Source organism: Coturnix japonica, chromosome 3, assembly GCF_054131305.1.
Source record: "Coturnix japonica strain WE chromosome 3, WE-NBRP24, whole genome shotgun sequence".
In the NCBI taxonomy this organism is placed as follows: domain Eukaryota; kingdom Metazoa; phylum Chordata; class Aves; order Galliformes; family Phasianidae; genus Coturnix; species Coturnix japonica.
The window spans coordinates 16,682,906-16,945,741 of NC_140665.1; the positions used below are offsets into that span (position 1 = coordinate 16,682,906).

The 262,836-nt window shown below is 46.1% G+C and overlaps 14 protein-coding genes and 2 long non-coding RNA genes across 51 annotated transcripts; 10 read left to right on the forward strand and 6 right to left on the reverse strand.

Moving 5' to 3' along the window:
* The first annotated feature begins 20,300 nt into the window (after positions 1-20,300).
* CST7 (cystatin F) lies at positions 20,301-24,842 on the forward strand. Its single transcript, XM_015857097.3, has 4 exons — positions 20,301-20,499; positions 23,576-23,748; positions 24,048-24,164; positions 24,502-24,842. The coding sequence occupies exons 1-4, from the start codon at positions 20,424-20,426 to the stop codon at positions 24,577-24,579; spliced, it is 444 nt and encodes a 147-aa protein (XP_015712583.1). The 5' UTR covers positions 20,301-20,423; the 3' UTR covers positions 24,580-24,842.
* A 4,878-nt stretch (positions 24,843-29,720) lies between these two features.
* Positions 29,721-40,122, reverse strand: APMAP (adipocyte plasma membrane associated protein). Of its 3 annotated transcripts, XM_085541120.1 has the most exons (10): positions 38,441-40,122; positions 38,284-38,373; positions 38,091-38,207; positions 35,827-35,942; positions 35,284-35,376; positions 34,032-34,148; positions 32,627-32,801; positions 32,040-32,174; positions 31,517-31,709; positions 29,721-30,555 (listed from the first exon to the last, which is right to left on the reverse strand). In XM_085541120.1, exons 7-10 carry the CDS (start codon positions 32,788-32,790, stop codon positions 30,346-30,348), a joined length of 702 nt encoding a protein of 233 aa, XP_085397246.1. In that variant the 5' UTR covers positions 32,791-32,801; positions 34,032-34,148; positions 35,284-35,376; positions 35,827-35,942; positions 38,091-38,207; positions 38,284-38,373; positions 38,441-40,122; the 3' UTR covers positions 29,721-30,345. The 3 variants fall into 3 exon arrangements, with proteins under 3 accessions (XP_085397246.1, XP_015712582.2, XP_085397245.1); XM_015857096.3 differs by lacking the exon at positions 38,284-38,373 and having other exon boundaries at positions 40,001-40,122; XM_085541119.1 differs by having other exon boundaries at positions 38,306-38,495.
* A 378-nt stretch (positions 40,123-40,500) lies between these two features.
* Positions 40,501-69,801, reverse strand: ACSS1 (acyl-CoA synthetase short chain family member 1). Of its 2 annotated transcripts, XM_015857095.2 has the most exons (14): positions 69,475-69,801; positions 66,042-66,138; positions 57,161-57,360; positions 55,503-55,678; positions 52,741-52,893; positions 51,280-51,427; positions 50,860-50,997; positions 50,420-50,512; positions 46,582-46,694; positions 45,586-45,712; positions 44,202-44,329; positions 43,106-43,169; positions 42,431-42,549; positions 40,501-41,819 (listed from the first exon to the last, which is right to left on the reverse strand). In XM_015857095.2, exons 1-14 carry the CDS (start codon positions 69,737-69,739, stop codon positions 41,643-41,645), a joined length of 1,998 nt encoding a protein of 665 aa, XP_015712581.1. In that variant the 5' UTR covers positions 69,740-69,801; the 3' UTR covers positions 40,501-41,642. The 2 variants fall into 2 exon arrangements, with proteins under 2 accessions (XP_015712581.1, XP_085397244.1); XM_085541118.1 differs by lacking the exons at positions 40,501-41,819; positions 42,431-42,549; positions 43,106-43,169; positions 44,202-44,329; positions 45,586-45,712 and adding an exon at positions 45,766-45,908.
* An 805-nt stretch (positions 69,802-70,606) lies between these two features.
* On the reverse strand, positions 70,607-72,233 carry LOC146761298 (uncharacterized). The gene is made up of 2 exons (XR_014943820.1): positions 71,939-72,233; positions 70,607-70,911 (listed from the first exon to the last, which is right to left on the reverse strand). It is a non-coding gene; the product is annotated as an uncharacterized LOC146761298 (long non-coding RNA).
* A 94-nt stretch (positions 72,234-72,327) lies between these two features.
* Positions 72,328-161,233, forward strand: TTBK1 (tau tubulin kinase 1). 10 transcript variants are annotated; one of them, XM_085541109.1, is made up of 16 exons: positions 72,370-72,467; positions 83,808-83,910; positions 88,108-88,266; positions 96,450-96,597; positions 104,591-104,664; positions 107,015-107,155; positions 108,364-108,468; positions 118,148-118,213; positions 120,557-120,649; positions 121,368-121,493; positions 127,533-127,687; positions 128,214-128,433; positions 131,086-131,261; positions 133,755-134,313; positions 153,210-154,798; positions 155,733-161,233. In XM_085541109.1, exons 2-16 carry the CDS (start codon positions 83,908-83,910, stop codon positions 156,157-156,159), a joined length of 4,041 nt encoding a protein of 1,346 aa, XP_085397235.1. In that variant the 5' UTR covers positions 72,370-72,467; positions 83,808-83,907; the 3' UTR covers positions 156,160-161,233. The 10 variants fall into 10 exon arrangements, with proteins under 10 accessions (XP_085397236.1, XP_085397240.1, XP_085397235.1 ...); XM_085541115.1 differs by lacking the exons at positions 72,370-72,467; positions 83,808-83,910 and adding exons at positions 72,775-72,879; positions 140,950-141,204 and having other exon boundaries at positions 155,733-159,634; XM_085541108.1 differs by lacking the exon at positions 72,370-72,467 and adding an exon at positions 82,797-83,059.
* Positions 161,234-163,936: 2,703 nt separating this feature from the next.
* SLC22A7 (solute carrier family 22 member 7) lies at positions 163,937-176,314 on the forward strand. The gene is made up of 10 exons (XM_015856999.2): positions 163,937-164,409; positions 166,236-166,339; positions 169,734-169,888; positions 170,670-170,838; positions 172,857-172,974; positions 173,608-173,717; positions 173,804-174,018; positions 174,488-174,596; positions 175,233-175,439; positions 175,839-176,314. Exons 1-10 carry the CDS (start codon positions 164,032-164,034, stop codon positions 175,900-175,902), a joined length of 1,629 nt encoding a protein of 542 aa, XP_015712485.2. The 5' UTR covers positions 163,937-164,031; the 3' UTR covers positions 175,903-176,314.
* A 632-nt stretch (positions 176,315-176,946) lies between these two features.
* Positions 176,947-191,689, forward strand: TTL (tubulin tyrosine ligase). Of its 3 annotated transcripts, XM_085541121.1 has the most exons (8): positions 177,268-177,413; positions 180,005-180,083; positions 182,138-182,370; positions 183,064-183,203; positions 185,016-185,151; positions 185,244-185,513; positions 186,321-186,464; positions 187,563-191,689. In XM_085541121.1, the coding sequence occupies exons 3-8, from the start codon at positions 182,339-182,341 to the stop codon at positions 187,678-187,680; spliced, it is 840 nt and encodes a 279-aa protein (XP_085397247.1). In that variant the 5' UTR covers positions 177,268-177,413; positions 180,005-180,083; positions 182,138-182,338; the 3' UTR covers positions 187,681-191,689. The 3 variants fall into 3 exon arrangements, with proteins under 3 accessions (XP_015712486.1, XP_085397248.1, XP_085397247.1); XM_015857000.3 differs by lacking the exon at positions 183,064-183,203 and having other exon boundaries at positions 176,947-177,413; XM_085541122.1 differs by lacking the exon at positions 183,064-183,203 and having other exon boundaries at positions 177,019-177,413; positions 182,084-182,370.
* A 463-nt stretch (positions 191,690-192,152) lies between these two features.
* POLR1B (RNA polymerase I subunit B) lies at positions 192,153-204,980 on the forward strand. Of its 2 annotated transcripts, none has more exons than XM_085541116.1 (15): positions 192,153-192,446; positions 192,530-192,697; positions 192,825-192,971; positions 193,117-193,249; positions 193,564-193,700; positions 195,171-195,394; positions 196,777-196,948; positions 197,934-198,105; positions 198,209-198,490; positions 198,857-198,990; positions 199,431-199,601; positions 200,190-200,346; positions 201,114-201,310; positions 201,710-201,963; positions 203,478-204,980. In XM_085541116.1, exons 1-15 carry the CDS (start codon positions 192,168-192,170, stop codon positions 204,358-204,360), a joined length of 3,510 nt encoding a protein of 1,169 aa, XP_085397242.1. In that variant the 5' UTR covers positions 192,153-192,167; the 3' UTR covers positions 204,361-204,980. The 2 variants fall into 2 exon arrangements, with proteins under 2 accessions (XP_085397242.1, XP_015712484.2); XM_015856998.2 differs by having other exon boundaries at positions 192,279-192,450.
* On the reverse strand, positions 202,423-205,296 carry LOC146761299 (uncharacterized). Its single transcript, XR_014943819.1, has 2 exons — positions 204,778-205,296; positions 202,423-204,636 (listed from the first exon to the last, which is right to left on the reverse strand). It is a non-coding gene; the product is annotated as an uncharacterized LOC146761299 (long non-coding RNA).
* Positions 205,297-205,397: 101 nt separating this feature from the next.
* Positions 205,398-206,643, forward strand: PTCRA (pre T cell antigen receptor alpha). Of its 3 annotated transcripts, none has more exons than XM_015857003.3 (4): positions 205,398-205,582; positions 205,694-206,005; positions 206,100-206,141; positions 206,240-206,643. In XM_015857003.3, the coding sequence occupies exons 1-4, from the start codon at positions 205,537-205,539 to the stop codon at positions 206,359-206,361; spliced, it is 522 nt and encodes a 173-aa protein (XP_015712489.2). In that variant the 5' UTR covers positions 205,398-205,536; the 3' UTR covers positions 206,362-206,643. The 3 variants fall into 3 exon arrangements, with proteins under 3 accessions (XP_015712489.2, XP_085397254.1, XP_085397253.1); XM_085541127.1 differs by having other exon boundaries at positions 205,403-205,582; positions 206,219-206,502; XM_085541128.1 differs by having other exon boundaries at positions 205,399-205,582; positions 206,100-206,438.
* A 141-nt stretch (positions 206,644-206,784) lies between these two features.
* On the forward strand, positions 206,785-209,052 carry CNPY3 (canopy FGF signaling regulator 3). 2 transcript variants are annotated; one of them, XM_015857002.3, is made up of 6 exons: positions 206,785-206,898; positions 207,523-207,646; positions 207,776-207,872; positions 208,119-208,241; positions 208,420-208,537; positions 208,648-209,052. In XM_015857002.3, the coding sequence occupies exons 1-6, from the start codon at positions 206,802-206,804 to the stop codon at positions 208,839-208,841; spliced, it is 753 nt and encodes a 250-aa protein (XP_015712488.2). In that variant the 5' UTR covers positions 206,785-206,801; the 3' UTR covers positions 208,842-209,052. The 2 variants fall into 2 exon arrangements, with proteins under 2 accessions (XP_015712488.2, XP_085397252.1); XM_085541126.1 differs by lacking the exon at positions 206,785-206,898 and adding an exon at positions 206,920-207,077.
* Positions 209,053-209,168: 116 nt separating this feature from the next.
* Positions 209,169-211,016, forward strand: GNMT (glycine N-methyltransferase). The gene is made up of 6 exons (XM_015857001.3): positions 209,169-209,443; positions 209,514-209,641; positions 209,761-209,874; positions 210,260-210,402; positions 210,508-210,629; positions 210,711-211,016. The coding sequence occupies exons 1-6, from the start codon at positions 209,238-209,240 to the stop codon at positions 210,880-210,882; spliced, it is 885 nt and encodes a 294-aa protein (XP_015712487.1). The 5' UTR covers positions 209,169-209,237; the 3' UTR covers positions 210,883-211,016.
* A 956-nt stretch (positions 211,017-211,972) lies between these two features.
* On the reverse strand, positions 211,973-224,071 carry PEX6 (peroxisomal biogenesis factor 6). Of its 15 annotated transcripts, none has more exons than XR_014943808.1 (17): positions 222,614-224,071; positions 222,377-222,540; positions 221,912-221,995; positions 221,227-221,329; positions 220,896-221,032; positions 220,666-220,777; positions 219,641-219,849; positions 219,094-219,286; positions 218,632-218,708; positions 218,388-218,520; positions 215,991-216,196; positions 215,843-215,904; positions 215,356-215,464; positions 214,330-214,442; positions 213,864-213,941; positions 212,852-212,991; positions 211,973-212,538 (listed from the first exon to the last, which is right to left on the reverse strand). XR_014943808.1 is itself a non-coding variant. In XM_032443591.2 (17 exons), the coding sequence occupies exons 1-17, from the start codon at positions 223,523-223,525 to the stop codon at positions 212,405-212,407; spliced, it is 2,970 nt and encodes a 989-aa protein (XP_032299482.2). In that variant the 5' UTR covers positions 223,526-224,071; the 3' UTR covers positions 211,973-212,404. The 15 variants fall into 15 exon arrangements, 3 of the variants coding, with proteins under 3 accessions (XP_032299482.2, XP_032299480.2, XP_085397243.1); XR_014943807.1 differs by having other exon boundaries at positions 219,094-219,289; XM_032443591.2 differs by having other exon boundaries at positions 214,326-214,442.
* A 1,502-nt stretch (positions 224,072-225,573) lies between these two features.
* VSX1 (visual system homeobox 1) lies at positions 225,574-229,225 on the reverse strand. 4 transcript variants are annotated; one of them, XM_085541124.1, is made up of 5 exons: positions 228,778-229,225; positions 228,570-228,648; positions 228,307-228,451; positions 227,299-227,467; positions 225,574-226,814 (listed from the first exon to the last, which is right to left on the reverse strand). In XM_085541124.1, exons 1-5 carry the CDS (start codon positions 229,178-229,180, stop codon positions 226,549-226,551), a joined length of 1,062 nt encoding a protein of 353 aa, XP_085397250.1. In that variant the 5' UTR covers positions 229,181-229,225; the 3' UTR covers positions 225,574-226,548. The 4 variants fall into 4 exon arrangements, with proteins under 4 accessions (XP_085397250.1, XP_085397251.1, XP_085397249.1 ...); XM_085541125.1 differs by having other exon boundaries at positions 228,307-228,430; positions 228,778-229,223; XM_085541123.1 differs by having other exon boundaries at positions 227,299-227,479; positions 228,778-229,223.
* Positions 229,226-243,185: 13,960 nt separating this feature from the next.
* Positions 243,186-253,735, forward strand: ENTPD6 (ectonucleoside triphosphate diphosphohydrolase 6). Its single transcript, XM_015857109.3, has 14 exons — positions 243,186-243,226; positions 244,016-244,362; positions 245,134-245,210; positions 245,936-246,079; positions 246,805-246,880; positions 247,811-247,846; positions 248,675-248,763; positions 249,149-249,228; positions 249,863-249,927; positions 250,279-250,380; positions 250,847-250,987; positions 251,542-251,598; positions 252,645-252,757; positions 252,993-253,735. Exons 2-14 carry the CDS (start codon positions 244,104-244,106, stop codon positions 253,080-253,082), a joined length of 1,329 nt encoding a protein of 442 aa, XP_015712595.2. The 5' UTR covers positions 243,186-243,226; positions 244,016-244,103; the 3' UTR covers positions 253,083-253,735.
* A 2,875-nt stretch (positions 253,736-256,610) lies between these two features.
* MAL (mal, T cell differentiation protein (MAL blood group)) lies at positions 256,611-260,532 on the forward strand. Its single transcript, XM_015857113.3, has 4 exons — positions 256,611-256,907; positions 258,963-259,130; positions 259,316-259,435; positions 259,647-260,532. Exons 1-4 carry the CDS (start codon positions 256,803-256,805, stop codon positions 259,719-259,721), a joined length of 468 nt encoding a protein of 155 aa, XP_015712599.2. The 5' UTR covers positions 256,611-256,802; the 3' UTR covers positions 259,722-260,532.
* The last annotated feature ends 2,304 nt before the right edge of the window (positions 260,533-262,836 follow it).

The following is a 262,836-nucleotide window of genomic DNA, read 5'->3' on the forward strand; positions in this document are numbered from 1 at the left end:
ACGTAACTCAGCCTATGTACCAGAAGCAAACCAGCTCCTGTGAGCCATCCTCTCTGCAGTTCAGCAGCCCCAGCCACCTCTCCAGAACTGCAGTCCTCTACCATTCTGGTCTCTAGACTGCCTGAAATACCACTTTCCTCAGGCTTCTTAGGTTACTTGCTTTAAAATTAATCTGACAAGCACTACAGTGAATTACTCCTTGAAGTGAGCTTTTTTTGGAAAGTTAAATGCCAGCTTTTCCCAGTGCCCACTTCAGCACTGGCTTCAGAAGAGTTATGTCATTCCCCCACATCAAGGTAAAAAGCTAATAATCCTTGTTAAGTGAACCGCTGTCATAGAGCCCATCTGAGGGATTGCCCCAATAAAGAAATGATGGCGCGCTGCCCAGGCACTGTGAAGGTCTATGTCCTTTTTGGACCTTTCTGTGGGACACAGGGTCCCAGCACAAGGGATAAGCCCAGCGTGCACCCCAAGCAGAACCTTCAGAACACTGCCACATCCCCTTGTTTGGCTGCTCAAGGCTCAGAGCAGCCAAAGGCCCAAACCTACACAATGCTGGGTTTACCAAAGTGTCCATTGACCTGGTTCTTTATTTTGCAGCCTGCTTGAAGAACTGTATACTCCATGCAAAGTGGCTCAGAGGAGGTCTTTGAGTCTTTCCATTCCCAAAGGGCCCAGTCTGCAATCCAGCCCAGGACATGACAGTTCTAGCAATGTCTCCTCACCTCACTTCATGAAAGCAAAGGCTGTCCCAGATGCAACCTGGGAAGGTGACTCTTCTTGGCTTGCCCCAAAGCATGTTGCTTCACTCGCTCACTAGGAAGAGTGCCTTAATGGGATTATGTGGAAAGGATGACACATAGCAGGAGAAAGGCTTTCAGCACGTGCTCAGAGATGCAATTTGTCTTGTCAGAAACAGAATCTGCACTACCATATCTCTGAGCTCCACAGCTGAAATGCTATTGTACAATGTGCAAAATCCAATTAGCTATGGCGGAAAGTTAACTGCAACAGGCTCTGAACTGGCCTTCTCCTTCAAAAGGAGGTGGGTGAAGAAGACCTCAGAACAAAGCATTTGCCAGCAGAAAGGTGATGGTTAATATACAGTACCAATGCAGGAAGGAAAGGTTGGACTGCCTTTTGTTAACCACGTTAAAGAATTGCCTTCAAAATCCAGGAGTAATAAATCAATAAATGAACAAGTCACTAATTTTTTCCTTACTCCACACCCCATGACGCATTGCAGGTACTTTCCACTTTTGCATTGTGGTCTTCTTAGCAAATTCATGGTAAGTGGAAGAGAGCAGTGTAAGGGGATTTCTGAGTAATTACAGCGTTGATAATATAACATGTGACCAAATAGTGAGCTGCAGAAGAGAATAATAGAGTAACAATTAACACATTCACAAGTGTTCTCTCTCACACCATCCCAAGGACAATAGGGTTAGGATTCGGTGATGAGCCTCGGGTAAAACTCAGTGGTGCTTGCACATAACAAGAGTACTTCATCAAAATAAATCAAGTCCTTGCAGACACCCAAGGTCAGGATGGACAGGGATCTGAGCTCCTGATAGAGCAGCAGGCATCCCTGTTCACTGCAGGGGAGTTAGACTAGGTGATCTTTAAGGGTCCCTTCCAACTCAAATGATTCTGTGATTCTAAGAGTCAGTGGAGAATACAGTACATTTGTTCCTCTCGCAAAAATATGTATCTTGGATTCCCAAAGAAAAGTTCTTTTCACAGTTCAGAAATAACCAAGCTGCTCTCAGGCACTGAGAGCATAAATCAAGTTTTCTCCACTTCCAGGGCCTATACTCTGAAACAGTTGGATCTGATAGCTAATCCTTAAAGTAACCTTATGAATTTTTCTTAGGGCACATCATTATGAGTACTGGAAGATAAATAAATAAATAAATAAATAAATAAATAAATAAATAAATAAATAAATAAAGAGAAAGGACTTTGGAGTGAAACAGAGGGCAACTACAACAAGCAAGACCCGCCTTTGGTAAACTGCCAAGTGATATTACCATTACAGTGATCTGGAGCCCATTAGTAGCAAGCAAATCCCCCACTATAGCCTCAGCGTCATCTGCTTTTGTTCCACCTGTTGGCTTCCAAGGACAGCCACACATCAGAGCAACTTGCAAAAATTATGATGGAGGGAGGCATAATGAGCTATAAGGAGACGATAGACAGGCATGTTTTTCTGCAATGCTTTCCTGGGAGATAAAACAGTAGAATTCAGTGGGACTTACCTTGAGACTCACGTAAAACTCTTCTGTCTTTGACTTCTAGAGAACATTCTCCCTATAGGACTCACCAAAGAGTGGATGAAGAAAGGTGAGTATTAGGCTTTGGTATGTATTTGCATCACTGCAAATAACACTCTCCAGTGTCCTAAGGTAGAGATAAGGCATCTGAAGAATTAAAGAGATAGAGAACCATACACATGCCCCATTGACCTGCTGTAGGGCAGCACTTCTCTCCCAGGAAAGGCATCAGCTCTAGATCTCCCACGTCTCAGTCTGCAGCCACTATTTTTTGCACATTACACATTTTTGTTTTGTTTGGCATTGACTGAACAACTTTTCTCCATCATCCATGGAATTATCCTTCAGGTAGTTGGAAGGGGCAATAACCTGGCACCCAGAAGCTGATGAATGTTAACAACCCCTACTGTCATGAATACTCCACTATTCGCTTGTCACAAGAAGAAGTAGGACAGAAGCTTATGGAAAAATGGTCTTTAAAGTGCAACAATTTCAGGCATCTAAACACCTGTGAATACACGTATTAAGCATTTTATAAGTATTTATGCATCAGTTATTGCAAAACAGCAAAGTTTTATTTCCTATACAAAGGGAAGAAAAGAAATCTGTTCAGCCTATGATAAGCACCTCCTTTATCACATGAAAACAGAGCCATAGGAAAGATTGTAAATTTCAAACATCTTAACCGTAACATAACACTCGAATCTCTTTAGTTGATAACAGAAATGGTTTTTGGCATGAATATCTATTTTAAATCTGTTTATGTCACGCTTCATGGGAAGGTCAGAATTACTGTTAAGCTCAAAACATTTTTCAAAGTACAATTATCTTGACTCTCAGATCAAGGAAGGATCAAGTTCCTATTCTAGGTTCCATCCAGGGTTCAAATTTATTTTGTTTTGTTTTTAAGAGAAAAAACCTTGGTACCTCATAAATTATATGGGAAGCTACATTGAAGAGACCTCCTCACTAACACTAATTCTCTGAGGCTTCCCAAGAGAGGTCTCCAAATACCACGTGAAACATTTGTTGATTTTTGTGGGTTTTTTTTCCCCCCTTTCTTCTGATTCATCTGCTATTCTTATTGCCATGTTCTCTCAGTTTAGCTCAGAGACTCACGTCTCTCCTTTAGCAGGCGCTTCCCTGGAGGCAGTGGGAAGCAGATTAAAAAACAGACTAACCAATCTCACAAATGCAACAGTCACACAAAAATCATCGTTTTCCTACACCTTGGAGCTTGCCGTTTCCCCCCTCATTTGCACTAGCTTCTCAAGCCTGTTTGTCGACATCTTTCCAGCGATCCGATGCTCTCTGTGAGCAGATGGCATCAAGCTCTGAAATCTTACACATGCCACGTTACATTAAGCCCTGGCTGACTGGAAGCTATTCCCAGCATGATATTATTGACTTTCTTAGCAGAGAGAGATCTTTGGACTCTTTCAGGCTGTTGTGTTAGCAGAAACGAGCAAACTCATAAGCCAGATTTCCTTGGATGTTAATCTATTTATACAGTGTGTATCTCAACATCTTATTTCTTAGAAGCACAGTTCAGAGGAAAACAAAACCTGTTTGTTTGTTAATTCTAAGCCTGTTCTTCCATCCATTCAGAGCGCTGTTGGCTTTCTCCTCTCATTACTTTCAGAAAGATTCTTCCTACCCCACTTTCTATCTCCCCTCCCAGCCAAGTCCTTTCCCTGGCAGCCCTCTGCCTCTCTCCCCCTTAACCCCAGCAGACAACACAACTTGGTGTGATTTTCAGAGCCCTCAGCTCCCTTACCTCCATCCAACCCAGCCTTTGTATAGGAGCTTCCACTTATTCTACCAGCACTGTACAGTTAAGTACCTCACAGAAGTTGGAAGGGATATCTGGAGATCATCTAGTTCATCCCTGAGTTCCTCATCTCCATGAGTTCCTCACTCTTGCATTTGGGAATAAGAAAGGTTTTTCACTTCCATCGAGTGGAGTTTGCACATAGCACACTAAAAATTGCTCTGTGCTGCTGCAACAGAAGCTGCAAACAGATGCACCAGCTTGCACAGAAGAGTACACAGAAAGGAGCTGGGAAATGTGTACTTGGCCATGGGGGTGATGTATAGCACAGTCCAACACCAACCACTGCAAGTGCTCCCAAGGAAGGATTCAGAGCTACGGACCTGGGTCTCTCATGGAGGCTGGAATAAGAGAGATGATCCTCTTGCTTCCAGGAGGCGTATGCTTGTAGCTCCTGCACTGGAGAGCTGCAGTGGATGGCTGTGATGGCAAAGGTGAGGAGTTACCTTTTATATGAGAAAGAAGCATTAATATGCAAAGCTCTGTTTGCTCTACCTGACCCTGTTTTGGGAATTGGCCTAGATGGTCTTCAGAGGCACGGTCTGTGATTCTGTGAGCCATCAGCACTAATTTCTCGCTATTTGCCTAACAGAAAGGCTGTACGCAGAAACCATTCTTAGCTTCTCCCCAGACGCAGCATGTAGAAATGTAAATATTTTCTCCCATTATTCATAGGCTTTTCCTTCTCTTCATCTCTCTGCTCAGAAAGGGAGAAAAATTAAAGAACAAACTGTACCTGCTGAAAAAGAGGACTCTGGGGGACACATTAACTAACCAAACCTGAGCATATCACATGGCGTTCTGCAAATGATGTACATGTTCAGTTAATTTGATCAACCTAAAAACGCTGTTACACAATACAAAGGTGAGGCCTGAATACCTCGTTTTTAATAACCATGCCATGTGGAAACAATTCTGTCTATTAGCTACACAAATTAAACACCTATAGTTCTACATAAGAGTGTTTGGAAGTCACTTTTGGTGGTGTTTCCTGCGGTATTTCTGATACTGTATTCCTTGCCTAGCAGATGTTAATATGGGTCTAGAGGGCCACAGGTGTTATTTAAAGGTTGTTCTTTGTTGTTTTGTCCATTGGCCTTGCATATGTCTCCCCATTGTGCATGAAGCATGTTACAGCAATTCTAACTTTACAGAGTCAAATAAAAACAAAAATATATTCAAGTAAATTCCTGATTACTCCTGATCAACTTTATGTCCTCCACATGTCTGGAAATGGTTTCCAGGATTAATTGCTCCACTACCTTTCCAGGCATCAAGATGAGGCTGATGAGCCTGTAGTTCCTCTGATCTTTCTTTGTGCTCTTCTTGAAAACAACAGTGATTTTTGCTTTCTTCCAGTCCTCAGTTGCACCATATTGGAGCTGACCTTAAGAACAGGTGACCAAACTGCCAGGAGGGAGTGAAGAGTTTGCAGGGCCTGTTTGTGTGCTCAGGACCTGACTAGGAACAAGAGAAAGAAACCATGTGAACTACGTGCACTCAACCAAGTAGGAGTTGCTCTACAGAGATGAAAGTGAACCCAAATCTCTTGAATCCTAATCTCTGTGCCTTGCCTAGAATCACAAAACCGTTAAGGTAGGAAGAGACCACTAAGATCATCACGTCTGACCACCAACACATCCCCACCTCGCCTACTGACCACGTCCCTCAGTGCCACATCTCCACATTTCTTGAACACCTCAAGGGATGGTGCCTCCATCACCTCCCTGAGCAGCAGTGCCTCACCACTCTTGCTAAGAAGAAATATTTCCTCATATCCAACCTGAACTTCCCCTGGCACAACTTGGGGCCATTCCTTCTCATTCCATCCCTGCTGCCACAGTCAAGTTGTACAGGTTAGAGAGAATAAAAATAATGGTTCTTAAATGAAAGAAGCCCCAGGAAAATTTTACCTCACTTGTCTTGCCCCATCTCTTCCCAGAGGGGTGAAATTATAATGCTTCTAATAGACAAAATCAAACTTTGATAGTACTTTGAAGTTTCTTTACTATTACTGTACCAAAAAGAAAAGTGTGTGAACTTCAAAAAGAGAAGACTGCAGGGCTGGGGGACCTAATTGGAGACAGATGGTCAGATGTGGCTCTTGAAAGATTGAAGATCAGTTAAAAACATCATTCATGTATCTCAAAATTGCCTGAAATGCTGAAAAAGAAAAACCATGTCTTCCATTGTCCGTTCTTTCAATCCACCCGCAGTCTCCAGCAGTGAAGCACAACACAGCCCAGCAAATATGACTGTTATCATTACTAGCAGATTTTCTTCTGACCTGAAAAACCCAGATGCCTCTCTCAGTGCATGGCATCAAGGCTGCCTCCATCATGCCTCACAGTAGCCTTTGCACTGAATTTGAGTCTTCTCCAGCTTGAAGTTAACATAAGGCCACTGCTTCAGGCCTCCCATTTTTCATTTGCTGTCACATGAGCTCTCTCTCTCCCAGGGATTTCGAAAACTTTCCCACTTAAATAAAAGCAAGCACAGCCTAAGGACATTGTGTGGCTTTCTGGGTCTCGGAAACCAATTAGGCACAAGTCTGAACACTGGCTTTTCATTTAGTAATAAATTCTCCCTGCACTTCTGCACATTGGTTCTCCTGAACGTAACCTTTACTAACTTGGTCCTGGAATAGGAAAAACACTTCAAGAGCATTTGGCACGAGCCCAGAAGCCTCCTGTGAGATGTATTCAGCCTCTGGGACTGTTCTGCTAGGCCTGTCAACCTCTAGTGCTCTGTGCAAAGAGCTCTTCCCAGAGAGCACAACCCCAAAGCAGGGCATGGGTTTTGGCTCACTGCCTGGACCTCCTCCTCAGCAAAGTTGGACCTTTGTCAGCTTGAGCCTCACCACCACCACAGCCTGAAGGGTCTGCCTGATATTTGCACATCATGAAAGAGGTGACACCAGGCCACCGTTGTCTCACTATCCACCAGCCAAGAGAAGGCACTTCCCAAGGGTTTTAAGCCCCAGCCCTGTGGGCAATGCAACCTACAGGGAAGCTGTGATTGCCCCTATCACTGATCACCCCCATAACCTCCATGTCCTGGTTACCCTTTGGGATCTAACACTGATCACAGTGCCAGCACTGCATTGAGGCAACCATGATGGAGACTTACTGCTCCCAAGGAAGTTTGGGGCAGTTCTCTGCTCCCAGCTCACTGCTGCAGATAAATCCCATCCTGGACCAGGAATGCACTGCTGCCAACAAGTGATTCCAAAATGAACAGTCCTTATTACACCCAGCCACAGAGCCAATGAGAGAGAATGCTATGACAAAGTTTAGACTGATCAGGAGACAGCATGGTGTCCAGCTGCTGGAGAGCAGGCTCCCCACCAGCACAACCATGCAGGCAGCTGCCTGACACCCCCACTCCTGCAGCAACCCCTGGGAGCACAGACCTTCACTGCTGCTAACAGTACTGATCTTTCATGCTGTGAATGGGCCAGTCAATCTTGAGCTAATGTGGCTTGTTCAACCAGCAGCTGTCACTCTGATGAAGCAGCTCAGCTGGCATCCTGAAAGATTCACAGCCAGCATCTCATTATTTACCTGCCCCATTTCAGGGAGCTAGCCCAAAGGTCCCAGGTAATAAGTCTGCATTACAAATCTCATAACACAACAGACAAGCCTTACCTCAGAATCCCTGCCCATTTCAAAGACCTTTTTCCTACACCTGATATTTTCTGTGCACGTTCTGTACTCACTTCTTCCTTCTCCTGGATTTAACAGAAGGCAATTGTGCTCCAACCCAGAAATTCAGAAGCAGCAGCTTCTGATGGAGCTGTAGGCATCCCTGTTCATTTCAGGGGAGTTGGACTAGATGACCTTTAAGAGTCCCTTCCAACTCCAACAATTCTATGAGCAAAACGTATTTGGATGCGTAGAGTTTGTATGACTTTTCCTGACAGGGATACTGTACCAACCTGTGTGATGGTAATGCTTCTGCTATCCAAGATTTCTGTCTCTCTCATCCTTCAGTGTCTTCCTTTTGTTTTGAGACTCCCTGCCATCAGACTTCCAACAGTGTGAATTTCTTCCCAAACACAGCTGTCATGCTCCTTTTTGAAGCTCCTGTTAAGATGTAACATGGCTCTGAATTTTTCTTTTGGGGGTGGGGGTTAATCATCAGATTTCAGATCTTTGCTATTAAAATCCAGCAGATAACAAATGAATCAAGATAATGAGACAAGACTGTCACTTTGTAGGGAATCAGTGTCATGGTGTTTTAGAAGCAAAATCCATTTACAACTACATTACAAGAAAGAACATATCTAGGCCACTTCTAGGCTGTCATATAATCATAGAGTCATTAAGGTTGGAAAAGACCACTAAGATCATCATGCCCAATTGCTGACCCATCACCACCATGCCCACTACACTATATCCCTAAAAGCTGAGGTAGCTTTCTATGTGGTCTTTGTGCCTATAGCAGCCTGGGATGTCACCTCTGAGCCAACTGGGATGCACACGGCATGGAACTCTACCAGCTCATCCCTGCAGAAAGCCAAAATATGTTTTGGTTTCATCAGCCACCAGAAACAGAGTTCACAATCCCACAGTCAATGAGACAATACATTCTCAGGATGCTCCACTTTTTCCCTGTAGCACAATATATGTGTCTCATAGCATGATTTTGGCTGGAGTTCCCTTTCCTGGGGGCTGGTGCAAGATGCTGTACAATCTGTGATCCAAGAGGCCGAGTGAAGGCAGAAGTGGTGGCTCTCAACCTGCTGGGCACCGGCTGCCTCTGTTACACAGACACAAGGTGACAAGCAGAGAAAAGTCTTTTTTTCCTTCTTTTCCTCATTCCCAAGGGTAACAACCATTTCAAGGCATCTAAAAGCAAGCCAGCCTCACAACCCCTGGCTGGCTGTGGGTCAGCAAGCATGTCCCTCTAGCAAACCTGCCTTAATCCCAGCACAGACCATAGAAAGCAAGAACCCTAGAGAGATGTTTGGGTCAGCTGTCAGCACCAGTAGGGTTCAAACACCTCTCCCTTCCCTGTGCTTTGCTCTAATAACTCTACAAAAGCAGCACAGTGGAAGCCTTACTGCAGGATCATGGGGTGCAAGGTTTGTCAGGAGGGACCATGTCACAGTTGCTCACCAACATTCATGTCAAATTCAGGACAGAGCTCCTGTCCTATAGGTCGGCTCACATATACAGTCTGTTGACCCGGATCAGAGCCTACAGAAGGACCCAGACTTCACACAGATGAACCAATTTAAGGAGGAAAGCCCAGATTGGTTGTCACCACTTGTGTCACTGTTTGAGGACCAGGGTGCCAAATTTTCTCCCTGTTCTGGCAAAGCTGTCACAGCACCAACAGCCCACTTACGTCCTGTGCACTTTCTCACTGCTAACTGAATGGTGAATGATGCTGCTTGCTTTTCTAGAAAACATTCATGGCCCTCACACTTCCTTCTCCCAGGGCTTTGCACTGCAGCTGAATTTAGATCAGCTGCCTGCCACGATCGATGAGTCAAACTAACCACTGCTATCCCCCTGGGCTTCCCTGCTGTCAGCCCGCTGGCTGCAAGGGAGTCTCCTTAGGCCAGATGCTGATGTTTTTATTCATGGCCATTTCCTCTCCCTGCAGTCAGCCGTGAGCATGGAATAATACCCACTTCTGCATCTGCACCTCCAGCAGCACCCGACTTGCCAACAGTCTGTAGGCAACCTTGCAGTCCCACAGAAAGCTCAGTCCAGCTTTTCACTTCCCTATTTCCCACATTCTCCTATACTTGATGGCTTGCTGGACACAGCCAGAGGCAGCAATAAAAGCAGGGACCCTACAGGAAGCCCTCCTGCCAGCAGAAAAGACCATACCTACAATATCATCCATGCACAGACACAAAAGGTTGGAATGCTAGTGCTGTCCCTCTGCTTTGGCATGGAAAAAGTGACAGTCCCAGCAAACCCTGGGCAATGGGGATGACGTTGGCAAATGAACACCTCTTTGACTTTTGGTGACCCCAGTCAATACCCAACACCTAGAATTTTAAGAGCCACTATATAACCAGCGAGTAAAAATAACTCCTTTAAGGTCTATTACCATGAAAAACGTGAAGGTGGTTTATTGACTGGTAATTAAAATCATAGCCCTTTTGGTAGCATATGGCAACTAAGGAACAGCACTTTGCTAAGGGTACAGAGGTCAAACTGCACTGGTAATAGCTGAATTTTACCTCCTTGGGAACGCACAATAAAAGATTCAGATCTTATAGCCGATCTTTGTAAAAGATGTTGGTAATCAAAAGTCAGCATGGAATTGTATCAAACGTTAATTTTAAAGCTGCTAATATTTAAAAGCCTTCTTTCACGCCTGTCAGTTTTATTCTGTTATGTTTTACTTGTCTCATTTTAATGATCTGATGAGGAAATGGAGATGGAAATTACCCAGAGCCTCTCTTGAAGTTCGCTCAATGTGACTATCAAAAAGCTGCTCTGTGCTGTGTACATACATGTCAGAGGGATTTGGGGGGTGTTATTGTTCTCAGTGTGGAGAGATGAAAAGATGAAAAAGCGAACTGCCAGAGGAAAGAAAGATGACATTAATAACTGCTGTTTGCAGTGCCATGGCCAGTGTGAACCAGGAGTGTGTAAATCAGTACCAGCCCACACCAAAGGCCATTGGCAGCTCTGCAGAGATCCCCCAGCTGTAGAATGGAAGGGGAAGGTCATAGGTTCAAACAGAGCCACTGCTTCTTGACAAAGCTGTAATAGCCACCAGGCTCGGCTCTTTGGGTCCTGAGCCTCATTCCAGCTGTGCTTTTCAAGGAGTCCACCCCCCAGACCTCCACAGGGAGAAGAGATTCCTCTGCCCTACAGCCCCCCTGCCATCCCTGTGAGGATCCTCCTGGTTTTGTGAGGGAATGGATTCTGCCACAATCTGTGAAAGAGAATTCTCTGCAGTCATCTCATTTAAGCCTTCCCAAATGAATTTTTACTTTTACTAGGTAAAGCTTCCTCAGGACGCTGACAGAAAACTCCAGCTCCTGCATTTGCAAAGCTAAGGCATTGCTACCCATAAAAAAAGTAGATGGCAATTACTAAGGAATTACATTTAGACCAAAAATGACTGAATTTTTTACCCTTCGTATGTGCACAGCATAAAATGCAGTACTACAGAAGTTTAAGAAGAAGGAAAAGAAACTTCTCTTTCTTTTTGAAGATGGAGTCAGGAACAAGCCAAGCTCAAATAACAACAGAAATGTGAAGCTATAAGTGATGGGAACAGAGCTCAGGCAAAGTAACAGAGCAGCTCAGCAATGCAAATAGATCAGAAATGACCAGACACTAAACGAGGACACCAGGCTGGGGAAGATCTTGTTGGAGAACTGCCTGCCATTAAGTTCTACGCCATCAGGCTTCATCCCAAATTCACCAATGTTCTTCCCTCTGATGTGCCCAGACTTTGGCTGGAAGCCTTGCTGCAGTTCTGAGCTCCCTGCTTTGCCCATGGAGTGTAATTCATGTGAAACAGTCCATGAAGAGCAGACGAGGTTACCAAGCCTAAAAGTACACCCAGGTGCATATGGGCCACTCAACCAAAATCAGTTGTCCTGGTGTAAAAGTACTCTCAAGCCTTATAGCCGCATTTCTACCTGTGGGCACTGCACTGTAACCAATATAGCGAATCAAGCAGTGGTATGCGCCCACACAGCACAGCTTAGGCTGTCCTGGACTATTTCCAGACTGATAACTCCAGCTTTATACTCTGCGTGGATTCTTTTCATGCAGCAATGCTAAAATACAGCATAAGTATAAATATATATATGTATATATACTTAAGTATCTAAAAAGCTGGGACATTTTTAATTACGCTTCCCACAAGCTACCTTTGAATTTGTACTCTCAGAAAACCTCATGCAAATACTGGAGAAATAAGAATATTGGTTTAAAATGAGAATGGTTTCCTGGTTAGCAGTAGCAGTGCAACAACTTGCTCCCAATATGCACATGTGTTTGGAAAATCAAGCACTATCCATAACCAAAGAAAGACTGCACAAATGGCCTTAAATCTTCCTCCTTGACTAACTCGGGACATTGAGTGACCTTGTATCCACTCACCCTGTTCAATGCCCACACGAAGCCATTCACTTAATGATAACTTCCAACGCATCTGGCAACCTCTGGCTCAGGCTCCCAGCTGGGAGAGCTGAGTGGGAGTCAGCTTTATCCTCGCTGCTCAATGGGTTCAAGAGAACTCTTCATTTTGCCCAGAACAAAATGCTCTAGCTCAGAGAAATGACGTAGCACCCATTTGATAAGGAGTAGGGCACAAAAGGCCACATGAACTACAAATGAGCCACAAAAATATGCTTTGCTATCAGCCCATTACTTCCCTTAAAAACACCCATTCTTACACCGTTATTGTGAGATTCATGGAAATCATCCATAAGGGAACAACACCCACTGCTGCAGTGGAAAAACAGCAAGAGGGCATGAAGGTCCCCCGGTTACCCTTCTCAGGAAGGTCCTGGATTTGTTTGCGTTTTGTTTTGCAGGAGGAAGAGATGCTTACATGTCACGTGTACATGGGTCTGTTTAGCCAATAGAGAAGGGATATGGGACCACAGTTTCCAAGAAGGCAGCTGTATTGCCACGTGGATACATCCGACAGTGACGCAGTGGTGCCTGCATCCACTACTTTCCCTCCAGTGAGAGTGAGTTGCTCCTTGAGATCCAGGACCCTGGCATGACAGCAAGACAAAGCAGTGTCCTCACCACCCAGAGTGCTGCCCCACTGTGCCTGAGCATGGAACGTGCCCAACTACACTGAACGTGCCCAAAATACACACTGAACACACACAGCATCTCTGCAACCTTTCCCTCACTGCTCCCCAGCTACCCAAGGTGAACCAACCCAGGTCCATCTCCCAGGACCTCCCCTCTGCTCTCTGCACCAGACCTCTGATTTCTTCCCTAAATCAGCACTCAAGAGTTCTCCTCCATTCCTATTCACAGCCTCATGCAGATTCTTTCAAACCCCTGTTCCTCAGCTCCCCTGCAGTGGAACAGCTCTTCTGCTTGTCCCGGGGCCAGGCTGGCCCCCCTTGCCTCTGGGCATTTCTATATTGACTGTATATTGCTTGGGAGAAGGTTTTCAAGCCTAATCCAGTGTCACTGCAATCAGCAGGAGTTGTCAACGTGTCCACACACTCTGCAACTGCTAATAGCAGTGCTCAGCTCATTGTACAGGGTTTTTGTGTGACAGGACTGACATGTAAGACATCCCAGCAGCTTGACAGCTGGCTGTTCAGTTCCCAAAAGCCCCTCATTAACAGGTGCATTTTCTGAAGAAGAAAATGAAATATATCCAACATAAAGCAAAAAGCTTTCCTATTCTCACACATACACAAGAGCCCATCATGAATTGGCTGTCAGTACTCAGCTGCTTCTCTTGTTTAAACAGAGCAACAGAAGACATAATAAAATAAAATTAAATAGGTGTTGAGTTACAGGTCACAGGCTGTTAATCAAGAGAAAGCCCTCTTAGTTACTGACTCCAGCTTTCTTGCAGGTCTGCGGAATTTAGCAGCACGGTCCCAGTGCTGAGGTCAGGCAACCACTCCAAGCTATTGGAGATGATTTACCATTTGATGCTAATTGGATCTCAAGGAAGCTCTAAGATGGAAAACACATTTGTGCCACGAGGAGAGGAGGCTGACATTCAGCTGTGCATTAAGCTCTTTCATGAATGATGCTGCTCCCTTAACATACGTGGGAAGCAAGAGGGAAAGAAACAAACTCCTTTGCTTCTGGTTGAATCACAACCAACAGCTCAGCATGCTCCAGGATCAACATGTGTCGTCATTTATCAACCCCAAGAGGGAATCCATAGTGCCACCCAGGGCATATGGGTTCCTGGACCCCTAGCCCCAACTGGTGCAAGGATCTGCTTCATAGTTGCATGAGCTTAGCTCTACTGTACCTTTTCCTTCTTACCCTGATATATTGCCAAGAAAAATCATATTCACTCACGGGAAAAGAAGATAAATGCCTCCAGCCCTTCCGTGACACAACTGCTTTGCTGAGTTTTCATGAAAATGACACAGTTCCTTGGTTTTCTGAATAATGTCTTCCTACAAGCAAGTGACCCTTGAGAACAGAGTGTGTGTTCAGGTTAATTGGCAAGGCCTCTCATTACAGGAAGACATACACATCCTGCAGGATGAGGGTACATATGCAGAAGACATTTATATTTCCACATGCCAAAGTTACTCGTTTAAGCCTCCTTAAAGTTTGCAATCCTATCCTGCCAATCTTCTCCAAGTTCCACGACTTCTTAACCCCCACAAATGTTACTGGATAAATTATCATAGAATCACAGAATTGTTTGACTTGGAAGGTTGGGAGAGGACCCTTAAAGGCCATTTATCCCAACCCTTTTACAAAGAACAGGGATGTCTACAGGTAGATCAGGTAGCTCAGAGCCCTGTCCATCCTGACCTTGAATGTCTCCAGTGATGGGCCATCCACCACCTCTCTGGGCAACCTGTGCCAGCGCTTCACCACTGTTATTGTAAAACACTTATTCATATATTCCATCTAAATCTTCCCCCCTTTAGTTTGAAACCAGCTTCCCTTGTCCTATGGCAAGTGCCCCTCGCTGCCCTGCTAGTAGCAGGTCCCATATCATCTCTGTTGTCTCTCACTTTCAAAGTCTGAGAATGATGAAGTCCTCTCCTCTCTCTAGACATTCAGCTCAGAGGTCTTTCTCCTAAGCATGAGCTGTGTACTTGGAGCTGGAGAAGGTGAGCTTCCTGGTCTGCTCCTGCAGCTTTGCTCCCACTGCCACAGCTGGATCCTCACTTAGCATCTGTCATCTTCAGACACAGCCCAGTTTGGAGGAGCAGAGAACAACATTCCTACTACCGACACGTTCACACCATGTTGGTCTTTCCTTAAGGGAAAGTCCTGTTTAATGAACTTAATCTCCTTTTATGATGAGATTACTCACCTGGCTGACCAAGGGAAGCCAGTCAATGTAATCCTTCTGGATTTCAGCAAAGCTTTCAATAGTGTTTCTTACAGTAATCTGGACAAAATGTACAGCATACAGGTAGACAGGAACATAACGGATAGATGAGCAATTGGCTGACAGGTCGGGCCCAAAGGGTTACATGAGGATAATAAGTGGTCACTGATGAGGTTCTGTGGGGCTCCATTTTAGGGTCAGTTCACTTCAATGTTTTCATCAATGACTTGGATGTAGGACTGGAAGTCCCGCAAACCAAGCAAGTTAGCGGATGACACTAAACTGGGAGGAGCTGTTGAATTCCTCAAGGATGGAGAGGCCTCACAGAGAGATCTTGACAAATCAGAGAGCTGGGTAATCACCAGCTGCATGGAGCTTAACAGGAGCGGTGTTGGATTCTGCACCTGAAGAGGGGCTTCAGCCCAGACCACAGGAAAGGGAGGGGGCTTCATTTATTACCCAGGATCTGGACTTCCCAGAGTAGCAAGAGCAAGTCTCTGCTGTTATCGCTCTGCCTGCATTATCAAGGTAACAGACATTTCTCTGCTTCCTTTATATTATATTCAGAACTCAGTCCTCCCACCTCGCTGAGAGAACATCTCTGATCCTCACCCCCTGAGCACTGGGAGCATTCTGCACGTGTGGTGCTGCCAGCTGCATACAAAATCACAGCCCAGCTCCCCTCGGGTCAGCTTGTTGTTGCTACTCACAGATCTGAAGCAAGGGGTAAGAGCTGGTAGCAGCAGTAAAAGGGAACACAGCATGGCCGTGGCAAACTGGGGCTGTCAGATCCAGGTATTCAGCTGAGTACCTGGGTGCCTGCTAGACAGAGAAGCACCATGGAGTTATGGCTGGTGTTTTTAAATGCTACTAGAGAGCACAGGTTTGCTTTCCTTCACATAGGGAGACCTGCAGCGTGTGCTGCATTGCAGACACAGGCTTGCATTGCAGCACCAATACGCCTTGCTCTGTCAAGCGCTTCCTTTTCATCGCTTATGCCAAGTCAGATCCTAAACAGATAAAACACAGTGTTGCTCTGAAAAACAACTCAGGGCTATCAGACTGAGACTGCCCCTCACCATGACCCCTGCTTTGGCCACCTGAATGGCTTTTTAGCAGCTCTGTCCCTCTGCTGCTTCTCTATATCCTTTCCTAAGGGATGCTGTGACAAATACTTTCAACGCATCTGGGAGCCAAAAGGTCAATCAATTTTCCCCATGGAATAGAAGCAATCATCCTCTGCTGATGGTGCAGAGTGAGCACTTGGGTGATCCCCTCTGCACTCACTGCCTAAGAGCGGTTCTTTCTACCAAACAAGTTTTTAAACCAGGCATATGCAGAGCACAGGGACTCTGCATGTCCACATCACTTCCCAACATCCTGTTCTTCAGCCTGAAAACATCTGTTGTTCTCTCACCAACAGCATCTGCCCCGTCAAAGGACAGTTCTTCAATACAACAAGCAAGCAGTAAGGATGCCAGCAATGCAATGCAAAGTGACTGTGCCTCCTGCACAGCACAGAACTGCTTCCCAATGGCCAGGGTGAGCCTTCTGTGCTCCAGTTTCTGCCCTTCACCTCTTGCCCTGGCACTAGCACCTGGCATCAGTCACAACATACTTCTGAGCTCTTTCAAACTGGACAACAAAAAGATCTAGTTGTCTAAGTGTGCACTCCTCCAAACAGGCCCCCAGCTGGCTGCTTGTCCCAGTACCTCTCAGCCTGAATTCATTTGCTCAGAGTCTTGCAAGGTCTTGCTCTCAACTACATTCAGCACCATGCTGGAGAGAGACAGGGTAGATGGAGAAGCCACCGTGGACCATCATCTGTGAAAACAAAGTGCCAGAGGGGCAAGAGTTGAACCGGTAGCACTTTCCTCACTGTAGGTTATTTTCTTGTCAAAGGCCCTGGCACAAAGTTGGATCTGCCCAGTGCTAAGTGCAGTGAGCAGCCCTGACAAGATACAGTCATTAGCAAAACAAGCCAAATATAGAAAGGTTAAGTGAACACCACAGAGTCACCATCACCTCCTGATCAGCATCCTCCAACAGAACTGTGAATGTGGTGCTTAGCTGCATTTAAAATACTTCCAGGGTGGCTTAAGTGAATGGCTCCCCTTCGAGCCATTCTCTGTGAGAAAGTTCAGGGCTAAAGGGACCTTTGGTGTGGGCATCTGGATATCAAGTTCCTGTTAGAGGATTTACTCCTACTAAGGACATCAGAATCTAGCAACCCTTGGGTGCCACAATAAGAACAGCACCAGGACCTCAGTGAAATGCACATCTTTCTCATCACAGTGGTTACAGAAAGGGGGCAGGCTTGTCCTCAGATACATTACTTTGAAGTCTTCATTGGGAGAAAGAGGGGATGGGAGGTTTGTTCATCTCAAGATTAATACAAGCATGGCTTCAACGTAAAACACAGATAGGTCTTTACATCCACCCATCCCTTATAAACATCCCATGGTGCACTCGATAAGCAATCTCTGTAAATCAGCTGACAGAGCTGTTGACAGACTGGATGACAGCAAAGTTGTGCTCAATCCTCTCATTCCAACCATTCATTTGGGCTTTTCTTCTCTAGAAACATATGGTAACCAAATTATCCTCAAGTATTCCAGCATGCTTTCATATTTAATTGAAATTCATCTGTTCAAAAGTTATTGCTGGGAGAAACACAAATGAAATGACATGAGCCTCAATCCCTTTGAAAAATCACAGCTGCCTCTGCAGCAGAGTCTCAGATGGGTGTTGATAAGCTGAGGAGCAGCTCCCAGAAAGGTGCATAGGGAGGCAAATGTCCCAGATGAAACCAACCCCACCATTGTCACTTCCCTGTTTTTCCTCTGTGTCCTACTGATACCAAGCACGCAGATTCATAGTCCCAACCTGAGCTACGTGGATTCCATTCCTGACTTAAGCCTGAAAGATGGGCTGGTGAGGTTCATTATCCTGTGCTCCTTCCTCCTAGGACTGCCAGGTGTAAGACTAGATCCTTTCTCTACCTCAACCTATTTCAACACCTGCAAAGTACAGGTCACCAATGTGAAAGATAAGGTCACGTCCATCTTTCTCCTTTATGGTTTTAAGTCTGTTATGATCACTCTGTCAAAGTGTCAGGCATTCTTCCCTATGTACTACCCTCCAAAAAGCTGAAATGTGGTGATTTCTCTATTCCAGCTGGGAGCCAAAAAAGCATCCTCTTGTTCAGATCCTTCATTAAAGCAAACCCAGCTAAATTAGCTGCCCTGGGGACCAGATGAAGGCCTGGAAGATGTAATAAAGATTAAAAGAAAGAAAAAAAGAAAAAGGACTATTGACATTGGTAAATGTGTCTTAATTAAAAGTTTTGAGAGCACAACTCAAACACACTCCAGTCATCCTCCAAACCCCTGCCTAAGTTAATGAGACAAGTTTTTGTCACAGTCCCCCACTGAACTGCGAAGTGCAAAGAGGGAATCAGGACTGCAGAGGAGAATTGCAGGTTGCAGGGCTAAGTGCTGACTGCATTCATAGGAGCCTGATTCCAGCATGACCCTCACGCAGTATCATTCCAGAGAACCACAGCTGCCCGGGGTCTGCCTTGAATGAGTGAAGCAAGAAGCAGCACTGAGAAAGTCCAAATCATGCACCAAGGGTCATGAAAATTAAACTTCAGATACAGCGCTTTTGCTTCTTTAACAGGAACGGGGGAGGCAACTGCGTCTCTGCTTATGAATAATAAAATTAGTGGGCTTTTATTTATCAAAAAAGTCCCTGCAGTTGCACACCATTTCTAACAACCAAGCTCAGCGGCAAGAATGAATACACTGCAAAATCCCTTGCAGAGAAGAGAGCTCTTCAGCCATGCAAGTCTTTTAGATCCATTTAACCCAGCTTAAAGCAGAAAAACCACATGCTCTATCTGGCCTGGGTCAGGGCTAGCTATTTGCTTAAGGCATAGGCTGTGTTTACTGTGGAATAGCTCTGCTGGCACGGTGGCTTACCTTCTGGTGCCCTCTAGTGCCAACAGCTGAGCTGGCCTGACAGCTATAGCCCCCACCGCCATCCCACCGGGCTACAAGCTTCTTGTCACACTTTTTGCTTTTGTTAGGCATCATCATCTCTGCTCTCACCAAACCTGCTCTGCTAGCGCTTTAAGTAAAGAACAATCTGTACTTTAAAAGAAACCCCCCAAATCCCTGAGCAGACCCATTCCTGCTCCCTGCAAATTAGAAGGCTGTGAGCTCACCAGAAGGCAAAAAAGAGAAGGAAAGGGACAAAAGTCACAGGGGAATCTCAAACTCCTTCCTGGTGCATCATGCAGAAGGGTGGCAAATGGGTCATAGCTACACCCCAGAGATGTGTTGACATCCTGCATCCAAGATCAGGCTACCATGTGAGGTCAGAACGAAAAGAAACAACAAAAACCACAAGCAGTATAATACCTTTCATGCTCTCAACATTTCCCGTGGGCTTTGGGATCTGATTCAGAAGCTCTGTGCAAGAAGGACTGATGGTAAGTGTGACTCACTACATTTGTCCCAGTCCCTTTCAGTGGCACTTTTCAGCCTGGACTTCAGCTAATCTCTTCCTACTGAGCAATACTAAAATGAGTCTCCTTCGTCTTCTTACATGCTGCCCACACTGGCCTGCTTTAGGAATTTCCTCCAGGCAGTAAGGTGGCTTTGCTTAAAGAAGCACAGTCCATTGCTGGGGCAAGTAAAAGGCAACAAGCATCTTCCAGCTCACCTGAAACAAGCACACACACATGCAGACTGAGGTCCACCATGCCCTGCCCTTTGTGGTGATAGATCATTTTCTGCTCTCCTGAATCTGGCAGCTGGTGATTTTTGCTGTATCCACATCACAGAAAGCAAAACCCATCTTCTGCCATTCTTCCCCGCACACAACCACCCATGTACAAGTCAAGAACCTCATCCCAAGGGCTCACTGCCCATTTCATAGGGGTTACATTTCCCCATGAAACTTAAAACATATGACCGTTACTCTTATTACCCCACAATACATCCCAGAGCACAGAACGGTGTTACATCACATCTGCCCACATTTCTGCACAGCCCGTTGAGGATCACAAAGCAAAAGTCCCCATCTGAGGTGGGACTTACAGTCACCAAGGCAGAGATGTGCAGTCATCAGCAGCAGACAAAGGCAGCCTCAGAGCTGTGATCATTCAGGGTGATTTTTTTTTAGAGTTTAGGATGATTTTTTTTTTCTTCTTCCCTCCCAGCCAATAAAAAGCTGTCACAGAGACACATCTTCCCCTGCAGGAAGCAGGGCGGTCACTGCTCACGTTGGCAGGCTCCTCTTCTGAAGCAGTGGAGATGGCAGCAGACTTCACCCGCAGCTTCGCCACGCTTTGCTGTTTAGTGCTCTGGGGCTTCACCTGCACTTGTGATGGTAAGAGTAGGAAATCATTTGTTTTCCTTGTGCTTCAGGTCCTGTGAGCTTGGCTTTTTCTCTAACTGCTGCCCTCTGACTGCAGCTGAAACTCTACCTGCTTAGAAGACCTTCTCTCCCTGTAGCAAGCCACATTATCCACGAACATCGTCTAACAATTTCAAAGTCAGCTTATGGTTTTAACTTATTTGTCACTGTTTAAACTCTGTATGACCTTAATTACTAAATCTAAAGACTGTGGGAAACAATTTGTCTGATAAGTACAGATGGGCACTTGAGGCGGTACCGATTAGATGACTTTAGTGTCGCATTATTCCCTATCACTTCTTTCTTTGTTGAGCAAGGAAACACTCTTGATAGCAGCTAGCCTTAAATCTTTGGAATCGAAGCAGCAGAAGTAATGTTTTCTCTCTGAAGGTTTTAGCTCTACTACAGCGTTACTTTGACTCCTACATGCAGAAAGTATGAATGCACTCAGGCCTACAGTTAGCCAGCAGCTTTTTGTTTCAGCTGTGGTTTCCTTTGGGGGTTGCAAAGGCATGCAGGAACTCTGCTGCGTCTTACATGTAAAGATAAAACCCGGCCTTGCTCCCAGTAATGGGGGAAGAGGCTCTGAAAGTACCGCATGGAGTGGAAAGAAAAGAACATCTGTTGCAAGACTGTCCCCATTTGCTACCCTGCAGACTGGGAGGGAACATCCACAGGATTGTTCTCATACTGCATGAACAGGACCTCCAAGTTATTTCTCAATGAGGAAAGCACAGGAGAGATCCTTTGATAAAACACTTGGCTCACTTCTGCAAGAACAGCCCTCTCTTGTTTAATAACAGGCAGCTGCCTGCTAACTCAGGGCAAGAAAAGTCTACCCTACTACTCTCCTATAGAAGTAGGAGGAGGGAAGCTAGATTTTCCCACATCCAAACACAGAAGTACAATGAGGTCTGTAAAACAAGTGCTCTGACCCCAAGCTTCTCCCCACAGGGCAGCAGTAGTTGTTTCCCACCTTGTGAGACCACATCCTCACAGAGCTGTAAGCACCCAGCCAAGTCACACAGTGCTTCTCCTCCCACTCAGGCTGGGACTCCTGTCAGGAAGGTTTGTAGTAAGGAGAACTACAGGTGTCTCATACCAAAGAGCTTCAGGATTTAGTAAAACAAACAAACAAACCAACAAAAACTAGTGATGAAAATTATTCCAAACAGCACAAGTTATTTCAGACCACTGTCTGCACAGTTTTATACTCACTTTACTGCAGTGGGAATCATACTCAATAGAAAATTGGAGGAAGAAGGTGAGATGCCCAGTACCCCTTAGTAAAAGCTGGAGCAAAAATACAGCAGCCTATCATCTGCCTGTGACACATGGTGCAAGTCCTACCAGCCTGCTACATACACAGACCATACCAGGTCCAGTTTGACAGACTAAACTCACCTCTCCAGATGTTGCATTTCAGAGTACTTGCCACTATTGAGACTATTCATCTATGGGACACTGCAGTCATAGGAACAAGGGCACTGTGGACACCAGTTTGATTAATGCGTTTCATTGTTTTCCTACTATACATGCAGTGTGACTTCAGCCGTCCCCACCCTGCCATCCCACACCTAACAGGGACGTTACCATGACTCAAGAGGTACTGAGAGCTATTAAGCCACAGAGACCTTGTGCTAAGACTGAAAGAAACATTATCTCCTCCATCTACAAGGGACAGCATGTGCTGTCAACAGCCCCACCACTGCCACATCTGCCTTTCCAACAGACATAAGGGCATAAATTCAAACAGGGTCCTGGAGAGTAGCCAAGAGCCCAAGTTAGAGACCTGCTCTCAAATGGACAGCTTGTCTCAGTTACTAGCTCAGAAGGCTCAAAAACAGCAGGATCCCATAAGCTATTTAATAGGTATTGCTGGTGCAAGAAAGAGAACTGCGTCTCTGAGGAAGAGGACAAAGCCCAGATCAAGGTCCTGCTCTGCTTTAAGCCTCTTTTTGGTTGGTTCCACCATCTTAGCCCTACAGCAAACTCTGTTTGGGACAAGACAGAGGATAAGATGCCCTGCCTGAGAGCTACCTCCAGAACTAGGCTGCAAGGTCATGAGTCTCTATGACCCCAGTACTGGTGGTGGCATGTAACGCTCTATTTTGTTAGTGGCGGGGTTTTTTGTTTTGTTTGTTTTCAAGGAGACTGGCTCACTGGATTGGCTCTGTTCTACTGTGGAGAAAGATAAATTATGTTTCTCAGTAGAAACTGGCTTACATGCACAAGTTATGCTCTGTGGCTCAGCTGTTATTGACATCTAGCCGTGAAAAAAAAGCTGGAGGTGCCAAAAAGCTTGAGCTTTGCAGAAAATTAGCACAAGCTTTGAGTGCAGGTTTGTGTGCACATGCTTGCTGCCTACACACACAGGCAACTCTAAGGGCCACCTCCTGGAGCGGCAGGTCTTTCCATTGGCAGCAGCACAACAACTTGTACATATTCAATATCTCTTCCTCTTGTATTTCAGGAACTGAAAGATATCATCATCTGTATTTCCCTAAAACAAAAACCAGAACATCAAAACTACTGGGAAGTGGAGGGGAAGTATGCTTATGTCTTGGCATGCCAACAAAGAGCAATAGGATTCTGTCAGTCAGCGTTCGATATTTCATCCAAATTACACTATACTCTGAGCAACATGCTCTAGATTTATAGCTAGATTCAAAGGCAGCCTTGCTTTGAGATAGGTGTTCTGCCAGAAACTTCTTAAGTACTTACAGTGTCCAGGCTTCCCTCAGGCAGTCTGAGCTCTGCAACCATTTCATGGGTTGCTTCGCTATTTCGAACGTCTAAAGGAAAATTGCTTTTTAATGGAGATGAGCAGCCTTCCTAAAGCACATCTAGTGGTTGGCAGCCTTGCCTGCAGCACGGAGGTTGGAACTAGATGATCTTTGAGGTCCTTTCTGACCCAAGCCACCCTGTGATGAATCTCTAAAGTGCATGGGACAAGTAAGAAGGCTTAGGATTGGTTCAGAGGCCTGAATAGCCACCTGCTATTTCAGCCACTGCATGTGTTCTATGATGGCACTTTGTGTTTTTCCAGCTACATATGTACCACCACCTCATTCAACTGTGAATCCTGGCTTCCCGGTCCCAATGAATACCAACAATCCTGGCGTTCGCAAGGCAGCTCGCTTTGGGGTTTACCAATACAACAACAGTTCCAACGACTTATTTCTGTTTAAAGAATGGCAAATAAACAAAGCTATGGTGCAGGTAAGAAGAGAACACGTTCCTGGTGGTCCTCCAACCATTCATCTATTGACCCTTTGCTACAGAGCACCTGAGACACAGGAGCCTTGATCAGGACTGCTCTACAATACCCTAACAAAAGCAGCACACATCCCACTATCCCCCTTAACCTCTCCACATGAGGCACTCCCACCTATCCCCCATAAAACATATCTGCAGCACCACACACAACTGACAGACGTAGCACTTGATCCCTAGCCTAAATTTCATTTCAGCATCCCTTTCCCTGACCCCACTTTAAAGGAGGAACCCACTTTCTCTAGATCATCAGAGGTCTGAAATACATGCTCCACGTGGAAATCGGCCGCACAGTGTGTGAGAAGAGGGGACACTCCAACCTGGACAACTGTCACTTCCAGAGGAAGAAAAATCTGCAGCAGGTATGTACTGCATCCTCTGGGGGATACCCAGGAATCACAGGTGATCTTTGGCTGTCTCTAGCTGTGCTGTCACCTTCAAACCAGCTCTGTTATGTTCTAACAGGCATACAAGCCTCCTCTGTGCAGACCCAAATGCTACATCTAGGGATTTCCTGGGAGGAGAAAATCCTTACAGGGTCTTTCTCACTAATACATGGGTACTTGACAAACAGTGTTTTCCCTAGGCTGGGGCAGAGCACAGAAGGATGCTATTCTCTCCTCCCACACCACAGCCCACAATGCTGGGAACACCAGGCAAGCAGCTGAACTTTATCATCCATTCTCTTTCTATCTGCAGGTGCTGAAATGCTATTTTGAGGTCTGGATGACACCTTGGTTGCATAAAGCTGATGTCCCTGTTGCTCTCTGTCACTGACCCAACTTCTGTCATGATCGCGTTGCGATTTTCAGAGGATCTACCACCCATGAGTTTTTCCTTGTCTGCACTTTGAAGCCAAAACTGAGGTGGGGAACAGCTACATAGAGTCACCACAAAACCTCTGTCTCAAAGGTTGTTGGTTTCCCTTCCACCTCTAAGAAAGATGCTCAAGATCTGAGTGACAAAGACTTGCCTTTGACTTGAATGTGTTGCTATCCAGCTGTGTATCTCTTTTTCTAAAACTAAACAGCAGATGAGAACATGTTGTCATTTGTTCACCAGAGAGCAATTCACTCTTTATGGCTGAGATTACCAAGCAGTGCAAACAGGCCCAGGAAGGTCTGCTGGACTGCTTTGGTCTATGATGAATCTTTGTACAGCTACAATATAAGAAGCCTAAACCACAGCACACACAACTTCAACACTGTGCAAGGCTTTATAGTGAGACAGTACGTATGGGGATACACATACACACACACACAGTCTTAAGGGTCTTCTGTATTGGATAAAAGCTTAGATACTTTTGCTAGGCATGCATAAGGTAGAATTTTTCTTGCCTCAAGACACAAGTACGTATAGGCCTGTCTTAAGACACAATGACAACTCAGAAATGGCACAGTCTAAATAGAGCTTCTATTTTAATCAAAAGCTCTACTCCGAGAGGGCATCATTGCAAATGCTGAGAAAAATAAACACAGTCACTTCCCAAGCATATTTTTGCTGAGGTTAAACAATGCAGTTTCATTCGGGTTAATATTCAATATTCAGTTTTTGATTGACTTATATTCAAGTTTAGCAGAATGATGGTCCTACCTACATGTGTGCCTATCTCTCTTCATGCAGATTACCACTTATACTGTACTAAGGCTCTCATTTGGAAAGATTTGGGTAAACGTAACTTAAGATGATAATAAAGCTTGAGCCCACATTCATTCATACTCCTACAAACGGTGAGGGCCCTGACCTAAGCTATAAGGAACACTTTCTTCTGAGAACTGTTGCTTCTCTACTGCTCTGTTGGACCTCCTATTAGCAGTAACACGTCACTTTCAGCCTTTATAATGACCATTTTGTCAAGAACAGCCAGTGACAGGCCCTAGGCCAAGGTACAAGAACCCCTACACCTGATGGATCTGTTACCAGCATAGCTGAGGTCTCTGCTTGCTTCCACAGCAATCTTTTGCAGGCAGACCGAGTCTCAAGCTCTGCTTCAGAAACATGAGACAAGCAGAATATAGAATCACAGAGTGCCAGGGGTTGGAAGGAACCTCAAAGTCCACCCAGTTCCAGCCCTGACTTCTCTGACTTGTGGGCATAGCTGCCCCCCACCAGCTCAGGCTGCCCAGGGCCCCATTCAACCTGGCCTGGAGCACCTCCAGGGATGGGGCACTCACAGATGACCCAGCAGCAGCAGCAGCTCAAATCCAACATCCAGCACTGGATATTGGCTTTTTTTTTTTTTTTTTTTCCACCTTTGGGAGGGGAAGCCTCTTAACTAGGGGAAAAAAAAATAAGTGCTCAGAAGAAACCTCTGGAAGTTCCATTGTTGGATGTGGTGCTACATTAATCCACCACACAAGCCTCCATTGACAGCCTGATACCAAAGACAATGAAGAGACCTAACCACAGATGTCCTAGCAGTCCACGAAGCAGGAAAAAAACAAGCTACAGCAAAGTTTTTAGAGGAAAGAGGAGCCAAAAGAAGTTGCTGTCTGAAACCCAAAGGGATCACAATGGTTTCACTTCTTCCATTTCAGCAGATAACAGTTACCATGAGCACCAATGAAAGGAGCAGAGCAGAAGTCAGATGAGCTCTTAGTACACTCTTGAGCACTTTGCTAGAGGAAGATTTCAGCAACTAAGCAGCCCTCTGTCAAGAGGACACTACTATTACTGACCTAAAGAACTGCAGCAAAGTACCACTGAATCACAATAACACACACAGCAGTCAAGCTGATGCCTCTGCCCAACACACATCATTGCTAGAATTCACACCAAGGTTAACTTGTTCAGCAGTTCGCTCCAAGGAGTTCACACCTTTGCAGAACTTGCTGAGACTCTGACATATTCCAGGCCACAAAAGGCAGTTTAAAAAGAAATATATCCAGTAAAACTTAGACCCTAAGGAGAGAAGGGAAGGTTGTTCCTATCAATCCACCCCCTGGAGAAAAAAAGAACAATCCCAGCAGAGGCATTACTAGCTCCAAGGACAGCCAAAGCCAGTGCTTCAGAGGGGTCTGTTCCTGCCTGTTGGTGGCTGGGGTGTCATGCACACAGTTGCACAGAACAAAGATGAGGTTCAGCTGGCAGCAGCTCAATAAGCAGAGATGGCTTTCTGCGGGCTGGGAGGGAGCTGCTTGCATTTATGTCACTTGATCACTTACTGCTAAATTTTTCAGTCCCTACCTCAAACAAAGCAGCAAAATGAGCTACAGTCCCACATGGCTATTCTCTTATTGCACTAGCTTTTCTAAGCAAACTAGATGAGAAAGTCCACACATCAGCATCACAAGACATTCTTGCCCTGCAGAAACACCTGTTCCATCAGCAATGCAAGACAAAGCAATACAAAACATACCTTTAAAATGCACAACTGTGGCGTACTCCAGCTTAGCTCCTTTTCCTTAGGCAGTTCTACTGCAGGGCTTCATACTAAAGCCCTTCAGAAGACTGGGCACCATTTTCCCATTCAATCCCATCAATTTGGAGTGAGATGCAGGAAGCAACCTCAGTATCCTCTCGGAATTATGTAGATAGAATCATAGAATGGCCCAGGTTGTCTTGTTTCAATCCCCTTGCCATGGGCATAGACACCAATGACTAGACAAGGCTGCCCAGAGCCACATCCAGCCTGGGTTAGATAGAATCTGTCCTAACAGTGCTTGGACACTGCTTTAAAGTGTTCTTGCTTCTAGAGAAGTGCAAGCCTCAGCGTTGCAAAGGTGTCATGTTCCTGCACTGATATCATCAAGCACACCATCAGCTCACACTTATGTGAAAGCAAAATGAGCTTGTAAAAGCAGTCTTCTTACTAACACCAAAGGGAGTTCATGCCTGTTGTTACACACGCATTTTACTGCTACTGTATCACGCTGAGAAGGTTGCATTTGAGGAACTACCAGCAATTAAAAGTACCTGAGTTCCCACAAAAATGCTGTTTTTAAGCACTGCTCATGCTGAAGTGAAGACAAAGCTGTGTGTCAGTCTGTTTCACCTAAGCTCTGCAGCTGCATATCACCCTGCTCCTGCTTATCAAGGATGGACTACCAAGATACTGCACTACACCAGGAACGTGACCCAGTACTACTGGTGCTCAGGAAAGGCATTCCTTTGAGTCTCTGAAGACTTTGGGTTTCTTTGGAGGACTGGAGCTATGCAAATCCTGTGTTTAGGGTGTTCAAGAAATACATACTGTTCATGAGAGTCTGCTGGACTTGCAGAGTTCAGAGAGAACTTAAAAGATTGAAGAACGTTCTAGTGAGATTACAGTACTAGGGCTCTAACAGTGGATGTGAAAGAAGAGAAAGGAGAAATGTGAGTGTCTTGAGAGGCTTTCTGTGTCTTAATCCTCTTGAGAATCAGCAGCACATTCTGTTTTCTTTCCCACTTAACAGCTTCAGGAACACAGTCTTAGGAGAGAACAAATCACACCGAAGCTATTACATTTGGCATGCCTAAACATCTGAGGTCTACTCTCCTATGAAAGACAACATTAAATTATTCAGTAAGATACTTTTGGAAATGAAACACTAGAGGTAGCTACGCAACTACAGGCCAAGCTGTGCTTGCTTCAAGGCTATTAAAGCACTAATGAAGCAAGACCCACACAGAATTTGCTTTTGCATCCCTGTTTTAAGATCACATTAAGTTCCAGCTTCAAATCTTATGAAAAATAGCTACAAGGGCTGGCAGAACAATGCTAGCCAGATGTGGCTTGCTCAGCCAGCCCTTTTGCCAGGAAAACATGTTGCAAGAGTGTCCCATTCTCAACCTTTCTCCCGAGTTCCTGTAGTGCAAGTCTGGCAGGCAGGTCAAGCTTCTCAGCCTTTGAAACGTATTCACAGAATCACTCAGTCTCTGCCTACAAATAACTAAGATAGGGCTCAGCTGGACCAAAGGTCAGAACCTGCAGCAAGTTATCTACCAGGCTTCTTTCTTCTCTCACTAAGCTTCCTCCCAAATCCAGTAGAAATCCACTAAAACAAACAAAAAGGCTTGTGAGCACAGGCACAGCAGATGTAAGTCAGCCTGATCCAGCAAGCATCAGCTACTTCCACAGGGCTGCTGCAGTCTGGTAGCAGTGCAGCATACAGCAATAGAGCACTGACAGTAAAGAACCACTTTCTGTGCTTGTCTTTATTACTGGAGGGAAATGCAAATAATAGTGAAAGCAGATGGCATTTTCAATATCATGTTCCCCTTCTCCAGTGTTTTTCATTATATAATCGAGCAAATCATGGTTATTTCCTTTTCAAAGGTGAGAAAATTGAGCAACAGAGTTAAGTCAATGTTAGACTATCACCCAGTGGTAAAAAGAAGCAGTAGAGAGCAAGCAGCAATCTTCATTCCCAGAGCAGGAATCCCTACTAAATCTCACTAAATCACACAGCTGCTGAAATAACTTCCCTAAGCTCCTATCCAGGGTAGAAAAAATTCTTATTGAAAATGTAAACAGAACAACCTTTCCTTTGCAGTAGTTTACAGAAAAGCATTTTGTGCATTCACCAGAGTATCTGCCAATGCAGGAAGAACACCATGTCCTCTAGAAATATCAGGAAGCATCACTGAGCAACAACCACACTCCAATATCTTCCACCAAAGCCTTCCACATCCACTATTACTAGGTTCTGTAGGGGCTCTTTCAGTCCACATCCACCTCAGACAGACCCCTCCCAAAACCATCACTTGTTCTCCATAATACACAGGCTGAACGGGATTCCTACAGCTGGCTTTCTTCCCTCCCATGCCCAGTGAACAGGAAACTTACAGGACCTGATAAACATGGAGGTAACATTCCGAGTGATCCATCTTAAACCCCCTGGAACCAGCCTTTGGTAACACAGTAAAAGGATCTTTCGTCCAACTACAATGTTATTAAAAACAAATAAAACAAAATAAAACACACAAGAATCCATAGATAATGATCAAATCAGATTCTGCATGTTGATTAGCTGTTAACCACAGTTTCCAATGTTGATTACATAAGCTGGAACTGAAAAAAACCAAGTGGAACCATTAGATTTCTAGGCATGTTCCAGATGTTGCTGCCTCTACCACAGCACCATGGTATGCAATGAGAACATGCACTGTAATCGCTCCTAAACAGTTGGCTTTGAAGTATAAACACATGCAAGATATCCTCTTCAGTCGAAATCATACATGTTTAAATTCCATACATTGTAAACCCTCTGATGGTAAGACATACAGTTGCATTACAGGTGACAGATGTTGCCTGTTTAAGTAAATTCCAGTGCTGTGTTTGGAAACGCAGTGGATTTTGTTTGAGCAAAGAATCATACAAAGATGCCCCACCATATTCCTCAGGCATTAATATTATGCATACCAACTCCAAAGCAAGAACAGTCAAACCAAGGACAGATACAGCAAGCTGTACATTTTCCTGTGGCAACAGAACAGTGCTAAGTGCACATGTTAACAGGATGTCTTCACTTTTCCTCCTCAGTCTCACACTGCTTCAATCACATGCTTCTTTCATACCTCTAGAGTATTTCAGGACTGCGACATTTTATCACAGATGGATGGTTAAACATGCTGAAGATTAAGTCTGCAAATAAACGGAGACCGGAAGGAGCCCAAGTAAAGATATCCATTGTGCTCATGTGCCTCGCTAACATAAGGTACTGTCATTCCAGTGGGATCATGAAAGCTTCTTCTGTAGGATCCTGTCTCACTAAGTTCAACAACAAGGCTACGTTTGGGCAAAAGCTTTGTCACAGTTTCTTGGCTCAGTATCTAGAATATAAAGAAAAATAAAACAGAAAATTAACAAAAGAATCTGTTGTACACAACTGGATGTCAGATATGCAGCCAAAAACCATCCCACACCCCTCCACTGAAGCAGCTTAGAACAAAAGCACACATTTTGAGCAAACATTATTACACAGGCTTACAATGTGACAGCTCAAAAATTTTGTTTTAAAGATCAACCATCAGAAATGTACTCTGACATTGGGCTGAACAAATGTCCTAGCAGGAAGCAGCAGCTTCTTTTGGGACAGCTGATGCTAAGCTGCAGACATGCTCTGCTACCCATAGCGCTGCTCTGTTAAGGCGCCTGCACTGCACCAGCAAAGACAGCACAACACAGAGGAGAGTTCATTTAGCTCAACTGCCACTTCTATGCCAAACGTTGACAGATGATTTTAATTAGCTTTTTTAAGGAAAGCATTTTCAAGTCTTCATATTGTGTAAAGACAACTATTGCGTCTGTTCAGTAACAGATGTCCTTCACAAAATACATTATTGTTGCTATCCCTTATATCAAAAGGGAGTGCGTATTGAGTTGAACAAAGTGCCTTTTGTAATGTAGCAGTATACGCAGCATACACATTGTCTCCTAGGATGCCTAGGGAAGGTGCTAGAATAGAGGAAGTTTGCTAAAACCTCTCTGAACACTTGGCAGTAAGTACTTCAAGCACCTCAGGTATAGAGGTAGAGTCTTCCTTCATGTATCCAAATACAGATTCTGTATGGCTGCATGACTAAGGCAGAGATAACTCCACTTCTTTCTTCTGAGATCAACATAGATGACAATTTAAAGACATGTTTGTCTGCACCACATGGATACAACCACAACAGTTTCAAACACAGCACTATTTTTATTTTAGTCTTCCTGTGAATAGGAAGAAACAGAACAAGCCTACTTTTTTAGTCACTTCCATTCCTATACTAAAGGTCAGTCTTTTTGTCTTACCTTAAATATCATCCTTTTAATCCATGGTTTTTCAGACAAAAAGTCTAACATAGAAAATCCAGGATTGGGACGGACAACTGGCATAGCTACCCAATATCCACCAGAGCTGCTTAATCTGATATTATCTGGAAGACCAGGCATATTCTCAACAAACATATCTGCTCCACCTTTCATCAGCCCAGACACATAATACCTGAAAGTTATAAATAACAGGATTATAGTATCTTAAATCAAGCAGTCTAATTAATAAAGTATAAACAGGAATTCACTTCAAAACAATGTTAATGTTTCCTTAGCTTGGCATAGGGAAATAAAGCACAGACATTCTTTTCTGTCAGAAAAAGTCAGCTTTGTCTACTGTGCTGGAGGAGCCCATGATGGAAAGATTATGCAGTACAGATGCCTCCAGTGGAAAGTCCTCTTCGATGCTAAACTACAGAGTTAAGGATTTCTTTTGCCATTCAGCTCAGTCAGTTAATTTTTAAGCAGACAGAATCAATAGTTTCAGTGAAGTCACACTCACCTCCTGATTCTAGACATGGTTGTTTCCAGTACCAGGACAAAGTCTTCTGCAGGAGAAAGCTGGACACCATTGGGAAACCTCAGTCCAACCATTAAGACTTTCACTTCTTTTGTTACTGTGTCATATTCAAGGAGACTAAAAAGAAAGTATTATACATGTTTGTAAAGACAAATATTTACCCACTGTGGTTTCATTTTTCATGTTTCACCTCCCTGCACATGCACTTCACTTAAGTTAAAGAGGATGAATAGCAAGGAAGCACTTGCTTATGAAGACAGGAGAAATACTACTGTCAATCTCAAGAGGTCTATCCATTAAAGATCTAGTTAGGACATAATAATGCTAACACCCTCCCTTTTCAAAAGCACATCCCATTTGAGATGAGAAAAAAAAAAAAAAAAAGCAATCTCATTTACTTTGCTGCAGGTCTCATTAGCATCATCCATATCTTCTCCCACCCCTCCTGGTCAGTGCAGTGCTTGCACAGGTGGCTTATACCAAGAATAACTTTCTTGGTGAAAGCATCCAAGTTTATTCCTACTGGTGAGCTTAAAGTAAGCTGAATGCCTTGGGGAAGGGATACTTGCCGCCCATCATCTGTGCCTTCCATAACCAGGAATAAGAAGTCTCGTCTTTGCCATTTGCTACTGGAGTCTGTGAAATAGATTTTCCTGCCATCCCGGGTCACTGTAAGGTCATTCAGAAATGACAACTTCTGACCTTCAATCAGTGTTTTGGTTGACACAAGCATTTTTGTTTCACCTGGTTAGAGAAAAGACAGACATATAAGACCAGTTTTTATATGTCCTGCCTGGGCAGCAAGTTAAATACTAACAGATTATTAGCAAGCACTTCACATTTTTTTCCATTCTTGCTTCTGTTAAGTAAGAAGGTTTTGGATTGCAATGGAATAACTCAACAAAATGTAAATGAGAAAGAGAAAACACTCTTCAGAAAAGCTGAAACAGTAGATGTTTCCTTCTGATAGGGAGCAGACTTACCGCATTTCTGAAGCTCATATAAAACTAATCATGAATGCAGGTCCCAGCATTGTAGAATTCAAGCAAACCAATTACCACTCTCTCTTTCCCCATCAATCTGTAGCACTGAAGACTGCTTTTTAAACATTAAAACACTGGCAGGTTCACTGACCTGCTCTGGCACAGTTGGCACATCACCCGGTAAATTATTATGGCCAAGCCTCTAACACAACTGATGAAAATCTGCTGTAGTCATATTTGGGCAGGGGGTTTGTTTGTCTTCTTTGTCTTTTTGACATAACTGAACTAATACGGCAGCTGCCTACCATCAGTAAGGGAGCCTTGATTACACTCTCCCAAAGCCACACAGTCTAAAAACCCCTCCAATTGATCCGATATGGTATTTGGCCAAGTCTCCTTTCCCCCCCCATGCAGAGCCAATGTGGAAATGTAAACTGTAAGAAAGTGAACCCTTCAAGAAAGCAAATTGTGCATTTCTGATGACACAGCTCCTGAAACTCAGATCTGGCTCAGGAACATACAGTGAAGGACACAAAGCAGCAGTGGCTTTCTCAGCAGGAACAAGCCATTTGATCTTCAGCTAGACCAAGCTACGCCTTTCTTTGCCTTCTATAGATTGGTGTTACAGAGAAGAGGTCTTCACTATCACATTGCAAGATTAAGGCAGAAACAAAGGGATAACAAACACAGCAAAAAGCCTACATAACTGCAAGGTATTTTTCTACCTTTATGAAAACTAACAGCTGCATAGAGCTCATGAGTCCCAAGGCATCTAGTTTGACAGTCAAAAACACAGTTTACCAGAAGATAACTGATCTAGACAGACACAGAAAGCAAGTGAGGTTAAGCAAGATCTTAAATGGCATGTTTCATCCAGACAGCTCCAAACTGCTTTAAAGAAAAGACAGGCATTGCCTGCAGTGTCTGGCAAAACTCCAAATGAAGAGCAGATTTGTCAGTGGAAGAGAACTGCTGAGTAAAGAAGTCATACCTGTGCCTGGATTAACTTCATAGAGTCCATGATAAGCATCTGCCACAAAAAGGGTGTTATTTGGTCCCACTCTGATACCAAGTGGTCGTCCACAAGTTGGCTCATCTTCAGGAGTTCCTTAGGAAAAATGTTTTAAAAGGTTTTACAAATACAGATAATCATTCATGGGGCATTCATGCTAGCTGCATTAAATTGAACTACAGCTTAAAAAGACATTAGTGCCAGTAACATACACACATTCACTAAAGAAACAGTTCTTAAGTGCCTGGGTGGGAGTGATAGAGATAGCTCCATGTTTTGATCAGTCTAGAGATAAATCTAACTAGTTAATAGCCTGACAAGTGATAACAGCTTCCCCAACTAGGGCTGAACGTCAGAAAACTGGATAAAAGGACAGCATAATTTCACCACCTTTCCCAAGAACACACTGCATGCTGTGCAAGTCCAACAGAAAAGGTGATTTGCTGTATTCATCCTCCCCCACATTCATGCCTGAACAGAAGCTGAAAGTCCAGCTTTGTACCAGCTGGCAGCAGACTGTTTGCTGTCAGTGCCAAGGCTTCCCTACTTGTTAGGCAGCCAAAACAGATCAGAGCCTGGTCTTATGAACAGCCATTTAAAATACCTAAAATGCTGAGCATGTTAGTGAGAGCTACATAACGCCAGCCTACAACCTCTGCTTAACCAGTGATAGAAATAGGGCTGCAGACACTCAGTAATTGATAAATACTAGTAAACAATCCACCACCAGTTGTTCTTACTCACTTCCAGAAAACTCATTAAGAAAAGTAAATGAGCAGTTGGAAAAGATGTGTGGAATTCAACAAGAAATAACTGCTACCGCAATCCTCCACTGCACTTACTGAGGAAGGGAAATTGGTACAACAAAACACAAGTTAAATTCTATAGAGCAGACATATTTATTTACAAAATCTCCAAACAAGTCGATTTTACCTATTCACACATTATCTCAGAGTTCATTCACTCACACTTGCTTAGAGGTCTTCAGTTTTTACAGGGTGGCCCTTCACCTCTCAATGCTGACTTCACCTTCCATAAATATCAGGCCAGTTCCTCCCAGTGCTTATAAAATTATTTCCACTCATATTTCATTCATAGATGTGCTAATATTTCTGTTACAGATGTCTACAAGGCAAGATACGCACTTGCATGGGAAATCCAGACAGAACAACAAGTTCATCAACACAAGTACCTGTTTTTGGGTACGCTATGCTCAGAAGTTGTCACTTACCACAAGGACCATGGCCAATTCTGGCTACTGTCTGTATTTCCCCATCTTCAATTTTGAGAATCTTCCCATCAGCTGTCCCAGTAAATAGCACATCTGCAGAAATAACTGATGTGATTAACTTGACCACAAAACTGAATATAAACAACACAGAAACTTTGCCATGATTGGACTAGTAGAGCCCACTGGTAGGATTCTTCTATCTTCAAATTATCTGAAGTCTTAAGTTTGCTAGTTATACTTCTCAAAGGGAATAACACTTTCCTCCTAGTCACATCATTCATTTCACCCATGGCTCGGTTGTCACAAACAGGAAGGTTTCCTAAAGAAATTCTGTTGACAAAACTAGGTAACAGAAAAGCACCAAGAAATCATTTCACACAACATTAACAGACACAGGCAACAAATCCATAATCTGAAGGAATTTAGACTGCTTTGCTGCTATGGATTTACATACATACTTTTAATACTCTGATAATTTACGAGATGATTTACCAAGAGGAAAATAAAGGATACAACTGCTAAGCACCTTTCATCAGTGCTTACCGCCAATATTGACGATGGATTCTGGACCAACCAGTTGATTCTCCCATAGTCGCTCAGCTTTCTGTAACTTGTTATTGGGCTCTAGCACACCCGTCAGGAGGGGCGGTTCCTTCAGACTGCAAAAACAGAACACAGAACTCATGACCCTTTGCACAAATGTGCAAACACCCTTGAGCAACAAGTTGGATCCATTTCTTCCTAGTTTGCCAACTCCTGAAAACTGACATACGCTTCATATATAATGTATTTCTAAAGAGAAAACTCAGCTGGCAAGCTGAAAAAGTGACTCTTGTTCATCAAAGATCAAAATATCCTTGTTTTGTTGACGTGAAAAGGGACTAATTGTGTATTCTTAAATTGTATACATAATTCAGCTTTAAGCCCAGCAATACATTTCAAGTCCATATTCCTTACAGAAAGGCAAAGGATTCAGCACCACAACACAACAGAATCATAGAATGGCCTGGGTTGAAAAGGACCTCAAAGCTTATCTAGTTTCAACCCCCCTGCTATGTGTAGGGTTGCCAGCCACCAGATCAGGCTGCCCTGAGCCACATTCAGCCTGGCCTTGAATGCCTCCAGGGATGGGGCTTCCACAACCTTCTTGGGCAACCTATTGCAGGGAGTAATAGATGCATACATTCATACCATACTGAAAGAAATATTCTTGTTCATAACTCGAACGCATTCCTATAGAGAAAGACCAATTCAAAGGACTAAGTTGTACATAAAGGAAATTGCACTCAAATCTAAAAATTAGAGTCCAATCTTGTGAGCCCTTATTCACATAAATTGCCTTATTCGAGTCAACTGGAGCTCTAGTGAAGTACAGAAATATGGAGAAAGGTAAGACATCTACACAGCTTCAAGTCACATACCACACTTCAGAGCACCGTGCTCCAAATTCAGCTGTGTCAATAAACACAGATATGTTCCAGCCACACTCTTAGGTTCTTAAAAGCGCACACATAAACCACTCTAGTTTCCACGAGTTAAGGATTTCAAATGAAGCTGCATTCTTGCTCAAGGTGGTAAGCTCATTAGTTGCTCAGTCACAGGAACATGCTAAAGCTCCCAGGGCAAAGCACTGGAAGAATTTTTGGACTGAAATTATTTTTGATATGACCACAAGCAAATGCCTTCCACCTGCAGAACGTCTAAAGACATGGTTTGACTCCAAAACTCGCCCAGCTTCACAAGATCCAGGACCTCTCCAGAACCAGCTACACTGCAACCACACTGTTCATAAGAAAAGAAAGAACTTGGAATAAATCAGTTGCAGATGTTTCATGTGGAATTTCAGATGTCACCTGCCTTCCCCCTCCCCTCTTAACCTTCCTTATTTCCAGTGGCTTACCAGAGTAATATTGCCATCAGTGAAAGCAAATTCTACACATTCATCTCCACTGGAGTCATTGTTTCAAACAGCATCCATCTACTCCATCTGTTTCAGAACACTTCAGAAACACTGCACAGAAGTATCCTATGTATTATACAGACCTAAACCACTCCTTAATTATTTTTTTTAGCTCCGCTTCAAGAACATGAAGCAATACAAGTCAGTGATTTGGGCAAGAATGGTTGTCCTGGCCTCACAAAAGGGACTTAAAGTAAGAGATGTAAGTATGCAGAACCCCGTTACGCTCTGGATGAGAAATAGACCAGAACAATATAATAGGAAAAGCTCTGTAGACAAATCCTACTGGGTTCCAGAATTAAGTTGCAATGTATTTCAGGTAATACTTTGTTAAACTCAACACAGCAGAAAGCATTTTATTAAGATTTGCAAGCAAGCGGCTTAGGTCTAATAGCTTTTTGGCAAGGCTTGTAAGTACTTCCCTATCACATTAACAGTTTCTTTAAACCCTAGAGATGTTCACAATGTTGTTCTTCCTTTTCATTACAGAATTACCACGTTGATCCTAAATCTTCAGCAAAGTTAGAGCATTTTCACTCACTTCAAAATGCCAGAAGCACCAACTCACCTGACTACACTAGCAGACTGTTTGACACACAGTGCAGGTCATATCCTCTTGTGTAGCTGGCTCACTGTTACATCCCATATTTGATATTAATTCAGACAGTTCAGGACACAAATCACCTAAATGTGTTTGCTTTACAAGATGTACATTCAAATGTAACATCGCCATACGGTTCAGCTGGTACCAAGCACTGAATCAATCCAGGCAGGTTATCCATTCAGTTTATACCTTCATATGAATAGTGTCTCTTGTCAGAAACTTCAAAACAAAGCAACAACATACCTTATAGGCTGGGGGTCTATAGGACAATCCAGTAGAACGGTTGCTCCGAGTAGAGGCACGGCCAGAGACGCAGCCAAAGTCAAGAAGGTAACACGGAACACCTTGCTGCTGTAAGCACTGTCAGAAACACACAAGAAATAGGATTAGCACGTGATACTGGTTTAGGATGTAATAATTAAAGAAATCCACAAACTTTAACAGCCAGTTTCCTATACCAAAGGAGGCAGAAACACTTTTACTTCATCAACTTCTCAATCCCAGACCTGAACTAGAAAACCCAAACCTATGGACAGGGGGTTGGACTCGATGATCTCTAGAGGTCCCTTCCAACCCCTACAATTCTGTGAAACCTTAACTATTCCCAAATGCTGACTGACACAGCCGGCTGAGACTCCACTCAGTATCAGTCACACAGAGGCAAACAGCACCTGATTGCCCTGCATCAATCCTGAACCATTTCCAATGTGCCGTCCTTCACCAGCCTGTTATCCAAACAATAGGACAGAGATCCACTGCCCAGAGCACAAACAGCACAACTGGGCAGCTAACAGCATGTACACACAGTGCTGGTATCGGCCTCCAGGTAACCTTTGGGATTATCTGCTGGGAAAGGAAGGGCACAGCCAGGCCTAGATCTGCTCATTGCCTGCCACGACAACAAACTGATGCTGCCATACTCATTGCCCATCACAGCTCCTTCCAGACAGCGGTCCCCTTTGGGCACATCAGCAATGTCACAGCAATAAGCCTATCTCTAAGATGATGTAATCAGATCCCGAAGCTGCTTCAAATAAGCTTTCTCATCTGCACTGATTGACCTCTTTGCAATTCCCAGGGGCCAAATTGCCCTTGTGATGAACCACCAGATCTCAGTCTTGAGAAAGCAACATCCCAGTCTTTTTCCCTTTGCCCTTGGAATGGAGAGACTGACAGATATACAAGGTGGTCCTTAAGTCTACACAAAGACTTCAGCTACGAGCCTCACCCTTCCACAGCCATTCAGAAGATGATGGCTCAATACTTTAGAATTGAACGTGCTGTCAGCAGTCATGGAAGCACCTTTGTGACAGCTGAGAACAGCTCACACAAAAGGAAATTAATAAAGATGAATAAGAACTCATCTGCCAAGCCAACTTAATTAAAGCTCCTGAAAGCGTGACGTAGGTAAAGGTCATACTTCTGGGCCTCAATCAAACTTGTAATATATTGATAATAAAGGAAACAGGCAGGAAGAATGAGGCAACATGCAGACCCCCACTCCAAGCCTGCAAACTGCAAGACCTACTTTAGATACTGCTGAAATGCTAGAATATAAAAGCAAGCAGACATAAAATCAACCAGTTCCCAGCCCTCTAGCTATAACAGCACTAACTTAGTTGTCACTGAGGACCAAAACGAGGTGCTGTCATACAGGCTGGCAAAAAGACACTAGGGGTCAGCACAGCCAGCAGTGTGGGCTGCCAGCCTAAGAACGGCTGAGGTTAGAAGAGACCCTGAAGATCGTGATTTGGTGGAAAGCAAACACTGCTTTCTTATCGCCACCACCGCCTGCAGCTACAGAGGAGCCAGTTGTGAATGGAATTGGTAACACACAGAGCTGTAAATGGGATCCTCCTTAACCGAGCCGCAAACCAATGGGGTGTGCGGTCACCTCTCTGAAGTAGTGCCAGCTCCAAACAAACTAACAGCATTACACAACAGTCACACCCACAGCAGACCCGTGCAAGGCACAAGGGGATAAGCGGCACTGCTCCACGAGCTGTGTGCGAACACAGCCCCACTACATCAACAGACGGACGAACGAGCACCGCCACCGGGCACACACGAGACACCCCAGGCGGACAGCGGGGCCGGGCCGCACGTCCGGGCCTCCCTCAACCGCCAACCCCCGCAGCCGTCGTGTCTCCCACCTGCCCTCCTTGGCCTCCTGTGCCGGGCTGTCCTCGGTGATGACCTGCGGGCGGAGCGGCCGGCGCTGCCGCAGCCCCTCGGCCTCATTCATCCTCCGCAGCTCCGTCCCCCGGTCCCGGCCTCTGCCCGCCCCCTGCCCCGCCCCGCCCTCAGCTACGCCTGCGCGCTGCGTCGCGCTCCGTCGGCGGGTCTCCTTGCCCTGAAGGCTGCGGGACGGGGTTCGGTTCGGTTTGGTTCGGTTCGGTTCGGTTCGGCCCCGCCGTGTCCGGTGCCGCCTCCATCGAGCCGCTCAAACATCGCGGTCCGGTCCCCAGGAGCCGAGCTCGGCTCGTCCCCGCTGCTGCCCCGGGGAGGAGCGGGTCCATCCAGCAGGTGGCAGCAGGGGGCTGCGCTGGGGCCGGGGGAGAGATTTGTGTGGGTGCCGAGTTGGTGTTGTGGCTTCTAGGAATCCACACATGTGGAGAGTCAGACGCCTAGGACTCAAAGCCAACACATCATGTAGGAGCGGGTGCTTCTTTTAATGATAAATCTGAATACAGAGATCACTGATGTTGGTCAATGACAATAAACGTAAGGCACGATAATTAACAACGATGACAAAGCAAAAGGCTTAGCGTTAATCTGTACAACACACATCGCCAATAGGAGATGCCTTTTTCTTTCCTAAAATGAAGCAAATCGTGGTCTGGTCTCTGGGGTGGTTTTAAGGCACCAAGATCAGGTTTTGTGGGTATATCTGAGTGGGAAAATGAGATACGGGCATGATGGACAGGCACAGCAAGGTTATATTACAGCTAGATGCTCCCACAGCAGACTTAGAGAAATTATCACCAGTGGGGAAGAGGAAAATTGCTTTAAAATCCCAGCTGGTGATCTCAGTCTCTCAAGGCAGAATGAAAACACTTGGGACCAGATCCCTCGTACACAGCTGGCAATGTACTGGGGATGTGCAGAGTTCAGAGACAGGCTTTGTGGCTCAGTTTTGTAGCTGGAAGTGCTAATACTGGGTTGCATAGGTGTGGCATGATGAAACACAGGCTCATGATCTCAGGTGAGTTCTGGAAATATAGTGGAAGGCACAAGTCATGGTGAGGAAAGCCACAGGAAATATCAGAACATAAGATAAATATCTGGTTAGCCACGTACTTCTCATTTCCCTAATAATGTGAAATATCTATTAAAATACCCAGCACTGCTGAAAAGGCACCACAGTTGCAGTTAAAAACAACTACTTGAACTTGGATATCCAAGCCGAAGGAAAAATAGCAGGACTGTATTCCAGGGCTGCTCTTAAAAAAGCAAAAGTATAGTATAAAAACATTTCCTTGTATAATAACATTGAAATGAGAAATATTAACATCTTCATCTTGCTTAAGCTCGTATTATTTTCACCACAGCTAATGGAAACTGCCCATGGCTGTTCTACAACAGCCCTAGAAGCAGTGAAAGGAGCTCCCTGACTGTGCAAGGCAGCAAATGGCTCCTAGCTCTGGATAACTCAAAACACTTTGTGGAGAACAAATCCTATTTCTCTAGAAGGGAACAGAGTTTTGCAGAATACACCAAGAGAGAACCATGTTGTTTGCCCAGTCATTCAAGACCCTCCACATTTCCAGAGCAGAGATATTCCAAAGGCATCTGCTATGAGGAACTCTTCTCCTTTTTGTACTTCTGATAAGCATCCAGTATCTCTGTGACGACACTTGGATCGTCAAGTGTGGTGACATCTCCCATGTTACTGGATTGCTCGGTGACTACTTTCCTCAGCAGCCTCCTCATGATCTTCCCTGATCGGGTTTTAGGAAGGCGTTTCACCACCTGCAGAAAAGAGAAAGACACGCCTGTATCAGAACTTGGATCCTGATGGAAAGCATGTGGAAATCTGGCTGAACTATGCTAAGCCTGGCACTATCTCATGGCTACAGCTCCTCTGAGACTCCTCTGAACAGTAGTTAAGGGCTGCCCCCACAAACTCAGCTACCCAGGGCTCCATCCAACCTGGCCTGGAGTACTCCATGGATAGGGCACCACATCTTCTCTGGGCAGCTGTGCCAGGGCCTCATTGCCCTCCAAGTAAAAAAAATTCCTCTTAATACATAATCTAAGTTTCTCCTCTTTTAGTTTAAAATAATAACACTGCTGCATGTCAAAGAAGGGATGACAAATGCCACTTAAGGCACAGGGTATGCCTAAAATTCCCCTTCACCAGAGCTCTTGCAGGAAAGGTACTCTCAGTACCCTCTGTACATGGATGCGTACATTCAGACCAATGCACCTGCCTCCTCCACCCACAGATCCCTCCAGTAAGTTCTCTTTTCCTGCTCCTTTGTCCTGCTAGAGAGAGACAACTGCAACACAGCAGATAGGAAAGGCAAGGCTTATTAAATGTGGCTGCTCCTGCTCCCAGTCCCACTTAGTCTCCCACTTACCAGAATGTGGTCAGGCACAGCATACTTTGCTATTTTGGTAGCCACTATAGTTCTGAGCTCTTCTTTGACGTGGTCTATATGAGCTGTCTGCTTTTTCAGCACTATGAAAGCAAAGGCACCTAGAAGAAAAATGAGAAAAATGAAATATGAGTACCTTGTATTAGGTCCTGGCTGGCAGAACTACTCATCTGAATGCCAAGGCAGGCTTCAAATCATTCCTATACACAGTCTAGGGGCCAACAAGAAAACCATTAGTCATGTTTACAAAAGCAGTCAGATTCAAGCCCATAGAATGAAGGTCCAGTCTTGTCTTAGCATCCATCGACCAGATTGGTCTCAGTGACAACGATAGCACAACAATGACTAGCAGAGTCATTGGGATCAAAACCAACACAAACCAACTGCTCCATTCTGCTCAAAGGGTTTCTCTGAGCACAATCCTGTTTATGAAAGCTCTATCACATATATAAACACTATGTATGAAAACAGTCAAGGGAGCAATACCTGCATTTAGCTTAGGAAGTTATTTTCATGGCTGCCTTTGCCTCTTTGTACTGCATTGCCAGTCAAACAACAGTAACCAGCCTTCTATTCCCTAGACACCGCTTAGCACAGAGTCCAGATTGGAAACTAAATGTATTTATGTGTCAAGTCAGGATGCTGCTTTTCACATACCTTCTCCTTTGATTTCATGGGGATACCCGATCACAGCTGTCTCAGGGACATCGGGGTGATCAGCCTTTACAAAAAGTAAAACAAAAGATAATCAGAGCATCAAGCCCTTCAGCATCTGTGCCTGCTACTTTTGCATTGCTCTGTGCCTCAGAGATCTTCCTCCAGCAGAGTGAAGCTGCTAATATCACAGTCAACACTTGATCAGTGTTTTTCAGCATCCAAAGCACACCAGAAAGAAAGAATTTGGCCTTCACTTCTTCACAGAAGCATGGAATGTTGTTCTGCTGAATGCACATTTTTATGATGCTCCAGAACAGTGAATTATTCTGCCACAGTTCTTGGGTGAAATTGGTACATATTTGCAGTAAGGAGATGGTTTGGGTGTACAGGCTGGGAGAACTCACATACCCAAATCTTACACAAAAGAGTGGATTATGTATAAATTAGATTAAAAATATCACAGAGCAATATAACATACAAATATATTTGCATATTCACACATACATATATAAAAAGTGGGGGAGGAACCAGGGTCCTATATCCACGATCAGAAATTCACCCAGACAAAACAATTTACTCACAGAGAAGACAACAGAATTTTGTGTGCCATATAAACTCTGGTTTCTCAGATGTTACATTTAAGTGCTGTTTGCAGGCAAGGCACATAATACAGAAATAAATATCCAGGTCAGGCTTTGAAGGTAAGTGCTTTGAGGACTTTTTGTTTTCAGTCCTCTGAGCTAATACTATTTTCTCTCAGAATGACAGGCTATCTATCTACCTTTGCAGCTAATGTGAATCAAGGTTGCTTCAATGCTACTGAATTCTGAGCCATATTCAGCTAGTTCAGATGAGTATGAACCGCTGATTTGGGAAGTAAAGGCTGAGTGTAGCAGAGGGGAAGGAAGGAATGGGAGAGCCAATCCCTTATGAAGACTCTACCAGCATCCTAAATTACAGCTGTGTGTAAGTAGGGGCAGAGGTTCAAAGGCAACACTGCTACTACAAACAAATCAGATTTTGTACTTGTTAAAATTCATACAGCTTCTTTCAAGGGCTACCCTGCCCCACAGATGTGTGCCTGCTCGCAGCTTACCATTGCATCTTCTATCTCTGCTGTCCCAAGCCTGTGTCCGCTGATGTTAATGACATCATCCATGCGCCCTGTTATCTGGTAATAGCCTTCTTTGGTCCTGTAAGCACCATCCCCTGTGAAATAGTAACCTAATGGAAAGAGATGTGGGTGGTTATCAGCAGAAAGCATGCCAGCCTATTGCCTGGGGCTCTGATTCAGGACAGATGGGTTGACAAGTAAGGCAGACCAGATCAGACAGTTTCTGGACTAAGCTTACAGATGCATGATTGGCCACACATCATTTTCTACTTCCCTCTGCTATCCTCAGCCTTTGGCTGCTAGATCATCTGGGCAGCAGCAAGGCAATGGTAGGCATCATTGCTTACAATCATTGTAGGCAACCAGCAGCAACCAGTGGCTGACGTCCCTGCAATGAAACCAAGCCCACCAACACAGTGTAGTGATGCTCTGTTGGACTTACAAAACCGAAAAGGGTTCTCAGATCTCCCTGTGCTTTACACTCCTACAGATGCACAGCAACTCCTCACCCAGGCTAATGCATACAGCCCCCAAATACTTCAGATACCATCTGCCATCACGCCATAGACTGCTGATCAATCTCAGCTCTGCTGAGAGCTTCACCTCACTGCTCAAGGAAAATTGAAAATGCTCAGCTGAAAGTGAACAGCTCTATTACATTCTGTATATGGGAATACTGCCAAATTTTGTAATCACTTCTGTTGGGTCTGATAAAAAGCCACTTCTTTTGCTGGCTAACAAAGACGATCCCTTTCCAGCATATGACCATGGTAGAAACTCTGCTACCAGGTTAGTTGAAAAGCAAACAAACAAAGCCATGTCCATGAGAGACTTGTTCCTGTCGCACTTTGGTGCAGCTGGCAGCTAATGTTGCAAGCTCTGAAGGCAGCTTTTGCCAAGATCCATTACTGTCCAGTTCATGGATTTTCAGTCATACTTCATGCCCTTCAATCAATTATCTATTGATAGGAGCTATCAACCTATGTTAAATACCACTGTGATTTCAGATGCAGGTATGAAATGAATAACAAGGGAATAGAGGCTCATTCAACTTCATTGATTTCCCATTCTTATTTTCCACACAATTTTACACAACTTGCCAGACCGTCTTTCCAATTCTGTTCTACCCTGTGGCTTCCCAAGCCCTTTACCTTGAGTGAAGACAGTGGTGTTGTCCAGTTTCCTATAAAACGTTCTCCCTGCCACTAGCAATTACTTGCCAGATCCAACATGACCATGCTTAAAAAGGGGCAGGTGTAACACAGCATGTGGCAGCCCAGGCAAGATTCAGTGATGCAGGAGTGTTGAAAATATTCAGTGTGCTTATAACGCAGTGCAAACCACACTCCTTTGACACTCCCCTTACCTGGATAGGCTTTGAAATATGTATCAACAAATCGCTGGTGATCTCTGTAGATTGTTCTTGCCAAGCCAGGCCATGGCTCTGTGATGCAAAGTGCACCAGACACATCGTTGCCCTCTAGAACCTTTCCCTGCAGGTTCAAAAACAAAAGGGATGATCAGAAGAGCAGAAAAGGAATAGCAAGTGCCTCTGGCTCATTGATACAGTAAGAATCACCCTGTTGCTCAGTGCAGGCTGCCAATGGTTGGCCACATGGGGAGAAGATGAATCTTCTAGTGAACACACCATCTGTGCTGGGCCTTCCTTATTCCTCAAGGCCTGCAGTACTGAAGATAAGACAATTTTAAGTCTCAAAGAACAGTGAATCCTGTGATTCTACAGAGGGCAAGGCTGGAAAAGATGACAACAAAGGCATGCTAAGCAGCCAGAGGATGCCTGGGGTGAGGCTAGGAGGGAAGTGCCTGGGCTGACATCTTTCCTTTTCACTTATACTAACCGCCACATTCCCTTATTAAACTGTATATGAGGAGATGACACGCTTTACTGGGCACTGGAGTACTGATGGGGATTGCTCAGCAGAGCTTCAGTGATCAGCATCAGTTCTCTCACAGACACATACTGCTGCAGGGCCTCATGCCTTGCATTTCCCTTGGAAGACTTCATCACTGTCTTTGCCAGTCTTGCTAAGTCACTGGATGTTGTATGCACTGTTCCAGCTGTTCATCTCCCTGGTTTCCAAGACATGCATGACTTCTGACTGCTCTCAGAAATGGAAGCAGCAGCTTTTAATCTCTCTAGAGATTTGCAGATAGCTTGCAATGCTCGGCTGGAAATCTGTATGGATATTTGACATATGCTCAGATATATAAATTGCTCTTTTGTTCTTCTGTTTTTAACGGAGGAACGCACATCCTCCTGGATCCCGTTCCTCTCCCATTGGAAAGGTGGTTAAGGCAGAAACACAGTAGCATCTCGACACCCATCACAGCCTCAACTCACATTTTCATCCATGAGAACAGGGAAAATCCCAAAGAAGGGTCTCATAGCCATAGCTGGAATGATATCAGCTTTCTCTTCTGAAGGCCGTGGGGCAATGCAGATGCCACCGGTTTCTGGAAGAATAATGAAAAATATTTGGAATTCGTCCAATGCTGGATGAAAGCAAATGCTAGCTCTTCTTTGTTAAAGAGAATACAGAAGTTGCCTTCAAGTAAAACCAACTGGGAACATCAAGTAACAGGGTACAGAGTGGGACCATGCAGCCTGCTCAGGGAAAAGCAGCTCTCCATGGCACTGAGCATCAGTACTGCTAACATCCCACTTAGCTCTTCTCAGGGAGTACTGCATGGGCTGCAGCACTGGCTTTGCACCAAAAGCCTGCGGACCCTGCAGTCTCAACACATGACGCAAGCATTCAGCGCCCTTCCATGGTCTCATCCACAGCAAACCAGGCACAAGGAGGTGCCTTTTGATTCAGTTCATGTGCTCTCTGCCCAAAAACCTGGCACTAAGTCAGCTCACGGATAAACCAATTCCTCTAGCTACCAGCTAGCAATGAATACAAGAAGCTCTAATGCATACATACACCCTTCCAAGATTTTTTTTCACATGAACGGGGCTGCTTGGCAGCAGGGACAATACTCATCAGCCCCATTTCCTACCCTAGGAGTGATTTTACAGAGAAAGGGGATTTATCTCCCTATGCTGTTTTTACAGCTGTCTAAGGTTAGTAGGAAAAGCACTTCAGGAGCCTGAATTACTGCTATTACAGAGAATGGGAATAACCCACCCCTTACAAGCAATTTGAGATCATCTTCTATTCAAAACTGAACCTTTTAATCATTCTTTTTTTCATGCCTGCTGGGATGAACATTAAATCAGATTCCAACCTTAATAAGATCTGAAAGTAATTCAAAAAATAAAACAAATGAGAGATTAAAAAAAAACACATAGGAACATTAAGCTCTAATAAATATAGCTGTAGAAACAAAGCTATGTTCTGCCACTTGGAGAGTGCTGAGCTCCACCAGGTTGTGGAAACTGGGCTGGGAAAGGCTGAATGTGACCCTGAATTTGCATCCATCAGTTACCCTGATGTGGCTACAAGGAAGGGTCTCTGAGGTGAGAAATGAATGGTGACAGGGATGCTTCAAAATGTATTTGTATGGGAAAGACCTGTCTTAAACTGGTAATGTAAGAAACCAACAACAAAAGCTTCCAGAACCTACTTAAAGATGTCTCTCAAAAACAGTTTTTGTTCACAGCTGCACACAACAGCTGTATTTTGTGGGTATTTTTTTAACTAAGAAAAACCAAAAATGGAACTACCGAGTGTTTCCTCCACACTGTGAACAACTATGCCTGGTACTGAAACACAGACTTGATTCTATTACTGTCAATCACAGCCCAGCAATTCCTAATATTTTAATGCTAAAAGCCACAGAAATGTTCCGTCTCTCTCATCTGCACATAACGCTACTAAAATTGCTTCTTGTAATTGCTGGCTCACCCATTTGCTCATCCAAAGACTTTCAAGTGAGTTCTTAAATCATCATTTGCTGATCTGTACGCCCACCAGGCTTTACTAGCTGGCAACATGTTGCTGCTTCGGAGAGCAATGTACCACAGAGGACACTGCACAGAGCAGTGCAATTACTGAGCTATAATGAAATCGTTTGTGAGAGGTGACACTGCAGGATCACAACGAGCATCCATCAAACTGTTTCTGTGATCTCTTTCCATATTCCCTTTGCATTTATAATTGTGTGCATGGTGCTTCCATGATTAATTTGTCTTCCTCTTTATTGGAAGCATCAGCTGTGGAGAAAGATTGATTCTACTTTCTAGCAAAATCAATGTAATGAATATTTATCATTGTATTATGCTTCCAGGAGCTGGTAACTGCATGCAAAACTGCACTTGGTTCAAGTTCACAAGCAAGGACTTTGCACTTTGAGATTGTCCAGCAGATGTTCTTTGACCTCTCCCCTGGGAGTTCTTGCTCCAAAATCCCACAAATAATTTGTCTTCTTACAAGATCTAACCCTGTAGAAGGGAAAACAGATCTACCATACTGCATGCATCAGTAACTGAAGACAAGCTATAACCAAAAATACTGGGTCAAATAAAGACTTTTCTTATCTCCATCACTGTACAGCCATCAACTGCTTTTCACCACAGTTCTATCTCAGAGCAGGGAGGAAGAAAGAGTGTAGCACCTAATCCATCAGACTTTCTCCTGTGGTGAGAACCCAAATGATTTAAGGTATTAGGAAAGTACAGAGTAGATAATATTGCCGCTGTTCTATTTCAAATCAGAAAATAAAAAGAGTCTGATCCAGATTAAATAGAACTTGGTTGTGTTCCAGAAACTAACTCACCACATTGAGATGGGTGATAGTTATCCTGAATACAGAGGTTGGAAGCAGGAATAAGAGTGAAATCATGAGCAGTTTGCTTAGAAAGGGAACGGATATTCTGCTCAACAGCAGCTAGAAATTTAAGAGTAGAGAAGGCTTTTTTCTAGCAGAGGCAGGAAGCCCACAGCTGTGCTGTGTCCTTTAAGTGCACGGCTCCTCAGCAAGATGTGCTGCTTGCAACTTGAGGACATATTTTTGTCAGTGTATGGGAAAAGAGCATTCAAAATGCACTTAGCAGCTGCTGGATGTTAGTGACCAGAACAGAGGACTGGCTGACACCAAACTGAGCAGAGAGCCGGGGGCTGTGCTGTGCTGTCCTACACACTGCTCACCACGAAAAGAAGGGAGCAGGAAGCAGCTGGGCAGTTGGGACCAGTTTTCCTGCTCCAAAGTGACAGCCCCTCTGTCACACAACTAGGCCAAGCACGTTGCCAAAACTGTAGTACACTCATTTTTTGAAGTATCTGAAGGCCAAAGGACTACAGCACGTTACTTCCCTCCTGGGAGGGACTGATCCAAGTCAGGCAGTATTTGCTGTCCCCATGCCACTCACAGCCAGAAAGCCTCCCTCCCCTGATCCCTTTCCAATCAGCTAAAGCAATATATACCTCTGACTACTCAGCTTAGTTTTCCATCTTCCTCCGTCCTTCTTGAGGCAAGGATATAAAACACACCTGAGTACAGTTTATGGCTACATGCTGCTATAAACGTCCTTTCATGAAACCCTTTCACAATAAGACCATATCAAGGTTAGTACGGTTTGATAAATAACTGGAAATCAGGTTTGAAATTCAAGCTGCCTACTCCAAGCACTGCACTAAAATTCAAATTTTGCTTTCTGTTTCTAGAACCAATTGAGATTTTTCAGCTTTCAAAATATCAAAGAACATTTAGAGAGGCAAAAAGTGCAGCATGTCGCTATTGCTGTTTCCCTGTTATTTTGTGCTGGAACTGTCCAGTGACTTTCCAAATCTGATCAAAACATCAGGATGTTGTTTTTCTTATATAAGGCTCCTTGGGTTGAACAGAAATGTACAAATTCTCCTCTACAGATATCAAATCACAGAATCATAGAATGTCTTAGATTGGGATGGACTTAAAGTCCACCTAATTCCAACCCCCTGCTGTGGGCTAGTTGCCACCCCCACCCACCAGCTCAGGCTGCCCAGGGCCCATCCAACCTGGCCTTGAACACTTCCAGGGATGGGGCACCACAGCTTCTCTGGAGAGCAGTGCCAGTGCCTCACCACTTCCAAAGGAAAGAATTTCTTCTTAACACCTCACCTAAATTTCCCCTCTTTTTGGTTTAAAGCCATTTTCACTTGTTTATCACTGCTGGACACTAGCAATGAGACCTCGTGTTGTTGACCTCAAATCATCCATGACAGCCTTGCACACCCCCTGAGGATGCCTTTTACCTGTTTGCCACCAAGTGTCCACGAGGGTACAGCGCCCTTCTCCCACCACATGGTAGAACCACTGCCAAGCCTCGTTGTTAATGGGCTCTCCCACTAGATCAAGAATAAGAAAAGAAGTAGTCTTAAGACTCGAAGAGTTGCCGACAGTTCATTCTGCTGTTCTGTTGCTTGGGTTACCTAAGCCAGTGAAGTTAATTTACCACTGGATAAACCTTTTCTGCACAGAATACAATCCTGTGATATAAGCTAGGAAATGGACAATCACATGTAGGCTCAGTGTCTCCAACTTCAGTTTGTTCCCCCTTCTGCTAAGAAAATAACTGAAAATCCAGATGGGGAGTTCACTTTATCAGCTGTTTATAACCACATTCTTCTGGTAGCTTTACTCTCACCAGCTAGATGCCTGTATCTTTATCACAGGAAAGTTTTATGCTCCCTACCTGATCCCAGAGTCTTCAGGGATGATCTGTCGTATTTCTTCACCCACTTGTCTCCATAATTCAACAGCAAGCGTATAGCTGTAGGTGCTCCATAAAACTGATTTATTTTCAGCCTTTGTACCATTTCCCAGTAACGGCCTGCAAGATCACAAGCATATCAACACCGACATTCCACCACGAAAGCTCAACATTAAGCTTAGCAGTCAAAGCTGAGGTTACCATGAGGACAGAACAAAAACGATGGCAAGATTTCATATATTTTTTTAACGTTGTATGTACAGATGTTCCTGAACTTTATACACGTGTGTTTCAAGGAAACTGAGCTTTTACCTCCACATATTATACCTGACAAGTTTTCAACCTCCTTTGGTCTTGTCACACTGCCACATCTAGCCAACTCTTTGCCCATCACTTCCTTACCTGGGTCGGGGTATACTGGAGTGCTTTCAAACAGCACAGTGGTGCCTCCATTGCAAAGTGGTCCGTACACAACATAGCTGTGTCCTGTGATCCAGCCAATGTCAGCCACGCAACCGAAGACATCACCTTGCTGGTAGTCAAACACATACTGCAAAGATAAATGTAAGGCCAGCTGATTTCCTGTTGGCAGGTGCATAGAACTGAAGAGTAAAGTGCTGGATGGGAGACACCCAAGTGGAAGCAAGAGAGCTTGCAGGGTGAGTGGTGCCACTCACACAGTGCACAGCAGCACAAGGCCAGCCCTATGTGAGGAAACAAGCCAGAGGGACAGGGGCTTCAGTCTCCTGATTGTATCTTCCAGCATACAGGGAGCAAGGAACATGACTGCTTCCAGACTGAAACCTACAACCAAAGCCCAGAGCTCTGGATACCTGCAGTTGCTCACCCCAGACAGCTCACATGAGAGAGCTGATCCTAAACAGCAGGGAGATTGCAGATCTCAGAAGTTTAAACTCCTCTACCACATGGTGAGGAGGTCCTGGACTCGTAAAGCAGAATCAGCTTTACAATTTAAATCAAAGGAAGAGGATCAGAACTCAAAAAATAAACCACACAGCAACAAAAATCAAGGACTTGCAATTTGAATGTCACTGTGTTTTTTGCACACAAGTGTTGCACAGATTATCTGATCTCTCTACCTAGGAGAGCTAATTCTCACCTTAACATTGCAAGTGCTTTTCCCCATTAGGGAAAAAAAGATCAGGGATAAAAGTAAGAAAAACTTTGACAGAACTGTATGTGATTACAAACAGGGTGATTTCAGTAAAGTAAGATGGAAAACTTTCAGGCAAGGCCCATCTCCATTTCACTGTTAACTTTCCATATGCAGAGCTCAGATCACACGTTAAGCAGTTCCTTTTTGGTTGCTGTTGGGTTTTTTAGTGCGTTTTTTTTCATGAGAAAGATATTTTTTCTCATTTTGCTTTCAAGAGTTAAAGTATTCAGCCTAGATTACGACAACAATCAGTGCAAAGGTTTAACCATACAACATTAATGCAATTTTTGATCTTCAAACTACACATTCTATGCAAGAAGTCTTTAAGAATCCAGATCCTCTCTGCTGGAAAAGGCCAGTACTCCACTACAAAATGTTACAGCAGTAGTCACATTACCAATGCCAATGAAGTACCTACTTGAATCTCCTCAGCTGCATCACTTCAATGTCTCTAAATATGGGCCCAAGACACGAATACAGTACAGGCTCTAACTCTCACAGTATCATATTCCCCAGCAACAAACCCTAAATGTTACTTAGACATTCTCAGATTTTTTCAGTTTGGTTACACTCAAGAAGCCAATTAGGCAGCACACACAGAATGGTGACCCCCACCTGTCAAAGTCCCTATCGTTAATATCGTCAGGGGATAAGTGAACCTCCTCTAGAGGATTCCTGTGACTTACCTTATGTGTGAGAGCAGCATACAGCAGATATCCAGCCTGGGTGTGAACGATTCCTTTGGGTTTCCCCGTGCTGCCTGAGGTATACAGCATGAAAAGCATGTCTTCACTGTCCATGCTCTCTGGAGTACAAACAGAAGCTGCCTTGGCCATCTCCTAAGAAAAGGTGGTGATGACAGAAAAACTTTGGTTATCTGAAGCCAGTTCGTACTCCACCTGTCAGCATGGGGTATCCTATTAATTTGATCCTGAAATCCAAATTGCTGCTACTCATGAGAAGGACAGTGCTTTACCCTCCTGCCTCTGTTGTTTTCTTTATAGACCACTGTTGGGTCAGGTGGCTAAGAACCTAACTCCTCTCTTCACCCCTAGTATCAGAACCACTAGAGGAAAGGATGCAATGTCCAACAGCTCACTGCAGATTTTTGGATGAGCTGGTGTGCTCAGTCCGTCAGAAGAAGGGGAAGGAGAAATACTGTGCTTTGAAAGAGAGGCTTGTGGTAAATGCAGCTTGTGGATGGCCAACGTCCAAAATACAGCTCAACAGTAAGCAGCCAGAATGCTCAAGCCCCATACAAAGAACTTACAAAGGATGTTGATGCTTCTCATCAGCATTTAGACACTGTATGAAAGCGTATCAGGACCGAAACACAAGTTGCTAAAGTCTGGCACAGAACTGTACTGTGAAAAAAACAAGCAGAACTCTGGGAAATATCTTCAGACCAAAACAGACAGGGAAATCTTTAGACAGGATATCTGAATGCTTTCTGGGTGTCTGCTCAGTGTTGCTTCTGAGCTTTGTATTCACTCTCTCCATCTGAAGAGACAAGGAGTCCTTAACTGATAATAGCACTGCATTTCATCAATGATGCTAGAATTAAGACAAGCTGTGAACTGAAAGTATAATCCCATCACAAGAAAGCTTTCATGTATTAAATACACCAGGAGAAAGCTTTTCTTTCAGAGCAGAGTGAACCACACCAACGTACTCTGAAAGAGCATCATTTGTCTACAGCATTTTGCCCAAACTGTAAATTTTTCATGAAGAGTTTGACCATTTTTCTTGCTGTGCACAAACTTGTGGTAATGACTGTGCATTGCACATGCTCAACAAGTAGCTATAAAAAGGCAAAGCTGGCTTTCTTCTCTCAAGCCCTATGCTGTCTTAGCTGAATGATGATCCCTGTAAGGGTTATTATGTTGCTCTTCGAAGGCCTTTCTAGGCACTGCCTTTTTATAAGTATATACTGCAAATAAACTCTACTTACAGGTGAACACTAACAATCCGGGTCCAAATGTTTACAAGTGTCTGACAAGTAGAGCTTAATAAAATAAGAGCTGATAAGGTCAGACACAATTCTTATCTGCTGACTGTCAGTACTTCCCAGGTATTTACGGTGACCTGTCAGCACTAAACTTAGGCTGACTTGCCAGTTTTTGAAATTATGGTGGTGTTTGCATAAGCTCCATTAAAACATGAACTTAAATTGTGCAGTAAGCTATTGCACAGTAACTGTAGTTCACTTAAGACTGGATAACATGAATCGATTAAATTAGAGTCTGTTAGTCAGCATGGCATCACTGTTTTCTCTCATCTTACAGTCCTCTCCCTCCCTGTCACTCAAGTCTCGCTGTTTCTCAGAGGCTGGAAGGAAGGACATGAAACTGCAATACAGCGTGACAACTGGGATTCCACTGGTGAGCAAGGAAGTGAGATAGGATTGAATTGAAGGTATCTATGAAATGGGAAGATAAGCATAATGGCTGGTAAGAACAACTGCTATAAGGATCAGTGATAATAGTTAGCAGCATTAATGGTTGAATTCTTGTTGTGTTTCAGAGTTAATCCTACAACTGACAATGAGCCGAGGTCAGTTCTTGAATCACAAAGATTTAAGGTTGTTTGCAGACTAAGAATAAAACATTCAAATATGTTTTGTTGAATAAAGAGCAAGACAACTTCTGAATAAAACCTGCCCTGCTTAACTTACCCTAATATTTGCTCCTATCTCCTGTGACCAGCACAGCAACTTCTGAGTAACTATCTTGGCTGCAGGAGGGTGGTTTCCAGATATTACTGATGAGCACTTTCTGCTTACAGCTGCTGGCAAATTGATAAAACTATGTCTGCATTTGTTTGTACAATCTCATGTGTAACAGCTGAACACATTAAAATGACCACTGTTTTCTTCTTTCTTTCTTCTACAGCACAACCCATAATATACACAAGCCATCACTGCCTTCCCCTCATGGGGTAACTGTGACACTGTCCACTGGCTGTATTAAGTGCTTCCAGGAACTTGATTATTTCTGCACTGCCTTTCAAAAGTGTACGGCCTGAGAGCACATAGGAGAGCTCACAGAAGTACAACATAATAATAACAGCAGTGGTATGAAATGGTGCTGCTTCAACTCACAGCCCCTGCAGACCGTAATTTTAGGATGAATTATCTTCATCCTATCCAAGGGTGAGAATCTAGATGCCATAAGGGGCATCTCCTTTATGTCTGCACAGCTCGGGTCCAAAAGGCACAAATGGAGAAAAAAAGGAGTTAATCAAAGTGCCAGTGGGCAACCATACAGGTGGGTACTAGGATATAGAAATGCTGCCACTGTAACACAGCTGTATCCATTAGGCCAATGAGGTGCACAGGAAGAGCAGCACAAACTCAAAACCTGCTTCAGAGGCAGCATAAAGGCAGGAGAATAAACTTCACATGGAAAAACAGCAGGGAAATGGGTAAGGTTTACCAGCATCCACATACTTCTTCAAGAGGAACGTCAAGGTCACCCATCTGGGTTTTGTTATCTGTCCTCTGTGCCACAAAGACATGTTTGACACTTGGACAGTTCTTTACAGCTTCATCCACCGTCGTCTTCAGCTCTATGATTCTGCCTCCCCTGACTCCCTGGTTGTAGGTGATAACTGCTTTGCATTCGGCTAAAAAGAGAGAAAAACAGCATACAAGTCAGCCTGTTTTCCAATCTGTACATGGTGAGCAGATTAATTGTCATTAATTAGATGTCATTAGTTTGGGGGATGATGTATAGTGCAACATGTATTCGGAATTTAAGTGAATCAAAAACAGTGACTGATAAAAGCAATTAAAACCTGACACACACAGAGTAGGTGTTGCAGGAATCTCCAGAGCTTATCTAGACCATCCTGTCCCCCCCAGAGCAAGGCTGGTTAGTGTTAAAACACTGCTGACAGTCTAATCTGCCTAAAACACTTCAGTGTGGGGTATTCTACTCCTTCGTCAACAGTTTACTCCAGTGTCTGCTATGAATATGACAAAGTCCTTCCCAACACTTGGCTAAGTATCATTCACTCCAGTTTAAATGCATCAATTTCTACTTGTCAGGCAACTTGCAGAACATCCTTCCCAGTCATATATGTTATACATGCTCACAGCTTCTCTAGGCTGAAACCAGTGTAAAAGCTTCCAACAACTCCAATAGGCCTTAGTGAGCAACCTTTCCCTTACCCTTTTGTCATCCTCTCTTTGGGACTGCATATAACTGTCCATTCCAAATCAAACAGCACTATACTCAGCACCCTCTCGGAGGCATTATCCTGCCCTGAGATACTTGCAGCCTTCTGAAACTCACCTATACCTTGGTGGGAAACCTCTTGGATGCCACAGCACAGAGCAGCACCCTGACGGACTGCTTCAAACTCGATCACACTACATTAATTACAGAGCTCCATAGAAAGATGCAGAAAAGTGATTCTTTAGTCTACTGTCTCCATATAAGTGGCCAGAAGTGAGGGATAACCAGAACATGTGATTATTCTGAATAGATTTGATATAAATTAAACAACAACAACAAAAATAAAAACCACGTGAAGATGGTGGTTTAGTCATAAATAAGCTGATGTAACAGCTAGAACATGAGCCACTTGCCATTTTGTTCTTCTGCTGTATTGTCAGCATTCCCTGTAATCACACTACAACTGCTTTGGGTTAAGAACAGCTCTCTGTATCAGTACCATGTCTAATGGCCTGGGAGCAGACTGCCAACCCTTCACTGCTGTACGTAAATCACAGCATCACAATCTAGACTGCAGAACCAGCACTCCACACAGGGATCAGAGAAGCACTTCAACTATGCTTCAAAGGAACAAATCAGGCCACATTCCTAAGCTCTGGTTTTCCCCCCAGGTTCTCTGTTGTCTGGAAGTAACCCAGAACAGAGTGAATGTTAAGTAATTTATAAAGTATTATATTAAAAGTAAGGCCAAAAGATATTGCCACTAAGGAAAAGGCTCTTCATAATACTTTGCAAAGGAAAGTGAACTATCCAGACAGCTGAGAAGGAACCTATTCTTCTGTCAAGAAAACACAGAATTTGGACAAAGGTATGTTATGGAGTGTGTCTAGCACCAAAGGGGTTTGTTCCCCAGTCTGTAGCTACTTACAGTCCATGATCCTTCCAGCTAAGGACTCTGCGCTGAATCCCGCAAAGACCACGGTGTGAACAGCACCAATCCTGGCACAAGCCAGCATGGCTGCCACAGACAGGGGAGACACGGACATATAGATGGCAACCTTGTCCCCTTTCTGTATCCCGTATTTCTTCAGGGTGTTGGCAAGACGGCACGTCAGATCCAGAAGTTCCCTGTAGCACAGAAGCAATGTTGTCACATGAGTGCACAACCTGTTTTATACAGGCAGACAAAAAAAAAAAAGGATAAATTTGAGCTAAAGGGGGTGTTGTGTCTCTGGATATTGTCACCTTTGAGGTACCAGGCATGCCAATCTCTGCACCTTGAAATGGCCTGGGATCTGGTTGCAGTCAGACTGCTCCTGCCCTTGCGGAAAGAAGTTGGAAGGGACCCTCAAGGATCACAGAGTCCTACCTGTGGCTCCACACAGCACCATCCAAACCCAAACCTGATGTCCAAGAGTGATGTCCCAGTATTCTTTGAACTCCAGCACCAGGGCCCACCACCCTCTGGGGCAGAACCTTTGCTGCAGCTGCCATGAGGCCTCCCTCAGCTCCTCTGCTCTGAGCTGAGCAACCCCAGCAGCCTCCGTGCTCCTCAAACACTTTGTCCTACAGACCTTTCTCCATCCTTGCAGCCTTCCTTAGGATGCTCCCTAACAGCCATTTTTGTGCCGTACTGCTGACATAAATGCAAGACAAAATGGAAACTGCCATCAAAAGATTCCCAGCTCTGTTTACTTTATGTGAAGGAACTGCTAGAAATTGCTTCATAGCACACAGATTTTAAACTACAAGGGTAAACAAGACTTCTACATGCCTAAAGAAGGAAAAGAGAAGTGAAATTAAGTCCTGAGATAGGCCTTAATGTGGTAGGCTTCACAAGACTCATCAGAGCAGGATTGACAGTGATGTGAATTCTTCAGTTGGTTGTCTCACCCTGTCATACCACTAAGCAGAACTGCCTAACAGAGATCAGATATTGCCCTCTCAAGAGTAAAACCACGGCGGCTTCTCACAGAAAGAAACTCAGAACACTGAGAACAGGAACAAAGGCTCAGTTCACAGTGTTTGCCACTGCAGCCCACTAACTTAACAGCAGAAGCATTCCTCTGTGCAACAAAATGCAGTTTGTGGAAAGAAATTGCTTGTGTGTTTCACGCGATGGAGAATAACATGGAGAATAACACAATTGCAGGCTTACCTGCAGTCACTGTCATGAACTGAACAGCTCTGTGTGTTTGCAGCAGTACCCTCAGAAGCCAGTGCTCAGTGCAGTGAGGAACACTGACTGGTGCCAGCTACCAGCTCCAAGAAGAATCCCAGAGTAGGCCAGGAAACGCTGTCCCCTGGGTCTAGGACCTCACTGAACACTGAGGCTCAGAAGAGAGAAAGAGCTTCTATTCCTGAGCACAATCATCTACAACCTGTCACCTGCTGATGGCTGGGGGTCTGCAAGCTATTCCACCAAGGACTGTACAAACCGTGGTGAGTAAATACCCTTGGGGGTCCCCGTGCCCAAGTAAACAGCAAAGCATAAGCCTCCCAATGTATCCTTATCTTCCAGGACTGGTCATAGCTGTGAAAAACAAGCAAGCAAACAAACAAACAGTTTTCAGCTGTTGGCTAAGCTGGAAATAAAGAAATGTTGTTCTGGTCAGTCAAAAATCATTTCCTTTTTAAAATCAATGCATGTAGGAAATGGGCACAATCCAAGAGATCTACTTTGGAAATGTCATTAACAAAAACAAAGGCTGAGACTAACTTAAGGATAAAACTCCATTTGCGTTGAAGGAGCAGTGAAGCAGCACAGCGGTAAACACAGTACAAAGACAGATACAGTGATAGCTGAAGAGATACCACCCACAATTGTCCTTTAGAGGATGAGGAAAATGAGCCTTGAATCGCAGCCATGGCACTTTGTGTTATTTATTCTAAGACTATTCTTGCAGCATTCCATAAATAGATCCCTCCTGAAGCACAGTAACTCATTGAGATGGCAGACACGTTCAGTGCTAGGGTTCATACCATGCAATACCTGATCTCTGGCAGCAGCTAGCAACAGCTGCCACAACAGAGAGACTGCAACCCTATAGAATGATGATATGGAGTGGCTTTGCCCTGAGTTTCATCCTCATCTTTCACAACTAGAGATTAACATAACTCTGAAGTACCACATTCAGTACCTCTTTCCAAGTGCTTCATGAGCTTGCACAGCCCTTCCAACTACCCTAGGACACAGCCTGCTAAGCTGCATTTACTTTACTTGCTTTTCCTAAGTTCATGAACTGATCTACTTCTGCTACAGGAAGCAGGAAATGCAATGAGCTCCAGACAAGAAATTGTGAAAAGCAAAACAAAAAACACTTATCTGTAACAGAACATGGGGAAGTGCTTTAAGAGCTGCATCCTCTTTCTCATGGACAGAAACATCAAAGAGCTCTGGGTAGGATGTCCTTTCTGAGCAACTCAGAGGCTCACTTGTTTCTTCAGGGCTTGGTGATCATGACAGCAGAAACTCTTTATTTTTTATTTTTCCAAGGGCAGGCAATTACTAAGTGTGAGTAGGTTACACTTTCCCAGTACTGTTCCTACACACATTTCAAGATGGAATAAGCACCCTGCATGGACAGTGCACTGCAGAATGGAATGGAAGAGACCCATCTTGTTCCAGAGAACTGAAATGAGCAGGAAGAAACCTTGCCTTTATCCTCCTCACATGGTGCTGCTACCCAACGTGACACTGAAATTACTCCATCACACAAAAGGCCAAGAGCAAGTCTGACATCCAGCACTGCCCCACCTTTGGCAGAAAAGCAGTGGCAGTGCCATCCAGAATGGCCAGCCTGCATTCAAGAAAGGAGTGACCTTCCACTCAAACCCTATCGGTGTGTTAGAAGCACAGGACACCTACCCAAAACACACACCAGCTGCTGAACAGAGCTAAACACTGTCACCTTGGATTCTATGGCATAGTGCAAAGTGAGGCATCCTTGCTTAGCTTCTGCTACATGCCCCTGTTCATTGCAGAGGAGTTGGACTAGATGACGAAAGATGAAGATCCCTTCCAACTCAAACGATTCTATGATTTTATGGCTTTGATAGAGGTAGTCAAAGAGCTTGGAGCAGATGTGTGCTACTTCTTCAAAGCATGAGGTAAGCAAGTGTGGCAACATCCCAAGCAATGCTCTCAAAAGGATTTCAGTTCTGTGCACAGAGCAGACAGGAGAGATGCAGGTAAGTGACCAAGAAGCTGGGCAAACAGAGGGCCCCATGGAGGGCCAGCTGCCTGAATGCAGGCCTACATGAAATTGGGAGGGGCTCAGAAGAGCAAACAGCTGGAAGAAGGAAATGTTCTACGATAGAAGGAAGTACTCAGCTTCTATGAGCAGAGAAAGCTGAGAAACTGTGAAGTCAGTTAATGCACAACACTGACTGCTCCTCCGCATGAGCTGATCTTAAAGAGCAAGGGCAGCAGGTCTCCATATACAGGGCTTTCCATATACAGGCACTCTGGTTGATAAAGCATCAGGGTGGAGCTGAGACAGGGGAATCAGCAACCAGTTAAAGCCAGGAGCTGAGGCAGCTGCTTGCACAGGAGAACATGTAACAAGAGAGGGAGTTTTTAAGACAAAGCATAGACAGCAGGTCAGGAGATGGAAGATACATTCATGAACATAAGTACGGAAGGAGAAAACTATGAAAAATAGAAGGGCATTCTGGACTTGCTTTCAGAAAATGTATTTTTCACCTAAAAATGTGGACAAATTCAACCTATCCATTGTACTGCAGGTGTAAAGGCAAACAGCTGCTGAATATGAATGTCACATAAATACAGCCAGACAAAACAAACTGGGAAGCAACAGTATATCAATCAGATCTGTATTGACTCTGGTCTTACTTTGCCTCTACAGAGATGGGTCAAAATCAGAGGGAAATTCTATCTTAACTCAGTGACACACATGCTCAAGGTGCAGAAGATACAATAAGCACCACATACAAGAGTTTTACAGAGCATGTGCCAGCAGAACACGTGAGCAGGAAGAGGCTGGACTGCATAGAACTCCCTCAGCAATGATCACGCTGCTGCAGAGCTGCTCTCCTCCTGAGCCATGGTTTGCAAGACCTCAGGAATTAAGCTTGCCAGGTTTGCTCTGGCAGCCTTGCTTCATGTGAATGAGCTGAACAGCAGCTCTTCTAGTTTACCAAGAAACTATGACTTATTAATGTTTCTTTATCTTTTTATGGTTTTATGACGCTAACTCAGAGAAATAGAGGGCTGGTATGGTAACAGAGGCCTTGAGAATTGGGCACATGGGATGTGATAAGCATGGGGTAGCAAGAGCCAGAGCACAGGCTGGCAGTGCTGGGAACAAGCTCAATGGTCAGCAGCAGAAACACAGACCTGGAGCTGGGCAAAGTGGTGTCAGGGAAACACACAGCAACTCTGTTGTAAGGATTATTTCTGTCCATAGACAAGATTTTGAGTGTTAACACTGTTCTCTTCCAGAGATTCATCACATTTTGCTCCTCAGCTGTCACATCATCGTTTCTCAGCACAGTGACTACAAGACTGGCCCTCCAGCAGCCTCCAGCAGCTCTGCTTCACCTAACAGATGCAACATTCCTCTCCAGTCTTCATGATATCTCTGTTTGGAGAATACCAGACTTCATTTCTCTCACATCCCTCCCCAGATACAGTGGCGCCTGTATTTCCAAAGCCCATTGCTCAATGTCTGGAACAAAGACTCCAGTAAAAACCCTTCAGTGACAGACACATGGCAGTCCTCTTCCACATTGTAGAGATGCCTGCCTGGCAGAAACATTTTTCTGAGAAACCTGATAGCATCTTTCAGTACAGCAAAACAGCCTGAGGCTTTCTAAACAAAGGAAGGTAGTTCTTTTTATGTCCAAAATATTGCATCAAGACCTTCTTTGGGAAGCAGCCTTCCTGCTTGTTTACCCTGGAGAAGAGAAGGCTCTGAGGAGTCCTCATTGTGGCATTCCAGTACTTACAGGGAGCTTACAAACAGAAGGGAGACTGACTTCTTACGTGGTCTGATAGCAATAGAACAAGGGGCTTTAAACTAAAAGTGGGAAGATTTAGGTTAGATGTTAGGACATTTATGTTAGATTAGGTTAGATAGTCTAGGATATTAGATGCTTATTCAGAGGGCAGTAAGTCACTGGAACAGGTTGTCCAGAGAAGCTGTGGTGCCCCATCCCGGGAGACATTCAAGGCCAGCTTGGATGGGGCCCTGGGCATCCTGAGCTGGTGTGGGGCAGTCCTGCCCATGGCTGGGTACTGGGGCTGGGTGGGCTTTAAGGTCTGTTCCAACCCAAACCACTCAGTGATTCTATAATTCGAGTCATCTTCCTAGTATAGCCAATGCTATACACAGGCTTTGACAATGCCTGTTTAAGTTAATAGATCTAGTACTGGCCACATTCTCAGGCTTCTCAGTCCCAAGGCTGGTTTGAGTACTTCTTGAATCACCAGTTTATTACATGGAACTATAGTTTGAATCAGATGGAAACTATGTGAAAACTCAAGTCAAATGCACCGAATAGATTTATCTTTTAGTTTTAAAAGAAAATCCAGACATCTCTTATCCCAACAACCTCATCTGGCCTCCTTTTTATTACTCTGTATGACTTACTGTGGGGCAGCTGAGTTCAAAGCTGCCTCTATACCTCATGATGACAGTGCCGTTTGAGATGTAGGTTCAGTTCCCCTGCAAGCAAACCCTGTCTCTTCCTCCTGGGTCAGTGCTCTAACCAAAAGGATAATAATACACAAACCTACTCACTGCTCACTCAATTACTGTGAGCAGCACCTCAGTTTAACTCTCCATACTCCTCACTTTTGTTTTTTCACTAAAAGATTCACCTAAAAGCTCAACTTGGAAAGCCGAAGCAATACTGGGAAGAAAGGAAACTGTTTGCTGCCAATGAGAAACCCCTCTCACACTACATTGCCACATACTTTCCAACCACCATCCCCATTGTAATCGCCAATACAGTTTCAACCACTTCATCTCTGGTTTGGTAACCCCCATATTGGTGTCTATTAGAGGCATAGCTTGAATGTAGCTGATGAAGACATTCAATCATTCCTCCTCAGCACATTCTTGCATGCTGAAAAGCTACCCAAGAACCTCATTTCTCACACCTCAGCTTTGGATTTCTACTCCCTACTTCACATTCTGTGTTTGAACATGAGTCAGCAATGTGCACTCGCAGCTCACAGATCCAACCATATCCTGGGATGTATCAAAGGAAGTGTGACCAGTAGGTCAAGGGAGGTGATTCTGCACTCTGCTCTGATCTTGTGAGACACCACAAGAAGTACTGCATCCAGTTTTGGGGAACTCAACACAAGAAGGACACTTGCTCACAGATGGCTACATTGTGTATACTGTGGCAAATAAGAAAGCTAGAAGAGAAAAAATGTATCAGAGAGGGTGAGGCCTGGCATAGCTTCAGCTACTGTCATTTAACATTGCCTTCTGTTCAGCTTACATGGGCTATGGCCTAGCGGCTCCAGCAGTGAACTCTGCCTGCTTATATGACTCACTTGATAATATAGTGCACTTTAAAACCCAGGCTCAGCAGTGCCTTTGGGAACTCCTCTGCAAGGTTTCAAAGCTCCTGGGTGCCGACAACATGCCCAGAGCAGAACACTCCCAGCTGGGTTGGACCCTTCACTAATCAGTTCAGCTCTCTGCTCACAGCAGCACATTGCTGCAGGTTAAGTTCTACTTTGCCAGTGTCCTACCAATACATTTATGGTTGGTTAGCCAGACCACTTGATAAGAAAGTGCATGATTTGTCTCCAGTTTGCTGACTGCAGTCACCCACTCTCAGGAAAGACATATACCCTGTTGGCACAAAGCTGTAAAAAACACCTCCCACCCTCCCATTCAGAAACTGAAATATATATGGATTCCAACTGGGTGGAAAAAGAAATCCAGAGAGGAGAAAAGAGATGAGTTGCAACAGCCAGAGTGACAGGGCAAAGCTCACCATTGGAAAAAGATGATTTACAATAATGGTGTGAGCCAGTGACCTAAGCAGCTTGCTGCTCTCATGCCATTTAATCACGTCTCCAGCATCTGGGATGCATCAAGCACTGGTGGTGGTTGGTGAAATCTGTTAGCTGAGCCTCCTTGCTGCAGGAGAGAGGTGCTGAGGCTGCTCTGGGAGCCAGGAGCCCTCCAGCAGGTCAGCCGTGCCCTCTGGGGCCACTCTGGTATATGTCTGGCAAACGACAAGGAGTCAGGAGGGCTCTCCAAAGGAGTAATTCAGTTTTATAGCAGAGGCTTTAAACAAAAGATATGGATTCATCACAACCAAGCTTGTAAGAATAGCTATCACTATTTCAATAAAACTACAGTGTTTTACCCAAGGCTTTGTGTATCTTTGCCAATAAGGATATGTTTGAATTCCAATTGTAACAAAGAGCCCTTAAACTCAGTTGCATAAACACAACCCACTTTGCCAACAACCATGCATAAAGATGTACTCTGACTCACAGCACAGCCCCAGATCTTTGAGCTCTTTGCTCACTGCGTGTAAAGCAGTTAGTGGGGATGTACAGGCAAATGGAGGCCTTTATCCCTTCTACTGAAAGCGAGATGTTACTTGTCTTCAAGCCACTGCATCACAAATCCACAGGCTGAAAATATGCTTTTCTTCAAGTTCATTTTTTGAATGCCATGGGCCAAGAGAAAAATGGTTCTGTTGCTGTTCAGAAAAAGTTTCTCGTTCTTCTGGTGATCCTGAGAAGTCCATTTGAGGATCTAGAGCAGCTCAACACATTTCAAGCAGCACAGCCTAAGGGGAACACTGGAGTTGCCTTGAATGAGGCTCTACTATCTGATGGGCCACTCTTCTAGGTTAATCACTACACAACACACCCAATTCCCACCCAGTATACTCCCATTTGCACACATGAGACATGAAGACAGCTGTAGAAGTATGTACACCACCCCACACTTCAGGAGAAACCCCAGATTCCATCTCAGTTCATACAACATACACGCCAAAAACAAAACTCAAAGGTTTAGGAAAGCTACCCAGTTGGTTACAACAAATTGTATGGTACTCTAACCTCTCAAAGTTATTTGCACTCCTGCTTCTTCCTGCTGACCAACTTCACTCTAACGCATTATGTTTTCAGGTGCTTTGATAAATGAAGGGAAAACAGGCACCTGGAGCTATTTATAGTTGAAAAGTTCCACAGATCCCAACTATCAACATGCTGCAGAGTATCTTGTAGAGAAATCAGATGCTGGGACTTTGTATGTTGCTTCTGCTTTCTGATTCTGATCAAGCATCTAACTGCCTGAAATAGGCATTGAGCAACATAGAAGTCTGGGAAACATCTGACTGCAGAGACAGATGATGTAAAAGGCATTTTTACAGGCAGGTATTTCTCCTAATTAAGGTCACATAGGAGGGAGAAGAGAAATATGCTTTCTCTTCCGACATTTTCCAGCAAACATTACAAACTATAGAAGCACTTCCAGTAACTGTCACTAATGTGTATCTGCTGTACCTCTCAGCCTCCCAGAAGTTCATTCACTACATAGGACTCTAAGAACAGGGAGCCTTCCCCATAAAGAAACCAAAGAAGAGTATCATTTCCAACTGGGAATGTGCCTTATCTTTTTCATATGCTATCCCATCATGATACTCCAAGATGGCAGCAATGCCCCAACTGCATGTTTCACATGCTGGACTATGGTGGAAGAATGCAGAGTTTCACAGAGGTCCAGTTACGGAGTATCAACCCTTCTCCCAATCCCACCACACTGCCAGGCACTGTAAAGCATTGTGAGAAGGTGCCATACCTGTATGTGACATGCACTGCAGTTCCAGGCTCATCTCTCTCCCATATCAAAGCCACTCTGTCTGGGGACTTTTCAACATGTTGGTCCAAGCAATTTACTGTAAGAAAACAGAGGTTTAAACAAAGCACAAAGACAAGAAACTCTTCTGATGGTTTTCCTCTTCAGAGCAGCAATTCACTACATCAGTCTCACAGCCTTGTCTTCCCCAGCTTCCATTTGTGGCACTGCATCATTTGAATTATCTATTAACCACTCAGGCAAAACATTTATAATTGAAAGAGCTGATTTTCCATTAACTGAAAGTATCTAAAACTTTAGGAACCGGTGTAAACTCATGGAGTATAGACATCTACACATCTAAGAATCATAGAATCTTAGAATACTTAGAGTTGGAAGGGACCTTTAAAGGTCACCTAGTCCAGCTCCCCTGCAATGAACAGGGACATGAACAGCTAGATCAGGTTGCCCAGGGCCTGATCCAGCCTCAGATTGAAAGTCTACAGGGATGGAGCAACCACCACCCCTCTGGGAAACCTCCAGCTGTGTGTTACACCACCTACCATATGAAGTGGCTTCTGAACCACGTGTGAGATGTTTGGGTGAGCTGACAGACGGCACCCACCGTAAGGAAACTTCTACAGAACCCACTCAGGAAACTCTCCTTTGTGTTCAGCAGCAACATGCCCACTGTTTACAGATTAGACTTGTAAAGTACTAATTCCAAGCTTAAGTGACGATTATGTACTTCATTATATTCTCATGAAGGCAGTAAGGATATTTCAAGAGACAATTATTAAAAACCACTCAGGCGAACTGCTGTGCAAATCAGAGAAAGCCCTATTGAAAGTGCTGAGTTTCAGAGCGTATTTCCTGGAGATATTAATACCGGGGGGAAAGGATTTTATTTTTCCAGATGAACTAAGTGCAATGAAAGCTGCCTATTGTTCTGTCAACATTTGTAAAGCATAAGCAAACTGCAGCCTGGGAGTCTGTTTCTGCTGTTCTGAGATCACAGCTGATCTACAGCCCTGCGAAAATGAGCCCCCGAAGGTGAACAGAAGATACACTGCTGCCAGAATTCAGCACATCTCACTAGAAGAATAACAGCTAATCTCAAAAATACAGGGAAAATAAAAGCCTGTCAGTTGTTGAAAGTCTTTTACTTTTTAATATAAATTCCTGCAGCAATACCAAAGAAGCAAAGGAGATAAAATCATTCCTTATGTCATCTAACAACAAGGGAGGACAAAAGCTCTCGTCAGGAATGCCTTCAGCAATTACACACTGCTTTCCTCTGTCATGCATTGATAGGAAGTCAGCTCTGCTGCGGGTTGTTCTGAGCCCTTTAGCAATTCCCACCTCCATTCCCATGGCAGCAATACCCATAGCTACTGCAACACGTTACTTTCAATTGCATTCACAGGGATTTGTTTTCCACGCAGCATTTCCTAGCTGTGAGCAGCACTCTGAGCTTTCAGCGAGTGTTTGTGTTACAGCAAGACCCAGCTGAGCCCAGTGAGTATTGTAACGCTTTGCTCAGGGAGAGCTGGCAGGTGAAACAAGGCCAAATGCTATTATTTCCTTCCTGACCATACAAGTGCTTTCACTTCTTTTGCAAAATAGAACTGTGTGACCCGCCTCCTGCTGCTTCCTTCTAATGGTTTCTCCAGACGTTTCCTCACCCCCTTGACAATGCATGGAAAAGTACATAGAAACATCTCATTTTGATGAGATGTCCTCCTGAGAACACCATGGTTTTGGACTGCAAAAGCTTGTTGGGGTCTTTCCCTGGCCAGGAGTTACAATGTAATAAGCCCAAAAGGGCTGAATCTCACATTGCTCCAGTTCTCACTGCAAGGTACCCCAAGTAGAAAGCAGTAGAACAGGTATCCAACTGCAGTCTGGCTATGCCTGGAGACAGGAGTGCAGGATGCTCTGAATCAGGGATCTGAAGTGCTGCCACATTTTCTCAACTCAACGAGATCATAAGGCCCCCAGGTGGAGTCCTGCATCCAGATCTGGGGCCCCCAGCACAAGAAAGATGTGAAGCTTCTGGAATGGGTCCAAAGAAGTAACACGAAGATGCTCAGAGGGATGGAACACCTCTCCTGTAAAGGCAGGATGAGGGAGCTGGGCTTGGTCAGTCTGGAGAAGGATCTGGGGAGACCACATTGAGGCATTCCAGTACTTGAGGGGAACTTATAAGCAGGGGGGGACAGAGTTTTTTACACGGGTGGTGATAGAGCAAGGGGGGGGTGGCTTTAAACTAAAAGAGGAGAGATTTAAATAGAGGGAAATTAGAGGGTGGTGAGGCCCTGGCACAGCTGCCCAGAGAAGCTGTGGTGCCCCATCCCTGGAGGTGCTCCAGGCCAGGCTGGATGTGGCCCTGGGCATCCTGAGCTGGGAGGCAGCCCTGCTCATAGCAGGGGCTGGGGCTGATTGGGTTTTAAGGTCCTTTCCAGCCCAACTGGTTCTATGTCTCTATGATCACCAGATACATGACTCACATAGGATCCAGAAGGTGCAGATCCCATCCTATTGAGGAAACAGCGAATCCCAAAAAGTCTCAGTGCTCAGCCAGGACCTTTGCAACAGGAACCACTGAAAAGATGTCTGGCTAAAAACTCACTTCCCTTCCACCGCTGGGTGCTGGGATCAGGGCTTTGCCAACCCCTCCACTCCTTTGGGATCCACTGCCAGGAACCCTCACTGTGGGACTCCTCCTACCCAGTGTTTGCTCTTTTGTTCTAAAGCAAGGTGGCTGGCTGGCTATGTTACATTTTCTGCACCACTGAACTACAATCTACTCATTCAAGTGCTCTCCAAGGGAACAAAGTTAAAAAACATATACAAATGCACATCCCTATGGAAAGACCCCACCATCAAGCGAGGTGCGAGGAAAAAAGAGAGTCCAGCCTCCAGCTCCCTTCACATTCAGCCTTCCATTGAAACTGTTGACAAGAAGCAGGTCTTGAAGAAATTTGTTTCTAGGTGCTGGCTTTGGCTCCTTGTATTTCAGGAGCGTTCTTTGAGCGTGACAGCAGCATGACCCACACTGTCCCTTTCTATTCTCTCCGCACCAGTGCATAAGCTGCAGTGGGGTCTTTCAGGAGGGGTTCCTGATGAAAGGTGTCTCTGGTCGAGCAAGTGGAGCACTGCAGCCCCTGAGCCCAGCGCTGGGCTACTCCATCCGACTGGGAACGCAACTTTCTCATTTCTGATTGTTTCACAACGCCGCCAAGATTTACTCCACGCAGCACTTCACACCACCCTCCATCAGCTCTGCCGCTGACACAGACGTCCCATTTTCTCTCCCAGCTCGAGAGCCCGACGTCACGGGGAGCACTTGGATATATCGGACGGAGAACGGCAGCCGCCGCCAGGGCGGCCCCAGCGGCGCAGGGGTAGGGATGCGCGGCCGCGGGATCCTTACCCGACACGTTGAGGCGGCCACCCAGGAACCAGCGAGCTCCGGCTCCGGCCGGGGCGGCCTCGCGAGCCGTGTGGAAGGGGCTGTCCCAGCGCAGAGCCCCCCGAGCCGCATCCGCCCAAAAAGCGGCGGGGTCGCGAGCCGCCCGCTCCTGCCAAGCGCCGTATCCGCCGGGTGGGAGATGAGCGGGGCCGCCGTAGCGCCGGGCGGCGGGAGGGGGGCGGCTCAAGGAGCGCAGAACCCGCGAGCGGACCGCAGCCAGCGCCATGGGGCACGGCCCTGATCCGCCGTCGGGGCCCCGCCGCTCTCCGCCCCGCTGCTCTCGGCCCCGCCGGGCGCGGCGCCGCCCCGGCCCCGGAACACCCCCGGAACACCCCCGCCTCCGGGAGGGGACGGGCCGGGAGAACCGCTCGGGAGCGGGCGGCCGTGCGGGCATACCACGGGGCGGAGGAGTGGGACGGCACCTCGGGGTTCGCTGCGGCGGACCCTACGAACAGAGCTGGGCTCACAGACCCACGGCCAGGCGGCTGTGAGGGTCCTCCAAGAGGAGACTCCACGGCTCCTCCATCACCTTGGTGGACTCTGAGCTGGGCTCTGCTGTGTCTGTGTACTGGGGGCCCAGAGCTGGACCTGATGCTCCAGGTGCGGGCTGCCAACGCTGAGCAGAGGGGAGGATCAGCTCCCTCCACCTCCCATCTCCTCCGCACTGTGCAGCTCCCAGCTTTGGCATCAAAGCGCTTGTTCACTCTATTTAGTCCCAGCTCCAGGTTGGCTGGGGAACCGCATTAAATCCCGACCCTCACCAGTGAGATCCTATAGCAGGTAACACAGACCTACTCCGTGTATGGCATGAACTTCTTTGCAGGTTATTAATTCCGTTATCTAGTCTGGTCCTCCCAGCACAACACTGCAAAGCTCGTATTAATATGTGTCTTATTCCTTAAGACAATTCAAATTACTGAGCTTTTCCTAAATGGCAGCTCAACTAATTTCCAGGTTTTGGGTGGACAAAGCACACTGCATGCTCAGGAGCAGCAACTTCAACCTATTCTTCATGCTAAGCTTGAGATTGTTCTGTCAGTACACGGACAGTGTTGTCCCAATACTTTTCCTACCCAAAGAATATAATCAGATGTTATCTAGGTAAACAATATCAATTTTATTAGCATTTGGATCCCTGTCAATTCTGACATTTCCAGCTGCGTTTTGTAAGTAATACGCAAGAATTAATACGCTCTTAACTTCCTTGTAAAGTCAGCATGACACACTGTTTCAACAGTTCTGTATTACTTCCTCGTCTTTTGTACGCCACTGTTTCTTTATGGGTAACAAAGTTAGAATCATAGCACGTGTGCCACCTTGTGCCGGATAGCAGGACGGGCAGCCGCTCCTCCAGTTGACTTCAGGGTTGCTCCGAAGTTTTCCATCACAACTACTTATCTGCAAAAATAAGTAAAGAAATAGATGAATAAATCAGGTTTTCAGACGGATGCCTTCTACAAAACAAGGAGGGGAGTGTTTTCTAAAAGAAAGAGTGTGGAATTAAATTCTTTGGTCTGAAAACCTAGTTGTTTTATTTATGGACCTTGAAATCTCCTGGGGATGCTGCCATTCTCTGCTTATCTTCCATATAAGACTGTCTTTTCTTCTTCCAACACAAGGTTTTATGTTCCTAGTGCTTTAGTAGACCACCCTCCACCCACAAATTCAGACTCTTTTTCCTCCAAGAAAGTTGTGGTTGCCATCAATGCAACCCAGACATAATCCAGCCAGGAGAGCATCTAATCTCCCAGCCCAGCTGGGCTGCTTGGGGGTACAAGAACGGTCCCGATCTCCTTTCTTCCCTCCAAGTGAGTCACGTAGGAGGGAAATGAGTCTCTGAGATGTGCTTCATCCATAGAATCAGAACATTATCTAGACTGGAAAAGACCTTCAGGATGATGAAGTCCAACCATCATTAACCTACTGAGCACCAAACAATGCTTTGAAGTGCCATATTCCCCAGTCTCTCAAACACCTCCATGGATGGGCACTGCACCACCGCCCTGTGCAGCCCAGCCCAACGCCTGACCACCTTCTCTATGGAGCAATTACAGAATCACAGAATGACACGGGTTGGAAGGGACCTCAAGGATCATGTAGTTCCAACCCCCCTGCCTGGCAGGGCCACCAAACATACACCTTTACTAGATCAGGTTGCCCAGGGCCCCGTCCAACCTGGTCTTGAACACCTCCAAGGACGGGGCATCCGCAACCTCCCTGGGTAGCCTGTTCCAGGGCCTAACCACTCTCCTAGTGAAGAACTTCCCCCTGACATCCAACCTAAATCTTCCCTCTTTCAACTTAAAACCATTTCCCCGTGTCCTGCTATTAATTCTTCATGTCTAATCAATCTCCCACACCCCACAAAGTGTGAGACCATTTTCTCGCATCCCATCACTCGTTACTCAAGAGAAGACGCCAGCACCTCCCGCTGCACTCTCCTCAAGCACTGATGCAGGTGCTACGAGCTCAGGGGAGTTCCACAAGCACTGATGCAGGGTGAACTGATGGGGAGTTCCATATACCGTGAGCTGCAAATACCACTTCTCAATGGCAGCTCCCAGAGCTTCATAGTACCACTGTATAGGAACATGTTCTCTGGAGGTGCCCTGGGATGACCTCCAGCCCCAGCCGTGAGGTTTTAGCAGCCCTTTATGTGCGGGGCGGTCTATATGGGGCGGTCTATACGGGGCGGTCCATATGGGGCGGTCCATGCGGGGCGGGGGCGGCCTCGTGTGATGTCAGGGCTGATGCTGGCGGTGCGGCTCGCGGTGCATTGTGGGCGAATCCCGCCGCCCGCCGCGGCTCCGATGTGGAGGATGCTCCCGGGCCCGTCCCGCCTCCTCCCCGCAGCCGCAGCTCCCGGTGCCGGCGGCCCCGAGCCCGGCGAGCCGCACTGAGGACGCGAGGCATGAGCTGCCCCCACAGGCCGCAGCGAGAAGCGGCGGGGCCAGGTGAGCGGGGCACGGCAGCTCCGGGATGGGGCTCGGCGGCCTAAGCGGCCGTTGTGCGGGGAGCGGGCGCCGCTCCGGCCGTGAGGGAGACTCGGGGTCCGGGGCGCACCGGGCCGGGCCGCTCCGGGGCTGCGCGCGGGGTATTGTGGGAACTGTAGTTCGCCCCTCCGCCCGGTGCCGCCTGCTGAACGGGAGTGGGCCGGACACGAGAACTCGGCTTCCCGGCGTGCCCCGGGGCGGTGGGCGGGCTGAACGAGAAATGACGGCGGAGCGCAGCCAATGGGAAGGCGGGATAGGGTGGGGCGAACCATCTGCCGAGAGGGGCGGGGGAGTGGGGGGAGCAGCGTGCCGACAGCTGCAGTGCAGAGGCGGACGCGGCCATCTCTCGGCGGGGGAGGCGGGGCGGGCCCAGGTGAGGGGCCGGGCCGGGCCGGGGGCGCGGGGCGGCGGAGGATGAGGCTCCGCAGGTCGGAGCGCGGCGGATGAGCCCGGGTAGGGCCAGCAGGTGCCTGCGATCAGGGCGAGGCGCGGGAGGGGCCGCTGGGAAGGGGCAGGGCGGGAGGGAGGGGGATGCGGCGCCCGGCGGGGCCACGGGCGTCGTGCGGGGCCGGGTGGGGGGCGGAGGGGGCCGGGCATTGTGTTATGTGGGGAGAACTCTTTGGTGCTCGGGTGGCCGCACAGCCGTTCTCTTCTCTGAGAGGTTTCAATGCTCGGCTCTGCTGCAGCCCTTCAGCACGGAGACTCCGTGCCCTCGTTGCCTGCGGTTCCCAAGTTGGTGCCGGTGCTGCCTGCGGCCCTTCCACATCCCCTGCACGCCGAGAGCCGCCCGGCTCTGACCCGCTGGCTGCTGCGTGGCAGCACCGTGACCTTGAAGCTGTGTGAGCCGTAGCCCCCGGTGGGGCTGCTGCTGCTCTTGGGGTGTCGGTGGGGGCAGCTGAGTGCTGCTGGCAGCCCCAACCTACCGTGCGCCACTATTGCTTCTGCATACCTGAATTTCCCTTGGCTCGCAAGGAGGAGGTCATTCGACTGGTGGAAGGAAGGGTTTCCTAGTTTTATTGCAGCATATTGCACAGGCTGCCCAGGGAGGTTGTGGATGCCCCGTCCTTGGAGGTGTTCAAGACCAGGTTGGACGGGGCCCTGGGCAACCTGATCTAGTAAAGGTGTATGTTTGGTGGCCCTGCCAGGCAGGGGGGTTGGAACTACATGATCCTTGAGGTCCCTTCCAACCCGGGTCATTCTGTGTGTGATTCATATCAATTCCTTTACCGTCAGTGGAAGCGCTACCTTTAGCCTCAGCACTAAAGCTGCTGGGTGCCGTGCCCTTACAGGTGCCGTGACTAAAGAGCAGTGTGCATCAGTACAGGTTCAGTACCATGACCACATATCACTCCTCTACCTTCTCTTGAGACTACTTCTCAGTACACTAAGTGCAGATTAGGATTGTAAAATGAGTTAGGCTGGAAGGGACATTAAAGATTGAGTTCCAACCCCTGTTATGTGTGAATTTTTTCCTTTGTGTGCATCCATCATCCAATTCATAACACACATTTTCATGCTGTTGCACTTGAGATCAGAAACTTTGGAGGTGTGATGTTCTTTGGGTATGTGATGTCTGCTCCTGTAGCTTCTACGTTCTTTGTGCTTTTTGCTTGCTTTATGGTAATATTTCTTCAAAAGAGGCTTTTATCTCTGCTGAAGGCAAACACTGGAGTTACCATTTCCTTATAGATCAGTCTTTGTAAGAATTGATCTCAAGGATGCTTTTCTTTTTTTTTTTTCTTGGGATAGTTAGCAAGAGTCAAGTCAGATCCCTGTCAGTGACTTGGCCTTGCAGAAAGGAGGAAGAAAATATATAGAAGGGCAACAAAGCTGATGAGGGGTCTGGAGCACAAGTCTTATGAAGAGCATCTGAGGGGAACTGGGATTGTCCAGTCTGGAGAAGAGGAGGCTCAGGGGAGACCTTATTGCTCTCTACAACTGCTTGAGAGGAGGTTGCGGTGAGATGGGGGTCAACCTCTTCTCTCACGTAACTGGTGATAGGTGTTCAGATTGGATATTAAGGAAAAAGAATAATTCTCAGCAAGAGTGGTGAGTTATTGGAACAGGCTGCCTAGGAACGTGGTAGAGTCACCAACCATGGGAGGTGTTCAAGAACCGTGGAGCTTTGGGATGTGTTTATTAGGCACGGGGTGGGATGGGTAGACTGTTGGACTGGATGATCTTAGAGATCTTTTCCAGCCTTAATGATTCTGTGCTTCTATTTTGACACCTCCTAAGGTTCTTGCTAATAAAGTGGTACCCACCCTTGCCCACTTATTGATTTCCTTCCCCCTTCCTCTTCATCCCAACCCAAATCTTAGGTTCTGAAGTGATGAAGCCAAGAGTAGCTCTACACTGTAACAGGCAAAATGAAGCTCTCCTCTGATAGAAGCTGTTCGTACTTGATGCTTTCCAGAGCAAGAGCGATAAGACAGATCTTGAGCGAGCTGATTCCCTCTTTCCTCTCTAAGTGCTGTGATACCTTTTTGCTGTTCCTTGCCTTCTGTTACAGAACGATTGCTATATCGCTTTATAGCCTGTTAGCCCAGTGCTCTCTGGTGAATCTTGCTGAGTTCACTTCTTCAGTCGTGACCTGTCAGTTTTCTGTGTTGATCTTGTTTAGTGTACAGGTTCCAGATAAACTCTACAGGAATTTCTCCCATTCCTGGGAAAGCCCTGGATTAAATTCACTTGCCAGAGCTCCCTGATGACCTTCCAATATCATTGGCTCACTTTGAAAACAATGAACAGAGCAGAAGACAAAAAATAGGATCTTGTAGAGCAGAATGTCTCTATGGAGTCCCTAAGGGCTTTGTAAACTGTTCCTTCGTTTTCAGCTGCTTGTTGGCTTCGTTGAGATCTCCTTTGGACATCGAAAGGCATTACCTGAGATTTGCTGGTGTGATTGTGGAAGCTCACGTCAATGTTTAAGTTCTGCTTTTTTGCTGAAGAGGACGAAGAATGGGTACAAGTGGTGCTTCCCTCCCCTCCTTCCTCACCAAAAAATAAAACAAACACAACAAAAAAACAAGGAAGTTTGTATTTCCCTCAGACATGCAGAAATCGCCTGAAATATCATTTTGAGACACTGTTCAATTGGAATAAATATTAAGATTTTTGTCTCCCAAAGCAATTAGAAAGGCCAGCTATGAGGCCTCCCTCCCTAAGGCAGAAGAACTGGGGGATCTGTTGGGCATCCATTGAGGCATTAGGAAGGAGAGGCGAGAAAGATGAAGATAGTGTGGTTTATACACTTGTGTGTCTGAATTCTAGTTGAGGCTACCTCAGCTGTATGAACATCACTAGATACAAACTGAGGGTTGGCAATTCTCCTCCATGTTCTGCAGGACCAGCTCTGGGCCTTTTCCATAATGGTGGCCACAAACAGCATATGATACCCTTGAGCTTTTTCATCAGACTCACAATTCCTTTTGTTTTTTTCTTGGTTCCACACTGTTTTCCATGAAGTCTTCATTACTCAGGAACTGTTTACGTGGGAAAGGGTCCTTTTTGTAGTTTTGAGTAGGAAGATGTTGACAGTGTGATGGACTGAAGATGTAATCTGACGAGATGTGCTTGGAAAGCCTTTCCTTTTGGTGTCAAGACATGTCATCTTTAATTTGGTGAACGATATGAAAGGAGCAGACTGCAGGATCACGGGCTGACTCCAGCCATATAGGCACAGCAGAAAGCAGAATTAGTGTTTGTGGGCACAAGTCTCCTTTTCTCTGGAGAAATGGGACAGCTTAGCCTTCAGGAAGAACTTTAGTGTCAGCCACGACAGATGGAAGTGAATTCTTTGCTGTTCATGTGGTAGGATATGCTACGAGGCTCACCATCAGCCCAGAGGCTGTGCGCAGAAAGCTTTGATTTCATACCAGTCATATAAAGAGGTTGCAAACCAGATAAGGGGAAGCTGATCTCTAGTGAAAAGATTTTGATTGTAGGATTATAAACCTGACTGGTCAGGCCAATATCCTGTATTGCTCCAATCCTTTTTCTAACAGCGATCAAGAGATTATGCTTAAGGAAAGGCCAAGAGGACACATGATCCAGCCTTCTTTCTTTGCTCCTAGTGTGCTGGGGTGCTGGAGAATGCCATCCTTTTAGCAACTTCCTAGAAGTTCTTCCTTGAATCCATACATTCTAGTTCTCCTGTTTATTTCTGAGACCTATTTAATCTGTTTCACCCCAAGAGATCCCACTTAAATATCACATACCACTGAAAGTGCTCTGATTTATTATTTTCCTTTACTCTTTTACACCATGCTTGCCAACTTCTTACTGGCACGATGCAGGATGGCTGCAGTGGATTAGAGCACTCAGTGTCACCCTGTGATTGTGCTCATGGCTGAACACCCAGGGAGGAGCTCTACACTGCAGCCAGTGGGCAGTGCCATTTTCCTTGAGGGGCTCCCTCAGCCCTCAGTCACTTGCAGTCCATTGACTTTCTGATCAGAGATTTTTTTGCCTTTTTATCCAGTCATCCTCACCAGAGTGTTTTCTGCTTTTCTTAGTTGTTGTAGTTTAAGTTTTCTATGAGTTGCCTGCTACTTAGTGCGTTGGAAACAGCAATGAGCAATCAGTTCTCTTTTTACTTTCCCCGTACTGAATTCGAGGTCTACAGATCTTAGTCTCACTGTACCTCAACTTCCTATTCTTCACATGAATCTGTCTTCCAGTGCTTGTGCTGCTCTTGCACTTGGTGACTGGCAGGTTACCATGCTGTCTTTTCACCTCACTAACTCAACTATGTGCACAGGGCTGTCTGCAGCCTTTCTTTTCCTCTCTTGTGAATAGATATTTCTGATGGCATACTATCAGTGAGCAAGTTTCACCAGTAATATCATTGCTAGTCAGCATAAAGGCTTATTGCCACACGGTGATTTTCTCTCTATGTCACCACTGATAGTTGGAATGCAGTCTGAAAGTAGGAATGTATCTGAAATTCCTTCTTCGCTCACCACAAACCTGAACTTAATACATTCTTCTTATGTATTCTTCTCACTCAAACATATGGACTGTATCGCTCTCCCTTCATATAGGCATTAGCCCAGTGCTCCTTTTGATTGGATGCTCCATTAAATTGTGTGCTTTTCTTTAATTTCATGCAGAAGAGAAAGTTTCTCATCATGACGTACCTCAGTCAGAGAACAGAGTTGCCTTTGTGGTGGTGTTACGTTATGAGGTTCGGAGCTTTGTGTTTTAATTACATCTCAAATTATTTTAACAGATGGTTTGGACTTTAAAATGCGTAAGCATAGGGATGATGCAAGAAAGTTATTAAAACTAAGTGGTTTCTTTAAATCGTGCTTTTCTTGGAAAAAAAAGTTGGCTTCAGGTGGATTTGCTTGGCTACTTCTAAGCGAAGGTGGCTGAACCCCGTGCTTTCACAGAAGGCTGAAGACTTTTGCTTTCAAGGCAATCAAAGAGAGCAGCTTGGCTGAAGCTGAAATGGATCTGAGATACCTTCCCTTCATTGTGCTGGGGTTTGCATTTGGCTAAGCCTACAGTGAGCCACTTCAAGTAGCTCTAAGCTACTTACCTTCATTATTAGGGTGAGTAATAGGTTTTTCTTCTGCTGATACGAGTCATTGAACTGGCCCGTGGTGGGCCGAAGTTCAAAGCTGGTAGGGATGAAGGTACTGCTTCTCTTCATGGAAGGTAGTTTTTTAGACTGGCAAAGCAGGAACCTGAAGTTGTGGATCCAGGATCAGCGTGTTTGTAAATTATGGAGGAGGGTGCTTTCCTTAAGAAAAAAAAAAAAAAAGCTTCCATGAACAAAAATAATAATTTTCATTCATAAAACCTCACCTTCTAGCAGACGATGAGCCAGGAAGAGGAAGCCCTTCAGTTTTGTAAATTTGCTTTGTAGGAACATGCTTCTGTGCCAAATTAATTTCCCGTTCAGTTGCCTTTTAGATAAGATGCACGTATTTTAAGTTCAGATTTCGAGTGACCAGGATGGCATCCTACAGCCTTACTTCAGCTCCAGGTGACCAGGATGGCATCCTACAGCCTTACTTCAGCTCCAGTGACCATTATGTGTGGGTACTGACCTACTGGTGACTCTCATGTCTCTCTCCCCAGTTGTAGGCAAAGCCAGAACTGCCTTTTATTTTCTGTTGTGCTCTGCAGGTATAGGAATATGCATTATTCCTGAATGTCTGAACCTGAGCTTGGTTATGCTTAGAAGTATTTTATGTGAGATTCACTTTCTTTCTGCTTTTCTTGACACTTTCACTTCTGTGTCTAGAAAAAAGCAGTTACTAGTCAAGCAAAAAGTGAGGCTGATGAGGCTTTGCACATTAAGCAGGAAGAAAAGCAAAAAGGAAGAGATGAGGAAAAACAGGAGGAGAAGGCAAGAGGCTAAAACATTCAGAAGGAAGGTAGTCAAATGTTTTCTCCCTCTTACTATGACAGTATGAGGGAAATGGCAGGAGGCGTTTGCGTTCTAGGCCTTGGGACTAGTGGGTTACTTAGGTCTCTGCAACCTATTCTTTGGAACTTTAATTATTTTTACATTAAAATAAGACTTACAACCCTGTGTTTTTTAATAAGAAATTCTCAGGATCTTGTTAGCTGGCAAAACATTGGCAAATTGAAGATCAGAGTGTAAGTATGGATTATTGCAACAAATCTGCCCTGAGGAACAGATTTTGAAGTGTTGTTTTTCTTCTTTTTTTTTGTGAATGACATTCAAGAAATTCTTCTGTCAAGCACGGTGATGTGGTGTAATGTTGAGAGGGATCTGCAGCAGAATGAGAAGACACATGCCCTAGTCATAGAGTTGTTAAACTTGACAGATAAGGAAACTTATTCTCATGGTTTATGGATGAGAAATGATAATTTGCATGGGCTGGGAGAATGGAAGAGCATGGTGACAGCTGTGGACTAGATGGCATTGTTGGCACACGTGGAAGTGTCTTAACTAGGGGCAACCAGGACAAACTTGCAATAAAGAACTCTTCCATGAACTTGGTAAAACAATTTCTCCTTGGAAACTGGATCTTGCAGCAATGCAGGTGTTAATGTTATGGTTATGCAGACCATACTTGCATCTACAAGAATTTTAATAAACCTTTCTAGGATGTTCAGGCACAGAGGGAAACCAGCATGGGCCACAGCTGCTACCGGCATTGATGGTATTGTTTCCTTCATTAATATTGTCTTTAGATCAGCTACACGGGAAACAGATTCCTCTGGAATTGTAGATTGTTCAGATAACAATGAAATTTGAGCTTCCAATGTAAAAATGAGTTTTACACCCCTGGGCGCTTTCGTCTTTGAAGGGGGAAAAAAAAAGCTGCTTAGAGAACTGCTGAATGTGGTTGAGAATGTACTGGGATTTCCCAAGGGTAGGAGAAAAAGTGGGTCAGCCATGAGGACATCACCTTTGGGCAATTCACCAGCTGTCTGCAGACTAGAAAAACTGTAAGGCTGCACTTCAGAGAACGTTACTGTAGATTTGCTTAACTCAGGAGGTAGAGGAAGGTTAAACATGCTCTACTGAGTGTGCTCCATCTAAGGGAGAGATTTTTTTGTTGTCTGAAGCACAGTAGAAATAGTAGCAGGAGGGCTGCAGAGAGTTGGTTTGAGTGACTAACAGCTGGCATGATAAAATGTTTCCATCAGTCTCAGGAAATCTCTTCTGTATAATTACAAACAATCTCTGCTGTGATCAGCAGCGAGCTTGAAAAACAGGAAAAAATGTCCCACTTAGGCTCATTTAGTCTGATATGATGTAACAGTGCAGCAAGTGGCGCTTGCCTCACTTACTCTAATTTTTGTAAGATTTCAGAAGGCAACGCAAAGTCTTAGTGTTGCATCTGTAAATACATGGGGTTGGTTTGGTGTTTTTTTTTTTTTCATAGGAAGGTAGAAGCATTTGGGTTAGACATCTGTATGATCATCTAGTCCAACCACCATTATCACCATGCTCACTAAGCCACGTTCTTAAGTGCCACATCTACACATTTCTTGTAGGATTACAAACACAAGGTGCAGAGCTAAAACAGGGCACCCAAGGAGAGATTCCTGACGTGTACAGTGCCATGAGTGGAGATCCTTGGGCTGGTGGCTTGTTTTCAGACACATCAGAATCCAGATATTATAGGCGGACACTCTCACAATCTGCAGCTCAAAATCGACCCTAAGCTTCACTATTTTTAGTTTATTTAGTGTCAGCAGTTCTTGTAAAGTTAGTGTTTCATCCAAAGGTTACATGCAACTTCAGTGGTATCCATCAGTCTGACTTCTTCAATAGTAAAGATTTCTTTTTGCACAAATTGGGGTGGTCCCAGCTAGGAAGATGCTGGATGCAGACCCTTCTTCATCCTCCATCTTCCAGATGTTGAGTCCATGTGGCAAGTATAGTGTTCTGTGCTCAGGCACTTATTGTTATGCTCTTATCATCTGAATCCTCATGCCCCATCCCTGAAGGCATTCAAGGCCAGGCTGGATGTGACTCTGGGCAGCCTGGTCTAGTGGCTGGCAGTCCTGCACAGAGCAGGGGAGCTGAAACTAGATAAGCTTTGTGGGAGGATAAGCTCCCTCCTCTGCAGGGAGGAAGCAGAGGAATTGCCTTAGAGAGATGCTTTAGGGTACAAAACAGTCAATTAAACAGGCTGATCCAGGAGCAGCAGCTGAGAACATACACAGTTGTGAAGAAAAGACCTACAAGATCATCATGTCCAACCACTGATCCACCCTCACCATGCCCACTAACCATGTCCCTTGGTGCCACATCTCCACTGTTCCTGAATGCTTCCAGGGACAGGGACCGACAGCCTCCACAGCCTGTTCCAGTCTCTGTGTGATGTCTCTGCATGTTGGGTGCAGGCTGAGGTTGACCCCAGAGCCATAGAATCATAGAATGGCACTGATTGGAAGGGACATTAAAGACCATCTGGTTCCAGCCTCCAAGAAGTGTGACCTCTGGTAGCTCTTGCTTTTGTTCACATATATTTGTTCTGGCTACCTGTTTAGCATACTACTCAAGCTTTGCAAATAGCAATCAATACTGGCTCTGCAGGTAGTAGATAAGCTTAAACTCCAGTTAGTGCTCAATTTAAGCAGACTGTGATATTTGTTATGTTAGAACAGGTTAAGTTGGTTATGATGCAGGAGGGGTTTCTTGGTTTCCATTTATTTAGTTTTCTGCTTTGTTCAAAAATTGGAGCAATTTGGTTCATGGAGTTTAGAAGAAAGTAGCAAACTAATTCTCCTTTAGATAGCTGGTTTTGGCACAGAAATAACTGCTGTATCTGAGTGCTTTGTAATGTATGCTAATTCAGTCTCTGAAGGAATGTATCAGTGCATTAATGTCCAACCTTTTAGCTTGCCTGGGACACACTGAGTGAATAGGAATTGTCTTGGGCCACATCTATGAAGACTGCTCTGAAAGTAGTGCCTCCTAATTATCTCCATGAAAAACACAACCAATACAATAAGATTGTTTAGTGGAACGAATTCTCAGCTATGAAACACTATTTCTTCTTCACAGCCACCACCATTAGTTATGCATTTGGATCAGCAGTGAACAAGAGCTTGTGTGCCATACTTACAACAGTCTGCACCAGTAGAGGTGACCCACTGCTTCTGTTGCAACTGTTGATATTGGTGGGAAGGTTCAACCTCTACGGCCACCTCATCAACATCTGCCTTTATGTCAACTGGAAATGGAGTTGCAGATCAAATGAAATGGATAATTTTTACGGCACTCTCAAAACCTATTCCCAAATCCCTTTATCAAAAAGCAAAGCACGGCTGTGTATTTTTTGCTGTTCATAGGGCTGTGTTCAGCCAGTGTATCACAGTGCGCAAAACCATTTGCTATGATCAACTCACACCGCTGTGTGGTTGTTGGGAGTGATGGGTGCACACTCAGGGCCAGGCCGTTTGGTGGGGCAGGGCTGCTATGATGGCGGTGTGCAGCCATGACTTGGATGTGCCTGATCTTGTGTGTCTGGGGGCTTTGCTTTGCTTAAGGCATATGCTAATAGTTGTAAGTCACTGTGCAGACCACAGTATCTTCTCTTGGCTGTGTGAACAGGTAGCAGTAAGAGTGCTGTTAGGGGGCATCTGCTGTCACGTTACACTCTATTTAGTGCAGCCTGGGGTTAGCAGTGAGTCTAGAGCTGCCTGTCTTGATTGCAGCATTTCAGATTGTTTTTCAGTCATATTTACATCACTCCTTTGTGGTCATAAAACAGAAGCTTTTCAAAGGTGAAAAATACTCCCAGCATCTTGCAACCTTTCTTTTATATCTTTATGTATTTATTTTTACAGAACTGAAATGCTGTGAATAGCGAATCCAGAATTTCTAAGGCTGATATCCTTGCATGCCTATGAGAGGAGCGTGTCACAGAGCAGACAATAAGCCACAACTGCTGGGAGCTGAGCCTGCTGTCTGTGCAGGATTCAGTACAGCAGAGGCAGGCAATGAAGGAAGATGTGTTTGCAAGGAACAATTCAGAACTTTCGAGCTCCTGCTGTCAGACTTACCCTAACATATGACTTGTTTCAAATTGCTGTTTCAAATTCAGCAGGAGGTATGATGCATTCCAGGGCTGAAGAGCTGTTAGTTCACTGCAATGTATTTTCTTGTAATCAATTCTCTTATGTTATCGTATACCTTTCTATCCTAATAATAGAATGCTGGTGCATAGTGCAGCTTTGTTACACAGAGATTTAAAGATACATATCTTTGTTGTGTTAACACAAGGTGTTTCATTTTTATGATTAGTATTGCATGATGGAAACATAAAGTTTGTAGAACAGTGAGAGGGGATGAGTGCCTACTGTTAATCCCGCTGTTGACTGAGCCCAATTTCTGCTGCTCAGTTGCACTTGGAAGCTTTGCTGCTGTTCTTTCTTACTTCTAAGCACTCCTAATCCTTTTGTATTCTCATTCTCTGCTGCATCGGTTTCATTTTGGCCTAGTGCTTGTAAACCTTTGTCTTTGTGGGATCTTTTAAAACAATATTCATGGTGGGAACACTGAAGTTATGCTTAAATTTTCTATTTAAATATTCTATTTAAAATATTATTTTTTTTCTTCCTTTCATTCACATATTGGAAAGAAAGACTGAACTGACTTCTAGACTGCACTTTACTGGGGTTGCTGCTTTTGTTTTTCAGACTTCTGGCGTTATCTTGCATAAAAAGCCTTAGTTCATATCAACTTCATAAGATACCATTGGGATCTGCAGTTCAGGATGGGTGGCAACGCTTTGATGAGGGTTCTGGGCTACAGCAGTCTAAATAATCTTCACTTGTTCTAATTGTTTTAATTTGTAGACTTCCAATGGTGAGGATGTATCCTGAAATAGAGTGGCATGTTGTGATTCCTCAGCAGTGAGATAAAGACACTTAAGACTGTCCCAGGACCTTTAGTAAGATGGTGAGAGACAGACCTCCAGAGCTTTGTTCTGCTGTTTAATAACCACTTCGAGTCTGATGACTTTTCAACTTGGCTGTATTTTGAACGCTACTAACAAAGCATACCAAGACTGAAATGAACTAATATAGGAAAGCTGTCATATAATTAGTAGAGCTTTCTTCATGGAAGATAGCCAAGAAGATATCTGGGGTAGAGAATGAGAGCAGGTAAAGCATATAAAATATCTTACCAGAATGCTTACACCGCCTTCAGCAAACTGAACTGACGGCTTCTTAAACTAAAGGTGAAATGTTTCTATGCAGCTCTTCAGTGGATTTTTAACTGTTATTGATTTTAATGAATTTGTCAAGTCAGTTTGCAAATCTCTGCAAGCATCTGCAGTGAAGAGTTCTTCAGCCAGCAGCTTCCGTGAAGTTCCTTTTGCTTACTGTGAGCTGATCTCCCAATGAACACAGATGTGAACCAGGCAGATGTGTTTGACGTAAGGCTCTGCCTGACTGATAGGTTACAACATCAGTCATTGCACTGAAATAATTCTCATGCAGACTTTCCTTCTAATTTTACTACTGTTGCCTGTCATAGTCATGCTTTTTCTGTTGGTCTGGGTGTTCATGTCAGTTCAGTAATTGCTGCTATATTACATCAGTTTTCTTGCAAGATGCCTTAAAATTAAAGAGACTGGTTAACCACGTGTGCTGTTCACTGGAGCTGTGTAGATACAAAACAGAAGGAAAATACAGCAGAGCGGTGTGTCAGAATACTTAGTGAGGCCTGTTAAGCATGGATTTTATATATATATGTACATATATACATTTTTTAAAGACCAAGACTAAATTTATATTACACTACAGATTCTCCAGTATGGGCTGGAAGAGACAGCAGTATGCAAGAGCTGATTTCACACTTTTGGATGCTGAGGTTGGCCAAGAGACAGGATTTAGTTCTGTTATTGTCACTGTTTCTTTCTCACACCTGCTTTCATTCTGTTTCATACACTATTTCTAGGAAGCCAGTTTCACAGTGTCTTAGGCTTCCTCAGTGCTCTTCCTTCTCCTCTTGGGATATGGATACAACTGTTTCCTGGAAAATAGTACATTACCTATGGGAAGAAGACAATCTGAAAGTTTTTGTCTTCCCATCTTCCAAGTTATGTGCCTTTGCATTCTGCAGTCTCTACATCTTAAATCTGAAAGTGACAAAGATGTTTCAGAGTTCACATACTTACCACTGGAATCAGAAACATCCTTACTGGAGCTTAAGAGATCTATAATCGTTCCACCTCTGCTCCAGGTCCCCTTGACACTGCTTATCATTTAACATATGGAGGTGGTGCTCTGTGCTGTGTATTGGGTAGCGCCCCTTGACCGTCTTTCACCACCTTATTTCTGTGGCTACACCAGCAAATTCAGACCTAGCAGGGACTCAGGGCTGGCAATGGACTTGTGCTGGTCAAACAATATTTGCACTGTATTTGTTTTTTAGGTGGAATTAAAGTACTGCATAACATACATGCTCTTACCTTTGCATAGAAAGCATCAATTCTGCCCCTTTTTTGGCCCTTCCTCTGTGGTGCTTCTGGGGATCTTGATTAATGTGTGTTATATTTTTGTCATGGCTGTAGGCAGTGCTTCAACGTTACTCTGATAAACCCTCAGTCAATAAGCCTAAGCTTATTTCTGCAGTGTTAATACTGCCTCAGGATCAGATTTTTGTTATCGCCACTTTGTGCTGCTTCTGCCATCTAAAACAGTTTGAAATTTGTCTCAGGTTATAATTAAATTGTTGGTTTGTTTTTTTTGTTTGGCTGCATCACTGTGGCTGTACCGGAGCATATCAATAAACTTTGTTATGTAATTCTTTATCACCAAATGGCTGCTATTCATGGTAGTGCCCCAGGAGGATTTTATTCTGTTTCAAAGCCACTAAAGCTTTCTGGGTCTCCTTAAATGACAAACATACTGGGATTTTTTTGTGCACTTGTAACATTGATCAAGAAAAACAGAATATTCAGTACTACAGCAAGCAGTTCTGTCTTCCTAGCTATGGATACTGTCTCTCTTCTAAATGATTCTTTCACATTACTTTCCACCACTGCTTACTAGACACGCACATGTGGCATTGGTGCTTACATCATGCCCTATGCTTTTTAGGTATATTGCTTTTAACAAATGAAAGATAATGCATAACTCTGTAAAACTCCCAAACTCCTTTCTGTCTGTCTTCATTGCTACTACCAGCCCTGTGTTGTGGTGCTCCAGCTGACTCTGTACTGCCTACATGCCAGAGCTGCACTGTGCTGTGCTTGCCCTCATTAATTGATGCTGAGAGACTTTCATGTACCTGCATCTCTGTACACCTACATTAATGCACTTTTGTATTCTTGTAACGTTAAGGGTTTAGGACAGTCTATAATTAAATGTCTTTTATTTAAGTAATAACAAACAGCCAGCCCCAGGAGGGATTTTGGAGAGATTCTCTGTCTTGTACAGCCTGCAATGAGGTGTTGTGCTCTCACCTCTCAGCACGTGCTAAGCTCATAGGGATCATGGGGTGGGTCAGTTCAGCTGTTCTGGCTAGCATGGAGGAGCTTGGGAATGGCATTAGAATTACTTATTAGGAGTAAGAAAAAAATACTCTACTGCCAAACACAGTGTGTATTTTTCTTTCACTGGAGAGTTTTCCAGTTTCTTACTGCCCTCAGTAGCTGGAGGCCAAAAAAGCTGCTGCCTCATACAGTTACAGGACTCTATGGGAATTCAAAGCATTTCACAGCATCTTTTCTTCTGAAATTTGTTTACAATTCAGTTTCCTTCCTATTTCTCTTTTATCATGTTGATTATACTCTCATCATGTGTTGGATTGTGTGAACACTTCACAAAAGCCCTCTTACTGCATTACATTCTGCTGCTTGGTTCTTCCACAGTTATATTCTATTTCTAGAGCAGCGTCTTCTTGTGAGGTGCTGCATATCCTTCCATGTTTGATAAACCTCTGTGTCTTGAACTTTGTGACATATTTCTATCTGCCTCTTCCTTGTGCACATTGTGTGCTGGTCACTACCTGTCCTTCCTTCTTGGTCCTTTTATTGCTGGGGAATCTTCTCTTCTTGAGCCCATAATTTACTGGGGACTTCCTTCATTATTTTTTGTGCCTGAAGAGGTGTGGTGGTCTTTTATTCTCATTTGGTATTTATGATGTTGAACTCATTTAACTCTGCAGTCAGAGTGCTGCAGTAGCACTCATTTTTAGGAAGGGAAATGTGGAATATCTTTAGGGAAGGAAGACAGAATAGCAAAAAAAGCTTAAAGGACCATGTAGTCTGGCCTACTTCTAAAGCAAGCAAAGAATCTTAGGGAAAAAGGCAAAATGCATTAGGAAAATCTTCTATTTGTCCTGTTTCAAATTAATTTTCTTCTAGGGCAGTGGAGTTAATGTGTATCTGGAAGTCAATTTTATAGAACAATTGTAATTTAAAAAAAAAAAAAAAAGGAAACAGCTGATTTAGGTGTAGGCTACCTGGAGATCCCTATAAAAGCACGGAAAGGAGGCATGAGGTAGAATGCAAACACTATGGCAGTAAGAGATTTTTCTGTATCTCTATTTGATAATTTTTAGCAGTGCATATGCTGTGAGGAGGACTAATATATAGATGGCTGAAGCCCCTTCTAACCATCCCCATCTTCTTTGCTTGGCTGTTCATCACAGTGTCTGTAATCCTGGCTCTCTAAAAGCCCTTCTACCCTATTCAGATGCTTTTAGGCTTATTGGATGCAATTCCTGGCAAACCCTTCTGATCTGTGTTGGATGTCATCCAATGAAAACCATAAAAACTGCCCATGTTGCAGCCGCTCTCTTAAAACAAGATTTTTTTGCTGGGTAACTGTAACAGCTCTTACAGCATTTGGCATTAGGTTCTCCTTGACTTTTTGGCTGTTGTGCACAAGAGCACTGGACTCCTGCATGGTATAGCTGGTAATTGTCACCTTTTTAGTTTGTGCTGCTGACCTGAAGCATGATTGTGCCTGCCGAGTGTATGCATGGATTGAGCTCAGGTATCTGTGAGGTGAGTTAGCCTTCTTTCCTAAGAGTCTGGTTCTGATTTAGTTCTAAGCGAAAGCTGTGAGAATGTAGCATGTACTTCTGCCATAATTTGTACTAATTCTGCCATTCCTTACCCCCACCTCTTTTTTTCCTCAGATAAATGGCTCATTTAAATTGGGAGCTACTAAAATACTCTCTGGCTGGCAAATGCAGTGCCTAGCAGCAGTCATCAAGGACGAACCAAACATGAGTGGAGGAGGGGAGCAGGTCGACATCCTTCCGGCCAATTATGTGGTCAAAGATCGCTGGAAAGTGGTGAGTAGCTCTGCCTTTATGCTTCCTTTGGTGGGTCCAGAAGACCACCTCCTGCTATAGTGGTATAGAAACTTTCTTGTTCGTCCCGGGCTCCAGCGAGCAAACATGGAATGGTATAGTTTTAATGTGTTAGTAAGATACTGAAAGAAGATAGTCAGTATTGCTCTGGTGTTTATAATGTCTGGTATTTTTAGAAGACTAAAGCTGCCAGGGGTTTTTAGTTAGGATTGAACTGTTGCAGCTGTCTGAGTCATATTTTAATAAGAAATTTGGATTTCGAGTTATTCTGGCAAAGAATACTAGAAATGCGCCTATAAATAAATTGCATTACAAAAAGATAATTCAGAAGCAAATGCTTGAGGTTATAATGTAATCTACTTCAAAAGTCAGAAGTTCCATAATTAGCTTGTTGGTAAACTTTGATGTTAATTTATTCTAGCACTTTTTAAATTACATCCTCACATATTAAGAGTTCTAGGTCTTTGTAACTGTCTTCTGTAGCGTGCAAGCTGAACCGGGTACATTGAATCAGTAGCCATTTCATCTAGTGTGTGTGTTTATGGCTGCAGATCTTAATATCTGTGGCATGACTTTGCCATTTAAACTCACCTTTTTGTGTTCCTTACTGCTGTCGTATCTGTGTCAGGAATGTTCTACTGGGTGATGTAGGAGGATGTACTTCCTCTTACATGCAAGGCTTTCTCTCTAATGCTAGAGTGAGGTCCCTGGGAGTGAATGGGGGGAAGTAGCATTATATTATCACCTCAGACAAAGAAAGGAGAATATAACGTTATACTAAATGTTAATTCAAATCACATCTGTGCCATTGTGTCCATTTCTGACTTGAATTACTGGCAGTGTTTGAACCATTACACTTACAGCACAAAACTCCCTAGTTTGAACTGCAGGTGGTTTGTAGTAGTAGCACTAAGGAGTTTCTCTGTGCTGTCCAGATGTGGCACAGCTGCCTCCTGGGTTTTGCAATGAGTTGTGAATAGCAGAGGACTAAAGAAACTCTGAACTGGGCTTCAGTTGAGGATAGGTTATTTTCAACAGCGCACTGCAGATAAGGTATCATCCTTTTGTTAGTGTTACCTCTTGCCTGTATCTCTTTGTTGCTCTTTAGGAGTTACACTTTGTGTTGTTCCTGTTACTCCTCCATTGCCTACCTCTCTTCATCATGGTGTTTTGCTACTGGTTTCTCCACAGCATTCACATTCCTGTCTGGCTTATCCCCTAACAACCTATTTATTTTTAAGCAACTCAAACTGCTCCTCAATCTCTGTGCTTCCTGAGAGCAGATGGAGGATCTCTATTTTCTCTGCAATTAGATATCAAAACAGAGACACCCCCCACCCTTCCCCAAAGCTTTCCGGTTCAAATGCAGGGAAGCCTTGCTGTGCTCTTGCAGCTTTTGGCTGGAGCATGTACATTTGTTTTGGAATGCTGATGTATGTACAGGCCAACTGACGTATAGGATTTGAAACTTGTTCCATGCTTGTTGACTTCTCAGGAAATGCTGTTCGCAGCCTTTAGCCAACCATCCCTGCACAAACTGAGATGTCTCAGACCTTACAACTTGATCACATTGGTGCATGTTCTTTGCAAAGCTGCCGTTAGATACAGTTCTGATGCCAGCTGTTGCTTTGAGTATATTGATGCAGATACTCTTGCCCTTTCCTCTGGACACAAGCTTGTTTGGGCTTGTGCTGTCCCTACAGTTCATCAAACCTCAAGGTTCTATTTCATGGCTGGAAGGGCCAAAAGTTCTCCTGCAAATCATTATATTGTGTGTGTGTGTATGTGTGTATGCGTGTGTCTGTTTTGTTTGTTTTTCTTTCACAATCCAGACTGAGTAACTTTGTTCATGGATGCTGCAGGACTCTTTAGAAGCCCCAGATATGTCCAGTTATGCTCATAGTGAAACATTTCAAACTGATTTTGAATTTGTGTAGTCTCTAAGCGTGGGATTCAGTGGCTTCATTATTGCATGATTGTGTGAGCCTGGGGACAGATAGAAACTCTACCAACTACTCTATCTCAGAAAATAGGAAACATGCAGGTATACCGCCAGCTAACTAACAACTAACTCCAAGTGGAGTAACTGCCCTTTGTATTTTGTGGTGTTAGCTCATAGTGTTCTTAAATACTGCAGTGAGATCATTACTCTGCTTGAAGTCTCTGAGAGATTGCGTTATTTGCTTAAGGGCAAAAATAGCACTGAGAAATGCCAGGTTCTGATGCCTGGTTCCATCCATGGTATTTTGCTTTGTGTTAACTCAGTTGTGTTGTGATCCCTCACTGCATGGTCATTGCTGGTCCCCTCAAGAGTATATGCCCCTTAGATAGGTCTTGTGTGCCATCCCCTTGTGTGCCAGCTGTTGGCATGTGACCAGTCACAACCAGGAGCTGTATGGGACTCAGAGTAGTCTGACAGAAATATAATTATACCGCTGTTGGCCCAAGGGATTGGGCACAATAGGAGCAAGTTACAGATAAAAAGGGGGGGTGCTTCTTAAGCAGGTGCATTTTAATGGTAGCTTTTTTTTGCTTTTTTTCTCATGGGTGTTTCTGAATTTAATACGTAGCATGCAACCTGGACAGGAGAGCTTTGCTGTGAAGTAGTGGATCCTACTCAAGCAGGTGTGTGGGATATTTATGTGGCACTGGGGCTGAAATGCCAGAAGGCTTTTTGTGTAATTTGTTCTCCCATTGTGACTATCTCTGGCTGGGCACCTGCTTGAACCTTGTACTTCTTAACACTGGCATACTTCCAATATTGAGCCAAATTCTTATTTTAGACTGGTTTAATGTATTCCTTGAATTCCTTTCCTCCTCTCTTCCTATATGCTTGGTGACAAATTTTGACAAATGAAGATGTTAGTTCTCTGCAGTTAGCTTGGCTAACTGTAAGTAAAAGTAAGTAAAACTTGGCTTTCTGACAATGATTTGTTGTTATTTTTGGAGAAAGGAATGGACAGGGAGTACTTGTGCCTTTCATCAAAACTTTTGGACTTGAACAAGCAGTCTTTTGAGTCATCCTTCTTTACCTGCAGATCTTTTAACTAGGTGAAATTTGAATGGTACTAGAACCATGCAACTCTTCCATGGAACTCATGCACCACAGGATGACTTGATCCACATGTGCTCTTTCTGATATGTAGTGCTGCACTCAAGGATGGGAACTAAAACATGGCTTGTATGTGCTTCAGACTAGGTCTAGGTGTTAAGTCTGAATGGATGCATCTCTTCATCAGAATTTGACTAGTTGAATTCTTGAATGGCTTCTCAGTTTGGGCATGTTTTATCTGTGTTAGTTATCCTTTGAGATCAGTGCAACTCCAAGGTGAGTAGACTCTGAGAGTTTAGTGAATGTCAGTCTATTATTTCTCACTTCTCATTAAATCAGATGAAGCCTGCTTGACATTTCTAGACGAGTTGGCCTGTTGAGGTGGGCTATAATTGTTGCAGACCTGACCACAGAAGTGTTCCTAGGAGGTAGTTGCAGTAGTTACTGTTTGCCCTTGGCAGCATTTGAAGCCTGTGGGTGACTGCCTTGTCCCTGGCTGAGTTCACTGGCCTTAAGTTTGGTCCTCCTCTCTGTCTTAAGAGCTCGTGTTCTGCTTCCTGACCTTGCCACTGACTGAATATCTCCTTTCCTGGGAAGATCTTATCCGTATATAATATCCTTGGAAGGCAGACTTTGATTAGAGCAGTGATGTTTTATTTGCTTGCTAGATAAAAGATGAAATTAGTAATTAAAGGCTATTTTTGGTTGCTGGGAGGCAGGGGGAGGGGGCGGGGGTTGGAGGGTTGCCTTGTTTTTCTGACCTGTCTCTGTGAAACAGTGCAGTTTTCCGTTTTCCCAGTGGACCTGTGCTTTTTTCCTGCCAGAGTACTGTTTTCTGCTTAGTGGGAGGGTTTTCTTTTCTTTTTTTCCTCCCCCAGGTTCTGAAGGATTCTGTTGCAAAAGTCTGTTCTGGATAAATCCAAAATGTTAAGGATATTTAAAGGAGACTTCAAAGGGAATAGTCTATGTTTTGTATAACTGCTGATATGTCCAGAGGGGCTTTAGATATTGGTGTGCTGCACTGGGGCATAGCAGTTTTGTATTGGTAGTCCTGAGATAAAGCCCAGTCTAGGGGATTCCTGGAACCCTCACATCAGAGCTCGCTACACCAAGCAGTCCTCAGAATCACAAAGAATCACAGAATGGCCCGGGTTGGAAGGGACCTCAAGGATCATAAATTTCTAACCCCCCTGCCAGGCAGGGCCACCAACCTCCCCATTTACTAGACCATACTGCCCAGGTCCCCATCCAACCTGGCCTTGAATACCTCCAGAGATGGGGCATCCACAGCCTCTCTTGGCAGCCTGTTCCAACACCTCACCACTCTCATAGTAAAGAACTTCTACCTGACATCCAACCTAAATCTTCCCTCCTTCAACTTAAAATCATTTCCCCTTGTCCTGCTGTTATCCACCCTTTCAAACAGTTTACTCCTCTCCTGGATATAGGTTTCCTTCAGGTACTGAAAGGCTGCAATGAGGTCACTCTGCAGCCTTCTTTTCTCCAGGCTGAACAAGCCAGGCTCCCTCAGTCTGTCTTTGCAGGGGAGGTGCTCCAGCCCCCTAATCATCTTCATGGCCCTCCTCTGGACCCTCTCCAACAGCTCTCTGTCTTTCTTGTACTGAGGGCTCCACACCTGGACACAGTACTCCAGATGGGGCCTCACAAGAGCAGAGTAGAGAGGGACAATCACCTCCCTGTCTCTGCTGGCCACCCCTCTCCTGATGGAGCCCAGGATACCAGTTGCTTTCCGAGCTGCAAGAGCACACCGCAGGCTCATGTTAAGTTTCTCATCGATCAGGACCCCCAGGTCCTTCTCTGCAGGGCTGAGTCCAGTAAAATGCAGTCCGGTAGAATGGCTTTTTGGTAACAACTTACTCCAAGGGCTTGGTGTGTCATGAAGACTAGAAAATGGAAGAAGTGCTGCAATGAACTATATGGTGATGTGGCCACTGGTGGCATACTGAAAGGACCATAAGCATGTCTGAAATGCAACTGATTTAGCTGTCTATGTGAGAGTCAAAATAGATACCTGTATTTGATCAGATGAGTTGTTCACTCAGCTCCTCAGATGTGGACACCTGGCTTCCATATGGGCTCTTGCATTTAGGTAGAAAGAATCTTGATACTGACCTCAGCCTAAAGAGTAGATGGTCTGATGGAAGGTAGGAAAAGATGAGATGAGACTATTCCCTGGGAAGTAAGGAATGGGCTGGGTGATTCATGGTAAACTGTTATGTCATTTTCATTAGGTGATCCCTTCTCTTTCTAGAGTTTGCACCTAACAGTTTCCCTATTTGTTTTCTTGAATGGTATAAGCCCATCTCTCATTTGTGTCCAGCAGAAAGCTGTGTAGAATTTACCTTAAGACAGTGAATTCCCACAGAGTATCCAAGCAACAAGGAGATAATGGTGTGGGAGCTCCTGACCTCAGCTAATGTCTTCAGCTGCAATATAACAACTTGCTCACTAACAGATAGAAGGAAATGGCTTCTGATTGCCTGTGGATGTTACTGAAAGACCAAGGAGGTTGGCAGTACTGGAAATGATGAACAGGACCATCTGGTGTGCTGGGAAAAGTATGCTAGAGAATAATTTCCATAAAAGAGTGACTAGAATGTGTGTTTAAAATCAATTTTCTGATTCAGAAGAAACTGTCTTGATCTCATGCCATTTTACATTTGTTGCTCTATAGGCTTACATGCATCCTTTAATTCAGTTGTTTTCCCAGGTGAGCAATCTTAATACCTGAACCTTTCTTGCTCAGCCTGCTTTTCTGATACACACTTTCTTTTGTTTCTTCTGAGGTAGCAGTCCTAGGCTTTCTAGTCTGTCCGTCCTTCGTTTTCCAGGCTCACACTTATTCTCTTAATCTTTAAGTGAACCACTTCTACCTCTTTGAGAGCCTCTAACAGCAAAGTGCTCAGTACTGTGCATTGTACACAAGACCTTCCTATAGATCCTTACAGTGTTGCTATCCTAATTGTATTACTGTGCAGTTCCATTCACATTGTAGTAGCTTTGCATTTTGACAACTCTGTTGGACATGAGAACTGTCCATGTTGAGGCCAGCGAATGGAAAATGATCTTTGTGTATTGGCTCAGGGATATTTCTTCTAAAATCAATTGATTGAATTTCCAACTTGGTAAGACTTTTGGGTAGCCTATGTTTCCTCTTCAATCCTACTGTGTTGTATTTATTGCTGATGACTCTTGTTTACAATGGCGTGTATTTTCTCACTGAGACTTCTTCCATCTTCCTTCAATGTCCTCAAGTTCCAAGTAAACTTTTTGCCATCTTCAGCTTTTGCTATCCCTTTCCTCAACTTCTTTGTCATTAATATGCCAGGGAATGGAAGATCCCCTGTACTGAACATTGAGATAGTAGCTGACATGCTACAGTGCTGAATGTAGCATTGTTTTGATTGAAAGATTTTTAATAGCCAGCTCACTTAGCATGAATTTCTAAGAAGAAGTAGAGCTGCACTATAATAATTTATGAATATGTTCTGACCTATTTATTGGGATGTTTACTGTTTGAATATGCCAGTGTAGCTCAGTATGATGTTGTGACGAAAAATAACAAGGGAAAAGAGAAGAAGAATGGCTCTGGATAGCAACTCTCAAAAGGTTATCCAGAAATAACTTCAGAGATGGTACTCAGGGTGTTAATCCTGAAAGCATTACGATCTCTTGTTCCAGCTACCGTGCAGAAGTGTTTCTCTTCACCTGGGGGCCAGGAAAGCAAGTGGTTTTAGTCATCTTAAGAAGAAAAAACCTGCCCTTGAAAGGCTGGAACTTTTGTTTATCAAACTAAACAGATGCACAGGACAGGCCCTATGGTGCAGAAAACATCCAAACATAATTTAAACTTCAGCAAACACTGTGTGAGATACATGTTTGAGTGTCTGGCTGATTTAAGCTGCTTTTTCTCTTCAAATGTTACTGCTGCCTTTGGAAATGAGCAGTCCTCGGGGCTTCCAGAGCAGCTGCGAACAGAGGACATGCAGAATGCTGAAGGGCTGCAATGAATAAGTGCTAAGCAGATCAAATGAGCTCTGGTCTAGCTCTGCTGTAAACTTGAACTTGGTCTTGTGCAACATAGTGTGCTTTTAACACTTAAGATAAACAGAAATTAAAAAAATAATAATAAAGAAGTAAAGAAATTGTTCTGGCAAAGACATTGACATTTGCAACACTTCAGGAGTCTGCCTTGCATACATATGTATATCTATATGTACATATGCTTTCAAGTCTCAGCAGAGGGAAAATCAAGGAATCACTTTCCAAGAAAGGCTCAGCTTGTGCTCTGAGTGGATGAGTCCTCTAGAACAAGCAAATATCCAACATACTGTAGATGCGTATCAGATATGCTGAAGCCTGGGCATCTTTAGCTTTCAGTTTCTTTAGCTTCCAGGTAGGGAGACAGTAGTATTGTGATGCAGTGTTTAATTTTGCTTAGAGATACAAAAAGCTTCATTTGACGTAGTTTAAAAAATAATAACAAATACAGATTGAGAATCAGAATGGAGCAGTACCTGTGGCTTATGCAGAACTGCTTTGAGTTAGTGCAGTTGTCAGTTCTCAGAATATGGCACTGAAATAGCCTCACTAACAGAGCAGGTCAGACATCTGAATACTTGCAGTGGTATTTAAAATCTTGTGAATGAGGTTCAAACTTTATTTTATTTATTACTTGCAAGCCACTGTGGTTGTGTTTTACTGCAGATCTATGTGCAGAGGATGAATGACAGTTTTTATCTGTCACATTCTGCACAGTCATTCTGCTATCACCTTAAAGGCTCTTTCCTTTGATTTGTTGGCTAGAACATTATTGGCGTAATAGGCGTTATCATTTTCTTTTGAATGTATCACGTGTCATCACTTGCAGAGCTTGTTTTTTGTTGTGCAGCAAAGAATTTATACATAGCACAGTCAAGTGGGCAGCTGGACTTCTGCCTAACTGTGCACTGAAGTGATTCAAGCACAGCACAGACTGGGAGCTGAATTTGTTCCTGCCTGTGCACTAAAGGAGCTAGTGCCTGGCTCTGTGAGAGACAATTTGTTGCCATCTCTCTTGTGCATTGTACCAAATCTCCTTGTACTTTTCTAGTTGAAGAAAATCGGTGGTGGAGGCTTTGGGGAGATTTATGAGGCAATGGATCTGCTTACCCGGGAGAATGTGGCCTTGAAGGTGGAATCAGCTCAGCAACCCAAGCAAGTTCTCAAGATGGAAGTGGCTGTGCTGAAGAAGCTGCAAGGTAAGACAAGAAAGCTCTTTGAACTCAAAGGTAAAGGTCACTGTGCATGTTAACTAATATATTCCAGAACTGCAAACGTTTTTCATAAATTTCTCTTCATCTCTTGTATGGGAACCATGAGGTTGTGGTCTGAACCGATGACTGAGTACGTGGTGAGAGGGTTTGGCCAGCCCTGGGTGCACAGCAATGAGCAATTCACCTGTGTGACTGGAAGGAGTGAACCCTGGGTTCACCCCACCCTAACCTCATTTAAGGGCTGGCGGCCAAGAAGGAAGCATCTCTACTTGGAGATGGCCTCCTTTGGGAGTTTTCTAGTGAGCACTTATTCTCCAAAAGAGGTAAGCTATTCCTCCTTCACTACCAGACTGTGACCAATGCCTTTCTTGGGTAATCTGAAAGTTAGACAGTGGTGGCTATATACTCTGCCCTATACCATACAAATCTGCAATGTTATGTTAGATGATTCAGCTCAGAAAATCACTACTTTTTGCAGAACATCCAATTCAAATGGGTTCCAACTATAGGGGCTGGTTTTGTTTGCTAAGTTAAAATAACAGTGGGGAGACTAAAATTCAGTTATTGATACACTAGTCTGTTTAGATGATCTGTTTAGTGATACTGTTTGATAATACTGATTAAAGCAAGTGGTGTCCAAGAAATAAGGTTAGATGTTTGCTCTCAAAGAATGGAACAGCAGTTGTGTATAAAACACTGTGTGCGTGAAGGAATCTCCATGTAAAGTGGCTGAATAGTAGATAAGTGCAAAAAGTGCAGCAGTTGCTCTTGGTTGAGGATGTAGTGAGACATCTACTAGAAACTGACAGCTGGAGGAGGATGGAAACAATTTCCAGATCTGCCCTTGAGGAGCTGAGAACTGCTGTTTGCAAAAGTGCAGTTGTACTGATTTCTTGGTGAAGGCAAAGAGATACTGGCAGATACAGTTTTAATGAAAGGATGTTTTCTTTGGCAGGACTCACACTTGAGCTGGAGAATTGTCTTCTCATGAGACTGTGAGCTGTATACTTGTCACTAAGTCTCATGCTGCGGAGGTATTGTGACCCTATGTCAGTGTCTGTACATGTGCCCCTGTACAAAATCACCAGGGCTGACTGGAGTAGAGGGTGAGACTTTTACAGGTCTTATCAAATATGGGTTGATGTCTGTGTCACATTGACTCCATAGTAACTCGCATTAGTTTTGCATAGTTGAGCTTTTATAGGATGAGGATTGATTAAAGCCTTTTTGGAATGCACTGTGTTATAGCAGATATGTAGATAGATAATAGATCTGTGCTTGGTTAAGGGAATGAAAACAAAGAAGAAATCAACCCAGATCATTAAGAGATTATTGCTGTTGATATCTGAAAGGTCTGGATATGCAGAGGCTCCTGGGGAGCAGCAGAGTAGGTGGCTGAGTTCTGAAAGCAGCATAATGAGGATGTGCAAAGCAGAGATTTAGATTTTTGCATTTGGTTGTATGCTTGGAAGTGCTCTGAAGTGAGTGAGGGGTGTGACCATGTAGAACAGCTTGTTATTGGAATAATGAGAGAGGATGCTATTATGCTGGCTAATGTCAATGCATACTATATCCAGAGCAGAGAATGCTTGAAAAGCATGGCCTGAAAATACTAAATCGGAGCTAGCGTCATAAAATGTTCAGGGAATTGACTAACACATTTACTTTTCCATCAGCATTTGTTGTTGAAAATAGCAAGTGCTTGAAAAGCAGCCAGAGTCGTACGCAGTATGATCTTGGTAATTTAAGGGTGGGAACAGGAAACTGGGAAAGTTCACTGGCAAAGCAATTAGCAAATATTAAGGAACAAAAAACCCCAGAAGCAGTTCATCTGACTGTGCATCAGCCATCCAGCATTTAAGAATGACAAATTACTTCATCCGTATTTGTACAAATCAAGCCGCTCTGTGAAAAATATAACTTTTTTTGGTTCAAGGCTAATCCCTAAATGCTTTACTGAAATACATTATAAAGTTACAATAGGAAATAAGGTGAAGAGATTTGGGTATCACATATTGTGTATGTTTTCACAGTGAGCTGTTGAGGAGAAGTGTGAAATCTTTCAGAAAAGGAGGCACTGACTTTAGGCAAACAATTGGTGGAAGGGAGTGAGATCATGATGGTGATGTTACCATAGATGAAAAGCAAGGGGAAAGCCCTGTAGAGTCATTCTGTTCTGATCTGAATTGATTCAATTTTTCTAGCTGTACAAGACCTTTTCTTCATTTTTTTTTAGGTGCATCGTCTTTGCCAAAGATAAAATCCTTTTTGGTTTTTGTTGCTACTTGCAGGGATCATGGATCACCCTTACTTTCCAAGCCCTCATACTGTCTGTGAGGTACCAGCAATAGTACCCTTTTAGGCTCTGGATGAAACGTGATTAAAAAACTATCTGGATCCTCACCACAGGGTGGTATTCCAGCAGTCATAGCTGATTGCAGAATCAACTGCCACAAAACTAAAACATCTGACTTATCTTGTTACTCAGTCTGGCTGTGTGTTTGCACATTGTCTGCTGTAGGTGAAGTTCTTTGCTGTTAATCTGTGCCAGGAGTCACTTGACATTTCTGTTGGGCTTCATTATCACTGGCTGATCTGTCCCTTGATGGTTAAAGGAAAAAGCAGGACTAAGTTTATTCAGAGGATCAGAAAGCTTCTCTTGAGGAAGGCTGCCATGCAGTTCTGAGCTAGTGAGTGTTATGGAGAGCTAGGAGCCACATCAGCAATGGTAGATTTTTACAGTAATAGACTTCTGTAAGTGGTGTAAAGCAATAAGAAATAAGAATGTAATTTATAAGCATAGAGATAATAAAGTAATAGTTTAAAAAATAAATAAATACAAAAAGATCCTATTTTTCTTAAGGCCGTTAATTGGGAATTACCCTGTAAGTTATGAAAATCTTGCCTGTAATAAATTCAGGAGCTGTTTCAGGAACTGTTTGCACAGTTCCTGAAACTGAAAGTTCATCTGCACAGGGAATTTCTGCACAAATGCAGCTTCTCTATTAGAAGAGTACTATTTCAGTGCCAAGCCCTTCTTTTATTACTTTAATCACTACGGTTACATTATTTTCATGTGAGATAATTATATACAATTGTGCCACTTGCAAATGGCTTTAACCTCAGGTTTTGTCTACTTTGCAATCAAGTATTTTGAAACCAAGTCTAAACTGTATTGTCAAAGTACTTCTTGCAGATGGAGCTTGCCTCCAGTATAGAAGGTTCTTGATCTACCTTTGTTTGGCTGTGTAGGTAAGGCTTTAGATCATATACATTAAAAAGGAATAGAAATAAGATCTTTATGGCTAAGTGAACTCAAACTTACTTGTCCAGAGAACAAGGGCTTTGTCAGGATTATCTGTGTCTACATTAGTGGGAAGTATAATATGAGCAGATCAGTAAATGATAGCAGTTTCTGAGAGCCTATGCATCTTCATTGTATATGACCTGAGGACTTTTACACATAAACAGTGTGTGGTTTGGGAACTTTGCTTTGGGCTAACTTTAACCAGTCTCTTGGTCTGAAAAGCCCTTTTCATCACCGTCCCCCATAGAGAGGTAATTTGATGCTGTCAGGGGGACCAGTTGTTGATGCGCACTCTGTTTCCTTTACAATTTGGGAACTACTTGGTATGCATCTATAATGGACCTTCTGGATATTTTTCTTCAAAAATAAGTTTACATGACCCACACCCGCTCTGTGAATTGATGCATGGCATCATTTGAGGCCTTAGGGGAGTTTGCTTTAAAAGAACAGGATTCTGAGATTCCTGTTCTTTGGAATCGTGAAGGAGGTAAAAATGGGATTGCTTTGTTACTTAGCACTTAGAAGTGATAGAACTCCTTCTGGAAGAGAAGTTTTTCCATATGTTCCATACTTTTTAACCCTTCGGGATGTAGGCAAAGTGTCATGAAAGTGATCAGAGGGCTGGAGCACCTCTGCTATGAAGAAAGGCTGAGAGAACTGGGTTTGTTCAGCCTGGAAAAGAGAAAGCTTTGGGAAGACGTCATTGCAGCATTCCAGTATTTTAAAGGAGCTTATAAGCAGGAGGGAGTTTTGTTTGTTTTGTTTTGGTTTTTTTGCAAGGTCTTATAGTGATAGGACAAGACTGAATGGTTTTAAAGTAGAAGTGGGAGATGTTAGGAAAGAATTACTTACTCAGAGAATGGCGAGACCCTGGCACTGCTCTCCATAGAGGCTGTGAGTGCCCCATCCCTGGAGGCGCTCCAGGCCAGGTTGGATGAGGCCCTGGGCAGCCTGAATGGGTGGTGGGCAGCCCTGCCCATGGCTGGGGGCTGGGGCTGGGAGGGCTTTAAGGTCCCTTCTAACTCAAACCATTATTTGATAGACAGAAAACGGTCTGCTCTCTCTATGATGATTTTTCCCACATTGGAGCTTTGTTGTGGTGCAGAATTAAACTAGTAAAGGGGCATCTTTGAAATACTGTCCTGACTCTTTGGAGTTAATCGGAACGTAATGGCTGTGTTAAAAGAGCTGTAGCAAAGCTTTTGAACTGCTGGGCCCAGGCTATCTCACTGTCAGTCTGGCTTTCATGGGCACTGTTCCTGTTCACCCACCACAGGATTTGATTTTTTTTCCTAGTGTGAGGGCTCTGCATGCTTGTCTTTGACCTCACTTGTCAGCCAGATATTTCTAAGCTCGGCTCAGTGTGACATGTTCTTTGTAAAGCCCTTCTTCTCAGTGTAACCAATCTCATTGCGTAGAACTCTGATTAATTTTATTCTGCAGTGCAGAGATCTTCTGCATATTGAATAGCTGTGCAAGATGCAGCCTGGTCACAGGCATTGTAGTTTTTGACTGCTTGATTTTATTACAGAAGACAATGAAGCAATTCTGTGTTGCTTGTTCCCCATTTACTGCCAGGAATCGGACAGGTAAGAATTCAGTATTAAGAAAAGGGAACAAAAGGGATCTAATTTTTTTCTTTTCTTGTTTGCCAGTCCCAATCCCTTCCTTGTCCATGTGTGACTTGCTCTTGTAAAATGGTGTCTTTACTTCTTGCAACTCAGTTTTTTACTTTCATAGGCACTTTTCATGTTTCTACAGCATCTTGCTAGGCAGGTATAAGCATGCTATCTGTCAAGGCAGGAAAGCAAGGTAAAGAACCCTTGGAAGGTGTTAAGCTACCACAGGGAGGCAGATTCATATACCTGAAGTAGCTTTAGCCTTTCTGCCAAGCACATTTTGCCATATGAGGAAGCCCTATGGGTGTTTGAATGAACTGGCATTTGTGTCTCGTGATTCTCTTGGTATCACAGGAGTGGGGGCAGCCATGAGATGGAGAAATGAGAAGCTAACATACACTTTTTTTGAGGTTCTGTTGAGTTCTTGTGCCTTCACTTTTCTGCCTTGCCTTGTTTCTGCTTTTGGAGTAGGAGGTGATGACCATCCTTCTTTAAATATGTCCATTAGTTCATTCATCTATTATGGAGGCAATAGTAAGGCTAAGCCCACTGATGAAATTCTAGTTGATTACTGTTGAAAAACACAATTACATAGACCTGACTTTCAGTACTGGGTTTGTTTTCTTTTATGTTCAAAACTTCCTGTCTCTGAGCTGACAGAGAATATAATGTAATGAATGTTTACCATGATATTGGTAAGTTTAAATATTAACTTTTTTTCTTGTTTTAATTGTGTATCTATGCTGTGAGATATATATATACACAATAATATATACACAATATATATACACAATATATATACACAAATAAATATATATATCCTATGGTGGAAGGGCTTTCCTCTTGTCATTATTTCATACATTACGACATGGTTATTGAGTATGATTTTTGAGTTCCTTTGGAACAGGGATGGTGATGGTGAAGGCCATTTCATTGCCTGGAATATTTATATTTCTTACCCCATAGTGTATAAGAGAATGTGTATGCTGACTTTAATTTATAAGCAACAGCAGAAAAAAAGCACATTTCTTTATGGGTGAACGTTAAAGCACTTTGTTAATTTAATTCTTAGTGGAAATGAATGCATGGTTCTGTCTGGCAATTAGTGCAGTAAAATGAGTGCAAGGATACTTGTACTAAATGTGGCTTATACTTTTTTTTTCTTCTCTGAATTAAAGTATGCTTTGCTGTTCTCTGTGCTATGATCTTCATGCTTGTGGAGGGCACGTGTGAGGGAAGAAGGCTATTTCCTTTTGCCTTAAAGGAAAACATAACAGCTCCATCATCTTGATTGCTCAGTAGGGTTTTAACATGATTGGTTTTGTGTGCTGCATAATTTTCATCAGCTGTAGGACTGATCTGCAGGAATCCCAAAGTCATAACTGACTCTCATCCTCCATCTGCTACTTCAGCATGGCATGGACTCCTCTGAGAGAGCAAACAGTTACATCCTAGTGTCTTCTCCAGCTGGAAAATGAGTAAAGGCATCCGAAACCCAAAGGGCTTTATGCTGTAAGCACTTATCCTATCTATGTGACCAGCTGGCTGTATATATGCTGCCTCTAAATGTGGCCTGCTTTCTCTACACTCTTATGTTCCTTTTGTTTCATGCAGGAATTGGCACAGAAATATGTTATCAGCATAGATATGCACATAGTTCTCAACGATAAACAATTACAAATGCAAGTATTTATTCTTTAGAATGTTGTGATCCAGAAAATAATGGTATTATGAAGCAAACTGGTTTATAAGAAAGAGAGATGCTCAGGGATACAGCTGAAATCTGAAGCAGCCATACAGCGTTAGTAGAGATGTATCTTAAGTTACAGTCAAGTGTATCAAACAGTAGCATTCTGTTCCTCTGAAATGACTGGTTCGAGTGGCTAAGTTCTCACTGTTAGAGGATTATTTTTTCACGTCCTGGTCTGTAGTTCTAGAGCGATAAAAAGTACGTAGTGCACTTGCTGGGAGTGCTACACAATCATTTAAAACAATAAAAGCAAGTAAAAATTGTAATAATTTACCCTTTCTACCACACAGTAGCTTCCACTGCCATCAAAACAATCACTGTTTTGATTCTTGCCTCAGTAGCCATCTCCTTGTGCTCTGAAAGGCAAACCAAAGCAAAGTGTAACTTGCAGCGTGTAAATGTATGAGGTGCTCTAGGCCAGGTTGGGTGGGACCCTGGGCAGCCTGAGCTGGTGGGAGACAGCCCAGTTCATGGCATAGGGCTGGAACTAGATCACCTTTATATCTCTTCAAATCCATTATGGGACGTGATCTGAAACCACAACTTCCGCTCTGTCAGGAACACACAGTGTTGTATTTTGAATATGGGTCCTTTCTGGTGTCACTTGATAAAATGTAAATGCTGCAGCAGCACTTCGGTGCTATAGGAAATGTGTGGTGGCTGGTTTGTTTTGATTTTGCCAGAGAGAATTGTATTTTAACTATATACCAGAACATGACATGTATTTCTTCTTTTATTATAAAATTGCCTTTAACAACTTTTATGTTCTAATAGTTTTTCACATGCATTTTTCTTTTTCCAGTGTTGCTAACAACTAAAATTAGGGTTTGCTTATGCACCGAAGTAGCGTTAGTTTAGCTGTTTCATGGGAAGTAATCTAATAGGGCAAGTGTAGTAGTAGGTGTGTGTATATCAATATTAACTGGGTGAAGTTGATGTAACAAGCTTAAGCACTGCCGGTGAACCTGTGGAACCACAGCTGCATGTGCTACTTATGTTTTAGTTCAGAGGCTGTGGTGTTACATGGGTATGGTGTTGGTATCAACTGCAGTTAGGCACGTTCCTAGTTGTGCCCTGCAGCATCAGTTTGAGGATTCATGGTGCTGATTTCCACTTGTAGTTTACTTGTGCAGTGTCAGTGCTTTCTTGAGATATGGGACTGGGAAGTAGAAATATAATCTGTTCTGCAGAGCTCTCTGCCTGATGCTGCTTCAGGTTACCAGACTTATTAGAAACCATTTACCTAAAATTGTTCATATGGTTGTAGTCTCATATTCTCTGTATGTTTCTGTTTCTTTGCAGGGAAGGATCATGTTTGCAGATTTATTGGCTGTGGAAGAAATGAAAAATTTAATTATGTGGTCATGCAACTTCAGGTGAGTTCTGTGCTTCTCTTTTTATTCTGTCCCACAGTGGTGGCATCACAAGGAAGGATTTACAGTGAGAGGATAAAGTCAAGCACTGGTAGAAAGCACGTGGACCAGGAGACACTGTGAAGGGGCTGCTGTGATATCCCTTGAGAGATCTCCAGTTGTCAAGATGTGCTAAGATATTTCATAGGTCCACTTCTCTGTCTAATGTGGCTTCATGACAATTTTCTGAGGAAAGCTCCCAATTCAGAATGTTTGCTGGAGCTGCCTACAGAGCATTACAACAGTGGCAACTGTTTGAAATATCTCCTGCTGGGCTGTGATAGAAAATTCAGAATATGTTTTGTACTGAAGCTCAAGTGTGGTAAGAGCCATTGGTTTCATACCAGTTGCTCAATCTTCTCATAGAAAGAATGTTCTCTCTTTTGTTTCTACCAACCTCAGCAGTAGCTTGGCTTCTGCTGTGGAAGTATTTTCTCCTGTTGGAGCAACATTCATACTGAGTCAACCTGTGTGGTAAATATTTGGGTAGTTAGCATGTGCTCACCATGCTGCTAGACAGCCACTTACTTCTGGTTCAAAGGGAATGCTTTTGAACTAAAGCTGCTTTTTATTTATTTATTCATTCATTTTGACACAGTTGCCTTGCAAGCTATCCCATTTCAGCACCAGTCATAAGTTTTGGCAGGGAACTTGTCCTAACTCTTTTGTAGTTTGTATGTTCAGGGTTTTGCTATACAAAGCACTGTGTGATTATACCATATAGCCCACCTGTCCCCTGAGGAACTTACAGCTCCTGTTGTGTTTCTTTATGTATTAGCTGGGTGATGGTGCATGCTGAAATGAAAAAGGTGAATTAGTAACACAAAGTAAGCTGCTGCATAACCTGGAAGGTTATTTTTAGTTAGTGTCTAAGAAACCTGACAGGGAAAAGAAAGACCTAATGTCAGTTCAGAAACTCAGACACTTTAGGATAATGATGACAAATCTGTGCTGCCTCTAATGAACGACCACAGAAATTATGAGACAGGAAAGAAGGGGGAAAAAAAAAAAGGCTAGGCTACTACTCTAGTGATTTTGTCATTCACATTAAGGAACAAACCTGGACCAGTTGCTTGGCTGTCTATATATATTAGCTGGTCTGTGTCAAGAGTGACTGGTTGTGGGACCAGACTCTTGGAAGCAAGATGGATTAAACCAATTTGAAGGACTAATCTTAAAATGAAGAGCCAGTTGCAGTTGACTCCTTCATGTCTCTTGAGCTTATTTACTTGGGAACTGAAAATGGGTGGATGAATATGTCATGGGTGGATGTCATTTCGCTGGTTTGGAGAGCAATCTGTGCTTTCTTATCAAACGTTTGTTGTCTGTTACTTATGTTCTGTTGTGGATTTTGTTAGAATACATCTGGACTCACAGTGTAAGCATTTATGTCTTTGTAGAAATGGAATCAACTGGCTCTATAGTAAAGTGATATTGACTGTGTCCATATAACTTATTCTTGATATATGCTTTCTGAAATAGCAGACTTTCATTTCCAGTGGCTTTGAGCTGTTGGTATCTGCATTAGCTCTGTGGATTACAGGGGTACTCTGCCATAGAAGAGACTCATTTTAAAACCTTCTTTCTCTTTGTAAATCAGAAGTATATGCAAAACTGATGTGACAGGGATCAAAGTACACATTATTCTGGCATTTAGATTGCCCTATTTTATTTTATTTTTTTCTAATTGTCTTTATTTTCATGCTGTGCTGGTAGATTTTTTTTATTTTTTTTAAATTGTATAATTTACAAGTATCTTTTTAGTCAGTGGATCCCTTCCTAGTTTGAAGCACAATTATTTTGATAGACAGCCCTTCCCATTGCGGCATTGCCACAACAATGCTGACTTGAACTTGAGCCAGCCAGTTAGTGCTGGGGAATTTGTGATGAAACCACTTGTCCAAGTCGTTACAGATAGCTTCATGACCTGTTTACCATACTTGTGCTGCTTTCATCTTTATCTGACTCAGAAAAAAAGCCCAAGATTGTTCTCAATTCAGCTTCTATGTAGCTCTCTCTTAACAGTACGGAGATGCTGGGCTTATGCAGTCAGAGACAGTGCTGTCCCTGCCCTGTATTTCTGAAATAACAGATCAGCTGACTTCCCAGATACCGACTTTTTGTCAGCTAATACATCACATAAGTTAAAATGAAGTATTTGAAGACCACATTGAAAAAATAAAGGAAGCATGAGGTGAGCATTTGTCTGGTTAGCATTTCTGCTTTTTGGGGATGCATAGTAGACCTTGCAGCTGTGCAATGCTATGTTTTATTTTGATAGTTTAAACATTAAATGTTGCATTGATTGTTTCAGGGCCGAAATCTTGCAGATCTCAGAAGAAGTCAGCCTCGAGGGACCTTTACACTGAGCACAACGCTACGATTAGGCAAACAGATTCTGGAGTCAATAGAAGCCATTCACTCTGTGGGATTCCTGCATCGTGACATCAAACCTGTACGTTATGTTGAAAATTTGCCTTTTGCTGATATGTCTATCTGTTATGCTTGAGTCGATAAAGGTAGCTTAATGGACTGAACATGGACGTATTTTAGTGGACGCATTTAGATCCCCTTGCACACTACAACTGTTTAACATGAAGGCTATTTCCCTTAAGTACAAAATGAGAATTATATTATTCTTTTAAGTGCATAGCAAACTAATTTTTATTGACAGAGGCCAATTCATGGTGGATTAGTAGCTGTCTGTCATACTTTTTCCAGTCAAAATCATCCAAGGAAGCAATCTAATGTTGAATAATCATCTTGGAGCCCAACCAATTACTACTATAAAAGAAATTCAGAAAGGATATCTTGTACTACAACCCATTACTCAAATAAATGCTATTTCACTAACTAAATAATCCTTGTCATCTTTGGAAATGCAGCTGTAGTGTTGGTCCTCCATGTGCCTTGGTGAGGCACAATAATTCCAAGCCAGTCTTCTTTGATCTCACAAACTCTTGACCAGAACAGTTTTTGGTATATCATCTGTATGATGATCTTTCTTGTTCAGTTTTCTGCTTTGAAAATCAACTGGTTTTGGATGATCTGATTCATCTGAAAAGTTAACTGACTAGTTGCTAGTGACTGGCCAGCTTTAGCAGCTTTCATCTGTGGTTAAGGATATAACTTTATGATGAGAGTAACTGCTCAACTTCCCTGCTGTTAATTTGTTTACTAAGAACCAAATCTAGTGTTTCTCAGATGTCTGAATTCAGATAAATTTAAATATGTGATAAGGTGTGTAGGGAGTTTTGTAGTTGGAGCTGGAGAATGCATACCAGCAGCTGAGCTATGAAGACAAGTTAAGCATTTGTCTATGGTAGTTCTAGCCTGTTATGCAAGTTATGGAGCTCTCACTGCAGAGCTATAGGTGCTAAATGTAGCTCTTTTTCACAGCAGCTGTAATTTGGCTAAGCTAATGGGATTTTTAGTTATTTTGAGATTCCATAGTCACTCAGCTGCAAAATGAACTTATTAAATGGCAGTGGTTCTCCAGTCATATTTAAGATGTATCATGAGATGTATGTTATAATTCCTCCCTTACGGTTTCATTTAAAGTGTTTGGGGGGAAAAGATAAAGGTTTTGTCAATAAATGGCTACTCTTAGGTAAGTTGCTGTTGCCAAAGTGATTTTGTTCTTTAAACTTTCTTCTTGTCTAGTCCAATTTTGCCATGGGCCGGTTACCTTCAACATACAGGAAATGCTACATGTTAGACTTCGGCCTGGCCCGTCAGTATACCAACACCACTGGTGAAGTCAGGCCAGTAAGTACATTTCAAGCAATTTTTTTCCAGTTCTGCTGTTGTTTAGGCAAAGAAAAACTTTTGCTAGTCTGTTGGTTTTGTTGTTAGTATACTCGAATGTTACACTGAACATACTGGATTTCATTTCCTACAAGGTGAGAAGCAGCATGCAAATTTGAATGAGTTAGCAGTTGAAGAAAAGGGTGTTTGCTATTGTTTCATGAGATGCATGGCTTTTATTTTTTTTTTTTTTTTTTCCTTCAGGATAAATGTGTATTCCACAGGCTAAGAATACTTACTGAGCAAGCAAAGAGGGTGAGCTCAATGTTGGCCATGTAACTTCTGTAGCATCAGAGGTCTGGCCTGCTTTAGGTCTCTAGGTATGTGATGTGGGGAACCATGTTGATGGATTCGTAAAGTCTTTCATGGAGAAAAAAGAAAAGGCAATTTATAGACTGTTGTAATCTCTGAGGCTGTTTCCTATAGACCATAATGGTGATGACGTACTTGTCTGGCTCTGGTTTTGAGTCTATTACCCCTTGTTCAGATTTCTAAGCAGCAATATTTCAGCATGCCTGACCGAAGAGGAGGTAACAGCAGAGAATATAAGTTGCACTGCCTAGTGTGTGTGCTACCTTTGATCTTTTTAAAAGCACCATAATATCTGGGTTCAATCACAAGAGTGCAGTAAGCTTCAGATGCTCTAGTTACCCCAGCAAGCAGCAATCAGAACATTCCTAGATTCATTTTGGAACACAGTGCAGGCTTGGAGAGTTCAGACAATCTCCCTGTTTATCATCATAGGCTGATACCCTTCTGGTCTCCTTATCTTTTCCATGTGCAAGATATTAGTTGTTCTGGAAACTGTTAGCAGCGTGAGAGGTAAATTCAGAGACTCTGTAATGCAGGATATGGCTGGGGAGTACAAAGAAAGGAAAGACAGAGATTGTACCCAGAGAGTGGTGGTCAGTGGCTCAGTGTCTGGATGGAGATCATTAACTAGGGGCATCCATCGGGGTCAGTACTTGGACTGATGCTCTTTAACGTCTCTATCAATGATATTGACAGTGGGACTGAGTGCGCACTAAGCAAGTTTTCAGATGATAGCATGCTGTATGGTGTTGTTGATGGGACCAAGGGATGGGATGCCATTCAGAGAGCTTGTCAGCCACTCAGAAAGCCAGCAATTCCAAGGAGCAAAATCCCCTGCAAAGTTGTACTGATGTTTCTTTTAATTTTGTATGTGCATTTCACTGCTTGCCAAACACTGGCTTTTTTTTTTTAATATCAAAAGACAAGGAACCCCATGGTAGGCAGATAAGATAGGCTGTTAATGAAAACGTCTGGGCTTGATTTTGGAGAGATTAGTTGAAACTCTGAGGTAGAATCATTTGTGCTCTCCATAATCTTCAATGATTTCCTCCATCTTCTAGCTTTCTAGACCCTCTAAATACCTTATGTAGAATACTAATTTCAGCACAGTCTCTACTCATTGCACAGATTTGCTTTCATGGGAATGGTCTCATACCTCTATCAGTTGTCTATTGCCAGATCTTGCAAAATCTACAGTACAGAGTCTGTAGGAACTTGCATTATATTATAGACAACAAAAGATTGGAGCCAGGAGGTGTGTAAGGAAGCATCAGCAACATTTTATCTTCCCTGTTAGCAATTAGAGGATTTCAGTTGTTCTCAGCAGCTGCATTGCTTAATATTTCTCTAAGGGTTGTAGAAGTCATTGTTTGATGGTTACTGCTTTGGACAGGTAGAGCAGATGTGCATCAGCCATTTGTTATCCACTGTGTGCTGAGAACTTTTTAGGGCCTTTCTGGAGGCTGTTACTTTGGCTGCCATCAGCATTTCTGGCATCTGTATCACATTCATCAGCCTGGTTAGCAGGAGGGACTCCGGCTATTATGATAAGCAGGACAGACTACCAGTGCAAAAAACATAACATGTTCTGGAGGGTTTTGTTTTCAAACGACTGTGAGGATGGACGAATGAAGGGAAACAGGGACAGCTGACAAGTCTGCTCAAGACCATGGTGACTTCCTTATTGTTCCAGCCCCTAACAGCCATTCTCTCCTGTATGAAAGGTGGCGAATACTGATTAAAATCTAAATATTTTAAAAACATTTAAATGTTCGAAAAATTGAGATAATTAAAAAACAAAAAAAAAAACAATGGAGGTATTCCATTTTTTTTGCACTCTCCCATGAAAATGTGTATTTTGGGATGAATCCCAAGAGAATCCATAACAAATTTGACATTAGAGGATACTAAGACCTTTTGTATGAATCTAACTATTGTTTCCTGTATATCCGGCCTTCTGCTGTGGTTGAGACAGACACAAGAGCAGTCTTATTTATTGCAGTGTCCCATTTGTACAAGTAACCTTTGCCATGCAGCAGTGAACTGTAAGCACTTACTGCTGATGTGTAGCTTAGGACAACCAAGCTAAGCAGCTAGAGAATGGATTGAAAGGTTGCTTTTCCTTGCACTTCTGCCAAAGGTGTGCAAGGGAAAAAAAAACAACAGAATCTTGCTTTCATTTTTATAGCAGAATATATTTAATCTGGAGAAGTGGGGCTGAGTATTAGCCTGGAGGGTTATAAACATGAATGCTGTTATGCAGATGATGTGATGAACAGCATATGCTTGTATAGCAGAGGTGTGCAGAGTCGTGAAGGACTTTTGTGCTAATGTAGGTTGGTTTATGGACAATAACCTCTTGATCATTACTGGTCTTTGTTCAGGTCTGTTTGGTTCACCACTAAGTGCTATACGGACAGTATTATACATTTCCTCTATGTGTGATGCCCCGCTTTCAGAAACATAACCTGTGGTGCCACAGGCATAAATTGAAAGCGATGGGAGATTTTAGCAACTTGATCTTCATTATTACACTGAAAATACAGGAGAGGAGATGCTGCTCTGTTTTTCTCTAGGAGCCTCTCCCCTGTTTGCAGGATCTGACACTGGGTTGTTATGCTCGGCAAGCAGATTTTTTTAGCTTAGTCAGCTGCAGCCCATTGATTAGATCTCTTTCTCCTCATGGCTCAGACTGCACTGCAGCAGTTTGCAGTGCCTTGCTGAAAATACCGTGTGTGTGAGGGTGGTTCTGTGATTCAGTGGGCAGAGAGAAGAGATGGTAGGCAGGACAATGCAGAGCCTGTTTATATGAGCATGATGAAGGCTGCAGAAATGCATCCACTAATTAAGAGTATGTCCAAATATCTGTGCGGTATTAAAAATAAACTTCACTGCAGTGAACAAGGTTTTAGAAGTATGGTACTTTTTTCTAATGAGTGGTTTTCCTTCCTTCTAGAAAATGAGTTATTTCATAATACAAAAGAGATTAATTCCTACATCCTAAGGCCCCAAATATTCAAGCATAAAAGCCCAGTAGATTTCATACTTAATTTTTCTTGAAGCATGTAAGATGTAATGTTACTGTTACTGGTAAGATTAGCATTTTTGCAGTAGAATAAAACAGATTTCTGGAGCTGTAGTACTCAGCACTGCATTAGCCCAGGAAGAGAGAAAATTTGTCTTCAACTTTGTATTGTATAAAGGATAATTGCAGAAAACGCTGGCAGCCCAGCGCTGTCACGTTAATTCATAAAGAGATGGGAGGAAGGAGAAAAGTGGACCTATGTCTAAAAATATTGCACATTTAATGTATTATAAAAGTGCAGTTTCTGTGGGAATGGGTTAGTTATAGAGCATTACTGAACATTAGAACTAAAGAACGTTTCAGGTAATTATGTAAAGGTTCTTGTTACTCTTGTTGTTGGAGTACCAAACTTGGAGTTCAGAAGGGAGATTGTGTTGTTTTAAATCATTACAACTACAGAAAATCAGTGCGGTTTAAGTGTATCAGAAGCAGACTAGCTGATAGATTTCCAAGTGGATTGACATGCTGATAATCTTGTACTTTGTCCATTACAAATGGCTGTTTCTTTGCTTTCTTCACTTGGAAGCCCTGGTGCAGGAAGCATGACCTCAGATCACCTATATCAGGTTGCTGATGATTTTTTTCCCCCATGTAGCAGGTCTCTAGTTAGAGCTCTTATGTTAAAGGGCTGGGCGGAAGGAAGCACAACTCAGGCTCAAATGCCATATATGCCTGAAGGGAGCTGTGATCCCATTTTCCATTTCCGAGTGCCTGTACTGCCAAGCTGCAGGGGAGTTGTGGTACCTCTAAATGTGTCATTCCTTCTGATTGGTGCTGCCCCACCTGAAGTTCTGAACGTTCTTCTTACTGGTCTACAGAAAGAGGAAAGGAAAGCTATTACTGTGTTCAGTGGTCAGGGAACAGGGGCAAGTGAATTTGAGTTTGATTTTCAGGTCAAGTCTTCTGTACATCAGGTAAGTGCATTTGCTGCCAGGTAAAAGAGCATCTGTCACACACTTACTCTCTCTGTGGTAAAATATTAAATTATTCCATGCAAAATGGATCCATTTCAACATAAATATTGTTAGTTTTGCATCTTAAGCACCTTGGAGTTTAGGGGTACAAGTGCACTCTGGAAGGAGGGAAGTACCCTTTCGATGGGTTGTTTTCTGTTGGAATATGCAACTCTCAGTCATGGTTTTTCTTCACTTTACTGAGTTGTGTTTTAAGGTACTATAAGCTCTTGCCTCTGATCAAAGTGGTCCTAGCATTTTCATACTATGCAAATCAGACCTTAAAATAAAGTGTCTCCACACAAGGCCTAAAAGCAACACCAACATTCATTCTGTCCTCTTACAAACCACTGTTCTGCTTCTCACTACATCCAGCAGAGATCTAGCATTCTAGATGGAGTGCTGCTGCAAGCCTGGGGAAGGGGAAGTTGCCTCAAGTTGACAGCTTTAAAACCTGTGACACTAGCAAACCAGTGATAGTAAGAACACTGGTGAGGGGAGGAAAAAATGGTGGTGGCTGCAGAAATAACTGGGAAGTTTGGGTGGAAATTCATACATAATCAGGCAAGGGGATTTTTCTTCAATTATAGAAAATTAGGAACTAATATTGGAGCTTGCACTGGATGAGAAGGGTATGAGACATGTTAAGGGCAAACCTCCATGCTGGTTACTGTGTCTGTTTGTGGGAAGAGTGGAGGTTTAGGTTATCAGATAATTTTAGGAAGGAAAATCACAGTAGGACTGTATGACTGGCCTGTGGTTAGGCTTTATGCATCTCTGCTCTTTAATTTGTATTTTATACTTATGATTGGGAATAATCAGGGAGAAGTTACTCTCTAGAGGGACCCCTCTCACCACTTAAAGAGCTCTCATAAACCACACCCAAAGTTCTGTGTCTAACTGGAACCACACACACCATGGGGGCAGCAGCCATGGGAGGATGCTGGGGAATGACAACAGCTAAACAGGACGCCCAGGTTTCTGAATGGATGCAATATTAAATTGTTTTTTTAATTTGCTTTTTCCTCATTTTGTTGGTTTTTTTTATCATGTTTTTCTTTGGGTTTCTCTCTGTTTTACAGTTCTTTTGAGCTCTTCTTTTGAGGCTGTGTTTGATGCGTTGGCTTCCCATCCGCTGCTCGTAACCATCTCTGCTATGAGTTGTGAGTGAGCCATCATCATGCTTCTGGGTTTTCATTTTGTTTTGCTCTTTTGTTGTATATGGAAGTCTGAATTACACCTGGTTTTATTTTTTTTCCCTCATGATATGTTTGCTTTTCAGCAGGATCATGACAGCTATCTACACGTGCTGCAGAGACCTAGAGAGCGCTTGAGGTTTTGCTTAAGGGGTCGGCAGATGGGTGGTGCCAGAGACTGTGGTTTTGTCACTCTTGTGGTTTCAGAGGCAAGGGGAGGGGAGTTCTCTCATCTGACACTTTTGACTCCAGATTTCCCTGTTTATTCATTTCTAAGTCTCTGGGGTCAAACTATGCTGCTGTCATTAATGATTCTGCAGTGTACTACTGTTTAAATTAACAACTCAAAATGTATGCAAAAGATGCGGAATTTGACTCCACAGTAGATTTGGAGATACAAATCCCTTGTCTCCTTTTAGACCTAGCTGATGGAAGCAGAGAACCCCTTGTACTCACTAGGATGTTTTGTTTATTGAAAGTTTCCTCTTACTTTTTCTTCTCGCTCCAGCTTTTTCAGTGAGTTATTTTAGTCCAAGATACATCTCCAAGTGCTTCCTGTGATCTGTGACGCTTCCTCTCTTCAATTAGCCCCTTCACTTTGGTCTGCACTAACTTTCCTTTGTTTTCTTACTGCTGGAAATCCCTTTCTTATATCTGTGACTGATTAACTGATCCTAGATGACAGCAGTCCTGCCAGAGGCAAAGGTGGTGGGTCTGGGGAGGAACCAGTAGTCATGTTCTGTTAGAGTACCACAGGAGTAATAAACAGCAGGAGGAAAGTATTGGCATCCAAATTTAAGTTATTAGGAATGGAGATGGAGACTAGGGCCTTCAAAGTTAGCAAAATAGAGAACAATGAGACAAGAGAAAGTTTTAATGCCTAGGAAGAAAGGTAGTGTAAGGAGCAAATGTTCAAGTTCATGATGAAATAGGAACATTCCTGAATTAAAGGGAGCATATACAAGAAAGGTAGATTTCATTTGAAAAAGAAGGGAAACAGTGTTGGCCCTTGTAATACAACTGGTCAGAAGAGTTTGAAATGCAGAATGAGGAAATGCTCATGGGTGCAAAACAGGACACAATTTGGGAAAATGTACCTGCTTTATACACGGGTCACTCTGAAGTAATGTCTCCTATTTATTTGCATCATGCAGACTTATATGTCAGACACAGTGTGTCTTATGGCAACAAAATGTAGTGAGATATTGGTGGGAATATTCAGCTTGTACCGCCATACCAGCAATATCTGCCTCTGGTGTTGTGGGACAAAGTAATAAAATAGGAGACATTACTTTTAGAGCAGCCCTCATACGTGATTCTGTCAATTGTTTGTGTTGTAGTACATTGCCAATATATTGAAAGGAACAGAGTATAATTTTTTTCTCTGTGCTACCAGACTAATATATTCTCCCAAGCTAAAACTCATTTTAAACCTAACTTCTGAGACAATGCAATATACTTCATATCTCTGTCATCTCCCTGACGGCTCTGTGTAATAAATTACTCTTGTGCACAATCTGAATTCAGGAGACATACTTTATCATGAATAATGTTTTTCATAGTAATACTGATGTGGAAAAAAATAAAAAAAGAAATATTCAGCTTGTTAGCTTTTTATTTTCTTATTATTTGGGGGATTTTTAGCAGTTATGCTATACATGATTCCATAGTCTGTTAGAACTTGTAGGATTTCAGTTATGTGTCTGATGTGGACAGCTCTGGACAGCTGGGATTCTTTATCCAGGCTGTTCTTCACTGCTGGGCAATGTAGTGGTGAGATGTATTATTTTTATTTAAACAGGAAGAGGTGAGCTACAGAAAGAAATCAGAAGAGTTAATGTTGATGAAGTCAGAAGAGAAGTCAGCAGTTGGGTATGCAGCATGAGCTACAGTGAGCTCTGGCAGGAGCACTTACCATCTGGATGGAATATAAGTTATCTCCTATTTCCATAGTCATGGAAAGGTTTAATTGCAGTCAAAAGACAAAACTAATTGTCTCGTGACTGGCAGGGTTAAGTACGGAGGGAAAGCCTTTTGGAGGAAAAAGCTGTTAACGTACATAACGTTTATCTATTTTGTTCAAAGTTCTAAATGTCCTGTCAAAACAATTGCAAAGTCTTGCAGTGATCTCCTGCAGGCAGCAAATCAGAGAGGACTGGGGAGAGAGCTTATTGGATTCAGCTGCAGGTCTGGCTTGTGGACTATTTCATAGTGGTTGTTGAGCAGAAGCTTGGTTAAATGATGGGTGAGCGTTTGTTTCCATTCTGAAAGCAAACAAACCTGCAGACTGCCTAGGAGCTGGTTTTGGAATAGATCTAATTAAAGAGAGTACTCTGTCACAAACAGTAAGTATTGATCTAAGAAATATTTTTAGAGATATTGCCAGCCATACTGAAATCAGGATGTGATACTTGGCTCCATGAATATGGATCTACATTTGATATCTGAGGATATCTAAATAGGGATAGAACATAAAAGACAGTCTCTCCTGTGCTGCAGAGATTGAACAATGTTTGTTCTGAAAGTATCACAGATTACACACAGGAATTGATCATAACTTACTGTTATTTTATGGCTCATGAAAAGTTTCCATTCGCAATGGCAAGGAGGAATGAATATCCTCTTGAGGACAACTGTCCTGTAGAGGTCCACTATGGTAATGAGTGATTCCAACATACTGTTCCAGTGGCAAGCATTCTGCTTTTCAGAAGCTTGTATTGGTGATTCGGTGAACACTGAAAGGTATTTTGCAGTAATTTGTCAGTAGGCATCCAAAATGTGTGCTCTGGGAGGAAAGAGATATATGGTCCTGAAAATAATATCTTGAACATTACCAATGCTAAATAAGTAGTTTATAGCTCAAGCTGTTGTGCTGCAGGATTATATGCTGTGTTAAGCGTGTGGCACAAGCATATGGCTTCTCCTTGTGAAATATGACTTTTTGTTTGGAGTTGCTGTAACTGCAGAGCTGCATTATGCATGCTATTCAGGTGCATGTCAGCAGCATGGTGTTGGTGAACTTGTTTAAACCATGCTCCAATTTTTACTCTTTGTGAGAGTATGGAAATGTAGAGCTTCCCTATAACCAGAAGGAAGTAATTGAATTGTAATCAAACTGGCATAATCATCCTAAATTAAAGTACGGTTTTAGGCTTCACTCTGAAAGCATAGGCACAGGTGAAAAACAAAGAGAAATCAACTGACCTAAGTGGGACAGCTCGTCCTAACAGAGTGGTTATTAGCATGCTCAGATTTCAGCAGGAAGAGCATCACAATTTTCAGTGCTTAGTGTATTGCTGAAGCTTAGCCTTAGGGTGCCTGGGCCTGGTTTTGCCACATGAATTTTGGAAGCTCTGCTGCAAACTCTGGTCCTTCTAGCTAAGCTGAAAGGATTTGCTGGATTTCATTATTTAAATGCAGTTTTTTTCCAGAATAAAGGAAGTCAGGCTGTGTAAGGTAGTGTCCTTGTAGAGGCAACATTGGAAAGAGTTGGGGGTGTTGCTCAGCCCCTCCAGCTCCGAATGAAAGTCAGAGGAGGACTGCCTTCTTCCCATGGTACCATTATCAAGCCTTCACCTCACAGAGGACATGAAAATCAAGAGAATCAGAGCAAGAAAAACTAAATGTAGTGGGGAGAAACTGGTGAGGAGTGTAAAAAGAAAAAAATCATGTTGGCAGACACTGTCAGCAACGTTCTACATATGTCAGGGGATTCCTGTTCTTGTCCTGAGCAAGGCTGCCCTCAAACTTTGCTTTGCTGTTGTTATTCTGACTCAGTTTTGCACTTGCATTTCTTTACTAGCTTTTTTCCTTGACCTGGGGTTTAAAAGGGAAGTTGTGCTCCTGGAAAATATTCTTATCTCTTTCTAGGCTACTGCTGTTCTAAACTATCCCTGTTATGACTTTTCCTTCTGCATAAAATAAGCTTTGATGGAAATGCAGAATTTGAGAGTGCTTCATAGGTAGCTGCTAGGGCAGATGAGAGCTTTGTATCCCTTGGGTCCATAAGATCAATATCTAAGTTCTCAGCAGTTAGCTGTGTGTAGGATTTAGTAATCTGCTCTCTCTGAGATGTTTCTGTTGTTTCCCTTCAGCCTCGCAACGTTGCTGGTTTTCGAGGAACGGTCCGTTATGCTTCAGTGAATGCACATAAAAACCGAGTGAGTATTTCTGGGTTATAAAGGGTTAAGCACAGGTTTGTTTCTCCTCAGGAACATTGTCCTCAGGAACAGAGGTTTAAAAGCTGTGACTTCTGCTTCGTAGCCTGCATAAGTAAATCATCTGAATTCCATTAGGTTGTCAAGGCTGTTTTCTGTAAAATCAAAATTACAATTCAGTTATTGAATCCTCTCAAGTTGGTAAACTTCATAATTTTCATTATTGCATTGGACGCTGATTAATAGGAAAAAACTCCCACTGTTGCAGTTATCAGTGTTACCTTACAGCCTGCTCACTAATTTCCAGCACAATTCGACTGTGAGACGAGTGCCAAGTCCTCGCATCCATTTTTCCCCTGGAATTTGGGATCTTAGCAGCATGCCCTCAGGTGGAAAGCTACTTAGTGGAACTCCAATTTACCATTTTTTTTCCCCCCTGAAGATAGCCATTATTTCCAGAGTATCTGGCATGTTTCATTCTGAACGCTTCCAGAAGTCTCATCCACCATTCTTCTCAAAACACTCTTATCCTATGTCAGTAATGCTTCCTGTGTAGACAGCGAACTGTAAGTCCTCTGGTACTGCTGCAAAGTGCTTGCCAGATGAGAATTATCTGCCCTCCTGTCTAATATCCAGGTTGCTTGGAGTCTTGTTATAACAGATTGAGTCAATGGCTCAGCCATTTGTAAGCCTATAATAAATATATCTAGCAGGATGCTGTTACCTAAAGAATGTTTTTTTCACCTCATCCTCTGCCCTTGTCATAAGCACCATATTCCCATCCTTTTTCCCATACTGATTCTTGCGCTTGTTGGACCCATCTGTAAGCCTATTAAACTTTCATATGGAGGAGTACTTCCTATACCTTCCTATACATACGTATACATGTACAAGCACACATGTGTATATAAAAACATGGGGGAATAAAATCCAGCACAACCCTACCGCTTTAGTTTTCTGCTTGCAAAGGGGTTCTACAAGTGCCTGAGCTGGTGCAATCTAAAGTATGTCATCTCTGTGGTATGTAATCTTTCCTGATTCTCGCTTTTCTAGTATGTGATGGAAAGTATTTGTGATAGAGGGCCATACTGAAAACAAAGCTTCCCATAATTAGAAAATAAATAAAGATAAAGCCAAATAATTTACTCCAGGCTCCTGGGGAATGTGATTCTTCAGATTCCTTTCATATGCTAGGGAATTCTATTCCTACTTGCAAAGTACTTCTGTAATTAGCATGGCCCGGTGATCACTATTCTTACAGTCTCTTTGTAGCTACCTGTAAATTCCTTAAGTTTGAAAATGAGGGAAGGAATCTGCTTGCAGCTGAACTTTCAGAAAAGCTTTAGCAAAAACAGTTGTTTTTTTTTTTCTGAGAACAGGACTTAAAAATCCAAATTACATTACTTCTGAAACACCGTCCTTCTGGTAAGGAACAAAGGTCTGAGTTGTGGTAAACTTCAGACTCGTGTTAATTATGCTTTCTTCTGTCCCTTGGCAGTTGTCTGAACGTGGCTTTATTAAAAACGAGTCTGTAGGGTGAGCTGTGACATATGAGGAAGATTCAGGTTCTTTTATGAAAAGAAGTTACTGGCTATAAGCTGTCATTCATTACCAAAGGTAGAGAGTGTGATATAGGGTGGGCAGTTGAATGCCTTAATGAAGTCCTTCTGTTTTCTAGTGGATACCGATAAAACCAAAGTGTAATTTTTGTATAAGCTGGATAGTGCCAGCTGTAGCCTGCATCAGCTGAAGTTATATTTAGATGCAAAAATTGCTGCTTAATGCTTGCTATTCTGAGAAATCATATTCTGGATATTGTATGTTGAGTGCCAAAAACAAATTCATGTGCTTTGTGTTTCGATTTCCCATTTGCTAGGCCAGGATGAGGATGATATGGGGAGAATCTTTGAATTATTGTGATGATTATGAGAGCTTTTAAAAAGCCCTTGAGTAAATGCTGTCTTGTGAAGAGTTTGGATGGTACTTTACTTAAGAACAGTGATCAAGAAGACTTTCTCTGCACTGTTTTCTTTATGTAGGTTGTTCTATATCCTGTTAATAGATACCCCCTATGCTAAGTGAAGGAGAGTCCTTTGGAAAACTGTTCCCAGATGTATTCAAAAGTAAAACAAATGAGGTTATTCAGGTGACCGTGTTGATACTGCCCAGTTTAGTAAATGCTTGATTTTGCATCATAAATCTTTAATTTGGCTTCTTTTATCATGTAATGGGAAGTATGACTTCTCTCCCTGCTTTTTAAAATGAGGTAGTTCATCTGGAGAGCACATCTGGACCACTGAGCAGCATGGAACTTTGCTCCTCAGTCTTCGTCTCTCTTTTCTCCAGGAGATGGGTAGACATGATGATCTGTGGTCCCTCTTCTACATGTTGGTGGAGTTTGCAGTTGGTCAGCTTCCATGGAGAAAGATCAAAGATAAGGTAAGAAACTTAGCACCTGTGCTCAAGACGGGGTGCTACCTTTTTGTTAATATTACTCTTGTTATTCCTATTTTTCAGCTTAGTGATGCTTTTTGCTGAAGTAAAGCCAGAGCCTGATTTTCATCAGGTCTTGCTGCAGGATGCTAACCTGCTTTTGTGTTCTGTCACACTCCACAGAGTGGAGTTTGCCTTATTTGGGATGGACGTTGTTAATCATATTGGATCAAGCAATCCTGAGTTTGTTCTTGCAAAGCAAATAACAAAAGTGACAAGGCTGAATATGAGCTGTCTTTTTTACAAAAAATAAAAATAAAAATCAGAGCCTCTAGAAAGGAGGAAGGATAACTCTGGCATGGAATGCAAGCCAAGGGGAAATTGCAACTGGGAAATTGAGTAACTGTTCATGTTACAACGAAAATAACTCATGCTTGAGAACCAAGTCCCTGGAAAGAAATATGTTACTTGTGCAGAAGGTTCTGCTAAGGGACAACTTCTGAAGGGTATTTCTGGCTTAGGATCCTCCTTTGGCCCTTTCCTGCAGTGATCTACCTCCCTGTGCCAGGGGCATCAAATCAGAAGTGTCTGGACAAAATGCTGTTTCTACGAATCAGCTGTTCCAGGAATCACAAGACTGGATAGTGTTTCAGGAATTTTAAGTCAGAGGAAGTATGAATATGACGCAATGATTCTTGGCTCTGAGATATTTTATGTTTTCCAGGAGCAAGTTGGCATGATAAAAGAAAAGTATGAACATCGAATGCTGTTAAAACACATGCCTTCAGAGTTCCACCTTTTTCTGGATCATATTGCAAGCCTAGACTACTTCACCAAGCCAGACTATCAGGTAGGAGCCTGTCTTTGTTACCATGCTAATGCATGGCACACTGCATTGGAATTTGCTTTTTCTATTTTTTTCTACACATATGCTTATATCTGACTGATGAACACCTTTCCTAGAACCAGGAGGAAAGGATTCTTCAGTTCTGTGCCATTCTTCAGTGTCTTAAAAGTTTCTTCTCCTTCTTGCCCACCCAGCCCAAAATAATCCCTTAACTCCAAAACAGAAAGCTCTTCCCAAAGCAGCAGTTCTCATTAAAACACAAAGGTTGGGTTGTGAGATACTCCAAGCATGGCAAAATTTTAGTGCAGCTTGGCAAAGTTTGCAAAGAGCCTGTGCCAACAGCTGAATGGTGCATACCAACTTGTTCAGCATAGCAACCACAACTCTTTTCTTTTTTTGAGGTTTATTTGGGAATTAAAAACAGATACCTTGTGGATGGTACAGTGGAAGTGTAACATCCTCAGCTGAGGTGTGGAGCTGGAGAGGGGTGATGGTGGACTGTGAGCAGAAGCTGAGGAAGATCAGAGAAGGAATCTTTAGATCAGAGAAGGAAGGGCAAGAGGAGATCTAATTGCTAATTTCTGCTATTGTAGAAGGCTGTAGGGAGAAGAGAGGAAGAGAGGCAGACTTTTCTTAGAGGCATACAGCAAGAGGCAGCAAGCACAAGTTACATCTAGGGATACTGGGGTTAGTTCTGAGGGAGAGATCAGAATGAGGGTTGTTATATATGGATCAGATACCTAGAGAATCTTCATCCTTAGAGATTTCCAAAAGTCAACTGAACCAAGACCCCGAGGCACCAGATCTGACTTTGTAATTAGCTCTGGTTTGAGCAGGTGGCTGGCTTAGTGATCTTCAAAGCTCCTTTTGAACCTATGTCTTCCTATCATTCTGTTCCAGCGTAAAATAATTATACTGTATTGAAAAGCCATCCTTGAAAGAGAAATGAAAGGGGATTTTTCCAGACAATTTTAGTGCACTACAAATCACGAACAGCTTTTTCTCAGTTGGGGATTTGTCTTGGAGCTGTGAATTGCCTCTTTGCCCTCAGCTTCTTGCAGGTGCAGTTCTGGGAGGAAGCCTACAAAAAGAACTCTCCACAAAAATCTGGCACCTGCAGCTCATCACTAAACAGTGATTCTTCTATCCGGACTGGAGGTGTAATCCAGCCAGCAATTTCTCCAGACATTTCAGCTTCAGAAATGTCCTTTACTTTCTTTTATCTGGTTTTATTACTGAGAAAAATTTAGAAGTGTTTCAGATGGCATCTGAATTTGATGCCAGTAGCAGGCTCTCAAAGAAGTTAAGGAAATGAGGGAAAGATGTCTATTCAGATAGGGAGTCATGGTTTATTTAAAATATGGAATGATCATAAATAAGGAAACAGAATAAAATCTGTGTGAATATAAGTTAAAGTTACAGTTTCTCTCCTTAGCTTTTGAATATATTTCAATGTAAGGTGTACATACTAATCACCAGGTGAGGATCAGGATTCCAAAGGCTGTCCAATAGCTGAACAGGTTTGATGTTGTAGCTCTTCAGTTCTGGTCGGTCTCCAAGTTAGTCTCTGAGAGGAAGTTCTGTGAAAGTCCAGCTGCTTTGATTGGAGATGATGTTTTTCTGGCTTTGTAGCATGTCTCCAGCAGTCCTGGATGTTGGAAGATAATAAAAGAAAGAACATTCAGTGATGTTTTTTTCCAGAAAACTCTCCAAGCTTGAGGATAAGGAACTTTTGAGGCTTAAGAGTCAACCCATCCAAATATGTCTGTTTCTTGTAGTCCTCAATGAATCTGTGTTCCATCAACTTGTCCTGTCTCATCCCAAACTTATGTAAACCTTTAGCATCCACCATGTTGTGTGACAGAAAGGATCCACGGTTTAAGTGCTTTCAGAATGAAGGGTTACTTCCCTCTGCTTGTTCTAAACTTGCCACCTGCTAGTTGCAAGTGCCTTTTTAAAGACACTTTACATTGTGGACATAACTGTGAGCACTGGATCCCTTCCTCCTCTCCCAGGTCTTAAAGACCTCCATGTCGTAGCTCTGCGATTACTCTTGTGCCCACTCTGAAGGATTCAAAACTGTTCAGTTGCACAGAAGAAAACCTTTCCACACCTTTGATCCTTCTCCAAATCTTTTCTAATTGTACATATTTGAGGTGGGAAATTGCCAGCATTGCATGTTGAAGATGTACATAGCCCACGCAGTGATAAACTCAGTTATGATGTTCTATTCCATTCCTAAGCCTTTCTTACATTCTGTCTGTTTGATCCAGTGTCAGTGCGGTTTTGATGCCTCCCATCTCCTGTACCAAGTAAAGCTTTTGCAGTAGCATGCAGAATCCTGGTAGAATCCTTTCTCTCATCTCCATCATTTTGTAGTGGGGAATGATGCATAAACTCTGCGTGTGAGCTTCGAATTACCAGATCATTCTGTCTGCTCCCTCCTCTGTCACTGTCTGGAAGCTGATGTATTGTCTCTGCCTCTTCCTGATGTATGTCTTCCGGCTTTACAGAATGCTGCATGTCATAGGATGCTTTTGGCTTTATTAAGAAGCCAAGCCAAACATGGATGTAAGAGCCATATTGGGTCGGTTCCTCTTTTCTTGACCCTCTGTAACTGAAGAGAGATGCATGGATGGGGCTTGACTGCTGCTGTGAGCTCCTTGCTCTCAGTGGTCCATTCTGTGAAGTCTACAGTCTTTTCCTTCAGCTTAGCTGCTCTCAGCATCTGGAATCGTCTATGTGGGCAAATGCCAGCAGGAAGGGAAGGGGAGGGTGGTAAAATACACCTATAGCCCTCACCATCATCCTGCAGCACACATGAAGGAAAAAGCAACTGCATCTGTGATTTGTGGATGATTTTTATCATCATCACAGGAAAGATGTTTCAGGGGTGGAAGGCTATGTGGATATTTCATATCAGTGATCCTTGCCTTTTTTTTCCCATACCATCCCTCTCCATATTGTTGGGTTTTTTATTGGGGGGGGGGAGAAATGAAAAAAGAAAAAAAGAGAAACTTCCACTACTTGCCTCTTGGCTGTATTTGACTCTCGCAACCACCTCTTAACCTGACTTCTGGCTTTCTGTCTATGTGAATTCTTCTAGTTCTGTAATTCGCCTCCCCATACCTTTGTCCCTATGTATTTCTTTCTCTGTGTGTTAGCCAACATATTTATTTCCCTTTGCTTTAACCACACTTATGTCTTTTCCCCTTCAAGCTCTGAGTGCTGTCTGCACCTCCAGACCATGCACTTAGGCAACTGCTTCCACACACAGATCAAAATCCTCTTTTCATGCACCCAGCACTAACTATAATTCTTACCATTTGCTATTTTAGCACCTAGCCAGGGAACCTTTCTCACCTTGAAGGGAAATGTTGTCACATTTGAGTTCTTGTGGGGAAGTTCTGCCCTGCTTTAGCTGGGCCTGGCTGAAGAGGGAGCCTCAGGTTAGAGCACTCTGTCATCTGAGGTATACAAAGTGCAGCTGAGAGCCCTCTCCCACTGTCCATGTTTCTTATACAGCCTGGCAGAGTGCTAGATCCAACTGAGAAAATGTCCTCTAAGGACAGCATCTGCAGAAGCCCTCAGGTAGGAAACAACTGCTATGGTCATGGAGAGGACCGGTCTCAGATGGAGACCGCTGCTTTCTCCTTCTGTCTGTTCATTATATACAGTCTGTTGTGACTGTATGGTAAATACAGATTGCAGGCTGAGATATACATCCGTTCAAAAGTGAATTTTTTCTCTGAGCACTGGAGAAAGGTCCAATTAAATTTGCAATTGCCTCAGTGAGAACATCCAGGAATGGGGTGAAAGTCTGTCAACAAAGATGGAGGTAGTCAGGAAAAGCAACTTTCATTGTTGACTTCTCTCTGATCATCTGACTTTAAAACTGTATCTGTTTTCAAAGTTAGCAATATTTTGAGTAGGTATTGCAATAGGTAATTGTCAGGAAAGCTTCTCAGATGAATAAACAGTTAACAAGTGAGAAGTGAAAAGCCATTTAAAGGAGTGTGCTGGTGTAATCAACAGAGCCCTGGGTTTAAACCAGGTTCTTCCAGATGGTCAGAAAATCATTTGGAAAAGAGAGTAAATACCAAAGGGATGAACGTCACTTATGCATACCAGTAAGTTGTGCTAAATAACAAAGAAAATCTGTTGACTTAATGGAAATGAATGGCTAAGAAAATAGCAGGGGAAAATCAATGTAGGTAAATGTCTCATATTGTGTATGTAGAAAAGGAACCTGACTCTGAACTCTGTGACAGGCTTCATCTTAGCATTAGAATAGACTGCTCTGTGAGAGCTTATATTCAGTGCTCAGTAACACTCAGAGAGCAAACAAAACCATAAGGATAATTACAAGTACTATTAGAAGATAAACATGATTTTGTGTGATGCATATTTCTTAAGTACTGTTTATAGTTCCATACCTGAATCATAACAAGGATAAATTGAAAGCAGGAAAAGTGTAGGTGGGGATAATAAGGAAGCTGCAGATATATCGACTTCTAGATACAGAAAGCTTAAGTAGACTAAGACAGCACATTCTGCGAATGAGAGGACTGACATGTACATGACATCTTTAAAGTCAAAAGTAGAACTGCAAAAAAGTTGTTTTCTGCTTTTTCTAACATGAAAATGAGGAACTGCCATATGAAGTTAGCAGATGGCAAATTTAAATGAGCAAAACAAATAGTTCACATCATTGCTGAATTCTTTGCCATGAGATATGTGTAGTCCAAAAGCTTATGTACTCAGTAAGTAATGGGGCAGATTCATGAGGAAACGTCCAAGGTTACTAAATACCAGAAATGCATTTACTAAAAAGCAAGACTGACTATTTACTTACATTCAGTTCTGAACAAAAAGTTCCACGTCAACAGCAGCAGCACAAGTCCTGTAAGGGGAAAGGATGTATCACGAGATGAGGCGATCAGAAATCCAATCCTATCATATTTAACTATCACAACATTAAAATCCCTTTCTGAGCAAAGGAGCTGCTACATCTGCCATGTCACATCCAGTCTGTCTCTTCTCTCTAGAGATGTGTTACCTGTCCCTTGGTCTGACAGTTAGTGCTGAGAATTCTCTTTCTCAAACGCAGTGCCACTGCAGGAGTAGAGCTACAGAGATCATTTGCTTCTGGGCCACAAAGCGAAAAGATGACTTAACTGAAAGCTGCAGATAGGATTTTTGTTTGCAGTGAGCCAAAGGTAATAGGAAATGGCAAATTCTCATTGCCTTCATGCAGAATGTTTTCTGATCATGCTGCTAAAAACAACTGGAACTGAAACGCAAAGAAATAGGTATTTAATCTATGGTAATGTTTATTCATGACCTAGTGTTGACATCACATTTCCCTGGATAACTCATTGCTGCACTGAGCACTTTGCCAGTAGCTTCATTTTTCTCCTGAAGAAATCGGTTCTCAGAAGTGAACAAGCATAAACCGTGTGAGCATGTGCATTTGTACCTGCAGTCTTTTAAAGAATAATTTAGTCACTTTCACAGTTTGCTTGTTTGTTTTCTGCAGCTCACTGTGGTTGTCGCCACTGTGCATAAGCAAATGACTGAGCTCCTGCCTAAGCTGTATTTAAGTCAGGCACTGCAATAAGTCTGCATTCTGGAACTGGGGCTTTGCTGTTGCATCCATGTCTTCTGGTGGGCCTTGAACTCTGTGTATCATAGGTACCATTTTGCATATGTCTAGTCTACAGGAACACCGAGCTGAAATTAAGGCTTTATATTTAGAGTAACCAGCCAACTACAAGGTTTAACCAGATCAGTGTCAAAATTACATGTGCCTCTGTGGTAGATTTAAAGAAATTTCAGTTACCAAGCCAAAAACAGCCTAGGAAGCAGCTGGTGTGATTTTGTGACATTTGCTTTTCATTTCTTGGTGCTTTCTACAGGCAAGATGGAGACTGAGGATGCACTTGATCCTTATCATCATAGTTCATCATCTTTTTTTGTGTGTGAAAGCTTCTCTCAGCCAACTTATTCTTAGAATAAATTGTTTGTGTAAATTTATTCCAGCTAATCATGTCCGTGTTTGAGAACAGTATGAAAGAAAGAGGCATCACTGAAAATGAAGCTTTTGACTGGGAGAAGGCTGGTACGGATATCTTGTTGTCCACTAGCACTTCTACTCCGCCACAGCAAAACACCAGGCAAACAGCAGCCATGTTTGGGTGAGTACTGCAGTCACGCCAGTCGGACTATGGGCGTGCTCACTGATGAGTTCATTTCTGAAAGATTCAAAGGTCTGTTGTGGTGCTTTTGAAGGAGTAAGAATCCATAATAATATTACTGAGGATAAAAACTATAATGCCTATCAAGCTTTATTGTCTCGTGGAAAGATGGGTGTTTTTTAAGCTAAGTACTGTGCAATGTGCACTCCTGGGAACTTCTGAAGACTCGAATGTCCCAAAATGTTTTCACACATCCATTCAATTGTCTTTGTGACTGTATACTAGGTGGAATCTTTCTGGTCTCTTTCATATTATAGCATCTGTCTGTTTTTTTTTCAACCAGAAATACACTAAAAACTGCTAAGGAATTTCTGAGGAGCAGTGTGATAGGCCTCATTCTTTTATTACTATTACTATTACTATTACTATTACTATTACTATTACTATTACTATTACTATTACTATTACTATTACTATTACTATTACTATTACTATTACTATTACCTTTCTTGTTCTTTTTCCATAGGGTGGTTAATGTCACTCCAGTACCAGGAGATTTGCTTCGTGAGAACACTGAGGATGTCCTACAGGGTGAACATCTGAGTGATCAAGAGAATGCTCCTCCCATCCTGTCAGGCCGCCCAGCTGAAGGTCTTGGCCAGACACCAAACACCGCTTTCAATGAGGCTGAAGTTTGGGAAGAGACAGATGTGAATCGCAACAAACTCAGGATCAGCATCAGCAAAGTAAAGAAGACATATTTATTTCTTGTGGCTTCTGGTCTCAGGGCAATGAATCCACAGACTGCTATAAGCAACCTGGATCCACTGCTGTAACAGCCTACATAGTACAGAACAAACAGCACCAGGAATTTCTCTGTGGAAATGGGGAATGACAGGTTTTTCAGAGTTAAAGCCATTGGGGTTAATTTGGATCTTTATGCAAAATACATTGTGAGCCCAATAATGCTAGAGTGAATCATTCATGTAGCTGCTACTTCGTGACGTAGCGTCTTGGTACTTCAAGCAGTGGTGTTCTGGTCCCTGGGTAGCTGATATGGTATCAGAAATGTCCCAGTTTTGGAAATCATAAGCCAAAATTTTACTGCATCCCAATCTCTCGGGCAAATAAATTTGATCTGAGGTGCCTTATTGTCCTAGATCTTGATTCATTACTGTTGAATTTGTCTTCCAGTTGTTTAACTGGCCTTTCTAAGGGGTAGCACAGTCTATAATACCATACGGATTCATGCTTGTTAAGAGAAAGCAGACTCATTACTTAGTATTTTTGTATTTTTGCATTCCAAGGTCATTTTAGGCTTTGTAGCCTACAATACATATACACTATAGTTGGTTTTCCTTATAACCCTTAAGCTATTTTTTCAGTTCTTTCTTGTAGAGGTGACTGGATGATGAATTCATAGTCAGTGTTATTTGAGTTTATTTATTTGTTAGATCAATTTGCATATTGTAAGTAAACTAGCATTTGCTGTGTTGATCGCAGTTCTTATTTCAAAATCAGAATATCACATGGCATGACACCAAATACAAACAAAATCTGTCATCAGAAAAACCTGCATTGGCAGGCAAACTCTCAGTTAGCTGACAAATATTGGCAGAGTAGCATTATTTATATGGCAAAGCTACCAGTCTGCTGGATCTGACCAGAATTCACTTCAGTCTGTACACAGACACAAAGTTAGTCCTTTCTTTTGCCCTTCCCACAGGTATCTCTGCTATCCTGAATCTTACTAGAAAAGATTTTTTCAGACCAGAAAGCCTCTCACCTAACTTGCTTAATGTTCTCCAGTGCATCCAATTTGGATCATGTTATTTGCATGGAACATTACCTGAAGAGTTCCTCAATACTGAGAGTTATAAATTAAGTTCAAATCACTTATTTATCCGTCTTTGATAAATTATATGTGTGCATTTCTAAAAGTTCTCATCTGAAGGCCTGTGGGATAAGAAAAGCTCTTCAGTCAGACCAAGATGTGTACGGGGAGCCCTAACTATCCTCTCCTTATACTAGCTGTATGTGATGTCTAGGTACTCAGTGCTATCATTCACAAGGCTGTCATAACAGCAGCTAGAGGCAGGAGAGATTTCTACAAGATCCACAGCACGACCAGGTGACTCTCCTGCTAAGGGCTGTGCTATTTCTTATCAGTTTCCTGGCAGTGGAGTTCAGAGGAGTTGGCATGGCAATGAGCAGTTCATTTCTGACAAGTTCAGAATCAGACACTGGCAGTCAATAAAATAGAGCCCAGGACATTATGCTTTCCAAAGCAGAAGTCTGGCCTTTCTGTCAGCAAGGGTTATCTTTAGTCTGACTCTTGCCTGTCCTTTCTCTCTGCTAGGGCTGTTCTCTTTGCTTTGATCGTTCTCTGATAAGGAGTCAGTTTTCATTGAAGTCACAGTCACCACAAGGAGAAATAAAAGAGGCTGCAGATTTGATCTGTAGGGATGAAGCTTTCCCTCTCCTTGCAATCTCAGGCATACTGTGTGTCTTTCAGAATGACACAGGCAGCTGGATTGTAAAACACCTTTCTACACCCAGCCTCAGCATCCTTTGTTTTCCAGTTTGTGGAACTAGAATTAACTCTCGCTGCCTCTGTCTGGCTCTTTGTTTTTAGGCAGCGAGTAGATCTGTCTGTTGTTCTTCCCAGTACTTCCCCAGGATGTACTAGGGAGAATCATTTTTCTCTGTTCACATAGTTCAAGTCCTGCTGTGTCCCATTTATCTGCTAAGGGTGGTTCTCCTGCTCCTTGTCACAGAGAAAAGTTCTTGTTTTGCCATCAGATCAAAGTTCTCATTCTCTGTTGTTGGGTTTCTTTCAGATGTTTTCTCTTTCTCTCTTGAACCTTCTCCCAGTGGATCTTGCCAAGTTGCCTGTTTTCCTACAAGTATAACATCAGTATTTTGTTCTTCCCCCAAAGATATTTGTTTATTTCAAGCAAAGATATTTGCTTGGAATTAGGAATTGACTTAGTCATATCATGTCCATCCAAAGTAGAAGTATATACGTTCAATATAATGCATAAATATAAGCTAAAATGTAGATTTTGTACATGTTTGCTTTGGCTCTTGCACACCACAGATTAACAGAATTTGTGTTTGCAGTAGTTTAGTCCATGAGAATTCCAGGGTAATTGAAAGGCAAAGGCCATCTTGTAGAGATGTTTAAATATTTGAATTGATTTAGAATCCATTCGTTGTTTTAATACTGGATAATTGCCGGGGCACGTGAGCCCTTGAGTTACTTCATAGGTTGTTTCTGTAGATTGTGAAAATGCAGCTGAAACTGTATCCTGGAAGAACACACAGAGCAACAGTGAAGGATGGGAAATCCAAGTTTGTGATTGGTTTTCAGCATTGTCTGTGTTTATTTCCTGCAGACTCAGTGCATGGTGGAAGAAGATCAGAGAAATGGGGTCTGCCCCAGCTCCCCTGTCCGAGTGCCTCCAGAGTCCCCTACCGCACAAGCGCGCTCCCTAAGATATCGCCGTGTGAACAGCCCGGAGTCAGAACGCCTCTCTACAGCTGATGGCAAGGCAGATCTACATGAAAGAAGGTTTGCTTACCGTCTGTAACCTGCTGCATGTAGTGGTGCCTTGGTTAACTGTTGAGGCCAATCTGATCATTTGATAAATGGTGCACTGAAAGGTCCTTTCTAAGTGGAGGAGTCAGTGCCTGTGGGCTTTGCGACCTTTGTGATGAGATGTTCTTGTCCGTTAATAAGGCCAGTTAGTGGGAAGGGTTCCTGGGTGGGAATAATTCCACAGGTAAAGAGTGGGACGTTTGTCAGAGAAAAAGCAAAGTATTAGATCAGAGATGAAGTTAATAGTCCTAAAGCTTTTTGCTGACCTTAGGTGGGAGGGAAGAATGGATGGAGTTAGGATACATACAGAGTATGTACATACATACATACATACATACATACTCTCATCTGGTGAGTTTCATTCTTTCATTTGCCCAGAGTTGTGGAAGCCCCATCCCTGGAAACATCCAAAGTCAGGCTGGAAGGGGCTCTGAGCACCTGATGGAGCTGTAGGTATCCCTGTTCACTGTAGGGGAGCTGGACAAGATGGCCTTCAAGGATCCCTTCCAACTCCAGTGATTCTGTGAGGGTTATTTTCAATAATAATAGTCATCAGCCTCATCATATTCAGCATTTAGCGTTGCATTTGTTTGCATTTGCAAAGTATGCATTGCATCCAGAAGGCAGAGCCTGATTTTGAAGCTTGTGGGAGTACTTGTCTCAGATCCACAGTGAGGAAATGGCCAAGAAGCACAGAATAATAAAAATAATTAAAATAAGCAGTTTAAAGTATTGTGTGCTGAGGAATGTGAGTTATAGACCTCTGATGCTGATAACCCTCTTCATATTCTTCATTACTCTCTCTTCCTCTTACAATTGAAAGTAAGGACATGGACTGTAGTTACAGATGTTACTGACAAAATGACCCCTGTAGAACAGGTAGGGAAGAGACGAGCCTTCTCTGTCAGAGAAAATCTAGCAGAGTTCAACTAAGAAGAAGAGTCACAGGGAGGCACAAGCTTGAAATGAGGAAGGATCTAAAAGAACTAGAGAGAGGAAGAGCCCCTGGTATTACCATCAGTTTGTTAGGTGCTAGTTTATTCTGGATGATGAAAGAAGCTGTAATACTTGTCTGTATTTCAGAAATGATTGTGTCTGTTTCTATTGATCATTTGGAGATTGAAAAGCAAATCTTGGTTCTGGTTAACTTATTTCTTTTCTTGTCCTCCTTAAAATAAGAAGGGGAAAAAAGCCATTTAGTCAGCAGCACCACTCTTGTACATTCACTAACAGGTTTTAACTCCTTCCTCTATTTCTCCTATCCTTCCCTATTGTTTCAGCATCATGCTCTCTTAATGTAGGAAATGTGTAATAGCCAGGAGGCATCCTTTTCTGCTGTCTTCTTCCCTCAACCCATATCTGTAAAACAAGAATCTTTTTGTCATCTCCCAAGTAGCCTCCCTCAGCATGGTACAAGTATGGTCCCTCTCTGCCTCACAGTCTTCTATTTATACTTCTCTCTGTCTCATCTCTGACCTTCCATTGTGCCAAAGACACCCAGCTCTCCTTAATAACCCTCACCCTCTGGTCAGTCACCTCTGTGTTTTCCCTTGAAGATTTTTCCCCAGAAGGGCACACAAGGCTTCTGTATGGTCCTTGTTGAAATCACTTTGTAAAAAAAATACTGTGAGTGTCTTTTTTCTGGGCATCAGACACTGTGATTGTGCAACAAGCTGCCAGCCTCTGCAGTAGTCAGAACTGAATAGGGAGGGAAAGGAAGCAGCAGGTGCAGGCCAAATCAGAAGCATGGACCATAACACTGTGGAACAGAAAGACAGAAGTGCCTCTGGCTTTTCCAGCTGAGATGATGCCAAGGCTGTCGGGGCACAGGGAGCTTCCAGGGCTTGTTTGAAAGGTATTTCTGCATGGCTGCACAAGTTGATGCTATTTAGATTGTGAGTCACTGAACATTATGCTGCCCTTTGTCATTGCATATGTGACGTGTTTCCTTCCTGCTCCTCCAAATTATTTTGAGGTCACCTACACCTTTGTAACATTTCAGTGAGATTCCTGCTGTCTTCAAAAAGCTCGTGTAGCCACCACAGAGACCTCAGTGGCCACCTTTGGAGAGCACAGTGCAATTGAAGAGGCATAGGAGCCCAGCAATGACATTGTTAAGTCAGACAGTAGATTTAAGATTAAAGTCTTTGTTTTTGTTTTCACAAACCCATAGGAATTCCAAATGGGGAAGGAGTATTTTGATGTTGTGGAGAAAAACTGGTTAGAATCTTGTCAGCTATGAGGAAGAGAGTTGATGAAATTGGTGGCTATCATACAGAATTACTTTAGGAGGAGTCTCTCTCTGCTACTAAATAAGTTCTAAATAAGTGTTTTTCCCTAAGCCCATCTTTCTAAAGCATACCAAGAAGTGAGTGAAGGTTATAGAGGTTTTTTCTCAGCTCGTATGCTCTCTAACTTTAACCACAAACAGGATCTATTTTTAATGGCTTCATGTTCTGTCTTTAGATCACGAATGGATTTGCCTGGCTCTCCATCACGGCTTGTGTGCTCCTCCCAGCCGGCCCAGATGCTGTCCATTGACACTGGCCAGGCTGACCGGCAGGCAAGTGGTCGGATGGATGTGTCTGCTTCAGTGGAACATGAAGCCCTCAGCAATGCTTTCCGCTCAGTGCCACTTGCAGAGGAGGAGGACTTTGATAGCAAGGAGTGGGTTATCATTGATAAGGAGACGGAGCTGAAGGACTTTCATCCAGGTGCTGAGCCAAGCACCTCTGGCACCACAGATGAGGAGCCTGAGGAGCTAAGACCTATCGAAGATGGTGAGGAGAGAAGGCGCTTGGGGGCAGACGCTGCAGTCAGGCCGAAGACTCATGATGGGCGAAGTCGGGGTATGCAGCCTGTGACTGAGGAGGACAGTTCCCACAGACATGAAGGACCTTCCCAAACAGTATCTGACAGTAAACATGAACAGCAGACAGGAAGTCCAGCCCACTCTCCCCTACACTCAGCACCAGCTATCCGACAAAGGAGACGAGAATCTGAACCTACTGGTCCTCAGAGACAGGTAAGATGCTTACTCTGGTCTGTATCTCATTGCCTAGCATAGCAAAATCATTGTCTTGAGAAGCCTCAGCTATGCTGGAGAGATCTGTGGTTCCAAGCATGGATGCTTGTGTGAAACTTTCTGACAATACTTGCAAAAGTTGTGAACACCTTAGAGGTGCTCCCTATAGCTGGTAGTGTTGTCCACTACTAAGGGCACATTGTTGTCAAGATATTTTAGCAATTTGGCACAGATACAAGAGGTGAGCACATTTCTGACTGTGGGTATCTTTAATAAGTCCTCTTATCATTATCCCTCAGTGATTTATTAATAACTGCTTAGATGTGTGAAGGTGTTACTAGCACATCTCACAGTTTCTCAGCAGCAGCAGCAGCAGCAGCAATACATGACAAGGGAATGCTGCCTAATGTAATCATACATCATGGGTAGGCCTGCAGCAAAGCATAGCATAAAGTAACTCCCTGAAATTAAACTTTCTTTTGAATACCTAATAAAATCACAGAGTAACCAGCACACGTACACCTCATCAACCTTACTTCAGTGATCAGCACTGTTATTATCAGGCATTTAGGTCACAGAAATGTCATGTTGTTTTTTTAACCTGTGGTCCTCTGAAGACATAAAGAGGTTCAGTTTTCAATAAATGGTAAGATATTTTATTAGATTAACTGGAGAACCATGATATACTGTTAGCTCAGATTACCTGTGTCATATCTAGTCTTCATTTCTCAGACATTCAGAAGAAGGCTGTAGAGTGTTAATTGAAAAAAAAAAGGAAAAAAAACCCAATAAAATTGCTCTCCTGGGAGCTGAAATTTGTATGCTAGTGAAGATCTGTCATGCACATGCAATCCATGAATGAAGGAAACAACAGGCGAGTCTTGGATCATGTCGCAGAAATACCCTTTCATGGTAGGTGCCTCTGCGATCCTGTTTGCCTCTGGAAGATGGTAGCTCTGTTTTCCATTCCTTCTTGGCGTTGGTATATCTAAGGAAGTGTTCACAGGATTGGATCCTTCTGCACAGGCCCTGCCCAGTTTCTATTCATCTCTGGATCCCAGAGATTAATGTAAAAAAAAAAAAAGGTGGAGGTGTTTGGTGTAAAAAGCCAATATTTGGAATGACCTAGATGTCTGGAGATTGCATAGGCAGGACAAGCAAAGTTGAAAGAGCTTCTGTGTGAATTTGTTCTGTACCCTTATTAAACTGATCAGTGCAAGATGCTCATAATGCAATGAAGGTGGCACAAACCAGCTGGTAAGAACCATCAGGGATGCTTCACTGGCATATTTTACATAGCTAAAAAAGGCTGGAGCAAGGATAGTAAGTGCTGTGTGAAATGACTGAGGGAGCTGGGTATGATGCAGCATGAAGGCTGCTTAGCACAGCACAATGATGCTTTTAAAAAGGTCATCCTAGCAGGCAAAAAAAGAAAATTCACTTCCTTTCATTACATAAAGATAATGTGATTGTGGGTGGTCACTTAATGTATCAGACACCCTTGGTTCTCCAGCAGTCTGTGCCTTTCTGTGTTCTTCAGTTCTGAAATACTCCCTGGTTACTTCTGAGCCTAGCTCTTTATGTAGTTGGACCAACACTGGACTTGTTTGAGTGCCTGGGGTTCACTTATGCTTCCTTTGATGTTTGGATCCTTCAGTTGCCTCTACATACACAGCTTCAAAATTACTCATATTTTTCAATTTCATCACAAAAACAGCTGCTAATTCTCTAAGGAAAAATAACTTGGTGCATGAAGGAAAGAAGGAGCCTCTTCTTTGGTACTGCAAGGCTGGAGACACAGATGATGAGAGCTGTAAACAGTTGCCCAAGGGCTTTGTTTGTGAAAATACTGAGGGCCTCCTCACTGTCAGTGCTCTCTGCAGCTCAGCCTTGGGTTTCTTCTAGGCTTGCATGAAGCTATGATTCGATGATGTATTCCTGATTTAACACTTACTTCTGTTCCTCCAGTATATGCCATTTCTGGCAAAAAGACACTAACCTCTTGATTGTCACAGAATCATAGGATAGTTGAGGTTGGAGCATCCAGTCCTGCCTGCTGCTCCAGGGTGGGTGAACTAGGGCAGGTTGCTCAGGACTGTGTCTAGTCCAGAATATCTGTGGACAGAGGCATCACAGCATCTCTGGGCGATATGTTCCAGTATTAAATTCTCCATATCGGTAAAAAAAAAAAAACACAACCAAACAAACAGAACAACAACAAAAACACTTTTTCTTATATTTAAACTGAATTTTCTGTATTTCAGTTTCTGACTGTTTCCTCTTGTCCTTTCACTGGACATCACTAAGAGGAGTCTGGCTGCTTCTTCTTTCTCCTATCAGGTGTTTACATGCATTGATAAGGTCCTCCCTGAGCCTCGTCTTTTCCAGGCTAAAAGGCCTCAGCTCTCTCCATTTTTTTGCTCCAGTGAGGGATGCTCCAGCCCCTTCATCATTCACTGGACTATCATTAATAGCTCTGTGTGTCTCTCAAATGGGAAGCCTAGAAGTGGACTCAGTGCTCTAGGTGTGGCCCCACCAGCATTGAGAAGAGGGCAGTGGTCATCACCCTCCATCTGACTGGAACATTCCTAACGCAGCCTAGGAGGCAGTTAACCTTTTCTGCAGCAAGAGCACATTGATGGTTCATGTTCAACTTGGTGTCCACCAGGAACCCCAGGTACCTCTCTACCAAAATGCTATCAACTGAGGGTGCAATCTGTCCAATCATTTAGGTCACTAATGGAGTGTCCCTAATATAATCCTTTGGGCTACATCACCAGTGACTGGAAGTTCAGACAGTTTCAGTCCAGCTCAGTGTCCACTTATCTCACCTTTACTTCATCATTTTGTCTATGAGGATGTTTTGGAGACAATGTCAAAAACCTTGCTGAAGTTGAGATGAGCATCCTTCCTCTTTCTCTCCTCACCCAGTGAGCCAGCAATCTCATTACAGAAATCTATCTATTCATGAGGAAGGATTCAGCCTTTGTATAGCCGTGCTGATATCTCCCAGTTACCTTTATCTTAATGTACATAGAAGTAGCTTCCAGGAGGATTTGCTCCAAGACCTTTCCAAGCTGACCAGAGTGTAGTTTCCCAGGTTGTCCTCATCTACAGCTCAGATGTTTGTTCAGATGTTTAAATCTATGTAGGAAATACTGCAAGTGTGAAGGAAGGTGGTGTCCTTATGGAACTGTAGTATGTGAGAGAGCACAATATGAATGAATGGTGCTGTGGGCAAAATGAAGTGTAGAACAGGCTTTTAGTTGACTGGGAGAATTTCAGGCTCAGGAGGTATTTGAGAGATGTGTGGATGTGGCACTGAGGGACGTGGTGTGGTGATGTGGCTCAGTAGATCAGATTAATGATTGGACTTGATATTGAAAGTGTTTCCCAGCCTAGATGATTCTGTAGTTCTCTGTTCTCATGTATTAGATATCTTCTATTTTCAAATGATAATGAGACAGCTACAACAGAGAACAGACTCAGGGGAAGTGCTGGTACATGAAACCATATCCAGTTCAAGCCCTTCTGTCTGTGTTTCACTTAGTGAAGCACTGAGCATACAACACTCTATTTAACAGAGCGTTTAGGTTTATTACTATGTTAGGTCTCTTTTCTCCTGCAGCCAACCTCCCAGAGCCAGGAGAATAGCACAGATGGACTTAAAGTTGTCTGGGTCTTGACCCTAAGAAATCAGCAAACTTAGAAACTCTTCTCGGTCGTATCCCACCCTTGGCATCTTTGCTGAGAGATCTCACAAGCGTGCTCAGCATGAAGACTTGTGCTGGGAATAACATGGGTAAGACAGGAGGCAGTTAGAACACATTGGGCTGCCTGGGACAGCTTCACCTGGGAGCCCAACTTTATCTGTTGTCACTGACTTTATCCTGTAAAAATCTGTGCTGAAACCCTCACTGAGCCAAGAAAATTCTGTTCTGGTCTGGAGTCCAGTGCCCTCGTGCTCTTGAACCTCATCATCACCTTGTCTGAGGGATGCAGGAGTTGTGATGTTGCCTGGTGTCCTTGGGAGCAGCCTGGCCTTGCTGACCCCTGCGTGCAGCTGCTTTCCTTCATTTATTTGAAGTCATGGCAGTTATTCTTCAGAAAGAGGCACAGAGACGTGGGAGAGGGCTGCCTCACAGAACAGGGATCTAGCATTAGAGGTGATCTGTACTGACTTTATGGTTCATGTGTTGTAGTGTTCTGGGCTGCCCCTGGGTCTGCTACTGGAAGTTTCATTTGATTTGCACTGGGGACTGAAAGCTGAGCAGGATATTTTCTGGATTACATTTTGAGCTCTTTGACCACAGACCCTGCAGCAGTGATGAGGGAAATTGTTAGCACTCCCGGAGTACAGGAGGCAGCAGAAGGAGATGACAGAAAATACCACCTCACTGGCTCTGAGACAAAGAGCTGGGTTGAAAGAGCCGAGCAATGAGCTGAAGCAGAACAGCAGGCTGTCAGATTCACAACACTGAGCAGAGGAGGTAGGCCAAGGGAAGAAAGCAGCAAGGAAATGAGGTATGAGTAGGTGCTGTGTCTTGCATTCCTTTTCATTCTACAGCAACATCTGTGAGCTACCCTGTGGAACCATTTCTCAGTAGTAAGCAGTGGGCATTTGCAGAAAATTGCTAATTACATTTAATGTATTATTCTAAGTCTATTGAGCTCTGTCAACACCACCTTTCCCTGGGACTTTGCATGAGAGGTGTCACACTGCTCCTGCCCAAACAGAACAGGATAGGGCTGATGGAGGGTGGTCCAGCCTGAATGCTGCCAAGGGCAAAGAGGTGAAGAGGGGCAGCACCTCCAGCTTTGACTGTGTGGTTCAAGCATTAGGACATGCATTAATGTAAGTGAGATGTTTGTAACCTCTGCTTCTGCCAGGAAGCAGCAATATCTGAGTTTGCATGGTGGTGAGGTGTTGAAATTTATCCCTTTGTGGCCTGGGCAAGGTCCTTGGTTCTGCGCTGTAAAGGGAGTCCATCAAGATAGTTGGAGTGGTCCTTTAAGCTGAGAAGGCTTTACCGTGTTGGTATGATGCATACAGTGAAAATCATACTAGATGCTTAGTGTGAAGCAGGTGATAAGAATTCCACCTATGTATCTGTGCAGCCTACAAACAGTTTAGCCAGGACTGAATTTGTGTGCCATCTACACAAAGAAGAGATGATTGTCCTTTTCCAGAATTGGAGTTGCTGTCTAGAATTTGTCTCAAATATTGAGTGACAGTGCTATACATTATTGTTATCTGAGAGTCTTATCTGTGCAGTGACGTGCAGTACATGTAGGACTGTGAATAATTGCTTTTCACATTTAATGCCCACCACAAGCTGAGTAGTTTCCAGATCCTTATGAAGATATCAGCCTCAAAATGCTGCAAAGATATTGAAGGTGATAGAAAATATATGAGGCTGGATGAAGTTCAGCTCTTCTCCTTAGATAATTTGCAAGGGCAACATCTCTAGTCAGCTAAGGAGAATAGTGTTGGCTTATGAAAATAAAATATTGGATTTTCACATTTCCTGGTTATAGTTTGAAACCTGCATTGATTTCTTGAAAACAAATGCAGTATGAGGAAGGGAACGAATTTGAAAGGAAACATGTAATTCCAGAAAAAAAAATGGTCTGTTTTAGAAATGCAGGTTTGGAAACCCCTGTGAAAGCACAAGTGTCATTGCACAGGTAGAAAGGAGAGAAAGAGCTTAGCACTTGCAGGGTGAAGAGTCTGAAGTCACTCCCATACTGCCTCTCTCTCCCATTCACTGCTTAGAGGGAAGGTAGGGACTGCGATCTCATCCTGATGCAAACTCAGATGCTGCCCTCTGTGAGTATGCCTTCCTTCCTTCTTTCCTTCCTTCCTTCCATGGCCATCCCTGGATCACAGAAGCAGAAAAGGGACCTAAGAGTACATCTTCTCCTCATCATCTCCTGTGGCTCTGTTTTCAGTTTCTTACTGAGCGATAGTTACTCACTGCCTTGCTTTTCCAGCTGCTGCCTCTGCTTACCAAAACTGGAAGCATTAACGCTCCCCCTGCAGGTACTGAGTAGAAGGCAGGAATGTCAGCGCGAGAAAAGGGAACTCCACTAACAGCCTTCAGAGTGGCCTTTGCAAATCCCTGGAGTGAGTTTTATTAAGCTGCACTGAAGGAGTCCTTGAGAATCTCTCACTATTAAATGCATATAATTATTTGAGCGCTGAGTGTTTCACCTGTTCTTTCATACACGTGGTTTCCAAGTGCGGTCAGAGTTTGCCTGTTGTCTATATGCAGGATGTATGACTAGCCTAATGACATATCAAATAAGTGATGCCAGAGTGGTGAGGCATGTGGCCTGAAGAGACATTTCCAGTAGCCAGAGGAGGGGACAGATACAGCAAACCTGACACTGCTGGTGTCGCTCGCGGTCGCATGTGGCTGGGGAGAGCATGCCAGGCCCCCATAATTGCAGGCTCCCGTGGTGCCCATGGGATCCTTAGGAATTTGTAGGCACAGAGCAGTAAGTTAGCCCAGTGTAGAGCAAAAGCATTTCTCGTCCGCCAGCGAAGATATCTGCAGCATGCGCATCACAAACCAGGGGCGAGTCAAGTCTTTGCCTGACACCTTTTCCTCCACTCTTCTTGGTCTTTTTCAGTTGGAGGAGGACAGGCCTTCTCAGCACTCCCTCCCGAGGTACAGCCCCCTGAGAAGACTGGCGTCCTCCGTTTTCTCCTCCTCAACCCTGGAGACAGAACACTACCCTCACGTTGGTGGCACTTTCATACAGCGCAGCCGTTCAGCGGAGAGCAGCCCCGTGCGCATGCCCCACCGCAGGCACATGCCCCCCACGGCAGGAAACCACAGACTCATGCCTTCCGTCCTCCGCATTTCCAGGTCCCAGCTCCAGCAGGTGTGGGCCCGCTTCACACACAAAACATAGCCTGTTCAGGGAAGCAGCAGCCTCCATAATGCAATAATAGATCCCACCTGCCCACAATGTGTCACCACTTAATGCAATATTGAATCCCAGACAACACTGGCCTAAGGTACTGTAACTTCCAAAGCCCCCGCAACCAGACCCCACAGAGACTGAAAACATCCACCTTTCTAAACCTCCCAGCAACCTGGGCAAGGGGCTGCAGCACAGCTGAAGATGAGAATGCACATGGTGAACGTGTGGTGTGTTAAAGAGGCGGATGCCAGGGCTCATCTCAGAGACTCACTCGTGTGTCCTGCAGCGGGGTATGAAGTGCAGGGCTGCCTCACTGAACACACGCAATCAAGCCACAAACATTGTCCCATTATGACTGGAGCGAAGAGACCGTGGAGGTATCAGCAAGCGTTGCCTTCCCCATGCAAATCTGTTCGAGCATCTTTGTTGGTATCTTACACTGGGCCACATCTGTAGGCAGTTCTACTCCATCTAGGCGTAGGTAGACTCCCACTGGAAGCTCGCCTGAGGCAGGACCTCAGGATTTGTCCCTCTTGTGGAGTTACGATCATGTATCTCTTTGTTGCTTTGCCTTTGGAAACCCCCCTGCCTTTCTTGTGATTTTGTTTCCATACACAGACTGCGTTTTTCTGTCTCTCTGGCTTTGCCTCTGTTATGTCTCAGCAGACCTGTGTGTCTGCTCTCCACTCTAAAGCTGCTCCAAATCCATCTGCCTTCCCCCAGAGGCACTGACTGTCAAGAGCTGGATGGCAGGGCTATTCTTACTGATCCAGCCATATATTATGCTATTTCTACATTTCAGAAACTTGAGGCACCTGCAGCTTTTCAGTGGCAGAGCAGCCTTGCTTCTTGGCCATGCTTGGAAATGCCTGTGGTAATAGATCTCACTTTAGAAACAAACTGGCCTCAGCGTTGGTACACAGAGGCCCTGCAGCCCTTGCCTAAAACACGAATCTCAGAGGCAAAGGAAGATCAAAATTGTGATGAGTCTTTATTTCCCAAGTTTGTGGGATATTGTGTCCTTCTCAGTATAACTGCAGTGTGAAACTTCAGGCTGTATGAAGACCTTCTGTAACGAAGTGAATGTTGTAACTGATTGCTATTGAGCCGAGCGTTTGGTCTGGTATCCTGGGAGAAGAGGCAGTTATGGATGTGAATGTTAAGGAGGGGGATCGCTGGTGGTGCTCGGTACTTTAGGAAAAACGTGAGCCCAAAAGAAAATGCTCTGCAGAAAGCACATAAGCCCAGGATACAGACAAGAAAACACTGGGAAATGTCAGCCGTGAAAATAGTATGAGATAGATATTGTTGTTGAAAGAAAGCTGATGATTTATGACACGAAGGTATAACTGTGTAGGTAGGATGTTTCCAGTTGAGTTGCAGTGGACACTTCCTTCCAAATGCCATTTTCTATAGGTATATCTGCCCTGCCTGAGGTTCCTTTAACAGCAGATTCAGCTCTCCATAAGCCAGTTAGAAAGCGTAACCTCAGGCAGGGTGGGATGGTGCTTTCTGAGTTCTTAGGACTTGGCCCCATAGCTCAGCGTGGCTCAGGATCTGCCTAAGGCAAGCTGGGCTTTCAGTACCTCCTGCCTGCCCGTACAGCATCCCTGTGCTGGGGGGTGGAGATGGAGGAGGCAGCGTGCCCTGCTTGAGATCTGTGTAGGCACAACCGATCTCTTCCCAAAGTCATTTGTGAGTCAGTGACAATAATTTCTTTAGATTTGCACCATGAATGCGTGTGAGCAGGACACTTTACTGCCCCACCAAATTGTTATCTGCAATTTGCCAGTTTTATTATTAAACAACAACAACAAAGGCACTGGCCATTGCCAGAAATGCTTAGGCTGGATTATGTGGTTGCCTAATCCTATTTGGCTGTTCTTTTCTTGCAAAGCATAGAAACCACAGAGAGCAAGGCTTTGCTGTTCTCAAAGTGACACGAGAGGTGATGATTTCCCAAAGCAGACTCTGCTCTGATTTTACTTTTATCCACATTCAGTAGAGCTGACTTTACTGGAGCAGCAGGTTCCAAAGAAAACACAGCTTATGAAAGAACACCTCAGTAGCTCTGAATAATTTTTAGTTTACAGTGTCCAAAAAGCTGATGTTCACTCATTGGGTCCCATTATAGGAAGAAAACTAGGAACCGAACACGGTTTTACCAGTGAAAAGGGGGAGCAAACAGGATGACTGGGAATTCAGGACCTCAGACCCAGCAGTTTTGGACAAAATAATGACTGGCTGTTGAATAGCTCCATACCTAAAATTTAGAAGGCAGTAATCTATCTAATGTTACTCGTCGTGGCTATAGAACTGTTAAGCTCCAAAATCTGATTGATAAAGACAGGTGATTTATACAGATTTCAATAAAACTTTTCTACTTGAAATTATGATTAAATGTTAAGCCAACTAACCGAACGTACTATGTTTCTATATTGGTATCTCTTACAAGCAAGGATGTTTCTCATTAGCACTTCTGAGGTTCTGACCTTAGCTCAGCACTTCCGTGCCTTCAAGTGGCTATCAAGAGGAACAAACAGAATCACTGGGCAGTGATTTGCAGTAGCAGGAAGATGGACAGCTTGGTAAAACAGTTCTGGCAGGGCAGCTCTGCAGTAGGATCAGGACTGCTTCTTAAGTTTCTTGCATTCAGACTAATTATTGCATCCAGCCAGGAAGAGGGTTGTGCTTCCGAGTGTGAAGAATACAGGTCATGTGCACAGAGTGGGGGAAGCTGTGCCCTCAGAGGTGCTGCCTCCCAAAGTGATGAGGGACTTGGCAGGAATAATGAGCTGCGTGTGAGTTCTCAGTTGCTATTATGAGGGTGGCAGTGGTGGTGGTGAAGCACTTTTTTGGTGATTCAGCAGGGAAAGGCAGATGTGAGCAGAGGAGAGATCAGTGGCAGACATGGAACCAAAGTCAAAAGGTGTGGATCTGGTTGCTGGAAGATGAAGTAAGAAAAGCCAAACTAGAAGTAAGACGCTCATTTGAAGACAGAGATCAGTGACAAATCACTGATGCATATTAGGAAAAGACAAACAGTTCCCCCTGTTCAAATTCTCTAAGATGGGCTGTTTATTTCTAAACCAGTCATGGGGCTCTATGGTAGAATCATTGGGCGAGTTGCTGCTGGGTTTTATGAGAAGCTTTATGTCATGCTCAGTGCTCCGTACGGCTTTTAAAATTTCATTCTAAATGAATTAATTGGTGCTAATGAGTGAGATCCTGATGTTACGGTAGTATGAAAAGAGTATTTAAAATAGTCCATTCGCTTATTTTTTTAACATCTTCATCTAATGCTGTAATAATTACTGTGGAATCCACATATTATGGAGGAACAGTTGGCGAATTAAAGAAATGTGAAAATAGCTCTCTTTTTATATTTATGGAACTGTAATAAATTAATACTGGAATACTAAAGGATGTTACAGTGCAATTCTAAAAACCCTCCTCAGATTACATTTCTATCGCATTTCTTTGTTGTATTACAGTTATAATGATTGCAGTGAATTATAAATGTAGATATATACAAAAATCAGTGGCCAAAAGGAAAAGAAAACAGAACCAACAAGTGGATAGTGCAGTGCAAGTGGCAAACAACCACTTTATGCTAAGTCTGCACTTTTGTGGTCAAATTAAGGGGAAGAGAGGTACCAGTTCTCTAAGAGGTGCCCTCCTACCCCCCTCCACCCCTTTCAGCCCTCTCCCCCGTGTGGCTGCATGAGCCCTCACAGTGAGAAGGAAAGGCTTTGGGTTAGTCTTGGGTGGGGTTTTTTTAGCTAGGTTCGTTGCTGTTCTGGCTCGCCGTCCATTTGGAGAAGCTTGTAGCAGTGGCGAGCCAAGGGCAGCAGAGCAAAATGTGATTCTGGGACTATGGGCTGAAAAGTTTGTTACCATAGTTATTTTCCTTTTCCTTTTGTTCATACCCAAGAATAGGGTTTTCTTCCAGAAAGAAACGTTCTTGGTTTTGCTTCCAATTGCACACAGTACTTGTTCTCCTCAGAATGCAAAATGAGGATTAAAGTGAGCATTTGCCACTTGCTTGCCATACAAGAGTTCACTAGCATCAGGAGAGGTTACTAGGATCTCATGCTCAACTTCAATGAGCCAATGCACATCAGTCCTGTATCCTTGCAAAAGCCATCTTTTTATATCTTGGTCCCTCAACTCCTTTCACTTTCTTTCTGTGCAGAATGAGAGATGCTTCCAATTTATTCCAATTCACCTGCAGACGTGCAGGTGAAGAGCTGCTGGAGAAAGCATGCTGTGTCCCACAGCTCACAACAGGGAGGGCAGAGAAAAGGGAGTGAAGAGCTTTGATTCCTGACTTGGAGTAAATGTAGTTCTGCCACCACAAATTCACTTCCAATGGTAGATGTTTGGGTGGAAGGGGCTTAGCTGAAAATAAACCATAGTAATAAAGGTGCAGTTTTGCTGCTGTGTCTGCATTTAGGATGTCCTGTTCATACACCCACATTGACTTTGTTTACCATTCCAGTGCTGAGGAGCAAGTGGAAGACTTACACTGCATCACCTCTTTCATATTACAGTAATGATAGAATGCATGGTAGAAATATCCTGTAAGACAGCCATATAGGTGATGTAATCCCATCCCTATGCTCCCTCTTCGTGATCAAAAGTATCTCTTGCTTTTCCACTCCTTCTCTTGGAGATGGATCTGAACCTGGACATTGCGATGGTCAAGGCTACTGCAAGATTATTGCTCTGTAAGGGACAAACTGACTCTTGGGCTCTGTGTCACTGCAGTCCCTGGTCCTTCCTATTTCTTCTCCATGTGGCAAAGCTCTTTTTACCCTCCACTTTCATGTGCATGAAACACTACACATGTTCACCAGGTCCCTTTTTTGCCATTCCTGGTATTTTATCCCTCATACTTTCACTACATCTCTGGGTCTCTCCACTATTTTCTACCTTTACTCTTCACAGGAGTTGGAAAGCTGGAATTTTTCTTGCCTGCTGCACCAATTTCCTACTGATTTCATGTTGCACCATGCTTTAATACATCAGCCAGCCTCTTGCGTTCCTTCTTTCTGATTTCCTTAGAGGAAGCAATGAAAAATGGCACATTTTGGAAGTTGGAGCTGCTGCAGCTTTACCTGGAGGAATACCCATCATGTTAGTTGAAGGCAGCCTGAGCTCAGAGATGATAATGAGAGATACCTACATTTTCAGGGCGGAACTTCACAAGTTTCAGATAGTGGAATTCTTCAGATTTAGCAAACACCCCCACATCATTATGTGCACGAGCAGCTAATTTCAGAAAGCTCTTTCCCCGAAGACACAGCTACCATCTGTGATTGCAAACCATATAAACAGATGACAAAGAGCCAATTTTATTGTTGTTAGGCTCTAAGTTTTATTTAAATATGTGCCAGGTGAGTGAGAAAATGTCTCAGTTCCAGTTGCAAATTCTTTGTAGTGCAAACTCTTGCAACTGGATGCTTTCTGAGCTGGCAAAAATGGCTTCTCCCATTCTTTACCCTGAAACCAGGGCAGCAATCCAAATACAGGTAGAAGTAAGTAGGATATTTCAGACAGCCAGGACAGGGAAAATTTAGGTGCAACAGAGCTGACGTGGTTCATCAGTTCTTGAACTTGCTGGTGTTTCCCCTCATTGCCCATCCCATCTGGAAGTATCAGTTTGGTTTTCTTTTATAGCTTCTCTGGGTTTTGAGCACTTTGAAATGAAAAATGAAACAAATGCTATTTGGGAGATTTCTCTGCCCTGCGCTTCAAGCCTTTCTTCCAAAGAGTTTGCTTTGGAGTGTTGAACTACCTCATTTGTCTTTTGTTCCAGTACCATCACCAGGCCTTGGTATCACTTTGTCACTAACTACACTGGCCCAAAGTGCACAGCTTCTTCTGGGCATTTCTATATTCATTTATTTGTTTGTTTTAGACCAGATGCATCCTACAGTCAGATACAAAGCCAGGAAAAACACTTCACTTTAGCTGCAGTACTCATACCTTCCTATGGCCTCTTAACCCAAAAGATCCTCAAGTGCTTTATTATTGCTGTAAGCCACTTCTCTTCTGCTTGTCATGCTGGAGGAGGCATGCAGCGTGTAAAGCCTTTATGGAACATGTCAGGATGAAGTCAGACATGAGGGTTTGGTTTCACAGAGAGAATTTCAGGATGCAGAATATTATTTCACAACCGGGAAATTGTCGGGACAGTGGCACCCTGTGTATAACCAATACAGCTGAGGCATTTCTTTGACTGATTGCACATCACCGGGAGCTTCACTTGTTCTCTAGAGTTAAAATGCACTATTTCAGTCTGGTGCTGTGATTCTAAGTAAAGAAAACTAAGGAAATAAAATATAACCATTGGTAGTTGAGGCTTGCATTGCCAGATAGCTCAACAATAGAATGCAATGTGGGTCTGAAGATCAGAAAACATGGAAAGATATTGGCCTTTTTCTTGTTTTCTAATGTCCTTCCTTCTCACGCCTCCATCAAATAATCTTGCATCATATTTCAGTGTAGAATTTGAGTGCTGGGCAGTGGCACACAATTGTTTTTGATAACACAAGGAGATTTTATACTGCTCACTTGGAGGGATTGGTGAAAGATAGACACCACGCTTGTCCTGTGTGTCTAGCATCTCTTCCTTTATTTCTCTTCGTTTGATGACAAGTGGGAAAGGACTGCTGGGAGATAGACATGCATTTGCCTAGCTCTGCTCTGCAGTGCTGGATGAGCTACAAAGGACTAACTAAAGAAAATAAAATTGGGCTTCTTAGCAGACAAGGTCTGAAGCCTTCAAAATCATGAATGATTTGCAAACCCCTCAACTCCTGTTGGTGTTCATAGTAAACAAATTGCCCTGGCTATTTCTCAGCTTGAGAACATGGGGCGTCTTTCTTGACCGGCTTCCATTGTAGTTGCCAGCCCTCCCCAGACTGACTGGAAGAGATGACAGTTTCTGGAGAGGCTGACCAAAGCAAGCCAGATGTGCTTCCTGATTTCATTCCTGTCCCCAGAGTGGTGTTGGGATGCTTTTTGCTGGAGCTTCCATTTCTGATTGTATGTATGTTCTGTGTGTGTTCATGACCCGCCTGTGGAGTGTGAGTGGCCATGCGTGGTCATGCCTTACAGAAGCGTTTCTACGCTGGTAATGGATCACTTTGCACACAACCAAGTGCTCAAAAGACTGCTGCAAAGAAAGAATCTCAGTCAGTTAAAGGAAGTGTCTTCATGGTGTCTGGTTCAAATAGCGCAACTGGTTTCCTTTGCATGTTGCAGACGTGAGCAGATGCTTTCAGCAACATGACTCAGCCCAGTTCTGTTCATCCAGTGTCTCGTGGCATTCATATCCCTCCCTTCACCATCAGCTGGTGGCAACGTTCGGGTGATAGGAACGGTGCTGCCACCTGGGTCATAGCATATTAGTATGCAAACACCTATTTGGGGTAATGTTAAAACATGAAATAAAATGCGTGAAGGCGGATCATTGCGGTACTACCTTCCTTTTTGTTGCATTTTTATACCACGTGTTTTGTGTTTGGGTCTCTGTAACGTACAGATCACAACTGCTGTTACATGCAACAACACAAAGAATCATTTATGGGAAATGTTTCGAAGTATTATTTGATGTATTGCAACTCGTTTGTATTACACATACCGCGGAAGAAATAATGTTACAATGAATGTACATTTTTAATAAGCTGCTAACCATGTAAGCTGGGGACTGGAAGCAATCCCCATTTTACATCCACTTGCATGTCCTTCGGTGTTGAAAAAGAGAATTGCTTTATGCTTGGAGGTCCTATTTTTTCATATGCAAAAAGCGTTTCAGGTTGGTTACCTCATCTAATGCACTTGCCTCATAAGAATCCCCAGGGCTTCCTCCAACTCCAAGTTTCTCAGTTTGATTACGAGTGCAATTAATCAATCTGGCAACGTGAAACACAGTAATGGCAAATTTCCTCTGAGCTACAAGTCAAATGAGGAGGATTTCTGCGGGACTCTTGGCCCCCCAGCCAAAAAGAGCCAGACCAGGTTCTTTTTCAGCACTGCTGACTTAGGGTTATTTTTATGACTAAGAAAGATGTTTAGCTCTCAGAATTTCCTTCTTCTTCTTTCTTGCTGCTATTAAGTTGCCTTTATGATTAGGGACTAGAAAAATGTTTGGATTATCATTTCCTTCCACTTTGCTCACCATTTCCTGAGTCTCTTCTGAGTGATGCAAATGAGGTGGTCCACGTGTCTGCTCAGACAGGGAGCTCTGCACTGACCCTTGCTGGAGACACTGGTGGGTACAAGCTAAGTGGCAGGTGTACGACCTTTACAGAGCCATTGCTTCCATCCACAATGCTAGGAAGACTGTCGCAAACCTAACAACATCTGAAAGCACAAACAGGGAGGAGCAGAGCACTTACCAGCATAGGGCTGCGCTGTCCTATTCACTTTGTTAAAATAAAAAATAAATGGCTGTGGAGCATCTGATGGTAAGACGCTGGGAAGAATCTCTCTCTGATGACTATGGTGCTGATTCTTGGAACACAGACATCCTGCAAGCAAGCATGGCAGCTCAAAGACCCCTGCTACTTTTACCTCGTGTGTTGCTGGTTGGAAGAAAAAGCTGCTTCTTAAACTCAGATTCTAGTTTTTCCACTCATTATCATATATCCCACCAGGTCTCTCAGTCCCAAACAAGTTTAGACTGTATTGGCAGAGGATAATGTCACTTCCAGGATATGCTACGTTCCTGATAGTATCCAAATCAAAGCTGTTCAAGGGAAGATTGGACTATAGCTGTTGCCGTCTGTGTGCCATCTGCATCTCTCAGGACTAAGGCCTCTTCCCATTCCCAACGGAACAGTTGACATCATGTTGGGAATTTGATTTCTGCTTCTTGGACTTCTCAGCTTGCATGAAGAATCTCAGGGACCAGCATATCCTTCCTTTGCATTACCTTGTGTCACCTGTTAGACTTCTGTTGCTGCTAAGCACGAGGGAGTCCAAACCACATTTAACCGTTGATTTTCAGTTAAGGAGGTGAATGTGGGTTTCTGTGGTCGTTTCTGTAGTCGTTTCTCTTGAGAGTAGGTGAAATCTGTAGGTAACCTGTTGTACTTCCTGGTTTGTTTGAGAAATTTCATCCGCTGGGACTTGAGTTTGCTCGAAGCAGTGGATCTCAGGAAAGTCCCCTTTGTGCTGGTCTCCAGCATCAGGAGCCCTGCAGTAAGGGCTTCCTCGAGCTGCCAGAAGCCCTCGCCAACTGCTAGGGACAGAAGGTGTGAGGAAGCTGTGGAAGCTCATCTCAGGGGGAGGGCAGCAGGGAGATGGAGAGGAAGCAGCTGCTGTAGCTTTAAGGGTGGTACTGAGTAGGGATCAACTGGAAGGATGTAGTTGACTAAAGGGATCCAAAGCTTGTTTTCCCTGAGTCTTTTTATTCTTTCTGTATTTAATCCCTTTAGAGCCTACTGTCAACCCCTTTTTGTACTGCAATAACACTGTAATATATGCTTGCACTAATTCTTCTGGCACACCAAGCATGCAAGACCAATTTAAAGCTTTTTTCAGAAGAAAAGCACTGTATTATTGTGTATATAGACATACCGAGAGAGAATTTGAATTCTGTCTCCTGTATAAAAGCATGCATTGATTACCTGTATGTAGACCATGCTGTAAATGCTGCAGAGTACTGTAAAATCCTACACTTGAAACCACAACGAACAGGCAATGACATCAAAAAAACAAACAAAACAGAAAGCTGTGCAATGGATTTTGTGCCTTTTTTAAATCCATGTATGTTAATCCAGACAATCGGAAAAAAAAGAGCTTGTATACTACCAAAACCTTATTAAAGAATCAAAGGCAGCACCTTGGTGATGGCTGGGTTTTTTTGTTTGCTTTCTTGCTTTGTTTTTCTACTACCTGTGCTTCCCAGCTCTGGGAGGGCTCATCCTTGGGTAGGTACATGGGAGCACGGTGCTGGGAGGCAGAGGAGCTCCGGTAGAACTAATGATAAATTGCTAATGTCACAGGTTAAGTTCTTCTCCAGCCTCTGAGGAACACTGCTAGAAAAAGTGAGCCTGCTGTAGTACAAAAGACACATGGTATGTAACAGGACACTGAGAGTAGGAGTAGGAGCAGCATGTTCATCAGCGTGGCCATTGGTAGATAGCTGCTGATCACATCAATTCAACAAGGAAGACAGTCTCAGACTGATGCCTTAGCACTGTCTTCTTTGATAACAGCTTCAGATGATGATAGTAGTTAAGGTAAGAAAATATGTGTTAAACTAATATTTGACCCAAGGCTCATCTCAAGAAAATTCTTATGTATGTGCACAACTTTTGTCTTTCATTTTTGGCATATTTACACTCTTTGGATTTCCTCCATGATGAGTTTGCGGTGGCAAAATAACCACAGTCTCGGGCTTCTTTGAGGAATGAGTTCTTCCAGTCTTGGGGTAGAACGTGCCATAGATCAAACAGCCCAAGTCTCCCAGAAATAGATAGAAGCCAAACCATCACTGCTGCGTCATGGCAATATCTGGGCAGGGAAATAGAAATACACAGAGGAACTGAAATGACAGACAGAAAGACAGTCCACGTGCTGAATACCATAGGGAATTTCTCCAGGCAGAGGTGGAGATTAGTGACATATCTGCAGCATGACTCATCAGTAGCAAAGGATAACCAGAGCAGAAGAAAGAGAGAACTGCAATTTATATTATAGCGATGTCACTGTTATACCTTACTGCTTAGCAGTGAAACAAACACGTGTATATATTATATGTGTATATATACATATATATATATGCGCCTAAAGCAGTCATCTCAAAAAAAAAACCAAAAAAAAACCAGCCCTGCTGTCTTGCAAAAGAAAGAACAGTTGAAGAAAGAAGCATTGTATAAAACAGTATGCCAACTGCGTGCACATTGGATATGCTGTTGTTCCTGCAGAGCTGCTGAGGTAATAGCTACAAGTAAAGGATGAGATGAATCTCAAAAGCTCTTAGGATGACTCAAGATTGAAAAAGTGGCAGTAGAGAGCAGGATGTCTTATTGGTAAGAAATGATAGCCAGAAGGGGACAGAGGTGTGTGATGAGCCACAGTGATCACTGGGCCACCAGACAAGATGCCAGGCTGTATCCGTAGCATCAGGTCTCATGCCTGGCCAACAGAGGAGCTTGGTGGCAGAATGGACTGCAGAGCACCTCTGGCCTATACAGGATGTGTGCTGCAGGACTGGATTCAGTTCCCCTTGACCAGAAAGCAGATGGGATGTCAAAAACTCACAAGGGAAGACATTTGAAGTTTTACATATGCAAAGAGAAACCAGTGATCCTGTACCATCAACTACAGCAGGGTGAAAAAGAGCAGTACATGACCTGTTGTTAGAGAAATCAGAAGTTGCTGGAGATAAAATCAAAGCAGAAGAGAGTGGTGAATAATGCAGCAAGGGAACACTGAAGAGCTATAAAGGTTTTTGCTGTGGGACAAAGTTGGATGGTACTCTGAAGTGAATAGGAAGTTGCCTACCTCAGAGGGGGGCCTATAAGTGCTCTGGGGCCTGGGCATGAAAGAGAGTTGCTGAATGGTTCTATTGAGGTATGAATATATAAATATACAGGTACTGAAATTAATAGGTAATACTGAAGAAGACTGGGAGAAATGAAAGAAATCGTCAAGAACTGCTTGCTAAAAGGGATTCTTTCAAGTACAGGTTAATAAATGCTAACAAAGAAACTCCTTCAGCAAGATTTTTGCCTTTGCTGAAATGTGTCTTGGTGATTCTCTCTTTTCTAGGGTTGGTATAATCTATCATCAATCTATCACCACTCTGGTGTGTATTTTGGAATCACGATGGTTTAATTTTTTTTCCACTGATGTTTCCCACTGCCGTTGATGCCGATGACTTTTGTGCCAGTGCTGTGTCTGAATACTAACCTTTTTCTTTTGTCCCATTTCTCTTCTGGCAGGCATATACACTGAAGTCATTTGAAATGAATGGTCTGCCCAAGGCGGTGCCTTTAAGTTTGCCTTATCAAGACTTCAGAAAGGACGTATTGGACTACTGGGAAAAGGCTAAGATGTCCCAGCGGATAAAGAGAGTTGATTTCTCAAATGTTGTCTTGACTGCTCCTTGCAAGCCCCTGGAACCTTACCTGGAAATGAATGGAAAAGAGGAGGAGGAAGAAGATGAGGAAGAAGATGAAGACGAGGAAGATGATGAAGAGGATGTGGAGGAGGAAGGGGATGAAATTGACATGCACAGTGGTTCCAGCAGTGACCTGAGTCAAAAGAGCACAGAGCGCAGCCAGGAGTGCGCACCATCCACCCTCCTGGCTGATGACCAGAAGGGATCCAAGGGTCGAGCTTCCATGGCTGACGGGGACTTGGAACTGGAGGAAGGCTCAAAAACACTGGTGCTGTTTTCACCAGGTGATCTGAAAAAATCTCCAGTGACCGCAGACTTGCCACCAGAAGTTGATCTGGGGACTCTTGCCGCACTGACACCTCAGAGCGAACGGCCGCAGCCAATGGGCAGCCAACTAGATGTGTCTGAGCCAGGGACCCTGTCCTCAGTCCTTAAGTCTGAACCAAAGCCTCCCGTGACAGTGGCTACAGCTTCCTCCCCGTTTACCAAAGTTGAGCGCACATTTGTTCATATAGCGGAAAAGACCCACCTAAATGTCATGTCTTCCAGCGGCCAGCTGATGAGGCATGAGGAATACTGCCCTCCGGGCCAGTTTGAAGAGGTCATTATTGAAGAGGAGCTGGAAGACAACCTGGTGTTGGTAGAGAATGGAAGTATCCATTCAGGGCTAGAAGGGGCAGAGACGGAGAGCTGTGCACTTTCTGCTAATCCCATTGAAACCACCTCAGAAACAGTGGGGGAGCAGCTGTCAGTCCCCAATGTAGCAAAGCCTCCTGAGGATAAGGCAGAGTCCTCTGACAATGTGGCACTCTCGCTGGATTTGGAAGAGTCTGCCAAGGTGGTAACCAGAGAGCCTGACCTTGAGAAGCCAGCACTGGTAGCTGAACACCTGAAGCCAGCAGAGACCCTCCCTGATGCCCCACAGCAGGGCCCCAGGAGACCTCTGGGCTCCAGGTATAGAAGTCGGATCCCCATTTTATTCTCTGAGGAGGACACTGGCTCTGATCTTTCAACTTCACTCTCAGCCAAAGACAGGCTTTATAAGAGGGCAAAGCAACCTGATCTGGCTCGTTTAGTGATGGAGAAGAGGCAAAACTGCCTCCTTAGGCTGGCCTCGGGGGCCTCCTCCTCAGCATCCTCCAGCGATGAGAGGCGGCGGGCCTCAGAAACCCTGTCAGCCACTGGTTCTGAGGAGGACACCCACGACTCTGATGACTCCATCCCGAAAAAGGCAGGGAAGAAAGCTGCCCTCCTGGGGAGAGAAGAGAAACTCATAAGCACAAAGAGCAGAATTCCTCGGCCCATCACGCCTGTGAAAACACCACTGGAGACAATGAAGTCTGAGAGCTCCACAGCCGCTGTGATGGCAGTGCTACCGAGCTCCCCGCAGGATGCAGCTGTTGCCTACAGGTAAGCCCAAAACACCAAGGGATGCAAAATGTTGGGCCTGTTAAGGAGTCGCACTGAGGGCTTCGATCACCCTGCACTCCTTTACTCTTTGCTTGACTTGAATGTGTGGCCTGTTCCCCTTTCTTACAGTCACTTCTGATAACTTGTGTATAAAATTCCCACCTCTCTTGTGTTCTTTGGCTCAGTCTGGACAAAAGGCCAACCCCTTTTTCATTGCCCTGGCTCTAAGACCTTCTTCCCTTCCATGCACTCTTTCATTTGGACTGACGCCGCTAATTGCAGACCCCTGGGCTCTCAATTCAGCAGCATGTTCACCAAGTCCTTGACTCTAAAGGGACACCTGGCCCAGCAATTGCAATGAGGCCTGCAAGGGCTGAGGCACCACAAGTTGTGACTGCATCAGCAGAAGAGCTGCAGAGAGGGATGTGCACACATACAGGCAGTGTCAGTGACCTGGAGGAGTTAGAGCCACTTCCACACAGTCTAAATTCCTTACATATCCCCATGCTTTTTCAGATTCAGGTGAAGGGCCGTGATCCCTGTGAGTTGGTTTATCTTCCAGCAAAGTTATTCAGAGCCTAAATGATGCATCCTGGCTCATGCCCTCGTATTCAGACTGTGTTACCTACCTCAAAAGAGGCTGCTGCATTCACACTGCATGTTAAGAAGATTCCAAAGGAGTGCACCTTGCTAAACCATGCCTGGAGTGGTGTCTCAGAGGGTACTGGTGAATCAGGGAGCACACCTACTGTAACAGCATTGGTGTGGGATGATGCTGAGACTGCTACCCCAGCTTATTCAAAGCATAACTCCTGTCACCGTAATGCTGGAGATTCCCTGTAATTGTCCCAGAAACACTGATGCCAAAGCTGCCAGGAGCCCAGAGTGCACTGCAGTAATTCCTCTTCATCTGCCCTCTTCTCTTTCCCTGTAGGCTCCAGGCACAGAGACCAGCTGGAAGTGTCCCAGACAACTGCAGAACAACTCAGATACAAAGCCGGCTTCCTCCTTCACCAAGTTCCACATCTCTTCCTCCGCGGAGCAGCACGCAGAGATCCAGCTGCGCATCCCCTCGGAGCCCTGTCCTTCCTTCCAAAGCCCCCAGTGCTTCCCCAAGAAGCCAGTTGCTGCCTCGGAGGGAAAGCCCTTCTCCCTGCAGACAGCATAAGCCAGGGACTGCTCTCCAGCGAGTTCCACCTTCCCCCCGACCTCAGCCGCAGGCTCAGGCCTCTGGGCCAACAGGAGACTCCCTGCCCTCTCCTGGCATGGCCAAAAAAAGGCAAAGAGGAAAAACCCAGACTCAGAGTCCAGCAACCAAAGGAAAGCAGGTGTCCCTGGAAAGTAAGGCAACTGCCAGATAATGATCTTCTGCCAGCCCAACAGACTGGGTAACTTCTGCATATAGTATACACTTGAGATGCTGCAGCACAGCCTTCCATGCCGGAACCACGAGTGTATAGCAGTAGCTGTACTTCAATGCTTCACTCACTCTCACCCCACACGGTTGCGATCAGCTCCCACAGGCCTGAAAGCCTCTGAGCCACGGAGCCTTCTTCAAGGGAAACATCCAGTCCGCAGCTCACGCTTGCTAATGCACGGCACCAAGCAGTGCCCCTGGCAGCCTGCCTAGTGCCTGACCCCCCACTCTCCAAGCATTCCCCTCTCTCTGTTGGCAATACCCGTTGCCAATACTGATCCTGGAAAGAGGAGTGGAAGTGATGACAGCCTGCTGGAGAGGAAGGCTCCTGTCCTGCAGGCAGCCCTTGCTCTCTCTTTGCTGGGAAAACACGGCTGCCAACAGCCGAGTGTTGGCTCCCCTCCTGCAACTTGTGTTAGTGAGGGCTTGTCACCAGCCCAGCTCAGAGTGACAGGTGTGGTGTTTGTTGTGTGCTGAGAGAGGGGCAGGAGAGGCTGGAGGGGCTTTGCCCTCCTTTTTCCACAAGGGCCTCTGCAGGCAGAAGTGGGGCACGGGCAGCTCTTGTCGAGATGCTCCAGGCTGTCCTGCAGAGCTGTTTCAGCAGCTGCCTGTGGGGCAGGTATTGAGGTGGAAGTAGGGATGTATGGGCAGCTTGCTGGGAAATCCGGAGCGCTAATATAGGATCTGGAAGGGAGCACTCTGCAGCCACTTCTATCAGATACCGAACTGTGACCTGTGGAGACCACAGCTTCTGACATGGGTGGTTCCTCCCAGCCTGAGTGTGGTTGGTGCCATGGTCCTGTTGGCCACTCAAACACAGCTCCATGATGTGAATAGTCACTGGATGCCTTCAGCTCGTGTGCCCCCTGCACCTAAATTCCTCATGTTTTACTGTCTTGAATTACTTGAATACTGCTTGTGAATTTTGGCATTGTAGTTGAAGGTTCCCCTACACAGCAGGGTGGGAAATAATGATCCTGTAGTATAAAGCTGCTGCTTTGCAAGGAGTTTTGCTGGTACGTCGTGGGCATCCTGTGCATTTCTCATCAGGAGATCAGGTTTATGTCTTTCGCGGTGCTCAGCTCTTCCACACATTGCCTAACGACCAACAGTGTGAACACAAAAGCAAGGGCTGTGCTCTTAAATAATATGACCAGAACGTAAGCTTAGCTCTCAATTAGAACCACACGCCAACTTTTAGCTCCCCAACTAATTAGGATGGATTGAAAATTCAAGCCAGGAGGACTGAAAACTGCCCGAGCCTGATAAGATCTTGAAATGGTCACAAATTCTTACCTGCATTGGGAAACAATATAGATAAATCCTTGGGGCTTCATGCCATTGTCACACCTAAAAGAAGTTCTGTATAAGGCAGAACAAAATGATGGCTGCTCTGCCCACCTATTCCTGCAGCTGCAACTAGCAGCTTCGGAATAGATCTGCAGACAAGAAAAGCTTGATGGAAGAATCCATATGGTAATAACTATGATTCATTTGAATGCATTTACAGGAACACGCATGGATCAGGAGAGCTGTGATGGAGTAGCAGGGAGAACAGGACACTCCTGGGCCATCAGAACAGGGAAATGCCTAGAAACAAGCAATGGGAATTACCTCTCTACACAGCAGTTCCAGTGTTGACAATGCTAGGAATTTATCATGTGGTTCAAAATGTTTGCTGTTTTCCTTAGAAGTCATTCACCCTTGTAGAGTAAGAAGCAGAGCTTCTCCTCCAAGAACACATCCCAGCTCTCATCTCTGCAGAGGGGCACTGGGAATTCCACAAGTGCTACAGGGCTATTTACAGGGTTAGCAAACCTGCTTTGTCATGGGAGGCCAGTGAAGCACCATTAATTGTATTTGTTCAAGAGAAATTTAAATTAGAATTGTCCATGGCCCAGCTGTACCACGTCAAGAAGGAAAGAAGAATGCCAGTGAATGATTTCCAGCATGGAAATTCTTGTTTGATAGGGCTGGGCTGATGCTGCAGCTGGATCTGCAGTACTGCCATGCACTGTCTATCCTGAGTCATCAGGTCCAGTGGCACTGAGAGCTGTCTGGCTGCAGCAGGGCTGAGAGCCAGAGCAGGAGCTGCTGGCTGCTGCCACTCACAGGCTCCCAATATTGTTCCTGCAGGGCCTGGCCGTCCCCGTGTGTCCCACAGGTTTGGAGCTCCAGACCTGTCCCCTTCCCCAGTGGCAAATGATGCTGTGATGTTCCAGGTGAAGTGCTTCACATTGCCTCTTACAGTCCTTCACTGAGAGTATTTTTGAACAGGATCTTCAGTGCTGGGCTCGTTCAGTCAAGTGATTAAAATCATTTGCTCATTTGCTAAAATTGGCAGTGCAAAGAGTCAGGCTTCATGCAAGCACCGCTCAGCAACCATTAAATGTCAGTGTGTTATCAACACTATTCTCACACCACCACGCCAGCCACTACAAAGGGAGCTGACTCCATCCCAGCCCAAACCACGGCACTTGCTTCCTGTCCCAGGTGTCAGCAGGGACACTCAGGGAAGCCTCTGCCATGCAGGAGCTGCTCTGGGTCTGTTCACTCTGATTTTCAAAGCTCTGCCAGTGGATTGTATGAGCAAAAAGAGCGCTGGGGACAGTCAAGAGGATGGGAGGGCACGGACACGTGGCTGGAGACACTGAGCTGGCTTTGGTTGGCAGCATGGACACTGGCTTGTCTTAATGCAAAAGGTTTCGGTCACAGACATTTCTGGGTCGTGCTTGGGATTTGTGAGAGGCAGGACACTTGGCTTGTCCTTTATAAGTAGAGTATTACTATATATATATAAATATATTAAAAATAATAAGAATATAATATAAGTAGTGCCCATTATATATTGTGGCTAAAGGCTGAGAAGGATCCTGCTGCCTTCAGAGAGGCGTTGTGGTGCTGTGTGCCCCTGCTTTGTGCAGGGCTGTCCCTGTGCCCTGGCTGCATGTGGAGGAGCAGGGTACCACCACTGTAGCCCATGGGAGCTGTGAGGCTCTGCTTGCCAGGGTCAGCACACAGTGGTGTGGACGCCATCTGAGCTGTCATAACTATCCTTGTGTGGTTTGAATCTGGGTCTGCAGACTGAGCGGTGGCCCTTCACTAACACAAGTGTGCTTTTGTTGGGGCAGCAATGTCTTTGGTGTTCCTCCTTTCCAACACAGGGCTATATTCTCAGTGTAGATCTCCATAAAAAGATGGCTCCACATCTGCTTACAGCCTGAGCAGCTCCAGCAGTAGCTCTATGGCCCCTTAGCACACTTCTTTCTTTCCTGTACAGTTTATTGCCCCGTGGCATGATCCCACCACTATCCCACATGCACAGACACGGATGTCCACGCGAGGCCTTGCTCCACGCATCTACAATATGCAGTCAAATGAATCTTGAGAACACAATAAAAGTCCCTTTGTGGATCTGATGAGTTTGGTTTCCAATGAGCTTAATGGCTTCACTACAATGTGCCCATGCTTGACCTGCTGGATTCACAAAGCATGTGGAGAACACCTGGGCATGTGCAATGACCTGTGATCACATCTGTTTCCCAGCAGCTGTGCACAAGGGGAGAGCTTGGGCTCCCGCTCATTTCCTTCCCTCCTCTTCTGTGTGCTGTGCCACCGACAGCAGGGTGGGTGCACTCGGGCTCCCTGTTTGCTGGCTCCGGGGTCCCCTGCAGAACCCCGGATGGCTTTTTGCTTTCCCTCAGCGTCTTGCTGATCACTGAAGGGCTGGGACTGTGCTAGTAGGAGAGCAGAGCTAGCTGACTCTCAGATAAGTTGGCAGCATCTCTGTGAGCTTTGGGTCTTGCCTATTTGTGAGGCCAGAGAATAGCCCTGGTTTCAGGCTGCAGTGATCCATAGTCCCAGGCACAGCCAGGACACTGCAAAACAGCAGCGATTTTCACACCACAGCTTTCCCATCCCCTCATTTGTAACTCCCCCCTCTAGCAAACCTGGACTGCAGTCACTTGTTGTTCCCTGCAGACCAGTCCCTCCCTGTCTGGGACTTTGTAGCCCTCCTGGATGTCTGCAAAACTTGAGGAACACCTGGCTGCCCACTCACACCATGCAGGCTGCTGCTCTGAGACGTGAGGAGCATTGCCCCTTCTATTTCTGGAGCTGCAGAGCAGGTTTAAGGAATGCATTGATGCCCTCTGTGCTAAAAGGAGGAAGGGAGCTACCACAGCAGATCCACAGGTGGGTTCCTGATAGGTGTGAGCACATCCTCCCCTTAGCTCCTGAACCAGAGCGAGCTGCAGGGCTGAGATCCCAGCTTGCCTCACCTCTGCCCCAGCTGCAAGGAGGAGGCAGGGGCTGGTGGCACTCGGGGACATGGCTGCCAAGGCAGAGGCTCCCGGAACAGCATGGTGGTGTGAAGAGCTCTGCAGGACATGGGGTTAGGCAAGGAGTCCGCATTTTAAACCAGCCCATGCGTGAGAACCGGTGTCAGGGACAGTGCTGTCCTGTGCAACAACCTGGGCTGCTGCTTCTCCGGACAGGAATTGGAGCTGAAAACGCAGATAATTTTGTAAATCTCCTTTTAACACATTCGCATGGGACTCTACACTCAGACATCACAGCTGGCGCACCGACGTTGTTTTCCTTCACCTCCAACACAGTCCAACAAAGTCTTTTGGCCTGGAGACAAGACTTTTGCTCCTCGGTACTGTCTGAGAACGCGACTGGGTCCCAAGGCTGAATCTCTCTTCATATCTCCTTTGCATTCTTTAGGAAAGCAGCTCGAGAATGTTTACACACTGCAAACAGAATGTACAACTCCGACCAGGAACCACAATCCGGTTCAACTGCATGGCAAATTTCTTGGCCATCGAATCTGGCATGCATCACAGAGGCCCCGTCTGTGTACAGATCCACCTGGCATTGCTCATACCTTCAGATCACGTCTTAATAAGGATATACGATGATGCCATTTCTTGTTCATACCAGACACAGTTGTCATTAGATTTGTTATTACCAGGGGGATTCTTGATCATGCCATTAAAAGCCTGTCTACCTTTTCATTGGTGTCTTCTCCCATTTATTGGTGTTGCAGAGAGCAGCAGAAAAATACCACCTGAATATTTGGTTAGAGGCTTCAGGTGACAAAACAACTACAGGACAAGAGTGTAATGTGTAGCAGTCACTGTGACTTTATGGAACTTGACTTTGTTAGGTAAATGTGGGGGCACTTTCTTTTATATATATCCTGGCTAATCTTACCCAGCATTTGATTAAATATCCCCAACACCCTCTTTCCCCTGTTTCTTTACACTGAGCTGCACAGATAGGAGCTACCAGCCCCAGCAGGGCCTCAGCACACAGCTGGGATAAAGCAGCCCTTCATAACCCAATTAAGGAGCAATGAGGAGCAGCAGCTTGGTCTCTTTTGAATAGGCTGAGTTTTCTGACAGGAGAACACCTGCAGCTCTTCTCAGCTTTAAAGAACTGTGAAAAATCAGCACAGAAAAGAAGAGCTCCCTTGGAGAGATGATCTTATGATGACAGGTTTTAATCTTTCTCCCATAGCCCAGAAAGCACAGTTGGCTTCAGTGCAGAATCTAAATCCACAGGAAGAAGTACAGGGCTCTACAAAGGCCGTGTAGGGAACAGACAGATGAAATCTGAGCAGCCTCCAGAGAAATGCTGGAGTGATTGTCATCTGCGTGGTTCTGGCTGGTGGAGGAAGGGAATGGAGGCAGCAGTTAGGCTGGGAGGGGGTTTAAAGAGCAGCATTCCTACAGCCACCTTCCCTGATGTGCTCTGAAGGCTGTGGGCAGGACAAATGGATGGGCAGACCAACATGGGGTGTAACGTTGTAGTGAATGTCTGAGAAGACTGGGTGTGAAGCAGTTGGAATGAATGGCTGAGAAGGCTTTGAGGTAAGGACCAGCTGGGAATGGCCTGGGAGGGGAAGGGAGGGCTGAGAAGAGCTGTGGAGTTATTGGGATGCAATGATCAAACAGCCACATGGGCAGGGAAACTCCCCAGGTTGGGTGTTAGACTTGGCTTTCATCACATACAAATCACTGTTGGCAGCCAGTCAGCTCAGCTCCCGCTTCAGTGGAAGAACGTGTGTGACTATGTACTTTCACACCCACACCTTTACTGTCTGCACAGGGCTTCCAAAAATAGCTTTCTAGCCAGTGCTAAATCCTGCCCTGAGCTCCCTCAGCAGCATTACGTGACTGTTTGAGATAAAACCCTGCTGCTTCATTTCAGTTGCAGTATATTAGGGACACTAAAGTGTCTTCATTACCCTGCACAGCTTCACCTGCCCCCTATACCTCCTGTGTTCATGGGCCAGGAGCCCACTGAAGGCCTGGTTCCCTGTTTTCAGCCCCTTCTGGGCTCTCTGGTTGGACCCACATCGCAGCTCATCCCCTGGCCATGTCTGGGGCTGCTGATGGACCTGGCTCCAAACCCACCTCCTCTGGCTGTGCTGAGAGCTGATGGGACCATGCCCTGTTGGCCACTGAAGAATATTCCCTCTCCACCAGCAGCTGACCCTCTGAGTTGGAGAAGATTGCTGAAGAAAACCTTATGGATGTGAAGCTTCTGTTTTCATACGTGAGCAGTCAGTGTAACCTCACTGCCACCAGACAGGCCCGGGCCACCTGAGGCAGGTCCAGGGTCTGGAGACAAGTGGTACGACAGGGTCACAGCAGTTGTACGTGCAGTGATCGTTAACTACATGTAGTGACCCGCTACAAGAACGTGTTTGGGTTAGAGAAATACAGCAGACAACTAATAGTTCTTAGCAATTGCAGTGTGAAGAGGAGAGCTGCGGGGGTTGCAGAGCGATGGACTGTAACCTCATTTCTGATGGGGAGGCTGGATTTGCTCTGCAGTTTAAATATGCAACAGCATATCAATGAGAATTCCTGTTCCTTGCTCTTAGGAGACCAGTGGTGAAGAAAAACAATTTGCCCTTTAGTTCAACTTGAGCTTAAACTGTAACCCTGGAGGGACGGTGCTGTTGGGTGACCCCACTCCACTCCCATCTAATTTCCCTGCTCCCATCCCAAGGTGAGCATGGCTATACTCTGTAGTGCAGTCTGGGGCAGCATGTTAGTTAAACATGGATGACCAGGAATGCTGCTGAGACAAGCAAAGATCACTTAAGGCCACAGCATGCCATCCTTTGCCTCGTAAGCCTGAACCTGAGCACTCAGCCACAACCAGAGAGGCCCTAAGAACTGCTTCAGCCCTCCTTATGTCCACCTGCTGCTCTGCAGTTCTCTGTCCCACTGCAGCCTTGGGACAGCCATGGTATGAAGCTTGAGTGGCAGTTCCTCTAGCCTTGCTGAGGGCTGTAGGTCCCTCATTGAGCTGTTGTATTCATCCCCAACCAATTGGTCTCCATTCAGAGACACATTTCTCATCCCTTCTTGGTGCCCTGTCCTCTGTGCAACCCTTGCTCTCAGGTCACAACTTGAGACAAGCCATACTGAGAACAGAGCTGATGCACAGCAATCAGGCTTTGGTGCTCACAGGCATCCTCCATGCTGGGGGGCACCACTGCACTCCTGGGCTCTTAAAAAGACCTCAATTGCCTTGTGCTGGATCTGCTTGAAACAGATGTGCTGTGTGTTCCATGTGCACATGGAATGACTTCTTGGAATGATTTCTTTGGCTCTACCCCAAACTGAGAGTTTCAGTGTGACTTTTGAAAGCCTTGCCATGAGGTCTCAAAGTCCAAGGAAGTGGCTGTTTGAAAAGCCATTGGAAGCTGAGCTCCAAGGACAGAGACCGCTTCTCAAGCTCATGTTGCTGCTCCTTGGTACACAGCTGCTCTGAATGAGTAAACTCCATAGAAAAGATGAAATTTGAAGATCTCTTACTGGAAACTGGTGGCTTTGGCAGATTCCAGATTTTGATTTTGTTAATCCTCTGCCTCCCAAGAATCAACCTTCCCATGCATTTCCTGCTGCACAACTTTCTTGCTGCTACCCCCTCTCACCACTGTGCAATTCCACATCAGGAAGGATTTGTGAACCTCTCCATGGAGGAAATTCTGCTCATCAGCATCCCCCGGGAGCCCGATGGCACCTTCAGTTCTTGTGAGATGTTCTCGCAGCCTCAGTTTCACCTGCTTCTCAATTCCTCTCTGCAACCAGACAACGACTCCGTCACCCAGGACTGCCAGCATGGGTGGGTCTACGACCACTCGCAGTTCACCTCCACCATCTCCACTGAGGTAACCCCTGGCCTGTGGTCTAGCTGGAAATGAAATTAGCTCAGTGTTTTGAGGAGATGGAGACATGATCACGAGGTGCACTGAACTGAAGGGGAATCTCTGCATTTTTAACCAGTGGAAAGTACTTGTTTAGAGAAGATGGCTTGGGACAGGGAAGTTCTCTTGAGTTCAGAGGTAGATACCAACATTTCCCATAGCGAGCACCTCCAGGTGATTGAGAGACTGGGGTTGTGGGAAGGAGGGACTGCTATGGGATTTTCTCTGCTTGGGCCACGTGGTATTTGCACAGGATCACACCCTGTAAGGATATCATCTGACTCTGTGGCTTTCTTGATTTTCCAAGCACTTTGTTACTTCCCTTGTCTGCCTCTCCTCTCTGATCCCCCACTCCCCTGCTCCTCCCTGAGATTAAGCATCCTTTCTCACTTTCCCCGCTTGTTCTATTCCTGCCCTTCAGTATATCTTTGTTTTACATCTGTTGACTACATGCCTTGATGGGAAGAAGCCCACAGCAAAGCTGTTGACTCACAGTGACTTTATCATTCTAGAAGACACTTCCCAGACTTAGGAGTCCATCAGTCCAGTTGTCACCAGAGAGCCTTGCCATCAGCCACAGAATGTGCTCTCCTGGTGAGGTGCAGCACTCTGGGCAGCCATAACCTTGAGTCTGCCCAAGGTCCCCATCCATCAAACATTAACCACCAGCCTTCTGAAATGCTTCGTTGGGGCTAACAGTGATACCTCTGGGTGTTAATGCTTTACCAACAGGCTGTAGCTTCTCCTCCTGGAAAGGCAGCCCAAAGCAAAATAGGTCTTAGGGAAGGGGACGCTTTGGTCAGCCAAAAGGGAAATGGTTAGTTTAGAAACAACAGCAGCTGTCTAAAAGCATGGCCAAGTCTTATCCTAGAGCCAGTGCCTCCTCCCCACCATACAGCCTCTGGTTTTAATAAGCACAGAGGTGGATGCTGGGTGTGCACCAGGTCTGCACTTCATTCCCACACTGTTTCAGGGAGAAAGATGTAAAGAAAGCATCCTTGGAGAAAAAGGCAGGATAAATGCTCTACAGCAGAGGCACTGGACTCAGAGCCTTACGACACTGCACTCAGAGTGCTGTGGCTTCAGGCTGTGTTCAAGGGGCCATGGACTTTCTGTGGAGTCTTTTTCTCTTGCAGCCAAAAAAGGTTGTTCAAGGTCCGTCTGGCCTTGTCAGAGAGCATGCAGGGCTGGGTTGATGATTAAATTAAGTTTTGCCAAGTTTCACACATATGGATTATTAACTCTGCAGCTTGGTCAGAGCATTCTGTAATGATTAGCAACATTTGCACCTCCAAGAAAGAAAAATGATGCTAATTTACTCATTTAAGAAGAGTGCCTAGATCACTGTCTCCGTAGAAATAAGTAAGTTAGCATCAGGAACAAGTCTGTCTCCCCTCTGTCTTCCTTCCTCCCTGCATGGACTGCTTGGAGGATGTTGGTCAGGTCAGCATTAACTGGATATCAAGACAGCATTCTATAAGTAAACATTGTAGCACAAAGAATCAGAGGATTGTCTAGGCTGGAAAAGAACCTGAAGATCACTGAGCCCAAACATCAACCTGACCTACCCAGTCCCACCACTAAATCATGTCCCTCAGTGCCACATTCACATCTCTTGATTAACTCCATCACTACCCTGAGCAGCCCATTCCAATGCCTGGCCACCCTCTCCGAGAAGAAATTCTTCTTGATATCCCAGCTAAACTGCATCTGGTTCAACTTGGAAAGGGGTGTGAAGGCAGACAGAGGCTGAACTGGGCACTCACTGTCACTTTGGCCTTGTGTTTCAGTGGGACCTCGTGTGTGAGCAGCGTGGACTGAACCAGGCGACCGCGACCTTCTTCTTCATTGGCGTCACGATGGGGGCTGTGGTGTTTGGATACCTTTCAGACAGGTTTGACCCTCCAAGGCTGCAAGGCCTTGCCTCACAAGGCCTTCACATACACGTGACTTGCAAAAGCAATGAGAAGGGCAGAAAAAGGGGAAAACACGATTGTAAAGGGAGAACTCAGTCTTCTACATCCAAACTGGATTAAAGTCATACTGAGAAGCAATGCAAGGACTAAGTGCTGAGTTAGGATCATGGGTTGCTTCATGGGGCTGCCAGTTAGGAGAACGCTGCTCTGGCTGTGGTAAGGATAAGGTGCATCGCAACAATGACAGTAGCACTGGGGTCAGAAGTGCTGCAGGAACAGATTTCAGGAAAGATAACTGCTTAAAAAGGAAAAAGATGATTAAAACAAAGCTGAAACAAGCAGCTGAGAGTTCAATCCTGGCAGGCTATCTGGAAACTAAGGACAAACAAGGGAGGGGCTTAAAGCAAATACATACCATGTCCAAAAACGTCTCAGGAAAGCAATAGCTGTCACTGACGTTACTAGAGAAGCAGGGTAAAGCAGGGAGGTACTTCTCAAGAAAGAGCTAAGACCATGCCTGATAGGAGCAAAAACAGGAGCAAATCTGCTCTCCTTAGTTAAGTGGTAGAATGTGATAATGTAAAGGGGAAAAAGAAGTCTGAGTAACAACCTAGAAAGGGCACCAATTAAGAAATCAAATAGCAGAACCAGGAAACCTACCACTGAAAATGCAGAGCAAGCATGCATCAGGATGTGCTGCTCTCTCTACACTATTCAATATTTAATGGCTGAGTTTCCTGTGCAGGAAACTATTTGATTCTCTCCCAATTTCCTTTCTCTGGGACCAAAGGAACATTAGGGTGAGGCAGGCTGTGAAATCATTGCACAGCAGAAGGGAAACTAGGTGCACCATACAAAGCTGCCAGTCACTTCTGTATCTTTTATCTGTTTTAAATCAGTTTTTGTACAGGTCCCCAAGAAAGACCTTGGGATCTGCCAGCCAGGCAGACTGACATCCAGCTCTTACTGAGTGAATGGGTAAAAACAATTCTGAATGGCTGAGCCAGTAGCCATAGGACTTGTATTTCTCTTTTGCATAAGATTCGTACCCTACAAACAGACTAGATGTCTTTGAAGATGTTCACAGGTGTGTGAACAGAGGAGATATTGTCTGTAAGAGGTTTCCTTACAAAAGGCTTCAAAGGAAACTGAGCAACATGTCCCTGCATGGCTAAATAATTGATCAAAAGCAGGGAGGGAGCAGGAAGGGGTAAGCGTTGGGTTGGTACAGTGAAGGGACACCTCTGGGGACCTGCTAATTGGATGTGTGCTCTTCAGCATATTCATAACTGATCTGGAACAGGGGGTGTTGAGTGACTGGGCTGGTAGAGATGAAGTCTGAGTGTGAAGAACTGCAGGAGGATCCTACAGAGCTCTGTGACTGGGAGGGAGCATTAAAAGTGGGGAGCCAGAAATGCTCAGGGGTTTCTTCAGCTCAGGAATTAACCACTTATTCCTGCCATCTGGCTATTAATGTACTGTTTACCCAGGAAAAGGTCTCCTCTCCTCTTCTGTAACAGCTCAGTTTCAATAAGAACTTCTGGTGGGAGGGTGGTTATGGCTGCTTTGGGAAATCCAGCATTCTGAATCCATCAGAACTTTCTCATTACGTTTGACTTCCCCTGCAGTTACAACAGATTATGAGCATTTTCTTTACGAATGCCACGCTGATATCTGCAGCATTTACTTATCTGCATCAATAAATCCTAATTTTTAACATTATCATTATCCATTTAATCAGTATCAGTACTAGATCTTAAACCTCAGGTTCATGCCCCCCACATCTCCCTCAGGACACTGTAAAAGCAACTCTTTAGTAGAGAAGAGGTCCCACTCCCCCATAGAACTATAAAGCACATCCTGCACCTCTAGTGCTTCAGGCTGAGAGACATCTGGTCCTGGCATTTAGCTACAGCTCAGGTTCATTCTGATCCAAGCTTATACAGACTCCTGCACTTGAGAACACTTGTGCTGACAAATCTTACCCCACCAAACCTTCCAAGTACCTTTACTGAGAACATATCTATGCAAAAGAATAGAAATCTGTTGGAGGGGAGGGTGAAGAAATGCTGTTATTACCCGTTCTTGTCCAAATTCTCCTTTTGTACCTTGTTATTGTACCTCATTGGCTGTATCACGCTCTGGCAGACTCCCAGATTGGGTTATTTATGTAATTGCTTTTTTATTCATTTTTATCCTTGCACAGTTTGCTCTTTTTATTATATTTTCCTCACATAAATGCTCGGATGTTGGGCTTTTCTATTTCTCTCTCTCTCTGAAGGCAATTTTAACCACATTACTTCTGGCAGCCTCCCTGTAGCAGTTCGATCCTGCCAGCTTCTCTCTGGTTCTGTTAGCAGGTGGCGTGCATTTGCTGTGAGGGTCTAGTAATGGGTCCATAAATATCCGCCTTGTTCTCTGCAGGGAATGTTATGCTTTGATACGCTCCTTACTGTATTTTTGAACCATATCTTAGCTGTATCTTCTTTCCTTAACACTTTCACTTTTGGAAATGGGATCCAGCACTGGATGCTTGCAGCACTGACCCAGGTGCATCGCTTCTCGGTATGTTCAATTTCACAGCAGATCCAGAAAACTGCCTGGGCTATTGCCACGAGTTGATTCTTTTCCAGCAGACGTGTTAACTAGCTGCTGTATGAAGTTACCTGTGAAAGTTCTTAAGAATCTTATGGTGGCACTGTATCCCAACACATCATTTCACCCCCTGGAGTAAAGGCCTTTGCCACCATCCCTATCAGGTGGCTGCTGGGGGAATGCCAGAATCAGTCCCTACAGATTAAATTTCCACAGTTTGTATAGAAAAACATACTCACATTGATGGTGTGTCTCTGTGCACCCTTTTCAGCTATGGATTGAATAGATTGAATCGTTCATTGATTTTTACAGCAATCTGACTTAGGGCACACAAATCACCAATGCCTAAGCACGTTTGTGTGTATTTGACTCCCTATACTTCTCTACACCCTCCCCACAGGACTCTGCACCAAGGGTCAGGTCATACAACTTCCAGAATCCTTGAGGAGCAACCTCAGCATGCATGTTCAAGCTGACATCACTGATTATCACAGTGGCATTGAATAGGGAGCCCAGTATATCATATTTTTATCAGTGCCGCTCTTTCCATTGGAGAGACTCATGTCCAGTGCTCAGGAGGCTTCCTGACCCTTTTTATGGGATCACACCACTGCAGCGCTGGCAATATCCAGCAAGTCCCTCCACTCTGGGGTACCACGTAGTCTTTGCAGTGCAGACTATGTATCAATCTCCTTTAGTCTCTGCTTTGCCTCATTTCAAACCCTACTCCTGCAACACATTTCCAGCCTGTAAGTAACCCTGTCTGTGCTTTGATAGGTTCGGCCGGAAATCCATCCTCATGCTGTCACTTGTGTTCTCAGTCCTATTTGGGATGCTGAGTGCCTGCTCCGTCTCCTACACCATGTTGGCTGTCACAAGAACCCTCACCGGGGTGGCCCTGAGCGGTGTGTCCCTGATCATCTTGCCTCTGGGTAAGTATGGTGAGGTTGTGGGTGTACAGGGTGCCTACTTCTTCAGAAGAGCAGTCGGGCAGTGGCACAGGCTGCCAGGGAGGTGGTGGAGTCACCATCCCTGGAGGGGTTCAAGAACCATGGGGATGTGGCTCTGATGGATGCGGTCAGTGGGCAGTGATGGTTGGACATGATGATCTTAGAGGTCTTTTCTTAATATAAAGGTGATGCCTACAATACAAAGTAGAGATTGGGAAGGCCGTTTCTGACTGCTAGATGGTGTAGCATGATGTCAAGATCTCAGGAGGCAGATTGACTGTTAGTTCTCAAACAGAAACAAGGGGATCAGCCTGGATATACATGTGCATTAATATCTGTTCCACTAAGGCCAGTTCAGCTATATTTATGTATTCTATATTAATATTATATTTCTTGAATCTGGAATAATGCATAGGCAGAGAAACAGGAAAGATACAACTGGATAGTTAGATTAAAAATGAGTTTGATGGAGATGACCATTGGATGATATTTAACGAGATAAAAACATATCATCTAGGGTTTTCTGGCGCCATTGTTAATACATGTCCAGAATATCTTCCTTTAAAGCTTCATTTTAGTTGTTTTCAGCTTTGTGAGGAGTTAAGTTGTGGATGAGCATTTAAAACATGGTAAATGTCAGTGGAATTCTCCTGGAGGAAAAGACCAGGGATGTTGCCTCACTTTGCTCATCTCACAAAGACCCGCAGACCCTCTCCTGGAGAAGCCTTGTATGACCCAGCTGAACACTGCCTCCCTCTTACAGGGATGGAGTGGGTGGACATAGAGCACCGCACCTTCTCTGGGGTCCTGACCAGCATCTTCTGGAGCGTAGGGAACATGCTGCTGGCCTTGACAGCATACCTGGTGAGGGAATGGCACTGGCTCTTGGTTGCCGTGACGGGACCTTGTCTTCTGAGCATCATCTGCCTGTGGTGAGTGCAGCAACCTGTGGCCTGCTGCTGCTGGAACAGGAGCAGGATGCCATTTGCCTTTCTGCCCTGTGTGTATGGCAAATAATATTGCAGCATTCAAGCTGGAATTGGATTTGGCAACCTTGAAAACCTTCAGTAATGGTGGCCTGGCCTTCCTCAACCTCAGGGTTGTTGTTTGGTTCATCTTGGACAAGAGTGTGGATCTGGACCCAGAGTGCACCCAGGGTGATGGGGAGCTATAGCTGGAAGCCACACAAAGTGATACTGATATATATATGACTGATATACATGCAGACCCCAAAATTACATGCATAACCGATAAGCAGAAAAGGTATAAAAATGCAAACGTGACTTTCAGCTGCCACTAGAGAGGCATCTAGAGGTGATGGTTTACTTGCTTACTATGTCTGTCCATCAGCATGAAACAGCAGATGAAACAGCTGCACCAACCAACCAGCTACCAACAAAACCTCAAATCATACCTGTGCAAAATGAGATGCACGCTGATGCTGTTGTTAAACAGTGGCTCAGAAGCAGACTTGTCCTTTCAACAGTGACAAATGGTTTCTGGCAGAGAATAATATCTGACATTGTGCTGATCAAATTCAAGACAACTGAATTCTATGTTCTGCTGACTTTCTGGTTTGAGGTTTTGCTCTTTTTTTAGGACACCTAGTTGTAGAAATTGAATCCTGGGAATTCATAGATATATTTGGATCCACCCTTTGAATAATAGCTATATTTCTTTCTCGTTTGTTAATGCCTTCTATGGAAATGAGTTCTCAAGAATATTACACAGTCTGATCAAAATTCAAGCAACCAAGAAGTCAGTGATTGTTGAATAATTAAGTCCCCGGAGAATAGAATCAAGATTTAATTTAACACTTTCATTATAAATTGTTGACACGAAACGTGTTCTCAGCTGAGACATTAGATAGCCAAAAGATATAGCATTACTCTGGAGATGGTGGCAAGGAGGGCAAAATGCCACCTTTAATTCTTTATATTTGCCAAAGTATTAACAACCTCTGGGAAGGAGTTGAAAACCTTCCATAGTCCAGTTCTGCAAATGATTTTGCTCTACACACCCTTTTCAGTGATGGGTTGAATAGGTTGAATAGTTCATTGATTTTACAGCAACCTGACTTAGGGCACACAAATCACCAACAGCTTGTGGGGAGCTCAGTGGGACACCTCAGTGAGAGATTCTGACAAACTCATGAGCTCAGTTGATCTCTTACCCAAATATTTCTTCAAGCTTCTAACTGCACTTCAGTTGGTCTACATTGGAATGTTTGCATATAGTTGGAATGGATCTGAGGCATTTCCAGTGTCTTCTGGACATTGACCGCTATGCAGACCCACATGTGCTCAGGCCAGCTGGGCTGCTCCGTGGCCTGGGGAGATCCAGGGCTGATAGTGCCACATAGTCAGAAATTGCAACCAGATGAAAGATCACAGAGAGGAAAAAAGAGTTGCATGTGACAGATTATGACAAGTGGTGAACGTTTTACTGGGACAGATAGAAAAACAGGAGTCACAGGACCCTCACTCAAGGTAGGTCTGCTAAGTAAACCTCCCCAAGTTGCTGATTAGCTTTGCAGCATTAGAGCATCCCTTGTCACTCAATGACTTAGTATGGCTTCTTTGCTGGGGGCCACAGCCACAATGATTTAGACTCCAGTGTATTATCTTTTGCAGAAGGCTTTGATTGTTGTGAACAACAAATAATTTAGCAGTTAACGAAGGAAGTAAGAAGAAAATTTAAGCTTTCTGAATCACATTATAAGAATCTTGGCTGGACATATTTCAATTAAGAGACAGGTTCTTTAAGGGTAGAATAACATATATATGTAAAGAGGGTGTCCTGCTAATCTTAATCTCATGCACCACAGTTGTTATTCACAGTAGAGGTAGAAACCTCATAGAGAAGATCCCCTCTCTTTGGCCAGGGCCATGTACGTGGGGTGGAAAACATGTGGTGCCAACAGGAATGCTGTCTTCTCTCCTCACACCAGGTGGGTCCCAGAGTCTGCCCGGTGGCTCATAGCCAACGGCAAAGTGAAACAAGCTCACAAGCATCTGCTTAGATGTGCAAGAATGAATGGAAGGAAAGACTTCACTGTCTCACTGGAGGTGAGAAACTGAAGATCCAGACACATTCTTCCTCCCACGTTTTCTCCTTCTCTCTGTTTTACATCTGCTTTATATCTGAAGTGATGCTCAGCCTGCAGCATGATCCGTGGGGCACTGTGGTCCACAGGATGCCTTAGGCCATTTTGCTCTAGAAAGCATTTACATTCACTGCTAAATAGAAAACTCACATTCAGCTCATGTAAGACCAGAAACCAACTTCAGTTAGGTGGGGAGTCTTTCCTTTCATCACTGTCATGGCAAGATGCTTCTCTGTACTGAACACTGGACTTAGTATGCAGTGAAAGAAATACAGCTTGTAAAAATCAGGAGTTGGCACTGGCCAATGCTGACTTTGCTAGGACTCTTTCTGCCATGTGGGATATGTAGGTAAGAGAGGAAAAGGGGCCATGGGTGAAAAATGGCTCTAAAATGGTAGATAATCTATTAAATGCTGTGGGAAGACGAGCCTCTGATAATGTATGCCCAGCAAATTGTTCTGCAATAGGAATATATGGAAAACTGAATGGGTTGATGAAATTAGGAAAGGCAACAGACCCCGGCCTGTTTAGGGTCTCATGTCTGGATGCTAAATATACAGCAGCTGAGCTCTTTCCTTCTTCTCACATCTCCCAGGTTCTTAGAGGAATGACTACAGAGAAAAAGCCAAGTGAGAGCTTCTCCTACATCAGCTTGTTCAGGACACCAGTCCTACGGAAGATCTCTCTGTGTTCTGGGACAGTGTGGTAAGCAGTGTTACTTTGCACAAGGGATTCATCCTGCATTGCCCAGCTGGTTTTCCCCTTTTCCAATCTCCATACGTTCCTTGCAGGTTTGGTGTTGCCTTCTCTTATTATGGCATGAGTATGAACCTAACTGGCTTTGGGCTCAACATGTATTTCTCCCAGTTTGTCTTTGGCATCATTGAGATTCCGGCCAAGATACTTATGTATGTGTTGGTGAATCGAATTGGACGGCGGCACAGCCAGGCGTGGTCACTCATCCTGACCGGACTATGCATAGGAGCCAATATCATCATTCCTAAACGTGAGATGCTTTTCTGCTGTACGCTAAAGGGGAGGTATCCATTCTGTGCTGTGCTAGAGAAAGAAAAACATAGATCTTGTCCACAATCAACTCTATATAGAGATGTCTTCCACCTGCAAGGGCACTAGTGGGACAAGGCAGATGATGTGTGCCAGCCCTACTATCTGGAGGCAGCAGATGTTCTCTAGTCACTGGGAAGCACTGTAAGGCTACTGATAACAAGGGGAAGTGCCCATCCTTACCATAGATATTTTCCAATGGGAAATACTGGGACTTAGTCTTACATCCATTCAGCTTCCACTCAAAATAGCAGTTGCCAAATTTTCAGCCTGATTCAGATCTTGCAGCAGCTACAAGGCTCTGAAGCTTTCAGTTCTGTCTCTTGGAGCCTTCTGGCACCTGTGACCACAAGAAACTTCTTTACATTTTTCTTTGGCTGTTGTCATGAATGTCTTTTCCTTCCTCCCAGCTTTCACTTCTCTGCGCTCTGTGATAGCCATTATGGCCAAAGGTTCCTCAGAAGCTGCGTTCACCACTGTCTACTTATACACCTCTGAGCTCTACCCCACCGTCCTGAGGTAAGAGACACTACTGCCTGAGGGCACCACCAGACCCTTAGTGGGATGTCACCATCTGCTCTTGGGCACTGACACAGCACAAGGTGCTGTTGGCTAGACTGAAGGACTGATCCCTTGCCTCTAGAAGCAGCAGGTTCTGAGGTCTACATCCACCCACAAGAAATGGGTAGAAAGCTATTATTTACTGACCTGGGGTGTGTGGATAGGGAAATGCGTTGAGTGGTGAGGAGTATTCTGTGGGACACATACTACCACACAAGTCTGATAGCCCTCTGGACATCAGATGATACTAAAGCAAGGATTAAGTAGCCTTTTAGGAGAAAAAAAAAGACGGTTCATTTGAAATATCCAGTTACTAATGACATAAAATCACAGACAGGTCCTGGGATCCCTGTTTTATGCATGAATTGCCATTCATCGCCTGAAAATTATTAAGTGGAATAGGTCTCAGGTCCTATATTTGGCTAACTACAGAAGGACCAGAGGTGCTCACAGGAATCTCCAGTGCTTGGCTCTTGCCTAGAACTACCTGGGAGAGGAGGGATTCCATTTTTATTTTTGCAAGGTCTGATATGAAATAAGCACCCATCTCTTTCTTGGGGTATTCTACACCTCCACAATCTCCTGCCTTTCCAGGCAGAACGGGATGGGATACACCTCCTTCATGGCACGCCTCGGTGGGTCTTTGGCCCCACTTGTGTTCCTGCTGGATGATGTGTGGAGGTCTCTGCCTGAGGTGACGTACTGTGGTGTAGCGGTGTTCTGTGGCTCGGTGGCCTTCTTGCTCCCAGAGACACTCAATGTGCGCCTGCCTGAGGGCATCGAGGACATCGAGAAGACACAGTGAGTAAACTCCATCCTGTCCTGCACAAAGAGTCTGCCAAAAAAGGCAGGGAAATGTCCCATCTGCCATCTGTAATTCCACATCTGTGGGCAGCAGCAGATCAAGTGACAGTCCAGCAGGGATTGGGACTGATAGGCCTTTTGCTCTTCTATCCACCAGCCCAAAAAGCATCTGCTAGCAGGCAGCTTGTCAGACATGAGCCAGCAGTGTGCCCAGGTGGCCAAGAAAGCCAACAGTGTCCTGGCTTGTATCAGTAGAAGCAGGGTGGTGAGATGTGGCACTGGGGGACATGGTTAATGGGAATGATGGAGGTGGGATGGTGGTTGAACACAATGATCTTAGAGGTCTTTTCCAACCTCGATGATTCTACGACTCCATGATTGATTCTTTCCTTCCAGAGTGAAAGGACCGCTACAAACCAGTGCTCCTGAGGGCTTGCCATTACAGTCTCTTCTGAAGTGAAGGACTCCATGGAACAGCCATAGGCACTGTGAAGGACTGCAAAACTGAGCCGTAATCTGGCCTACCAATGGATGAGCCTTCACTCTCCCGGTCTCTCTCTGCAGGGAAGTGGGGCTGAGGATGTATGAGGAAGGAGGTGGATCATAAAACCAGCTGGAGGGAGCCAACCCTACCTTGCAGTGTGATCAGAACCAAGAGTGCTGAGGTCTATCAGGGTGTGGAAATAAAAGGACTCTATGTTTGGCTCTTCCAGTCTTGTTGGACCAGCAGCACCTTTCAGATCACTGCACCAGAAACTATAGTCCATTGGTTGACAAGCCACAAGAAATGTAAAAGAGCAATAAAAAACCACTGAGCGTGAATTGCACAGAAACAAATCTTAAATAAATCTAGCTGGGCGGGTGAACCATGAGCTGTAGCTACAGATGCTTCTTGAATGTGGAAGTGGTCTGGAGATTTTCCACACTGAGACTCAAAGCTTTCACTGAGAATGGGATAACTGTAAGCATTTGCCTCAAATACAAAAAGATATGTGTGTGTATATATATATATACATTGCAGATATAGGATGTCAGGTGCATATAGTTAAAGGAACTCATGAATGTAATGTTGATTAATTCAGTCCTGGCTTTCATTCTGCTTGCTGGTCTAACACACCACTTTGGGAATGCCGTGGCATCTTGCACTGCTGCACATCACAGAGATGACGCTCCAGCTACCAATAAACCCGGGATCCTGATGAAGAGCAATGCTCTGAGCTAGGAGAGAGCACAGCCCCAGTGTCACAGTGCCAGACACGCCGCGCTGTAAGGTAAGCCCTGTGAGGAAGCAGGTGAGGCAGCCCATCAGCTCCCAAGTCCAGCAGCGCCTCCTGGTAGGAACACACCGCATAGCAACATTTCCTGCGCGATTTCGAGCACCCGACGTGGACGTGCAGCACTGACGGTGTTTCTCTTTCTTTTTTTCCCCCTTTCTCTTCGTTCCCCCCGCGTTCCTCTCTCCCTTGACGTCACCTTCTACGGCTCCGCTTCCGGGTCGCTTTGAGGCAGGCGGGGCGGGGCGTGGCGCTCCGGGGCGGGCCTATCCTCCCCCCATCCCGGGGTAGGCCCGAGCCGGGCCCTCCCCGCCCCGCAGCCGCCGGCCCCGCGCGGTCCCTCCCCGCGATGAGCTCAGCCCTGCGGCGTGTTGCGGTGCGGGGCGGGCGGCGCGTAGGGGCGGGCGGCCCCGGCCATGCGGAGCTCGGCCGGGAGGCGGCGAGGGCGGCGGCGGAGGAGGAGGGCCCTGCCTAGGCTGCGGCGGGGCCCCATGGGCCTGGGGCACCCGTCGGGCCCCCGGGGGTAGTCGCCCCGCCGCCATGTACACCTTCGTGGTGCGGGACGAGAACAGCAGCGTGTACGCGGAGGTCTCCCGGCTCCTCCTGGCCACCGGGCAGTGGAAGCGGCTGAGGAAGGACAACCCCCGCTTCAACCTGATGCTGGGCGAGAGGAACCGGCTCCCCTTCGGCAGGCTCGGTAAGGGGGAACCGCGGCGGGGTCCTTTGTCGCCGGGTGTCTCTCGGTTCTTTCCCCGAGTGCCCGGGTAGGCGTGGTGCTGCTCCCCTCCGCTGAGCGGGCCCTGGTTCTGGGAGGGGGATCCCGCGTCAGAGTGCAGCCCCCACGGCTTTTCTCAACCTCTTGTCTCCAGGGCCCCCTGTGACCTGCTGTTCCCACCTCTCACTAGTCACGCTGACACCCGGGCGTCTGCTGGGCGCCTTGTCGCAGGGACCCCCGCAACCGGCATCGCTCAGAACAAAGGGCTGAGGCCGGTGGGCTCAGTGCAGCACTACAGCCCTGAAACGGGCTTTCTCTAACAACCTGACAACCTGAGGTTGGGCAGTCTTGGCTGGGGACCACTGTGGACTCTTAAGTATCACCTTCCCCAAGTGCCTTCAGGGTGGTGTCTCCTCAGTCCCCCAGAAATGCCCAGCCTGGGGTGCAGGGTGGAGAGACTGTGATGCTGGCACACAGGACACTCACTCTAGAGCAGGGCATTCCCTTTATTTGGCTCCTGCATGTCGGGGACACTGGTCTCAGGGTCCCTTCCGAGCCTGCCTTATCCTGTAGCAATGCTCTTGTGATCTTTTCTGCTGTTCAGATTGTGACAGCACCTCTGGTACCTGCTTGGGGCAGGGTGAAAGGCTGCGTATCTGTAAGGCTAAGCCTTCCACCCTCCTTGTCCCCCCGACAGCATGAGTGGTTATGGCTGATCAAGACCTGAGAGCTCCCCTGTACAGGCTTGTCTCTTGCCTGCCCTGCACAGTGCTTGTCCAGTGCTCAGCTGGACAGGGAAGAGCCTGAAAGCAGGAAGAGAAAGGGCTGTGCTCAGTCCACAAGCAGGGAAAGCCATACCAGGCACTGGCAGCGGTGTGGGGTGGGGAGCAGAGATGCACTGTCATTGCCCGCGGCTGGTGGCAAGCTGGCTGGAGCCGCAGGGCTGGCAGCTGTCCGCATACAGTGCCAGCTGCTGTTCTGGCCCCATGCTGGCTCCTGTCCCCAGGAGTGCTGGAGCCGGTTTAGGATCAGCATGCTGCTAAGCACAGCACAGTGTTTCCCTTCTGTGGTCCCCTATTTCTGCGTCAGACATCTGGCAGGACCCTCCTGGCCTCCTTCCATCTCATTCACCACAGTTTCCAGTGATTTTGCAGCACTGCTTCAGGCTGCAGAAGTGTTGGAGCAAGAGAAACCCCCTCACCCCAGCAACTTGAGGGCAAGACTGCCTTTCCAGCTCCTTTCATGCAATTCAAACCCAACACCATTCAATCAGCACTGCTCTTTCAGATCTGCAGTTCACCAGCTCCAGCACCTCTCCCCTTGTTTCCACATGAATTCACAACTGCAGAGTCCCCACATCCTATGGCAGATGCTGTCTGGTCACTTCCCAGCTCAAAGCTGTTTGTAGCAAGCAGAGGAGAGGCTAAAGCAGTGAGGATGCCCACAGGTGTTGCAACCAGCAACAGCAAGTGAAGCTGTGCCCTGATGTGCCTGGCATGAAGATGTGCCTTTGAGCATCAGACTTTGTCACAGACCCAGCACGGTCCTCTGATGTGGCCCACACAGCACGTCCAGCTGTGCAGCTCAGTCTCATAACAAACCCTTCCATTGTGGAGAAGAGCCCTGGGATGATGGAGTGGCTTCAGCAAGCTCTTTAGTGTGTGTTACAATGGAAAGCCTGAAAATTTAAACCTTTCTTGCAGCCAAGGCACAGCAACAGGTGTTAGAGGGGGACTAAACTTTGGTACTGGCTTCTCCAGTCCATCCTTCTATAGCGGGAGCTGGTTGCCTGAAATCAGTAGAATCAGACTAAAACCATGGTTTTGGTATGTATTCCCAAAAGCTGTAGAACTGTCTCTGGTATATCTCCCTCAAGCTGTTTCTCAAAGCAGAGTGGTTTCCTGTCAGATTTTCCCTCCTCATGTCCTCGTTGGTTGTTGTCACAGTGTCCCACTGTTTACCCATTGTATTTTGATGGTTGTGTGGGGCAGGTTTTGTTGCTGCCCAGAGCTGCGTTACAGTCAGGTCTGTCCCAGAAGAGAGCTCCTATCTGAGCATGGGTGTCTGTGCTGTGTGCAAGGGTAAGGACAGGCAGGCTGTGGTGTGAAGCACAGTATGAGCAGCGAGGATAAATTGTTTAATATTTCCTAGTGTTTTAACTGGGCAAAAAGGAATCCTGTTATAAATGACAGAAGAAAAACAGAACCCCTCAGGCTGTTTTCTAAGCTGTGATCTTCGTGCTGTGATGTGCTTCACTTTCCTATTGAAATCCTGGCTCTTAAAAACTGCCACCAGCAAATGGAGAATGTTTTTTGGGTGGCTTTGCCAGTTCCTGGTATGAAGTGGTTATTTTCCTTTGGAAAATGGCATTGACATGTTCAAAGCAGACTTGAGTTAGTGCATGGGCCTTCCTGCCTGATGGAAGGAAAATGGCAGAGCCAGTATCAGCTCAGTGCCTGTTTCTTTGGCACAGAGTGAGGAAACAGCCTTAAAACAGGGGGGTTTCTAATACCAAGCAGGTATTTTTTCCTTCAACAATTAAGTTTGTCTGACCCTTCTATTTTTCCTTGTAGGCCACGAACCTGGACTTGTGCAGCTGGTGAATTATTACAGGGGAGCAGACAAGCTGTGCCGCAAAGCATCCCTGGTGAAGTAAGAAATGTATTGAATTGTTGCATGGGGTTGGTAGAAATATTTCTGCTAGCTGTTGTCAACAGCTCAACCTGTTCTTAGGGTACTTCACAGAACAGCTGCCCTGGGAATGTCCTCACACGTGCTCTCTTCAGACTTCTGTGTTGATCTGCACAGCTATCTGTGCACAATGACCTCTTTGTAACTTCAGGGGAAATGACATTTCCACTGAATTACATCTGCTTGAAAAATAGAGTATATTGAATCAGGCAGACAGGGAGCTGCAGATTAGAGCCAAATCAAAGGGGAAAAAAAAGACAAACAACAAACCATATCTGCTCTTTCTCCTTGTAGCTACTTGATTAAAACCTCCTCCTTTTATTCTGATTCACACAGAGAGGAGGCACTAATATGCCCTTAGCTAATCATATTTGTTGGTCAAGCAAATGTCTGGAGACATCTCCAGGAAGAGCTGGCTCTGGGAGTTATTTCTGCACGACCAGCCACATCACAGTCTCTTAGGGAAAGGACGGTAGGCTTTCATTGCAGATAACCCTAGTCCCCCTGCAAACCATTAGGGCCTCTTCATGTCAGAACTCTTGGCCTTCTTCAGGAATTTCATTCCATGTTAGTGTCTGTCCTGCCTCTTGCTGATGCAGTTCTGCAGAGCGCGTGCTGCTCTGAGGCCTCTCCTTCCTCTGCAAAGAACCTAATCCCAGAAGCTGTCTGTGCAGTGGTGATTATGGCAGGCACCAAGTATATTTTAAACAAGTATTTGGTGCACTTCCCAGCTGGATTTCTGGGCAACCAAGGGTCTGGATGCAGTGCTCAAAATGTTTCTGCTTGTTTTTCTCTCCTGGAGCTTAGCTGACCTTTTGAGCTCTAGAGTCAGCCATGCATCAAGACACTTTTGAACCCAAGGGACCAGAAATGACATTCCTCTGACAGTGGGATCTGAGGGTGTCACTGCCTGACTGCTATTTCAACAGACATGCACAAATATATGGAGAGAGTCAGCACGTCATTAGCTCTGCTTTTGGCCTTCAGCAAAACACAGTGAGCATTCAGAGAGGTAGGCAGCTCCCTGGACTCTAAAGGATAACAGACCTGAGTGCCACAGGCAGGAGTTCACTGGTATCTCTTGATATAACTGGTAGGAGAAAGTATCTGCCAGAGTGAGCAGGGGCTGCATGCAGATGCTATCCCAGGCGCCTCAGAAAATGAAGCATGTAGCCATATCCTTTCCTTCAGTGTATTCCCAGTGGCCTTCTGTCACAGCTGGGGGTGTCTGATCTGATCACAGTGGGAAGGGGATCAAGAGCCCAGCATTACTGCTCTGGCTCTCTGTTGCTGTTATCACAGCTTCCTTCCTGCCCCATTGTGTATTAGGGATTATGCTTCCTCAGTACGCAGAGATGATGCAGAGAGATAGATCACTGCGAGCTCTTATTAGAGAGGTTTCTACTCTTATGGTTGTTTCATGACATCCATAGGATCTAGAAAATATTTAAGAATAGCGTGTAGGTGTGGTTCAAAGAGCTGCAGCTTCAGGTTCCTGTATAGGAAGACCCTAATTTCAAAGGTATAAAGAGATCACAGTAGCTGAATGCAGATTGTCTGTGAGATACTATTTGTCACTGTGTAATCAGTAAATATTCCAATGTTATAATTAGGAAATATGCAGAAGAGTTAGGCTAATGAGTTGTTACATTAGAGTAGAATGGATAGAGCCTACCCTTCTCCTGGGCTTACTGAAAGACTCCGCAAGGAGCAATCTCCAAAGGAGATCCTTTCCCAGTGGTAGCCAGCTCTTAAATGGGGTCTAGGAGGGATGGAGCCAGGCTCTACCCCTTCCTGTAGCACATGAGAATTGCCTTCACCTGTGCTCCCAGGGATGACTTATTGCTCACCTCAGGTGGTTAATCAGAGGTTCAGGCTCTGATTCAGCAGCTCCCATACAGTCACCGAGTGAAAGAGCCCAGTTAGTGGTGGTTTGTACTTATTAAATGATGTCCTCACAGGTCACTCTGGAGATTAACAATTTGGAGATTATCAGCCTGTATCTCTTCATCTAGGCTAATCAAGACAAGCCCTGAGTTGTCAGAGTCTTGCACGTGGTTTCCTGAGTCATATGTGATTTACCCAACAAACTTGAAGACACCCGTGGCTCCGGCACAGAATGGAATTCGCCATCTCATAAACAACACGAGGACAGATGAGAGGGAAGTCTTCTTGGCAGCTTACAACAGGCGTCGGGAAGGCAGAGAAGGCAATGTATGGATTGCCAAGTCCTCAGCTGGTGCCAAAGGTTTGTTCTTCAGCAAAGTGAGCCACCTTTTCAGTATTCCTTCTAGCAGAGTCATGGGGTTTGGTTGAGCCCAAACTTGTCTGTGAAAGTCTTTGACTACTGCTTAGTGGCATGGAGTTATAGTATGTATATAGTGGTTGGACATGGATGGCAGTGAAAGGACCCCCTTTTTTCTACTGATACACCTCAAAATATAATAAGATTTGCTTCAGGGGGAAGGCAGCAGGGAGAGCAGGCCACGGGAATGTGGGCTGTAAGAGATGAGGGAGCAGAACAAGATACGAGGAGCAGGGCATCAAACAGGACAGTAGTCATCCATGACAGCAGGAAACATCATCATGCTGCATCTACGCCTGATTTCAGCTGTGCAGAAATACCACCTTTTGTCTTCCAGCCAACTCAAATACGTGGTGCCAGTGTCCCACTCATGGTCACACTGAGAGTAAGAGACTGTGAGCTCAGTGCATCCAAATTATACCCAATCTATGGGCAGGGAGCAGAGCAAAGGCAAGCAATGCAAAATCTGTACTTCCCTTAAATTGTAAAAGATACATAATAGATGACATACAGATACTTAAATGATAACATATCCCTCCTTCCAGAAATTATGAGCTATTAAGATGAGATAGCTGGACAGAGCTTTGCAAATTATCCTATCTAGCAATCATAGCAGTATCACTGGCATGCTTTCAGGATTGCTTTATGGAAACTCGCCTTGCTGTATATGAAGAACCCAATCCATTCAAAGGTAGCAAGCCCACACGTACTGCTCATTTGTAGCATCTCTTCTGATGCAGCTTTACAAGAATCATCAGGCCGTATCAAAGCCAGAGGTGAGTGGCTGCAGGATATGACTCTCCTTCATGCAGCCTTTCCTTGGGGTTCTGCTTTCATGGCTGTGTTGCTGCAAAGCATCAGAAGACTGTATTCTCATCAGGGAGGAAGGGGAAATGAGTCCTTTTGTCACGCTGCTGATAGGAAGTGTGTCTGTTTAGTGTCACTGGCAAAGAAACAATCTGGAAAACTGAAACAGCCATGGCTGTTGTTTGCTGCAGCACGGGGAGATTTAAACTCCCCACGTGCTTTATTCAAGTGTAATTTCACCTTCTTTTTACATTAAAGTAACTTTTTGTATTCATTGGTGTGCTGCAGAACTCAAAATGGGAATTAATGCGGTGAGCAAATCTGATGTTAATCTTCTAGAGAGCCGTTCTAAATGTCTGGGGATTACTTGTGATGAAGAAGAAACCTTGTCAGCATTAATTGGCCAGGCAGATTCAGTTAAGGCACAGCTCCCGACTCAGGGGAGTTTGAGGAGAAACTTGACTGTCCGTCAGTAATAGGAAGACTACAGGTTTATTATGCCCTGACTTAATAGTTGAGAAGTTTTCATCTCTGGATAGAGATCCTTGTATTGTCTTTGAGAACAGAGAAGTGGCCCTCACATAAGCTGCTTTTCTGTCTCATTGGGTTGCTGACTAGGTGCACAGTTAAGCTAACCACTCCCTCGGTTCACCATCTGTCCAGCACAGAACAGATACTTGCTGATTTTCCTGCAGCAGGGGCTTACTATCTTACAGAGATGTTGTTTTCTTCCTTTCCCTCAGTGCATAGCCCTGTGATTGTACCACTGTAAGTGTCTGCGTGGCTCTGCTGTAATCAGGGGACTCAAAAACTTTGTTCTCTTTCCCCCTGCATCCTCCCTGCCCCCTCACCCCCAATAACATATATATATATATACACATACATATGTATATATATATATGTATAAAGAAAGAAGTATTTTGATGAAGCACTTCCAGTTGAGAATTGGTAGATAATTTTACTTGAGCTGTTTCGAGTAGATTCATTTCTAGGCTTGCAAGAAAATGAACAGTGACAGCTTCAGCCAAAATGTGACAGTATTTAAAAGATGCATCTGAATTCTTTAATGAATTGTTTCCATGGCAAGAGAAATCACTGATTATGTGGATGAGCATTTTGAATCAGTTCTTTTCCTAGTTGAGCGGTGGTTTCAGCAGTAACTTAAATGGACTCAGTGAGCAGAGGAGCACAGTTTGCACATGGATGTGTGTGTGACTGCCTCTGGCAAACAGAAAAATTAGGCAGGGGAAGAAAGTCTGAGTCTAGGATAAAAACAAACCTCCCTTCCCAAAGAAGCAAAATGAATACAAACCTCACAAACTGCCAAAACCCTGCTTTCCAAACTGCTGAAAAACAGAGAAAAGCAAAACAGAATTAAAAAGGGCTTGCTAAATGTTGCTCCCTACCAAGACCAGATGGAAAAAACGTGCCAGAAAGGGAAACAAAATCCTCCAAACAAAGCAGCTGCCTCACTTCTTGCCAAGGTCTCTCTCTGCTGCGCATCCACTTGCATTTAAAATAGCCATCTGCCTGCCAAAAAGCCCCATGTTATCTCTGGAACTCATGGTTCCCAGCTGTGCTCCAGCTGTGAAGAAACCAAATGTCCTGCGCTGAGGGAAGAGGGATATAGCTCTGCCAGCCTGCTATCTGACTTCATGCTGATGTAATAGTTGCTCAGGCAGCAATCAGCTCTGAAGTTGTGGATTCTTGTATATTCTTGGGCCTGGAAAGAGCTCCAGCAGTGATCTTTACATCTTATTTTCTTTTCCTTTCTGTGCCAGGGGAAGGGATCCTGATTTCTTCAGAGGCTTCAGAGCTCCTGGATTTCATTGATGAGCAGGGACAGGTGCACGTGATTCAGAAATACCTGGAGAAGCCTCTTCTTTTGGAGCCAGGGCATCGCAAGTTTGATATCAGGTAATTTTGTTGCTTTTTTGCCTTCTGTAATACTGGATTGTGCTGTTTCTTGTTAAGCTGCTGAGACCTGAGTTTGTTCTCTTTTCCCCTAGGAGCTGGGTTCTTGTGGATCATCTATATAATATCTACCTCTACAGAGAGGGTGTCCTGCGGACCTCTTCCGAACCATATAACAGTGCTAATTTCCAGGACAAAACCTGCCACCTGACCAATCACTGCATTCAGAAGGAGTATTCCAAAAATTATGGGCGCTATGAGGAAGGGAATGAAATGTTCTTTGAAGAGTTCAACCAGTATCTGGTGGATGCCCTGAACACAACGCTTGAGAATAGCATCTTATTGCAAATCAAACACATAATAAGGTAACCGGCTACCTATTGTGTAGGGGTACATAACCCTTGAGTGACAGGGAGTGTGTATGAACAGAGCTGGGAAGGCAGGCAGATAAGGGAATAATTTCATTTGCTTGGATCAGGGGTTGTGGCTCAGAGATACGTTGAGAATAGAGCTAGAAGGACCCCAGTGCCATTGTTCAATGGTAAAGCAGATAAGGGACTATATAGGTGCTGTTCTGTGAACGCATTGTGCCAGTATGTGTGCATTTTGCTGGCTGTGGCTTGGTAAGGGAGTGAGATGACTTGATGAGGGAAGACGGTAGGTCAAATGATAGGTCTAGAAGAGGTTGAGGTGGAAAAAAGACATAGGGCATAAGAGTGGAAATGAAGCCAGACTCAAATCTGCAGGATCTCAGTGCTGTCAGCGAGCAGCAGCGTGCCTTGTTGCAGGGCATTTAGTCTTATTAATTCCAAGCAGAGCTAAGCTAGCTCTATCAGCTGCTTCCTGGGCACCGAGGAAATTGTCTGGAGTGATCGTGGTGCTGGAGAGAAATTGGGTCTTGAAAAAGTGGTCCTCTGTAGCAGAATTTCCTACGCAAATACTCCATTGCAATTACTTGAGCCAAAGAGGCATAACTTTGAGAGTTTCATTGGCAAATGAGTTCTGAGTGTCAGTTCCTTGGGGACCTGGTACAGTCCTTTGTGGCTCTGCCTTCTGCTTCAGAAGGCAGCAAATGACCCATCCACTTGACTGCACTGAGCACTCACCCTCAGAAACTGCAGCACAGTGTCTGCAGGGCTTTTAACTTCGTGTTTGTGCTTTTCCCATCACAGAAGCTGCCTTACGTGTATAGAGCCTGCAATCAGCACAAAGCATCTTCACTACCAGAGCTTCCAGCTCTTTGGCTTTGACTTCATGGTTGATGAGGAGTTGAAAGTCTGGCTCATAGAAGTCAATGGGGCTCCAGCTTGTGCCCAGTAAGTAGCCAGTTTGTGATGCCATTTGCTCAAAACATAGTTGTGTGCCAGCTCCAAACAAAAAAGGTGGAAGAAAATGAATGGTAGGAGCCTTTCCCAGGCAAATCCATACCAGATATTGCTCTGAGTACCAGTCAATTTAAGTTAATTGCTGGTGCCTTCGTGCTTGACCTCCCCCAAGCTTCTTTCCTTCATAGATCTCATTTTCTGAACAGCTGGATCTGAATATAACTTGGTTATACACGACACAGCATAGTGAGTAGTTTTAAAGGTAGCAGCTGGAAGCAGGTGACTGAATTTACAGGCAGTGGGACTCCAGAGCACTCTGTGGATGCCTCAGACGTTGGATCAAAGGTTCTGCTAGCCACAGCTTAGAGCTGTGACAGCCACAAACCCGTGACCATGAACATGTCTATGTAGGCACAGTGAGAAGTGCTGTTTTATGTGACTGAGACAACTGTGGAAAACTAGGAATCATTGCTTAAATAGGCATTTATATCATATACAGACACAGTATAGCAGGGTGTTCTACACTGTCTGCATTATTATATTTTTTTAATCATTTATATATATGTATGACTTACTATATATGCAGTACATAGTATGGTAACATAATTATATCTATGTTATACTATGTGCATTAATCTATATTAGATATAGATTAGAGCAAATTGTTGCTAATACTAGAGAAGAAGTAAGAAGTCAACTTACTAGGCAACCTGGACAGCAGCCTTTTCAGCCTTGGGGAGCTTTTGTTGTCCAGAATGTCCTGTTCATCATGTGCACCATGGTACAATTCTGCCTGGTACCTCCTTTTTGCCGTGTGGGTAGAATTTGGCTTTTGCTGCATGGTTTGGGTTTCAACAGTGCTCTGGTTGCTTTGTACCTATGTATGGCACTTGGAAGCCTTGAGAAGCAGATGAGCTAAGTTTTGGCTATTGGTGGCTTTTCCTTTACAGAGCTGTTCTAATTTATAGCAATAAACTACACAGTTCACATTTAAGAGACAACAATTGGCTGCCTATATAAAAAGAAGTCGGAAGGCCTGCTGGTTTGCTCTGTTTGGGCATCTTACTGTCTCTCTCTCTCATCTCTTAGGAAGCTATATGCAGAACTCTGCCAAGGAATTGTGGATGTAGCCATCTCCAGCGTTTTCCCCCTTGCTGACACTGGACAGAAGACAAGCCAGCCAACATCGATCTTTATCAAACTGTGATGATTACAGGAGTGCATCTGCTGTGCACAAGGAGAGACTGCACCCATTGGGTCAGCACTGTTTAATGGCTTATCTCAGTATTATGCCAAAAAGTGATAGGGACAGGCTTCTTTTTTTTTCCTGGAAAGTCATGGAGAAAAACTACAAAACAGGCATCTACATAAAGCTGCGATGATCCAGAGCTGCTGAGACAACTCTGCCTGCATTCACCAAAACCTATTTTAGAAACAGCTCACGAGACTTTGATACCTGAAACAAATCTCTGGGAGTATAGCAAAATAACCTTAAGATGAAACCCCAACAGGGATACTATAATACTCTATTAGCTCCTCCTTTTCTATAGAGATAACGTATGTGTTTTTTTAAGGCAGTTGAGTGAAGAATACAGTGATCTTCTGGGATGTCATGGTTGGAAAGTTTTACTCCTCCCACTATATTCCTTCTTTCCTCACCTACTGCATCATTAGTGCCTTAGCTCAGCTCCAAATAGGCGACTCCTTTCCTTTGTTCCTGCTCTATCCTGTAGAAAGGAACAAGCTGTCTTGCATCACAGGATGCATAACACCAGGAACACCAAGAATTCAGTTTCCTTGGGTATTTTCAAAGCTGGCTGGCTGAACACCCAAGCAATGACTGGCAAGGATGCTGTTGGAAAGGGTGCTGAACTGCAGGCAGTGAAATAACCCAAGCAGGGAAGGCGGTTTGTTTATTATAGTTATCCCTTTTCCTAATGAGATTTGATCAGTTTCCATCCAAGTCTGATGCAGTTGGATTCTGTTTAAAACAGGTAGAGAGACTTTCCCTTGGGGCTCACCTGCAGGCTGTAGGATTTCTAGCACCAATTCTGTGCTAAGAGTGTTTCAAATAGCTGGAACCCAATCTTCTCAGCTTCTTCTGGGACACTGATGCGAATTTAGGCTCTTCTCTCAGCTTTCACCTTTACGCCCCTGAGGCTTAAATCTGGAACCTTCCAACTCAAATGATTTTTATTGTTTTTGATCCAATCAATTTGATTCTCTTCTATTTGACAATTTACTACCACAATCCACAGCTCAGTCCCAGCTAAGGGGAAGGCGGGTGAGATACTGCAGACCAGGAGATTTCTTGTCTATAGGTTTGCCACACGTCAGGGACAGGTTGATATTCTTGTGGGGAAGCTAAATTCCTCGAGGACCCTGAATTTCAGAGCTAACATCTGCTCTGAGTATACCCCACATCCTTGGCATACTACCCATTCTGTGAAGTTAATCTGAATTTTTAGCATAAGCCCAGCACATCCTTCCTAAGCTTGATGTTCCCTGTGGAGCACAGCTGTAGTTCTAACAGCAGCTGGCTGTGTGAGTGGTATCTGTCTGTGCTGTACCCCAGGTTTCCATATGAAGAGTCCGAATTCAACCATTAGATCTCACTGTTCAAGAGACTGTAGCAGTGTCTGCGAAGAACTGAGTGCTCACAGGGTGCTGCACACTGGTGGTCCTGGGTTAGGAGTTTCGTTCCATGTTGCACACGATGCGTGGATGTACGTTAGCTCTGAGGTTACGTGTCTGAAAACATGCTTCAGGGCAGATCGCAAACAAGTGCCTGCTCAAGCAGCACAGAACTGATTCCCAGTGAGGAGGGAAGGACGTGGATCGTCTGATTGAGTTCCCCACACTCTGCATAGGAAACCGTCATGGAAAACTGCAGCTCTGCGGGTTTGAATTGATTGCAGCAAAAGAGCAGAGTGTGCTGCTGAGGTCAGGATTGTGTTCTGCTGCCTCCGGCAGGGAAAGATGGTTGGTACAGAAATAAACTGGTTCCCGTTACCCAAAATAAACAAATGAGGAGATCGTGGAGGTTACAGGCTTCTGGCTGCCTGTGTGTAATAGGATGTAAATCAAGGAGTGGGATTCCTGCTTCTCACAAGATCCTGGCGTTGTGATGTACTTGTCTCTGCTCATGACTGAAATGTCAGAGGTCTTTGTGCCAGCCAAAGGCTCTGCAAGCAGACGGTCCCACCACCTTTCTGTAGGCAGAACTGGAGTCTGCTGGCCTCCATGGAGTAAGGCATTTTGATCATACTGTAATGGCACAGACATTCATTGCAAAATACTGTGGATCCCCACCTGGCACCATTTCACACCAGGATGCTTAAATCCAGAAGGAACAGAGCATTTGGCAAGACCCAGCAGAAGCACTGCAGAAAGGAAGCATTACAGAAGGCCACTTGAACACCTCTAAGTTGTGAATACTGAGTGCTCCGTGGATCAGCATCTGCCCAGTGTGTGGCAGGCACAAGGTGGGCTGGTGCACACTGAGAAGTGACCAGGAGCAGTAGCTACAAGAGAGCGGCTTTGCTGCATTCCTCTGTGCTGTGTGTAAAGGAGCCTGGGCTGCGGGTGCTGTGGGGTGGCTTTGTTTTGAGCAGGACTCCCAAGTGCCAAGTCTGGCTTCTGGCTTTGGAATTTGCATTTATGCTGAAGGGTCACCACAGACTCTTCATCTCACGAGTCAGGAGGCAGTGGGGAAGTAGTGAGTTATGGACTGCGAGAGAGGGGATGTGGGGAGAAAACATGGGTTTTTTTAATCTTATAGTGGCATATGAGATGTCAAAATGTCCATGCAAACCAGGCAAAGCATGGTGATAGCATTGATAGTAAACAATTAGGCTATAATGGTTAGCAGGCAAAGCTACCTGTTCAGCATGTCTCCGTTGGCATTTTCAGGTTAGCTTAAAATTAGCTTAAGCTGATGTGAGTTTAACAGTACAACTTCTTCCCCAGCAAAGACAGGTCCTGATTGTAGCCTGGGTGCAGGAAGATGCACTGTCCTTCACAGGAGCAGTGGACAGCCAGGAGAAACAACGACTCAGGAACATCTGCCCAACTCTTAAGGCCTTTTCTTCCCCTGCTTTCATCTGGGGTTGCACTGTGGTTCATTACCACCTGGCTGTTTCTGCTGCTCCCTTAAAAGCAGGGCTTCTGTTCAGTGGTAAAGCCATGACTACCGGTGATGCAGCTGCTTACACCATGTATTTCAGCTGGGTTTCGGGGAGGTGGTGATTCAGGGACACTTCGATCATTGGTATCTATTGAATTCTTAAAGATAAGCAACAGCTGCTGGAGGAAAACAGCAGGTACTGCCTGCCACTGTTTACCACCTGCCCTCAGCATGCTCACTGAGGTAAAGCACGGGTGGGAAATGATAGAGGACAGACAGCACAGTGTCTGAGCTCTTGTCCCATGTATTAGCCAAGCAGGAGGGGATATGCGTGTGGCTGAGGCCTGAGCACTGCAGCTGTTGCAAGTAATGCCCGCAAAACCTTCAGAGACTTTGGGTGGTGTTTTTTTTTCTTAGAAAAATGCAGAACCAGATGTTTTCTAGCTCCTTTCAGCTCAAAGGGCAGTAGAATAGGTCTTAGTCTCTTTCCTAAGCTTTTGCAAAGGATGGTGCTGGGTTTCAAGAAGATACCCACCATATGGCGGGTTGTCTCTAGACTTAGTTCAGCATCAGCCATGAAGGATGTAGGATGCAGGTGCCCTGGCTGTTGACCAGCAGGGACTGGTCCAGCTGGATTCTGGGTTTCTGCAGACTCCTGTGTGGCAGCAGCAGCTCCTGTGCTCCTACCGAAGGCCATGACAAACACCAGAGAAGTCTGTGGAGGTCTTATATGCTGCTTCACTCAGCTGCTGTGACATGTTGTCATCAGTGCCCTTTAGGATTGCTTGCATGTCCCCTGTCCTATCATTTAGTGTTCTCTGCGTGCAGCTCTCCTTGTGGGAGCTGTGCCACGCCATACATGCGTTAATGGTGGTGTCTCATTCCCACTGTCAGCTACTGCAGAGAGACATGGCTCGGAAAGCAGCCGATGCTGGGGGTGCATGGGACACTCCTGCCATGGCTCTGGGTTTCCGTGCTGGCCGCCTGCACGTCAGCATGCACGTGTACAGCCGGCAGGGTTCCCAGCTTGTGCTTTTCCAACCGCCGTGTCCATGTCTGTCCTCAAGCATCATTAAAACAAACAAATCTCCATGGCTGCGGTGTTTCTTTGGGACAGTGGGGTGGCAGATCCACTGATGGAGGAACCAGTGCGGTGCAAGGAGTGCATCAAGCCCCATGGCACTGGTTTGGTACAAGAGCAAGATAAAGGCAAACCAACAGGGCTACGTGCCAAATACCTGGGGGGATTTTGGGGTGTGATTTGTAGGCCTGATAATGGTGTTGGTGCAGGCAGGAGCTGCAAGCCTGCTCCGTAGAGATAAGCACCTCCTGCTTATCTGTGTGTGTGCCACCAACATGAGGGCGGGCAGGCTGCTGGCACACTGAGGGACTTGGGGATGCAGGCAGTGAAGGATGCGGCCCAGCGGGATGTGGGCACTGAGGGGATTGGTGCTGAGGGCTGCGGTACAGCCAGACGCGGTGCAGGGGGATGCTGTGCTGTGGGACACGAGCACTGCTGTCATGGCACAGGGCGCTGTAATGTGGGGCGGGCACGGCACTGAGGAGCGATGGCTGCCATGGCCGTGGGCGGGAAGCACGCGGCAGCACGCGCTCCGCCTCGCGGCCGTCCCGCCCCGCCCCGCAGTGTCCCGGCAGCCGGCGGGGCGGGGCGGAGCGGAGGAGGCGCACGGAGGCAGCATGGCGGCCGCCATGGAGCAGGGCATGGCCCACGAGCCGCACCGATTGAGACGGCGGCAGCGGCCCCGCAGCGGGGTACGGCGAGACCTGACCGCCGCGCACATCGAGTCCTTCAACTACGCCATCAGCGAGGGGGTGTACCGAGCGCTGCAGGTGCCGGGGGGGGCGGGAGGGAAGCGGGGATGGCGCTTGGTGGAGCTCGCCCTGACTTGTGGGCTGCCGTGTGTTGCAGGACATCCCGCCCTTGGAGCTGGCGCTGAAGGACGGCCGCGTGGCGCTCACCGTGGTGGGGGTCGCCATCTCGCCGCCCTTGGTGCCCAAGGGGACGCTGTGCCACGAGGTGAAGGTGTTCCCGGCCGAGTGCCGCGGGCTGCGCAGCACGTACCGCGGGAGGCTGACGGTGAGCGGGTTTCTTACCTCAGCTACGGCTTCGGGAAGCGTTCAGAGAGCTGTGTCCTGCGGTTATTATACCGGGAACAAAACGAGTTCAGCTCAGTCTGCTCACTGTTGGCTTTGTATCGTTTTAGGTTGACATCAGCTGGTCAGTGAATGGCATTCCACAAGGGACCATTAAACAGCCTGTGGGGTATATTCCAATCATGGTGAAGTCCAAATTGTGCAACCTTTATAATCTTTCTCCCCAAGAGCTCATCCAGCACCACGAGGAGGAGGAGGTAACGAGGATCTTGTGTATCAGGACAACATGCAGTATATTAGGCCAGTGTTAGGCTTGAGTGTTTTTATAACATAGTAGAAGTGTTTTCTTATTTTACTTGAAATTATACTTCAAGCGCATTAAAAGCCTTTTCTTTCTGACAGGAAATGGGGGGCTACTTCATAATTAACGGCTTAGAGAAGGTTATTAGAATGCTGATTATGCCCAGGCGCAACTTCCCTCTTGCACTGTCGAGACACAAGTGGAAAAACAGAGGTCCTGGTTTCACAGAGTACGGTAAGCTAAAGGCCTTGCTACCACATCCCTCCAGAAGCTGCTCATAAACAAACAGGGATGACCAACTAGAGCTGCTATTTTGTTGTTGCTGTTGCATGGTGTTCATGTTTTCAGGTAAATTGTACTACATAGGAAACCAAGTGGTTGGTAACACCATAGTGATGCATGAGGCAAGTGCTTGCCTTTCAGGTGGTTTCTGAGCTGCCTGTGCTGATCTACTGAATCATCTCACACCGGCTCGGACATCTCACATAAGTGCTGTCTGTATTTCTTGCTTAGCTCATGTTGGCTTTTGCTTCTGTTAATTCCTGCAGGAATAATGATGCACTGTGTTAAAGAAGAGCACAGCGCAATAAACATGAACCTTCACTACCTGGAAAATGGCTGCGTAATGTTGAACTTCATTTTTCAGAAAGAGCTGTTCTTCCTTCCCTTGGGATTTGCTCTAAAGGTAAACAAATAATACACATTACACTCTTGCTGTGTTAAATAAATGCAGAAGTTTCACTAAGCATTTCTATTTTCATGAGTAATGAGAGGCAGCTGATGCCATGTTAAGTATTTTCAGTCATATTTCCGATGTTGGTTGAAGAACTGTAGAGCAAACTGAGCCTGCATGTGTGATGCAGTGTGCAGGTGGAGCAGAGGAAGTGCATGCAGGCTTATGCCAAAGTATTATGGCTTCCTGCTAATGAATGTTGTGGATTAATAGCTCGTGGAGGATGTAAGGGCTTGTAACCTAACCGGAAAGATCCTAGGAGTATTTTTATAATTCATTGACCATTTAAGAAACTGTTAGGTCAGCCTCGACTATAACAGTGTTAATCATTAAAGTCAAGCTCTCATATAAAAGGAAACCAGTAAACTGGTTCTCTTCTTTTTTTAAAGGAGAAAAATAAAATGCTGTTTTTGTTTGGAACTGGAAACACTTAAGAATTGGAAGACAAAACCAGTAGTGCCAGTTTGAGCACATTGGGTGCAGTTAAACTGCTCTTTAAGTAGCAGGGAAAGCTTGATGTTAGTCAAGCCTTTCCAAATTTCTCCATTAAAAACAGCAAAGCCTGGGTGCTTCAGCTGTGTGTTACACAGCAGCTAAGGGTTAGGGCAAATTGTGGCCTGTGGCACCACAGCTTGTCTGGTCTCAGGGAATTTACGTGTTCTTTCAGCCTCCTGTGTTCAGGACTTAAAATTAGTCAGCAGAGATAGGTAATTACCCTGTGTTTTAATAAGCAAGGGCATTATACTGACTTTAGCTTACAGGATGTCATAAGCTAAGCAGGCTGCACTGTCTAAAGTTTGAATTCTTCCATGAATATCATGCCATGGGTTTGCATGCCCCCTTCATCAGCCGTTTAATAAAGAAATCTGTCTACGTGTCTTTTTCATGCCGTTCCCATTTTTTTTTTTTCTGTGAGCTTCTTGAAGGCTTTTTAAATGTAGTGGAGAGACAGTTTGCTTACAGATGGGGGAGGTTTGTCAGCCAGTTACTGGTGAGCAGAATGGTCACTTAAACCCTGACATAAACAACTAGGAAACATTATAACACCAAGTGCTCAGAACACAGGATTTAAGCATGAGATGTAGAAAATGAATTGCTGAAGCTGAAGTGGATTGTAATAGGCTAAGCTGTCTTTTGACTTCTGTGGAGATAAGGAGTTAACTTGAGACAAAAGAAGCCTTTTAAGATAGAGGATGCAAGTTTGTTTGTTTGTTTTTCCAAGGGTTTTGTTAGACTGGAACCACTTGTGATCATCACCTCATTCATATCCACTGTGCTGCTCTTGAAGTACATTAATCCCACAGTATTTTTCCATTTCCAGAGGACCGAAAACCTAAATCATTGGGGTACCCAACCTCTGCTGTTTTATGGCCAGATACTGTCACGACTGTTCTTCTGATCTGATGTGCATCTGTCTTTCAGGCATTAGTTAATTTCACAGACTACCAGATTTTTGAAGAGCTGGTCAAAGACAAGAAAAACGACTCCTTTTATGTGAACTGTGTTACTGAGATGCTTAGAGCAGTAGCTGAAGCACATTGTTACACGCAACAAAACGTCCTCGATTACCTTGGAAAGAGCTTCAGAGTAAAACTCAACCTTCCCGAGTGGTACAGCAATGAGCAGGCTGCGGATTTCATTTTCAAGTACGTATGTACATGTTTAGGAGTGTGTGCTTGTGCTATTGCATTGAAATTCAAGCAACTTTAGGAATACTCTGCCATATTATTTCACACTCTCATTACAGTTTTTGTACATGGTAATAAAATAGCAGCGGGTGGCCAGTTCTTGGTGGAACTTCAGGATACTGTGATAAACTATTCTGTTCAAGTTGAAAGAAGGGGAAGTTGTGTGGACAGCTTTAGTTTCAATAGGTTGAACCATTAGGGTAATTTGTGGCGTTTTATCTGCTGTTTCACGCAGTCATTAGCAACTATTACGCGAATTACACTTAAATGATAGGAATTGGATGTTTTAAAGTCTCCCTTTTTCAATGGAATAAGTTAGGAAGAAATGGAAGAGAGGGGTTTGAGATTGCCAGCGTGACAAGCATTCAACTAACTTTCTTTTTCGGGTAATACAGATTTTAGTTCTTTGACCAAGTGTTTTAGTAAAGTGTTTTGAAAAGTATCATTTGGGATGCCCAAGTCCTTGAGTACCTGGAAATAAGGAGTAATCATCAGGTGTCTAAAAGCACTGAGGCAATTTTTCAGTGCCTCAGAGAAGCACTTAGAATTGTTGGAAGATCAGCTCTTTGTACTGAGAAACAGCGGATAATTTCAAGAAAGTCATACTGTAATTTTCTTCAGTCTAAATACTCTCGTGCTTTTTGGTGGTGTCTTATTGTCCCGTGGTATGTTCTGTACGCAATGTTTGTCAAAGCTGTCTGCGCTGTGGAGATAAGAGCAATTGTGGAAAGCATCAATTGGGGTGTACTTTGCATTGTAACTTCTACCTGGCCAGAACTTTCTTTGAATGTTTGTTTTTATGGTGAAGTTGTACAGACTTCAGAAGAGGGCGCTATGGAGCAGAGGTACAGAGTGACCAGATCCTGTGTGCTCATATTCTGGAAGGTTGTTGTGCTTACATCTTGGAAAGCAAGTTATTTCTGTTGTCTTGGAAGGCAGTTTATCAGCTTTACTGCTTGCATTAAAATGTCATTCAGCACACATTTCCACACAGGGATTTGATTGCAGTGTTCTGTGATCTGTTACTAGTCTCCAGCTTGGATTTTGGGGTGGAGTTGGGCACATGTATATGGTTATGTAGTGGTGTTTGGTGTCATACCTGCTGCAAAATAATGTACAAATCTTATCTCTTAAGTGGGCCTGTGTATGTGAACTGTATACTTGTAAGGATGTGTAGTAGTATATGATATACATTTTTTCCATGAGGCTCACCTTCATCTGATCAACTGGCTGTATCTTTCTAGCAACAGGGGGAAAAAGATTTTGATATTATTTAGCAAACATGAAGAACTGCTGGCGTGACGAGCTGGTGTTAATTGTCCTTCTTTCTCTCCCTCCAGCAAGTGTATCTGCATACATCTGACAGACAGAACTGAAAAATTCTACCTGCTTTGTATGATGACCAGGAAGCTGTATGCTTTTGCCAAAGGGGAGTGCATGGAGGACAATCCAGACAGTCTAATGAATCAAGAAGTGCTTACTGCAGGACAGCTTTTCCTTATGTTCTTAAAGGTAAGGTCAAAAGGCCTGTGTGTGGACTGGTCATCCAATCCAGGACCTGCAGTGGCCAAAGAGATGGGAGAAATACAGAGCCAAACTGAAGAGCAGGGAGCCTTGGTATACTATAAAGACTTGAATCTAATGCAGCACAGCACGAACCGCACTAAATAGGGGCCTGAGTAAAACATGGAGTGAAAAGCTTTGGGACTTTCAACAGAAATGAAAGCTCAGGCTTGGAGTCTGGTGAAGGAGGAACACCAGCTCGGAGGGTTTTGAAACAGCATATTGCTGTTGTGTCAGTTGATAGATTAGTAATAAAGATCAGCCTCTTTGTGGTGCTCCTGCTGTGTCACACAGCAGATGTGCAAGTAAATAACTGTCCCATCCTCTTTCTTTGAAAATCAGTGATTTATATTGTCATTTCTACCCCATCTTTGAGTTCTTTTACAGATCAGGAAGTCAGGAGTATACTTCCAATTTACACTGTTAATTTATTACTGGTGGTGTAAAAGTGCAGCTTCCTAAACTATTCCAGTTCACTTTGGATTCAAGTTATTTCTGGCATTTCTTCATTGTAGAATGCCAAAAAGAAAGTAATGCTCAGAAGTGAGATTTGTCAACCCCAAGTAATAAAGCTTCCCTGAGTTACCAGATAACTCATAATCTTTCTTTGCCATGTTAGCCAGAATCTTTAGCATCGCTTTGCTGAAACAATTCTAAAACTTGTCTACTACGTGAGTGGTTTCCATGGCTGTAAAAAAAGAGAATAAAAAGTGAATTATGTGAAGCATTGTAGCACTTTCCCAATCTGGTACCAGGAAGCAGAAGGGATTGCTGTCCTGCCTGGCCCTGTCAGATAAGCAGAGGAGTGAGCAACCTCTCCTGTAAATGCAAAGATTCTAAATAGACTGGCTTTCTGTTGCGTAGATAACTGAGCCACTCATTAGAGTGTCTGTGTTCCTGTATTTAATTCAAGTCTCACATTCTTAAACCACAGGAGAGGCTTGAGAACTGGTTGCAATCTGTTAAATTCGTTTTGGAGAAGAAAACAGAAAAGGCCAACATCACCATCAATGCAGACAGCTTGATGAAGGTGTTCGGCCTGACCACAGATGTTACCAAGTCATTTGAGTATCTTCTTGCAACTGGTAACCTGCGATCTAAGACTGGTAAGTCTTAAGGTATAAGAAGCCCTTTTTTTTACCTAAACAGCATGAGAAACAACATAAAACTGAGCAACATCCTGATGTAAACCTCCGTTTTGTTACTCAGGCCTGGGCATGCTGCAGGACAGCGGTCTGTGTGTGGTGGGGGACAAGCTGAATTTTGTTCGCTACCTTTCGCACTTCCGCTGCGTTCACAGAGGGTCAGTGTTTGCCCAGATGAGAACTACCACGGTGCGCAAACTGCTGCCGGAGTCCTGGGGGTTCCTGTGCCCTGTGGACACCCCAGATGGAGAGCCCTGCGGTCTGATGAACCACATGACAGCTGTGTGTGAAATAGTGACAGAGATGGTTCCTGTGACAGACCTTCCACCTATGTTATGTGCTCTAGGTACAGTTTACTCGCTCAGTTATCTAATGAAGCAGTCTTCATTTTTACCTTTCTGCCCTACAAACCCATATGTGGAAAATGTTCTAGTAACTTGAATTAAACTGCAGCTCCTCCAGTGATTAGCACAGTGATGGGAGTTTTGTTTCATCCAGAAGAGTGCTGGGGCTGGATGGGAAATGGCATTCTCACTTGTGCACATTTTATGTTTTCCATCCAGTCTCCTCTACCACTTTGCCCTGTCCAGATGTTCTGAATTTTTTCTGATGGCTCATAAAGCTGTTTTATGTGGATTGAGGCTTCCTGCAGAAATAACGTGCATTTGTCTGCTTTTTTGGCTGTTCCCTCCCCTGCCCCATCTTGTCACAGGTGTCGTCCCCATTGATGCGACCCCAAGCAAGCCTTACGCTGAGTGCTACCGCGTGGTGCTGGATGGTGCAGTGGTGGGCTGGGTCGAATGGGACCTGGCTCCTCAGGTTGCAGAAGCCCTCCGGCGATTCAAGGTTGTCTTCTTTAAAATGTGACTTACCTAAATGTGCTCCATATGCAGTGGCCAGAAATAAACCAAAAGACACCAGAGTTCTAAAGAAGCCTAACTTCTGTTTGCCTTTCAAGTCTGACCTGATAATTTATCTTATTCTGCACGTTTGTATTAGGATTTTCGTTTTTTCTTGTATTTATTTTAAAGTTTGGTCTCCTGGTTTATGATGTTGCCACTGTTGTGAGAACTTATTTTTTCAGCATGGTAGAAGTAATCTTGGTGGAGATATTACTAGAAATACCTTCTAAATTTGCTCTTCACCATTTTGTATTAATAGCTACATCCATGGATGGATCCATGCTTGGTAGTTCCATTGTGGGTGTGAACATAGCCTGTAGGATGCAGCTTAACTAAAACAATATTGGTTTGTATTCCTAAATCAGTGTTCCTTTACACAAACAGATAACACAAGAGAAGAGATTTCCTGCACGGGCCGAAGTGGTCCTTATCCCAATGACAGGAAAACCCAGTCTGTATCCTGGGTTGTTCATCTTCACTACCCCTTGCCGAATGGTGCGGCCTGTCAAAAACTTGCAGTATGGAAGGAAGGAATGGATTGGTACTCTGGAACAGGTAGGTTTGCATATTTCAGTTATAAAAGCGCTGCCTGTTACAGCAGTATCCTGCATAGAAGCGGTATATTGCATAGTGTTCCTCAAAGGAGCTGAGAATGAGACGTAGGTAGCTTGTGCTGAAGAGCTGGAATAGGTGGCTGAAGGGTTTTCTCACTTCTAGCTAATGAGTTTTTGGTACTTTTCTTAGAGGTAGGCTGGAGAAATCTTTTTCAAGTAGTGAAGTCTGCTTTCACTATTAACATAGTGAATGTTTCTTTAGGTGGATGATCGCTGTCTCATCACTTTTTATATCACATTCTGCAGATTACCAGTAAGCAGCCAAGTAGTGACTTGCCTGGAAACTTGATAACTTGGAACAATTAAAATGAGGGAGAGGAACTATGATGCGTATCGCAGTTTCATACTTTCAGACCTGCTTTCCTTGCAGTTGTCTGTGATTGTGGTAGAGTAGTTCAGTAGTTGTCTGATGTTTTACTTGCCTGCACACTGAGGTACAGTCAGCAACCACAGCTAAAACTGAAATGAGAAGTCACCAGGGGCAGCTTTGTCTTGCTTCTCCAACGTGTCCTATGTGTGATTCTTGCAGGTCTTCATGAACGTGGCCACCATGGAGTCAGACGTTGTGCCTGGAGTCACCACTCACCAGGAGCTCTTCCCTCACAGCATTCTGAGTGTGGTGGCCAACCTCATCCCCTTCTCTGATCACAACCAAAGTCCACGAAACATGTACCAGTGCCAGATGGGTACGTACTGTAGTGCCTACAGCTTCAAGTCTTCAGGCAAGGAAAGGGGGTGGGGAGAGAATCTCGTGTGTGCACCCCCCACGCTGCCACATGGCAACTCTTCCCAGCAGTTCTTACAGCTCTAAAGTTGATTGCTGTGAAATAAGTGACTGTTAAAGAAGTCAAGTTTATCATCCAGACAGCATTCCAGTGGGCAGTTCTAAATTGTAGTGCTCACAGTGCCTTATGTCTTTGTCAAGTTGTTTGTGGGGTTTTTTTTGTGGTTCTTTTGTAGGCTTTTTCTTAAATTTGAGGTTGTTGATCACACAGGTTAGTGTGAGGCACTGCACCAGCTGCTTGGGGCTGTCAGTATTAACAACTGTGCTGGCAGGAGTTCTCTCATCCCCCAGCTGGCAGAGGTTGACCTGCTTCTCACAAGCAGCCAGGGTAAATGCTCTGAAGTGGAGGTTTCTTTGCACCTGTTCTCAGTGGCTGCGCTATCACTGTGACTGCAGCTTTTGAGAGAGCAGCTACTGGGCATTTGTTGCAGGATATTAAAATGGCACAATGGAAGCAGTTCTTGTTTTTTTCTCTGCCAGTGATTTGATTAACTTGGTTGTCTGCCGGCAATTGGGATGTGGTATGTAGATGGAGTTTCAATTAGTTGACAAGCAAGTGATAACTCATTTTAGGTATTTCCAGCCTTGTCCTTAATAACATGCCTGGAGGACAGAACACTGTTTAACTGTGAATTGATCTTACGTAAATACAACTTTCTTTCTTTATAGGAAAGCAAACCATGGGGTTTCCAGTGTATAACTACAAGGACCGCTCAGATAACAAGTTGTACCTCCTCCATACCCCTCAGAGCCCTCTGGTGAGGCCCAGAATGTATGACTATTACGGTATAGACAGCTACCCAGTTGGTACCAATTCAGTTGTGGCTGTCATCTCCTACAGTGGCTATGACATGGAAGATGCAATGGTAAGCCACCAAAAGAAGGGATTATACTGTTCTGCAAAGGAATTTGGCGCGGGCAATTGTGAAGAAATGTGGTATGCAGTTGAGAAGAGCCCATTTTCTGCTTTTGCTAGTCAGTTCCATTAGGGTTGACACATGCTGTTATGCACCTTCTGCAGTAATGCTCAAGGTAGTGAGAGTAGAGCAGAGCTCCCTAGTGCAAGGCTGTGGGCTTCCAGCATTGATTGAAAAAAATGAGATTGTTAGAGACCTGTGCCTGTTGGAGTGATTATTGGCTGGGAGCTTTGGGGTTTTTTTTAACGTAGGATGGTGTTGTTAAAAGGTGTGCATCAGATCAGAATGGAAATGCTTTCTTTGAAGTTACTAACAAGTTCTTAACGGCATTTTTTTTCTTTCTCTTAGATTGTGAACAAATCTTCCTGGGAGAGAGGGTTTGCTTATGGAAGTGTTATCAAGATGGAGAGCATTGACCTTTCCCTTAAAGGCAACAGGGGAGGTGATAATTTAGTATTTGGTATCAGGCCTGGGGACCCAAATGTAAAGGAGAAGTTGGATGCTGATGGACTGCCTTTTGTTGGCTCCGTCCTGCAGCCCGGGGACCCATTCTACAGCTATATGAACCTCAACACAGGGGAGACCTTCACTGTGTACTACCAGTAAGTTCAGCTTGTTCCTTCTGTCCCAACATATTGAGTAGTCAGTAGCAGTGGAACCTGATGAGATGCTCTTCTAGGTGTTCCCTTTTCCCCTCACATAGCAGTTAAGGTGTCTGTTTATGGAGCATGACACTGATGCATGTTGTGTGGCTTGGAGTCAGTGTACGCTCAAGAGCTGCAGCATCTGACTTATCCTAGGAAATAAGTCTGGGAGTGGTAAAAGGAGAGAACTTACAGAAATGTTTTGCTGTCTCCCCAGTGCTGCCCGTCTGTCCGTCTGTCGTTTTCTGCAGTATTATGTTAACTGAATTGGGTGCTTGGTCCCCAGAGACTTGCCAGTCTCTTGCCTGAAGCTGTTGTCAATACAACATCATGCCCTGTCTGCAGCATTTGTAGAGTGAGGATAGTATTGTTTAGTTATTCATGCTTAGAGAGAAAATTAGCTTATGAAGCGCTTGGTTAACAGAATAACCAGTTTTTATTGGGAAAGCTATCTATTAATACTATACAATGAGTGCATTCAAACTGCATTGGAGAGATAACTGGTTGTGAGCAGAGCAGAAAGATTGAGTACGTGGCAGTGAGGACTGCCAGAACTTGCTGTCAGCTCAGCCTTATGCTCCTTCCCTTGTGGATCCTGTTCTGGCTCCCTACTCCGTATTCCTGTTTGCCAGCTCTTTTGTGCCAGCCTCACCTTAGTTCAGGTTCCTTACCCGTACAGCCATTTTACCTCTGAACTCTACAGCGCTTGTTCATTACGGTTCTATATGAGGTATTCATTTAGGTTCCTATGGAGAGGTTCCTTGCTCTCAATATTGCCTCCTGCCCCCAGTTTCCCCAGAGACCCTGCAACCTGAAGGGGCAACTCTCCCTGCTGTTCTAACTGTGCTGCACACACTGCTTGGATCTTAAGCTTGGCTTGGAAGGGGTTGAGAGCAGAGGCTTTGACTCAGAGTTCAGCCTGCAGCAGACATCCAGCATGTGAAACATCTGCTGAGGGTTCACTTGAAACAGCAGCGTAGCCCCAAACACCTGTTGGCAAAGGGCCCACTCAGCTCTCACTGTGCCTTTGCTCTCTGCTCCTGAGCTTTCCTCTCTGAGCTTTGCCCTGAACCTGTTCATTTATGCTAGCGTCCCATGAGGACAACGTTAATTTATTGCACAGGAAAATGCTGCCTTGAAGCAAAACAACTGGCATGTCTGATGAGATGAGGTACTGATGAACCAGGTTTCAATGATTTGTACTTTATTCTCACAAGTGACACATTACCTCATCACGTGGAATTTGCAGCTGTGCCATCAGCATTAGAAGCAGCAAACAAATGGCACTTGGGTGATACCTTTGTTTGGCTGCTGTGCTCCAATTCTTACGCCCTCTGATTTCCCTGAATGATATTCTTCAAAAAAAACGTGATCCCCAGCTTTTATTAGACTTAAAAGTGGTTTGGTGTCTTTGCTTCGTTTCCTAGCTCGAAGTGACGAGCGCATCTGTCAATGTTTTTCCACCTACACAGGAATAAAGAGGTCGGCATTGTAGACAACATCAAGCTGTGCAGTAATGACCGTGGCACTGGGAAATTCAAGAAGGCCTGCATCACCGTCAGAGTTCCTCGAAACCCAACTGTTGGAGATAAATTTGCCAGCCGCCATGGGCAGAAGGGCATCCTGAGCCAGCTGTGGCCCGTCGAAGACATGCCGTTTACAGAGAACGGGATGGTTCCAGACATCCTCTTCAACCCCCACGGGTTCCCCTCCCGTATGACCATCGGGATGTTAATTGAGAGCATGGCGGGGAAGTCAGCAGCGCTGCACGGTGCCTACTACGATGCCACTCCCTTCACCTTCACGGAGAAGAACTCAGCCTTGAAGTACTTTGGTGAGACTTTGGTGAGCGCGGGCTATAACTTCTTTGGGACAGAGAAGATGTACAGCGGAATCAGCGGCGTGGAGCTGGAGGCAGACATCTTTGTGGGGGTCGTGTACTACCAGCGCCTGCGCCACATGGTCTCCGACAAGTTCCAGGTGAGGACAACGGGCCCCCGGGATTCCGTCACCAACCAGCCCATCAAGGGGAGGAACGTGGAAGGGGGGATTCGCTTCGGTGAGATGGAGCGTGATGCGTTGTTGGCTCACGGCACCTCCTTCCTGCTGCACGACCGCCTCTTCAGCTGCTCCGATGCCTCTGAAGCCTATGTCTGCACCAGCTGTGGCAGCATGTTATCTCCTCTGCTCCAGCGCCCACCACCTTCCTCCGTGGCAAGCAACAGGAGGTACTCCTGCATGCTGTGTGGCAGGATGGACACCATCCAGGTCATCCCAGTGCCTCACGTTTTCCGGTACTTCTTGGCCGAGCTGGCAGCCATGAACATCAAGCTAAGGCTCACGCTGGAGCACTAATCCTGCAGTGAGAGAGAGGAAGCACGCCTTAGTCCTGCCCCTTATGGGCTTCAAGGGTTAAGTTCTCAGGTTTGTCAGGCAGTTCACAAGGTTAATTTCATGTTTGCGTTGTGATGGGGTGGTGCCGCACGGTGCAGAAATGCGGTCCCATTGGTGTTTGCACGTTGTAAGAGATTGCTATTACAACGTGTGTGGAAATCAAGCAGGATCACTGTTCCTACGGGCCGCCGGCTTGAAAGCGGTGTGAGTTTTCTGTTTGCTGAGAGCTGGCAGCAGCTGTAAAGATGAATAGGTCACAAACAGCATGAAGCGAATGCTGGGAGTGACGGTGCATTGCACTTTTTTTTTGTCATTATTTTTTATTTCAATATTTTGACCCAAAGAAGAAAGCAGATGGCTTTCCAGCCTGGCTCTTACCTTGGCTCCAGCGCTTCTTGGGTTGCAGAGGTGCACGGCCACAGGCAGGTTCTCAGCCCTGGGGCAGACTGTGTCCCCAAGTCCCAGCGGTGGCTGTGGCCTCTCCTCAGGTATGAGCCTCGTCTGGTTGGCACCAAGATTTTTATACATGTTAAGAGTTCTTTATATGTTTCTTTAAAAAAAAAAAAAAGCATTTAAAGCTGTGGCTGCAGCCAGCCTTGCTGCGTCCTCCTGGGGGATCCAAGGGCAGCCAGGGGGGTGGTGGGATCTCCTGCCTGCCACAGTGGCTCAGGGCCGGCCTGGGTGGCTCTCCCAGGGCTTGGGCGGCCGCGGGAGCCGGGAGGCTGTGGGGCTGTCGTTTGTGGGTGAGGCGTTGGGGTACCGCACCCCAGCTGGGGCCTGGCCCCTCTGCACCAGCTGCAGCAGCTCAGCAAATGAAGGGGTGGCTGGGGCCGGGGGGGCTGAGTCCCCTGTCTGATCCGTCATAGCGCTGCCCGGCTCCATCATGGCGCTGCCTGTGGCCGTACCACTGTAGCGGGGGGAGGAGGGGAGGAAGGGCGCTACCACTGTGTGCGAGAGGGGGAGGCTGGCAGCACTGGGACTAGAGAGTGGTGAGGCAATGGCACCCACACCAGGGGCTGTCTCTGCGCCGTGCCCGCCTACCCCTCAGCGCTTTGCCCCAGGTGCAGCTCGGAGCAGTTGGGAGCAGGTGGCAGTAACGGCTGGGAGCTGAGCCACTGCTGTGCTGCTGCCGCTGCCATGGAGGTGCCCTGGTTGTTGATGGCCTCTGCTCTGCTCCTGCCCCGTGAGTAGCCAGCGGGAGGGTCGAGGTGGTGGGTGCACGGTGGGCTGGTGGCCACTGAGCCCGGGTGTGAAGGCCGGGCCCCAGCGCAAAGCTTAACCTGCCTCCTTGCAGCCGGTGGGGCTGCCGACCCCCTGCCCACGCTGGCCCCCCCGCTGACCATGGTGGTGTCGGGGCAGCGGCGGCGGCTGGTGGTGTGTGTGGTGAGCGAGCTGCCCGCCAGCTCCGGACACGCCGTGTGGATCTCCGCTGGGAACGGCAGCACTTTGCAGTCCTTCACCTACGGGGCTTCGCAGGAGGACGGTGGCACCGTGTGTGCGGTTTCCATCCTCCCTGACGGTCCCGTGCAGCAGGAGCTCCTGGCGTGCCACGTGGGGCCCAACAGCAGCGCTCCAACCCACAGCTCCAGCCCCATGGCAGTTGCAGGTACAGACAGGGGTCATTCATGGGAGCGGGGCTGTGCTGGGTCAGTGTCACACAGCGGTTTGAAGCAGCCCCCTCCATGCTGTTCCCCATCCAGCTGGCAGCGATGAGGCAGAGCTGTGTCCCAGCGGCCCTGTGGGTGAGTGCTGCGGCAGGAGACTGGGATGGTGGATGGAGAGATGGGGGGCATCGAGCTGGGGATCTGAGGGCCTGCAGCCACTGCTGTCCTTGTTTCAGAGCCCCGGGCCTGTGCTGCCGTGGCGCTGCTGGTGGCTGTGCGGGTGCTGCTGCTGAAGGCCGCGCTGCTCGACGCCCTGCTCACCGCCCTGCTCATGGCCCGGCACCGGGCAGGGCGATAGGGGAGGAGTGTCCGGATGGAGAGTGGGAGACCAGCCTGGATGGAGCTGAGAGCGGAGCACAGACAGCCCGGTGTCATCATAGTATCATCACAGTGTCGTGCGGGTTGGAAGGACCTTAGAGATCATCGAGTCCAACCCCCGGGATTCGAGCCTCTGTGTAGCAGAGCGGCACTTCGGCCACTTGTGCCACAGGGGGATTCGAACCCACGGCCTGCGGTGTTACAGCGCGGCATTGCGACCACTGCGCCACCGGGGCGCACAGGGCCACGGCGGCACGGAACCGCCTCACAGCGAGGCGGGGCTTACTCGGCGGGCCGGGCGCTGATTGGCCGCTCGGCTCGGGCGCTGATTGGCCGGGAGCGCCACGCGGGCCGCCGGGGTTGGCGGTGGCGGCGCGTTGCCGCGGTGACGGGGGCGGGGCTCAGGCCGGAAGCGGAGCCATGGCGGCGCAGGGCCCCGCCGCGCTGCTGCTGCTGCTCGTGGCGGCGGCGGGAGGAGACGAGTCGGAATGGGTGCGGCTGCCCAGCAAGTGCGAGGGTGAGCGGGACCGGGCGGGGCGGGACCGGGCACAGGAGGCGGCAGCCGGGCCTGCCTGCGGATCACGGAAGCGAAGGGAGCGGAGGATCCGCCGGGCCGCAGGGCTCCCGTTGGACTGTGTTACGGCTGAAATAAAACTGAGTTCCCCCCTGCCCCTCTTTGATTTCTTTCTGTTCTCTGTAAGTACCCGCTCCGTGTGTCAGTGCCCTGCGGTGTGATGCAGCCGGCCCCATCCCAGTGTGGGAGGCACAGGGTGGTGTCCTGACCCCGTGTGAAGTGATGGGCAGGAGCAGATGCAGGGCTGACTGCCCCTGGCTGTGGATGCCCCGTCCTTGGAGGTGTTCAAGACCAGGTTGGACGGGGCCCTGGGCAACCTGATCTAGTAAAGGTGTATGTTTGGTGGCCCTGCCAGGCAGGGGGGTTGGAACTACATGATCCTTGAGGTCCCTTCCAACCCGGGTCATTCTGTGATTCTGTGCTATTGAGGCCCTGCTGCTGCAGGAGATCATCAGTGGGGATGCTGCTCTTTGTGAACACCGATGGTGGCCGTGCCCTGTGAGCTCTTCTCCCATCATCCAGCTCCTCCTCGGGACCCACTGACCTGCTCTGCTTTCCCTCCCGCAGTGTGTAAATACGTGGCGTTGGAGTTGAAATCGGCCTTTGAAGAGACCGGCAAGACCAAGGAGGTGATCGACACCAAGTATGGCTTCTTGGATGGGAAGGGAGCTGCCGTCAAGTACACACAGTCGTAAGTGGAAACAGAAAGGGCTGAGTCCCTGCTGTGGAGCATGGAAACATGACAGGTCGCTTCCTCCTGATGCTGGGTGCTGTTGTGGGGTGCAGCACCGAGCTGTTCCCCTCCTTCTGCTCCATGCAGGGACATCCGGCTCATCGAGGTGACGGAGAACATTTGCAAGAGGCTGCTGGACTACAACCTGCACAAGGAAAGGAGTGGCAGCAACAGGTTTGCAAAGGTGGGTTTTCCCTGCGTCCCTTTGGGTGCTGAAATGTGGTGGGTCCTTCCAGGTGCCAGCTGACAGCAGGGAAGGCCGTGCTGCTCTGGGGGAGGCTCCGTCTCACATGTATCTTCCTGTTGTGTTTAGGATGGGGTGCCCAATGCATAGAGGCACTGGTGGACACGTAACCCCCCCAGTGTCAGACACCTTGTGCTTCTCTATGCCCTTGGGCTCAGGCTCACTGGATGGCACTGTTCTTCCCAGGGTATGTCAGAGACGTTTGAGACCCTGCACAACCTGGTGCACAAAGGCGTCAAGGTGGTGATGGACATTCCATACGAGCTGTGGAACGAGACCTCTGCCGAGGTGGCAGATCTCAAGAAGCAGGTACCCACTTGGGCTCACTGTGCTGCAGCTGTGTGGGCTCAGTGGGGATGGGATGGGATGGGATGGGATGGGATGGGATGGGATGGGATGGGATGGGATGGGATGGGGTGGGGTGGGGTGGGGTGGGGTGGGATCTTGCTGCCCTGCGCTGGGTGCCAGGCTGTTTTCTCCCTGTCAGTGCGACGTGTTGGTGGAGGAGTACGAAGACGTGATCGAGGACTGGTACCGGCACCACCAGACGGAAGATCTGTCCCAGTTCCTCTGTGCTGACCGCGTGCTGAAAGGGAAGGATGCCAGTAAGTCTTAGGGGCTGCCTGGTGCAGCGCTTGGCTGTGGGACACAGGGAATCCAGCAGGGGCATGGGGAGCCCTGCGTGTCCCTCAGGGCCGTCTCTCCTCCTGCCCAGGCTGCTTAGCGGAGAAGTGGACAGGCAAGAAGGGGGACTTGGCCAGCACTGGGGAAAAGCCGAGCAAGAAGAAGAGTGGCAAGAAGAAGAAGAAAGCTGGGAAGGAGCAGAGCGAGGGCGCCGAGAGCCTCTCAGAGGACAGCGGGGTGCAGGAAGCCGCCCCGCTCCCCCACAGCCCCACGGACGAGCTATAGGCGGCGGCTCGCAAGGACTGAGCGGGGAGAAGGGCTCTCCCCCGTGCCACAGCCGTAGCTCCCGGCCCACTACGGTACGGACTCGTTCCCCTCGCAGCGCCGGGCCGGGGCCGCGTCCTCCCAGCGCCCGCAGCGCGGCCGGGGCCTGCAGCGCCGGGACTGCGAATAAACGCCTTGATCGTCGGGACTGCGAATAAACGCCTCGATCGCCGAGCGCCGCTGCTGCTTCCCCCGGACCGGGCGGCTCCGGGGGGCTCCTCCCCGCGGGGGGCGGGACGAGGGGGTGTGTCGGCGGCCATTGGCGGAACGAGGGGGCGGGGCGGGGCGGGGGAAGCGGAGCCGTGTCGGTGTCGGTGTCGGTGTCGGTGTCGGGTGTGTGGGTGAGCGGGCGGCGGGATGGTGGACAGCGTGTACCGGACGCGCTCGCTGGGGGTGGCGGCCGAGGGGCTGCCCGATCAATACGCGGACGGGCGGGCGGCGCGGGTGTGGCAGCTGTACATCGGGGACACGCGGAGCCGCACGGCCGAGTACCGCAGCTGGCTCCTGGCGCTGCTCCGCCAGCACCGCTGCCGCTCCGTGCTCGACGTGGCCTGCGGCACCGGGTGAGGCCCCGCTTCCTCCCCCCCGCCCTCTCCCTTCGCTCCGCCGTCCCGCTGACGGCGCTGTCCCCAGGGTGGACTCCATCATGCTGCTGGAGGAGGGATTCCAGGTGACCAGCGTGGACGCCAGCGATAAGATGCTGAAATACGCGCTGAAGGAGAGATGGGAGCGGCGCAAGGAGGAACAGTTCGACCGATGGGGTGCGGGCCCCGGGGGGGTGCGTGGGGAAATGGGGAGGAGGAAGGAAGGGGGTGGCCGGCGGGATGGGGATGGGGGGGGAGCGCGGGGTCCGTGCCCTGACTGTCCCCGCGTGCCGCAGTCATCGAGGAGGCCAACTGGCTGACGCTGGAGCAGGACCTGGAGAAGCCCGGGGACGGCTTTGACGCTGTCATCTGCCTGGGGAACTCCTTCGCGCACCTGCCCGACTTCAAAGGTGAGGCTGGAAGGTGGGGCTGCGGCTGGAGGGCTGGGGGGGCCGGGCACCTGGCTGAGGACGTGCCCGAACTGATGGCACAGGTAGATCGCGCTGGGTGGCAGCGTGTCTCAGAACAGGCGCTGGTTTGGGGCTCCGTGGGGACACTGCGGTGGTGGTAGAGCTGTGTGTGTCTGTGTCACCTGTGACTGGGCTGAAGGCACACCCAGACCTGTGCCATGAGTGGGGCTGTGGGCTCCCCACACATCCCCGGGGAGGCTGAGAGCGTCTGAGCTCATCACAGGGGTGGGGCTGTGGGTGTCTGAGCCACGGGCTGGGGGAACCAGGTGGGTTTGTGGATGTGGGGCACAGTCCGTGCCTGGGGACGCTGCGCTGTTCTCCCCAGGGGACCAGAGTGACCACAAACTGGCCCTGAGGAACATCGCCAGCATGGTGCGGCCCGGCGGCGTCCTGGTCATCGACCACCGCAACTACGACCACATCCTGGCCACGGGCTGCGCGCCGCCCGGAAAGAACATCTACTACAAGGTGGGCGGCTGCTCCCCTGCCCCATCCCACTGCCCTCTGCCATAACCCCGATCCCCAGGCTGGGGCCAGGGAGCAGCGGGACCCCTAACATTGTGCTGTCCCCAGAGCGACCTGACCAAGGACATCACCACCTCTGTGCTCCTGGTGAACAACAAGGCCCACATGGTGACCCTGGACTACACCGTGCAGGTCCCCCCGACGGAGGCGGGGGCCTCCCCAGAGCTGAGGTGAGAGGGGCTGCAGGGTCGTCCCAGCCAAGGCCGGGTCTCGGTGCCTGCCCGAACCTCACGGCCATTGCCTCCCTGCAGCAAGTTCCGCCTCTCATACTACCCGCACCGGCTGGAGGCCTTCACGGCGCTGCTGAAAGGCGCCTTCCAGGGGAAGTGCCAGCACAGCGTCCTGGGTGACTTCCAGCCCTACACGCCGGGTCAGGCCCACGTCCCCTGCTACTTCATCCACGTGGTCAAGAAGACTGCATGAGGGGCTGCACCGACAGGACTGTGGGAGCATAGCAATCCCAGTGGCTCTGGGGACTAACAAGGGGCTGGGGACTTCGGTGAGCCCACCCAGCAGCCAACTGCTGTTAATTAAGAGCGTCTGTGAGAGCAACTGGAGCCCATGGTCCATGTGTCCATGTGTGGGGTGAGCCGCCTTCAGCAGGGTGACAGGGCAGCCCTCTCTGCTCCCAGCCCATGCCATGGTGCCAGTGGAGGAGCTGCCAGGGCTGTTGCCTGGTAGTGGTACAGCCCCGCTGCCTCCAAGTGGGCACTGAACCCCACGCAGCACCATGTGGAGGCCCACCTGGGTGGGGTGCTTACAGACACCAAGCTGGAACTTGGTGCGGCTACAGCTCGCCCCCTGCCCACCCTGCAGAGTAGGGGATCAGATCCAGCCAAGTGCCGTGGCTGCAGCCTGCTCTGCCTGAACACGCTCCGTGCTGGAGGCACTCATTAGCCAGGCCACCATGCATGAAGGGCCCACAGCAGCTGCAGGAGTAGCCCTATGGGGAACAGCATGGTGGGAGCATGTGCCTTGCCAGCCACACGGGGCTCAGTGACACTGCTGGCAGCAGCCTTGGTGCCACCAGCGCAGAGGGCTGGGGCTCTGCCCATGAGCTGCAGGAGCAGCTGCCGGGAGCTGGCAGCCACGAGGCAGCCATGAAGGCAGCTGCCAGCTGGCTGACACATGGCCCGAGTGTGGGATTTATTTGGGATCCGTGGTGGAGGGAAGGAAGCAGCGCACGTGTGGCAGGGCTGGCAGCTGCCAAGAGCCTGCAGCGGGAGGTGAGGCAGGAGCAGGGCTGTGTGCTTGGCTCAGATGGAGCAGCCATGAGCTGCTTCAGCCAAGGGGTGGGTTTGGGAAGGAGTAAGTACTTACCCCCTACTCTTTACTGGGACACGTTTTGCCTACTGCCTGGTGGGAATTACCTTTGCTGGTCTTGTCCTCATTGCATTTCATCCTGGCCCCCTGTGCTGGATGGACAAGGGTGGCCCCAGCCCTGCACCCCCCCACAGCCACTAGTTTCTGTGTGATACACAGCCCCCAGCAAGTGAGCACAAGTGCTGAAAGGTGAAGCAGAAACCTCTATTTATTAGTAGAGTCCAGGGCAAGGCCAGGCCCATGGCAACAGCACTGCCCTGTGGTGGCCCTGTACTCCAGCCAGCACCCCACACTGGGGGCTGCCACCCCAACAGGTGACTACTGCCAACCAGTACAGCCTTGGTCTTGCTTCCCTGCCTGTGATCTGTCCTCCCAGCCTGCTCCTGGCAGCCGGGTGTTGCTTCCCCTACACCAGAGGGGCTGTTAGAGTCCTCTAGCAGGTCAATGCTTGCACAAGGCTTTAGCTGACAAAACTGTAAAGCCATTTTTTCTGCCAAGATTGAAAAAGGAGGAGCAGGAGCAATGGGAAGGGAGCAGGTGGGTGTTTCTGCCCCAGTCCTCTCCTGCTCCTTAGCACATCGTCCCTTTGCTCCTCGAGTCCCGGCTCTCCTGAGCCTCATTATTAGGCAGCAAACTTTTGCTGGATGAGTTTGTACCTGAGGAGCTCCTGCTCAGAGACTGATGGCTGCAACCTTGCAGCAGCCTGCAGGAAGTCTTCCATGGTGAGTACGAGAGCAGAGCTCTCCGTATCCAACCCTGTGTAAGAAAGAATGAGAAAAAGCTGAGAGCAAAGCACAAGGACAGCCAGCAGAGCCTCCAGCCCTTTTTCCAGATAGGGAAGGGGAAAGCAAACTGCCTCCCTTCTCCCCGCTGAGGCCACGCAAGGTGCAGACAGTCACACATGGCGAAAGCACCTGCTAGCAACCCACAGCCTTGCACTCAGAGATGGCTCAGAGCCATCGGGGTTCTTCCCTCCAAGCCCAGCTACTGCTCATAGCAGTGCTAACTGCTCTCTGTCCTTGTGCTGGGCAGCTCCAACACACGGGGTGAGGAGGGTCTGGGCTCCTACCCTCCTCAATCCATTCCACCTTCCGTTTGACAGCACACATCATGGCATCTGAGCACAGCGAGTAGATATCAGCTCCCGTCAGCTGAGCCGGGCATTCTTCTAGGATGCTGCTGAGGTTCACAGAAGGATCCAGTTTAAACCTGCAAAGAAATAAAGCCACAGGTGCTGAGAGCCTGGGAGACAGGCAGCAGCCAGAGTGGCTGGGCAGGAGGGATCACAGACCACAGAGTCACGCCCCATGTTTAGCAACTCCTGGACTCTGCTCTTCGTGCTTCAGAAAAATCAAAGGGCTCTGCTTGGTTGGTTGATTCTATGTTTGGCTGTTGTGTTTTTTGTTGTTTACTTTTTTAAACCAGTCATTTCTTTGCAAGAGCACGACAGCAGTGTCCTCTCTCCTGCTGAGTGGGATCAAAGGCGACTTGAGCTCTCACTCAGGGAAATTAAGTGCTCTACACACCTGTGAACAGCCCACAGCAAGGGCTGAATAACAACATTTAATTACAGACAGCACTAACCACTGGGACACCAAACCACCCCATCGCAGTCACGCTGCAGACAGCGAGCCTCCTACAGCCCGCTGCTGGAGGGCATGGCTGCCAAGCCACATAGTGTGAACGTGCACACAGCCAGCTTGTGTTGTCACCTCTCCTTCCAGCCCGTCCTTCAAAGCAGCAGCGATCACAGCTATCTATCCCCTGCACAAAGGCCCTGCAGAGGCAGATTCCCAGTTGCTCTGCTGCTCACCCAGCTGCTGGGGTGCACATTCACACTCAGATTGTGCAGCTTGCCTTTCTCCCTCCAGAAATGCTCCTGAGTGAGCTCAGCTCCTGTTCTCCTTCTGGATTTACCTTACCCCCTCACCCTACCTCCTGGTTGCCCAACAGTGATGCTGACACTGCAGCATGCAGACATGAGGCCAAGCCGGAGCACACTGCACCATCAGCCCCAGGAAGGCTGCTACCCATTGAAAAGCAGCAGCAGAAGGGTGCTACAAGAGAACAGGGTCACTCACTTCCTGGTGACAGCACTCAGCACCTGCAGCTGTGACTCTCGGTCTTCATTTACACCCACATAGACCAGCTTGTCAAATCTGTCAGCAGAGAAAAGAGACCATCAAGAACAGGCCATTGGTGGCAACCAAAAGAGGGCTCTGGGGCAGCTGCTTTGGGCATCAAGCCCTTGGAAGATGGAAAACCTTTGGGGGACAAGGGGTGCACACAATACACTGGAGGTCTAGGCTGCTCTTCAGAGGGAGCTCAGCATGGTGGAGAAATGGAATGATGACCCTCACATGGGGTCCGTCAAGGGTGGATGGTACAAAGTTCTGTTCTAGGACAGGCAAATCACAGCCATGAGGACAGGCTGGGAGGGAGCTCTCCAGATAAGGCCCTGGTGGGGACACAGTCCAGCTCACCACTGGTCAAGGTACTCGAGAGACCTACCCTGAAGCAAGGCAGTGTAGGATGCAATATACCTGCCTGGCCGGAGCAGAGCTGAGTCCAGGAGGTCAGGCCTGTTGGTAGCTCCGATGACAAACACCTCTTTGCTGGAATGGAGGCCATCGAGTTCAGCCAGGAGCTGTGAGACAACTCTGCAGGGAGTACAATAGGACGTTCAGAACTAGGCCTTGACAGGTCATCACCATCACTGCTGCACTTGCTATCAGACACTGAAAATGCAGGGCAAACACAGGTAGGCATGCATGGCTCTGGATAAGGTTCTGCACCCAGATGTACCCGCTAATCCTAACTATCCCTGCTATGTGGTACTGCCCAGCACATTCAGCTGCAAGACTGACCCATCAATCAGTACTGGGGACACGCTGGCAGGCCCTGATGCTGCCAACCTATCCTCAGGGCAGTGAGCAGCACAATGCAGATCCAGTTCTGCAACTGCAGGGCTTGTGATGCACAGACCTCTTGGCACAGGGATATCTCCACCGGGCTTCAGAATCACCTGGAACAACCAACAGGCACCATATCCCCTCCTTCCTGAGCCACTGGTGGATGCTAAGAGGAAATGGCATCACTGGAAAGCACTGTAGAACCACTCAGGGATGGAGGGAGAGATTGGATAGAGACTATAAGCCCAACAGAAGAGCCCTGGGGGGAAATTACTCTGTTTCTGGGTATCATCAATCTGTACCTGCTTTGCTCCTAACAGAGGCAGCTGAAAAGTTTCCCACCTCAGGGAAATAGCAGCTAATAAGACAGCAAAGCAGGGGTGTGAAGGACAACCTTGGAAAGGCCAAAGGGAACAGTTGGCAGCTATGGAAGCAGTTGGAGGAGGCACAGTTTTAACCAATGTTTGCACAATAAGCTTGGGCAATCAGGAATCTGCTGCAATGCAAACAGCGATTACTGGAGAGGCAACAGGCCATGCAGAGTTGAAGGGAGGGAAAAAATTGAGATAAAGAGTTGGGATGACCTCTGCCTCTCTGGGCCATCCCGTGTACCCCCAGGCAGGTAGGGCATGCTTGCCAAGTACAGGCTGTGCTCACTTACCTGTCCATGACACCTCCTGAATCTCCACTTCGCCCACGATTTGGGGCAAGAGAATCCAGTTCATCAAAGAAGATAATGCAGGGAGCAGCTGCCCTGGCTCTGGCAAACACTGGGAAGAGAGAGAGCACACAAGGTGAGAAAGACTCAGAGAAGTGGTCACCAGCAAAGAGCTGTAGATGGAAATCAGCTGCCCGCTGCCACACCACCACCTTTGCTTCTGTCTGAGGGGTCCCAAGGCTCAGTTGTGTCTCTGAGGGGTTGCTACCCCATCAGGAACACCAAAGACAGCCTGGAAGGAGCAGAGTGTGTAAGAAGTGAAGCTGCAGTGAGGCAGGGAACAGACATCGTGTAGTAGACAATGGATTTATGCCCTTGCTGGCAGCTGTGGATGGGAGTCTGGGGAAACAATTCAAGCACTCCCTCCTCCCCTCCAGCACCACAGAACGGATCCTCTTGCCACACACAGGACCATAGTGCTTCTGCTCACCATTACGTACGTTCTCCTCGCTCTGTCCAACATACATGTTGATGAGCTCTGGCCCTTTCACACTGTGAAGGTGGAGAAAAGGAAACAGGTTAGAGCATCCCATACACTGCCAGGAGAAAGCCATATTGCAAGACCCTCCACTCTTCACCTAAGGAATGTCATGGTGCATGTGGTTGCAACAGCTTTTGCCAACAAGGTCTTCCCTGTCCCAGGAGGTCCGTACAGCAGCAAACCAGAGCGGCGCAGACCCAATGAGAGCAGTTCTGGGTGCTCCAGGGGCAACTGGATAGTGTCCAGGATCTCCTTCTTCACCTCATGGAGCCCACCAATATCCTGCCACGACACCGAGGGGATCTGCACGAGAGTCAGGGTCCCTGTCAGTGCTTCTTCCTGAGCCTTCTTGTTTAGTTCTGGCTCCAGTGGGTTATTAGTCATCATTTGGCCACAGTCAATCAGTCGCACACCACACTGCCCAGTTATCCCTTATGTGAGATCCCTTATCCTCTCAAGTGTTGTAACAGTGAAACCAAGCTACGCATCTCCCCATACAACCTGCAGCCTTTTCTGATTCTACATTGCACCTCCTATCACCCGTGAGCGAAATAAAACACAGTGGTAATGTCTGCCTGCAACCTTTAGGGGAGAATTCTACTGCAGACACAGCCGTAGGGACATGGGGGAGGTAAAAACAAATAAATAAGGAAACCTGAACCTAGTAACTGTGTGCTACTTGTGTTCAGGGCACCTCATCCCCCAGGATGGTCAGTCTGAGCAAGTGCTTCACTACCCTGCTTCACCTACAGTGACAACAAGAGGGCATCATGCAGAAAACGAGATGTTTCTGAAGGGGAAATACAGGAACAAAATCCATAGATGCTTACAAGTAGTAGACAAGGATGCAAGGGATCATTGCAACAAGAGGAAGGACAGCAAACCTGAGATGGGTGACACATGCCACTTCTGCTATTTTACGCTGAGTAAAGCAATCTTGGAGGAGAATGCTGCTCAAATGCTTTAGAAATAGCCAGAATTCCATAGCCTGAGGGACAGATCTCCAGTCAGAGCAGCTCTCCTGGGAACGTGCAGGGAAAGCAAAGCCCCCAGACACTTCCCCCCAGCTGCTGGCTGGGTGCTGAACAGGTGTCAGCACAAACAGCAGGGTTAAAAATAACCAAAGCAAAATTCTTTGCCCCTTGGCCAATTCGGCACTCCTTCTTTTGCTACTTGAGATGATGTTATCGTGCTACTGTTCCAGCTGTCCAGCAACTCCACTGAAAAATCAGGACAGGCAAGATGAGGATTTCTAGAAGAAAATCTTTTAAAGCGAAAAGTCTCGGGCCCTCTTTCCCCACTGCAGATGAATAGGAGTTGTCTTCTCCCCCACACTCTTGCTTATTCTGCTTCCCTAGGAAAAGCTCTACAGATACAAGCGCTGGTACATCATAACTCCAGGACGTGCTGCTAGCAAATGTAGTTTGAAATTTGCTTTTTCTTGGAGGCTCGAGCTGACGTTCCTTCAACTGCAAACAAACATGCAAAGAACCAGTAAAAGCACGGAGTTGAAAATTATATATGTTGAGGTCTGCTAATGGGCATTCTGAACCATGGCCAACTACTAAGAAATTGTTAAGGGACTGTAAAATGCAAACAAAATTAGCTCCCATTCACACAGCTCACCGCTGAGCACAGTCTGAGGTTATTATTTGTCTTATAGTGAACTTGGCAAACACACCTCAAAGCTGAGCTCATTTAATTCATTCGTTTATTAGGTACTGAACAGTCCTGGAGTAGCTTCCAGATGACAACACCAGCAAGGTGATACCCTGCTTGGGCAGGACTGCAAACAGGCAGCTGGTGCCTGAATTACTGCCCCAAGGCAGCATTTTGAGTCCTATGCTGAGCCCCACCATTTGAACTTGAAAAGAGGCTCTGATCATTTTGCTTGGTCCCAACACCATGTTGCCCAGCAGAAATGGTCAACTCAAATGCTGTTTCCTTGATCCTGAGCCACCAGAGGCAGACAGTGCTAACCATGAGATGCCAACTCAACTGGTTCTCTCTCACACTTCATGTCCCTTTCCCTGAAGAATCCCCCACTGTCCAACCACCCTGCTGTCAGATAATCCAGCTCGAGCTGTGGCCAAGGTCACAGACCAAGTTTAAAGCTTCTTGAGCATGTAGGGAAACTCCATCTCCAGTTTGTGTCATATCCTCTCCATTCCTTTAATGGCAGGCGGCTTCAGCCTAAACAAGGCAGCCAGCCCACTGCTTACCTCTTGAGAGGCTGAGCTACACAGCCTGGCATCCCTACTGTATTATTAGTTGGTGAAGCAGTCTCCAATTACATTTGCAAGAGCTTCCCTGGCCAAATTCAAAACCAGCAAGGTCAAAAAACACATCTGGACTTTTTTTCCAGGACTGGGGGAATATGTGGAACGAGACAGCAGGAAGCAATGTTGTAGGGCATGTGCCAGCCTGGAGAGGCCTGTGAAAGGTATCTTGAGCCTTTCTTGTTAGAAAAACAATCCCACTTCCAGGATCCTACCTTTGGGGCTCCCACCGCCTGTGAATGGGCATCGTGCAGCTGGTCCAGTGCAACACTAAAATCCTCCTCGACGACTGGGAAGCCAGCAGTGCAAAAATCTCTCTCCACTTCCTCAGTCAGTCCACCTGGAAAACTGGTAAGGAAAGAGAAGGGGACAGCTCAGGCACTGCCCCATTCACTCCCAGAGCTGTCAGGCTCACTGCATCCCCACCCTCCCTGCTTCCTGCCAAACTGCCTGTGCTACCTCAAAGCCTGGATGCGGGTACAAGCAGCCCGGCTGCTGTGGGACAGCAAGGCACAGAAATCTCCCAGCACAAAACCCTGTGAATGTGGAAACAAACAGCATCAGTTCAATCCCCAAACACAGCTAGGCTCTAAAAGGGGAAAGATTCCTTGCAGAGCTATTCTCTGAGTCTCTGTGCTCTGTTTAAAGTCTCTAGTTTTAGTGTTGTTGTGTTTTTCTATTCACTGTCTTCTAGCAGAGCTGGTGCATCTGCAAAAAGTGCAGAGTCCTCAGGCACTAGAAATCTTCTGTTAGAGCTGAGGCGTGAGAAACAGGGTTACAGGGTTTCCTACTGAAGACGGTGACTGTGCTGTGGGAACTGCCCCTTTTCTCCACGGCCAGACACGGGAAGTTGGCCCAGCACCCCTGACCCGCCACATCACAAGGCTGCCCCCCTCCACACACCACTGTGGTTTCACTCACTGCAGTCCTGCGGGCCAGCTTGGCTAGGCTCACTTCTTTTCCCAAAGGGAGACCGGCAGTCAGCATGCTCAGCATCGCCCTCCTCTGGTCTTCTGAAAGGGCCTCAATTTTCACTTCGTGAAGGAAAGCAGTCTGCACATCTGTAGGAACGTCCTGGGGCTTGCAGGTTGAGCCAATCACCAGGACAGGGCGGCTGCTGAGAAAGGGGGACAGCTGTGGAAAACTCTCTCCTCCCATTGCAATCACCCACATCAGATCATTCTCCAATGGTCACAACAAGCATGCCAGCTTTTCTTATCTGAACAAAGGCAGAAACCAGCCTTGCTTCAGACAATAAGGCCTCTTGGCTCCCCCAGCCGCTGATGCCACTGAGCTGGAAGAGCAAGCCCTCACTGAAGTGAACAAACCAAGTCTAGGAGAGTCTCCACTGGATTAAAATCAAAACTGAATGTGGTAGCAACAAAAGCCTTTATGCAACAGGGACTGCTGACCTAGGAACAGCAGAAGTAATGAATCATCCTTGGTTTCCAGAGCAGAAGGTCCTTACCTCGATGCTGGGTCTCTGTCCAGAAGCAGCTGCCTCAGAGTAGCAATGACCCTGGAATCCTCTCCTAGCCTGTCCCTGTCTCTGCCAAGCACCTCTATGTCTTTCAGTAGAAGCACACAGGGATGATACTGCTGGGCCTGGGCAAAGGCCATCTGTATTTTCTCCTCTGTAGCCGCACTGGTGTCACCGCACAAACTAACACAATCAACCTGCAAGACACACAACACAGTCTGCAGGGGCAGCAACACAGACTGCTGGGGGAACAGAGGGCGATGCTCACTGCCGCAAAATGTTCCACAGGCAATTGCCAGATGAAAAGGGATCTAAGTGGACTCTTCCCAGAGACACAAAATTGACACATTAGGATCATCCGGCATGGAAAAAGAGCAGCTTTGTGCTTCTCTGCAAGGGGAAAAAAGGCTCTTGTCTGAAAGAGCTGAGGCCAAGCAAGGTGCTTCATAACAAAGAGCAGAGTGGAGAGCTCAGGAAAATATTAACTCTTCTGTATATTTCATAATTATAATATCAGTATGTTCATTGATTACACACTTGGTTAGAATCAAACTATTGTGTCACAGCTCACTTTCTTTTCCCAGGTCATTTCTGAATGTGCTCTTAGTCCAGACAGCTGCAGAGGTCCACTACTAACTGTGAAGACTCACTGGAAGGTACACACCAAGGAAAACAACTCCTGGTGCTTGGTCTATTTTCATATACTCTTCCTAATCATCTGTTTCTGGCCGTTCTCAGACAGAGATGAGCAGGACAGGTAGATCTTTGGGATCATCCAAATGTTTGCTCTTAAGTGATGCCCATCAACAGTCCTAATCTGTGCCAGAGCAAGTTACTAAGCTCAGCAAACTTTGACTTCTTTTGTCTGCATGGGAGCAGCTTCTGAATAGGCTCGTGTCACAGTTGCCAGCTTTTTGGTATTGCTGTTTTAAAGAATGTGTCTGAAGTTCTTCCAGTGTGGCAAACCCACTCATCAACTGCTCAACCTAACTGGGTTAGGGTAGGTTAAGTACCTTAAAGAGGTGGAGGTTGAGGCAGCTGCATGCAGCTCTGACAGCCATTGTTTTCCCACTGCCACTTGGTCCTGAAAGGAGAACGCTGCCAGCCCCGCTCAGTGCTGATGCCCTGTAACACCAAGTCAAAACCAGAGCTATAATCACATGTGTGTCTTGCACATCCTGCTAGAACCTGAGACCCAAGGTTCCAGATCTCCTGAGGTTTGCTAGAAAGAATTTTAACTCACTGACTGGTCAGATGAGGCCTAAGAGCATCACAGATCTCCTTCACAACATCGGAAAGTCCAGCAGGAGACAAACTGCTCCAGAACTCGTGGCTGGTATAGGCTGGGGCTGATGGGACGGCGCTGTTTGTTGAACCCACCTATGAGGAAAATCAGCACTTTGTAAAACATCTGTTGAGAAAAGACAATGACCAACTGATAGCCTGTCCTGAAATGCCATTTCTCAAGAGCAGGAGATGCAAGCCTCCACAGGCACATTTATCCTGTACTGAGCAATACAGGATAAATTAGGCTCAGATATTGCGGACAAGCACCCTGCTCTCTGACATCTTACCAGGTACAGGGAGGTGTTCTGGGTGTCTGCCAGGTAACCCTCGGACTGCAAGCCTTCCACCGTGCCTACTACCTTCCTCACTTTGAAGTAAAGCTCCGGCCACCTAAAGGAAAAACAAGAAGTCTGAACTGTTGAGTCAACATCTTGAAGGCAGGAACACCTTAAGCGCACAAATGGAAGGCTTGTGCCTCCTGTGGTTCTGCCTCCCTCCAAAAAATCACTGAAAAATATTCATCATAGGGTTATATTTCTAAGTTTTAAAATATATCATGGAGCTGAATAATGTTCAACACGTAAATCCAGCACAAACAGTTCCACTTTCCCTTCCTTATGCAGTAGTGGTTGTCCTACATCCACCCCTTCCTCCCCTTTGCTCCCGCTCTCTCAGCTCTTGCCTATGTAAGCAAAGGGAAACTGTGCTCTTTAGCTGCAACCATCCCCAACCCAACAATGTTTCCCCCTCTCTGTTAAAAAGAATGGTATATAAGCTCTCAGCCAGCAACCTTTTCCATGGCAGGGGGTTGGAACTGGATTATCTTTAAGGTCCCTTCCAACTCAGGCCACTCTGTGACTCTATGGACTCCAAGGACAGAAGAGAACAGAACCCATCGTCTTGTTTCAAGGAGGAGAAAAGCACCTTTTCTATTTTGTATCTGTATAAAAGAACCAGTTTACTGCCACTTACCTAAGGAATTTGTCTGCATTTCCATCTAAAAACTCAGCACATCCGAATGTTGGGATACAGAGAACATCTCCCTCCTGGACCAGGCTACAGACAACAACAAAAACAGAGCTTCAGAAGTGAGAAATGATAAATTCTTCTTCGGTATCCACTGCATACCACATATTTCTACAGAACTGAATACAGCAGTTAACACCAATCCAGTCCTTTCTGTATTCTGACACTGGGAATACAGAGGGACTGAGGATGCGTGGGATGAAAGCAGGTGCAACCAGAGGGAGAAGTGCGATGGACAGTGACATGTGGAAGTGAGGCCTGTGTGAGCTTAAGGGGAGATTCACCATGGCATCAGGAATATCCCAAGCTGGAAGGGCCCCACAACCATCACCGCACGCAGCTCCTGTCCCCACACCGCACCACCCACGATGATGTGAGCAGACACCTACAGAGCATCCAGCCGTGTCTCACCGGGGTGTCTGGAAGTGCCGGTAGAGCAGGTGGTCGTACGTGGCTCGTGTGCAGTAGGCCGGCGAGCAGACCATCTCGACGTGCAGCTCTGCGGCAAAGGGCGGCACGGGCAGCAACGATCGGCTGCCCTTCCCTTCGGCAGCCCCGGGCACACCGTCGTACCTCTGCGGGGTGACGAGACACGCCGTCATCCTTCTGCCCCGCGCCCGCTGACCCCCCGCTCTCCCCGGTTCTCACCCGCAGACACACGTGCGTCCCGCCGCCCGGCTCGCAGCCCAGGTTGAAGGCGAGTGCTGGAGCCAGCAGGGCGGCGCCGTCCGGTGTCCGGCGTCGTGCGTTCCGCGGGTATTCCCACGCAGGCGGGTATTCCCACGCAGGGGGCCGGGCCAGCAGCGCGGCCAGGTGATGCCGTGCCGACCCCTCTGCGCTCACCCGCACCCACTCGCCCTGGAACAGCCCCATCGCCATCAGCCCGCGCCGGCTGACCCACACCTCGGCCCCTCCGCCTCCCGCCCCGCCGCTCGGGGGCGCCGCTCGCAGCCGCGGCCCATCGTCCCGCCCGCGGCCGGCGGCGAAGCGAGACACGAGCGGCGGGGCTGCGGGGCGGCGGCAGGGGGCGGCGGCTCCGGCAGCGGCAGCGGGCCCGGCCTCGGCTTCACGCGGCGGCGGGGCGGCGAGCGCGACGCGGGTGCCGCTACCCAGCAAGCCCTGCAGCGCCGGCCGCGCCTCCAGCACCACAGGGCCCGGCCCCGGGCCCGGCCACGGCAAGGCCTCTCCGCGCCGCGCCAGCACCGCGCCGCCCGCCGGCCGCCCGGCCCGGCCCGCCGCCCCCAGCAGCACCCAGAGCAGCGGCGGCGGGCGGCGCACCGGCCACACGGCCACCCTGCGGCCCGCGGGCAGCCCCAGGCGGCGCAGCACCGCCCCGCGCAGCCACAGCTCGGCGCCCCTCCGCCCGGCCGCCTCCAGCGCCACGGCGCTCAGCAGCACGGCCTGAGCCCCCACGTGCCCCGCCGGCCGCACCGCCAGCACCAGCCCCCCGCCACGGCCCCGCACGGCCGCGCACAGCGACGGCGGAGCCAGCAGCAGCGCCGACACCGGCACCGGATCCGCCGGCGGCGCGTCCAGAGGCCGCAGCACCGCCACCGCCATGGGGGCCGCCTACACAGCAGAGACAGGGCGGAGCGCAGGCGCGGAGGGCTCCCATCGCGGGCCATAGAGTAGCGAGAGGAGCGCGGCAGCCTCGCCGCCATGCGGCATGGAGGTACCGCGGTATGGAGCAGGTCCCCTCAGGCAGCCGGCCAGGGAGGGAGCTCATTGAAGCCTTCCAGTACTTCGAGGGAGCTTATAAACCGGAGAGGGACGGACCTTTTCCATGGCCGAATAGCGACAGGACAATGGGGAGTGGCTTTAGATTAAAAAAGAAGAGATTTAAGTGAGATATAAGGAAGAAATTCCTGACTATGAGGTGCTGAGCCCCTGGCACAGCTTACAGAGCTGTGGTGCCCCATCCCTGCAGGTGCTCCACGCCTGCTTGGTGGGCCCTGAGCAGCCTGAGCTGGGGGCAGCCCTGTTCACAGCTGGGGCTTGGAGCTGGGTGGGCTTTGAGGTCCCTTCCAGCCCAAACCATTCTGTGCCTCTATGAACCATAGAACCATAGAATTACCCAGGTTGGAAAAGACCTTGAAGATCATCAAGTCCAACCGCAGCCTAACCAGAACCCTAACTCTAAAAACCCTACACTAAATCATATCCCTGAGTACCACATCCAAACGGCTCAAACACAACCAGGGATGGCGATTCAGCCACCTCCCTGGGGAGCCCATTCCAGTACTTAACTACCCTTTCTGTAAAGAAGTTCTTCCTAATATCCAACCTAAACTCGCCCTATGAAATGTGCCAGGCCAGCAGTGCTCTCCATGAACCACCCCTCACAGCACAAGTTAAGAGCCAGGAGCCCACCAGGCCTCTCCAGCAGAGCTCTGCATCCTACATGGTGACAGGGACGGGGCCGTGGTGTTCCCCCCCATTGCAGTAGCTGGATGCTGATGGCTCTCAGCACTATGTCCAGTGTGAGGCATAGAGCCAGGCCATCTGCATGCAGGCAAGGCAGGGGAAAAAAAAAATGATTCCAAGCATCCAGTGCCAGCGCGACACGGCCCAAATAAAAGGTTTGCAGATGCTGCTCAGGCAGGATTAGGCCTCCAATGTGCTAAGTCTCGGCTCTCACAGAGCCTAATTGCTGCTGCAATAAGCCCTGGCTGGTCCTTTCATGAACTGATCTCCCCCACTCCATCATATGTGTAGGGTTTTTTTTTGTTGGTTTTGGTTTGTTTTTTTTCCTGCAAAGCTTGCGTTTGCCACGCGTATGTTCCCTCCCACCCCTCAGCAGGGCCTGACCCAGTGGAGGGAGGGAAAAACAGGAGATCTGCAGATGCTGCTTTTATTAGAATCGTGGCTTAAGTTGGAAAGGACCTTAAAGATCATTATTTCTCTGCTCTTCCCAGCCAGCCATTCCCCTGTGCACCCCCAGCCCTCCAACACTGCACCCATTGCGCAGGGAGCATCCTGGCAGCAGGGACAGGCGACAGCGTCATTGACATGACTGTGCTCGCACCGAGCTGCGGCAGGAAACTTTCCAAATTGGGATTACTCAGATTGTAATAAAACCTTCTGATAATTTTCAGTTAGGTTTTGGCCAGCAGAGAAAGCTGGAGGTGTTCCAGGAGAGCTGTCACAATGCACATCTGGGCCAACACAACGCAGAAGTGAGAGGAGGACCGGCTGCAGTTCAAGTCTGAGTGCCTAGATGGACACAACACCTTTGTATGTGGTTGCAGATGATGGTGGGGCTGCCAGCACCATCCACCCATTCACCTCACCCAAAGCAAGCTCCATATGTTTAACCACATGGAACACGGGGCCCAACTCTGCACCTTCCATTGGACATTTCTGCATTGCTGTGGGTCTTTGCCGAGCAATAACCAGTCGCCTTTGAGCTTGTAGTCTGCTGGATTGGAACTCAGCCGTGGAGAATGCACGTGAGGGCTTTGCTCTGCTCCCCTGGTAACTGCACAGCCACAGGGGAGCGCCCAGGCTCCATTCAGGCCTGGCTCTGTGTGGGATCATCTCAAAGCTGGCAACTACCGCGACATCCAACAAAGTAACGTTGAAAAAATCACAAACGTGGAGCATGAAAAGCAAAGATACACCACAATTTTACTTACAGGTGTGGAATTAATAAATAAACGGTGGACAAAACAGGAGCAGCCACATTCAAAAATCCAGCTCACTAAAGTGCTTTTAAGACATTAAATAAAGGACGACCAAGAAACAGCTCTGACCTTACACTATTTACAGACAATTACAAAGTATTCTCTTGGGTCAGTTCCCAAACCTGTTCAATGGTTCCAGGGTGCTATGGCTTGATTTTCTGTTCTATTATGCATAGTATGGAAGATAACATTCAAGAGTGTACAAAATCATTGCATAAACAAAGAATGTTTTTACCCCTTTCTCCCAGACGTGAGTTAAGGAAGCTACGCAGTATAAATCCAGTGGTAAGGCTGCATTGGCAGGCCGGATCCTCAGGAGGTATAAACTGGTCAAGTTACACCAGCCTGAGGATGGACCCTACCGTGTTTAAAAGCCCCGCTGCTCCTTGAGGTGGAAGAATCATGTGCCTGAAGCAGAGGAACCCACCACATGGGTGCTGTGCAGTGGTGGAAGTGCTCACAGAAGGCGTCCATGACCTGCGCTATCTCTGCACCTGGGTATCAGAGCGATTCCCGTGGCACTGCTGCTCTTTGTGCTCTTGGATAGCCCGGGACACATCCCAGAGGAAAAGGGAGGCTCTTCTGAGCAGCCATCTGTGCTGCTCAAAGGATGGTCCTGTTTTCACACTGCTCTCAGCTGTGTTGGGACCCATCTCCCACCCTCCAACCTGGCTTCACCTGTGCTCTGCTGAGAAGTGAACAGCTGACAAGTGAGGGGACAGAGGCGGGAGGAAGGAATCCAGTTTTAAAATGCCCTGAATTCTGATAAAAGTTCGATTATTTCAGAAAAAAATAAAATAAAATAAAATAAAATAAAATAGAGATATATCAATAAACCAATAAATATTCTGATCTCCCCAGAAAGCTGTGAGCTCTGGCCTCTTCCACGGTGGCCCAAGCTCAGTGGTCCCTGTCCTTCTGCTCCGTGGTGGGGTCCCCATTGACGCACTGTCTCAGTACGCTCCTTTTCTCCTGCTTGGCTGTCCTGGACAGGTCGATGGCTGTATCTTCAGGATCTTTCGCAGGGCCGAGCTTTTCAGAGCTCCTCTGGGAACTGGCCTGCTTCCCTTGGAGTTCCTCTCCATCCTGCTCTGCTTGCCACCCATCTGCTGGCTTCTCCTGGCTCTCTGCCTTCCTGCTCACCTCCATGGACTTCTTGTGCATGCCTTGAAGAGTGGGGAAAGCAAACCAAAGGAGCTGGTTGCTTATTTCTGCCTGGGGCTGATCAGTGCCGGAGGGGAGCGTGCCGCTCTGTCCTCCTGCTGCCTATCCCAGCTCACGCATCCTGAGGAAAACTCATACCACCATCCCCAGCCCAGACCCTGCACCACTGAGGATGCTTTGCAGCAGGATCAATCTATACATTTCCCTCCCACTCAGCAGGGAAGATGCACAAGGATAGAGGTGCTGTGACAGCCCAGCCCAGCCCAGTCTCCAAGTGTCACCTCCATGCGGGATCCCAGAGTCAGAGAATGGCTTGGGTCAGAAGGGACCTTAAAGATCACTTGGTTCCAACCCCCCTGCCATATGCAGGGACCCACTCCAACAGTTCCAGATTCCCATTACACCGGAGCCCCAGGGTAGCTAAGGCTGCACTAACGCTGCCATCAGCTGCAGCTCCCACCAGTCCCGCTCTTGCCTGAGGCTCACCCAGCAGCCACGGGGCGCAGGATCCCACCAGCCCGCTCTTGGCGGAGTTGATGATGGACTCGGGCAGAGGGATGGAGTGCCGCACCATGGCTCCGTACAGGCCATATTCGGCCATCACGCTGCTCCGGCCCCAGCACTTCTCCCGCTTCCGCCACTTGGCTCTTCGGTTCTGAAACCAAACCTTCAGGGGTCACAGCCAGGAGAGCACGGACGGGTGGGGTGGGGAGGAGAGGGGTATTCGAGCCGTGGTGGAGCACGCCCGGGGGCGGCCGTGGGGTTGGGGTGCGCGCAGGGTCGGCAGTGGGAGGGTGGCCGGAGCAGAGCCACAGAGGGGGATTTGGGGAAGGCACACGTGGGTGTCAGTGAGGGAGGAGAGGAAGGGGTGGAGAGGGAGCAGACGTTACACGAGGCTGATCCTGACCCACAGAGGTGTCCCCAGCCTGAGTCACCGAGGGCAGCCCCTGCGTGCCACCCGCCTGCAGAGCCCTTCTGTGCAAAGCCATTGGTGTATGCAGAAAAAGGGGTCCATGATGCACTCATGGGTGATGGCAGAGGGTTCTCGAGTCCCTCTCCCCATCTCCTTGTCCTCGTACTCCAGTGGTATCGATGGAATCTAAGCATTGCCCAAACTCCCACCCCAATGAGCTGCTCCACAATGGGTCAGGATTGGGCCCTAAAATGCCACCTCAAGGGCTGTGTGAGCAAGCTAGGGGGCAGCCTGAACCTCCTGCACTGCTCCGAGCTCCTGCCCAAACAGCAGGGCACTGCGTCCCCTGGTCTGCATTTCAGCTCGGAGCCCGGACAGTGCAATCATAGAATCACAGAATGGATGGATTGGAAGGGACCTTAAAGCCCATCCGGTTTCAACTCCCCGTCCCGGTGCTCAAGGCTGCCACCCACCAGACCAGTCCCCCGATGCCACCACCTCCGTGCCGCCCGCACTGTCTCGCCCTACGGCAGAGCACAGCCGGCAACAGCGGCCCCCCCGGGGAGCGAGGAGCCGCCTACCTGGATGCGGTCCTCGGGCAGCTCCGTCTTCACCGCCAGCATCTCCCTGGCGTAGACGTCGGGGTAGTGAGCTTCGTTGAACGCTTTCTCCAGCTCTTCCAGCTGATGGGCCGTGAACACCGTCCTGCGGAGAGCGGACAGCGTCCTGTGACGGGGTCCGAGAGAGCAGGGCATAGCACCGACCCCTCCCGCCTCCCCCAGTTTGGATGCCCTGCTCCTAGCGGGGACACCCACAAGGACGAACGGGGGTGGCCGGCGGTCACCTGTGCCGCCGCTTCTTCCTCTTGATCTGCGAAGTCGGCATCTTCAGCTCGCTGGCGTCCCCGGACAGGCTGTCCTCATCTGGCGGCAGCGTGGGCAAGGGGGGGAGAGAGGGGAGCGACAGTCACATCCCATCCCGCCAGGGGTTCCCCGCGGTGCCACCACCCGCGGGGGACCCGAGGGCGCGGCGGGCAGGTGCCGTGTGCTCACCGGAGGCGCTCTCCTTGTGGCGACGGGCGGCGGGCGGCGGCCCGGGAGGAGCCGGGCGGGGGCCGCGGGCGGGCAGCAGCGGCAGCGGAGCGGGCAGCAGGCAGGGGGCTCCGGGACCCGCCAAGCCGCACAGCAGCCCCAGCCCCAGCCCCAGAGCCCCGCCGCCTTCGTAGCCGCCGGCGGGCCCGGGAGCGGCCCCGGCGGGGGGCTGCAGCTCGGCCTCCAGCCCCAGCAGGTCGGTGATGGCGAAGCCCTTGGCCCGCAGCCCCGCTCCTCCCGGACGCGCCGACCGCTCGGGGAGGGCGCTGCGAACCGACGCCGGGCCCGGAGCCGCCGCCACCGCGACGGGAAGCGGCACCGGCACCGCCGCGCGGCCCCCCGACGGCTCCGCCCGGCCCGGCATCGCCGCCGCCTGGCCCGGCCCGGAGCGGGCACCGCCACCCGCCGCCCCTTTTATCGGCCCGCCGCCGGGCCCGGCCCCAATCGCGGCCCGGGGCGGCGGGGGGGGGGGTCGCTCCCAATCCCCGGATTAGCGGCCCTCGGGCCCCGGGGCCCCTCCCTCAGGCCCCCCCGCGCGGCCCCTCCCTGCCGTCCCCTCGGGTCCCCCCTCAGGACCCTCCCCTCGGCCCTCCCCGTCCGCTCCGAGTCCCCTGCGTGCCCCCCGGCCGAGGGCCCCATATCCTAGACGGGACGCGCCCCCCCTTCCCCTCCACCTGCCCCGTCCGTTTGGGGCAGGACCTTCTCTTCGCCCCCCCGGGGCCGTTGGGAGATGCCTGGCATCCTCCCTCCATTTGTCTCCCAGAATCTTGCACCTGGGCTGCAATTTTATTTTATTTTATTTTTCTCCCTTCCCTTCATCTGTTTATGGAACCGATTTACAACCGGCTTACACGGGCCGCCTGATCCCGGCCTTCCCGCTGGACGGTCAGATTAACCGAGGGTCCTTCTGATAAAGATAATTACAAGGGGACTCCGCATTAACTTTGCATTATTAAAGAAAGACCCAAATCTCCCCTCGCAAGCTGTTCCCGGGATTAGCAGAACAATAACTTTCATTTAGGATAATTGCCGTGCCCGGCGCTGGGGGCCGTCGGGGGGGGAGGTGGTGAGGGGGGACGACCGACCGCGTTTCACACCCCCCGACGGGAGGTGGAGGGCGGGGGGCGTCGCACCCCCGAAGCCACAATGTGGGATGCGGGGATGCTCGGGGCTGCCCGTGCCCAGGGATGGGCACCGCGACGTCCCCCCGACGTCCCCTCGGGCACATTCGCTGCCCCCGGGAGCATTTGCATCAGGTTTGCTGGAAGAGGAGACTTTCACTGCCGGGAGGGGAGGATCTGCCGCAGTAATTAGAAGCCCTAATCCGGCCACCACCCACAACAAATTTCCTGTCCGAGCCGATCTTAGTGGATAAACCCCTAATTTTTGACGTTGTCCCAGAATCAGCTTGATTTCAGCAGTTTAACGTGAAGGCTGAGCTGTTGGGAGAGATGATGAAGCCTTAAATATGCATATGGCCCAGTCATTTGGAAAGTTTGGGGATAAAGCGCGTATAATTGCTCCTAATCAGTTTATGAAACATAAAAGCCCGAACCCAAGAGAAAGCCGATAGACGCAGAAATGGAAATAGCGATTAAATCTCCCCACGCCGAAGCGGTGGCCTGGATATGGGGCAGTGCCATGGGATGCCCCATGATGTGCTGGGATGTAGGAGGTGCCAGGTTGAGTGGGGGGATTCCGAGCTCCTCCAGCAGGGTGGAAAGGGGCATCTTCGAGGGGCATCTCCCCCAGTCCTATGGACAATAAATCAGTTAAAGGATATCTCGATATACGCTCATCAGATAGGATTATCTTGGATTAGACTAATCAGTAAATGTTTCTCTGCTCATTATTTTCTAGGGAAGATTTTCAGCTGATTCTCCAATGCCGAAAGATTATTAATCGCTTAAAGAGCAGAACATCAAACATCGCTCTTGCTCTAATTTCCCCACGGTGCCCCCCCTTTCTCCCACATGTAACAGCCAGAGCGGGAGCCCTGGCAGCCGGCCCCGTGCCCCATGCCCTGCACCCCCTTGGCACGGCCCTGCTGGGATGGATGCCCAGGGCTGGAACCCTGGGGTAAGCCCTGCCAAGGCGCTGTGGGATTACAGATGTGTGTTTGGCGAGCCCTGAGCCAGCAGCTGGGAGGCCCTGGAGTTCCCTATTTGCACTGATGTGAAGGGGAACCTTGGAAGGATGCGCACTTGTTGTGTGTTCACCTTCTGTAAAGATGAGGGAGGCGGGGGAATGAAGGAGGAGATATGGAAGGGACAGAGTTAGAGGATTTGTAATGGGATGAAGAAGCTTTCACCTCCCTGCTTTAGATATGAATCAGGTCATTAATAAAGGATTGCCTGAACCTGAACCTTCTGGGAGTGGAAGAGGCTCTCATGCCCATGGGCAGCATCACTGATCCCCAGTGCTACATGCCACAGCCCTGCACTGCTCCAGCTGGACAGGAACATGCTCAGATTGGCAAGGGCTTGAGGGGTGGGGGCTCTGGAGGGCAGGTGTCTGCACCAGTAAGCTCAGACAGAAGGAAAAAGGGTTTTCTGCCAGCTCCCCCACATTCTGCTGTGGAAACGATGGCCAAAGTGTCTCCATTTTGGAGTGATAGATTCATGGGGACAGGTGGCATGGCCACATCTGGCTGTGCCCTCTGCCTGCCGTGCCAGAGTGCAGCAAGCAGAGCTCCCACCACACACGCCCTGGAGACATCCTCACTAATTCCTCTGCACAGCTTTCTGTCTTAAGACATTTGCCTTTGATTAAAAACAGAAGAGCAGTCACGGTTTAAGTGGAGTTTAAGAGCAGTGTGCCGACACGCAGGGCTCTCACATCTGGAGTGCTGCAGATTTAATCAAAGTGCTGGGAAGTGCCGCACGCAGACAGCTGTCACAGCAGCCTGGAGCCGATCTCCTAATTAATTCCCAGCCAAACACGGGGCAAACAAATGACCATCCAGGTGCTACACCTTCAGCCACGGCTGGAGGTGTGACGGGCACGTGGTGAACGAGTGGAGCTGGGGATGCTGTGCCTTGGTGGTACCTAGCACCCGTCCACTTGTTTCCATGGGAGCAGCGTCCTACAAAACATGAGCAACAGCGAATCCAGGCAGATCCAGGCTGGGTGCTCCCTCACAGCTCATTAGAGCTAATTGAGTTGACTGCTGGAGCTGGGTCTGTGTGGGTGCTTGGAGTCCTGGGCGCACGGCAGAGCTGGGAAGGTCTGACCACGCAGAGCCCAAACTAGCCGATGGACTGTCCACTCCAATTAGCCCCACAAAAGAGCTATTCTTCCTCTGCGCTATGCTTGTCCGATTACTTTATCTTATTATTTTTTGATCATTCCTCCAAAATGTGCTAATTAAACAGAAATCATCAAGTCAATTAGAGAAAGACTCATTAAAGCAGAAAAGAAAAGAAAATATAAGCAGCAGAAAAACGGCTGCGAGGCTCCCAAGCACGCACAATAGCTGCCACATTCATTATATCAGCTTTATCCCAAAAGAGCAGTATACATTGTCCCACTCTGGTCCGAGCCTTGGAAATGAAACCTTCCAAGCAACGGAGTCAGATCTTTTATTTGTCTTTTGTCTTATAGAAATAATAACAAAAAAGAGCATTTCACCAGCTTCTCAGCTATCTTTTACATTTGAGAGTGAATTCTTTTGTGGTTCCATTATGCTCTTGGTTTGGGGACAATGAAACCTGTTGGAAGTTTTGAAGCAAGTCTTGGAAATGCTGGTTTGTCTTGGAAGGCACCGGTCCAGGAGGTGGAGGAGTGATGGAGAAGTGCTTGAGGCTGGAGCAGGAGGTCCTGCTGAGAGCTGTCCTTTCACATGTGACTTGGAGGTTGCTTTTTGCCCTTCTCCACCTCCTCGCCTCCTTTCTCCCCCAGCCACTTCAATCCACCCCACCACCAGTCACCACATTGGCTCCATCCAGGTGCCAATCTAGGCAGGGTGAAACCTAGTAAAACACATGAAATGGCGATTCTGCTATCTCCAGCATCTCTGCTGGAGGCAAGGAAAGGCAAATCTCCCTTCATTCTGCCCCCAGATGGAGAAGAGCCCAGCTCAGACTGGGGTGAAGGTGTCACCCAGTCCTCCTTTGCATTTCCAAACCAGTTCAGCCATGCCTAATCGTAGGCGCTGCGCTACGAGACCTGACAGAGTTCCTTCTCCTTTAATTAATCTCCAAGTTTGCTATCTGAGTGCGGTGCCATATGGTATTGATTTTTCGGCTCCGTATGACAGCACTTGCCATGAAAGCAGCTAACCTAATTAAAGATGGGGACTCCGCGCATGCAAGCGGGCTACTCTCACTCTTCCCTTCAACGCTGCTTTATGGAACCAAACAGGTGATGAAACACAGGACCTGGTCGTGCTTTGGCCGTCACTGCCTGACAGCCAGCTGCTCAAAGGCAAATTAAAAAGTTGGGAGGCAACACACAGACAATGCTGCCCTCTGCCAAAACAACCCCGTCCCAAAGAAACCAGCTGGAGGACCCACAGGAAGAAGAGAAATAGCATCAAATGCAACCCCATACATGGCTCATGCTTCTCGTGCGTGTAGAGACATACAGGCTTTTTCTGCTTTTGGGTTGGTGACTCCCATTGTAAAACATGCAGCAGGCAAAGCACAGCTATTGCTTTTTGTGTGGTTCAGTTTTCCTGTTAGAAAGGACACAGAGCATGAAGGACTTCCCAGCTCTCTTACCAGCTTCTGCTCTTTGCTTTGATGTGATATCTATAATATAAGCAAGGTACCTCGATGCCAAAAGGGGCCACACTGTCCAAAATGAACAGATCGAGTGTTGCTGACCATGGACTGTTACTTAACCAGCTCAAACTGGAACCTGCATTATGGTTATTGTCATGCTCTGGGAAAAAAAAGGAGGAGGAAAAAAAAAAGAGAAGGAAAAGGATTAAGAGGAAGAAATAACCACTTCCCTCGTGGGGTCACCGTCTGCAAGTCTCTGAGCTTTTGCTGAATTTTGAAGGTTAGATCAAATGGCCTTTTCTTCCAATTTGGAAATGGCAGCAAGTGCTCTTGCTTCCTTTTGCTCAGCACCTCAAAATGCTCTGGTGTCAATGCAGGACGGCTGCCTGCCCTCCCTCAGTACCCCCTGCTCCCTCTCCTGCAGGCTCCATCCAGATGAAGGTGGAGGAGCTGCGGTGGCTGCAGAAGCCCTGGGAGATGCCCTTTGCTCGGCGGGAGCGGCTTGAGGGGAAAGAAAAGCCGAGCTAATAACAATTTTCCACATGGGTAAATGCATTGATCTGGGACAAACAATACTTGGCTGTGCCTCTGTCTGTGCTGCAGAGGAGGAGGAGGAGGGACCGAAGATGTTCGGAGCACTGGAGGCAGAAGTTGGAGGCTGCAGTGTCTCTCCTAGGGCAATTTCTCTGTGGAAAGCCCAAAGTGCAGCAGGTCTGGACCTCTCCTTTGCTTGGAGCGGTTTCTCCCACCTTCAGCCTTCTGCAGACAGCTGGGTGGTGACACATAAACACTGCTATTGGGACAGGAGTGATGGGATGCCCCCAGAACATCATACATCCTATGGACTGCTTCTATCCTATGGACTGCTAACTTCCCTTCAGGAAGTTGTAGAGACCTCATTACATTCTACAACTTCCTGAAGGGAGGTTGTGATGAGGAGGGGCTTGGCCTCTTCTCACAGGCAACAAAAAGGACCTGAGGAAATGGCCGCAAGTTGTACCAGATGAGGTTTAGATTGGTCATAAGAAGGAACTTCTTTTTCTCAGAGAGTGGTCAGGCACTGGAATGGCTGCCCAGAAAAGCAGTGGAGTTGCCATTCCTGGCAGTATTCAAGAGGCGTCTGGACAGGGAGCTAGGAAATATGGTTTAGGGGTTTTCTGTAGGTATGGTAAAGGGAGGACATTTGGACTAGATGATCTTGTAGGTCCTTTCCAACCTTGTGATGATTCTATGATTCAATGATTCTATGACTAGACCTCATACATGTCTGAGAAGAAAGATCTAGGGGTGTATTATTAGTGTCTCATCATCAAGTGGACAAAGTGTTTTAGGAGAGCACAGATCAAGGCACGCATCCTGCCCAAAGAGCTTAACTTCTAAGCTTTAATCAGAAGAATTAGGGCTTTACTTTGGCTCTAATTTAATCAGAAAGAATAGCAGAGGTGGTCGTGCCATTTCATGGGCAGAGTACTATCTGCTTGGGGCATTCCTGCCTGCTCTGCCTTCCCCCATCATTACTCCTGGGTTGTCAAGGTCTGATGGCTGGCAGCAAGAAGCATCCTGGTGGCCACAGCTCAGCTCTGAGCACCCCAGATTGGACAGGTGAGTGAGCTGCTGGGCTGGCTTTGCCCTCCTGTTGGAGGCTTTGCTCTAGGTGGGCTCCCATAAGGCTGCCCAAGGTCTCTTCTCCTTGGAAACATGCAGTGGGTGTGATGGAAGCACACCATACGTCTGATGGAGGCTCCATCAGGCCTCCCATAGCTATCTCAGTATCCTCATTTGGGATGTTTCATTGCCCTGGTGGCTGTATCAATGCTCAGCTCCCATACCAAGGTCATGTTGTCGTCCAGGAATGGTGAGCATCAAAAAGGATATTTCTTCCCTTCACCACAGGGCTCCCTGCTCATGTCACAGGGGGTTTGGGTACCTTGTCAGGACAGGGGGATTACAACAGGACCCATGTGCAGGGAAAGGATCGAAGTGGTGGGGATGGAGCAAAATCTAATCAGGCCTTTGTAGGAAATAGAGAGTGAAAGAAAAGCCTCAGGCGTATTTTTAAATAATACCAAAAAGCTGTAAGTATTTGGTCGGCCTGCTTGTTCTTACTGCCCGGGATCAGCCTGATTATTCAGGGATTCATTTTTATTTCTGAGTTTTATTTTTTTTTCTCATTTAACAGCTGCACATTAATAAAAACTCCATTTATTGGAGGATTTGGCTGGGATTGCTATAATAAAATAGAAGGATTTGTGCTGGGCACTAAAAGAACTCTCTGCAAAAAGTAGTGTTTTTCCAGTGATTAGGAGCACCAGAACATATTGTTTTGTCGTGTAGCCCCGTCACTGCTGGGGACGGTGACAGATGTCTTGTGTTAATGTTGAATGATTAAATGCCATTTCTGAAGCCACTCCCTAGCTGCGGAGCACGGTGCTGCTTCACCCACACAATCTGCCTTCAATCTGTTCCCCTTGCCTCGAGCATCCCGCCTTTGTGCTCCTCTGGGAATCCCAATCCAAACCCAAGGCATCCCTTGCACTTTGGTGGGGTCAGTCCATGGCTCTCCCACCCCCAACTCCATCCACATGCCCACAAGCCACCTGGCACTTCCTAGTATCCCCAAATATTGGTGTTCAATCCCTTATCCCATTGAATGGCGGCAGTGTGCCAGCCACGTCCTGTTCTGCCCTAACCCTACTAGTGGGTAATGGCTTTAAGTTGTGCCAAGGGAGGATCAGGTTGGATGCTGAGAGGAATTGCTGGAGTATGATGCTGAGAGACATGGCTAGTTGGCATGGCGGGGTTGGGCTGGTAGTTGGATGTGAAGATCTAACGGATCTTTCCAACTTTAATGATTCTGTGATTCTATGATTCTGTGATTCTAAACCAGGTGGGTGATCCACTGTGGAGAAAAGCCAGGAGGAGAACACGGGCAGGTTGGTAGCAAGCTGGAAATGCCGGCCTAATGCTGCCCACCTGAAATTTCACCAGCGGTGATGGTGATGCTCCTACTCTCAAAGCCATCTCCAGGAAAAAACACTGAGATCAGAACATCTGCATCCTCTACAAGAACATTGTCTTTGCAAAACCCTGATCAGTCAAGCATCTGTTGCGATGACCTACTCTGGTGGGAAGTGGCACGTCTAAGGACAAATCATGTTGTGTCCCCAAATAGAGCTGGTGTGGTGGGGGCAGCGGGGAGCAGGCTGGTGAGGATCTGGCAGCACACGTGCGCTTGCACATGCCATTGCTGATCAGCCAAGGGGAAAATATGGCAGCGAGTGTGCTGCAGAGTGCAGAGAGATGTTAAGGAGCGGGCAAACTACACCCACCCATACCACCCACTAACAGCACCCATTTACCTTCTGAGCCGGCCCCACGCACTCTGGATTTGCAGGCATGGTCTCACCATGCCCCAGACACTGCTCAAGATATCTGCCAGGGGCTGCAGCGACACCAAGCAATAAGGCCACAAATGGAGGAATTTCCACCTCCTCTCCTCTAAGTCAGCACGAAACCTGCCCTCACCCCATTAATCCATCAGCCGACAGGTCAAGTAAAAGCAGGTTGCCTGCTCGCTTTCACTTCTCCCCCAACTTAATCCAAGCGCTAAATTACAAGTTGATAATGGGTTCCCATTAATTATTGATTTTTCAGATAATACTTGTTAAAGTAGAATTAACGCTATTGTTTCTGAACAAATACTGCCCAAATACTGTGTTTAGCGGTCTTGTAATCAGCTTTACCCACTTCTCCTCTAATCTGATTGAAACAGATTTCCTACCAAATCTTTTTTATCATTTTGTTGATATTAAAAGGTCACATATTTGTGCTTGCCCAAAAGTTTAATTTAAGTTGCTGCAATCGATTATCATTCTGTGTTGGAGCACGATTGGCAGTGTGGATGGAGGAAGCATTAATTTAGAGTGGAAATGAAGAAGAAGAGAGAAAACCAAAGACGTGCACCCTCCATGGCATTCAGAAGTGATGTTAGGCATTGTGCATTTTAGCTTATTTTCCCAAGCCCTATATTATGATTCTGTTCATCATAATGCCTTTTGACCCGCTGCATTTACTCCATCATAATTATCCTTTAATACTCTTATAAATGAACTTTTAGCTTATCTTCTGTTAATTCTCAGAACAAGCAAAGCACTAACGTAACAAACAAAGCCATCTAAATAAAGTGTTTAACCCTTTCTGTGACTTTCCCTGATTCTTTGAAGGCGGGTCGTGTATTTTGGGCTTAATTATTCCTCCTCTCAGACAGTGCAGAGCCTGTGATGGAATTTCAGCCCTTCTCCATGCCAAGCCACGCTGAACAATTCGATGTCATGGAAAAGCAAAGGACTGAAACCAAAGTAAAAGTACTGTGACAAGAGTATGGTGGATCATCTGTGCTTCAGCTGATCAGTGAGGGAAGCTGAGATGAGTTGTTCTGGGTGCCTGAGGGGCTTCGGTTCCATTTCCATCCCATCCACAAGCCCTTAACAAGACCCTGGGAAACAGCAGGTGGAAGAGACAGCCCTGCCAGGCCTGTCTTGTACACTCACACCTCAGAGCTGAGGCCTTATCCTCACACAGCTGACAAAAAGCATATAAGCATCACAGCTCTAAACACTATGCAATGTTCTGCCTTGTTCCTCCACAACTGCTCTCAAGCTGTGGTGGGAAACAAGGACACACCAGCTTGTTCCACGTACGGTGTTTTGGAGTTGGACATAATGACCCTTGTGAGCCCCTTCCAACTTGGGGTATTCGGTGATTCTATAATTCCTCCTTGATGCTGGGCCACATAATGTCCATGCCTATGGCCAGCCCTTCAGGCCACATGTTTTCCCTAGACACACAGCAGCGAGATCCCATGGACAGAGCAAGGAACAGATGCTTTTATGCCCGGGCCACTACCTCAGAAGGGCTCCCTGCCCTGTGCTGTGGCCTGGCAACCACCACCCAGAGGTCTGCATCCAGCAGGGTCTCAACAGATTCAGGATTTCCTACTCCACACATACCCCACATCTGCTTGTTCCAAAGAAGAATGCTCCCTTTTTTCATCAGTTCATCAGAGAGCATCTCACCTGCAGAAATAAAGTAGCTAGAGGACAGCTTCTTAGAGATGATTCTTAAGACCCACTTTTATTGACTGAGTAAACTGCAGAATTTTAACCAGATTTTCGTGGAAATTTGGCAATATTCGGTGAAAAAATACCAGTGTGCATAATGAGAAAATGCCTAATTCTCCCAGAGAAGGTTTTATGCACGTAAGTGCATTGACAATAACCTGGAAGAGTTAGATTAGATCTAGTAATGTCACACAGACCTCTAAAGGAGATTAACTTAGGAGTTTTGTTATTAAAGGTGCACTGTTCGAGGGTGTAACTCTGCTGTAGTGAGAGACAGCAGATAGTACTAAATCAGGTTAGCAGCCCTTACTGGCATTTTGAGACAATTTACTCCTGTTGGAACATGTTCCAGTAAAAATCTTCTCAGTAAATGGCAACTGAAACAGCCTTCCTCTTTGGTTTGCAGCCCACCTTATTTTTCCCTAATATTATCTGCCCTCACAAAATCCTTTTATAGACTTTCCCCTGGTTAAAACAGCAAGACGATGATTCCTTCCAAGCCACAAGGTCTGGATCCTCAGCTGCCGTGTGCTGACCCAGCTTTGCCAGCTAATGGGACTACGCTGACTTACATCAGCTGGGAACCCGCTTGCTCCCCGGGTTCACATGGAACAGACTCACAAAGATTATCACTGAGCTTTAAGACTATCATGTTTTTATTGTAAAGAAATCACCTTAAAAGCATTTTTTTTTTCCCTATTTGGTTTTTAAGAATCCAATTCTTTGTTGTAGCTTAAGGACAAACAATTTCCTGATTACCACCAGCAAAGCCACGGCCAACTTGAGAAATTTGTGTTTATTTCCTGATAACATAATCCATATCCCACAGAATTTGCCATGTGAAATATACTGTGTAATACCAAAGTGTTAATGGCATGGAGTAAAACCACAAGCTGGTTTGAAATGCAGAGATTTTGAAGGGAAAGATATGAAATCACATAATGCAGCTCCATAATCGTTTGACAATAAATGATCTTTTTATCCGATTACCATTTTGGTTGCGTGTCTTTAATAAATTGCAGCAGTTACATGCTCCACAAAGCAGCGGGACCACAGCTGTGGCCAAAGAACGTTGGCCTACCCCAAGAATTCTGCCTGTGCCTTGGAGTCAGCTTTAAACATTTAGAGTGAGAGGAAAGTCATTTCTGACTTTGTGTGTCAACTTCACCTGCAGAAATACTTCCAAGAGTGATAATGGCATGATATACGACAAGGTTGAGAAGAAATCACCAAAAGTCAAAATAACAGGCTGTTCTTAACTGTACCAACTATGAACTCGGTTGTTGACTCACGGTGTCATGTGTATGTGGTGTGCAGTAAAACAATTCATCCTCCAGAGAAAATATTATCAGAAATGAGGATACAAACATATGAGGCAGAAGGAGTGCTGGTGTTCAGAGAACAAATGTGCTAGGTTCAAAGCTGCATAACCAAACCCGTTACTAAGCACATATTGACTAAATTAAACACCTGACCAAAGCTCCAAGTATGACAGAGTAACACTTCATCCATATTTTTCATCTGCTGATTCAGTAGCAGTGATCTGCAGGTTGGTTTTATGCACTGGAGAGCTGAATACAGTAATAAGACAGAGGAGCGGTCTAGTCAGGCTGCTTTACTTCTGTCTGCAAAGGAGGTTATGCTGAAGTGGAGGTCAGCCTCTTTTCTTGGTTAACAGTGATAGAATGAGAAGGAATAGCCTCAGCTTGAGCCAGGGGAGCTTCAGGCTGGAAGTTGGGAGGGCTGCCCAGGGAGGTGATGGAATCACTGTCCCTGGAGGTGTTCAAGAACTGTGGAGCTGTGGCACTGAGGACATGCATAGTGGGCATGATGGGATGGGTTGGTGGTTGGACATGATGATCTTGTTGGACTTTTCCAACCTCAGAGATCCTATGACAGGGCTTTAGCAAATTCAGGCCAAAATTCACCTGACATTCTTGAATCAAGCCAGCTATATTTTGCCTGCGCTCAAATGGCTGAAGTTGGTAGCACAGGCACTTTTTGGCCATTGAAATCTCAACATGGGATTTTTCACAAATGAAGAAGCAGTTGAGCTGCAGGAGTGGGGTCACATCTCAAAGCTGGTGCACGAGCCCCTGGGCGCTGCATTTTCCACCCAACGATCTCACCCTTTCCTCGCTGTGGAAGAGGCAAGCGCCGTATGTGTGCGGGGAGAAAGGCATCCAGCCAAATTGCCTTATTTATTCATGGGCCTTGCTTACTAATCACGATGATAATAACAAACCCTGTGGGAGCAACCTTACTGATTCATGCACGGACGTGCAAACGGGCAATTTGCAAACTAATTGCCCCTGCACAATATGTGGCATAGACAGGTTGTCCGAGCGCCGGCTCCGCGTGCTTTCTGTGCGCGGCGGCTGCCCGACAAGAGGCGGTTGAAATGCTTTTTGGGCAGACAATGGGCTTGCTCAAGTGTGCAACTATTTCATAGGGAAGCTATCCCGCCCACCCCGGGTGGTGAAGGTTTGTTCTGCCCGTGTCCAGCTGCTGTGTCCTGTCAGGAAAATGCGAGGCCATGTGTGCAATGCAACAGTTTTGCCTTATTGCCTCTCCCGGCTTGGGAGGACGCAGAGAATATCGGCGGCATATGGGCCTCAGGGGACCGCAGTCATTTAACAAACATTATATGCTCCATAACAAACCAACAATATTTTGGTACTTAGATCAACCAAGTAGCTAAATGAAATTCCCCGGAGGGTGAGGGCTGGCACGTATGCTAATTGCCTTGCCTTGTGGGTTTTTCTATGTGGCTCCCCAAGAAACAGATTGGCCCATTTTTCAGGCAACTGACTGTTAATTGGAGTAATGAATAGTGGGCCGGAGGGGCCGGCCACTTCACTTGGTAAATTCAAACCCTTGCTATTCATTGGGATGAGATCGAGGTGAAGTGCTTTCTAGAGGAGATGAGCAGCCAGACTGATGGCAGGTCAACCCCAGTGCGGTTTTTCCCTTGCATTGTGAACCTGCCATCCATCCTCTGTCCCTCTGGGATGCTGTGTCCTTCCAACAGCTGAAGGGCCCTTGCACTGACTGCAGTGGTACCTTTGCTGAGAGACCCTCACCAACCTAATCCTCTGGCTTTTTGGACCAGGCAAGCTTTACAGTCTCTGGGACAGCCCTGCGTTTTGCTGCTCTTCCAAGTAGCTCTGGTGGGCTGCAAAGAAGGTCCCAATGGGCAAGAAAGTCTGCTGGACATGGCTCCATGTCTTCCCCTTCACCTTCCCTGCTCCTGCACCTACTGCTGGCCCACACAGCTGCCTGGGCTGTGTTAGTCAAAGGGGAGCCATCAGAATCAGGTGGTAATCCAACCCCTGCATTCAGTACTTGTTTGTTCAACCTGGAGAAGCAAAGGCAAAGAGATCTTATTGCTGCATAATGTAAAGAAGATAGAACTGGGCTCTTTTCAAAGATCTTCAATGATCTGCCTTTAAATCCATCCTTAACATGAGACACAGGGAACAATTCCTGAAAACACAAACCGTTCAAAATGGGAGCAATTTGTTTTCATCCTTCCTCTCCATCCAGTTCAATTTCCCCTCAAAATAAACATACAGAAGGAGTGATATGCAGCACAGTGCTGTGTGACAGCCCACAGATGGATGCATTCCTAATGAATCCAAAGTTGAAAATGCACTGATAAGAGATATGAAAAAAATCTGGGGAATTTGCCTTAATTAGATTACACTCTGTGCACCCTGTCTGAATGAATGAGGACACGGCAGTGGCAACCGCCTGACAGCACTGTTAATATAACCGGTAGGGTTTGTAGTAGCAGACATCTGCTTAAAAGCTGTGATCCAAATCTGCCCCTAGAGGCCCATCAGATGGACTTTCCACATTGTTCTAATACATTCAAAGCTAAATTCATACGTGCCGCGAGCAGGTGCAATGCCATTAAACTCAAAGTTACTACTTACTGCTTGCTAAATTACAACCTTAAGCCCAGATTTCAAACAGTTCCTCCCAGACTAAAAGCAGGGCAGGAGTGCAAGTTGGAATAATCTTATTCCTCACCAAATATTCAGAGATGAGCAGGGTGCTGTGAGGCTGCTGGCCAGCCCTGGGCTCTAGAAGTGTGTGTAAATAGTGTGACTGAAATGCAAAGCGTGTTTTGCTCCTACTCTCCCATCTCCAAATCAAGGAGTTATTTTGCTGCATCTCTTCCCTCATGCTCGCTGTCTTGCATACAGACATGCATGTAGATTTAACAAGAGCAATAAAAACAATATCACTGCAGACAACAGGCACACACCACCGCAGAAATAAATAACCACTAAGCCATTCCCATTCACGTTTCTAATTAGTGCAACCTATTTCACAAATAGACTCATAATATGGGTCAATTATGTAGGTCACGAGAAATTTGTCAAGAACTTCATCTTGTAGGGCACCAAAAAGGCCACGCTGAGGCAGCATTTTCCAAGCTATGGCTCAATAGTGTTCACAGCTCAAAGCAGCAGCTCACAACACGGAGGGCTGCTCGTGTTTTCTGCCGGGCCTGCGCAGTGCCAGCGGTGTCGCCATGGCGGAACCGGCGGCGGCGGCGTGAGTGTGGGCGGCGGGGCCGGGAGGGAGCGGGCGGCGGGGCCGGGCCGGGCCGGGTCGGGCGCACGGAGGCCTACTAGGCCGCACCGGGAAACTGCGGGGCAACGCCGTCGAGCACCGCAGCTGTAGCCGAGGCCTTTCTCAGACCGGGAAGGCTGTGCTATGTGCAATAATTAGCACTCCTGGCCGGGGGGCTGCGGGTACCCTCCATGGCAGAGCTGTGCCCGCTGTGTTTGTGCCTTCAGTTTCACCTCCTTCCATTTCTAGAACGTTTTGTCCTTTCCATTTTTGACAGTATGCCATCATCACCTTGAATTTTACATTCCTCCCACTCACCCTCTATTATCCCCTGTATGCCCATCATCAACAGACTGCCTCTGTCAGAACCTCCTTCAAGTCAGCTTCAGTGATTGGATTCCTTCCTCTTTTTCATTACACCATCAAAAGAAGGAAGGATATAAGTGGTTGCCCACAGATGTGGTAGAAACCCCATCCTTGGTGACACTCAAAGTCAGGGTGCACAGGGCTCTGTGCGCCTGATGGAGTTGTAGGTGTCCCTGTTCATTGCAGAGGGGTTGGACTAGGTGGCTTTTGAGGGTTCTTTCCAGCTCAAACAACTCTATGGTGCTATGAACATACTCGCCACTGATAGTTAAGTATTTAACTAATGCTCAAGTCAAGTTTACTCCCATAAGTCTCTCATCAAATAACGGTCATGCACTTAGCTCTTACTTTTTAGAATACTTTCTCCTGATTGAGAAAGTAAAACTCATCTTTCTGTTCTGTTAGATGTAGGAGTGATGGGGAAACTGCCTATTCTGTGTGAAACAGAGGAAATAAAGCATTCGGTAACGGAAGGAAACAAAACATCTGATAAATGGAAGCCATGAAGATATCAAAGCGGTTCTTTGCGTTTGGGATTTTGGCATGCATAGCGTTTTATGTCGCATACATAAAATGGCACTTGGATTCCAAGCCTCTTGTGGGGGCAACAGAAGGAATTGCTGAAAGCACTGGAGACAAAGTGAACCGTCAGGCTCTGACTGCAGATCTCTCGGTCTTTTATGGGATCATGTTTGACGCGGGAAGCACAGGAACTCGCATCCACATTTTTAAGTTTACTCAGCAGCCAAAAGGTACGGTGTACAAATTCTTCCATAAATGGTTGTGCAGATTATTGATGGTTCTTTTCTATGGGGTACTTGCATGAATGTGTTTCAGCTCTCTAGAGCCACCAGGAGGGACCCACGCTGCCTTGCCTGTACATTCATGTAATTGTCTGTCCTGCAGGTTTCCAAAATGGTTAGGTCTGGTGCTCTGCTGCCATTGAAAATGGTGGTAAAACTTCCACTGACTTTTGTTAGAGTCAAATTTAGCCAGAGCAGAGCATGCTGAAACGTGTGGCCCTTGTCCTGAGTAGTTTGGAAGGCTGCATGTAACAGGGGTGAGGGATTAAAGAGAACTTGTACCTATAGACTCCCCAGGGAGGTGGTTGAGATACCATCCCTGAATGTGTTTAAAAACCATTTGGCTGTGGTGCTCGGGGACATGATTTAGCAGAGGGTTATTATAAGGTAGTGGGGTTAAGGTGTGGTTGGACTTGATGATCTCTGAGGTCTTCTCCAACCTGAGCAATTATATGATTCTATGATCTAGTGATGTGTCTGATATGTGCAAAAAAATACGCTCATGGTGCCCACCAGCACAATCAGCTTTAACAAATGTTTTTGTAGAGAGCTAATTCCACAGCAGGGACTGTGTTTAGCAGGTTTTAGTGGCTTTGGTTCATTAGTCAGGGGCTTCAGTTGACTCTTATTAGTACCTAATGATACAATTTGTACAGTGGTTTTCTGTGTATCCAGAATGATTTGTACCAGTATTTATTTTGGAATACTGCTTTTGAACAGAGACTCCCAAGTTAACCCATGAGACATTTAAAGCGCTGAAGCCAGGTCTGTCTGCGTACGCTGATGATGTTGAAAAGGTATTTTCATTTCTGTTACTAAAGCTTCCTGTTCTTCATATGCCCTGCAGATCATCTCTGCTGAACTGTCTCAGATCATTCTCCAAATAATGCAAACCCACACTGAAAATTGGTCAGCTGTCAGAGGATCAAGGAACCAAACACATCTGGTTCTGCTTGCTTATGTCAGTTAAGAACAGCAGGTGCTTTTCTTATCTCTGCCTTAAGATTTTCTGCGTGCATAAGAATATGACAAAAGAGTGAGGTTGCACTGGAGCTGAGCCATCTCCAAAAGGGACCAGAAGTGGATTCTCAGGTGAAGAGTCAAAAACACCCAACAGGCCAAGTATCAGGTCACTGCCTCCGTCACCTGGCTCACAGGGATGTGGAGACTTGCTGAGCCAGACATGCATGCAGCTCATAGTGTTTTATTAGCTCCAGAGGGCTTTTTTTCCCAGTGATTTATCACATCAATTTTGAGATCTTCTGTAGCCAAACCTCTGGTACTGTTTGGCCTTGGCACTGTTTGAGAGTGATTCTTTTTGGTTTTGATCTGCTCCTGGATAAACCCAGTTATACACCCCAGTTCTTACACTACTAATCCCCTGCCTTCTGGCTCCTTGTGATCTTTACTGCTCCCTGTTCCACACTTAGATTCCTCTGATCACCCTTTTGCCCTTCCAAGAAAGGCAAATCTTAAGAGTAACTAAGATGCTTTTTGGGGGGGGTTCTCTCTCTACTCACAGAGTGAACAAGGAATAAGTGAGCTCCTGGAAGTGGCGAAGAAGGAAGTTCCTATGGAACTGTGGAAGTTTACTCCTCTGGTCCTGAAAGCTACAGCTGGCCTGCGGTTGCTGCCAGGAGAAAAGGCTCAGAGATTGCTGGATAAGGTACTGCTTCTTGTCTTTCAGTTTGCTTTCCAAAAATTCCATGACAAAACTTGTTCCTTTCTGTGTAAAGTACATGCTCCTTTATCCTTCTTATGTACACGAGTCACTCCTGTCATTCTACCCTGAAAGTGCTGCACAGTCACTTGATCTCAGATGGGTTCATGTTATGTAATTGTATGAGTACAGACATAGAGGAATAATGACAGCTCCAAATAAGCCTGGAAATGACATGCAACATAACAAGTGTCATGCAATACTTCTAACAGTCATCAGAGACTTGTTGGTGTATGGGTTTGCTGGTGCTTTTGACCAGAAACCTGCTGTTCTCAGAATAAACTCTGTGCTGTTTGATTTGTTACCAGCCTGCTGCTGCAAGGTTCCTCTGCTCTATATTGATTAGAAATAACGTGAATTGTATTTACAGGTGTGCAAAACATTTAATATTTTAAAGTATTAAAATATAAATATATATCACATCAGTATTTCTGGGCTGTCTTCATGCTTGAACGCCCACCTGTCTGTTCTGTCTCTTCACTAAACTGCATGTGAATCACTGACTTTCTATAGCTTAGCACAGCCTGATGCTTACTGAGCTCTTGAACTTAAAGGATTTGGCCCAAGAAAAGGCTTGGTTGTGTAAAACCAGAGTTTAAATAAATAAATACCCTTCCTTTCAAATAGAAAGAAAAAGATTTCTCTGAGTGTACCTTTTATTTGAACTACAGGTGAAGGAGATTTTTCAGGCTTCCCCCTTCTTCGTGAGGGACAACTGTGTGTCGATAATGAATGGAACTGATGAAGGTAGGTTTACTTCTGAGGAGCTTTTCTGCTGTTCTTGAGTGAGGCAGGACCTCACTGAGTATAGTAGGAACCTGTAAGTAGCGGGTTGGATAGTTTTTATACTGCCTCAGGTCGTGCCTGACAAAGATTCTGTGCTGTGTTTTCCAAGGTGAAGTCTTGAATTCTGTCCTGGTTTTCAAAGGTCTGAGTGCCAGGCAGGTTAGAAAGACAGAAACACTGTGGTTCTCAAGAGTGCTTTGAGGAAAACAGGACAAAGTAAAACACTGAAAAGGTGAAAATTCTTAACATTCAAAAGGAAAATGAAATGCCACACATCAAACCAAAGCTTGCCAATGGGTATTTTCCTATAAAATGAACAGTGTGAGTGTAGGTAATTTCCTTATTCCATAGCTAAGGACTGAAGGCACTGTAACAGCCTTTGGGACTTCACACTGAAGTTTTTGACCAGTGAGGTACCAGGTTCTCTAGGCATTTCTTATACAGGGCTTCTCCTCCTAGCATCACATAAGCTCTAGTATAAAAGGTCATTCTGTTTGCTCCAGGCATCTAATTTTGGCTTTTGACAGACGTTGACAGTTGTGGAAGCTGAGTCCGGGCAGCTCAGCAGAGCCAATTCTGTGTGCTCCTCTTGGAGGTCCTTCCTGCTTAGCTCCTCAGCTAGATATTGTTTGGATACTTTGTATTAGGGACAAAGGAGCTTGTGACTGGTGGTCTCTTCTGTCTCTGTGCTTAGAGGACTAGCTGTGGTTTGCTATTGCTTTGTATAGAAGTTGCAGTGAAAGCCTGTGAGAAAACTTTAAAATACCTCCAGCTAAAAAGGTACTGAAGCAGGAACACCTTGTTGTATGGCTCATCTTAATTGTTACTGTCGTTGGATAAAATGAAGTTATGTGATCCAACAATGAATCTTCTGAATCTCTTCCTTGTTAGGTATTTCAGCCTGGATCACGATAAACTTTTTAACAGGTATGTTTACATGAGCATGTCTATGAAAATAAGCCTGATGCTGTGAAATGTATACTGTCTTCTGCCCCTGTATAGTATTTGTTCATCCATTGGCATGAGAGAAAGAAGGGTCATTAAGTCATCAGTCATTTTTGGCCTGAACCACTGAAGTTATTAGGACTGAGGAATTTAAACCCTTTTCCTTGCCTTCCAAGCACTCTGCTCAGCACAGTAAGCAGAGACTTACGACAAGTGCTATAAAGCTTTTTTGCTCACAGGAAGTATCAGAAAGGTTAATGATCTTCAAACATTATCTCTCATGATGTATACTCCAGTACTTGGCACATTCTGAGGTTGTCAGGAAGGTGTGTTTGAAGGATCCATCTGAGAAGAGCTGGATTTAAATGAGAAGTGTGGGCTAACAGCAAGAAGAATTCCAAGGGAGCCCAGTCTGTCAGGCCAGCTCTTCATTCTATCATCCCCTTGGCCTTTTGAAGCTACAAAATACTGCTGTGAGACCAGGGAGGCATGGCCAGGAAAACCACGTTCTTTTGCATTTCAGAGTGGTTATGACAGTAAAGTTTGCAAAAGGGTCTTTGCATCCACCAGAAAATGTTGAGGATTCCAATAACCAAAGCTGCTGTAATTAGTGCTTGTACAGCCATCAGAGAAATAACACAAACTCTGCCACTTGGAAGATCTTCATGTCACCCTCATAAAGCACAGCAGTCAGTGTTATAACCTAGTGCTGATGAATGATTTTGCTTTACAGCTCTACTTCTGATTTTATTCCTTGCCTCATTCTCACTGCTTCCACTGTGGCTTTCTCTGTTCTGTCACATGTTTTAGGTAGCTTAGATGATCCCCAGAAGAGAAGTGTAGGAATGCTGGATTTGGGTGGAGGATCAACGCAGATCACCTTCCTCCCACGCAGTGAGGTAATGTGAACACTGTACCACAATATTGGTGCAGAAATCATTAACCACTCAGGTTTAGAAACAGGCCAGGGGTGAGACATGAAGCCTTGTTTCTGACAGAAGAACTCTTGTCAGTTGGTGACATGCACCTTGTTACAGTCACTAATGGAGGCATTCACAACTCTGTTGGTTGTCTTGCTTCAGCTCCATGGGTTGGTGCATGCGGTGAATCTGCCAGGGCTTCTTTGTGTCAAGGACAGTGCAGTGTCCTGACTTTGTCATTCTTTGTCTCTGAACCATGGTAGGATTGTTCTACGTTTGGAAGGTTGAAAGGTTTGGAAGATTGTGTTGCTGATGTTTGCCACTACAAACAGTAACCTTGCCATGACATCTTATTCTCCCTCAGGCAACTCTTCAGACATCACCAGCTGGCCATACAACTTCATTTCAGATGTTTAACAGCACGTACAAGCTGTATTCCTACAGGTCAGTTGTGGTAAAGAAACCATACTGTAATAGGTTACTTTCTGTGACGCCGGCGAGACTCAGGATTTTGCTGAAGTTCAGATGAGTCCTGAGAAGTGGAGAAACCTGAGTTGGGTCACCATCCACACAAGCTCTTGGGGTATGGAGGGAGTTGTGCAGATCAACCGGCAGGCAGTCTGATGGCTGAGAAAGTGAGGGGCTCTAGCTCTGCCCCTTACTTTGAAACTGCCTGTGTGCCTGTCGTTTTGGGCAGAGGGAAGCAGCTCCTTCCCTCCTGTGTTTGCTGAGGGATGTGTTGGGGCTTGGAAAAAGTCAATGCTACGTGCTGGAGGTTGCGCTGACTTTGAGGAGGGTAGGAGAAAGGTTAGAAGAATGCCTAAAGCATTCCCAGTCTTTCAAGAGACGGATTATAGTTGACAGTTATTCACTGTGCTTTTACAAGGACAGATTATCCTCTGGGTAAGGATAGTATGACAGTGGGCTGCCACACCATTCCCCTTATGGACATTAGCTGCTGACTTGAGCTGTTTTGCTGGGACTGCAAAGAGGAAATAGGCATGTCCCAGCCAAGCTGTCAGTGGTGTATCAGAGGAAGGATGTTTGTTGTTCACAGGGGCTTTTCTTCCCTTTGCAGTTACCTGGGACTTGGGCTGATGTCAGCAAGGCTCGCCATTTTAGGAGGAGTTGAAGGAAAACCCTGTAAGTTATGGGCACTCAAGTCTTGGCTCTGAGCAGAGAGAGTGCACTGCTGTGTTGTAGGGAAAGAGGTCATCTGTCCCCTTCCCACTGAGTTGAAGGTGCCTGAGTGGTATGTAAATTCCTGTCACCAATGGCTGACTGTATTTGAAACAAATGCTGAAGGTGACACTTATAGATCCCGGAAGACATGGATTCTTGCCAACCTTAGGGGTTGTGGGGCCCTCAAGCCATGACTGGTGCTTAGGGATGCGTTACAGAACATGTGGTACAGAAAGGAGGAGGGCTGGGGATGAGGGTGCTCAAATTAACTCCTTGTGTTTTGCTTTAACGTGCCTTTATTTGCTTCTGCAGTAGGAGAAGGTGAGGAATTGATCAGCCCTTGTTTACCACCTGGCTTCAAATCTGAGTGGCAACATGCTGAGATAGTGTACAAAATTAAAGGACAGAAGGCAGGTATAGTGCTTTATCACTCTCTCTTCCTGTCTAGGCCAGCTAGTAGCAAAGTAAACTATATACCTTCAGCTTCTTGGAAATGATCTGTCTGTGTACTCTTCTGTCCAACTTTCTTGATCTGCTGTTAGAGATTCTACAGCTGTTGCTTCTCATGCTGTGGTGTGTCTGTCCAGCCAGTAAAGCTGTTAGTAGTAATCCATTTGGAGTTGAGCACTCCCCTTTAATATCCATCTGCCTCAAATTGTGTTGTTCATCCCTGATGTGTCATATATATGGTCCCAGCCTGAGAATGGTCAGAGTTAATATTGGAGGAAGATGCAGGAGTGTTGTTTCAGTTCTCTGTCGAACCTGTAAGAATTCAAGAAGTGCTGTTGTGCAAAATGGAGCCTGTCTCCTTGTAGTTCCTACAGCAATTGTGTTTGTTTAACCTACCTATAATACCCCGTGTGTCTCTTCATTCTTTTAGGTGAGCCTCTGTATGAGTCTTGTTCTAACAAAGTGGCAAAGATGCTTTACAAGAAAGTGCATAAAGCTGAGGAAGTGAAGGACTTGGATTTTTATGCTTTCTCCTACTACTATGACTGTGCAGCAGAGGTTGGTCTCATAGGTATGTCTCTTTTCATTTCATTTCAGATGACAGGTTCTGGAACAAATGGCAGCAATGATACACATCACAGTGCTATCCTGAGCTGTCATGGGTACTGCAGTACATAGGTCTCAGGTGGATATTGAATGCTATTACATTTCTTTATAGAAGGGATTGGGGATGTGACATAGGACCTCTGACTGTATGGACAAGCTTACCCCCTCCTCAGACACTTTGTTCCATTAATAATTTCAGATTTAATATGTTAGATCTGGCCAAAGGTGTTAATGGTGTTCAAGTATCACAGGATAGGGCAGAAAAGACATGGGGAAATGTGAGTAAGTCTTTAAATGACGTTTCTATAGGAAATGAGTTTTAGGAAACTAAATTCTTCCTAACACAAGGTTTTCAATCTAGAAATCCTTAATAAAGGTTCTTGTACCTTTAAAGCAACTGTGAGTTTTGTCATCGATTTCAGGCTTACTTCCAAATGTTTATGACCTTCTCTTACAACTTGAACCTACTACTGCCTTTACACAAAGCACACAAACCATACAATGACTTTTTTCTTTTAGATAAGGAAAAAGGAGGGAGCTTAACTGTCAACGATTTTGAGGTTGCAGCTAAGTATGGTAAGTAAAAGACACAAACAGTACTAAGCAAATTCATACCTACGTGGCAACTGTGTGAAATGCTAAGAAGCCTGTTTTTATCTTTTCAAGTTAATACTGAGCACCTCTCTTTGGAGCATCTGTGCTTATTTCTGCTTGTTTCTGAAAGTCTCACCTTTTTCTTGATGAGGTTTAGTTTTCTTGTAACACATTTAAAAGCTCTCTTGAGAATTCCTAGTAAACCTGCCAGTTAAGAGCTCATGCAAATAACCGAATCTTGTGTATTTTCCCTTTTGTCTCATGATTCGTTCATGTGTTTGATTGCTAGTTGGACACAAGGGGAAGCTGATTCACAGCCTCTTTTGCTTCACTGGCTGTAGAGAGAACTGCCTCCTCAGATTTACGAACGTAATCATTCCTTTTTTAATGCTACAGACACACGCTTTGATCAAACTGGGTTGGGACTTCTTGGTAAACTTTGTGAGTGACTGAGCAATTGTTGCAGTTCTGACTTCTGAACTACTTTTTGTGTGATCCATCCTGAGAAAGGAACTGCTTTTTCTTTTCTTTGTTATTTGCTTTTTCATCAGCTGTTGAATGCACACGCTTGAGGAACCTCCTAATGGGAAGAAAACAAACTGCTCAGCATTCAGGCTTTATTGGGATAGGGTGGAGAGTTTTCACAATCCTTGTTTTTCCAAGCTGCTGACAACTTCTTTTCAGCATAAAGCAGATGGAGGCACACTTGAAACTGTTGATGTTTTCAAGTTTTACAGTAAATATGAGAACAGTTGGAGGCCTGTTTTTCTGCTTGCCCTGGGAAATACGGGAAACTCAGCCATCTTTGGACAAGAGAGGCAATGCGTTACTCTTCCTTCTTGTGTGATGAAGCTCCTGAGCATCTGCTAACACAAGCGTATCACTTGAATGCTGTTTTAACAGGTTCCATAGGTGTGGAACACAAGTTACAAGAAGTGGTCTAAGGATTTGTGTGAGGTTTTTCAGCTGGGCTGATGCTAGGCCTGAGCTCACCATGAACATTCTGACACCTCTTTCTTTTTATTTAGTATGCAAGACCATGGAAATCAGCCCTGGAAGCAGCCCTTTTCTCTGCATGGACCTCACATACATCACCTTCCTCCTGCAAGAACTGGGCTTCCCAAAGACCCAAGTCTTTAAGGTAGTGCACAAAAACAGATGGCGGAGAGTGGGCAGAAGATTGCCAAGGCATTAGTCATCATGCCAGCAGTTCAGTGCCCATCCTTCTTGATACAGCACACACGTTATGATTAGGGTGGAGTAACTATCACTATGATGGTGATAACCAGTTGTGATAACCTTCAGCACTGTATTCACCTTGCATTTTTCTTCTCACAGAAAATTGTATTTAAACTTATGTTTTTCTTTTCCCCCAGCTTGCCCGTAAAATCAACAACGTTGAGACGAGCTGGGCATTGGGAGCCACCTTTCATTACATTGACTCACTCAATAGACTGCAGTACTAAAGCTCCTTGAAGGCGACTTTTGGAGATGTCGGGTTTTGGAAGCCCAACATAGAAGAACCTGTTGAAGGGGTCTGCATTTGGCTTCCTGAGTCCCTTGGGAGGTTGTCGGAAGCTCAGCCCCTTCCCTGCCAAGTCCCATCCATCACGAGCTCTTTTTTTACAGCACATAGTGCAGTTTCTAAGGAATAAGCCTTGATTGTACAGCATCTCCTGTCAACTTCCTGTAAAACTTGATCATCACTGAAGGAGAAGCAGCACTCTGCAGGACTTCTGTGATCTCTATGAGAGAAACACACCTTTTGGAAACGTGCCTGTACTACTCACTTGTACTGTGCTGAAATCAGTGTAGTAAATGGTCAACACAGAGGGAACTCTTCATGCTCTCCTGATTTCAAGGTGTTTTTTTCTGGTTTGTCAGCAGTTTCCAGTGACAATTTTTATTTTGCTACTTGGATGTTTGAAAAAGAACTTAAGTAAGTGTGCATGTGAAGACAGTGCAGTGAAGCAGGATACGGACAGGCATGAATCAGAGCCTATATCTGCTATAGGATTAAAGTATGGGTGTCTAACCTTTTGGCTTGTGTGAACCACACTGAATGAAGATGAATTGTCTTGAGCCACATGAAAAATAAATTATATACTTAATATATGTAGAGGTTTTGTTGGTTTTTTGCTTGTTTGTTTTTTAATTAGAACACTGAAAAAGGTTAATAAACCATAGAACCAGAGGGATGTTTGACCTTGTTTTTGTGCCACTAACACTTCTTCAGTCAACTTCTCCCAAATCAATGGCACATCAAAGGAGAACTACAAGAGCCTGCAAGCCCTTCCAACAGATGGGACATTTCTGAGTATCTCCTGCCATCTTGTGGGTTTACAAGAACTTTCACTCTGCTATTTGTGACATAAAAGTTTTGCTTGTGGACTCGCTGACTAGTGATCAAATGAAACACTAAGCCTAGCAGCCTCTTCTTCAGGAAGGCTGAGGGAAATGTGTAAACCTTAATGGGACAGCTCTAAACTTCTTGTATGCCCAGTTCAAATTAATCTAGTCATTATCGGAGGAAGGTATCAAAGTATACTGAGGTTTCTTCTGCTTTTCATCATGCTATGGGATGCCCAGCTAAGGAGAGGCTTGCAGCAGCACTGCCTCCACATTCAGTAGATTTACCAGAGGTCAAGTAAGGGAACATGAGGTTGGAAGCCAAGGACTCAGCGTGCAACCCCAGCTAATCCCATTTAACCCCATCTAACACCACCTATGGCTGTGTGGGCGGCCTCAGTCAAGGCTCTGTTGACAGAGAAAGAAGTTGGTAATTTCTGAGTGATTATCACATATCTACCCTTTCTTAAAATGCCAAACTCTACACGGATTTGCTCTGTGTAAATAAAGCAAAAGCAACTGCTGGAACATTAACTGCACAGCCCCACAGAGCCGGCAGGTTGTGCAATAGTTAAAGCACGACAAAGCAGTGGGAGACTGGAAAGTCACCCTGACTTGATGTCATCCCTGAGTGAGTGGCAGCAATACCTTCAAGAAGACATAATTATTTTCACACCCATGCATACCATCAGCCTTGTTGTTTTTTGGTGGGATCTTTTGGGTCTTTTGAGGTAGTCATCTGAGGGCAGTGTAAAAGTTCATTTCCTTCAGACTGCTTCACTTGGGATCCTCTGCAGATTCTGTGTCATTAGTTCTACAACATGGAAAATCTCCTTTCAGCCATTCAGCTTTAGATCTTCTCAGTTTGAAAACACAGTAAAAGAGAGATTTCCTGAGGACACCGGTGTGTGATAAGAAAACTGTGTTCCAGCACCTCCAGTCCTCCCTTTGGGTACACTAAGGTGGAGCATCAGTTGTCTGACCCTCCTGAATCAGAGCTCACATTCAAGAATAGCTCCATGTGTGCCCAGGGCAGCAGTTCCCACCAGAAACAGCATCCCCACACATAGTCCCTGGGCTTTTCCCCCAGCCATGGAAGCCTCGGGTTGAAGGAGCAGCTGCCACCCATCGCCACTAGCTCTCAGCCTGGCCACCTCCCCTGTGCCAAGCCCTGCACCCCTCCCTGCCAAGGCCCTGCTGGTTGAAATACAAGATTTTTTGCTGCTGTCATGTCAGCTTCTTCCTGGTCCTTCAAGAATCCCCAGGGGAACGCAGCTCATTTCAGTTCCTCAAGGCTCCTGCTTGGCAGGTGGTTGGACTGGACCATCTCTTCCCAATAAGCAGCCCTGTGTTCAGGTTGTGTTGTGAGGGCAGTGCCCCAGTCTCACCCCTGGGCGTGTGTTGGGGCCAGCATTGCACATTCATATATATTTATGCCTATAAATACCTGAAGGGAGGATGCAGGCAGAGCCGGGCTCTTTTCAGTGGTGCCCAGCGCAAGGACAAGAATCTATGGGCACAAACCAGAACACAGAGTTGACCCCTGGCCATCAGGCAGCATTTATTGTACTCATTCCCCCAAATCCGTGTCATGTAGTTCAGGGCATGCATTTATGTCATCCATGCTGAGCTCTCACCATTCCCAGTAGGTCAAGGTGACAATTGCACTTGATGATCGTGAAGGCTCTTTCATCCTACGTCATTCTGTGATTCAAAAGATCTGCAACCAACCCAAAGACCACAATTACACCTCCAGCAGCCTGCTGAGGGCTGCTCAGGATACCTGCCCCAGCAGCTGCTGCTGTGCTGTTACAAGGAACAAAGCATGGACAACTGAATATGTCCTCCACTGCCACTGCAAGGAGGCTGGTTTGGGGTTCCTTAGGCCAGATCCAGATCCAGCATGTCCTCAGAGCAACCAGTCCTACCTCCTGCTCTAGACCCCCACACCAAAGCCCTGTGGTTGGGAGCAGCTGCCACAGTCTGAGTACCATTCACGAGCTGAATGTGATTCAGAATGTGCATTCCTTCTATGGGTTGCTGGTTTATGGCAGCAAATGGCCACAATGGTCATATTGTTCTTTTCCATTTACTGATGTTTTATGTCTCCAATGCTGTGATTTCGCTGGGCACGGGCTGAGTGCAATAATAAGAAGTAAATGCTCCATATAAAGGGAAGAGGGAATGACTCACTCCCGTGAACTCCAGACTAAAAAAGTAGACCAGAGGAAGCCAAATGGTTTGGTAAATCTCATTATTTTAGTCCATTTTCACTACATTGGCGCATCCAATCTCCCAGGATGACAAAGATGGTGGCCTTACTACTGCCCTTGACCATTCCAGGATGCATGGCCCCTCCATGGGACATCTCTGAGCCCTGAGCTGGTGGCTGGTACTCCTTGTCTTGCTCTGCCACCTGCCACTGTGCTTCCTGTGGCCAGCTCATGTGGGTGGGGGACAAGCTGAAGTGCTTTGCAAACAAGAGGGGATGAGAGATGCTGCCAGCACTATGGGCACAGATCATCCCTGTTGGCCTTGGATGTAAACCAGTGCCACCCACCACCGCCCAAGGACATGCCCTGCATGGTGTGTCCCTGCCTGTGACTGAAACGCCCCAGGGCTGCCCACAGCTCTTGAAAACCTCCTGTGGGCCGCCAGCGGTCACAGAGCTATACCCGGGCACAGGCTCTGACCACATCTGTGGCTTTCAAAGCTGTCCTTGCCTGCCAGTGAGAAGGAGGGAGGGAAGAGCAGGAAGGAGGGGAGGGAAGGAGGAAGAGAGAGAGGGAGGGAAGGAGACTGTATTTGGCACCTGCCTCCAGAGAGGACAACCGTCAATGCGGGGGAGCTTCACAATGTCCTCAGCAACTTCCAGAGCCTCTTTACCCAGCGGCCTGGCCGTCTTCACTACTTTTCCAGATGTTCTCTTCATCCCTGAAATGGTGAGTGCCAGCTTTTCCCTGGGGGAGGTAGATGCTGCTCATGGGGGGGTTGTGGCACCTCTTAAAGCCTTCTGTAATTTGTTGCTTAACAGATGTGCAGGGGTTGCTGATGGTTTTAAGGCAGATAGTCAAACTGAGCCAATTGGTACGTGACTTTTAGCAACAGATGCATGCAAAGGATAAAATGCTTTCTTAAAGCAGGGAGGTAACTGCATCAGCAAAAAGCTTCAGCTGCTGAAGCTACAGTTTTCCTGGGCTGGTGGTGAAACGAAGCTGAGCGAAGGGTGAGTGGGCACCTTGCTCCTCACTGAGTGGAAGATCAGAATATTAACGGATTTGGCACAGGTAATTAAATGCTGTTGCTGCGAGCACTGACTGAAAGTTTCAAGAAGAAACCTTTTCCTGTGTCCTCTGCTGATGAAATTTGCTCTCCTCACATCAGTTCATGAGGTTTTCTCCTCTGCCTAAGCACCTCCATCCACCACTGAGTGGTATGGCTGCATACTATAGGACAGAGCTCACACGATTTCATGCCTGAAGTTCAACTTTGCCACCTGGGACCAAAGCCTAACCCAGTTCACATCCCTGGGATTTAGAGCACTGATTTTCTCATAGGGATAGCAGGCAAGCAAAAAGGAATTGGGTTAAAGCAGGCATTACCGTGCAGAGAAAGGCTTTCCCTCAGCCCGCCTAGATGTGCTCTGAAGAGTTGGTCCCTCTCCCAGGCTCTGAGAACAAGGTCTGGGTTTCCTGCAGCTGCATGGAGGACAAAAAGTCCTGTGGAGGTTCTGGCTGGACTAACAGTGGGGAGGCTGTTCTGGTGCTGAGCTTGATGCCCACCCAGGCATGCTTATGGCACTGGCTGTACCTTAAGCTGTTTGCTTGTAATTCCTGACTGCAGGGGATTTGGCACAGCAAGTTGTTTAATGAGCCATAAGGAAATATCCCATCCCATGGCTTGGGGAAGGTCTAGAAATGTGCGTCCTAAAGGCCTGGCACCACCCAGGGAAAGAGGAATGCAGCAGAACTGGGTCCTCCATCAGTGGGGCGGAGGGCTCTGGGCTGTGCAGGTGTATTTGTTCACTGTGTACAAAGGAGGCGGCTCCTTAATGCATAGAATTCAGGAGAACGATGAAGAGCTCTCAACCCTGGAATCCAAGGTTGCCTACAGTGCAACTACAGGGTATGGGGGGGAAGCTGCAGCAGAAGGTCCTGCCCACAGCTCAGATGATGACCACATCTGGGTGTTGAACTCTCACTGGTATCCCGTAAGGTTGGGTTTAATTCTTAGCATCTATTTTATTTGAAGGGTTTTCTGCATATCTGGACAATACCATGCAGTTGGGTCTACGTGGAGGAGCTGAAGCCAATTGAAAACAGATTTGCTTGTATTTTAAAGGGCTATTTAAAGTCAAATTTTTCTCAGACCGCAGTCAGCAAAGTGCTGTGAACTTCTGCTGAAAGCCCCTCGATCCATCCCTGATTTTTATGAGTCAACTGAACAGCAGCACCATAAAAGCAAAAAGTCAGCAATCAAATCCTGTCAATCATTTACCTGAGTGAGTAATCACATGGCAGAGAAAGGAGGGATGGGAAACCACGAGAAATGAGAAGTCACCGGTGAATTTTCCTCTATAAAGTTGGGATGACGTGATTGATGCAGTGCTTTCTGAGCACCATAAATCACAAACTTCTTTTCGACACGCAGAAGTACCCCCAAGGAAATGGAAATGCCATGACTGGGATGGGTTGATGCTTGGAGGCTAGCAAAGGCTTGAGGAGGGTATGACAGAGATCAGAACACCGATGTGGGGAGAAGGACAATGAACAGTGAACCCCAGAGGTGATGGTGCAATGAGGCTTTTTGAGGTCCAGATCAGAGGCAGACGTTCCCAACTATGTACCCATGTTCAAGTAGATGCTGGGAAGAACTCAAAGGCCTTGCCAGGCTATTGCCACATACAGTGCTAGTACCAGAAGCATGTATGGTTTTTGCTTGGCTCTGGAGAATGCAAGGCATCCCACACTCACGCTTTCTCTCACTTTTGTTTGCAGATCTTTGGGGGCCTTGTCTGGATCCTCATTGCTTCCTCGAGGGTCCCATATGCTGAACTGCAGGGCTGGGTGATGTTTGTCTCCGTGTTCTGCTTTGTCTTGACTGCTTTACTCCTGTTCCTCTACATATGTGGGGCGCATGGGGACAGCAGCTCCTGGGTCACCTTGGTAAGTGGATGTAGCAAAGCTCAGGACCTGTTCCTTTTATCGTTGTTGAGAACTGTCCCTTCTTTTTTTTTCCTACCGTACTCTGAACCACAGCCTGGGGTTTGCTCGTGTGGGTTCCTTTTGCTTGCTCCTCTGCAGTGTACTCCCTCCTTGGGAATGACTGCCTGTAATCTTTGTTTTCTTAGGATGTCATCTGCCAGCAGACAGCGGCTCTGCTCTACTTCAGTGCTTCTGTGTTGGAAGCCATCGCTACCTCTACCCTACGTATATATCTGCTCTGGTATCGGGAGAATATTTCTGCCTCGGTGAGTGCCAAGCGCAGCCCTAAGGGCAAATCTTGACTCACACAAACCTTTGGAGGAGGGAGGAGGAAATCAGACCAGTCCTACTACGCACAAACGTCTTGAAATGTGCAAAAAGTCAACGGAAATATAAAGCATTACGATGTATTTGCACAGATCAGGAACTTGTGCCCTATAATAAAAAATAACTGGCTGCTGTTTTTTTCCATTGTAGGTATTTGCATTCGTAGCTACTCTGTTGTACGTGATCCATATTATATACTCTCTCCGCCGATGGAAATCATCCTAATGGTCTGTCATTGCATGTTGTGCCTTGTGGTCACCCTACAAACACAGAAGTTATCCATCGACCGCAATCTCCAGGCTGGGATTAGGGGTTTGGTTTTCAATGTATATACTATAAACAAGAAGCTTTTTATGCAGAACCATGGCAATGAAGGCCAAGAGCCTGTCAGAGAAACCTGTCTGCTGACACAATCTATTTTTCTTCAGTCTCCTGGTTGGACACAGCTTGATGCTGGTATCTGGGGCCTCAGCAGAAAACCCAGCTTAAATTAGAACCATACAGTTGGATTTAAAACATCAAAATCACCCTGAACCCTTATGCACCCCTGTGTCTCCACAGTCTTAACTGCTGTCAAAGGAAGCCTGAACAAGTGGCACTAAGGAGCATGAGAATGAAACCTGGTCATTTTGGTTGACATGCACCTGTGTGAGCCTCTTTGCCCCCCTCATTTGCTGCGCCAAAGGAATTTTCCATGCCATTTCTGAAAACGCCACTTGTGAGAAGGAGTGAAAGCAATATTTCATTTGCCTCGGGGGCAATGAACAACATTCATTCATTGCAACACCTGAAAGGTACGGCTGAATTAGAGGCACAACTGTAACCCCAGGAATTACTGCTGCCATGAATTCCCCCATGAAACACAACAAAGAAAACGTACCACAGATACTACAGCAGAATTATATGGAGAATTAGAATCACGTCTCAGATAAGCAGAAGCAGTCAGCTCTTGTCTTCAGCATGAGACTGTTCTCACATACACTGCCACTGTGTCACTAATAAAGATGGATTTCCTATGATTTTGCAACCAGACAAAGGCTATTGTCACTAACTTCCCCTTACAGCTGATGCATACAGTAGCAGGACAGTGCCCAAGCACAAGGCACAAATCCAGGCATGAATGAGAATCCTAGAATATTATGGGTTGGACCTCAAAGACCACCTGGTTCCACTCCTCCATTGCAGGCAGGGCTGCCCAGCTCCCAGCTCAGGCTACCCAGGTCCCCATCCAACCTGGCCTTGAGCACACCCAGGGATGGGGCACCCACAGCCTCTATGGGCAGCAGCCCCAGTGCCTCACTGCCCTGTCAGTGAACGGTTTATTCCTCATACCCAACAAATCTCCCCTACTTTGGTTTAACCGTTACCTCTTGTTCTATCGCTATAAGCACAAGCCAGTGTCAGTGATTAATTTACTCCAGAGTATTATGTCAAAAGTGAGTTATTCTAAATGGGGGAGTTAGGCCCACAAAAGTGTGTTTTCAGATGTTACAGAGATACCTAAATACAGTGGTAGCAAATTAGTCCTCCAGGCTTGTGGGGCTGCCTTCACTCTGAAACTCATGAATAATACCAAGGACTACAGAACAGAAGGGAAGTGGAATTGGACATAGAAACACCTGTGTTTCATGTCCTGAGGGGACTTCTGAGTGTTGAAACTTTTTAACCTCAGCACGGAGAAAACATTGGATTCATTTTTTTGTCCTTGCTGAAAACCAGCCTGACCTGTTTTGTTTTTCATGTTAGTAACAAAAATGAGCTGATTGCAACAGAGGTGGAAAAAGAAATCCTTTTTCAGAGCAGGGAGGTGATTCAGGAGCCATGTATGAAGACACTGCTCAATTCAAGGCACTTGCTGTAACTTGTGTCAATATCACATCATCATGGGGGGGTGCTGACGTCCCACTTTGCACTGCTCTGAATGTAGCACATGAACATCTTTCTGTCTGGGGGCACTGACAGAAGCAAACATTTGGGGTCACACTCTGCAACCTGGGACGCAGTGCCTGTGTCATCTTCCCATCCAGGTGTAGCGTACACCATAGCTCCATGTGCTGCCTTATGTCATGCGCTCTAAGTTGAGCAGCTCAGAGTTCACCCAAAGCTTCACCAGGCTGCTCGGGCCACATCCATTTGGGATCTGGACATCTCTACAAAGATAAGCTCCTAAAAAGCAAAAGTCAGGTATTTCTGGACCCCTAGCACCTGATCTCTAGCATCCTCTCATCTGCAGAATCCCTCGAAGATGTAGGCCAGTAAGAGCCCATTTAAAGAGCCATAAACCAGCCTTTTTGGGGAGCACCTAAAATCCAGTTTCCTCAGCAAAACAGGGGTCTGCAAGCATGTACTCTGGAGATCAGGTGACTATACTGTAGTTAAAGAGAAACCAGCCACTTGAAGGTATGTAAAACCTCGGGTCTTCTGATGCAAACAAGATTACAGATGTGCATCATTCATTAACTATGTCCAGATCATTATCTTGGTTGTTCTTGCTAAATTGAAGAATGCCTTAACTGTAATGTTAGCGGTTACCCAAATATTTGCATACAGGTACCTAAACTACTTTGCCTCCGGGGATGCACTGAGTTAGAAGCACATTCCCCTCTTCTGATCATTGCACGGATGTCATGAGCCCCACTCTGCTCTGTCTCTCATAATTAATTAAGCATCAAAACCCCATAGACTCTGAGGGCAGCAATGGAAAGGCACTGCTTCAGACACATGGCAGAGCTCAACCATGAGTGGCTACCCTGTGGGCTCAAGAAGGGCCTTAAACCTCCTCCAGGTCTTGGGCGATGGATCTCCCAACCACTGAGCCCATGTAGCTTCTAGCACCTACCTCTGCATGCTTCAGTTGGAGATCCACTGCATGAAGGGCTTTATTCCTTCTCTGAGAAGGTACACATCACAAACATTCTCTTTTTCCTTCAATCTCAACAGCTCCCTAAGTCTTGGACAGGGCCCGAGATACTGCTGTTCTCAGTACCAAATTGGCAGCAAAGATAGCCAAGTCCTATCCCAGCACATATGCAAAGGAATGTTCTGTAAGGAAGACGTGATAGCAGGTTTTGGACTGCACTTCCAACACCAGCTGAAATGGGAGACTGCGAGATTACTGTCCTCAGATATTTGGGCTCTGTTTCAATTGGGGAACTCCCACACTTTCTCAACTGGTGCTCGCACAGATTCAGCTGTTGCCCTTCATCACTTTGCCTAACTCCTTTGAGCTACACATCTTCTTGGACCCTGTGCTTCTGGCTGCTCAAGGAGCTGCTGATTGGGATCCCCTGGGAAACTGTCCTTAAGGGTACGGGTGCAGAACAGTGCTGGCAGCTCTTTA

What these genes read in the sequence shown, in the direction of transcription:
- POLR1B (XM_085541116.1), top strand. Translation starts at nt 192,168, where the DNA reads ATGGCTGCCATGGCCGTGGGCGGGAAGCACGCGGCAGCACGCGCTCCG. An exon ending in CCTTGGGATTTGCTCTAAAG is followed by an intron (nt 193,701 to 195,170) that starts GTAAACAAATAA and finishes TCTGTCTTTCAG; the next exon opens with GCATTAGTTAATTTCACAGA. An exon ending in ATGACATGGAAGATGCAATG is followed by an intron (nt 201,311 to 201,709) that starts GTAAGCCACCAA and finishes TCTTTCTCTTAG; the next exon opens with ATTGTGAACAAATCTTCCTG.
- VSX1 (XM_085541123.1), bottom strand. Translation starts at nt 229,180, where the DNA reads ATGCCGGGCCGGGCGGAGCCGTCGGGGGGCCGCGCGGCGGTGCCGGTG. An exon ending in AGGAAGAAGCGGCGGCACAG is followed by an intron (nt 228,452 to 228,569) that starts GTGACCGCCGGC and finishes ACCCCGTCACAG; the next exon opens with GACGCTGTCCGCTCTCCGCA. An exon ending in TGCCCGAGGACCGCATCCAG is followed by an intron (nt 227,480 to 228,306) that starts GTAGGCGGCTCC and finishes TGACCCCTGAAG; the next exon opens with GTTTGGTTTCAGAACCGAAG.
- TTBK1 (XM_085541115.1), top strand. Translation starts at nt 88,159, where the DNA reads ATGCAGTGCCTAGCAGCAGTCATCAAGGACGAACCAAACATGAGTGGA. An exon ending in CCACTGGTGAAGTCAGGCCA is followed by an intron (nt 108,469 to 118,147) that starts GTAAGTACATTT and finishes GTTTCCCTTCAG; the next exon opens with CCTCGCAACGTTGCTGGTTT. An exon ending in TCAGGATCAGCATCAGCAAA is followed by an intron (nt 128,434 to 131,085) that starts GTAAAGAAGACA and finishes TATTTCCTGCAG; the next exon opens with ACTCAGTGCATGGTGGAAGA.
- APMAP (XM_015857096.3), bottom strand. Translation starts at nt 40,092, where the DNA reads ATGAATGAGGCCGAGGGGCTGCGGCAGCGCCGGCCGCTCCGCCCGCAG. An exon ending in GAAGGCACAGATGATGGGCG is followed by an intron (nt 32,175 to 32,626) that starts GCAAGTATCCCT and finishes CTTTCTTTTTAG; the next exon opens with TCTCCTTGAATATGACACAG. An exon ending in ACCATGTCTAGAATCAGGAG is followed by an intron (nt 31,710 to 32,039) that starts GTGAGTGTGACT and finishes TATAACTTTCAG; the next exon opens with GTATTATGTGTCTGGGCTGA.
- GNMT (XM_015857001.3), top strand. Translation starts at nt 209,238, where the DNA reads ATGGTGGACAGCGTGTACCGGACGCGCTCGCTGGGGGTGGCGGCCGAG. An exon ending in GGAACAGTTCGACCGATGGG is followed by an intron (nt 209,642 to 209,760) that starts GTGCGGGCCCCG and finishes CGCGTGCCGCAG; the next exon opens with TCATCGAGGAGGCCAACTGG. An exon ending in GCACCTGCCCGACTTCAAAG is followed by an intron (nt 209,875 to 210,259) that starts GTGAGGCTGGAA and finishes TGTTCTCCCCAG; the next exon opens with GGGACCAGAGTGACCACAAA.
- CNPY3 (XM_015857002.3), top strand. Translation starts at nt 206,802, where the DNA reads ATGGCGGCGCAGGGCCCCGCCGCGCTGCTGCTGCTGCTCGTGGCGGCG. An exon ending in GCTGCCCAGCAAGTGCGAGG is followed by an intron (nt 206,899 to 207,522) that starts GTGAGCGGGACC and finishes TCCCTCCCGCAG; the next exon opens with TGTGTAAATACGTGGCGTTG. An exon ending in TGGCAGATCTCAAGAAGCAG is followed by an intron (nt 208,242 to 208,419) that starts GTACCCACTTGG and finishes TCTCCCTGTCAG; the next exon opens with TGCGACGTGTTGGTGGAGGA.
- ACSS1 (XM_015857095.2), bottom strand. Translation starts at nt 69,739, where the DNA reads ATGGCGCTGGCTGCGGTCCGCTCGCGGGTTCTGCGCTCCTTGAGCCGC. An exon ending in TTGACGTTCCTCTTGAAGAA is followed by an intron (nt 52,894 to 55,502) that starts GTATGTGGATGC and finishes ACCTTTTCTTAG; the next exon opens with GAGATGGCCAAGGCAGCTTC. An exon ending in CCTGAAGACTCTGGGATCAG is followed by an intron (nt 50,513 to 50,859) that starts GTAGGGAGCATA and finishes TTCTTGATCTAG; the next exon opens with TGGGAGAGCCCATTAACAAC.
- TTL (XM_085541122.1), top strand. Translation starts at nt 177,257, where the DNA reads ATGTACACCTTCGTGGTGCGGGACGAGAACAGCAGCGTGTACGCGGAG. An exon ending in GCTCCCCTTCGGCAGGCTCG is followed by an intron (nt 177,414 to 180,004) that starts GTAAGGGGGAAC and finishes TTTTCCTTGTAG; the next exon opens with GCCACGAACCTGGACTTGTG. An exon ending in CGCAAAGCATCCCTGGTGAA is followed by an intron (nt 180,084 to 182,083) that starts GTAAGAAATGTA and finishes ATGTCCTCACAG; the next exon opens with GTCACTCTGGAGATTAACAA.
- SLC22A7 (XM_015856999.2), top strand. Translation starts at nt 164,032, where the DNA reads ATGAAATTTGAAGATCTCTTACTGGAAACTGGTGGCTTTGGCAGATTC. An exon ending in CCTCCACCATCTCCACTGAG is followed by an intron (nt 164,410 to 166,235) that starts GTAACCCCTGGC and finishes CTTGTGTTTCAG; the next exon opens with TGGGACCTCGTGTGTGAGCA. An exon ending in CAATATCATCATTCCTAAAC is followed by an intron (nt 174,019 to 174,487) that starts GTGAGATGCTTT and finishes CCTTCCTCCCAG; the next exon opens with CTTTCACTTCTCTGCGCTCT.
- MAL (XM_015857113.3), top strand. Translation starts at nt 256,803, where the DNA reads ATGCGGGGGAGCTTCACAATGTCCTCAGCAACTTCCAGAGCCTCTTTA. An exon ending in TTCTCTTCATCCCTGAAATG is followed by an intron (nt 256,908 to 258,962) that starts GTGAGTGCCAGC and finishes TTTTGTTTGCAG; the next exon opens with ATCTTTGGGGGCCTTGTCTG. An exon ending in GGGAGAATATTTCTGCCTCG is followed by an intron (nt 259,436 to 259,646) that starts GTGAGTGCCAAG and finishes TTTCCATTGTAG; the next exon opens with GTATTTGCATTCGTAGCTAC.
- ENTPD6 (XM_015857109.3), top strand. Translation starts at nt 244,104, where the DNA reads ATGGAAGCCATGAAGATATCAAAGCGGTTCTTTGCGTTTGGGATTTTG. An exon ending in ACGCTGATGATGTTGAAAAG is followed by an intron (nt 245,211 to 245,935) that starts GTATTTTCATTT and finishes CTCTACTCACAG; the next exon opens with AGTGAACAAGGAATAAGTGA. An exon ending in CAAAGACCCAAGTCTTTAAG is followed by an intron (nt 252,758 to 252,992) that starts GTAGTGCACAAA and finishes CTTTTCCCCCAG; the next exon opens with CTTGCCCGTAAAATCAACAA.
- CST7 (XM_015857097.3), top strand. Translation starts at nt 20,424, where the DNA reads ATGGCAGCAGACTTCACCCGCAGCTTCGCCACGCTTTGCTGTTTAGTG. An exon ending in CTTCACCTGCACTTGTGATG is followed by an intron (nt 20,500 to 23,575) that starts GTAAGAGTAGGA and finishes GTGTTTTTCCAG; the next exon opens with CTACATATGTACCACCACCT. An exon ending in TAAACAAAGCTATGGTGCAG is followed by an intron (nt 23,749 to 24,047) that starts GTAAGAAGAGAA and finishes CACTTTCTCTAG; the next exon opens with ATCATCAGAGGTCTGAAATA.
- PTCRA (XM_085541128.1), top strand. Translation starts at nt 205,537, where the DNA reads ATGGAGGTGCCCTGGTTGTTGATGGCCTCTGCTCTGCTCCTGCCCC. An exon ending in CTCTGCTCTGCTCCTGCCCC is followed by an intron (nt 205,583 to 205,693) that starts GTGAGTAGCCAG and finishes GCCTCCTTGCAG; the next exon opens with CCGGTGGGGCTGCCGACCCC. An exon ending in CAGCCCCATGGCAGTTGCAG is followed by an intron (nt 206,006 to 206,099) that starts GTACAGACAGGG and finishes TTCCCCATCCAG; the next exon opens with CTGGCAGCGATGAGGCAGAG.
- PEX6 (XM_032443589.2), bottom strand. Translation starts at nt 223,525, where the DNA reads ATGGCGGTGGCGGTGCTGCGGCCTCTGGACGCGCCGCCGGCGGATCCG. An exon ending in AGGCCTCATCTGACCAGTCA is followed by an intron (nt 220,778 to 220,895) that starts GTGAGTTAAAAT and finishes TTGGTGTTACAG; the next exon opens with GGCATCAGCACTGAGCGGGG. An exon ending in TCAACCTCCACCTCTTTAAG is followed by an intron (nt 219,850 to 220,665) that starts GTACTTAACCTA and finishes TGTGTCTTGCAG; the next exon opens with GTTGATTGTGTTAGTTTGTG.